Source organism: Salvelinus alpinus, chromosome 5 (genome assembly GCF_045679555.1).
Source record: "Salvelinus alpinus chromosome 5, SLU_Salpinus.1, whole genome shotgun sequence".
In the NCBI taxonomy this organism is placed as follows: Eukaryota; Metazoa; Chordata; class Actinopteri; order Salmoniformes; family Salmonidae; genus Salvelinus; species Salvelinus alpinus.
The window spans coordinates 76,648,829-76,916,315 of NC_092090.1; the positions used below are offsets into that span (position 1 = coordinate 76,648,829).

Genomic DNA, 267,487 nt, shown 5'->3' on the forward strand with positions numbered 1-267,487 from the left:
TGGTAGAGAGCTTCTCTTTCATGGTCAGGCAGCTGGGAAAGTGGCTCAAATTTTCTTTCCGCATCTGCGTCTCCCACAGAGTCAGTTTGGTTTTAAATGCCTTCACTGTACTGTACATATCAGAGATGACATGATCCCGACCCTGCAGCTGCAAGTTCATTGCATTCAGATGACTCGTAATGTCACACAGAAAAGCCATTTCACACAGAAACATTTCGTCTCGGAGTTGTGTTGTGTCTTTCCCTTTGCTGTCCAAGAACAGACAAATCTCCTCACGAAGCTCGAAACATCTTTGAAGCACCTTTCCCTGGCTTAGCCATCGCACCTCTGTGTGATAAGGCAAATCACCATGCTCCGTTTCTAACTCCGTCAGAAATGCCTTGAACTGGCGGTGATTCAAACCTTTGGCTCTGATAAAGTTAACTGTGCGCGTGATGATGCTCATTACATGCTCCATTTTCAAGGCTTTACCGCACAACGCTTCCTGGTGTATGATACAATGATAAGCTGTCAGCTCACCTGTCGCGTTTTCCTCTTGCATCTTTTCCCGTATCTTCGCCACCAGTCCGCTCCTGTGTCCACACATCGCAGGTGCTCCGTCGGTTGTCAAACCCACGAGTTTTTCCCAAGGCAGCTCCATCTCATTTACACAGCAGCCTACTGCTCGGTGCGTCACCGTTGCATTGTGGGAAATGTAGTATTGGTGCGTGTAAAAGATCTGCGGGCTGCCGGCTTGCTGCGGTCTGCGGGCCGGTTCTAATAATAAATCAAGATCATCCCAGGGGCCGTAAAAAACCTTCTCGCGGGCCGGATGTGGCCCGCGGGCCTTGACTCTGACATATATGGTTTAGGGCTAAGTAGTGGGATTGGTTGGTGGGTTTGGGGGCTAGTGTATAGGATGGCAGGTAGGTGAAAAATCTGTTTCCTTGAGCAAGGCACCCTGTTTGCTCTGGATAAGTGTGTCTGCTAAATGGCTGAAATGTAAATGTATATTAGGTGCAGGGTGAGATGGTGGTGCAATTTAAGGTTTTCCCTTTATTTTTTGTTTTGTCACAATGTGGAATGCACATTCCGAACTGAGAAAGGAAGCAATACGCCAAAACACGTTTAGTCTACCGGAAATTCACAAGAAGAAGAAGTCTGTCTCTCACTGACGTCAATGCAGGACTAGGTTGCGCCATTTTGAAAGTAGAAGCAGGGAGAGGGAAATTTTGCAAGCAAGCAGCCAGCTAAACAAGAAGCTTTGCAAGGTGTTCCAAGGGAGCGTTGCTGATTGTCAAAGCACTGCTAAGCAAGATAAGTGACATGAGAAGTTGAAGAATAGTAGGGGGGAAAAGCCACACACTCTATAGCTTTACGATTCACCTGCACTCATCGATATTCTGCTTGCACACACCCTAGCACGGTAAACTGGAAAGATAAGCAAGGGCCCCAACCAAGACAAGCCCTCCTCGACAGAGATTCCCTCTCCACCATGGCAGGTAAAGTTAACTAGCAGGCTACTAAAATAAATAAAATGGTAAAGTTAATCGCCCATAAAGTCTATAAATTGTTTTGATGTAGCGTTAGATTGTCCGTTTTCTTGCCATTTAGAGAGAAGCTAGCTAGCTAAGGTTAGCGTACTACGTCTACGAGTTGAGTGTAAACGCCGCTCTGCATGTGTTGACCAGCTTTAGTGGAGGATTCGGCTAGGTTAGCTAGCTAACTCTACCCTCAACATTTAGATGGCTAATGTTACCTAACTTTATCTGTGTTAGTTATCACTTCCACTCTGTATTGAAGCTAACGTTACCAAGCAAGGATGTCTATAAGTTGCTCAATAGTTCTCTTGATGATGTTTTATGGAAAGTAGCTACAGTAGTCAGGAGATTATAAACAAAGCATGCTGATCAAGAATATTCATATTGTCTTTGACATCAGAACCATGATGATGCAGCTTTTGATTTTCAAAGCATTGCTGTTTGTGCGGTTCTAGGAGCTGGCGGCGGAGGCAATGATGTGCAGTGGTGTTTTTCTCAAGTCAAAGGAGCGATTGATGACGATGTGGCTGAAGGTATGACTGATGATTCAGACTCTAGACTGCTAACTAGCTAGTTGATGTAGTGTGCAGTTAGCAACGACAGCCACCGACTCACTTTCACCTCTCCTCTCAAAACATACGATAACTTCAATTCAAATCACGGAACACAACAAGCGTTTATTAGAGACGGGCTTCTATTTGAGCCAGGCATCTATTAATACATACAGACGTTTGCTCATTTGCATAGCTAGTTGATTTTGTTTAATTCCTGCATTCACTTCAAGCATTTTAATCAATCTATTCATTGCCTGCACAAATGTGTTTGTCATGTACACACAGTGTCAACAATCATTTTGTCTTAGTATGCCTATTTAGGAGTTGTTGACTTTTTGTGCTTGCCAGTTAACAGCTGAGAACTGCAAGCTACTGTTATCAGCCAATGGCTAGCAGTTTCTTACTCGTGATGAAAAAACGGATGATTTCCATAATTATTTAATGTAACACGTCAAACTTTAAACCTGGTAATCTATTCATGGTAACCTCGTAAACAATTCATTTAGACACACGGTTTATTTGCTGAAATGTGTGCCTTTGCCCGGCTATTAAAAGGGACAGGTGGCTTTTTGAGACTCAGTTTAATTTAAGTTTTACGGTACCCACCAAACATGTCAAATAATAAAGGGACATGGCAATTTTGCGATCAGATGTGATGGTGCGTAATTGATTGTCTGGAAATGGTCAGTGACCCAAAACGAAAGGTAAGGTGATGTTGGGTGATTCTCATGACGGAGATATAGTCTTTCATGACATGCAGTTTTGGTCTGTAGCCTTCTTCATCTCATGATGCAGGTTAGTAAAGCATTGGTAAAGAGCCAATGTTAACTGTTGTACTTTTCCACTTAAACTCATTAAGATGCTGGGAACACTATGGCACTTTTGCTTTTTAATTTGAGAGCTAGTAGCCTAATTGGGTTTAGGTTGCATAGACGGTGTGCTTAGTTGCACATAACATATAGGGAAAGGTATAATGACTCTTGGGTGCCTTTGGCTCACCTCCTCTGTTGAAGTGTGTGAATAGCTTGGAGCCGAGTATGATTGATCACGTGTCCACATTACAAGGTTCTGTTTACAGTACAAGCTTTGCCTGAGAACAAGCGTAACAAAGCAGAGTAGGTCAGGATCTGTGTGTGTCTGTAGCTAGGTTTCCATCCAATTGGCAACAGATTTTCATGTGAATATTCAAAAATCTGCATAAAAACAATAGGAGTATTTTCTAGAGATGTTTCCATTAAATGTACTTGTTGTGGATAAAGGCTGTGCGTGATGATATAGTGCACCTAAATACAGTTGAAGTCAGAAGTTTACATACACCTTAGCCAAATACATTTAAACTCAGTTTTTCACACTTCCTGACATTTAATCCTAGTAAAAATTCCCTGTCTTAGGTCAGTTAGGATCACCACTTTTATTTTAAGAATTTGAAATGTCAGAATAATAGTAGAGAATCTTTTATTTGTTTCATCACATTCCCAGTGGGTCAGAAGTTTACATACACTCAATTAGTATTTGGTAGCATTTCCTTTAAATTGTTTAACTTGGGTCAAACGTTTTGGGTAGCCTTCCACAAGCTTCCCACAATAAGTTGGGTGAATTTTGGCCCATTCCTCCTGATAGAGCTGGTGTAACTGAGTCAGGTTTGTAGGCCTTCTCGCTTTTCAGTTCTACCCACAAATTTTCTATAGGATTGAGGTCAGGGCTTTGTGATGGCCACCCCAATACCTTGACTTTGTTGTCCTTAAGCCATTTTGCCACAACTTTGGAAGTATGCTTGGGGTCATTGTCCATTTGGAAGACTCGTTTGCGATCAAGCTTTAACTTGCTGACTGATGTCTTGAGATGTTGCTTCAATATATCCACATAATTTTCCAGCCTCATGATGCCATCTATTTTGTGAAGTACACCAGTCCCTCCTGCAGCAAAGCACCCTAACAACATGATGCTGCCACCCCCGTGCTTCACTGTTGGGATGGTGTTCTTCGGCTTGCAAGCCTCTCCCTTTTTCCTCCAAACATAACGATGGTCATTATGGCAAACAGTTCTATTTTTGTTTCATCAGACCAGAGGACATTTCACCAAAATGTACGATCTTTGTCACCATGTGCAGTTGCAAACCGTAGTCTGGCTTTTTTATGGCGGTTTTGGAGCAGTGGCTTCTTCCTTGCTGAGCAGCCTTTCAGGTGATGTCGATATAGGACTCTTTTTACTGTGGATATAGATACTTTTGTACCTGTTTCCTCCAGCACCTTCACAAGGTCCTTTGCTGTTGTTCTGGGATTGATTTGCACTTTTCGCACCAAAATACGTTCATCTCTAGGAGACGGAACGCATCTCCTTCCTGAGTGGTATGACGGTTGCGTGGTCCCATGGTGTTTATACTTGCGTACTATTGTTTGTACAGATGAACGTGGTACCTTCAGGCGTTTGGAAATTGCTCCCAAGGATGAACCAGACTTGTGGAGGTCTACAATATTTTTTCTTCTGAGGTCTTGGCTGACTTCTTTTGATTTTTCCATGATGTCATGCAAAGAGGCACTGAGTTTGAAGGTAGGCCTTAAAGCATCCACAGGTACACCTCCAATTGACTCAAATGATGTCAATTAGCCTAAAAGACGCTTCTAAAGCCATAATTTTCTGGAATTTTCCAAGCTGTTTAAAGGCACAGTCAACTTAGTGTATGTAAACTTCTAACCCACTGGAAATGTGATACAGGGAATTATAAGTGAAATAATCTGTCTGTAAACAATTGTTCGAAAAATTACTTGTGTAATGCACAAAGTAGATGTCCTAACCGACTTGCCAAAACTTGGCAAGTTTTGGAAAGTTAACTAGTTTGTTAACAAGACATTTGTGGAGTGGTTGAAAAATGAGTTTTAATGACTCCAACCTAAGTTTATGTAAACTTCTGACTTCAACTGTATAAAATTGACGGTTAAATTACCATGTACCTATTTTAAAAAGTACAATTTCAATTGCTTTCCATCGCATTTTCAACTCTACTGATGGTTTTGTCACACAAAAAAAGTGCATTGTATAGCAAATGTGTTTTTATTTGTCAAACAGCAGCCAATCATCGATCCTCATGTCACCAGAATAAGACGCTCAATATTTATTTGAAAGGAGCATCAAGCTGATCTCCGTGTACTTTCACCACCCTGTGAAGTTCGTTGTTTATTTAATCTAGCCTAGTAAACTGCATGCTTTCCCAAGTCGTACTGGGAGGATCACACAATATATCATCACGTGACTCAGTTTGCTTCGATATGGTAGTTATGTCAACATTTGTGCATAAGTGTTTCCACTGCCATTTCTCTCTCATAATTACATTTAGACACACAAAAATCCTTTCTTGTCTAGTGTGTTTTGTAGACATTTGGAACATTTACCAACAAATGTGCAGTTTCCATGAGGCCTGTCACTTTTTTCCTGACATGTACTTTACTTGCATAAAAAGGTTGAATGGAAACCTGGTTGCTGTGTGCCTGTCCCGTTAAGTTAATCTAAACAGACTTTCAGACATGCGAAAGGCTGCAGGACTCAGACAGTGGCAATGTGGGACATGCAACAGTTTTCATGCTGCAACAAAATATAGTTTATTTCTGCTTGTTTCCTTTCCCCTTTGTCTGTTCCTATTGGAACTGTGGAGAGGCAGTGTGTGGCTGTGGCAGGAGCTGAGTCAAGCACTTCTCCATAGCACTCCTGTTATGTTGGGGATAGCACTACCCTACACTCAGGCTTGTGCCAACCTCAGTCATAAGGGAGAGATTGTTGAGCTAAAGGCAGCGGGATGAGAATTCTATGGAAGTGGTTAGCTGCAGATGCTATGTTTGTTTTACATTTTCCCTCTGGGGTGGTTAAGTAGGCCTATACCTTGCTTTCCACAGCTTCTCAAAATCAGATTTAGGCTAGTAGTATTATGCTCAGTAGTGAAATCAGTGCACCACTGTTGGGCACTAGACACATTGCTAAATGGAGAGTTCCCCACCTCAAAAACCATGACAAATGTTGATACATCTATTATTTTGCAAAAATAAATTTAACCTACTACTTGTCATGTTATTTGTAACAGCTGACATCATATCCACTGTGGAATTCAATCACTCTGGGGAGCTACTAGCCACTGGGGACAAGGGGGGCCGCGTTGTGATCTTTCAGCAGGAGCTAGAGGTAAGTAAAGGTTCCTGCTCAACGCAGTCCACTAAAATCAATTACTTGACTGAATCTTGTCTCAGTAGTAAATTTATTTTTTACATGATTGGACCCAAAATCTGTTATGCATGTTGTCATTGTGCAGAGCAAGAACCAGCCACAGTGCCGTGGGGAGTACAATGTTTACAGCACCTTCCAGAGCCACGAGCCTGAGTTCGACTACCTGAAGAGCCTTGAGATCGAGGAGAAGATCAACAAGATCCGGTGGCTGCCTCAGAAGAACGCTGCACAGTTCCTCTTGTCCACAAATGGTCAGCAGATTAGTGTGTGCATGTACCTCCCCAGCCCTTCCTCTGGTGAAGATGGGGAAACTCTAGATAAGCTGTTTTATTAAATTGACTCATTTGTATGATTTGAGTAGGAGAGGGATCAACAGAAATATTTAGCTTGTGCAGAAGCAGTGTGACATGCATGTATGTTGTCTTGCAGATAAAACTATAAAGCTGTGGAAAATCAGTGAACGGGACAAGCGACCAGAGGGGTACAACCTCAAGGAAGAGGATGGGCGCTACAGAGACCCCACTACCGTCACAACACTACGGGTGTGTAGACCTTCACACACTCAGAGACCCCAACACTGACACAACTAAGAGTGTGTAGACTCACCCTATACACCTAATCCTATACACACACAACTCATACTACAGAACCTGCTAAATCTCTTCTTCACCATCAGGTCCCAGTGTTTCAGCCGATGGACCTGATGGTTGAGGCCAGCCCCAGGCGAGTGTTTGCTAATGCACACACCTACCACATCAACTCCATCTCAGTCAACAGTGACTGTGAGACCTACTTGTCTGCCGATGACCTTCGCATCAACCTCTGGAACCTAGAGATCACTGACCGCAGCTTTAGTATCCTCTGTTTGGTCCCCATCACTTTTTCCTTTCATGCTGTCTGATAAAATATATATATATATATATATATATGTAGACTGTCTTGGATAGTACTGTAATCAATTTGACTGAGACAGTTCAATAAAGCACAATTCAAGTAATTTGTGGGTCAGGGTAGTTCAGGAGCCCCCTTATCTGTGGTGGTGTCAGAGCTGTTATGTTTGCCCTTGACCTCACTGACCTCAGACATTGTGGACATCAAGCCAGTCAACATGGAGGAGCTGACAGAGGTGATTACAGCAGCAGAGTTCCATCCAAACCAGTGCAACACATTTGTCTACAGTAGCAGCAAGGGCACCATCCGCCTCTGTGACATGAGAGCATCCGCTCTCTGTGACCAGCACTCCAAACGTAAGTGGCATCTGACAGTGGAGTCAAAGATTTTAGTTTCAGACAGAAGAATGCTGTGCCCTGTGGAGACGACTAGGTAAAGTGACTAAAATGGCATATTGATTGAAATGACTACTACATGTACGCAGTTTTTCGGAGACAGATTAAAAGTACTGAGAAGCCCAGAAATTTCAGAGACCTTGGAAGCAGATGTTTCAAGAGTCCATTCCTGTCATTGACTACTCAATCAATCAAATGTATTTATAAAGCCCTTACATCAGCTGATGTCCCAAAGTGCTGAACAGAAAACCAGCCAATGAACTGACTAAGCGAGCACACTTCTCCTTGTCTCATTCAGTGTTTGAAGAGCCTGAAGATCCAAGCAATCGTTCATTCTTCTCTGAGATTATCTCCTCCATCTCTGATGTCAAGTTCAGCCACAGTGGGCGCTACATGATGACCCGGGACTACCTGTCCGTCAAAATCTGGGACCTCAACATGGAGTCCCGTCCAGTAGAGACTTATCAGGTCAGCTGGTGTCTGTGTGGTGGGAGATGGTGACATCATGGATGTTGCGTCCAAAATTCTATTTGCTTGTCAAATCTCTAAACTTTAGTTTGATACCAAAGTCTTCCACTAGGGGGAGATATAGTGTATACATGTGTCCTTTACATGTACACTTGTCCTGTATTGGCCCTTGTTGTATTTGATGGTTTTCAAGCAAGGATACATTCAGTTGATTATTGTATCATTTGATGGTATGCTTATATTAGACTGAACCAATGTATTTTTTGTGCAAATATGATGTACTGTTTTCAGTGTCTTGATAAACTATAATTTTCCTCCCAACAGGTTCATGAATACCTCAGGAGTAAACTGTGCTCACTCTATGAGAACGACTGCATCTTTGATAAGTTTGAGTGCTGCTGGAATGGAAACGACAGGTGAGAGTCAAGTTTAGCATTAGGTTTAGAATTATGAATAGCTGTCTGACATTGATCATGAAGTTGATGCTGTATGATACATTAGATCAGGGATGGGCAACTCCAGTCCTCTGGGGCTGGAGTGGTGTCACACTTCTCCCCCTCCCTAACAAATACAGCTGATGTAAACAAATTGCATTCTAAACTGAAGATCATGATTAGTTGTTTATAGGAGTCCGGTGTGTTAGCTGGGGCAATCAATCAGGCCCCCGAGGACTGAAGTTGCCCATCCCTGCATTAGATCAATGTTAGACATTGAGGACACATTAAAGAGTAATAGTTGTATTTATTTTGAAGTTGTACATAGTGATGTTATGTTCCATTTGGCCTGCAGAAGAAAGGCTATAGCTACTGTAAGATACAGTACATGGGGATATCCCCTCATCTGAACTGAGCGGCACAGACCTTATCAAAGGCTGCCTTTATCGCTGTCAAACAGAGCTCAAGGCTCACCCTTGCATTTTCATGTGACTCCGCCTGCAGTTTGATAAACGGCATTGGCACTTGGATTGGAACCAGTTGCTATGGTCAGATTACATGAAAATAGAGCTATTTGGAGACACGCCAATGGCCGGTTTGGCGTTTAAAAACAGAAGCATATGCAGAGAAGTACCTCATATCTACAGTAAAATATGGTGGTGGAAATGGTTAATTGACCACAAAAGCACTATATTTGCAATGGCCATCTATCTCCGGACTTGAACCCCTTTGAAAATCTGTACTTTGAATTGAAGAGGGCAGTCCATAGCAGCAGACAAAGTATGTCAATGATCTAAAAAGATTTTGTATGGAATAATGGTTTAAGATCCCTCCCAACATGTTCTCCAATCTCAACATTTTAGAAAAAGGCTGTGCCATTATCCTCGCACGGGGAGGGTGTTAGACTATTGAAACAGGGGGGCCAATAATCTTGACCCCTATCTTCTTTACTTTTTAAAATGTGTTAATCTCTTTCTCTGAGCTATTGTATTAGCATTTTTTTTTAAAGAATTTCCCCCTTTTTGCATACCATATAGGTCTGTGTTTATTTTATAAAGTATTTTTGCTTATTTTAATCAAGGGTGCCAATAATTATGGACCTGACTGTAAATGTATTTTACCTTTATTTAGCTAAGCAAGTCAGTTAAGAACAAATTCTTATTTACAATGACGGCCTAGGAACAGTATGTTAACTGCCTTGTTCGGGGGCAGAACAACAGATTTTTACCTTGTCAGCTCAGGGATTCGAACTAGAAACCTTTCGGTTACTGGCCCAACGCTCTAACCACTAGGTTACCTGCTGCCCCAAATGAAATGTTTTGGTTCGATTCTGTGATTGAAAGACTTGGATGTGAAACCACTGTCAGTCTGCCACTACCTCAGTTTCATTCCCCACCCTTGTCCTCCTCAGTGTTGTGATGACGGGCTCATACAACAACTTCTTCAGGATGTTTGACCGAGGCTACCGGCAGGATGTGACCCTGGAGGCGTCTCGGGAGAGCAGTAAGCCTCGTTCTGTGCTCAAGCCCCGCAAGGTGTGCACAGGTGGGAAGCGCAAGAAGGACGAGATCAGTGTAGACAGCCTGGACTTTAACAAGAAGATCCTCCACACGGCCTGGCACCCTCAGGACAACATCATTGCAGTGGCCACCACTAACAACCTCTATATATTTCAGGACAAACTGTAACAAATATTCAATGAACCCTTCATATCCCAGATCCCACTTTAGCCTCACTACTCTGGTCCCCAACATCTCGACTGGAGAAGTGCAGCAAAACGCCTCTGTTTTGATGGCTTTCTTAGTCTTATTTCCTGTTCAGGGGGCTCCAACAGTACCACACTTCTTCTGCCACATTGCAACTGTTGTCCACTACATCCCAAAGGGAACACTTTTATAACACTAGTCTTTAAGATATTGTTTATTTTGTTAATTTACTATGTTGCTCATTTAACGGTTTTGGTGCCACAAGCATTTTTTATATATACAAGCATTTTTTCTTTTGATAGGAAGTTGTTCCCTCTATCGTTGACACAGATCACAACATTGCTATTCTTCACTGACCAAATTGGCAAGCTGACAGCTCTCAATTTTTGTCCCAGGCCATTTGTCAAATTTTCACGTTTGCTCACCCTCCTCTTTCACATACAGTACACACTTACTCTAAACATTGATGTAGACAAGCATACACACACAATAGCTCAACTCAGTTGGTGGGCTGGGTTGGGGTCTGGGGGTAATTTCGAGACGACCATGTAAAATATACAGTTAGCCAGTCTGAGACTACAGACAAGGGTTAACCGTCTGGTAAGCACAGTGCCCTTCTCCAGAGCTAGCCTACAGTATGATGCCATTGCTTTTCCAAGTAAACGGTAGTGGGCAGAGGTATTGCAGCCTAATCTCCTTCTTGCACTTAGAGTGCCACAGCTCAGCACAGAGGCTCCAGTGCAGTAATTGCAGGAGAAAGACAGGCCTGCCTTGGCTGACCTGCATGATTTGTCCGTTTTTAAATGTGAGCGGCACCCATTTGTACCTCTGCTGCTCAGTTCCATGCATGCGTCTTGACTTATGCTTATGTTTCTTGTGAATTTTTAAGTTTTCCCTCTGGATCAAGTTTTTTGTTTGTTTTTTAATTATGTTTTGTACTTCAGATAAAGAATAATCACTATAATTAGTTTATTTTTGTATGAATTAAGAAGACAGAAATATTGATTCATATTCTTTAATCCCCTCGCACTACTTGGTGTAGTCTGATCACTGTTGTCTATTAAGCTGTAGGTTTTGGACTGATCTATGGACTGAAGGATTACTTGGACTGGTGATAGTTAATGTGACTTATTGTGTTAAATTCACGTGAGCTGCGGGTTTAAAGATGGAGTGCATATTAATGTGCCATTAAGAAAGGCTTTATGCATGTTGGATGTCCAAATAAGTATTTTCAGGTATGTGTCACTGTGGAATCATAATGGTCATTCGTTTTTGTATTTGGGTTACTGTAACCGATATTGACTGGAATGGATTCGGGTGCTTCTGAGTTAAAGCTAGTTCATTTGCGCTAATTGTTTTAACTCCGGTGTGGGTCTGTGTGCATCCGTTTGTTTGCCATGGCTGTGTTTTCAAAAAAAAATTGCACTGAGTAAAAGAGAATTTTATTATTAATAGCCCATTGTACGTTGGTTGAGAATGGGAAAGGCATTATCTGTTTGCTTCAGTTTGACTGAAGAAATGCTCTTAACCGCGCGTTCACTGAGTATCAGGTTTATTGACTAGACAGGGTTACTGACTTGAAATATTTTATGAAACAATATTTTCTCTCTTTGATTGTGCATAAGTTCTTTATGCAGGAAACAAACTAAACTGTTAAGTGAGTTGTGTTAGTGGGTATCATTGGATGGAATTACTGGGTAATGTCAGCTCAGGGCATTGGAGACAGTATTTCAAATAAACGGCATTTCCAGCGTTTGTACTGTATTTAGTCAATGTGGCATTCTTTGTTGATATTTTGGGAAGTAAATCATTTTTTGTTCTGTCTGTAGCACATGGCTACGCGAATACTTGATTGACGAGATACCAATTGTGAGCCATTTGATCGTAATAAGTTAGCATTAAGCGTATCAATTGAGTCTCATTTACTAGTAAGGCTACCAATAAGCACTATTGCAGACTGTGCAATAAAGGTCATTAGCTCTACTGGTGTTGTGAGGGTCACTTCCTCATGTCCTTGTTGAATACTTAGATTTTCTTATGTTTGTTTTGTGGGCAGTTTATAATGGCTGTCACTTATAATAGCTGTTGTGAAAATGTGTCATAACATGAGGAAGAAGAGAAGCCTACTACTAGCCTTATGTTTAGTTATGGTTAAGATGTAAAATGCTCAATAGGAGAAGCAACACGTGATACCCCTAACCCCATATCGCCATCACACTCTTGGCATTAGAACATCACGGCTCAGTTACGGTACAAATGTAATTGTTGCCACAGATTGGATCTTATTTTATATATATATATACATACATATATATACATACATACATACATACATACATACATACAGTTGAAGTCGGAAGTTTACATACACCTTAGCCAAATACATTTAAACCCAGTTTTTCACAATTCCTGACATTTAATCCTTGTATAAATTCCCTGTCTTAGGTCAGTTAGGATCACCACTTTATTTTAAGAATGTGAAATGTCAGAATAATAGTATAGAGAGTGATTTATTTCTGTCTTTCATCACATTCCCAGTGGGTCAGAAGTTTACATACACTCAATTAGTATTTGGTACCATTGCCTTGTTTAACTTGTGTCAATCGTTTCGGGTAGCCTTCCACAAGCTTCCCACAATAAGTTTGGGGGAATTTTGGCCCATTCCTCCTGACAGAGCTGGTGTAACTGAGTCAGGTTTGTTGTAGGCCTCCTTGCTCGCACATACTTTTTCAGTTCTGCCCACAAATTTTCTATAGGATTGATAAGGCAAAGCTCCTGGAGAAGGAGCACTTGAGAGGGAAAACCGTGCGTAATGGATAGACTTGGCGGACGTGTTGCAAAATAAATCCTTGCATTGCAGTGATCAACTTGCTGTGGCAGTTTTATAGCCTCATGCAGTAGTAGCAGTAATAATAATAAATCATTATTACCTTTTTCAGTTCTGCCCACAAATGTTCTATAGGATTGAGGTCAGGGCTTTGTGATGGCCACTCCAATACCTTGAATTTGTTGTCCTTATGCCATTTTGCCACAACTTTGGAAGTATGCTTGGGGTCATTGTCCATTTGGAAGACCCATTTGCGACCAAGCTTTAACTTCCTGACAGATGTCTTGATGTTGCTTCAATATATCCACACAATTTCCTTTCCTCATGATGCCATCTATTTTGTGAAGTACACCAGTCCCTCCTGCAGCAAAACACCCCCACAACATGATGCTGCCACCCCCGTGCTTCACGGTTGGGATGGTGTTCTTCAGCTTGCAAGCATCCCCCTTTTTCCTCCAAACATAACTGGTCATTATGGCCAAACAGTTCTATTTTTGTTTCATCAGACCAGAGGACATTTCACCAAAATGTACGATCTTTGTCCCCATGTGCAGTTGCAAACCGTAGTCTGTTTTTTTATGGCAGTTTTGGAGCAGTGGTTTCTTCCTTTCTGAGTGGCCTTTCAGGTTATGTGGATATAGTTGCTTTTGTACCTGTTTCCTCCAGCATTTTCACAAGGTCTTTTGCTGCTGTTCTGGGATTGATTTGCACTTTCCGTACCAAAATACGTTCATCTCTAGGAGACAGAACGCGTCTCCTTCCTGAGCGGTTTGACAGCTGCGTGGTCCCATGGTGTTTATACTTGCATACTATTGTTTGTACAGATGAACGTGGTACCTTCAGGCGTTTTGGAAATTGCCCCCAAGGATCAACCAGACTTGTGGAGGTCTACAATATTTTTTCTTCTGAGGTCTTGGCTGATTTCTTTTGATTTTCCCATGATGTCAAGCAAAGAGGCACTGAGTTTGAAGGTAGGCCTTGAAATACATCCACAGGTACACCTCCAATTGACTCAAATTATGTCAATTAGCCTATTTGAAGCTTCTAAAGCCATGACAACATTTTCTGGAATTTTCCAAGCTGTTTAAAGGCACAGTCAACTTAGTGTATTAACTTCTGACCCACTGGAATTGTGATAACGTGAAATAATGTCTGTAAACAATTGTTGGAAAATGTACTTGTCATGCACAAAGTAGACGTCTTAACCGACTTGCCAAAACTATAGTTTGTTAACAAGAAATTTGTGGAGTGGTTGAAAAACGAGTTTTAATGACTCCAACCTAAGTGTATGTAAACTTCCATCTTCAACTGTATATCTCTGCTGTCAGTTTAGACTAAAACAATACTTGGAGACACCTGAACAAAATAAAATAATACTTTCCCCCACACACTCCTGTCTTCACAGCTCTTGTCTAAAGCCACCAAATGTCATTCAGAAGGACCTAATTGCCTTTATCATAGCAGAGGAAATTAGATAAAGTATGTTTCCTGAAGTGACTGGCGGCTTGTCAGACAGGAGAATGCTCAGGGGGACTTAAATATAATGTATTCACAGGACTCACAACTGAATGCACTTTTTATTTTTGTGAATTTCTTTTATTTTTATGTTTTGTTTTGAGGGACTCTTGATAAAGATTGGGAAATTCTGGGTGATTTTAAAAGGAATACAGCAGTTTTAAAGGTTCACATTATAGGTCTGTTTGCATTTGTCGAACAGAATAAAATACAGTTTAGGTTAATGAGTAATAAAGAATGAATACAATAATTGTAATACGTTTCTGACTTCTTTCACAGTGAGATGCCTTGTATTTTTATGTCCTCATAATGTATAATGTTCTTATATAGGAAAGTGTCTTGTCATTACATTCACAACCAACATTTGAAAATTGAGAAAATAAAGCAAGAGATCAGAAAATTGAAATGCGAAAAACAAGGAATACACATCACAAACAAATGTTGATTTCCGTTGGTGCATACTTTGCACAACAAATTAAAGTAAGTGAAATAATTTGGTGACGTCTCTTCTCAGGTGAGCCAATCATATATGATATGCCTGCGCGCGCGGTCGCTTGCGTGTCATGTTGACAAACGCTAAAAACGGAGCTGGCAACATGTCCGCCACTGCTGCTGCTCAGCAAAACAATAACGAGGAGCCTAGCCTCAACGGTAAGTATCATCGACAACCTTTTCGAACAATCAAGAGTTTTGAATACATGTCCAACAAATGTGCTTGCTTTTCATGGTAAATGTTTATAACAAAATATCGCAAAAGTTGCCTCGGTTGGAATTTCTTCTGATTCCACAGGGCGGGAGGAGCTCTTAATATTGTTTTAACGTCACCCTTATTGCTCCAATGGATTTACTTTGAATGTTTGAGTGACAGGATTTCAACCAACCATGGAAGGATACCACTAAACTCTAATTTGTCAAAACATGTCTGAAAAGAAAATTATAAATGAAATGTGTCGAATCCGAACAAATTCCCTGTTTTAAGTAATGTAATGTGTTAACAACTCCAGCTATTCATAAGCGTTTATGGTTTGAGTTGCACACATTCAGTGCATTGTCGATTTTCTGAATCCACACAAAGGCGAATGGAATGCTTTAGGAATGCATGTCTGCTGTGGAAGGCACTCACTAGACGTTTTTGCCATGCGAAACACATTTCTAGACGTTTGCATGCAGCATGTCTACATATGTGCGTTTTCCTGCAGAGAACATTAATATATATATATATATATATATGCTATTTCAAAAAATCCAAGAGGTGGGACCAATTCGCTATTATTCGAGTCACAAGCAAGTCACAAATCGAGTTCCAATTAGAACGGGTCAAATACAAGTCGTGCATTCTAAGGGCAAGTCCAGTTGTCACAAGATTTTTTTAAAATTCTCAAGTCAATAAAAAATGTGCTATACAGGCAATGAATTGTTCAACTACAAATCAAATACAATTGTATTTGTCACATGCGCATAATACAACCTTACAGTGAAATGCCTACATACAAGCCCTTAACCAACAATGCAGTTTTAAGAAAAGGAAAAAAATAAATATCAAATTATTAAGAGCAACAATAAAATAACAGTAGCGAGGCTATACAGGGGATTCTGGGACAGAGTCAATGTGCTGGGGCACTGGTTAGTCGAGGTAATTGAGGTAAAATGTACATGTAGGTAGGTAGAGGAAAAGTGACTATGCATCGATAATAAACAGAGTAGCAGCAGCGTAAATATGTGGGGTGGGGACAATGCAAGTAGAATGGGTAGCCATTTGATTAACTGTTCAAGAGTCTTATGGCTTGGGGGTAGACGCTGTTAAGAAGCCTTTTTGACCTAGGGTGGCTGGAGTCCTTGGCAATTTTTTGCGGCCTTCCTCTGACCACCTGGTATAGAGGTCCTGGGTGGCAGGAAGCTTGACCCCAGTGATGTACTGGGCCGTTCACACTACCCTCTGTAGTGCCTTGCGGTCGGAGGCTGAGCAGTTGCCATACCAGGCGGTGATGCAACCAGTCAAATCCAGACAGCTGATGTTCTGAAAGAGCTGCAAAATCTGGATCCCTACAAATCAGCTGGACTAGACAATCTGGACCCTCTTTATAAAATTATCCACCGAAATTGTTGCAACCCCTATTACTAGCCTGTTCAACCTCTCTTTCGTATCGTCTGAGATCCCCAAAGATTGGAAAGATGCCGCTGTCATCCCCCTCTTCAAAGGGGGAGACACTCTAGACCCAAACTGTTATAGAACTATATCCATCCTGCCCTGCCTTTTCTAAAATCTTCGAAAGCCAAGTTAACAAACAGATCAACGACCATTTCGAATCCCAACGTACCTTCTCCACTATGCAATCTGGTTTCCAAGCTGGTCATGGGTGCACCTCAGCCACGCTCAAGGTCCTAAACGATATCATAACCGCCATCGATAAAAGACAATACTGTGCAGCCGTCTTCATTGACTTGGCCAAGGCTTTCGAATGTGTTATTCACCGCGTTCTTATCGGCAGACTCAATGGGCTTGGTTTCTCAAATGACTGCCTCGCCTGGTTCACCAACTACTTCTCAGACAGAGTTCAAGTGTGTCAAATCGAAGGGCCTGTTGTCCGGACCTCTGGCAGTCTCTATGGGGGTGCCACGGGGTTCAATTCTCGGGCCGACTCATTTCTCTGTATATATCAATGATGTCGCCCTTGCTGCTGGAGATTCTCTGATCCATCTCTACGCAGACGACACCATTCTGTATACTTCTGGCCCTTCTTTGGCCACTGTCTTAACAAACCTCCAAACGAGCTTCAATGCCATACAACACTCCTTCCGTGGCCTCCAACTGCTTTTAAATGCTAGTAAAACGAAATGCATGCTCTTGAACCGATTGCTGCCCGCACCCGTCTGCCCGACTAGCATCACACCTCTGGATGGTTATGACTTCGAATATGTGGACAACTACAAATACTTAGGTGTCTGGTTAGACTGTAAACTCTCCTTCCAGACTGACATTAAGCGTCTCCAATCCAAAATTAAATCTACAATCGGCTTCCTATTTCGCAACAAAGCATCCTTCACTCATGCTGCCAAACATACCCTCGTAAAACTGACTATCCTACCAATCCTTTACTTCGGCGACATCATTTACAAAATAGCCTCCACCATTCCACTCAGCAAACTGGATGTAGGCTATCACAGTGCCATTCGTTTTGTCAGCAAAGCACCATATACTACCGTCCACTGCGACCTTTATGCTCTCGTTGGCTGGCCCTCGCTACAAATTCTTCGCCAAACCCACTGGCTCCAGTTCATCTATAAGTCTTTGCTAGGTAAAGCCCCGTCTTATCTCAGCTCACTGGTCACCATAGCAGCACCCACCCGTAGCACGCACTCCAGCAGGTATATTTCACTGGTCATCCCCAAAGCCAACACTTCCTTTGGTTGCCTTTCTTTCCAGTTCTCTGCTGCCAATGACTGGAACGAATTGCAAAAGTCACTAAAGTTGGAGACTCATATCTCCCTCACTAACTTTAAGCATCAGCTGTCAGAGCAGCTTACCGATCACTGTACCTGTAGACAGCCAATCTGTAAATAGCACAGCCACCTACCTCATCCCCATATTGTTATTTATACTCTTGCTCTTTTGCACCCAAGTATCTCTACTTGCACATCACCATCTACACATCTATCACTCCAGTGTTAATGCTAAATTTTAATTATTTTGCATTTTTATTGCCTTACCTCCCTACTCTTCTACATTTGCACACACTGTACATAGATTTTTCTATTGTGTTATTGACTGTACGTTTGTAAATGTGTAACTCTGTTGGTTTTGTTGCACTGCTTTGCTTTATCTTGGCATGGTCGCAATTGTAAATTTAAAACTTGTTCTCAACTGGCCTACCTGGTAGAATAAAATAAATAAATAAAATTATCAGAAACTTGTCAAAATTAGGGGTGAATGTAGCAATGCTATGTGGTCCAGTATGGAGGATTGAACTGCGCAGGTAGGTAGACTACTTTAAAAATATATATATAATATTTTTTTTACCTTTTTTCTCCCCAGTTTCGTGGTATCCAATTGTTAATAGTTACTGTCTTGTCTCATCGCTACAACTCCCGTACGGGCTCGGGAGAGACGAAGGTCGAGAGCCATGCGTCCTCCGAAACACAACCCAACCAAGCCGCACTGCTTCTTAACACAGCGCGCATCCAACCCGGAAGCCAGCCGCACCAATGTGTCGGAGGAAACACCGTACACCTAGCGACCTGGTCAGCATGCACTGCGCCCGGCCCGCCACAGGAGTCGCTAGTGCGCGATGAGACAAGGATATCCCTACTGGCCAAACACTCCCTAACCCGGACGGCGCTAGGCCAATTGTGCGTCGCCCCATGGACCTCCCGGTCGCGGCCGGGTGCGACAGAGCCTGGGCCCGGTCGCGGCCGGAGTTCTGTCGCAGCCAGAGTCTCTGGTGGTACAGCTAGCACTGCGATGCAGTGCCTTAGACCACTGCGCCACCCGGGAGGATTGGTAGACTACTTTTTGAAGTGATTTGTTTGACAATCAGATGAAAACATCACACAACACCCATAAAATGCTAAACTCAGCCTGCGCAGACCGTGTAAAGCAACAGTAAACAGCATAAAATGTTCACATGCCACAGTATCCCATCTAAGATCAACATATCCCAGGCATCTTATCCGGGTTCTCATAACCGGGATACAAGCTTTTTCGATTTATTTTAAAAGGGATATGATGTTTACATGTGTCAACTCAAAAGCATAATACTTGAGATCCCGAATAATAACGGGATATTGGTTTGCATGTAAACATGGTCATTGTCACTTCTCTGGAGTCCAGAGCAAGCAGGATCATACTTGTATGAAGCGGATGTTGCACGATTGAATGGAAAGCATGATCTGTCTTTAGCCTTTTTTCTTCCTCACAAATATCTTAATTAGTTTGCCAGAATGATACATCTTCATTTCATAAGAATTTGAAGGGGTGTGTGATGTTACAGCTATCTTTAGACATAATATAGCCAGTACCACCACTGAGGTATATAATTAACCCACCCAAACTAGGCCTATCTGAAATATGAACATGATCAATGAAATCACCAGGTAGCCTATTGTTGTGACAAAGATGTGTCTGTAGCAGATTGCTAAATGGTACTTAATATGGATTAATGTAGGGAGGCTACATTAATGGCAGGCAAAACCGGAGAAAATTAAACAAGTGCTTTCTGGTAACTAATCTGAATATGTGTGCCCGCCTTTGCGCGCCAATGCTGATGATTGGTCAACAGTCAAGATGCGCAACTTTTTGGTTCTGAAGCACAGATTAGATGATTTTGAAACAAGAATTTGGTGCATTTCCGTAGGCCTATGTTAGTGACCAGGTTGAATAAGCGAAGGTATAAATATAAAATCCAAATGGTAGGCTACACTCGCAACCCACCCAAAACCTTTTCACTGAGCTAGCTCACCCGATCTGTGTTGACTGATATTTTGCTGGTCCAATTAGAGGGCCAAGTGTGCGTTTCACTTTTTTTTTCTTCTTTTTTTTTTGGCAAGTGCGATACTGTCTCTGGCTGCATGGAGAGTAATTCACGGAGACTCTGTGCCACAAAGTAAGTGACAAAACATTATAAAACCTGGCCAGATAAGTCTCCAGTCAAATAAGAGTCCTGAGCATTAAGGCTCCAAGTCCAAGTTATTTTATTTTTTATATCATGTTGAGTCTCAAGTCATCAAATTTGTGGCTCAAGTCAGACTCAAGTCCAAGTCATGCGACTCAAGTCCACACCTCTGTCTAAGCCTATCAATTGCCCATAATACTCAGTGATAGGCTACTGAGTGTCATCATACCATATCCTTACAAGGCTTTCTGATAATAAGATTGATACTAGATAGGCTACTCAATGTCTCAATCTAATCAGTAATAAAAAGAATGATATTTTTTTCTTTTCGGTAGGGGTGGTAAATCTGTTTGGGTAGGAACTGTCAAAGGTAAACCTTGCAGATAACGCAATAGGTATATTGCCTACTTCCACCCCCAATGACCGCTACTGTATGCTGAACAGTCTCAATATTCACATGACCATCAGATGCAGTTTCTAAACTGCCCACACAGTCCACGTTGGAGGAAAAAGCACAAGATTAAGATGGTATAGGTTTGTATTATTGGTGTCCTTGTATAGTACTTTCTGTTCCTCCTTGTCCCTTTTATACAGTATGGAGATGCAGAGTGGGTTTCTGGTAGAATGCACAGGGAAAGTCCTAGAAGAGGTTTAGTTAGTTGAATGTTGCTCAGGCGTAACTGGCTAAATAGTCAGGCCCTGGATTTGATGGCCCTGGATTCAATCGATGCTTAGCGTGATTGCAGAGATTGCATAACTGCCCTCCCTCCTACCCGTGCATGGGAGCAGTTTGGATTCCATTCAGGCAGCCTGCTGTTAGAGGCAGTAGCACTATCATTATGAAATGTAGGCTATCATCTGGATAGTGTGTTTATTTATAGAGAAGCAATCAAATGAAGCAAAATGATGAATAAGAGGCATACTATTTCAGATAATGATGGATAGACATAACATCTCTATGCTATGTCTATGTTTTATAGAATATGCACATTATGTAACGGCCTAGATTGGCAATGGAACCACACAACCTCACTGACACAGTGGCATTCAGGCCACCCATACTAACCTTATCCCCAGGCTCGAATTAGAGAGGGAGCTGGCTGGTGGATGAGATTACCCCATTACAAGTCCAATTGATGTCCCCAAGAGAGGAAGTCAGGAATGTTTTTGCTTAATAGGCGTGGGTGCTTGTTTATCACTGTGAGCAAAGACTGAGAGCATGCTTTGTTCCAGTTGCGGCTTAAAGCAGGCTAGACTTTGAGTCCAGGGCCTTTTTCTAAACTGAACTCTGCTGAAGTCTGCTATACTATATATACAAAAGTATGTGGACGCCCTTTCAAATAAGTGGATTTGGCTCTTTCAGCCACACCTGTTGCATGGCATACAGCCATGCAATCTCCATAGACAAACATTGTCAGTACAATGGCTTTACTGAAGAGCTCAGTCGATTTCAACGTGGCACCGTCATATGCCACCTTTCCAACAGATTGGTTGGTTCGTCAGATTTCTGCCCTGCTAGAGCTTCCCCGGTCAACTGTAAGTGCAGTTATTGTGAAGTTGAAACATCTAGGAGCAACAATGGCTTACTCGCGAAGTGGTAGGCCACACAAGCTCACAGCTGGACCACTGAGTGCTGAAGCGCATAAAAATCGTCTGTCCTCGTTTGCAACACTCACTACTGAGTTCCAAACTGCCTCTGGAAGCAACGTCAGCACAATAACTGTTCGTCGGGAGCTTCATGAAATGGGTTTCCATGGCCAGGCAGCCGCAAACAAGCCTAAGATCACCATGTGCAATGCCAAGCGTCGGCTGGAGTGGTGTAAAGCTTGCCGCAATTGGACTCTGGAGCAGTGGAAATGCGTTCTTTGGAGTGATGAATCACGCATCACCATCTGGTAGTCCGAAGGATGAATCTGGGTTTGGCGGATGCCAGGAGAACGCTACCTGTTCGAATGCATAGTACCAACTGTAAAGTTTGGCGGATGCCCTTTCCTGTTTCAGCATGACGATGCCCCCGTGCACAAAGCGAGGTCCATACAGAAATGGTTTGTCGAGATAGGTGTGGAAGAACTTGACTGGCCTGCACAGAGCCCTGACCTCAATCCCATCGAACACCTTTCGGAGGAATTGGAATGCTGACTATGAGCCAGGCGTAATCGCCCAACATCAGTGCCCGACTTTACTAATGCTCTTGTGGCTGAATGGAAGCAAGTCCGTGCAGCAATGTTCCAACATCTAGTGGAAAGCTTTCCCAGAATAGTGGAGGCTGTTATAGCAGCAAAGGGGGACCAACTCCATATTAATGCCCACGGTTTTGGAATGAGATGTTTGAGCAGGTGTCCACATACTTTTGGTAATGTATGTTTGTTTTTGTTAATGAAGGTAATCATTTCAGTAACATGCACATGCATGCATGTCTATTTTTTGTTTTACAAAATGATTCCGCTTTCATGCATATGGAGTTAGGCCTAATCCTCTGCAGCATAGGGTGGCCATCCACTGACTCTCCTTGTTAACATGCACTGCTGTATGTTCCATACAGTGACTTCATTACACATACTGTGAGTGGCTGAGACAAACAAGGCCAGACAAAGCACAGACATGTCTCATGCATCTGAGATAAAAGGTCCTAAACGGTAGAAGGGCTCAAAATGCAATGTCTTTTGGTGACGGTGCAGTAAGCCATGCATCGAATTTGAGAACTTGTCACTGTATCTTTACCATTAAACTTATGTCACTAACATTTTTACTAATACACATACTTCCTCCAAACCCCACTGCCATCTTTATGTTTTCAGGGTCGTGGGTGGAGCTGGAGATGAATGGAAACAACAGGAACCAGGCCCTGCTGCCAAACTCCACCACACCCTCTCCTGCCCCGGGGAACGGGAATGAGGGGCAGAGTCAGGCCCCTCAGGCCCTGGAGGTGGTGCCAGAGGAGGTGGAGGAGAGTCTGACAGCGGCGCTGGAGCATGTGCCCTCATCCTCCTCTATCCACAATGGAGACATGGAGAAGATCCTGCTGGACGCCCAGCACGAGTCCAGCCAGAGCAGCTCCTCCTGCGACAGGTAAGGGAGTGTCATGTTTTGAGTGTACTCCCTAAACTCTATCCTCCATGTTGGGGTGTTTGTATAATTTGTATATTTATTTCCTCCTGTGTTGCACCTCAGTCCTCACAGACCTCCCAGTCCAGATCAGGATGATGGCCAAATCACCTTTGATGTGGAGATGTCCAGTCGGAGAGGGAGCCAGGTACAACAACCCAGCCTGCCCTCATGTCTCTCTTCCTCCATCCATGCCCCTGTCTACACTGTTACATTATAGGCCTACAGTACCTCTCTGTTCACATGTGCTCTCTCTCTCCCCCCATCTGCAGTTAGAGGAGGAAGGTCCAGAGAAAAACAGAGAAGAGGATATCCTGATGAACAAGGTTGCAGATTGGTCCAGTCGGCCTGAAAACGTTCCACCCAAGTAAGGAGACACACTGCACACTCTAACACAGGGTTGGGCAAACTACGATCCGGCCCGCGAGCCCATTCAATCCAGCCGGAGGGAGATTTAAGTATAAAGATAGAAAATGTAGAAATTATAATGGCCCTATATATATTTTTTGTTTTGTTGATATCTGCTCTTTTTCTTCCCCAGCAAAAAACTGTGCGGCCCTTTCAAAATCCCTATGTGGCCTTCGAGCCTTTAAAGTTTTCCCACCCCTGCTCTAACACAAAACTGCTAGCCTAAATCATAGCAAAAATAGACAACTTAGTAAGTTCCATATCTGCCCAGGCAGACCATGAAAGTGTATAATACAAATGCCAATTTTCTGTGGGATAACAATGCAATTTGTTTCAAAATGGTGAACATGTTCAGTGATTTATTTTGTTTTTTTGTAGGGAGTTCCACTTCCGTCACCCCAGACGCTCAGTATCCCTAAGCATGAGAAATAGTGGAGCCATGAAGAAAGGGGGTATCTTCTCTGCTGACTTCCTCAAAGTCTTCATCCCTTCCTTACTTCTATCTCACATTCTTGCCCTCGGCATTGGGTGAGTGACTGTTCCATCTTACACAACTAGCAAATCAAATGGATATATGTGAGTATTTGTAGATTGTCTGCTGTTGAATCATTGTCATTAGTGCTGAGCGATTAGTGCTTTTTTGTGATCTGTTCGATTATACGTTTTTTGATTTTGCTCTAACACACTAAAACAATTAAAAGTCCCATGATGGTAGTGACTGCCCATTATTACTTATTAACCATAATTTTCCACATTACTTTAGTTGTGTATTACATTATCAAATAAACTAACTTGAAATTATATAATAAAGTAATCTTATTTCTCTAGAGCTGCTGCATATGCTGTCTGACAAAATCACTCTTTTGTATTTCTTAAATAAGGCGTACTTTTATGACTGCTGAATACCGAACTAGATCATGTCTTTTCAGGTAGACATACCTTTGCAAAGCAACAGCTGCTCTCTCTATCCTCTCACGATTGTGCATTCTTCTGCCTCTTCCGTAGCAGGCATAAGAGACTGGACAAGGTAGATAGATGCGCAATGGATTATGGTCATTGTTGTTGATTACCATGTTTTTGCGCTAAACTATGTAGAATATTGGCCTGTTGTAAACTACAACTCCCTACTACATCACACAGTTCAGGCTGGGTCTGATTTATCTTTAGAGAAAATGTTCAATGTGCGCATTGAGCTCACAGAAGGAAAAACTGAATGAAATGAACCATCGTCGCTCAATTAGCTGTTAAAAAAAAAAAAATCAGTTAATCACCTGCATTGTCATGCTGTACTTATTGTCTCCTTAGGGTCTACATTGGGAAGAGACTCCCCACGCCTTCCACCAGCTCTTTCTAAACCCAAAGTGAAGCAGTGCCTGGAAGTCGCATAAAAATTATCCTGTTGACTAGTTGTTACAATGTCTTCATGTGCTTAAATGCCCTCTTTTCCTCTGCATCCATTGTATGCCTAGCTATCTCCTTTCAACAGTTTTTTCCCCCTTTAGTTATTTGTACCACTTTATCTGACAATGACTTTCGCAAGTTTTTGATGTAGTGTGCTTTTGGAGGGTTCATAATTCATAAATGACTGGGAACCTTTTACCTTTTGACACAGATTGGCTTTGAACAGTAATGACCACTATCAGCACATAATAGTTAACAGCACATGCCTGAATCTGAGTGTTGTACTTCTGGACAAAATTATTCTTCAAAAGCTGTTGATACTGTTCTGCACAAACACTGTGACTGGTATTGGATGGCACAGGGCCTGAGGGTTTTGGAATCTCTCTTAGATTTCTATACAGATTCCTTGGCTTAGACCGAGAGATTGTGCTTTGAGAAATCAATAATTCCTTTACTGCTCCCTACTCCAAGTCAGTTAATTTCATGGTGACTTTTACCTGAACCAAAATAAGCTACATATCTGCAGTATGTCTTTCAATTGGCATTGAGAATTGCAGTGACTGTGAATCAAGTGGTATTCTTGTTCAGATTTGTTATTTTATTACATAGTTTGGAATAATATTCAGCCCAGACTTATCAATTCAGGAGAAGTTTGCTTCTATTCCAGCCTACTCTAGTTATACCTCATTTTTGTCATTTAGTAGCCCCAAATAATTTTCTCTAAAGGTGGTCTCCTGGTGAAAGGGTGTGAATAGCTACTGCAGGTTTCCATTGATTAACAGGAAAACATCCCAGTAGATAGATGCAGAAAGAATAGTACATCTAAATGCTCTGCAGTACAGGGTAAAGCACGGGGTAAGGGAACATTTGAATGAAGAATTTTTTATGTACAGTAGTTGATACAAATATACACAACCTGCCTGCTGTTCAACAACTCAAATGTGTCAATGCCACACATTCTTCCTTTCGTTTGTCATATCTTATTTATTTTCTCCAAGCTGATTCTATAAACCTTTTGAATGTAAGTTTTCCTGTGTGGTAACACGCCCTCAGTGTATAGGTCCAGCCACCATACAGAGTAGGATCTATTGGTTGAAGGATGTTATAACTGGCCACAAATAATTCAGTTTTGTTTGCTTTTGGTACACAAAATTACTACTGCATAGTGCCAAATATAGATTTATTTTAATCTCAGCGCTTTCATTACAAAGGTAACACGCACAGTGATTTCTCAACTATTGGACAAGTTTAACTAGAAGGTTAGACTAACACAAACAGTGACATGCACTCATATCTCCAGTCCTGATAAGTCACCTACCTGGTTTTGACATGTCCTCTGGTGATCCATTTTGAGATTTTTCATGATTCTTATGGTGAACATTTTGTGTATGCATGAAATATGTTTCCATTCCCCATAGGCATACATTTCCATAAAGCCGACCATATGTAAGTAATGATTTTTGGATAATTGTTTAACAATGACCTATTTGGTACTGAAATAATTTTATGAAATCTGATAAAGGACCCTTTTTCTTTTTTTTGCAATAATAAAACGTTTTTTTTATTTTTTTATACACTAAGAAATTATTCTCACATAGCGTGCGATAGGAACTCCTGGGAAAGTAACTATACAGAACCAGCACTCCACCACTGCTTGGTTATTTCGGGTTTTGTTTTTTTTAACTTTGGGGGGGAAGGGTGAGTGGACAATGGGGATAGATGTGATGACAGTAGTAGGTTTTTCTTTTTGAGTGGGATTGATTTTTGTGCCTCTGTTCTTGGTTTGTGCCAACTCAAAGTAACTCCCATTGCATGCATGCCTTTAGCTTGTAATTGGCATTGATTAACTTATTATCATTCATGAGATGGCAAAGGCTGTCATAGCTTTCATTTAATATTGTCAAGTCCATCCTGTATCTAACGCAGAAGAAGTATGTGCATTATCATTGGTTTCATATTTTTTTCTTTAATAATCCAAAATACAAACTGAAAGATGCTTGGCCTTTTCCTTGAACATGTTTTGTTTGTGATATTGATTCTAGTAGCAAGAACTTTCAGCCTTGTTTGATAGTTTTTCCAATTTTATGAAAATCTGACATTAAAATGAGAAATTAACCGCAATACACTCCAATGTGGGTTTTGTATGGTGAAATACGGATATAACAGAAATGCATTGTAAAACATTGTCAACAGAAGAGGAAGGTGGGTGATGGATTAGTGTCAAGTACTCTGTGTCTTGATGCATGAAAAGTAGAAAGAATAGGCAGTGGCAGAGGTGTTTCACATTAATTGGCAGATGTTTATTGAACCTAGACAGCGACTGGGTAGATGTAACAGTACCATCTCTCCATATTTTCAAACAGTGACGCACTAAATCAATAATAAGGTCAAATTAACCACTTTGCATTCATCTGAATATCGGTGAAAGGTTGTAGATTATTGTTGCAAGCAAGGTTTATTGCTGTTATCTCCGACTTGAATCATTTAAACATTGTCAAGTCACCCCTTTTACCAAGTTACAGAGCAGTTAATGTTGAGGTTTAGAGGAAATATTGTGTAAATAGAAAAGTACTGTATTAAGATGTCTGTCCTCTTAGCCTCAGCATGCTCTCTAAATGAATGCTTACGTTTTTGTCTGTGTATGCCGAAACACTGTTTTGTAAGGAACAGATCCCTCTTGGTTCATCCCATTAATTCATGTTTCTATTATACTCTGAGGGATAAATACCTCTTAACCCATGGCAACAGAGGAGAGGTTTGGGGATTTCAGACATCTCGATTGGCTTACAGCAGATGTTCTGATGTTGAAAGAAGTGGTACAGTGCATTCGGAAAATATTCAGACCCCCTCGACTTTTTCCACATTTTGTTACATTACAGCCTTATTCTAAAATGTATTAAATAGTTTCCCCCTCATCAATCTACACACAATACCCCCATAATGACAAAGCAAAAACAGGTTTTTAGATTTTTTTTTTACACATTTTATTAAAAACAAACTGAAATCACATTTACATAATTATTCAGACCCTTTACTCAGTACTTTGAAGCACCTTTGGCAGCAATTACAGCCTTAAGTCTTGGGTATGATGCTACAAGCTTGGCACACCTGTATTTGGGGAGTTTCTCCCATTCTTCTCTGCAGATCCTTTCCAGCTCTGTCAGGTTGGTTGAGGAGAGTCGCTGCACAGTCTGAGGTCCTGAGCGCTCTGGAGCAGGCTTTCATCAAGGATCTCTGTATTTTGCTCCATTCATCTTTCCCTTGATCCGGACCAGTCTCCCAGTCCCTGCCGCTGAAAAACATCCCCACAGCATGATGCTGCCGCCATGCTTCACCGTAGGGATGGTGCCAGGTTTCCTCCAGACGCTTGGCATTCAGGCCAAGGATTTCAATCTTGGTTTCATCAGACCAGAGAATCTTGTTTCTCATGGTCGGAGTCCTTTGGGTGTCTTGGCAAACTCCAAGTTGGCCATCGTGCCTTTTACTGAGGAGTGGCTTCTATCTGGCCACTAGCATAAAGGCCTGATTGGTGGAGTGCTGTAGAGATTGTTGTCCTTCTGGAAGGTTCTCCACATAGGAGCTCTGTCAGAATGACCATCGGGTTTTTGGTCACCTCCCTAACCAAGGCCCTTCTCCCCTGATTGCTCAGTTTGGCCGGGCGGCCAGCTCTATGAACTGTCTTGGTGGTTCCAAACTTCTTCCATTTTAAGAATGATGGAGGCCAGTGTTCTTGAGGACCTTCAATGCTGCAGAATTTTTTTTTGGTACTCTTCCACAGATCTGTGCCTTGTCACAATCCCCTCTCGGAGCTCTACGGACAATTTCTTCGACCTCATGGCTTGGTTTTTGCTCTGACATGCACTGTCAACTGTGGGACCTCCATATAGACAGGTGTGTGCCTTTGCAAATCATGTACAATCAATTGAATTCACTACAGGAGGACTCCAATCAAGTTGTAGAAACATCTCATGGATGATCAATGGAAACAGGATGCACTTGAGCTCAATTTCGAGTCTCATAGCAAAGGGTCTGAATACTTATGTAAAGGTATTTCAGATATATATATTTTAATACATTTGCAAACATTTCTAAAAACCTGTTGGCTGTCATTATGGGGCATTGTGTGTAGATTTGAGGGGGGAAATAATTGAATCCATTTTAGAATAAGGCTGTAACATAAAAATGTGAAGAAGGGGTCTGAATACTTTCTGAATGCACTGTATGTGCTGAAATTTCTACCTACATGGACAAACTGCTACTTGGCCACATGACTATGCGTATACGTATGAATGGCTTCCTTCCTCATTTTAAAAGCAATCTAATTGCATTTATATTACATTAAATTAAACAGAATATGCACAATACATCCCTGAATGAATTAAATAATTAAATCAACATGCACACCTGACTCGTATTGTTTGATGAAACATAACAGCATTTAATCCATAATGCTTCCACACACTATGTATATTACTAAATACACATAATTGGTTTCAATCATCAAAGGTGTAACAAATTTAAACCTGACGGTAGATTGTTCCTATACCACCAATAGAGGGGATACAGGGATATTAGTGTGTGGGCCTTTTCCTCATTACTCTAATTAGTCACCACTCATACATGAAAGGATCATTTCCACACCTACTCAGTCTAGACTGGGATACAGGGGTTGTATCTGTCATAATTAATTGTTCAAAAGATAATTTTAATGCAGTGTGTGTTTTTGAGAAAAATATTTGATATCTGAGAAAAGATCTTATTTCAGGTTTATTACCAGTTCATTCCATTCATACCAATGTAATGTCACCACTTGCACTGCTATAATAAACAAATGCAGGGTAATTGGTCAAACATGGAACGCCAGTTCATGCGCTCATGTCATTGGACTTTGCTTGTCCTTTCTAATTAAAGGAAGTTGCATTGTTTCAGACAAGTCGAATAAGCATCAGTGTCACTCCTAGTCTCCCATCCATCCTCTAGACTTGGCCTGCAGCAGGTGAGTGGAGAGGCAGGGTGGGGCATTGCGCATGCACGGTGGCCGTGGCCCTCATCACTGTTTATCTTATCGCTTGGTGACTGCTGGACAGGTTTGGCGCAGCATTGGAACGTGAGGAAAGGCTGTCAAACCTTTTAAATTCATTCAGCAAACCTAGTTGGAACGGATTGAGCTATTTCACGAATTTAGTCAGGCGATAGCCGGAGACACAATTTTGTCTGAGCGTCGACTGGTCTCAACGCATCCGAGCATCCATCCCTTTCATTGCTAGCGGTCTAGCTAACATCAGTGAGGTGACAGCCATAAACGAGGACGCTGACAACGCGCCGCTAAGATGTCCAGATACCAGGGAAAGAAAAATATACCACGCATTACAGTGAGTAGTGTTTTAAATGCTCATAATTTAACAATTGTGTGTAAAATCTATACCCATGAATAAACTAGCAGTAGGGATTAAACAGCTAGACTGTGCTAGCTGTAGTTATTACGCTATCGGAGGGGAAGGGGAGAGGGGGCATTCATACCAATGCAATGTCACCACTTGCTTTGCAATAATTAACAAAGGCAGGGTAATTGGTCATAATTGGAACTCCAGTTCATGCGCTCATGTCATTGGAATAATCGTCAAGACGCTCATTTTATTGTGTGCATGCTATTTTTTAGCCATTCCATATCCTACCATGTTAGACGATTTAGCCTAGCCGACAGGATCAGGAACAAGAATGGATGATTGGGACAAATCTTTTATATTTTCCATCCTTATATTCAGATGGATTCTAATATACTTGTAATTCCTTATTGGTAATACTGTAGCTATAGACTATGGGGATACCACAATATAAATTAAAATGTGGGGAAAATCCCAGCAACAATAATACAATGTTTTTTGGGGAAAATGTATTCATTTATTGAATACATATGTATTTGTCACAACAATTCGTCTTATCAACCCTAGACAGCAAAAGGTTGATTTGCCATGATGACATTTAGGGAGGGGGTCATAACCTTAGGAGTTAAAAGGGCAAAAACCTTTAATGAAAAGTAGGTCATTGGATTAAATCCATCCTTGCTGTAAACTGTTTTTATATTTAACTAGGCAATTCAGTTAAGAACAAATTCTTATTTACAATTACAGCCTAGGAACAGTGGGTTAACTGCCTTGTTCAGGGGCAGAATTACAGATGATTACCTTGTCAGCTCGGGGATTCGATCTAGCAACCTTTCGGTTACTGGCCCAACGCTCTATCCACTAGGCTACCTGCCGTGAAGGCCTAGCTTTTGTCTGTATGCTGCCATACTCTACATGTAGTAATGACATTTAGGCATTTAATGTCTTTAATCAAATAGCACAAACCACACATTTGTGTGCGTTCCTGTCAAAAATATATGAATTATTGAAATAAAATGGTTCTAGAGATCTGTTCCTTTTGTTTCTGCAAGGGCAACATGGAAGGGAACTGGGATTGGGGGGAGGTATTTTCAGGCAGCTGTCGGCTCTCTCTCACAACTGGAGCAGACTTATCTAAGCACCTGACATCAAATGACAGCGTGTTGTGGCTTTAAAATGGGGACAGAGCAATGTGCTGTTTTCCCATCAACTGTACCAGTGGCACCATCTCATTGCGGTGTGGCTGACTCACATCTTCCATGTGAAACACTGTTACTGAAGCATCCTAGGGTTTAGGGCTTGGCCCTGTTACTTGCGCACTCCTCTCTCAGCCCACCAAATGCAAAGAGAGAAGTTATGGGATGCTGCTAATGTACATGGCATTGACAGATTGAGCTGTTGTTCTACTTTTCTGTTCCAGTAGTTCCCTTTTGGATGCACCACCTCATCAGCAAACAGTGCTATAAAAAAATAAATGAGATTTTGCCTACAGACTGCATAGCAGTGATTGATATGCAATCCCATGGAAAGTAGTAATATACCTGCTATTATAATGACCTAGACCAGGGATGGGCAACTGGCGGCCCGTGCCAGTTAATTAACTCTAAAACATCTTTCAACTCTAAAACAACAAAATTTCACGTAGGGCCCCCAAAAGGTTAGGGCTGGCTCTGACTGCATGTGTGGGTATGGATGTGGGTATGTAGACCCGCGAGCCACTGCGGCCCCTGAGTTTAGATTGTTTTGTGGCCCCCACCCCCATCAAAGTTGCCCATCCCTGACCTAGACCAATTGACCAATGTTTGTGGTGTAGCCTAAATATTTCCAAGAGAGTGTTTGGTACAGAATCATTTCCGTGTCACAAAGATTACTCATCCATCCACAGAGCCCATCCAGCTCAGCATTTTACTGAGCTCACTGTACACGAGGCAGGAGGATACCTTTTAACTTCTTCTTTTAACATCCGGGGAAATTGCAGAGCGCGAAATTCAAATTACAGAAATATAAATATTTAACATTCATAAAAATACAAGTATTATACATCAAAATAAAGCTTAACTTCTTGTTAATCCAGCCGCTGTGTCAGATTTTAAAAAGGCTTTACGGTGAAAACACACCATGCGATTATCTGAGGACAGCGCCCCACATACAAAAGCATGAAAAACATTTTTCAACCAGGCAGGTGCGACACAAAAGTCAGAAATAGCGATATAATAAATGCCTTACCTTTGAAGATCTTCTTCTGTTGGCACTCCAAACGGTCACAGTTACATCACAAATGGTCCTTTTGTTCGATGAAGTCCTTCTTTATATTCATAAAAACTCAGTTTAGCTGGCGCGCTTCATTCAATAATCCACCGGTTTCCCTCCTTCAAAATGTTAGCAATAAACTTATCCAAACAAGTCAAACAACGTTTATAATCAAACCTCAGGTACCCTAATACGTAAATAAACAATAACATTTTAAGACGGAGAATAGTATGTTCATTACCGGAGATAAATAACAAATAACGCGCTTTCATCCACGCGCATGGAAACACTACAGCCAAAATGGGAGCCACTTAGAAAAACTACAACTTCTAGTTCATTTTTCCAAAAACCAGCCTGAAACTCTTTCTAAAGACTGTTGACATCTAGTGGAAGCCCTAGGAACTGCAATCTGGGAGGACTTCGCCTCATAATAAACATGAAAGTCATTGGAAACAGTGGTAGGCTGATTTATTTTTATTTTTTTTAATGGTTTGTCCTCGGTGTTTCGTCTGCCATATCAGTTCTGTTATACTCACAGACATTATTTTAACAGTTTTAGAAACTTTAGAGTGTGTTCTATCCAAATCTACCAATTATATGCATATCCTCTGCTTCTGGGCCTGAGTGGGCCTAAGTAACAGGCAGTTTACTTTGGGCCCGCTTTTCATCCGGATGTGAAAATACTGCACCCTACCCAAGAGAGGTTAAGTGACAATATGGATTTTCATTACCGGACTAGTCATAATGCATTAGTGTGGCCTGTTATAAATGCCATTAAGTGCAATAGTTGCATTTCATTTCCCTCTCAATTCATCACTGTGTCAAGCGTTTGCACAGCATGGAGTTTTCTCAGATTTTCCACAATTATAGCATAGGCTTATTGTTAACATCTTGTCCATGAAATAAATACATTCTATGCTTGCCCTTGAGGTTGTCAGTCTCAGAGATACTGTATGTATAGAAATAGGCCTAGTTCATTTAACCTCCTCTGGTGCTGTTAGGTGGGACAGAGACTCATGAAGTCATTCTGTTTGTGAGGTATTTATAAAGAGATCCAGTGGCAAGACATAAAACACACTAAAACACAGTAAGTCAGTGTTTTGCATAGTAGTGTAAATCTCATTGCATAACACATTACTGATTATGTTCTGTACTCAATGTTTCCATCTTGTGAATACCCAGTGGAATCAACCACTATCATGAATGGTTGCATTGATTGCATCCTTGTTTTAGGTGCTGATTCCATCTTATTTTCTAATAGGCCTATAATAAAGATATTACTATGGATTAGAGGTCGACCGATTAATCGGAATGGCCGATTTAATTAGGGCCGATTTCAAGTTTTCATAACAATCGATAATCGGCATTTTTGGACACCGATTGTGGCCGATTACATTGCACTCCACAAGGAGACTGCATGGCAGGCTGACTACCTGTTACGCGAGTGCAGCAAGAAGCAAAGGTAAGTTGCTAGCTAGCATTAAACTTAGCTTATAAAAATACAATCAATCTTAACATAATCACTAGTTAACTACACATGGTTGATGATATTACTAGTTTATCTAGCTTGTCCTGTGTTGCATATAATTGATGCGGTGCCTGTTAATTTCTCATCGAATCACAGCCTATTTCTCAAACGGGTGTTTGAGAATTGCAGTCGCAATTCCGCTTCGCTCCACAGGTAGTTTTACCATTTTCATTTTCATTACAGTACAACGGTTTGATTTGTTTGATCTTAGCTAGCTACATAGCCGTCTTTGTATCAAAGATAATTGTGTAGTTATTGAGGTTCGCTGGCCTGCTATTTTCGTCGTAACGTAACGTAGTCAACACTGCTAGCTAGCCAGCTAGCCACCGAATAGCAGCATAGCAGCACTGGACAAACGATTACATTACAACGGAACGACTTGATTAGTGTAGTGTTAGCTGGCTACATAGTTGTCTTTGCTATCTTTGTATCTAAGATAATTGTGTAGCTTAGAGTTGGTTAGAGTAATTATTCGGTTAACTAGCCAGCTATTTTCGTAACGTAACGTAGTCAACACTGCTAGCTAGCCAGCTAGCCACCGAATAGCAGCATAGCAGCACTGGAGAAACGATTACATTACAACGGAACGACTTGATTAGTGTAGTGTTAGCTGGCTACATAGTTGTCTTTGCTATCTTTGTATCTAAGATAATTGTGTAGCTTAGAGTTGGTTAGAGTAATTATTCGGTTAACTAGCCAGCTATTTTCGTCCGCCGCGCTGCGCTGCCGTCTCCTACCTAGTCAACACTGCTAGCTAACACTGCTAGCTAGCCAACTTCTACCGAATAGCAGCACTGTAGAAACTCACATTACAACTTACATTACAACGGAACGACTTGATTAGCGTAGTGTTAGCTAGCTACATAGTTGTCTTTGCTGTCCTTGTATCCAAGATAATTGTGTAGTTTTGAGAAATTGTCGAGGTTACCTAGCCAGTTAGAGGTTACCTAGCCAGCTACACGTTCAAACAAAGTCAACAACGCAGCCACTGCTAGCCAGCCTACTTCACCGCCAGCAGTACTATATCATTTTAGTCAATAAGATTTTATTTTATTTTTGCAACGTAAGCTTAACTTCCTGAACATTCGAGACGTGTAGTCCACTTGTCATTCTAATCTCCTTTGCATTAGCGTAGCCTCTTCTGTAGCCTGTCAACTATGTGTCTGTCTATCCCTCTTCTCTCCTCTCTGCACAGACCATACAAACGCTTCACACCGCGTGGCCGCTGCCATTCTAACCTGGTGGTTCCAGCGCGCACGACCCACGTGGAGTTCCAGGTCTCCGGCAGCCTCTGGAACTGCCGATCTGCGGCCAACAAGGCAGAGTTCATCTCAGCCTATGCGTCCCTCCAGTCCCTCGACTTCTTGGCACTGACGGAAACATGGATTACCACTGACAACACTGCTACTCCTACTGCTCTCGCCTCGTCTGCCCACGTGTTCTCGCACACCCCGAGAGCTTCTGGTCAGCGGGGCGGTGGCACTGGGATCCTCATCTCTCCCAAGTGGACATTCTCTCTTTCTCCCCTGACCCATCTGTCTATCGCCTCCTTTGAATTCCATGCTGTCACAGTTACCAGCCCTTTCAAGCTTAACTTCCTTATCATTTATCGCCCTCCAGGTTCCCTTGGAGAGTTCATCAATGAGCTTGACGCCCTGATAAGCTCCTTTCCTGAGGATGGCTCACCTCTCACAGTTCTGGGTGACTTTAACCTCCCCACGTCTACCTTTGACTCATTCCTCTCTGCCTCCTTCTTTCCACTCCTCTCCTCTTTTGACCTCACCCTCTCACCTTCCCCCCCTACTCACAAGGCAGGCAATACGCTTGACCTCATCTTTACTAGATGCTGTTCTTCCACTAATCTCACTGCAACTCCCCTCCAAGTCTCCGACCACTACCTTGTATCCTTTTCCCTCTCGCTCTCATCTAACACTTCCCACACTGCCCCTACTCGGATGGTATCGCGCCGTCCCAACCTTCGCTCTCTCTCCCCCGCTACTCTCTCCTCTTCCATCCTATCATCTCTTCCCTCTGCTCAAACCTTCTCCAACCTATCTCCTGATTCTGCCTCCTCAACCCTCCTCTCCTCCCTTTCTGCATCCTTTGACTCTCTATGTCCCCTATCCTCCAGGCCGGCTCGGTCCTCCCCCCTGCTCCGTGGCTCGACGACTCACTGCGAGCTCACAGAACAGGGCTCCGGGCAGCCGAGCGGAAATGGAGGAAAACTCGCCTCCCTGCGGACCTGGCATCCTTTCACTCCCTCCTCTCTACATTCTCCTCTTCTGTCTCTGATGCTAAAGCCACTTTCTACCACTCTAAATTCCAAGCATCTGCCTCTAACCCTAGGAAGCTCTTTGCCACCTTCTCCTCCCTCCTGAATCCTCCTCCCCCCTCCTCCCTCTCTGCGGATGACTTCGTCAACCATTTTGAAAAGAAGGTCGACGACATCCGATCCTCGTTTGCTAAGTCAAACGACACCGCTGGTTCTGCTCACACTGCCCTACCCTGTGCTTTGACCTCTTTCTCCCCTCTCTCTCCAGATGAAATCTCGCGTCTTGTGACGGCCGGCCGCCCAACAACCTGCCCGCTTGACCCTATCCCCTCCTCTCTTCTCCAGACCATTTCCGGAGACCTTCTCCCTTACCTCACCTCGCTCATCAACTCATCCTTGACCGCTGGCTACGTCCCTTCCGTCTTCAAGAGAGCGAGAGTTGCACCCCTTCTGAAAAAACCTACACTCGATCCCTCCGATGTCAACAACTACAGACCAGTATCCCTTCTTTCTTTTCTCTCCAAAACCCTTGAACGTGCCGTCCTTGGCCAGCTCTCCTGCTATCTCTCTCAGAATGACCTTCTTGATCCAAATCAGTCAGGTTTCAAGACTAGTCATTCAACTGAGACTGCTCTTCTCTGTGTCACGGAGGCGCTCCGCACTGCTAAAGCTAACTCTCTCTCCTCTGCTCTCATCCTTCTAGACCTATCGGCTGCCTTTGATACTGTGAACCATCAGATCCTCCTCTCCACCCTCTCCGAGCTGGGCATCTCCGGCGCGGCCCACGCTTGGATTGCGTCCTACCTGACAGGTCGCTCCTACCAGGTGGCGTGGCGAGAATCTGTCTCCGCACCACGTGCTCTCACCACTGGTGTCCCCCAGGGCTCTGTTCTAGGCCCTCTCCTATTCTCGCTATACACCAAGTCACTTGGCTCTGTCATATCCTCACATGGCCTCTCCTATCATTGCTATGCAGACGACACACAATTAATCTTCTCCTTTCCCCCCTCTGATAACCAGGTGGCGAATCGCATCTCTGCATGTCTGGCAGACATATCAGTGTGGATGACGGATCACCACCTCAAGCTGAACCTCGGCAAGACGGAGCTGCTCTTCCTCCCGGGGAAGGACTGCCCGTTCCATGATCTCGCCATCACGGTTGACAACTCCATTGTGTCCTCCTCCCAGAGCGCTAAGAACCTTGGCGTGATCCTGGACAACACCCTGTCGTTCTCAACTCACATCAAGGCGGTGACCCGTTCCTGTAGGTTCATGCTCTACAACATTCGCAGAGTACGACCCTGCCTCACACAGGAAGCGGCGCAGGTCCTAATCCAGGCACTTGTCATCTCCCGTCTGGATTACTGCAACTCGCTGTTGGCTGGGCTCCCTGCCTGTGCGATTAAACCCCTACAACTCATCCAGAACGCCGCAGCCCGTCTGGTGTTCAACCTTCCCAAGTTCTCTCACGTCACCCCGCTCCTCCGCTCTCTCCACTGGCTTCCAGTTGAAGCTCGCATCCGCTACAAGACCATGGTGCTTGCCTACGGAGCTGTGAGGGGAACGGCACCTCCGTACCTTCAGGCTCTGATCAGGCCCTACACCCAAACAAGGGCACTGCGTTCATCCACCTCTGGCCTGCTCGCCTCCCTACCTCTGAGGAAATACAGTTCCCGCTCAGCCCAGTCAAAACTGTTCGCTGCTCTGGCACCCCAATGGTGGAACAAACTCCCTCACGACGCCAGGTCAGCGGAGTCAATCACCACCTTCCGGAGACACCTGAAACCCCACCTCTTTAAGGAATACCTAGGATAGGATAAAGTAATCCTCCTAACCCCCCCCTCCCCCTTAAAAGAGTTAGATGCACTATTGTAAAGTGGTTGTTCCACTGGATATCATAAGGTGAATGCACCAATTTGTAAGTCGCTCTGGATAAGAGCGTCTGCTAAATGACTTAAATGTAAATGTAAATGGGTGTTGATTTAACAAGCGCATTCGCGAAACAAGCACTGTCGTTGCACCAATGTGTACCTAACCATAAACATCAATGCCTTTCTTTAAAATCAATACACAAGTATATATTTTTAAACCTGCATATTTAGTTAATATTGCCTGCTAACATGAATTTCTTTTAACTAGGGAAATTGTGTCACTTCTCTTGCGTTCCATGCAAGCAGTCAGGGTATATGCAGCAGTTTGGGCTGCCTGGCTTGTTGCGAACTGTGTGAAGACCATTTATTCCTAACAAATTTGCCAGAATTGTACATAATTATGACATAACATTGAAGATTGTGCAATGTAACAGCAATATTTAGACTTAGGGATGCCACCCGTTAGATAAAATACGGAACGGTTCCGTATTTCACTGAAAGAATAAACGTTTTGTTTTCGAAATGATAGTTTCCAGATTTTACCATATTAATGACCTAAGGCTCGTATTTTTGTGTGTTATTATGTTATAATTAAGTCTATGATTTGATATTTGATAGAGCAGTCTTACTGAGCGATGGTAGGCAGCAGCAAGCTCGTGAAGCATTCATTCAAACAGCACTTTCGTGCGTTTGCTAGCAGCTCTTCGCTGTGCTTCAAGCATTGAGCTGTTTATGACTTCAAGCCTATCAACTCCCGAGATTAGGCTGGTGTAACCGATGTGAAATGGCTAGCTAGTTAGCGGGGTGCGCGCTAATAGCGTTTCAATTGGTGACGTCACTCGCTCTGAGACCTTGAAGTAGTTGTTCCCCTTGCTCTGCAAGGGCCGCGGCTTTTGTGGAGCGATGGGTAACAATGCTTCGAGGATGGCTGTTGTCGATGTGTTCCTGGTTCGAGCCCAGGTAGGGGCGAGGAGAGGGACGGAAGCTATACTGTTACACTAGCAATACTATAGTGCCTATAAGAACATCCAATAGTTAAAGGTATATGAAATACAAATGGTATAGAGAGAAATAGTCCTATAATTCCTATAATAACTACAACCTAAAACTTCTTACCTGGGAATATTGAAGACTCATGTTAAAAGGAACCACCAGCTTTCATATGTTCTCATGTTCTGAGCAAGAAACTTAAACGTTAGCTTTTTTACATGGCACATATTGCACTTTTACTTTCTTCTCCAACAGTTTGTTTTTGCATTATTTAAACCAAATTGAACATGTTTCATGATTTATTTGAGGCTAAATTGATTTTATTGATGTATTATGTTAAAATAAAAGTGTTCATTCAGTATTGTTGTAATTGTCATTATTACAAATAAATTTAAAAAATCGGCTGATTAATCGGTATTGGCTTTTTTTGGTCCTCCAATAATCGATATTGGTATCGGCGTTGAAAAATCATAATCGGTCGACTTCTACTATGGATGTTGAACAGATGAAGATAAGTAAGACAAGATCACTCATGATTTATCAAAGACATATGAAACAGGATATTGGAACCAATTTGCCCTTGCACTCAGGCCTGTTATTTTCCTTTTTCTGGTTGAGTGCAGAAATGTGGTCTAATCTGAAGTCAACTGACCCATTTGAAGATAATAGACTGTTAGATCATGCTGGAAGAATGCAGTTTTGTGAGGCCTGTTCAGTCTTCTGTGCGACCACCACAACTATTAGTTGTAGGCTATAGGTCACTGTCTGATTGTGAAAGCACTCAGGGCAGTGTGCTAGCTAGGGGATACTAACACTCTACATCTTGTGACTGCTGTATGGTCTGGAGAGAGGATGAAACTCTATCGGCCTCATTAAGTTAGCTACTCAGCTCACACTCCCCGAGGAAGGCCAGATGAGAAGAAGGGCTGATGAGAAGTAGGCCAGCCCGAGCCAACAGTAGATGCTCTCCTCAGATGGAAATGGGATTATTTGTCCTACTCTTAAGTGGATGCTCCTGGTCTTCCATTAAGCCATGCTCTACTCTACACAGCCCTGTATCTCAGACTGAACTAGGCTACCCCTCAAGATCTGAGCTGTTTGTGATCAGGGTGGAATATGTCATGACTTAACACATAAAGCCTTATTCTATATGAAATAAATGGCCAATAGCCTAGTAAAAATGGAGAAGCCAAGTGTTGTCTGAGTAGTGGTTGTTTTAAAAGGCATTTCAGTTGGGCATTAGCCTAATCTTTGCACTCATTTTTACATTTCAGTCATTTAGCAAGCGCTCTTATCCAGCGCAACTTACAGTATTGAGTGCATACTTTTTTTGTAGATTTTCTGTACTCACATGATATACACTGAGTATAGAAAACATTAGGAACACCTTCCTAATATTGAGGTGCACCCCATTTGCCCTCAGAACAGCCTCAATTCGTCGGGGCATGGACTCTGCAATTTGTCGAAAGCATTCCACAGGGATGCTTGCCCATGTTGTCTCAAATGCTTCCCACAGTTGTGTCAAGTTGGCTGGATGTCCTTTGGGTGGTGGACCATTCTTGATACACACAGGAAACTGTTGAGTGTGAAAACCCAGCAGCGTTGCAGTTCTTGACACAAACCGGTGGCACTTACTACCATACCCTGTTCAAAAGGTACTTAAATCTGTCTTGCCCATTCACCCCATTAACAGCAAACATACACAATCCATGTCTCAATTGTCTCAAGGCTTAAAAATCCTTCTTTAACCTATCTCCTCCCCTTCATCTACACTGATTGAAGTGGATTTAACAAGTGACATCAATAAGGGATCATAGCTTTCACCTGGATTCACCTTGTCAGTCTGTCATGGAAAGAGCAGGTGTTCTTAATGTTTTGTATACTTAGGGTAGAGACATTCTGAGTATGTGTCGGAATTCCCCTTAACTGCATCACTGGTTTGACAGAGAAAGAAACAGCTCTTGTTGGTTAAGAAGATAACTTTGCAGAAAGATCACAAAAATAAAGAAAATTGTGGCCATAAGCATGTGTCCTTTTGTTTGAATTTTTCCATTTCGATAAAACACTTAAAAATATATTGTTGAATACAATTGGGTGTTACTTTGTTTCTGATTTAGCTCTGCTTATGCATTGTTGTTTGGGGTTTCTTGGCAGACAAGACAATGGCCATGTCTTGGTCAAGCCCTAGTGCTTTTTATACAGAAATGCATACTAAGGACTCTATCCTTGTGTGGAGATTTTTAGTCCCTTATGGTATGCCTCTGATGTGCTTCTATTCAGTTAGGTTCTGTTGAAGCTCTCCTGGATGGATGGATGTGCTGGGGTTGAGTATTGGCTAGCTTACCTTTCATGCCAAATTTGTCCAATATGAAGTATGCTTTTTAAATCTATCATCAATGGGTTGTGGTGCTCATTGCTGTTAACACAATTAAGTCACAAATTAAATTCCATCTCTTCTCACAGAGTGATCGTCTCCTTATCAAATGTGGAAAGATTGTAAATGATGACCAGTCTTTCTTTGCTGACATCTATATCGAGGATGGAGTCATCAAGTAAGTCTTATTAGTTCGAGCGCCATTGTTGGCACTTTTGTTGGCTATATATATATATGGGAAAAAACAGTATCTTATTTTGTAATGCCTTTGATCATTTCTGGTCTCTCCCTCTCTTAATACATTTCTTCTCCTCAGGCAAATTGGAGAGAACCTGATAGTTCCTGGTGGGGTGAAGATCATTGATGCCCATGGACGCATGGTGATGCCCGGGGGCATAGATGTGCACACACGCTTCCAGATGCCAGACAGGGGCATGGTGTCAGCAGATGACTTCTACCAGGGCACCCGTGCTGCTTTGGCTGGGGGAACCACCATGATAGGTATGTACTAATGAAATGCTTCATCCCCAATGACACACTTTACAGAAACTTCTAGATTCTGAAATACCGATATCAACCAGCCAAAACATTTGTTACTAATTTACCCTTTGCAGATATTCATGTTGCCTCATGGTTTTGAATATTATGTCTGGCTTCTGTAAAACGCGATAATGTTACTGCTAAGGTGGTTTCAATGACAATGGTGTTTGTCTGTCTGTCTGTCTGTAGTTGATCATGTGGTTCCAGAACCTGGTGTGAGCCTGGTGGCAGCGTTCAACCAGTGGAGGGAATGGGCCGACAGCAAGTCCTGCTGTGACTACTCCCTGCATGTGGACATCACTAACTGGCACAAGGGCATGCAGGAGGAGATGGAGAGCCTGGTGAAGGACCACGGTACGCAACTAACACAATTACACAAACCATTGTCACCCATTCACTCATGTCAGTTGGGGTGGGGGAGCTATGATTTCTACTAAGACTCTCCTTGTGGTTTATTTCCTTCCTGTGACTGTCCTTTCCTCTCCCTTTGCTAACCCTTTGTCTATTGCTACTATTGCTCATAAGTTTTCTATCTTTAGGTGTCAACTCTTTCCTGGTCTATTTGGCTTATAAGGATGTTTTCCAACTTTCCGACTCCCAGGTACGATTTGAAGCATTTCAGATTGGTATGATTTACTGCCGACGGATGGAGGAGTCAACATTTGTGGAGGCTTGTGCATGCATTTAAAGTTGTGATTGCATTGCACTTTGCGTAAATGCATTGCATGAAATTATATTCTGTATGATCTTGCTTGGTAACACTTTACTTGACACCCAGCGTCATAACCATGTCATAATATGTCATAACCTGTCATAATATGGTCAGAAACACTGTCATGACACATGTTTAGATCTGTCATGATATATATTGTGTTATTTTATGGCTGGTTATGACACCTACATAAGAGTGTAAAAACCGACAAAACCTACCACACAAAGCAAAAACATTCCATTACACCATAGTCTGTGTCAACAGTATGTTTATGTTATATCAATTTTTTTGTTGTTGACCATATTAAATTATCATTGTAATTGTGTACACATTGATGTCAGACATGCAGCTTACCCCAATGCTCTGTTGCTGATGACTGAGATGAATGCAGGAACAGATTTCAGGAGCAGGACCAGACACCCTCTTTTTGACTGATGACTGATATAAGGGTGTGTACGAGATAGGCCTATCTGGCTTGTATGATTATTAAGGTCATAATGCTTTTTGACAGTGTAATAAAGTGTATTTTCTTAGTCCAAGTAAAGTGACACAGTATGGTCATAATTCTTCATGAGTGTCATAAAGTTATTTAAAATATGATGAATAAAACATGACTATAAATCATTTATTACAACAACAACAAAGGATTTAAGAAACAAACTTTCAAACGAAAGGAAACTTCTTGGCAGGGGAAAAAACTAGTTTGAATAAATGTGGGTTTTGACACTCTTATGTAAGTGTCATAACCAGCCATAAAATAATGCAATATATGTCACAACAGGTGTAAATATATGGGTTATGACAATGTTATGACCATATTATGACAGGTTGTCAGCTGTTATGACATTAGTTAATGGTTATGACCATGTTATGGCACTGCGTGTCAAGTAAAGTGTTACCCATTGCTTATAAAGTCTTTGAAGGCTGAAACCTAATTTGAGATTAGTACGTGTAAAAAGTAGTTGATGTCAATGGGGGATTTGCATGGATTTATACGTGCATATCTCAAATTTGGTGACTACAGCACGTCACTGCTCCAACAATTATGAGATTATTGAAGCCTTCTTCACCTCTGGAATATCTACTGCTATCTGACTGCTAGATAAAGGATTGTCTTTCTGTGGGGTGATTGATCTCTCTCACGTTGCACATGTATTTCTGGGAAAGCTTTGTTAATGGCACTGTATTGAGTTTTCCCACTCAGCACAGGCTGGTTAGTGGTTAGGACTGCCACTGGGGATGACTCTTGTAACACGTGCTGAAAGATTGCCTATTGCAGCTGTCAATTCCTAGTTGATTGCCATGTGAATTCTGAGTTGAACCATGTGGTCAACCTAAAGAAGTAGAGTAAATTAATTAATCTATGCATTTAACATTCTCATCCAACATGTCTTGCTCTGACAAAGATCTCCACTAAACCTTGGACCACCAAAAAACACATTGTAAATGTCCTCATTGCTAAAGCCCCTTGTTCCCTGGCCTGTGTGTTGAAAGGATGCTTTCCTCTTCCTGTAGATGTACGAGGTGTTCAATGTCATCAGAAACTTGGGAGCCATCGCTCAGGTGCACGCAGAGAACGGGGACATCATTGCCGAGGTAACAGAACTTCTAATAAATCCTATCACATTGTCCCAGTTTGCTGTCTCCACAGGCCAAGCCACTAAAGCTGTTATCTGATGTGTTTGCAGGAGCAGCGTAAGATCCTGGAGCTGGGCATCACTGGCCCTGAGGGTCACGTGCTGAGCCGCCCGGAGGAGGTAACTATGACCTCTGGCCAAGTGCTGTGCTTCAATTAGTCTTCTACTTGAACTTGAAGTGTGCCTTTGGTTGTTTAAATGGAAAGCAAGAAAGAGGCTATATGATATTAAAGGAGAATGTTGCTTTTTTACAACCACATCTACATTTTGAATGTAAATCTCATGTTATAGATGGATCCAAATGGAAGCCCTGAAGCCCTTGGCAAAATAAAATAAGAACTTAGACTCTATTAATTATCTTGTTTTAACAAGTTAGTAAAAAACAATACGATTGTTTTGTCTAATTAAACCTAATTTGTTATGCAGCTTGTCAGACCGTGTAATGGTTGCTGCAGCCATTCATTCACTAATTCCATCCACTGATATGATTAATAATTGACCGTTTTTTGATTGGCATTCAACAGCAGCCCTGCTTTAGCCTGAGCATGTAAGTGGACGAGTGTTGAGTGAGGAGCAGAGCGTAATTTGAGCAGATTTTTAAAATGGTGTGTACCTTCTCCCGCTTCAATTTCGCTCTGCCCTGCCTAGCATTTTTTGTTTCCTTTATCACCGTTCTTTTAATTAGGTCTATTTGGTTGTAATTATTTAGCCTACCCCACCCAGAGTAGCCTATTTCTAGTTTATATTCTACTTTCTAACATTAGGATATGTCTCATTTCTATTTTAAATGACTAAATGTATTCAGGGATGTTTTAGGTAGGCAATCCATAGGCTACTGTAAAATGTATTTTTGTTTTTCTTGGAATAGGAACGCTATAATATAAATGAATCAATTTAATTAATCGAAAATATCAGAAATAAACCGTAAATAATAAAGGCCAGTATCAGCTTCTTTTCATAAATAAAAGGGAATAAATAATCTCAAACTGCAGCAGTCAAATGATTTGCACACAGAAGCAAACGCCAATAAGCTTCACATGCGCATTAAGCATGGGAAATGCGCTTTACAAATTAAATATTATTATTATTATAATAAAGACAGGTGAGAGAATGAAAACAAGTAGGCCCTCAGGTCATGACACAATACTGTCATCTGCAGGAAGATAATGAGATTTCAACATACAATAGGGACCGGCACAGAGTCCAGAAGGACAGTGTCACAAGGCTACATAGTCATAGCCCTACACTTCACCACTGCTGGAGAGAATACACTAGAGAATGAGCGATGTGGATTTTTTTTAGGGCTCATTCCGATACCAATTTTTGTCGGTAACGGAGGCCAATATTTGATATCATTAAATTTGAAAATGTTGATGACAAAATAATTTTATTTGGAAGGTAAATCTCTTGATTAACTAGGTAAATCAAGATGCCATACAATAGGCTTACTCACAGTACAGATGAATGCATATTCAATAGGAGTGTGTGCATTCATTGAGTTATTGAGCTTGTTTTGACTGATCGGTGGAGTCTGATGCTTCAGATGACAAAAAAATCAGTTTGCCTTCCATTTGGGACTGATATTATCCTACTGATCAACAACATTCTCATAGGAGCATCACTACAGCATGTCACGCCTGTATGGAAGGACATCATAATGGCACTGCTGTTAGTTTGAGAATATAAAATAACATATTCAATGCAAATGGGTCCAACATAATGTCATGATTTATGATCACAGATGTTTATGAAACTATAATTTGTCATTTTCAGTGATCGGGATAAAAAAAAATGTAGCTGTCAGGCCGCATCTTGAAACAACTCAGCTGCCAGGACGAAACTCGAAACAGCTCAATTGGCCAGTTCAGCTCTGTCAAGAAATAGACGGGTTATAACTTGATCCTACTGCTACGATTGGATGAGCGACTGTAACTTAGTTCCAATTCACATCTCCTCATCCATTGTTGCCAACTTTGCAGCGAGATTTTGTGAGTTTTCAGACCCCTCCAGCGACTTTTATTGGCAAAAGAGTATAGCGACAAATGTAGCTACTTATTAAGGCTGCCTCAGCGACTTTTGTTTGATTTAGCGACTTCCCTGTTTGTGCCCGCTCGGCTGAGTGTGTGTGCACCCATCACTTGCGCCCGATCTCCGGCCTCTTTGCTCCGCCCCTCCGGCCTCTTTGCTCCGGTCCTCTCCCCGCTGCAGCAGCGAGTGAGGTAATTTAAAAAATATATATATTTCTTTATTTCACCTTGATTTAACCAAGTAGGCCAGTTGAGTACAAGTTCTCATTTAAAACTGCGACCTGGCCAAGATAAAGCAAAGCAGTGCGACACAAACAACAACACAGTGTTACACATGGAATAAACAAACGTACAGTCAATAACACAATAGAAAAGTCTATATACAGTGTATGCAAATTAAGTAATATTAGGGAGGTAAGGCAATAAATAGGCCATAGTGGCAAAATAATACAAATTTAGCAATTAAACACTGGATAGATGTGCAGAAGAGGAATGTGCAAGTAGAGATACTGGGGTGCAAAGGTGCAACAAAAAAAATATGGGGATGAGGTAGTTGGGTGGGCTATTTACAGATGGGCTATGCACAGGTGCAATGATCTGTGAGCTGCTCTGACAGCTGATGCTTAAAGTTAGCGAGGGAGATATGAGTCTCCAGCTTCAGTGACTTTTGCAATTCGTTCCAGTCATTGGCAGCAGAGAACTGGAAGGAAAGGCAGCCAAAGGAGTAATGGCTTTGGGGGTGACCAGTGAAATATACTTGCTGGAGCGCATGCTACGGGTGGGTGCTGCTATGGTGACCAGTGAGCTGAGATAAGGCGGGGCTTTACCTAGCAGAGACTTATAGATGACCTGGAGCCAGTGGGTTTGGCGACGAATATGAAGCGAGGGCCAGCTAACGAGAGCATACAGGTCGCAGTGGTGGGTAGTATATGGGGCTTTGGTGACCAAACGGATGGCACTGTGATAGACTACATCCAATTTGCTGACTAGAGTGTTGGAGGCTATTTTGTAAATGACATCGCCGAAGTCAAGGATCGGTAGGATGATCAGTTTTACGAGAATATGTTTGGCAGCATGAGTGAAGGAGGCTTTGTTGCGTAGGCCGATTCTAGATTTAATTTTGGATTGGAGATGTTTAATGTGAGTCTGGAAGGAGAGTTTACAGTCTAACCAGACACCTAGGTATTTGTAGTTGTCCACATATTCTAAGTCAGAACCGTCCAGAGGAGTGATGCTGGACGGGCGGGCAGGTGCGGGCAGTGATTGGTTGAAGAGCATGCATTTAGTTTTACTTGCATTTAAGAGCAGTTGGAGGCCACGGAAGGAGTGTTGTATGGCATTGAAGTTTGTCTGGAGTTCAGTTTGGACACTGTCCAAAGAAGGGCCAGAAGTATACAGAATGGTGTCGTCTGCATAGAGGTGGATCATAGAATCACCAGCAACAAGAGCGATATCATTGATGTATACAGAGAAAAGAGTTGGCCCAAGAATTGAACCCGTGGCACCCCCAGAGACTGCCAGAGGTCTGGACAGCAGGCCTCCGATTTGACACACTGAACTCTGTCTGAGAAGTAGTTGGTGAACCAGGCGAGGCAGTCATTTGAGAAACCAAGGCTGTGTAGTCTGCCGATAAGAATGTGGTGATTGACAAAGTCGAAAGCCTTGGCCAGGTCGATGAATACGGCTGCACAGTATTGTCTTTTATCGATGGCGGTTATGATGTCGTTTAGGACCTTGAGCGTGGCTGAGGTGCACCCATGACCAGCTTGGAAACCAGATTGCATAGTGGAGAAGGTACGTTGGGATTCGAAATGGTCGTTGATCTGTTTGTTAACTTGGCTTTCGAAGATTTTAGAAAAGGCAGGGCAGGATGGATATAGTTCTATAACAGTTTGGGTCTAGAGTGTCTCCCCCTTTGAAGAGGGGGATGACAGCGTCATCTTTCCAATCTTTGGGGATCTCAGACGATACGAAAGAGAGGTTGAATTGAGGTTGAATTGATGGAAATTATGTAAAAATGTACCACTAGCCACTTTAAACAATGGCACTTAATATAATGTTTACATACCCTACATTACTCATCTCATATGTATATACTGTACTCTATATCATCTACTGCATCTTGCCATCTTTATGTAATACATGTATCACTAGCCACTTTAAACTATGCCACTTTATGTTTACATACCCTACAGTACTCATCTCATATGTATATACTGTACTCTATACCATCTACTGCATCTTGCCTATGCCGTTCTGTACCATCACTCATTCATATATCTTTATGTACATATTCTTTATCCCTTTACACTTGTGTGTATAAGGTAGTAGTTGTGGAATTGTTAGGTTAGATTACTTGTTGGTTATTACTGCATTGTCGGAACTAGAAGCACAAGTATTTCGCTACACTCGCATTAACATCTGCTAACCATGTGTATGTGACAAATAAAATTTGATTTGATTTGAACAGGCTAGTGCAGTGGGAAGCTGGGAGGAGGTGCTCTTATTCTCCATGGACTTTACAGTGTCCCAGAACTTTCTTTAGTTTGTGTTACAGGATGCAAATTTCTGTTTGAAAAGCTAGCCTTTGCTTTCCTAACTGCCTGTGTATATTAGTACTTAACTTCCCTGAAAAGTTGCATATTGCGGGAGCTATTCGGTGCTAATGCAGAACGCCACAGGATGTTTTTCTTCTGATCAAGGGCAGTCAGGTCTGTAGTGAATCAAGGGCTATATCTGTTCCTGGTTCTACATTTTTTTAATGGGTCATGCTTATTTAAGATGGTGAGGAAAGCACTTTTAAAGAATAACCAGGCATCCTCTACTGACGGAATGTGGTCAATATCCTTCCAGGATACCTGGGCCAGGTCGATTTGAAAGACCTGCTCGCTGAAGTGTTTTAGGGAGCGTTTGACAGTGATGAGGGGTGGTCGTTTGACCGCAGACCCATTCCGGACGCAGGCAATGAGGGCAGGTTGGTCAGGATGATATCTATGAGGGTGCCCGTGTTTACGGATTTGGGGTTGTACCTGGTAGGTTCCATGATAATTTGTGTGAGATTGAGGGCATCTAGCTTAGATTGTACTACAGCCGGGGTGTTAAGCATATCCCAGTGTAGGTCACCTAACAGTACAAACTCTGAAGAGAAATTGGGGGCAATTATTTCAAATATGGTGTCCAGGCCACAGCTGGGGGCTGAGGAGGGTCTGTAACAAGTGGCAAAAGTGAGAGACTTATTTCTGGAAAGGTGGATTTTTAAAAGTAGAAGCTTGAATTGTTTGGGCACAGATCTGGATTGCATGACAAAACTCTGCAGGCTGTCTCTGCAGTAGATTGCAACTCCACCCCCTTTGGTAGTTCTATCGTGGTGGAAAATGTTGTAGTTGGGGATGGAAATTTCCTAATTTCCTTCCTAAGCCAGGATTCAGACACGGCTAGGACATCAGGGTTGGCGGAGTGTGCTAAAGCAGTGAAGTTGAAAAAAACTTAGGGAGGAGGCTTCTGATGTTAACATGCATGAAACCAAGGATTTTACGGTTACAGAAGTCAACAAATGATAGCGCCTGGGAATAGGAGTAGAACTGGGTGCTCAAGGGGGGCTACAGGTTAACCTCTACATAACCAGAGGAATAGAGGAGGAGTAGGATAAGGGTACGGCTAAAGGCTATAAGAACTGGTCGTCTAGTGCGTTGGGGACTGAGAATTCAAGGCATAATGTACAGACAAGGGTATGGTAGGATGTGAGTACAGTGGAGGTAAACCTATGCTTTGCGTGACGATGAGAGAGGTTTCGTCTCTGGAGGCATCAATTAACCTAGGTGAGGTGCATGTATGTGGGGTGGGACGAAAGAGCTATCTAAGGCATTTTGAGCGGGACTGAGGGCTCTACAGTGAAATAAAACAATAAAAACTATCCAAGACAGCAGTAGACAAGGCATATTGACATTAGAGAGAGGCATAAAGCAATCACAGGTGTTGATCAGGAGAGCTAAGACAACAACGGGTAAATGGCGATGAATGGGCAGAACGGGTCAGTTAGGTACATACAGGACCTGAGTTCGAGGCTTGGGCTGACAGGTAAACATAATTAGGCACTGTGTTAATGAAACAGTCCAGGGGGCATCAGCTGTGTAGCCGAGTGGTCATAGGGTCAAAAGAGCAGCAATAGGTGAGTCAGAGTGCTGTTCGGTAGTCACCACTATGCTGGGCGAGCAGGGGACACAGCGTTCAGAAAAGCTAGCGGGCCAGGGCTAGTAGATGGTTCTGCGGTTCCTTGTTGTTAATGATTCCACAAGACTCCCAGGCATAAACTATAATAATAATAATAATATAGTATTTTCTCAAAAAGTTATCTACCTTTGTTTTTTCTGTGCTGTTTAATGATCTAATTGGTTCCTTTTTGTTCACCTTGAAACATTCTATTTAGTTTTGCTTTGGAGAATTTATCAATCCATGAGAGACTGAGGGACAGCATAAGCATAAAACATTTAAATAAAATGTTTTACATTTGCAAATTAACTCTAGCGACAAATTGAGCAACCAATACTGCTCACGTCTCATCGCTCATATCACTTGGTGCTGTTTACCACTACTATGAAAACCAGCTCAATGGCGATGACATTTGCTACCAAGCCATAAATGTGCATAATATCTAACAAGCAGAGCGAGGGTAGGAAAAAATATGAAATAACAATGCACGTTCTGTTTCAATGGCTCATATCTACCCATAATTTGGGTAGATATGAGCCATTCAATACACGCGCTGGTGTATAAATATACAAGAAGATTCTTAGTTAGCTAAACCTATTGCCAACCTTTATTTGGGCATTTTAAAATACTTCATTCTTTCCCTATTATGACAATCATCTAATCCAACTTTCAACTGTCAATTTATGGATACGATTGCGGCTGGTCAGATCAGCACGTCAGTAAATAACTAACGTTATACCGCAAGTCAGATGGCTCGTTGCCGAAAATGGTGCCTGTTCAAAATGATAACCAGCTAATGTTTGCTAGCTACATTGGCTATTAGCTCCTGTCCGATATCTTAGCACCATGTTTATCTAGCCAGCTAGCTCGCATTGTAGCTAATATGGCTAGCTAGCTAACATCACAGATGAAAGGGTAGGTTTTCGTAATTTTTGCTGACAGGTCACATAGCTATCTGCTTAGCTAGCTTGCTTATTGCATGAATGTCCGGGCATGTCGACACAAGCCTAAATATTAGTGAATTAACTAAACTAATATTTGCAACAGGAGTTCGATTTTGGTCACTGTGTCAATTCATCCATTTCTCAATACTGCACCTTTCTGTTAGAAAATGAGCTAGCTTGCTGTTTTCTGACATTTCTTGGCATTGTGTAGTGCTCGTGTCGTGTCTCAGGCGGTGAGTGGTGGCTGGCATGGCTACAGTTTTGCTATGTAGAGGGACTATCAGCAAAGCCTGCAAAGCCGATAGAGAAGGGCCGTTAGACCAAAAAATTGCAGATTATCGGTAGTTCTCTAGAATGCACAGCCCTCCTTGATTGTGAGCTAGAATGAAATGTTGAATGAAATGTGTGCGACACAAGGTTTTTCATCAATGGAATCAATGTAGGTAGGTCACGTGATATTATAATGGAATCCCTTACCGGTAGGACTAGTTTAGTTATCTCATGAACTCTGGCAGAGAAGTAGCCAATGTGAGCTTTTTTTATTTTTATTTTTTTCGTGCTAATGTGAGCTCTTTAACAGTAGCCTAAACATGCAATTAAAGTAGGCATCACCAATAAAAGTAGTCATCACCAATTTATTAGCCTATCAGAATCACCGACAAAAAGAGATTTGTGATAGGCCGTCAGTTGAATGGGTTAACTTGTTACAGCCTACAGTTCACAATAACAAGAAAAAATACATTTAATCACCAAAATAAAATGAAGAGATAATAAACTTTCATGATGACACTTAGTTTAATCTTTGATGTGTTGCCTAGTGGTTTACTGAAACATAAGGAAGCTATTCAATTTTCAATAGCATGGATGACAACAACCTATTCATTTGATGATAAGGCAAAGCTCCTGGAGAAGGAGCACTTGAGAGGGAAAACCGTGCGTAATGGATAGACTTGGCGGGCGTGTTGCAAAATAAATCCTTGCATTGCAGTGATCAACTTGCTGTGGCAGTTTTATAGCCTCATGCAGTAGTAGCAGTAATAATAATAAATCATTACTACCTTTTTCAGTTCTGCCCACAAATGTTCTATAGGATTGAGGTCAGGGCTTTGTGATGGCCACTCCAATACCTTGACTTGGTTGTCCTTAAGCCATTTTGCCACAACTTTGGAAGTATGCTTGGGGTCATTGTCCATTTGGAAGACCCATTTGCGACCAAGCTTTAACTTCCTGACTGATGTCTTGAGATGTTGCTTCAATATATCCACATAATTTCCCTTCCTCACAATGCCATCTATTTTGTGAAGTGCACCAGTCCCTCCTGCAGCAAAGTACCCACAACATGATGCTGCCACCCCCGTGCTTCACGGTTGGGATGGTGTTCTTCGGCTTGCAAGCCTCCCCCTTTTTCCTCCAAACATAATGATGGTCATTATGGCCAAGCAGTTCTATTTTTGTTTCATCAGACCAGAGGACATGTCTCCAAAAAGTACAATCTTTGTGCCCATGGTCAGTTGCAAACCGAAGTCTAGCTTTTTTATGGCGGTTTTGGAGCAGTGGCTTCTTCCTTGCTGAGCGGCCTTTCAGGTTATGTGGATATATTTTACTTTGTATATAGATACTTTTGTACCTGTTTCATCCAGCATCTTCACAAGGTCCTTTGCTGTTGTTCTGCGATTGATTTGCACTTTTCCCTTCAAAGTACGTTCATCTCTAGGAGACAGAGCGTGTCTCTTTTCTGAGCGGTATGACGGCTGCGTGGTCCCATGGTGTTTATACTTGCGTACTATTGTTTGTACAGGTGAACGTGGTACCTTCAGGTGTTTGGAAATTGCTCCCAAGGATGAACCAGACTTGTGGAGGTCTACAATTGTTTTTCTGAGGTCTTGGCTGATTTCTTTTGATTTTCCCATGATGTCAAGCAAAAAGGCACTGAGTTTGAAGGTAGGCCTTGAAATACATCCACAGGTACACCTCCAATTGACTCAAATGATGTCAATTAGCCTATCAGAAGCTTCTAAATTCATGACATCATTTTCTGGAATTTTCCAAGCTGTTTAAAGGCATAGTCAACTTAGTGTATGTAATCATCTGACACACTGGAATTGTGATACAGTAAATTGAAATATTGTGATACAGTATAAGTGAAATAACCTGTCTGTAAACAGTTGTTGGAAAAATGACTTGTGTCATGCACAAAGTAGATGTCCTAACCGACTTGCCAAAACTATAGTTTGTTAACAAGAAATTTGTGGAGTTGTTGAAAAACGAGTTTTAATGACTCCAACCTAAGTGTATGTAAACTTCCAACTTCAACTGTAAGTATTCAGTCCCTTTTCTATGAGACTCGAAATTGAGCTCTGGTGCATCCTGTTTCCGTTGATAATCCTTGAGATGTTTCTACAACTTGATTGGAGCCCACCTGTGGTAAATTCAGTTGATTGGATGTTTTGGAAAGGCACACACCTGTCTACATAAGGTCCCACAGTTGACAGTGCATGTCAGAGCAAAAACCAAGCCATGAGGTTGACGGAATTGTCCGTAGAGCTCCAAGAAAGGATTGTGTCAAGGCACAGATATGGGGAAGGGTACTAAAACATTTATGCAGCATCAATGGTCCCCCAGAACACAGTGGCCTCCATCATTCTTAAAGGGAAGAAGTTTGGAACCACCAAGACTCTTCCTAGAGCTGTCCGCCCAGCCAAACTGAGCGATCGGGTGAGAAGGGCCTTGGTCAGGGAGGTGACCAAGAAACCGATAAACACTCTGACAGAGAGATGGGAAAACCTTCCAGAAGGACAACCATCTCTGCAGCACTCCACCAAGCAGGCCTTTATGGTAGATTGGCCAGACGGAAGCCACTCCTCAGTAAAAGGCACATGACAGCCCACTTGGAGTTTGCCAAAAGGCACCTAAAGAACTCTCAGACCATGAAAAACAAGATTATCTGGTCTGATGAAACAAAGATTGAACTATTTGGCCTGAATGCCAAGTGTCACGTCTGTAGGAAACCTGGCACCATCCCTACGGTGAAGCATGGTGGTGGCAGCATCATGCTGTGGGAATGTTTTTCAGTGGAGGCGACTGGGAGACTTGCCAGGATCGAGGGAAAGATTAACAGAGCAGTCCCTACCACTGAAAGTACAGAGAGATCCTCGATGAAAACCTGCTGCAGAGCGCTCAGGACGTCAGACTGGGCCGAAAGTTCACCTTCCAACAGGACAACGACCCTAAGCACATGGCGCCGATAGATAGGGCCGCCATGCTTCCAGCCCCTAGGCAACTTTTTAGTATTTAGTTTTTTTATGTGTTGTTTCTTACATTATTAGCCCAGATTTGTTTTGTGTGATTACAGACAGCCGCGAAGAACTTTTGCATATCAGAGCGGTGGTAACTCACCAGCATTACCAGCATTACGAGGAATATAACTTTACCGAATCGGATCCGTTGTTCTTACACCCCAGGGCAATTAAACTGATTCCAGAGGCTGATCCAAAACACCGCCGGCGGAGAAGAGGTATTCGGAGTGGACTTCTAGGCGAGCACACCACCCGCATCCGAGTATATTGCTCGCTAATGTTCAGTCTTTGGATATTGAAGGTGACGAGCTCAAGGCGAAGATTTCCTTCTAGAGAGACATCAAGGATTGTAACATACTCTGTTTCACAGAAACATGGCTCTATCTGGATATACTGTCTGATGGGTTCTCAGTTCATCGTGCAGACAGCAATAAATATCTCCGCGAAGAAGAAGGGCGGGGGTATATGTTTCATGATTAACTACTCATGGTGTGATTGTGATAGCATACAGAAACTCAAGTCCCTTTGTTCACTCAACCTAGAATACCTCACAATCAAATGACGGCCGTATTACCTCCCAAGATAATTATCTTTGGTTATAGTCACAGCGGTGTATATTCCCCCTCAAGCCGATATCACGACAGCCCATAAAATAACTTCACTGGACTTTATGTAAACTGGAAACCACATATCCTGAGGCCGCATTTATTGAAGCTGGGGATTTTAACAAAGCACATTTGAGGAAAATGCTACCAAAGTTCTGTCAACACTTTGACTGCAGTACTTGCGCTGCTAAAACACTTGACCATTGCTACTTCAACTTCCGGGATGCCTACAAGGCTCTCCCCCGCCCTCCCTTCAGCAAATCTGATCATGACTCCGTTTTGCTCCTCCCTTCCTATAGGCAGAAACTCAAACAGGATGTACTCATGCTAAGGACTATTCAACGCTGGTCTGACCATTCGGAATACACGCTTCAAGATTATTTTTGATCACTGGGACTGGGATATGTTCCGGGTAGCATCTGAGAATAACATTGATGATTACATTGATACGATAACTGAGTTTATCAGGAAGTGTATAGGAGATGTTGTACCCACTGTGACTATTAAACCTGCCCTAACTAGAAGCCGTGGATAGATGGCAGCATTTGCGCAAAACTGAATGCGCGAACCACCGCATTTAACCATGGCAAGGGTGACTGGGAATATGGCAGAATACAAACAGTGTAGTTATTCCCTCCTCCATAAGGCAATCAAACAGGCAAAACGTCAGTATAGAGACAAAGTCTCTATACTCAATGGCTCAGACACGAGACGTATGTGGCAGAGTCTACAGACAATCACGGACTACATAGGGAAAACCAGCAACGTCGTGAACACTGACGTCTTGCTTCTGGACAAGCTAAACACCTTTTTTGCCCGCTTTGAGGATAACACAGTGCCACCGACGAGGCCTGCTACCAAGAACTGTGGGCTCTCCGTGGCCGACATGAGTAAGACATTTAAGCGTATTAACCCTCGCAAGGATGCCGGCCCAGACGGCGTCCCTAGCCGCGTCCTCAGAGCACGCGCAGACCAGCTGGCTGGAGTGTTTACGGACATATTCAATCTCTCCCTATCCCAGTCTGGTATCCCCACATGTTTCAAGATGGCCGCCATTGTTCCTGTACCCAAGAAAGCAAAGGTAACTGAACTAAATAACTATCACCCCGTAGCACTCACCTCTGTCATCATGAAGTGCTTTGAGAGACTAGTCAAGGATCATACCACATTTACCTTACCTGGCACATTAGACCCCCTTCAATTTACTTACTGCCCCAATAGATCCACAGACGATGCAATCGCCATCGCACTGCACACTGCCCTATCCCATCTGGACAAGAGGAATACCTATGTAAAAATGCTGTTCATTGACTATAGCTCAGCATTCAACACCATAGTACCCTCCAAGCTCATCATTAAGCTTTGGGCCCTGGGTCTGAACCCCGCCCTGTGCAACTGGGTCCTGGACTTCCTGACGGGCCGCCACTAGGTGGTGAAGGTAGGAAACAACACCTCCAATTCGCTGATCTTCAACACTGGGGCACCACAAGGGTGCGTGCTCAGCCCCCTCCTGTACTCCCTGTTCACCCATGACTGCGTGGCCATGCACACCTCCAACTCAATCATCAAGTTTTCAGGCGACACAACAGTAGTAGGCCTGATTACCAACAATGACGAGACAGCTTACAGGAAGGTGAGGGCCATGATCGGCTCCTTTGTTTTGTTGACGTTGAGTGAGAGGTTATTTTCCTGGCACCACACTATTCTATTCTACTGTATCTTAGTCTATGCTGCTCTGACATTTCTCATCCAAATATGTATATATTCTTAATTCCATTTCTTTACTTCGATTTGTGTGTATTGTTGTAAAATGTTTAGATATTACTTGTCAGATATAACTGCACTGTTGGAGCTAGAAACACAAGCATTTCTCTACACCCGCAATAACATCTGCTAAACACGTGTATGTGACCAATACATTTGATTTTGATTTGATGACAACGCAGGAGTGGCTTCGGGACAAGTCTCTGAATGTCCTTGAGTGACCCAGCCAGAGCCCGTACTTGACCCCGATCGAACATCTCTGAAGAGCCATGAAAATAGCTGTGCAGCGACGCTCCCCATCCAACCTGACAGAGCTTGAAAGGATCTGCAAAGAAGAATGGGAGAAACTCCCTAAATACAGGTGTGCCAAGCTTGTAGCGTCATACCCAAGAAGACTTGAGGCTGTAATCGCTGCCAACGGTGCTTCAACAAAGTACTGTCTAAAGGGTCTGAATACTTATGTAAATGCAATATTTCAGTTTATTCAAATTAATCAATTTTAGAATAAGGCTGTAACGTAACAAAATGTGGGAAAATTAGAGGGGTTTGAATACCTTCCGAATGCACTGTATTTTGTAAATATTTTCTCTAAATAGTTCACTAAAGTTTATTGCACCATACTGGCCGCTAACTTGTTTTCTTTCTCCAATCAAAATAATAATAATGATGCATAATAGACTCTGTAAAACATTTAAAAAATGTTTTGAAATAGTATCCACGTATTTTTTAATTGGAGGCCTTTCATATATATTCCATTCTCCTTTTTCTTCTTTATATTATGTATATATTCCCAGTAATATTCCTTTATGTAATTAAGCTTTTACATGTGTATTTTTCTTTCTTTATAATAGTGATAATAATGATATTTAATTCGTAGAGTGCTCTTATGAAGCTTATTGGTGCTTGCTTCTGTGCGCAAATCATTTGACCCCTGCAGTTTTCTATTATTTATTCTCATTTTAAAAAGAAGCTGATACTGGCCTTTATTTTTTCTTTCTGATATTTTTGCTTCATTAAATTGATTTATATTATGGGGTTTCTATTCCAAGAAAAACCTAAATACATTTTACAGTAGCTTATGTATTGCTCACCTAAAAAAGCCTTTAATATATTTGAAGTCCTTCAAAATAGAAACTACAGAAAGTAGAATATTAAATAGATTTACTGTGGGTGGGGTAGATTAAATAATTACAACGAGTAGTCCTAATTAAAAGAATAGTGATAAAGAAACAAAAAATGCTTGGCAGAGCAGGCCCAGAGCTTGTTGCTGAGCAGTACCAGAGCGAAATTGCAGCGTGAGAGAAGGCTACAGCGACATTGGAGCGGGAGAGAAGGCCAACACCATTTTTTATAATCTGTTCGAATTACGCTCTGCTCCTTGCTCCACATTTGTCCACTTACATGCTCTGGCATTCAAAAGCAGCCCTGCTTTAGGCTATCAAAGAACTGTCAATTAATCATCGTATCAATCGATCAAATCAGTGAATGAATGGCTGCAGCAACCATTACACAGTCTGACAAGCTGCATAACAAATGTCGCCTAATTAGACAAGATAACAATTAAGTCGTTCAAACAAGATAATAAGTAATTGAAACAACTTGGTACCTCTTTTGAACGACTTAGTATCTCTTAGTATCTTGTTCAAACTACTTTTTTTTTATTAAGTCGTTCAAACTAGATGATTCCAAGAGTCTTCTTGGAAGTTTTCTTTTTTTGCCTTGGGCCTCAGGGCTTCCGGAGGTCCAGACACTTTTTTTTTGCAATTTAACAAAAGAAATTAGAAATGTACCACAACCAGCGATTCACTTTCTATTCCTTGTTGCGCAGTACAGGGGCTCCGAATAAACATGAACAAAGGCTCCAAAAACACTAAAATAAGTCATTTTAGAAATGCAAACGCTCTCAGTATAGTCATGCAGGTCTTTAGATGTTGTACACATGAAATTGTGTCATTCCGAACTTTATCCGCAACATTATATTCCATTTTATTGGAATATAAGCTATACCTCTCCGTCCATTCTAGCAGCAGGTTACACAGTGAATGGAAATGCTGGATGGGGGAAAAGCTTGAGTCGCAACGAAATGGAATATACCATCGCGGATAAAGTTCAGAATGACACGATTTAATGTGTACAACATCTAAAGACCTGCACCTGCATGACTATACTGGGAGCGTTTGCGTTTTCTAAAATTACATATTTTAGTGTTTTTGGCGCCTTTGTTCATGCTTTTTCAGAGCCTCTGTACTCCACAACGAGGAAGAGGAAGTGAATCGCTGGTTGCAGTAAATAAAAAATATAAAAAGTTCAATTGCAAAAATAAGTCTCTGGATTTTTCTATGACATGCTATTTAAAGATTTGGTTGTTAAAAAGCAAACTTCTCCTTTAACAGAACTCACTACAGAAGTAACTGAACAGCGAATGTGAGAGTCAAGTCTCTTGAGTTTTCTTTTTTCCTATGCTTGCTTCTTCCAGAATGCCTAGTCAGCATTTTGGTAAATGCTGCAGCAGTGAAGAAGTCCGTAACTCAACATGAAGGTCACTGAGTCTGGTCTGAACTCCCTTTCTCTGTGTCTGTCTCTGTTGTGTAGGTGGAGGCAGAAGCAGTCAACCGTTCAGTCACTGTGGCCAATCAGACCAACTGCCCCCTCTACATCACCAAGGTGATGAGCAAGAGTGCTGCTGATGTCATCGCCCTGGCCAGGAAAAAGGGTAATAGTAAAGAGAAAGAAGTGATGGACTAATGTAACATGTTTTCTATTGATTGCTCTCTGTGGTTTGTGTATCGTAACTACTGTTTAATAATAGTAATGTGTGTGCTTACATTTGTCCTATTTCACACGTGCGAATTGGAAATTCTTTTTTTGCATACCCCATTGCCCCTGAGAAACCCCCGGAGAGTGTGGTCAGAGCCAAGGATCAGCCATTATTGACGGCGATCCTGAAGCAATAAGGGTTAAGAGGGAACATTGACAGATTTTTCACCTAATCGGCTCAGGGATTTAAACCAGCAACCTTTCGGTTACTGGCTCAGCAGTCCTAACTGCTAGGCTACCCGTCCGTTTTAAGGTACACTAAATGTCAAATCGCACATAAATGATTCCCCTTGTAAATCAGTCCTGCTTTGGAGACAGGGCACAAGCCCTCTGACCTGGTGTTTTGCTGTGTTCTGTGGTACTCTAGGTGCTGTGGTGTATGGAGAGCCTATCTCTGCCAGCCTGGGCACGGACGGAACCCACTACTGGAGTAAGAACTGGGCCAAGGCAGCTGCCTTCGTCACCTCCCCACCCCTCAGCCCTGACCCCACCACCCCTGACTATCTCAACTCACTGCTCTCCTGGTAGGTGCTCCATTTACACTATGTACCTCTACTCAACACAGAGATAAGCAGTAATCATGTGTTACTTACACACATCCTCCACCAGAAGGTGATATGTCATTCTAGCCTCCTGGGGCTTCATTTATCAAAGGTTTAAAAAAAATAAAAAATAATTAAAAACGTCCAGTTTTCCCGCAAAGGTTGGTATTTATCGATTTTGAACTTGATGGGAAAGTGTGTGTATCTCCACGCAAATACCTTGAGATGTTTCTACTTTTTAAGACTTGAACATGAATTCCCCCCGTGCACATTCTCTCGGGCAGTCTTTGCCACTCTTCAAACATTACTATTCAGTTGATTTAAATAGTAAAGAAAAACAATCCAAATTACTATGCTAAGGTCCTTAAGAGGAGATCGCATAGCAAGCAGTCATCTAATATGTTTATTTTAATTTTATTATATAGGCCTAAATCATAATCAAATTGCAGGACATGTCTCTCCTTTTCTGACATAACTGGTTTGAATTATTCCCATTACACAACAAATAGTAGGCTACCATTTATCAATCGCTCATTCAACAGCCAAGCATGCTCAAAAGTAAATAGGCCGTTCACCTCGACAGTATGTGACAGTACGGGTAGGCTACAGTATTGCTGTGCGATAGGATTAGGAGCGCGACATCGTAGCCAAGCCTATTTAATTTCAGATGCTATAACAGGGGTGTCAAACATAAGGCCCGCGAGGGGGTCCAATCCGGCCCACCGGTGGTTCGAATAAAAACAATAACAATAACGTTTTATACATTCTTGGGGTGGGGAACGAACTCAGTATACTTTAAGATGACTATAATCCAATCAAAACTGTGTAGAAAATGATAATGGACCTACATTTCATACAGTTTCTTGACTGTTTCCAGCTCACTAATAATCACAGAAATGAAAGCTAGACAGTCAGGGAGAATTTTTTTAAAGAAATGTACGCACGGTTGATAAATGAGGCCCATGGAAAGTCATATCACTCAGTGGAGTGTCTCATTCTCTCTCTCCCTCCATCCTTTGTTCCTCTCCAGTGGTGACCTGCAGGTGACTGGTAGTGCTCATTGCACGTTCCATACCTCCCAGCGTGCTGTGGGCAAAGACAACTTCACCCTCATCCCAGAAGGCACCAACGGCACTGAGGAGAGACTCTCCCTCATCTGGGACAAGTGTGTGGTGAGGCACACTCTACTGACCTTTTTTTGCTGGTTTTCCTACAATCAAACATACCACAATCAAACATTCTTCTTTCAAATTGATCCTGTCTTTGTAAATAGATATAGATTTTGTAGAATTAACAATCAATTTACTTTCCCCATTTGTGATGCAGTCATTCATGTCATCAAGGGGTTCTCAGTTGTTCAAGTGAACGTTTGCAGCTGTCTTGTTAGTAAGGAAGTGACAATGCCTTGTCTTCTGATTCCCTTAGGTGACTGGAAAAATGGACGAGAACCAGTTTGTGGCTGTGACCAGCACCAACGCAGCTAAGATCTTCAACCTGTACCCCCGTAAGGGCCGCATTGCAGTGGGCTCTGACGCCGACCTGGTCCTCTGGGACCCAGACGTCAGCAAGATCATCTCTGCCAAGAGTCACAACCTGGTGAGAGCCTGGCCAACCCACACTGTACTAACCATATCATAACCGTGGTGTTTATACATGGTTTTAGTCCCACCTACTGTATGTAAGACTCAGTTTGGATCAAACAATTCTTACCCATTTTCATATGAAACATTGAAGCCTTTTTCCTACGAAGTGTTGAGACAAACCATTAAGTAAAATCTACTGACCTGAAATGAGTTGTTAGAGAACAGCTCATGCAGACAGGGCCTAAGTTATCCCTCAATGAGTCACCACTTTCTTTCATTTAGAGGAGCTAGCTGGCTACATCAGCACTAGTTTCTCCTGATGATGTCAGCTGAATGCCACAGTTACCATGCTGGCACAATTCATTGAATATATAAGGGCCTAGACTAAAGTTCATATGGAAAAAGGCCTCAAGTCTTTGAAATATTTTTTGGGGTTTGCAATGTGCATGTGAAAGTAGAGTAAGTGCTGTCTTTCTCTGTGATTTTCCCTCTTGTACTTTGTCAGTCTATTTGAAAGTCTTCTCATCAAAGCTCTTCTTTTGCAGGCTGTGGAGTATAATATCTTCGAAGGCACCGAGGTGCGTGGAGCTCCCCTGGTGGTGGTCAGCCAGGGCAAAATAGTGTTGGAAGAGGGCAACCTCCATACCACTGAGGGCTGTGGGCGCTATGTGAGCCGCAAGCCCTTCCCTGACCATGTCTACAGGAGGATAAAGGCTCGCAGCAGGGTGAGTTTATAGTGCAGTGAAACTGACATTGAATAGAATATAGATGGTTGATTGTTAATTACCATTCTCACTGACAGTGATGAACTTGAACAGCCGAACTGATGCTGTTATCTCTTCTGTCTTTCTGTCCTCCCAGCTGACGGAGCTGAGTGGGGTCCCCAGGGGTCTCTATGACGGGCCGGTGTGTGAGAATGTGACACCTAAGGTCATGACCCCGGTCACCTCGGTGAAGACCTCTCCAGCCAAGCTGCAGCAGCAGCAACAGCAGCAGGCTCCCCAGCCCGTCCGTAACCTGCACCAGTCTGGCTTCAGCTTGTCTGGTCAGTACAGCTCAACGTTTCTCTCACAGCTCCACATGGAATATCAATAGGAATAGCATAATACTATGATGTGTAAGCACACAAGTATTATCATTTGGCCTGACATTGTACCATATTGGGTTTGGCAGATGCCTGGAGAACACTACCTGCCCCAATGCATATTGCCAACTGCAAAGTTTGGTGGAGGAGGAATAATGGTCTGGGGCTGGTTTTCATGGTTTAGGCAAGGCCTCTTAGTTCCAGTGAAGGGAAATCTTAATGCTACAGCATGCAATGACATTCTAGACTATTCTGTGCTTCAACTTTGTGGCAGCATGACAATGCCCCCGTGCACAAAGCAAGGTCCATATAGAAATGGTTTGTCGAGATCAGTGTGGAAGAACTTGACTTGCCTGCACAGAGCCCTGACCTCAACCCCATCGAACCCATTTGGGATGAATTGGAACGCAGAGTGCGAGCCAGGCCTAATCGCCCAACATCAGTGCCCGACCTCACTAATGCTCATGTGGCTGAACTTCTAGTAGAAAGCCTTCCCATAAGAGTGGAGGCTGTTACAGCAGCAAAGGGGGGGACCAACTCCATATTAATGTCCATGATTTTGGAATGAGATGTTTGACAAGCAGGCATCCACATACTTTTGGTCATGTAGTGTAACTGACTTTCTTTTCTCTTGTCTCTCATGCCAGGTGCACAAGTTGATGATAACATTCCCCGCCGCAACACCCAGCGCATTGCAGCGCCCCCTGGTGGTAGGTCCAACATCACCAGCCTGGGTTAAGCTCTACTGTCAGCTGAGCTAGGGAGGAGCGGAGCGGAGCAGGAGGATCCACCTCAGCTCCCAGACCAACCATCACAACCAACAAAGCTTCATCTATTGTAGTCCCGTCTCCCTGACTTAACTGCAAGCTGGTGGTCAAAACACTCCATCCATCTTCATTCTTACTTAACACGCTCTGTCACCTCATTCAAAGAAAAAAAAAAAGAAATAGCACTCAATGTTTTGTTTTGTATTACCTACATGCCATATGCAATCTTTTCATTTTTTTTAAAGAAGAGTCAAGTGAATTGATGTTTTTCTGTATATACACTGAGTGTACAAAACATTAGGAACACCTTCCTAATATTGAGTTGCACCCCCTTTTGCCCTCAGAACAGCCTCTAGCGTTCCACAGGGATGCTGGCCCGTGTTGACTCCAATGTTTCCCACAGTTGTGTCAAGTTGGATTGATGTCCATTGGGTGGTGGACCTTTCTTGATAGACATGGGAAACTGTTGAGCGTGAAAAAGTACACCTGGCACTTACTACCATACCCAGTTCAAAGGCACTTTTGTCTTGCCCGTTCATCCTCTGAATGACACACATACACAATCCATGTCTCAATTGTCTCAAGGCTTAGAAATCCTTATTTAACCTGTCTCCTCCCCTTAATCTACACTGATTTAAGTGGATTTAACAAGTGACATCAATAAGGGATCATAGCTTTCACCTGGATTCACCTTGTCAGTCTGTCATGGAAAGAGCAGGTGTTCCTAATGTATTGTAAACTCAGAGCCATTGCATTAGATCACTGTCAAAGACACATGGCATGTTTAACTATAGTACATCGGTTATTGTTTTTCTTCCATCCTATAAGTAAATGGAAGGTTTCACAAATGCTTTTATATTTTCGAGGCTGTAAAATAGTGTTGTTGAAGGAACTCGGATGACGTTTTTACCTCACTAAGTCAGTTTGCAGTATTTGTATGATTTTAAACAGCTGTGAGTTCTAGTTATTGTCCTTCCATAGTCTGACTTTCTGGTCAGTATTACAACAGAACTTTCAGCTGAACAAATTCACTTCTATCTTACTTTGTCTCATTGCTGCACTTTTTGTATTGTTGTAATGTTTTTGTTGTTAATATTATACATTTTTGATCGTGTCTAGAGCTAAAACACTACTTCAATCTCTGAAATATTGACTCTTAGATCTTAGCTTGTCTGCTGATGGAATGCGCAGAAGTCAAGGGAGATGGTTAAACCATTCATCTCCTCACTCCCCTCAGTCGGAACACCTTTGACATAAAGCATGCACAATACATGGCAGCAGGGAGAACCTTCACCCCCCCAAAAAAACTGACGAGACATTTTGCCTCTTTCCTCCTTTTTCTTCTCTCTTTTCACGAGCTGTCTGAAGTTAAAGGTCGCCGAGACACCAAGCTTCCTATATTCACACTGCTGTTTATTTTCTTATGACACTGACAGCCATGCTCGATAGAAGGTTGCCCCTAACAACCTCTCTGCACCAGGTGCTATTTGATCAATGCTGTGTATGTGCAGATGGTGGTGCCTACTTTTTCCACTCAACCACAGCAATTCAAGCTTTGTGAAACTACTTTACGGGGGAGCGGAGTCGGCTATTACATGACACAAGTCTTCGTTTTCTATCTGCTAAAGTGCAAAAGGTGAATCTGTGGAAATGCAATGTTGATTTTGTATTTGATATGTTTGTTTTTGTTGTTTTTTCAGAATGTTTGTTCAATATCACTTGCCTGCCTATTCTATAAAGTATTGATTGATAGTACGCTTTAAGAACCATGTATTTATGAAAAATACCTGTTAAGCACTGTCAGTGACCAAGCTAGTACAAATACCTGTTAACCTCTGTCAGTGACCAAGCTAGTTCATGTAGTGCTTTGAGATCCAGAGAAAAAAGCTATTTACACTAATGATGTGGTTTGACTCCTGTCCTTATTGTTGGAGTCACTAGGATAGCACCTCCTCTTAGCCCTGTGAGTGTTGACGATGGGAGACACTTTTAACAGGTGCTCGCTCCATCATCACTCGCTTTACCCTCTTACCTATTCACATTAGACCTTACTGTTAGTGCCACGCATCAGAGTATGAACAATGTTACACTAGACCACAAGCCAATGTTTATTAACCACTCACTCGACACTGTGAACGGTACAGTAGGGACATTTACAGTAGGCTCCTCATTTCTCTGACCAGTTCTCTGTATACTGTACAAGCATTGTATTCTTTCCTCCTCCTTGCCTTGTCAGGTTTGGGTTGTTATGCCAAGCTATGTGTTGTAAGTAAATTGCCGGTGGGGAGGTTTCCTATAGTGTTTGTTTTTTATTTCAGATTTTTAGCACTGTCGTTGCCCTCCCTCCCATCTTGTGATAAACTGTTGACCATGTATGTTTTGGGATTTTGGAATACTTATTCCTGACGACGTTGAATACTATCAGTGTTGACTTAAATGGTTTTAAACATAAAAATAAAACAATTGATGTGTCTCTCTAATAACAATTATTGTCTAATAACAATTATTGTGCTAGCAGATACTGTTTTAGTTTTGGTAGTCATAAAATACTGTACATACATACCGGTAAATAAACACAAATATGTAAATGTAAATATGTATAAATTAAAATCTCAGGAATCTCATGTTCCCATTGTAATAACTACTATTTCAATTCAATGTTACATTTAATCCAGTAAGTATAAATCACTGTTTTAAATCTTAAGGTGAATAGTCAATGTTCTTCACTGTAGTAGTTTGCTGTTCATTAGATTTGTCTTGAATGGCGAAGATGCTTGAAGATGACGACCCCCAAGTACTTTACCACAAACAACTCATTTGCTAAGTTCGCCGTATTTTACAGTGCTCTCCGTTACTAATTTTTTGTTTGGCATTAGCACAGTATACATGATCCCAATTTTAGCTCCAAGACGGCAGCAATAAAAATAAAATAAGAAAAAGTAAATTGTGCTGATTTATAGGCACATTGAACCATGTCGTGCCCCGTAGTTTGAAAAGTCTATGGAAAGTGTTCAAAACAAAGACACATACCTGATTTCCTCCGTCTTTATGCGCCGTCACCATTCTTTTGATAATTCATGTACTTTAATTTTACACTGAGTGTATAAAACATTAGGAACACCTCTTTCCATGACAGACTGACCAGGTGAATCCAGGAAAAAGCTCCCTCATTGAGGTCAGTTGTTAAATCCACTTCAATCAGTGTAAATGAAGGGGAAGAGGCAGGTGAAATAGGGATTTTTAAGCCTTGAGACAATTGAGATATGGATTGTGTACGTCTGCCATTCAGAGGGTGAATGGTCAAGACAAAAGATTGAAGTGCCTTTGAACAGGGTATGGTAGTACGTGCCAGGCGCACCGGTTTGAGTGTCAAGAACTGCAACAATGTTGGGTTTCCGATGTGTGTCAAGAATGGTCCACCACCCAAAGGACATCCAGCCAACTTGACACAACTGTGGGAAGCATTGGAGTCAACATGGGCCAGCATCCCTGTGGAACGCTTTCAACACCTTGCCCCGACGAATTGATGCTGTTCTGGGGTCAAAAGGGGGTGCAACTCAATATTAGGAAGGTGTTCCTAATGTTTTGTACACTCAGTGTATGTATTACCTAATAACCTCTGAGATCTTGGAGTTGCAGAAATTATGTAGATTTTTTTTATTGTAGGCTACAGGCAAGCACACTAGGTGGAGACAGTCTGCTTTGTATGGTCAGGGTTGGCTCTTTCTCCCTTTCTCCAGGCTCCTTTCCTATGAGAGACACAGTGGTGAGAAAGATGGGGGTAATGAATCCTGGCAACATGTAGAATTAGTCCACCAGAAGCATCATGATTTTCCTGAACCATGCCCCATGGCAGCAGTGGTATCTAAGCAGTTGTCCAATTATGACTGAATCTAGTTATGACTTGCCTTGTTAAATTAAGGTCAAATAAAATAAATATGAGGGAACACTAATTGATAGTGGAGTGGAGAAGGGAGAGCATTGGGTCGATCAATCCACCCCTTTTCATGAGAGCTTCTGAAAACAAACAGTGTAGAAGAACTCTAGAAGAAGCTCCAGGGGATCCTTTACAGGACCATGTTGAGTCATCATCAGTGTCTTCACTCTTAGAAAAAAATGTGCTATCTAGAACCAAAAAGGTTTGTTCAGCTGTCTCCATAGGAGAACCCTTTGAAGACCCCTTTTGGTTCCAGGTAGAACTCTTTCCTCTGTGGAATGGGGACACCCTTTTTTCTAAAAGTGTTCCTAGAAAACAGTGAGAATATGACAGTCACTAATATGGAGCTATTATTCTGATTATGTTCCCATTCTGCTCACTCTCTCTGAGTCTCTCTGTGAGAGAAAATGAATGAGCAGCATCTTTGCCCTTGTGGGAACTTTGTATCAACGTATTTCTATGGAAGTCTAGCCTTCATATGTCACCAGCACGTCACATTGGGCTGAGTCAAGAACAAAGTCAGTCATTGCAACAGAAGATTTTTTGTATTTTTCCACTCTGATCCCTTTTCAGCCAAAGCTCTATTGCATTTCAAAGACTGTAGATTAGAACATTAAAATAGAGTAGCAGGGGGGTGTAGCGTAGAGAGACGCAGTATCTTTCTCAGTTGTTCTTTAAAAAAATCTATTTGACTGACGATACTGGTGGGATGTTACCTCCATGACTAATTTATCTTTCTTTAGAAACTACAGCAAGAGCATCTACCTGGGAACGGTGTCTACTCGGTACTAATAGTAATCCCACACTCCACCCGGCACAGCCAGAAGAGGACTGGCCACCCCTCATAGCCTGGTTCCTCTCTAGGTTTCTTCCTAGGTTCTGGCCTTTCTAGGGAGTTTTTCCTAGCCACCGTGCTTCTACAACTGCATTGCTTGCTGTTTGCGGTTTTAGGCTGGGTTTCTATACAGCACTTTGAGATATCAGCTGATGTAAGAAGGGCTTTATAAATAAATTTGATTTGATAGTACATTTTTACAGTATCCACAACTTTTCTATGATGCTATTACATGATCTGAAAAAGCTACTGTGTGCTTTTAATAATACTAATGCAGGTTTAATTGAATTGGACTTCCCTTTGTATCTCTTGTATCTCTGTCTCTCTGACTCTCTCTCTCCTAATTACCCCCCCCCCACCCCCACCATACTCCCGATCACTCATCAATACTATCTGTGGTTTGATGACCAGAGCCAATAGCCTCTCGATGATGTCAGTACTGAGACAGTATGACTCACAGAGGGGCACAGTCATGTCAGCCAATGTAAAGTATTTCTGGCCACTCCCCTCAGGAAAGCATGTCCACTTGGCTACCAAGACTTGCTGGAGATACGCTGTATCAGAGGGATTATATTTTATATTTCATCTTTATTTAACCAGGTAGGCTAGTTGAGTTCTCATTTACATCTGTGACCTGGCCAAGATAAAGCAAAGCAGTGCAACACAAACAACAACACAGAGTTACACATGGACTAAACAAACATAGTCAATAACACAATATAAAAAAATCTATATACAGTGTGTGCAAATGAGGTAAGATTAGGGAGGTAAGGCAATAAATAGGCCGTAGTGGCGAAATAATTACAATTTAGCAATTAAACACTGGAGTGATAGATGTGCAGAAGATGAATGTGCAAGTAGAGATACTGGGGTGCAAAGGAGCAAAAAAATAATAACAAAAAAAATAACAATATGGGTATGAGGTAGTTGGATGGGCTATTTACAGATGGGCTATGTACAGGTGCAATGATCTGTGAGCTGCTCTGACAGCTGATGTTTACAGTTAGTGAGGGAGATATGAGTCTCCAGCTTCAGTGATTTTTGCAATTCGTTCCAGTCATTGGCAACAGAGAACTGGAAGGAAAGGCGGCCGAAGGAGGAACAGGCTTTGGGGGTGACCAGTGAAATATACCTGCTGGAGCGGGTGCTGCTATGGTGACTAGTGAGCTGAGATAAGGCGGGGCTTTACCTAGCAAAGACTTATAGATGACCTGGAGCCAGTGGGTTTGGCGACGATTATGAAGCGAGGGCCAGCCAACGAGAGCATACAGGTCGCAGTGGCGGGTAGTATATGGGGCTTTAGTGACAAAACGGATGGCACTGTGATAGACTGCATCCAATTTGCTGAGTAGAGTGTTGGAGGCTATTTTGTAAATGACATCGCCGAAGTCAAGAATCGGTAGGATGATCAGTTTTACGAGGGTATGTTTGGCCGCATGAGTGAAGGATGCTTTGTTGCGAAATAGGAAACCGATTCTAGATTTAGTTTTGGATTGGAGATGCTTAACATGAGTCTGGAAGGAGAGTTTAAAGTCTAACCAAGACACCTAGGTATTTGTAGTTGTCCACATATTCTGAGTCAGAACCGTCCAGAGTAGTGACGGGCGGGCAGGTGCAGGCAGTGATCGGTTGAAGAGCAAGCATTTAGTTTTACTTGCATTTAAGAGCAGTTGGAGGCCACGGAAGGAGAGTTGTATGACATTGAAGCTCGTCTGGAGGTTAGTTAACACAGTGTCCAAAGAAGGGCCAGAAGTGTACAGAATGGTGTCGTCTGCGTAGAGGCGGATCACAGAATCACCAGCAGCAAGAGCGACATCATTGATGTATACAGAGAAAAGAGTCGGCCCGAGAATTGAACCCTGTGGCACCCCCATAGAGACTGCCAGAGGTCCGGACAACAGGCCCTCCGATTTGACACACTGAACTCTGTCTGAGAAGTAGTTGGTGAACCAGGCGAGGCAGTCATTTGAGAAACCAAAGCTGTTGAGTCTGCCGATAAGAATGTGGTGATTGACAGAGTCGAAAGCCTTGGCCAGGTTCATGAATACGGCTGCACAGTTTTGTCTTTTATCGATGGCGGTTATGATATCATTTAGGACCTTGAGCGTGGCTAAGGTGCACCCATGACCAGCTCGGAAACCAGATTGCATAGCGAAGAAGGTACGGTGGGATTCAAAATAGTTGGTGATCTGTTTGTTAACTTGGCTTTCAAAGACCTTAGAAAGGCAGGGTAGGATAGATATAGGTCTGTAACAGTTTGTTTCTAGAGTGTCTCCCCCTTTGAAGAGGGGGATGACCACGGCAGCTTTCCAATCTTTGGGTATCTCAGACGATACGAAAGTCAATCAATACTATCTGCTCTCCATATCCTGTTCACTACTCGTTGTTTTTCCTTGATGTAAGTCACAGATAAGCCGATGCAAAGATTATTATGCCCACACTGTGGCCAGTGCATACCCATGCAATTACTTATATTTGTGTGCTTGTGCGTGTAAGTGCATATGGATGCAATCTGCAAATAGCTCATTTCTTACTTGTTCATGGTGGATTTAGAGGTTTAGGGAGCAGTTATGAGGTCAAAACCCATGAAACGATCCCTCAGAAATCCACAGGAAGAAGTTAATCTTCTATCTGGCAGAGGAAAGGGGTATCATGGGAATGTTGGAGTACAAAGTATTATTGTCCATGCGTGTTTATGAAACGTGTGTTCATGAAATTACTGAGAATGAAAGAAAAACTGAGAATATCTCATATTCTTTTTATTGGAGTACGTGACATGGAATGACAGTATCCTCCTGGGTTCCTGCCTGCTTTAGACACAGTCATATACACTATTCTCACAACAGGAAAAGAGCTTGGTAAATGGTAAGACACTGGGAGAAAGGTAATCATTTTGAACAATATATGAGGTTACCATCAATAACCTATGTACAGACTTGACCTGTTAAAACTTGTAAACATTACCCAAGGAACAAACCATTTGGCTCTTTTATGAAATACCTTCACAAACCCCAATATCTTCTCAGGAATATCTGGAATAAATAATACATATATTGATATAACTAAAGTGTAGGTCCCAGTAAAATGACAGATCTCCCTGTGAAAAACCGGGAGGGGGAAATAGTTTGCTCTTAGCATAGTAATTTGGACTGTTTTTCTTTACTATTTAAATCAACTGAATAGTAAAGTGTGAAGAGTGGCAAAGACTGCCCGAGAGAATGTGCACGGGGGGAATTCATGTTCAAGTCTTAAAAAGTAGAAACATCTCAAGGTAAAACCTTGGTTTAGTGTACAAAAACAAACTTTTCTTCAGTCATTAATTCAAATCCACTGGCATTGTGTAACTGCAGTCAGAATATTACAAATATTAAAATATTTCCACCATCTCCTCCAGCTATTATTATTATTCCATCCTTGTAAACTCCACTGGCATAGACATGTATTCACTATTCACTTCAGTTTCCTTTAATAGTGCTGGACCTTGAGGGTGGATCATTGTTAGGGTTAAGAGTGAGGAGCTACAGTACATTCATACCAGAGACGATCCAAATCACTTATTATCTCTGGTTATACAGCCTCTCCATTTTCACACAAAGACAGCTGGTGGATCTTAATGATGGGCAGGGTCCCGTGTGGAGGGGGCTGGGGATGGCTGGGCCCCTGGCTGGGCCCCTGGCTGAAGCTCCTGTCTCTGATGCAACAGCAGGTCTTCAGCAGATTCTTACCGCACAGTTGGGCCACCTTAGCCCGTCCTGTCTCTACCGCTGTCCCAGACCCTGCCACGGAGCTTCCAGAGAATACCCTCCACTCCCTGCCATCCCTAGAGGAGGGTGTGCGGGACAGGGCTATGGAGGAGGAGGGGCTGAAGCAGGAGGGGTCCCCTCGGCCATCTAGTCTCAGAGTGAGAGAATGACCCTGAACCTGGGCTGGACCCGGGTGATGAGTGGCTCTGGACTGGGTTCTCAGACAGCGCACTCCCAGAATACTCTGGAAGGCCTTCTTAAACTCCTGGTTGGAACAGGGGTAGATGATAGGGTTGATGCAACTGTTGAAGTAGCCCAGCCAGAAGGTGATCTTGAAAACTGTGTCCGAAGGTCTGTATGCTGGGAATATGGAACCTATAATAGGCCACACACACACACGCACACGCACACGCACACGCACACGCACACGCACACGCACACACACACACACACACACACACACACACACACACACACACACACACACACACACACACACACACACACACACACAGACACACACAGACAGACAGAAAGGGAAGAAAACTGATTATCATACTTGAGCTCTTTATCACAACACAATGCACAACAACAGGTGTTTAACCCAGATTGTTATTTCAGAGTCTTTGTTGATGATATGACTACGTAAATCAGGATATCAACATGAGATAAGAAGAAACAATTAGAGGAACATATTTCCATTAAGATTTTGTGCCATACTTTATAACATTCCTAATACATCTAAATCCAATCAGGGTTAATGTTGATCACGTGTGAAAGAAGCAGATACTTTGTACACACTCAACAGAAGAGCCAAAGACTGTGTTGAGAAAAACACATTTATTTCCACTTGGGTTCAATTTATAGTTTTATCATATTTCTAGAGCTACCAATGTCAAGGTATTGACATCAAGGTATTTGTTGTATTAAAATTGCCTTCATAAATCCTGCTGCTTCTGATTAGAGGGACTAATGTGAGAAAGTGTGAGAGTGTGTGAGCTGCACACTTAATAGTGCAGTAGAGGAAATGGTTTAAGATACACATTACATGCAGACTTTTCCAGTTCTTTAAAGTACTACTAGTACTTAAGTCGTTTTGGGGTGTATCTGTACTTTACTATTTATATTTTTGACAACTTTTACTTCACTACATTCCTAAAGAAAATAATGTAGTTTTACTTTGTACATTTTCCCTGACACCCAAAAGTACTTGTTATATTTAGAATACTTAGCAGGACAGGAAAATGGTCCAATTCACGCACTTATCAAGAGAACATCCCTGGTCAGCCCTACATAAATGCTTAGTTTGTAAATTATGTCTGAGTGTTGGAGTGTGCCTCTGGCTATCCCTAATTTTTTTAATGAATCATTGTGCCATCTGGTTTTCTTAATACAGTATAAGGAATATGAAATGATTTATAATTTTACTTTTAATAATTAACTATATTTGAGCAATAACATCTACTTTTGATACTAAGTATATTTCAAATCAAATACTTTTAGACTTTTACTCAAGTAATATTTTACTGGGTGACTTTCACTTTTATTTGAGTCATTTTCTATTAAGGTATCTTTACTTTTACTCAAGTATGACAATTGGGTACTTTTTACACGACTGGACTTTTCACACCAAATGCTTGACACATTAAAATAATTAAATGGCTGAGGTCTTGGATAGCCTTGAAATTGAGCATCTATCTTCAAAGGCAGGATGGGATGAGCTGTCTTGTGAAATTCTTTATTGGAGAGGCCGTCGGAGACAAAAATGAAAAATGACAGTGTGATGTGGAGATGGATAGAGAGGGAGAGAGATTGAGAGGAGAGAGAGGAGGTAGTTTGAGCGATATGATTCTGTGCTAAGCACATCTCAGATGACTCCTACTGTGCAACGAGCAACAATAATTATATTACTCTGCTTGTCACTGAATTCATACATTTTGGAGCCTAAAACCTCCTAAGGGGGAACTTGATTGGTATTTGGTATTTTATTAGGATCCCCATTAGCTGTTGTAATAGAAGCAGCTATTCTTCCTGGGGTCCACACAAAACATAAAATATGAAATAATACAGAATATTAATGGAAAAGAACAGCTCGAGGACAGAACTACATACATTTAAGATTGTCGTTACTCAAGTAGCCTCATTTGTCTATAAAATGTTGAACCCATAAAAAGACAGTGATGCAAAACATGCTTTTTAAAGAAAACAGAGGTTATATAGTGATGTATAGCAAAGGAAAACAAGATAGATTGAGCGATAAATAATGGATGACCAATAGATATGTGCTTACTTCCCAAGAGAGATGTTTCCATACTGTACATCCAGGAAGACAAGGATACAAACTACTGCTATAGTACTGTAGATCATTATCAGAACCACCACCACCACCACCAAATATGATTCATATTGTTGATAATGATTTAAGATAACAATACCATAGATACATGGCTGGCACCATAGCAACTACTGACTAACAACCACAGCACCAGCAGGAAGGGTGCAAAATACCACTACCCTTGTGAACACGTGAGCAAACCGTTGCTATGCTTTTGGTCATGCCTTCAGAAACGGCTCCTGGAATGTCAAGAAGAATAAAGAACAAACCAGTCTCAAAATAAACACACTGCAAAGACAGTGATATCCCTCCTTAACCTTTTGACCCACTCAAATCCCCACAAGGGTTCGTTTATAAAGCCTGTCCCAATAAAACAAGCAAACAGAAATAACCATCCCCAGCCTAACACAATCAATCTTAAATGGAAAATCGTTATATTTAACAGGATAATAATAGATAACATTGTGACATGTTGTCCTTGATGCCTTCATGGTTTTGTTAGAAAGGGCAGCCAGCCATGGTTAGGGAGTAGAATAACCACCAAGAAGACCCAGCCCTCTGTTGCGCTTGCTATATTTATGAGCATGAGAGCGTATAATAAATCTGAACCCTGAGGGGTTAGGAAGTCCGGAGTTGAACAGATACATATTTTTTAAACACTTGATTTGTATTTCATTCCCACATTCTTCCTATACTAAAATTATGAAACTAACTAGCAGTGAGTGTAGTACACATTTGTGCTTTTGCTGAACTCCATATTGTTCTTTATTAAACAACCACGAAGGGGACCCGAGGTCGTCCTTCAATAAAAGCAATGATGTGATGACTATCTGTCCTTCCTGCTGTGATCACATTGTTGAGAATGCCTCTATGTGATAAGTGAGTTGCAAGCAGGAGCAATAGATGACAAGCCTGGGAGAGAGAGAGATGGAGAGAGAGATGGAGAGATGGAGAGAGGCAGAGAAAGAGAGAGAGATGGAGAGAGGCAGAGAGAGAGAGAGAGAGAGAGAGAGAGAGAGAGAGAGAGAGAGAGAGAGAGAGAGAGAGAGACAGACAGACAGACAGAAAGACAGATAGAGAGAGAGATGGGGAGAGGCAGAGAGAGAGAGAGAGAGAGAGAGAGAGAGAGAGAGAGAGAGAGAGAGAGAGAGAGAGAGAGAGAGAGAGAGAGAGAGAGAGAGAGAGAGAGAGAGAGAGAGAGAGAGAGAGAGAGAGAGAGAGAGAGAGATTAGAGAGAAAGGTGGAGAGAGGCAGAGAAAGAGAGAGCGAGAGAAAAAAACAGTTATCTTGTCAAATGCCAGGAAGACTTATTGGCTCAGTGGGGGCTCAAGTGTGTTATTGAAATATGAGCAGCTAACAGGTCCGGCAGCATGTGCTCAGCTCTCAGCAGCAGCATTACCACAGCAGCTCTTTGATCACACTGAGAAGATGACTGGGACAGAGGCTGACTGAAAGGGACTATAAAAACATTGAAAAGGGACTACCCACCCATGCTGAGAGTATCTGTTATCTGTGGAACCCTATGATGGCTCAGTGCCTGGCTAGCCTAATGCTAGACCAGACCACAGCTTTTACCTGAGTTAGCTGCACTGCATCACTGAGATACCTGACACCCAAATTACAGTAACCCCTCAGTGGCCTTCTGAAAAACCAATTCAAATAACATCCAAACTATTAATTTGAAAAGCACTTAAGGGCTGGCTGGATAACAAATCAATAAGAGTGTCTGAAAATGAAAAATGAACTGGAAATGAATTAATAATGTCAATGTATACTGAACAAAAATTTTAACGCACATGCAACAATTTCAAAGATCAAGAAGAAGAAGGAAATCAGTCAGTTGAAATAAATTCATTAGGCCCTAATCTATGGATTTCACATGACTGGGAATAGAGATATGCATCTGCTGGTCACAGATACCTTTAAAAAATGGGCCTCACATTGGGCCTCAGGATCTCGTCACGGTATTTCTGTGCATTCAAATTGCCATCGATAAAATGCAATTGTGTTCGTTGTCCGTAGCTTATACCTGCCCATGTCATAACCCTACCACTACCATGGGGCACTCTGTTCACATCAGCAAACTGTTCACCCACACAACGCCATACATGTGGTCTGCGGTTGTGAGGCTGGTTGGAGGTACTGCCAAATTCTCAAAAATGATGTTGGAGGCGGCTTATGGTAGAGAAATGAACATTCAATTCTCTGGCAACAGCTCTGGTGGGCCTTTCCTGCAGTCAGCATTCCAATTGCATGCTCCCTCAAAACTTCTGTGGCATTGTGTTATGTGAAAAAACTGCACATTTAGAGTGGCCTTTTATTGTCCCAAGCACAAGGTGCACCTGTGTAATGATCATGCTGTTAAATCAGCTTCTTGATATGCCACACCTGTCAGCTGGATGGATTATGTTGGCGAAGGAGAAATGTTCACTAACCGGGATATAAACAAATGTGTGCACAACATTTGAGAGAAATACACTTTTTGTGCTTATGGACAATTTCTGGAATCTTTTATTTCAGCTCATGAAACCAACACTTTACACTTTTTGTTCAGTTTAAATGGGTGTTCCAAAAGTACTCTAGGTCTCTCAGTAGCTCTCTATCACTCTCACTCTTTAATGTGTGAGCTTGCTTGTGTGTGCACACCACAGGAGGTTGGTGGTACCTTAATTGGGGAGAATAAGCTCGTGGTAATGATTGGAGTGGAATCAGTGGAATGGTATCAATTACATTAAAACATGGTTTCCAGGTGTTTGATGCCCTTCCATTTACTCTGTTCCAGACATTATTATGAGCTGTTCTCCCCTCAGCAGCCTCCTGTGGTGCACGTGTGTGTGTGTGTGTGTGTGTGTGTGTGTGTGTGTGTGTGTGTGTGTGTGTGTGTGTGTGTGTGTGTGCGTGCGTGCGTGCGTGCGTGCGTGCGGGCGGGCGGGCGGGCGTGCGGGCGGGCGTGCGGGCGTGCGTGCGGGTGGGTGTGTAGTTCAACTCTCTAATTTAGGATCATTTCTTGAGACTGGTATTTTGGCTTGCCTGAAAATCCTCTCAATAATTTCTACACAAAAGTGTTATGTAAACACGATTATTTCATAATATGAAATAGTGAGGATGATAATATTGCCTATTCTGAAACTTTCATCAATCAGTTTTCTTTTTTAAATAATACTGACTCTATTCAAAGCTTGTGTTAACATCAGAAAACGCTTACGGCAATTATACTTGTCTTTCAACATTTTGTGTGGTCTGAAATAAAAGCTACTGAAATTACTTTATTTTATTAGTTACACATGAAATACCACATTGTTAGTACGTGCATTCATATACTCATAAAAAAATAGTATGGTAGTTAAATGATATTTCAAAGCAGTCGTGTACGAAAGGTAATGTCACGCCCTGACCTTAGAGAGCCTTTTTATGTCTCTATTTTGGTTTGGTCAGGGTGTGATTTGGGGTGGGCATTCTATGTTCTGATTTCTATGTTTTTGTATTTCTATGTGTTGGCCGGGTATGGTTCTCAATCAGGGACAGCTGTCTATCGTTGTCTCTGATTGGGAATCATACTTAGGTAGCCTTTTCCTCTTTTGTCATTGTGGGAAGTTGACTTTGTTAGGGGCATTATAGCCCAAGTTAAGCGTCACGGTCGTTTCTATGTTTATTGTTTTGTTGGCGACATCATTATAATAAAAGTATGTCCGCTCACCACACTGCACCTTGGTCTTCCTTGAACGACGGTCGTGACAGGTAAAATAACAACAGGATGAGGAGGAGATTGAAGTGTTGCATGTGTACACTTTCTGATGCAACATTTGACTTATTACAGATTGTTTTAATTTGGCATCAATAAAAGGAAATCTTTGCAGATGCAGCCCATTACAGATTAATGGAAGAATAGCACATAGCTCAATATAATTTTTTACATTATCCACATCCAACAACCTCACATAACATAAAATAACTTATTTATTACACATGTAAATAAAGTTGTTCTACTTCTATGGTTGATACCGTATGACATAAGAAAGGTATGCATGATATGGCACCAGAGACTGTTGTGAAAATCTATTTTGGTAGTCATCCAACACTCTCCTCCTCACCCTCCCTCCGGCCAACAGCCATCTCTGCAATACATTTGAATTACAAAACCTCATAAATTCTTTTGACAAGTATAGATACAAGAGGGGGTGGCATTAACAATATGACATGGTAGCTGTGGAGCATGGTCTACAAGGTAAGGAGCCTGGGTACAATGGGTAACACTCACCTATGGGCAGAACCAGGAAGAAAGGGAGCCAGCAGAGCACAAAGCAGCCAACCACAATGCCCAGGGTCTTGGCGGCCTTCTTTTCTCTGGAGAACTTCAGGAGACGCAGGGCGAAGTGTGTGCGGCTGTGCAGGGCCTCGTCCTCAGACACGGCCATGTTGCCGCGGTGGATCCTCAGCGTGACGCTCTCTGAATCTGACTTGTCTGTTTTGTGCCCCTCTCTCAGGCCCTGGCTCTCCTGGCGGGCCACCACATACACCCTACAGTACATAGACAGTATGATGGCCAGCGGGAGGTAAAAGGAGCCCACAGCAGAGAAGATGGCGTAGGCAGGCTCCTCTGTGATCTTACAGATAGACTCGTCTTCTGGAGCCGGCTCTTTCCAGCCAAACAGAGGGCCAATGGAGATGGTGACGGACAGAGCCCACAGGCCAACCAGGGCAAGCAGTGCCCTGCGCTCTGTCACGATGGCTGGGTAGCGCAGCGGGTAGCTGACCCCGATGTAGCGGTCCACTGAGATTACACACAGGCTCATGATGGAGGCTGTGCAGCACAGCACGTCCACCGCTGCCCACACATTGCAGAAGGGCCTTCCGAACACCCAGTACCCTAGGATCTCAAAGGTGGCAGAGAAGGGCAGAACGATGGAGCTCAGTAGGAGGTCTGCCACCGCTAGGTTGACGATGAAGTAGTGTGTGACTGTTCGTAGGTGTCGATGACAGACCACCGACAAGATAACCAGGATGTTCCCAAAAACCCCACATACAATAATTGTCCCAAGTATCAGTCCCAGCACGACAGCCTTGACCACATTGAGCTCTGGGACAAACGCCTGGCTGCAGTTGGAGCAGTTTTGTGTTGGATGCTCTGGGGTCATGTTCATGTTGTCTGCTATAGGAACCATCTGTTCTCTAAACAGTATTGATACACTGTCCTGCCCTGTACTGAATAGTAGACTGACAGACAAACTGCAGACAGTTAAGTTCGCTGAGAGAAGACAAAGACATCAGAGCACTTTCCTGAGAGCCATTCAAATAATGATCACATTAATTCTGTCATGTCAAAGCTTCATTTGACTCATGTTGTCTTAATCTAATGGGCAATTACAATTAATCAAAAATAGAAAGCTATGGGCTTGTTTAAAACACTGATAGAGACAAGCATTGTGTATGCAGAGGAACGCTATTTAACAAACAAAAGCTAATCCATCTTGAGATTATCCTTGATGTTAAACCACAAGTTATAATACAGCTGGAGGCCTAAAATATATTTGATGGAGTGTGGAGTTGACTCTGACAGTCTGACCTATCAGAGGAGTATTTGGTTACTGAGGATCATTATCATAGGCATAGGTTCTGGGGTCCCTCTCTTTGATTTTCCCAATAGCTAGATCAAAGTGAACAAGTGCAAGTCTGTATCATATCAAAATGTTGAATAGTGGGAAGAGGAAGTGAAGCATATGCAATCTGTAAAAGTGTCAATGCGAGTAGTTTGGTTTTAGTTTGGTCCAGTCCAACTGGAAGTGAATACTGAACGATGTCCTCCCTGTTAAAGCTTGAGCTCCAGACCAGACCCCTTGCCAGGGTAGGAGGTAGGGGGGTTAATACAGGTGAAAAAACAGGCCAGTCCCAGGGCAAGTCTGTCCAAGTCTTCTGAATGTTGGGACAACCTCAGTCTGGACGTGGATGAGTTCAGTAGTCACTGTGTGTCTGTGGCGTGACTCCCCCTGTAACAAAGAGATACAGCCACAGTGATGCTTTGCTCGAGTAAGGAAAAGTGTAAGCTGGTTTGACATCCAACATCCACAAAAGATCTCATGCAAAATCAACTCTCATCAGACAAGTGCATCTTATAAAAATGTTCAGACAGCCACATTTTGCATTCTGCAGCATGTTTCAATATCATTAGCTGTTCAAAAAACTGTCTCATATCCATCGCCATTGTATGGGAGCGAGAGCATGTCTCAGGAACGCCCCTCTCCTCTGGCTGATCAATGGAGCTGTGGCCTTATTTTGTTGTTATTGATTGGACATGTTGGTTGAAGAATACAGACGCAGATCCAGCCATGGACACGAGTGACCAATAAAGTGCAATAAAGCCCACAGGGGCACGTGCCCCCTCAGATTTGTCCTGTTTGAAAATTATTGTTTTGTTACATTTTTTTGTTTTTGTTTCTTTGTAATACTACTAGCCACCCAGCAATTGTATGAAGTTGGCTTTATCTAGCCCAGATTGAGAACCTATCTCACAACCTCAATTAGCTACCAAGAAGGCATTACAGGCTATCAATCAAGTTATAGTAGCTAGCTTGTCTATCTTAGCTGGCATGCCTGCTGGCAAGGTTGGTAGAAAAGCAAGTAATAACTAAATGTACTGAATAAAACTCACATTCCTTTCAATCTTTTACCCAGATTTTATAAGCAATGCAGAGTATATTTTGTTTCTTTAAAAAAAAGAAACACCAGTCAGAAGGATAGAGACAGATTAAGAGGTAGGCTTAGATATGCAAAACGTCAGTACAGAGACAAAGTGGTGTCGCAATTCAACGGCTCAGACAAGACGTATTTGGCAGGGAATCCAGACAATCACGGATTACAAAGGGAAAACCACCCACGTAGCGAACACCGACGTCTTGCCCCCGGACAAGCTAAACACTTTGCCCGCTTTGAGGATAACACCACCCTCAAGGACTGTGGGCTCTCATTCTCAGTAGCCAACGTGAGTAAGACATTTTAGAGACATTTTGCCGAGACGACATCCCAAGCCGCGTCCTCAGAGCTTGCGCGGACCAGCTGGCTGGTGTGTTTATCGACATATTCAATCTCTCCCTATGCCAGTCTTCTGTCCCCACTTGCTTCAAGATGTCCACCATTGTTCCTGTACCCAAGAAAGCAAAGGTAACTGAACTAAATGACTATCGCCCTGTAGCACTCACTTCTGTCATCATGAAGTGCTTTGAGAGACCAGTCAAGGATCACTCAACACACGTGCTTCGTTTGTAAATTATGTCTGAGTGTTGGAGTGTGCCCCTGGCTATCCGTAAATGAAAATATAAAAACAATAAAATGTTGCAGTCTAGTTTGCTTAATATAAGGAATTTGAAATTATTTATAATTTTACTGTTGATAAGTATATTTGAGGAATTACATTTACTTTTGATACTTAAGTATATTTAAAACCAAATACTTTTTGACTTTTGCTCAAGTAGTATTAATTACATACACCTTAGCCAAATACATTTAAACTCAATTTTTCACAATTCCTGACATTTAATCCTGGTAAAGATTCTCTGTTTTAGGTCAATTAGGATCACCACTTTATTTTAAGAATGTGAAATGTCAGAATAATAGTAGAGAGAATGATTTATTTCAGCTTTTATTTCTTTCATCACATTCCCAGTGGGTCAGAAGTTTACATACACTCAAGTAGTATTTCGTAGCATTGCCTTTAAATAGTTTAACTTGGGTCAAACGTTTCAGGTAGCCTTCCACAAGCTCCCCACAATAAGTTGGGTGAATTTTGGCCTGTTCCTCCTGACAGAGCTAGTGTAACTGAGTCAGGTTTGTAGGCCTCCTTGCTCGCACACGCTTTTTCAGTTCTGCTCACACATTTTCTATAGGATTGAAGTCAGGGCTTTGTGATGGCCACTCCAATACTTGGGGTCATTGTCCATTTGGAAGACCCATTTGCGACCAAGCATTAACTTCCTGACTGATGTCTTGATTTCCTGCAGTTCCTCCTGCAGCAAAGAACCCCCACAACATGATGCTGCCACACCCGTGCTTCACGGTTGGGATGGTGTTCTTCGGCTTGCAAGCATCCCCCTTTTTCCTCCAAACATAATGATGGTCATTACGGCCAAACAGTTCTATTTTTGTTTCATCAGACCAGAGGACATTTCTCCAAAAAGTACGATCTTTGTCCCCATGTGCAGTTACAAACCGTAGTCTGGCTTTTTTATGGTGGTTTGGGAGCAGTGGCTTCTTCCTTGCTGAGCGGCCTTTCAGGTTATGTCAATACAGGACTCGTTTTACTGTGGATATAGATACTTTTGTACCTGTTTCCTACAGCATCTTCACAAGGTCCTTTGCTGTTGTTCTGGGATTGATTTGCACTTTTCGCACCAAAGTATGTTCATCTCTAGGAGACAGAACGCGTCTCCTTGCTGAGTGGTATGACGGCTACGTGGTTCCATGGTGTTTATACTTGCATACTATTGTTTGTACAGATGAACGTGGTACCTTCAGGCGTTTGGAAATTGCTCCCAAGGATGAACCAGACTTGTGGAGGTCTACAATTATTTTCTTCTGAGGTCTTGGCTGATTGATTCAAATGATGTCAATTAGCCTATCAGAAGCTTCTAAAGCCATGACATCATTTTCTGGAATTTCCAAAGCTGTTTAAAGGCACAGTCAACTTAGTGTATGTAAACTTCTGACCCACTGGAATTGTGATACAGTGAATTATAAGTGAAATAATCTGTCTGTAAACAATTTTGTGAAAAATATCTTGTGTCAAGTAGATGTCCTAACCGACTTGCCAAAACTGTAGTTTGTTATTGTCACGCCCTAACCATAGAGAGCTTTTCATTCTCTATGTTGGTTAGGTCAGGGTGTGATTAAGGGTGGGTTATCTAGGTGAATTATATTTCTATGTTGGCCTGGTATGGTCCCCAATCAGAGGCAGCTGTTTATCGTTGTCTCTGATTGGGGATCATATTTAGGTAGCCATTTCCCCATTGTGCTTTGTGGGATCTTGACTATGTATATTTGCCTGTGTTCACTTTTATTAGCTTCACGTTTCGTTTGTTCGCTTTATTGTCTTTGTTCTTTGAGTTTTTTCTCTTCCTATTAAAAGAGATGGAAACATACCACGCTGCATCTTGGTCCACTCTTTTCGACGATCGTAACAGAAGATCCCACCACAAACGGACCAAGCAGCATGGCCAGGAGGAGCAGGTATCCTGGGCCTGGGGGGATATCCAGGAGGTAAAGACATCCTGGACTTGGGAGGAGATAATGGCAGGAGACAAAAGCCTTCCATGGAAGCAGACGCAAGTGGTGAAGGAAGGACAATGACGACACCGGGGTTCACGGCCACGACGGAAGCCCGAGAGGCAGCCTCCAATTTTTTTTGAGGGGGGGGAACACGGGGTGGCTGGCGGAGCTAGGTTTTGAACCAGAGCCAACTCCCCGTACTCACCGTAAGGATCGTGTGACCGTTCAGGCACCATGTTATGCGGTGATACGCGCTGTATCCCCAGTGCACCTTCACAGCCCAGTGCGTTCTGTGCCAGCTTCCCGCACATGCCAGGCTAAAGTGAGCATCCAGCCAGGACGGGTTGTGCCAGCTCTACGCTCTAGACCTCCAGTGCGCCTCCACAGTCCAGTACGTCCTGTGCCTCCTCCCTGCACTCGCCCTGAGGTGCGTGTCATCAGCCCGGTGCCACCTGTACCGGTCCCACGCATCAGGCCTCCAGTGCCCCTCCACAGTCCAGTGCCTCCTCCCCGCACTCGCCCTGAGGTGCGTGTCATCAGCCCGGTGCCACCTGTACCGGTCCCACGCATCAGGCCTCCAGTGCGCCTCCACAGTCCAGTACGTCTGGTGCCTCCTCCCCGCACTCGCCCTGAGGTGCGTGTCATCTGCCCGGTGCCACCTGGGGGTTCCCAGTCCGGAGCCTCCGGCGACGAACCACGGTCCGGAGTCCCCGGCGACGAACCACGGTCCAGAGTCCCCGGCGACGATCTACGGTCCGGTTCCTCCGGCGACGATCCACGGCCAGGCGCCCCCGGTGGCAATCCACGTTCCGGAGCATCCGGCGACGATTCACGGTCCGGTTCCTCTGGCGACAACCCACGGTCCGGTTCTTCCGGCGACGACTCACGGTCCGGTTCCTCCTGCGACGACTCACGGTCCGGTTTCTCCGATGACGTGTCCACGAGCGGAGTGGGTACTTCGCCCCGCGCCGGAGCCGCCCCCGATGGTAGATGCCCACCCGGACCCTCCCCTATTGAGTCAGGTTTTGCAGCCGGAGTCCGCACCTTTGGGGGGGGTACTGTCATGACCTGACCATAGAGAGCTTTTTATTCTCTATGTTGGTTAGGTCAGGGTGTGATTAAGGGTGGGTTATCTAGGTGAATTATATTTCTATGTTGGCCTGGTATGGTTCCCAATCAGAGGCAGCTGTTTATTGTTGTCTCTGATTGGGGATCATATTTAGGTAGCCATTTCCCCATTGTGCTTTGTGGGATCTTGACTATGTATAGTTGCCTGTGTTCACTATTATTAGCTTCACGTTTCGTTTGTTCGCTTTATTGTTTTTGTTTGAGTTTTTTCTTTTCCTATTAAAAGAGATGGAAACATACCACGCTGCATCTTGGTCCACTCTTTTCTTTTCTTGGTCCACTCTTTCTTCTCATTATCTTTGAAATGCTTTTATCCTTGACTTCATCAATCTCTATCCCATGTCCATGTAAATCAATGTGGGATAATCAATACATCACATTGTGACAACTGTAAGCCATGTTGCTTACGATCTGGATTCTAATGCTGTACTGTTCATGTTTAACTCCTCACACTGCACCATATTGTATGGCATCAATTTACTTGCTTTTGGTTTTACTCGCTCTTGTCTTTTATAATTACCAGAATGCACTGTTAAATAATGGCAGTCTATGCGAAATATTTAGCATTTAGAATTTTTTTGTTTTTATCCAGATTTACTAAGCTTTCGTCACACTTTTTTTCAGTTACCCACTGGTCACAGACGCCAATTCAACGTCTATTCCATGTTGGTTCAACGAAATTTAATTGAAATGATGTGGAAACCTTGTTGATTCAATCCGTGTGTGCCCAGTGGGAAGGGATAAAAGACTAAAAACAAAGCTAAAACATAAAACTGTTCCATCACAATAACAGCCTTACTCTTTCTTCTAACCTTTCTTTTACATTTGTATTCTCTCGTCCTGAATTTAATTATCTTTTGAAAGAAAAACAGATGCAGAATTTGCACCTGCTGCAAACGCTTAGCAAATATGTCCCTTTATCTCAATTTATCTGTGTAGACTAAGAATAGAAGAGAAAATTGGATTTGATTGTTGACTTTAATGACGTCAAAAATCTTAAGACATGCCGTGCTAGATCCTTTTATATAATTCATCTTGACTTTGATATATGGCGGAAATGCAACAATCTTTCTGGCTGTCTCTCCTGTTTCAAAACAAACTTTCACAATGTCTCACATAAAATGCCCACTGTCTCGCTGCTCAGTGGCAATTGGTACGTGGACGTCATCTATGGAATATGGTTTTGATAAAATGCCTGACGTTGACAACAGAGTAGAATACTAAAAGTGGAGGGAAACAGCCCTAGTGGATTTATATTGGGTTATGATAAGCAGCTTTGACTGAGAAGATGACATTAGAAGTTAATCTGATTGCAGCTCTTAGACTATATGTCCATCAGTGTCAAGGTTTATGTATTCTAACCAAACCCCCTCTCTTGCACTTTGCACGCACCCTATCCATTAGACCTGCCATGCAGAATAGGTGAGCAGGGGCGGACTAGCCATGTGGCATTTCAGGCAAGTGCCAGATGGGCTGGTCCATTTTTAGGCCAGTGGGCAGGTCTAACTTGTCTCTTTTTTTGCGCAATGTGATCATTATTTGGCTAATAATAGGTACCTCAAGGAAAAAATGAGCTGATGTGTTAGAAATGCCAGGGACAATTTCTGGTCCCAGAGCTAATACAATGGGTGGGAAAAACACAGATGTGTGTTGATGGTTCTAAAGTATTACTTAGTCCGCTACTGTCCTCCCTCGATATCTCCTCTGTCACATTATTAACCACAGCGTGACCTTTCCTCTGTGCCCCACTGAGTCCTGCTCCACACTGGCTGAGCAGCTGCCGAAGCAGCCTGGTGGACTCCTGTGTGCAGTCAGCTGCCATCCACATTCACACCTCCAACCAGCTCCTGCCTGTACTGTGCTGCTGGAGCTAACACTGGGATAGTGCAGCCATATTACTCACAGTGTGGTTATAACACACAACAGCACTTGGCTTGTGTCCTACAGATGTAGAATATTAATTTGATCACCCTGTCGCATGAGAACTGTCCAGCAACACAGGAAATGTAAAATATGTAATGTATTTGAGGTTTAAAAAAGCTTCTAAAGTTTGCGATTTCCACTTTGAAATTTCAGACTTGATTTGCATTTACGAAAAATATGTCAACCCCTACAAACATGTCCATTAATTATAATCCACATAATAATTCACATTTCCTGTTGGTGCAGGATTATTTTCCTGCTGTAGGAAACTGGCTCAAATTAAAATGCTACATCTGTAGCAGGATGAGAGTGCTCATTTGCTTTAAGGGCAATATAGGGTGCTAAGACTGTAATATATCTTGGGTTGTGTTCTAGCAGGATAAGAGAGTGCTAATTTGCTTTGAGGGCAGTATAGGGTGCTAAGACTGTATCTGATTCTCAGCCACTGAAGTGTGTGGAACAAATTAAAAACAGCCCATGACAAAGTTATGACATTTGTTAGTTCATTTCTCCAGAATAATCAACAATGACAGTTGCATCATTGTCACCCATGAAAGCTCAGTTGTCCTCAGCCTAGTGCCCTGTAGGCAACATCTGGATGTTAGATATTAGGTGCATACCAGACTCAGGTGCACAGGTCTCCTGAAATGTCTCAATAAATTACCACAAACCCAAACTGCAAACACATTGTACTAAAATCAAGAAAACAGGGATCGTTTGAGTCTAGCAAGCTGCACAAACAGTCAAGATAAGTCATGGATGGTTAAAGGCAAGCATTACATTAAGCCTGAAACATTGTGTCCGCATAACTGCAGTCGTGACTGCCCCTACAGCAACATCCATTCTGTCCAAGATTACATTACAAATACTGGTACGCTTTAATGAACAGCCATCACATAGTATGGGGCTGCTCAGCTATCACATGGCATGGGGTGGCAGGTAGCCTAACGGTTAGAGCGTTGGGCCAGTAACTGAAAGGTCACTAGTTTGAATACCCAAGCTGATAAGGTGAAAAATCTGTCGATATGTGCTTGAGCAAGGCACTTAACAGTTGATCATAGCAGACCCAGAATTGTGACCCCACTCTCTCCGAGGGTGTATCACAGGGAGTTGGGATATGCAATAAAACACATTTCCAATTTGCATGTGTTGAATACACACTTGTACCTGTGTGAAATAGGACAAATATAAGCACCCACCAAATGATTAGTATGGTTGTATTCACTGTCCCTTACCAGTAGCTCTAATGCTCAATAGTCACACTGTTTGTTTTTCACGTACATTATTGGACTAGACCTATTTCAGCTCAATTCTATGAAATAAAACTAGGAAGGAAGCAAATTAATACAGTATGTGTGAAAAAATGCATCAAAGAAATAGAATACACAATTTGTAAGAACATACCATTTCCTCTGCAAAGAAAGAAAGATAGTAAGAAAGAAAGAAAGGAAGACATAGAAGCCATAGCCTAACAAATAACGGGTTCTCCTTACTGCTCTTCGAGGCTAATGTAAAGTGCAATGCAATAAACAATTAAACATATTATTTCAGGTATCGTTACTAGCCTACTGCAGGATACTGTCATTGTACACATTTTAACTACACAAGCCAGGCTCTGCAAAAGCAGCGGATATCTAACGATGATTATGCTATTAGACCACTATTGAAAACGACAAAGTTTATGAAAATGCAGATATTTATGATGAACTATAGACACTAGAATGAACCGTTTTCATTCTGTACAAAATAAGAAGAATGGGAGAATGAAAAAGTCGAGTAGATATTCGAGCTTTTGTCCGTGACTGTGATTCTCATAAATGGAACCGTGTTCAATATAACTGGGTGTAATTTTACCCCCAAATTAGACTATCCTACATTTAATCTCTTTAGCCTATTATTCCAATGCAGCCCCGCGTACAAGTAGCCTATGCAATGCAAGCAAACGTTAATAACATATCTGTAGACAATCAACCAAAACATATTGCAATAAATGAGTTAACCTACTTCTTCAAAAAACTTAAACTCGATCCCATTGACAAAGGCAATCAATAAAACATTTTTACCGGACCGGCATGCTACTCACCTAACTCTTTATCCTTGTACGGATGGTTTGAACATCAACAAATGTCAAGTATACGGTAAAGCAAAAAGGAATATGAAAAAGAGGTATTGTTAGGTGTAATCATGGTGTAATGACTGCGGGTTTATGTGATGTGCTCCGCTATCTTGACCGAGGTGAGGCATCTGATATTAACGCAGATAGCCAAGTGCGCTCCTAATGGAAAGCCCTGGGATCCCGCATTACAAGTGCTGCTCTTCAAGAGCATTAACTCCTTGAAACGATGACTACGGAATTAGTCATTGCTACCATTACCCCTTCACTCCCCTGCCTCCGCATAGGCTTCATTATAACCTATACCTCTCTTTCCTTCATCAGATTAGCATCCCTTTGCTTCATCACTATTTATACAGAACTTTTGATTTCCCCAGCAATATAAACAGGGTGGCGGAACAGCAATGTTCCATGGTTTCCAGAAAAGAATGGTTCATTATAACGCGATCAAACTAAGGAATATAATAAAACAGATTTGGAGAGCCTGTTTAGTCGTTTACTCCTTAATTAATTGCTGTACAGTTATGTTTCTTTAAACTCAAAACTATTGAGGTGGAAGGTCCATAAAGAAGAAATAAAGTTATACAAAATGCCTAAAGCTCTCCCCCTGTTTGTAATGCTAAAATAAATATGCCTGCAGGTCTTTTAGTTTGTAAATGTAATTTCACTCCCTGCACAATTAACTCAATGGCAAAAGGCAAAGCATGGAATCTCCCTTGACTTGTACATTTGCTTACTCTTTAGAAGAGCTGCAGAACAAAGCAGATGATTATGTGTTGTGAATAAAAAATATTGGTCTTATATCTCTTATGGGCCTCAAACAAACAAACAAACACACACACACACACACACACACACACACACACACACACACACACACACACACACACACACACACACACACACACACACACACACACACACACACACACACACACACACACACACACACACACACACACACACACACACACACACACACACACACACACACAAATAGTATAAAATGCCATGTGATTGAAATCTTATCTGTTTCCCAGATGGCTCCAGATATAAGGGGTTAATGGGTGCTGGGAAATGTATGATTTCTAAGTTTTACAGTGAGAGATGACTGTAGTAGGACCCTAAATTATTTTATCAGGGATAGATGTCACTGTCCCTGAAAAGACCATCTGACCATCTCTGGCTTGTCCTATACTCTCTCTGTCTCTCTGTCTCTCTGTCTCTCTGTCTCTCTGTCTGTGTCACGTTCCTGACCTGTTTTCTGTTGTTTTGTATGTGTGTGATGGTCAGGGCGTGAGTTTTGGGTGGGCAGTCTATGTTTGCTGTTTCTATGTTGGTTTTGGGTTGCCTGGTATGGCTCTTAATTAGAGGCAGGTGTTTTGCGTTTTCCTCTAATTGAGAGTCATATTAAGGTAGGTTGTTCTCACTGTTTGTTTGTGGGTGATTGTCGCTGTGTCTGTGTATTTTGTACCACACGGTACTGTCTCGTCTCGGTCGTTCCTGTTTATGTGTTCCTCGTTTCATGTAAGTTCATAGTTTAGGTCTGTCTAGTTCGTTTTGTTATTTTGTTAATCATTCAAGTGTATTTCGTTTCGTGTTTTTCCGTCTTGTCAAATAAACATTATGTATTCATCACCCGCTGCGCCTTGGTCTACTCACTCACCGAGGGACGGCCGTTACAGAATCACCCACCAAACCCAGATCAAGCAGCGGGTTAATGGACAGCAACGACAGCGCACGAAGCAGGATTTATGGTCTTGGGAGCAAGTATTCAACGGAGAAGGACCCTGGGCTAAGGTGGGAGAGAATCGCCGCTCTCGGGAGGAGAAGGAGGCAGCCACAGCCCAGGAGCGCTGGTATGAGGAGGCAGCGCGGCGACGCGGTTGGAAGCCCGAGAGTCAGACCCAAAAATTTCTTGGGGGGGGGGCACACGAGGAGTGTGGCAAAGCCGGGTAGGATACCTGAGCCAACTCCCCGTGCTTACCGTGGAGTGAGAGAGCGTCGTACTGGTCAGACACCGTGTTATGCGGTAAAGCGCACGGTGTCCCCAGTACGCGTGCTTAGCCCAGTGCGGGCTATTCCACCTTGCCGCACTGGGAGGGCTAGGTTGGGCATCGAGCCAGATGTCATGAAGCCGGCCCAACGTATCTGGTCTCCAGTACGTCTCCTCGGGCCGGCATACATGGCACCAGCCTTACGAATGGTGTCCCCGGTTCGCCAGCATAGCCCTGTGCGGGCTATTCCACCTCGCCGCACTGGCAGGGCTACGGGCACCATTCAACCTGGTAAGGTTGGGCAGGCTCGGTGCTCAAGAGCACGTGTCCTCCTTCACGGTCCGGTATACCCGGTGCCACCTCCAAGTACCAGTCCACCGGTGGCAGCCCCCCGCACCAGGCTGTCTCTCCGGGTTCTCTCTCCAGCTGCTCCCACCTGTCCAGCGCTGTCAGAGCTTTCCTCCTCTCCAGCGCAGCCAGTGCCTATACCACGCACCAGGCCTACTGTGCGCCTCAGCAGGGCAGAGTCGGCCGTCTGCCCAACGCCTTCTGCACTGCCTGTCTGCCCAGCGCCGTCGGAGCCATCTGTCTGCCCAGCGCCGTCGGAGCCATCTGTCTGCCCAGCGCCGTCGGAGCCATCTGTCTGCCCAGCGCCGTCTGAGCCCGTCTGCCCAGCGGCGCCTGAACTGCCCGTCTGCCCAGCGGCGCCTGAACTGCCCGTCTGCCCAGCGGCGCCTGAACTGCCCGTCTGCCCAGCGGCGCCTGAACTGCCCGTCTGCCCAGCGGCGCCTGAACTGCCCGTCTGCCCAGCGGCGCCTGAACTGCCCGTCTGCCCAACGGCGCCTGAACTGCCCGTCTGCCATGAGCCTGCAAAGCTGCCCGTCTGCCATGAGCCTGCAAAGCTGCCCGTCTGCCATGAGCCTGCAAAGCCGCCCGTCTGCCAAGAGCCTACAGAGCCTTCCGCCAGACCGGATCAGCCAGAGCCTTCCGCCAGACCGGATCAGCCAGAGCCTTCCGCCAGACCGGATCAGCCAGAGCCTTCCGCCAGACCGGATCAGCCAGAGCCTTCCGCCAGACCGGATCAGCCAGAGCCTTCCGCCAGACCGGATCAGCCAGAGCCTTCCGCCAGACCGGATCAGCCAGAGCCTTCCGCCAGACCGGATCAGCCAGAGCCTTCCGCCAGACCGGATCAGCCAGAGCCGTCCAGCCAGGACCAGCCAGAGCCGTCCAGCCAGGACCAGCCAGAGCCGTCCAGCCAGGACCTGCCGGAGCCGTCCAGCCAGGACCTGCCGGAGTCCCTCAGCCAGGACCTGCCGGAGTCCCTCAGCCAGGACCTGCCGGAGTCCCTCAGCCAGGACCTGCCGGAGTCCCTCAGCCCGGACCTGCCGGAGTCCCTCAGCCCGGACCTGCCGGAGTCCCTCAGCCCGGACCTGCCGGAGTCCCTCAGCCCGGACCTGCCGGAGTCCCTCAGCCCGGACCTGCCGGAGTCCCTCAGCCCGGACCTGCCGGAGTCCCTCAGCCCGGAGCTGCTGCCCCTTATCCCGGAGCTGCTGCCCCTTATCCCGATGCTGCCCCTTCATCTAGGTGGGTTTAGTTGGAGGGTGGTCATTGGGAGGGGGATACAGAAGCGGGGAGTGACTATGGTGGTGTGGGGACAGCGTCCGGAGCCTGAGCCACCACCGTGGTCAGATGCCCACCCAGACCCTCCCCTGGACTTTGTGCTGGTGCGCCCGGCGTTCGCACCTTGAGGGGGGGGTTCTGTCACGTTCCTGACCTGTTTTGTATGTGTGTGATGGTCAGGGCGTGAGTTTTGGGTGGGCAGTCTATGTTTGCTGTTTCTATGTTGGTTTTGGGTTGCCTGGTATGGCTCTTAATTAGAGGCAGGTGTTTTGCGTTTTCCTCTAATTGAGTCATATTAAGGTAGGTTGTTCTCACTGTTTGTTTGTGGGTGATTGTCGCTGTGTCTGTGTATTTTGCACCACACGGTACTGTCTCGTCTCGGTCGTTCCTGTTTATGTGTTCCTCGTTTCATGTAAGTTCATAGTTTAGGTCTGTCTAGTTCGTTTTGTTATTTTGTTAATCATTCAAGTGTATTTCGTTTCGTGTTTTTCCGTCTTGTCAAATAAACATTATGTATTCATCACCCGCTGCGCCTTGGTCTACTCACTCACCGAGGGACGGCCGTTACAGTCTGTCTGTCTGTCTGTCTCTCTCTCTCTCTCTCTCTCTCTCTCTCTCTCTCTCTCTCGATTAAATTCAATTAAATTTAAGGGCTTTGTTGTCATGGGAAACATATGTTAACATTGCCAACGCAAGTGAACTGGATAATAAACAAAAGTGAAAACAACAACACAAATGTACAGTAAACATGACATTAAATAATAAAGACATTACAAATGTCATATTATGTGCCAATAGTTAAAGTACAAAGGGGAAAATCAATAAACATAAATATGGGTTGTAATTACAATAGTCTTTGTTCTTCAGTGGTTGCCCTTTGTGGCAACAGATCACAAATCGTGCTGCTGTGATGGCATAATGTCGTATTTCACCCAATAGATATGGGAGTTTATCAAAATGTGGTTTGTTTTCGAATTCTTTGTGTATCTGTGTAATCTGAGGGAAATATATGTCTTTAATATGGTCATACATTTGACAGTTTCCACCTCATTTTGTGGGCAGTGGGCACATAGCCTGTCTTCTCTTGAGAGCCTACGGCGGCCTTTCTCAATAGCAAGGCTATGCTCACTAAGTAGGTACATAGTCAAGTTTGGGTCAGTCACAGTGGTCAGGTATTCTGCCACGGTGTACTCTATGTTTAGGGCCAAATAGCATCCCAGTTTGCTCAGTTTTTTGTTGTTAATTCTTTCCAATGTGTCAGGTAATAATCTTTTTTTTCTTCTTCTGATTTGGTTGGGTCTAATTGTGTTGCTGTCCTGGGGCTCTGTGGGGTCTGTTTGTGTTTGTGAACACAGCCCCAGGACCAGTTTTCTTACGGGACTCTTCTCCAGGTTCACCTCTCTGTAGGTGATGGCTTTGTTATGGAAGGTTTGGGAATCGTTTCCTTTTAGGTGGCTTTAGAATTGAACAGCTCTTTTCTGGATTTTGATAATTAGCGGGTATCGGCCTAATTCTGCTCTGCATGCATTATTTGGTGTTTTACGTGGTACACTGAGAATATCTTTGCAGAATTCTGCATGCAGAGTCTCAATTTGGTGTTTGTCACATTTTGTGAACTATTGGTGGGTGAGTGGATCCCAGACCTCACAACCATAAAGGGCAATGGGTTCTATATCTGATTCAAGTATTTTTAGCCAGATCCTAATTGGTATGTCGAATTTTACAATCCTTTTGATGGCATAGAAGGCCCTTCTTGCCCTGTCTCTCAGCTCTGTCATAGCTTTGTGGAAGTTACCTGTGGCGCTGATGTTTAGGCCGAGGTATGTAATAGTTGTTAGTGTGCTCTAGGACAATGGTGTCTAGATGGAATTAGTATTTATGGTCCTGGCAACTGGACCTTTTTTGGAACACCATTATTTTACTGTCAGGGCCCAGGCCTGACAGAATCTGTGCAGAAGATCTAAGTTCTGTGGTAGGCCCTCCTTGGTTGGGGACAGAAGCACCAGATCATCAGCAAACAGTAGACATTTGACTTCAGATTCTAGTAGGATGAGGCCGCGTGCTGCATACTGTTCTAGTGCCCTCGCCAATTTGTTGATATATATGTTGAAGAGGGTGGGGCTTAAGCTGCATCCATGTCTCACCCCACAGCCCTGTGGCAAGACATTTGTGTTTTTTGCCTATTTTAACCGCACACTTTGTGTACATGGATTTTATAATGTTGTATGTTTTTCCCCCAACACCACTTTCCATCAATTTGTATAGCAGACTCTCATGCCAAATTGAGTCGAAAGCTTTTTTTTAAATCAACAAAGCATGAGAAGACTTTGCCTGTGGTTTGGTTTGTTTGTTTGTTAATTGTGGTGTGCAGGGTGAATACGTGGTCTGTCGTACGGTAATTTGGTAAAAAGCCAATTTGACATTTGCTCATTACATTGTTTTTACTGAGGAACTGTACGAGTCTGCTGTTTATGATAATGCAGAAGATTTCCCCAAGGTTGCTGTTGACGCAGATCCCACGGTAGTTATTGGGGTCAAATTTGTCTCCATTTTTGTGGATTGGGTGATCAGTCCTTTGTTCCAAATATTGGGGAAGAGGTTAGAGCCAAGGATGATGTTAAAGAGTTTAAGTATAGCCAATTGGAATTTGTGGTTTGTATATTTAATAATTTCATTGAGGATACCATCAACACTCTCTCTAATTCTCATCCATTGTAAACTGTTCATAGCTTGTTTGTTTTCAAACTCATAAAGATTCAACACCAACCCAAGCCTCTAGAACGCTATCATAGCAGAGCTTTGGGAATCCTCTTTCTCCTGGCAGATGAGCAATGAACCGCCTCTCAGTACCTGCTGCTACTGCTTTGGGAAGATTCACTTTCCCCTCCTAACACTTACATAACCATGACAACTCCTAGTTGTTAATCACCAGTCAAAATTACTAGCAATGGTAGTTATCTACAGTAAACATATTTCACAATGACAACATTTGGGTTGCACATTTGGGATCATGCAGAGTAAATCTGGTCTGACCCTTCCTTCCTGCACATCTGCCATTTAATTTCACTGATGTGATATTATCAGTGATGAAAAAATATCAAAGACATCATTAAATTGAATGATGGAATACGAACACATGTCAAAAAAAGAGATTAATTTGGTTAGAGATGAGAGATTTCTCTAAATGTTAGAACAATAGCAGACTATTACTAATACAGATTGTATCTCTTTCCCTCCCTTTCCACCACCTCTCTCTGTCTGTCTGTGTGTACATCTTGTCAAGTTCCATCTGTAAAAGACCTGTTAGAATGGCAATTATCAGTCTGAGCCTTTCAGACACCAGGGCAGACTGCTGAGTTTTGACAATTCTAAAATCAATTAAATTAGACAGGTAGAGCACGTTTCACTTAATTTAGGGACATATCTTGTCTAAACATTCCTACAAATATTGCCATTTACACTGACACTCACCTTAATGACTTCCCTTAGAGACCCAGCTAGAACATTTGGTTCATTGGAAGTTGTGGGTACAGATGTTTTTGGTTTCACAACGGTTGTGGGAATGAAGCCATACGTTTCCTGACCGATAAAACTGAAATGTTGCCTCTTCTGGGAATGTTTATTTTTAGGTTGCAGGGAGGTTCTGAGAATGTTTTACTCTGGTCCCTTGAACGTTTTCCTGTATTTTTTACTTGTTTTATTTAACCTTTATTTAACTAGGCAAGTCAGTTAAGAACAAATTCTTATTTACAATGACAGTCTTTATTAATTCTCTGAGAATGGAAATTATAGGTTATTTGGAGGTTTTTGAATAACTTCCTTAAAACTTTCCCTGACTGTTTCAATAAGATTTTTAATAACACTGCTAGCTTATTTTGGGTTAACTTTTTGAACTCCAAGCACAGATTGGACACATGGAAATTCATTTCCTAGCCATTAATCACGCAAATACATTTATTTATTTATTGTGACACAGCCTCAGTATGATTCAAACCTATTACCTATATGTTTTCTATCAATGGAATTAGTCCACTGTGCCACCAGGATGGAGCTAGCATGCCATATTTTTTTAAAGCATACAAAGCTGTTCATTTTAGCCTATTCAAACAGACTCATTTCAAAGGAGACAAGAACTCATTAAGATCAGGTGTGGCCAATTAGTGGGCATGGGCAACACACCTGAACACACTTAACAAGATAGAACATAGAGAAGGGTGGGATTAAAAGCTCATGATCTATAGTTATGACTGAAAACACTATATATAATGTATACCGAATATGTTTAAGTACTATCCATCCAGATGTAATGTATATCAAATAAGTAGATTTTTGCTATGTAACTATTGTGTAAAGAAGTACCATGTATGTAAAATGTGTGTAGAATGTACATGTAACAACAACAAAAAAGTTATAAAAGCAAAGTTATTTGTGTCCTCCAAAGATGGGGATGGTGGATTGGCCAATAACATGTTTGATATACAGTAACAGTCAAAAGTTTGGACATACCTACTCATACATTTTTCTTTATTTTTACTATTTTCTACATTGTAGAATGATAGTGAAGACATCAAAACTATGAAATAGCACATATGTAGTAACCAAACAAGTGTTAAACAAATCTAAATATTTGTTATATTTAAGATTCTTCAAAGTAGCCACCCTTTGCCATGATGACAGTTTATAAAATATCCCTAACTTCAGATGAGACCACTTAAAAATACTTAACTAATGATTAGTAAATGGTTTATGAGGACCTATTTTAAACATCTTATAAATGATCTTATGAATCATTATTTTGTACTTCAAACGTTGTTTGTGTGAATAACTAAATTACTAGCATTTACAAATGTCAGAGTAAAATCAAATTATGAATAAATGATTTACTATTCCATTATAAATGCTTTATTACAAGGTGTTATTATATACAAAAATATATACAAAAGGATAGAAGATAGTGATTTGTTAATGCTGTGAACGGCATGTATATGTTTTTAAATAGCATTCTTAGAATGTTCTCTGAACATAACTAAAGTTTTATTTTGGTTTTTATGGAAAGTTTTATTAACGTTCTCGGAAACAATTTAAGAACATGACTTAGAACCATGAGGAAACCTGTAGGAAACGTTATGCTGATGTACTGAAACTCCCACAGACGAACATTGTTTCTTAACATTCTCTCAACTTTTTGAAAACATTCCCAATGTCAAACCAGTTGGAGAACATTCCTTGAACATTGCCAAAACGGAAACATTCTGCGGAAACGTTCTGTTAAAGTAATGAAATACACCAACATTTTGTTTTTTTTGTAAAGTTCCTTAAATGTGCTGAGAATGTTCCAAAGCCAAGCAACTATCCTGCACCATTCCCATAAAGTTGTGGGAAGTTTGTGTGCAAAATAACCATAGGACAACCACGCTCTCACCAAGCTCTAAGAAACATATGGCTGTTAGAACATTATGTGTTAGCTGGGGATGTTGTTCTTTTAGATCAAATATATTGCAAGTTCCTTGATGACAACTACTCAAATTTCACATAGAGTTGAAGTTACATACACCTTAGCCAAATACATTTAAACTCAGTTTTTCACAATTCCTGACATTTAAATCCTAGTAAAAATTCCCTGTCTTAGGTCAGTTAGGATCACCACTTTATTTTAAGAATGTGAAATGTCAGAATAATAGTAGAGATGTCACGGCTGTTGAAAGGAGCGGACCAAGCTGTAGCGTGGTGAGCGTACATTTTCTCATTTATTCGAAATGACGCCGACAAAACAATAAACAATACAAAACAAACCGTGAAGCTCCAAAAGGCTATGTGCCCTAAACAAAGTCAACTTCCCACAAAACCAGGTGGAAAAAAGAGCTACCTAAGTATGGTTCCCAATCAGAGACAATGATAGACAGCTGTCCCTCTTTGAGAACCATACCTGGCCAAAACATAGAAACACAAAACATAGAATGCCCACCTCAACTCACGCTCTGACCAAACCAAAATAGAGACATAAAAAGGATCTCTAAGGTTAGGGCGTGACAAGAGAGAATGATTTATTTCAGTTTTTATTTCTTTCATCACATTCCCAGTGGGTCAGAAGTTTACATACACTCAAGTAGTATTTGGCAGCATTGCCTTTAAATTGCTTAACTTGGGTCAAACGTTTCGGGTAGCCTTCTACAACCTTCCCACAATAAGTTGGGTGAATTTTGGCCCATTCCTCCTGACAGAGCCTCCTGACATGCTTTTTCAGTTCTGCCCAAAAATATTCTGTAGGATTGAGGTCAGGGCTTTGTGATGGCCACTCCAATACCTTGACTTTGTTGTCCTTAAGCCATTTTGCCACAACTTCGGAAGTATGCTTGGGGTCATTGTCCATTTGAAAGACCCATTTGCGACCAAGCTTTAACTTCCTGACTGATGTCTAGAGATGTTGCTTCAATATATCCACATAATTTTCCTTCCTCATGATGCCATCTATTTTGTGAAGTGCACCAGTCCCTCCTGCAGCAAAGCACCCCCAAAACATGATGCTGCCATCCCCGTGCTTCATGGTTGGGATGGTGTTCTACGGCTTGCAAGCCTCCACGTTTTTCCTCCAAACATAACGATGGTCATTACGGCCAAACAGTTCTATTTTTCTTTCATCAGACCAGAGGACATTCCTCCAAAAAGTACGATCTTTGTCCCCATGTGCAGTTGCAAACCGTAGTCTGGCTTTTTTATGGCGGTTTTGGAGCAGTGGCTTCTTCCTTGCTGAGCGGCCTTTCAGGTTATGTCAATATAGGACTTGTTTTACTGTGGATAAAGATACTTTTTTTTGTTTCCTCCAGCATCTTCACAAGGTCCTTTGCTGTTGTTCTGGGATTGATTTGCACTTTTCGCACCAAAGTACGTTCATATCTAGGAGACAGAACGCGACTCCTTCCTGAGCGGTATGACGGCTGCGTGGTCCCATGGTGTTTATACTTGCGTACTATTGTTTTTACAGATGAACGTGGTACCTTCAGGCATTTGGAAATTGCTCCCAAGGATGAACCAGACTTGTGGAGGTCTACAAATTATTTTCTGAGGTCCTGGCTGATTTCTTTTGATTTTCCCATGATGTCAAGCAAAGAGGCACTGAGTTTGAAGGTAGGCCTTGAAATATATCCACAGGTACACCTCCAATTGACTCAAATGATGTCAATTAGCCTAACAGACGCTTCTAAAGCCATGACATCATTTTCTGGAATTTTCCAAGCTGTTTAAAAGCACAGTCAACTTAGTGTATGTAAACTTCTGAACCACTGGAAATGTGATACAGGGAATTATAAGTGAAATAATCTGTCTGTAAACAATTGTTGGAAAAATGACTTGTGTCATGCACAAAGTAGATGTCCTAACCGACTTGCCAAAACTATAGTTTGTTAACAAGAAATTTGTGGAGTGGTTGAAAAACGAGTTTTAATGACTCCAACCTAAGTGTATGTAAACTTCTGACTTCAACTGTACGTATTTCAAACACAATTATTAATGGGTTGGAGCACACAACCATCTATGGATTTACTGACAAAAAATTATGCCATCCAGTTCCAATAGCAAGAGCCTTTTACAGTATGAGGAGATGACAGATTAATATAAAACCAAACAGAGACATTGTATGATCATGTACATCTGTCCTGCAGCCTCTTATAGATACCTGGGTCTTCACATGTATACAGGACGGTGACAGTCTAGTCATCCCTTTGAACCGAGGATGAAGCCTTATTGAAACTGATGAAGTTTGTTACCACACCAACCAATCATCCACCCACACACAAAAACATTTCAGGTAGAAAAAAAGACAGGCTTTGATGCATCAGTGGTTCAAGTGAATTCAAGGCTCACATGGGCAGGCAGATGGAAGATGAGGAGGAAATTCTTGCATGTTGATTTTGAGAACCAACATTTTCATGTCAGATAAAATTCAACAGGTTAGAAATACATGAAATACAATGATTTTTGTTTCCAACAAAACAGGCTGTTTTTCCTAAAGAAGTTAAATCCGCCTCCCAAGTGGCACAACGGTCTAAGGCAATGCATTGCAGTGCTTGAAGCTTCACTACAGATCCGTGTTCGATCCCAGGCTGTGTCGCAGCTTGCCGTGACCGGGAGACCCATGAGGCGGCGCACAATTGGCCCAGCGTCATCCGGGTTAGGGGAGGGTTTGACTGGTTTAGATGTCCTTGTCCCATCGTGCTCTAGCGACTACTTGTGGCAGTCGGGCGCATGCACAGCTGACTTTGGTCGCCAGCTGTACGGCAGTGTTTCAAGAAGCAGTGCGGCTTGGCGGGGTCGTGTTTCAGAGGACACATGGTTCTCGACCTTCGCCTCTCCTGAGTCCGTAAGGGAGCTGCAGTAATGGGACAAGACTGTAACTACCAATTGGCTATCACTAAAAAGTACAAAAACAAATACAGGTGGCAAAACAGTGTCTCAGTATCTCACTCTCTGTGAACCAATCACTTTCGGTAAGATCACCTTTTCTATCCCTATAAGAGGAATTTAAAAAGCATCATGTTCCATGTAGCCTATGTAATGGCATCTATGTGGAAGGAAAGGGTCATTATTGTTGTCATACTGTTCTATACCCACCTAAACTTAGCATACGTGTCAGACACACAGAATGCCACATCGATTGATGTCTGGGGCCCAGCAGTGAGTTTAAAGTGACAGCAGACCGGCACAGGGCAATAGTGTGACGCTGAAGTGGTGTAATGGTCAAGCCAGCGGTCAAGCTCCTCTCGGAATTGCTGTAATGAAGTCGGCTTTAATTTTTTTAGCTGATGGAACTCTGCCCCCAAACAGGACTCTAATGATGGCCCTGCTGCAGCTCCCTGACTGCTGTGCTATGTCACGCCCTGGGATACGGAGGGATGATACCACACACACACACACACACACACACACACACACACACACACACACACACACACACACACACACACACACACACACACACACACACACACACACACACACACACACACACACACACACACACACACACACACACACACACACACACACACACACACACACACACACAAACATCCACAGGGCCATGTTCATCTGGTATTATGCTATAACTGACAGTTGGGGAATTATGCTCTAGTGGTTATCATCTAAAATGACAACACTCCATGTCTCCTTCGGACAAACTATTTTAGATGTTGACAAACTAACTCTTGAGCAATTTAGAGCTTGGTTTCACACATCTTTATCAAGTTTTATCATGTAACCATATTGATGTGTTTCAGTGTCTTTAGTGTCTCACTCTAAACACCAGGAGCAATATTTTTCCAATTAAAATTCCCTTTACATCTGTATGTTCAAAGTAACATTTTCATCACATCCTTGTCAATGAAGTATTCCCAAGGTTACTCTGAACTCTAACCATATGTTGTGTTATCTGATCACAGAGAAATTAGCTAAGCATCTTCAAGATTCAAATACCTTTTCAGACAAGATATTAATGTATTTTATATAAGGCAACACTGATGAGCATAACAGCAGAGCTGGAACAGGTTCTCAGATATTGAAATCATATCTTCTCTGTTTTATTTGCTAAAGCACATTTATCCGTAAGAGTATTCATAATCTACTGAGCATTTACTCCATGAACGCTGTGCGTGACCCTGACTAAGTGCTCATATCACTGTTTCCCAGCTACCTTGCTGGAGGGCTGTATGGTGAGGTTGCTATCAGACACTCCTGCCTACAGGGGGCTCTCTATTTTGTCTATGCGATGGTCCAATTTTCCCAGGACCAGAGGGGAAATGTGAATAACCCAGCTAGCACATTTGGTTCCTTGGAAGTTGTGGGAATGTCTGTTTTTGCTTTCCCATTGGTTCTGGGAATGAAGCTATAAGTATCCTGACCAGTAAAATGTAAAGTTTTTTAATTGTTCTGAGAACGGAAGTGAACATTTTGCCTGTTCTGGGAACGCATATTTTTAGGTTGCAGGGAGGTTCTGAGAACATTTTACTATGGTTTCCTGAAAGTTTTCCTGTGAGGTTTTATTAACATTCTGAGATGGGAAATTACAGGTTATTTTAAGGTAATTAAATAATGTTCTGAGAACAAGTTTCAATAAGACTTAACCTAAGCTAGCAGTGTTATTAACTGTTTCAAACTCCAAGCACAGAGAGGACACATGGTAGGCTTTAATTATGCAAACATTTATTTTTTATTGTGGTATGTCGTCAGTGAGATTTAAACCATGATCTTCTGTTGTCTATCCATGGAATTAGTCCACTGCGCCACCAGGATGGAGCTAGCATGATTTTTTTTACTCATACAAAGCTGTTAATTTTAGTGTATTCAAACAAACCCCATTTCAAAGGAAACAAGCACTCATTAAGATCAGGTGTGGCCAATTAGTGGGTGCAGCCAACACACCTGAACACACTTAACAAGATAGAGGATAGACAGAGTTTGTGACACAGAACAGAATGTATATGTTTTTAAATGAAATTCGTACAACATTATTTAAACGTTACTAATGATTTCTTGTGGTTTTTATGGAAGGTTTTCTTAATGTTCTAAGAACATGAGGAAACCTGCAGAAAATATTATGCTGAAATACTGAAATTCCCACAGAACATTGTTTCTTAACGTTCTGAGAACAATTTGAGAACATTATTTGAAATAGAACCATGAGCAAACCCGTAGGAAACGTTATGCTGAAATACTGAAATTCCCACCTCAGAATGTTATGTGCCAGCTGGGTATCCTGCACCATTCCCAGAACGTTGTGTGCAAAATAACCATAGGACAACGACGCTCTCACCAAGCATTCAAAAACGTATGATTCTCAGAACATTATTTACTAGCTGGGAATAAAGCAATTTTCAGGGAAGGAAGACAATTACCCTCTATCAACTGCAACTACATTAATTATTTATCAGAGGGTAAAAGGTGTGCAGTACTGCTTTATGTGCCATCCAGGTCATTGCTGTGCGTGACCAGAGAGATGACAATCCATTGCAAGGAGAATCAGTCAGACAACCGTAGTCACAACCAGATGAACCTTCATACACAATGTCATCAAAGCTTTTGTACAAGTTACCTGGTGTGCTTCTGTTCCTAATCTCCCTGAACACACCACACTGTAGAGGGTAAAAATAACATTGATGTCATTCTGCTACCTGATAAGAATCATCAGATAACCTGAATAGACTGTCTGCCTCTGCCCTTCTCTGCTTTCTCTTCTCGGACCGTGTATCCACTTTATTGACCTGTGCAGAGTCATCAGGCACAGCTCTTATTGCACGGACACTGGATGGATAATCAAATGGTTAGTAGTCTGTTAAACACTCTCTGAGACAGAGCCATGGTAAACACGAGCAACATCTTCTAAGAAGTGTATGGCCTTTAATTGTTTTTTTGACCCAATATCACCATTCATTGAAAAAGTAAACTTCTTGTATCACAATTCATGAATGTACTAAAGGGCTATTGATCTAAGGTGATATGTCATTTTATAGACCACAGTGTTCTGGACAAGATTAACCCTGCAGAGAGTTGTTAATTCTGAGGCAATTTGATGAAAACAGACATACTTTATGTGGATGGTGCAAATGTAATGCACCTCAGTAAGTACGTACACTGAGTAGACAAAACATTAGGAACACCCGCTCTTTCCATGACATAGACTGACCAGGTGAAAGCTATGATCCCTTTTTGATGTCACCTGTTAAATCCACTTCAATCAGTGTAGGTGAAGGGGAAGAGACAGGTTAAAGAAGGATTTTTAAGCCTTGAGACATGAATTGTGTGGGTGCCATTCAGAGGGTGAACGGGGTATGGTAGTAGGTTTCCAGGCGCAATGGTTTGAGTGTGTCAAGAACTGCAATGCTGCTGGGTTATTCAGGCTCAACAGTTTCCTGTGTGTATCAAGAATGGTCCACCACCCAAAGGAATCCATCCAACTGTGGAAAGAATTGGAGTCAACATGGACCAGCATCCCTGTGGAACGCTTTCGACACATTGTAGAGTCCATGCCGCGACGAATTGAGGCTGTTCTGAGGGCAAAGGGGGGTGCAACTCAATATTAGGAAGGTATTCCTAATGTTTGGTACACTCAATGTATGTCTATTAGGACACAGAGATGGAAACAAAGCAGTGAAACACTGAAGTATATAAAACAATAAAGACCTTTTTACATCAGCAGATGTCACCAAGTGCTTATACAGAAACCCAGCCTAAAACCCCAAACAGCAAGCAATGCAGATGTAGAAGCACGGCGGCTAGGACAAACTCCCTAGAAAGGCAGGAACCTAAGAAGAAACCTAGAGAGGAACCAGGCTCTGAGGGGTGACCAGTCCTCTTCTGGCTGTGCCGGTGGAGATAAGAATACATGGCAATCAAGGCAGCCAGGAGTCGTCAGACTAGGTAGTCCTGATGGAATGGTCCTGAAGGCTATATTTACACAGAAATCTATATTTGAGTACAAGCCTCAAGGCAAAGGATGATATATTAGATAACCATATTAGATAATAATTTCAGATAACAATGATTGCCAATTCAATGTGACGTGCTGTCATCGTATGAAAATGAATGTCTAACATGGATTTTATACCATTTCATTTTTAGTTACAAAGACTTTTGTGCAACTGTGTAGGGGTGGGAGGTGATCCCTGGATAGTTTTGATTGTTATTTCAACAGAACTTCTTAATCGTATTCGCACAAACAACAGGAAGTGACAGATGCAGTAGCTGGAGGTCTGGAAGCCTATCAAGAGTCATGTTAGGTGAACTGTTGCAAAAGCCCTCCCAGATACCATCTGTTGGTTTGGTTTCTTTTCATATGCTCACAAAAGACACGATTCAAGACTACGCACTATGCTGTGAACATGCACAGTATAATCATGTACGATCTGACAACTACCTCAAGGTGTAGCCAGGGTATAAGTAGCGTAGCTCTAGATAACCCTTCTCTCTGTATGGTTTTCAAAGGTTAGCTTCGCCCTTGGCTGGCTCTGTGTGAACTACAATTCAGACAATGTGTTTTAACGTTTAGAAATGTCAATAATCATCACTTGCGAAACGGTTCTCGAAACATATGGGCTTTATCTTTCATATCAGAGTGAAATAAATTTTCAAATAAACAAGATACACTTAATGTAGCAGATTTTCACAGATCCATACACGGTGTGTGCTTCCAGTTGATGAACTACACTTACTCCCCAGTTACGCTTACACACAGGTGTTTGGAGCACACTTCTGTCTTCCGTCTGTTTTCCGTAAACAAGCACTGTAACATGGAGATATGGCCACGTGGGAACACTAAACCTAACCCTATAAAAGGTGTGTGTAGTAATTTAACCTTTTCTTTTTCTTTTTATTTCTCGTTGATATGAAAAATACACTGAGTGTACCAAGCATTAGGAACACCTTCCTAGCATTGAGTTGCACCCCCTTTTTCTGTGGTGGACCGTTCTTGATACACAGGAAACTGTTGATCACATCTGCATTGCTTGCTCTCTGGGGTTTTAGCTTCAGTTTCTGTATAAGCACTTTGTGACAACTGCTGTTGTAAAAAGGGCTCAATAAATACATAATTGATTGATTGAACGGAAAAACCAAGCAGTGTTGCAGTTCTTGACACAAACCAGTGCGCCTGAAACTTACTACCATACTTTCTTCAAAGACACTTAAATCTTTGTCTTGCCCATTCACCCTCTGAATGGCACACATACACAATCCATTGTCTCAAGGCTTAAAATTCCTTATTTAACCTGTCTCCTCCCCTTCCTATTCTACACTGATTGAAGTGGCTTTAACAAGTGACATTAATACCGGATCATAGCTTTCACCTGGATTCACCTGTTCAATCTGTCATGGAAAGAGCAGGTGTTCCTTATGTTTTGTACACTCAGTGTACGTTCCTTATGTTTCAAAAACCATTCTGCAAGCGATGATTGTTTTGAGCAAGTGTCGGGGCTCTTAGCAAAAGTCCCCGGGGAAGAAGATATCTTCATCAATAGGCGCTAAATGTAGCTTCTATGAATGGGCTGAAGTAAACAATGCATGGGAAGAGGATGCAGAGAAAGCTACACTAAAACCACTACAAAATCACAAAATACGGAATATAAAAGCGCTAACTATCTAACATCAGTGTCACTATTACAATATGTGGACTCACACGTGATAGATCTATTGATTTGATGAAAAGACAGATACTGACATGAGTGTTTCCTAGCCTACATGTTTTGTGGTCCACCTGAGCTGTACCAATTTATTTTTCAGATGTGATACGGCACCGCCCCTTAGTGGTAGCCTAATTCCATTCCAGTTCAGGGACGGTTCGGAGCACTGCGCAGGCGTTGTACAGACTAAACAAGGAAGAGGGCATGAGTGCGGACGTTTTTATTGCAACAAAATGTTATGTTTATGTTCTAACTCCAGATCTGAAAAGGCGGTATCCTTCTTTCTATTTTCATTTGGTTGCAACATAGGCTAATTATAGTGAGTCGAGAGGAGCTGACAAACTGATTAACACGTTCGTTGCAAGTTGACAACAGTGTATCTGAATAGGCAAGTGTCATCATTGTAGCATTTCTCAATATGAAATGATACAATGTACCGGCTGCCAATGTAACAGAACAATGCAACAGTTTTAGCAAGTCATTTAAAGTAAAGATGAACGCTCGCAGCAGTTTAAGACAAGGAATACTTAACACTAAGGTCAGGTACTCCAAATTATCCAATGATGATGACGGCTACATTGACCTGCAGGTAAGGGCTTTAGTGTGCTAGAATGGGCCTGGTAGGGTTGGAATAGAATCTATATAGGCTTAGTTTTATTTGAAATGAAATGCCCATGGTAATTATGGGGTTATGTAGCCTATAGACATAGTCCAATGTTGTTATTGCATCAAACAACCCTGTATATAGAATAATGTTTTCATATCAGTATTGAAAAAAAGTTTTTGGGATGGTTTGGTGATAAACATATTACAAAAATGTACCATTCAATTTATTGAACTTCTGTGGTATGTTATTATGAAGTCATGTTTGTCCCCGCAGTTCAAAAAGAGCCCACCAAAGGTCCCATACAAAGCCATTGCACTGGCTACTGTCCTCTTCTTGATTGGCTCTCTTTTGATCACCATTGGAGCCCTCCTATTGGCAGGATACTTTGAAGTCACAGTGAGTATGAACTTTGAGTCCATCGGTACATTCCTGTCATGTTTTACAACAGCACAACAAATAGATTTCACATAATTAGCTTTGACATATTCCATTGTGTTTCTTAGATATCTTTTTTTCCCTCATTAATTTCAGCATGCTGACCGGACTGTGCCCGTTCTCATCATTGGAATCTTGGTTTTCCTTCCTGGATTCTATCACCTGCGGATAGCTTACTATGCATCGAAGGGCTACCGTGGTTACTCTTACGATGATATCCCAGACTTTGATGACTGAGCCACTCCTAACTGAGGCAACTCCTTTGTTATTTTCATATAACATTGTTGAATACAGTAAACAGACTGGAATCCAGGGTAGTCCTAAAGCAGATGTCCTTTTGATGTTTATGTTCATCATGTAATGTCCATTCACTTTTTGTTCTTTGACTGGATTATCACCATACTTCATTATGAATGACTACTATATTTAGAAAGGTTTGTGTTATTGTTTCTAACAAAGAACATGCACATTTGTATTTATTTCATGAAATTGTTTGCTTTTTTGCTACATATGCATACATTTTACATATACATTTTACATACATGGCACTTTTATATACAGCAATCACATAACAATAATACATAACCGAACATGAGCTATTTAATCCCAGCTCTCAGCCACTCTCATCCCACCTATCACTGTAGTCCACCCTTGATTTTTAGTTGACTGATCAATTGGAAATGTGATTCTAGGATGCATTTTTTTACCTACATAATTTGCAGTTTGAGGTATAGAGCAAATTTTGTTTATTTATTCCCATCGTTTTGGCCTCATGTGTAGGTATACACAGCTGTGCTGTAAAAGGGAAGGATGTAATTTCTGATAAAATACATAGCTGTACTGTAAGGGAGGCATGAGTTTAATTGTATTGTCCAACTGAAAGACCTGATCAGTGTAACCATAAATCAATTTACTCTCACTCTGGTTGGTACCCCAACAGAACCATGAGTTTGAGATATTATTGAAAGTTGACTCTTTGTTTTTCTGTTGAAATGTCGCTTATATTTTCCTGGAGGGTTCCTGGTATGAGTATTTTATGTGATTTATGCCAATCCTTTGATCTCCATATGGTGTGCTGCTAGGCCTGTGAGAGTCAAGAAGGAAAAGTAGTTACGCAACAATATAGTGTCTGGTGTAGTTTTCCACTGGCTGAGTTTGAAAGGCATTGTCACTTGCAATGAAGTCTGTAGTGTATCCATATATTCAATTTAAAGGCATTTGTGGTTGAGCACCAGCTCCAATAAAGACTGTATCATGAACTACTCTCCACTTTTGTGTCAACTCACACCCCCCTGTGGTGTGCCAAAGTTTACTTTGTGGGTAAAATAATAATAATTATATATATATATATATATATATATATTCTACAGACAACCATTGATGTTGTCTGAACCAAAAGTGTAATATCTGTGAGTGTGAGAGCTGTTATTATTGGATATTTTCTGGGTCAATGGTGCTACTGGTAGTGTAGCAAGTCTACAGTAGTTTTTCCTAAATCAACTGAGTAGGGGGTTGCTACTTGGGCAGTTCTAGGATCAGTTTACCACAACCACTCCAGACCCCAAACAAAGCAAAGCTCACAGACATTACATGTAGTTCTTTGAGGGACAACACTGTTGCATTTGTTCAAAGGAAAACTATCCCACTCCCATATTGGTGGTCAAACGTGTGGTGAAGGAATTTTATTGTAACTTTTGTGACAAAGTAGCCTATTTTCTCCCAGTAATAACGGCTTTATTAATAAATTGAATATACACGGAAAGACACATGGAGGAGAACAAAAGCTTAACGCAAGGACTTTTGGATAACATTTTGAACATTAAAAAAAAAGGTATAACTGGTGGATATGCAACATTACATTGCCTTTGTCTACGGACGTGTTCCGTTGCATAACATTTATCTTTTGTCAGGGACCCCGACACGTCCTCTATACGTTGGACTTTCCCACGAAAAGGCGCTTTTGTCTGGAGCGCTCAAACTGAGTGCATGTGGTAGGGAGGAGAAGAAAGATACGACGAAGGGACGAAACCGCGAGAAACGTAGTAGATGAATAGACGACTGTATTCTGTCTACACACTCCGTCATTGCAGTGGGGAACTGGCGGGCATACATCATTTTGGGGTATTTTGAGCAACGTATCATTTAAATGCGCTTTATGGATTCGGATAGTATTTTTCTACTGCTCCTTTTTACAACACTTTGGGTAACTTTGGACAAAGCAACACGAAGAAGAGCAATATAAAATAATGCTCGGAAACTTTTAAAGGATTATAAACCAATCTAGGTACTTCTTAGGTTTTTCTCTATCTTTATATGGGATTTAAAACCTGAGAATTGAATGAGATAGTGCTACAGCTAAATCTACTAGGAGCTTTTCCTACAACTTCCCTGGTTGTGTTTAACAACTATCATGTGGCGCGCGTGAGACAGTCTGCCACGCTTTTATAAACTATGCGACCACCTGCCTTTGTCGAACACCTGCATTTTTAAGGCAACCTTATCAAACTTTAGAGTAACTAATGAAAGCCCAAATACGCCAACCTGCATGCTGAAAAAAGCAAAGGACCTGATGGACTGATTTTATTCTGGTCAAGTCAGAGAAGTGCCTCAAGCAAGGTAAAGGGACTTTTAAATCGGGCGCAACCTACATGTGAATAACAGCCTCTGTGAGTTTCACACGGGGTCCACTTTTAATGCAAATGTAAATAGGGGCCATTCACATACAATATACTATTATATTAAATGTTTTTATTTCACAATCACATAATTCCTCATTCTAGTTTTAGTCTAGACAAAACTTATGCTGTTGTAGGCTATACTTTTGTCTCGAATATTCAACCGACCATGGAAACAGTCTGACAAGCAGAATATCTCCTGTAGTGCATTGTGTTGACGTCTGTTCTTGTTGATTATTTAGCTCGTGACATGTTTCTTTATCCACTGTAATTACAGATTGATAATTTCTTAAACGTGCGTTAGCATTTACTGTAAGTGAACGTTTAGAGCCAGGCAGATTATTCATAGCCTTCAATAAATTAAGATTAATTAATGCATTACGTTAATGCATACAGAGAACAATGGTCAATCAATCACAGCAGAATAGTAATTTCTTATATAGGTTGGGTCCCTTTCCTATCAGTCCACGTGACTGCACATCAGACAATAGAGGCACCTGTTTTTGCCTGATATGGAGACAATGACATGAGCACCCATGTAAACAAACCATCTAGTTACTTAATTGAGCTCTAAAGTAACCATTTCAGAAATGTTTGTTGATATTTGATTTAATTCTTATTCTTTACTTATTTATTGCATGCAAATATAAGCCTGACTGCTACACATTATCTTTTTCTTTATGTTTGAAAACTGATAAATCAGAACAGCATCTGCTACTAAACCCTCCCATCGCAATTGGGGGTCCCATCCCCCAACGTGGATGAATGCAAAAAAACAACAAAATATGATGTATCATTTCTTACTTCATACTCTGAATGAGTCGCCAGTTCAGTCCACACATGGTTATTGAGACTGGTTTCATTCTGAAAGACCATGTGTTGTGTCTTTCATTTCTTCTGCTTGACATGGGTATGAGTTTGATCCTGGAGATCTTGACTTGGAGCCCTGTTGGCACTGTGGTGCTTCATCATGACACAACGCCATCATTGATGCTAAAAAGTTTAGTTCTCTAACATGGCACTTGTTTCATGATTTAGTAAAAGTTTCCATTATAACAGAGTGATGGGGGATTGTTATTGCTAATTTTGTAGATTTAAATATTCAGGGTTTTGACCTTTGTGACCGAAGTCCAACTGTAACACTCAGTTCATTCATGGGCCTTAGTGATTTACCAGACTCTGTGGTTCAATGTTCTGCATACTTGTTTAGAGAAGGTCTAACTTTTTACACTGTTTTAAAATGTTGGGTAATGACTTATTTAGCATTGAGGTGTACTAAAGCATATATAATTGACGTTTTTGTTTCTTGCATGGATTTGATACAAAACCGTTTATAGTTTTTTTGGGGAAAACCTAAAGGAGATTAAAGAGAGGGAGCAAAGAAAGAAATATTCTGCTGAATGCCGTGTCAATAGCACCATAGTATAGACATAGCTATTTCAATCTGCAGTGTTGTTGGAAACTCTGAATATGTTCCTCAGTCTTAGACGGTAAGAGTTGACCTGGTTAGGTACAAATTAACCTCCAGAATCAAATGGCTTCTTTTGTGTTGTTTTAGCTATCTTTGGCTCAACCAAGACATTGGGGTAGCATCTTGATTTTGTCTCTCACCTTCTAACAAAACCGACGTGGTCATCCGTGTGAAGTATTCTAGCTCAGGTGCAGCAGTCAGCTATCTATGCCTTGAGACACTTTCTGTTCACCTCAGTTCAGTGTCTGTAAGCAGCTTTATGTGCCCATGGTTTGGCCTGAATTAGGATTTGCCTGGCCACCAGAGTTCATAGGGTGGGACAAACCACTAAAGGGCTGGTCAAATTAAAGGAGGATGTCGGTACACAACATATAGACCTAATGGGTCTCAACTGATGCCAGGCTGATCCACTTCTCCACTGAGAGTTTTATAGACTTGATAAGAAACACACTTCTGGAGAGGCAAAATAGCACATTCCAAATGAAGCATTTCACTGTACTTGTGCATGTGAGAATAAAACTTCAACTTGAACAGCATAACTGGTGGATATGCAACATTACATTGCCATTGTCTACGGACGTGTTCTGTTGCATAACATTTGTCTTTTGTCAGAGACCCCGACACGTCCTCTATACGTTGGACGTTCCCACGAAAAGGCACTTTTGTCTGGAGCGCTCAAACTGAGTGCATGTGGTAGGGAGGAGAAGAAAGATACGACAAAAGGACGAAACCGTGAGGAACGTAGTAGATGAATAGATGACTATACTCTGTCTACACACTCCATCATTGCAGTGGGGAACTGAGGGGTACACATCATTTTGGGGTATTTTGAGCAACATATAACTTAAATGTGCTTTATGGATTTGGATAGTATTTTTCTATTGCTCCTTTTTACAGCACTTTGGGTAACTTTGGACAAAGCAACACGAAGAAGCGCAAAATAAAAGTCTACACATTCCACACAATGAGTTTGTGCTACAGCTAAATCTACTAGGAGCTTTTCCTACAACTTCCCTGGTTGTGTTTAGCAACTTCAACTTCAACTCGATATCAGAGTGCAAATGGTGGAACCTTCAGACCTTTTAAGAAGTAGGAAATGCTTCCTCCGATGTCTCTTTTTCCATTACATCTTGAAATAAGAGTTTGGTCTCAGTACTCCCTCATTGGGTCAAAGTTTAGATTGTTGGCCTAAACCTTTTGCTTTTAAGATTTAGTCTCGTGGGATGTGGAGTGGATGAATTGTTTCCTTTGTTTATGATTTACTAGTAGGTGTGTTCTTTCTTTGCACCTGTGATATGGTCCTCAGTTTGTCAAGTTCCCCCCTCAAACCCAGCTGACCTGTTCTGAGGCCATGGCCCAAGCAGGATTAACCAGGATTACTAAGAAAGTAATATAGCTGCTTATCAGTTCCATCTCTGTCACCACCATCACTGATGGGCCTTGGCCGCTATGCCAATAGGATTTCCTTAGGGTTAGGGTTATGTATTGCCAGATGAGTGGGAGTAGAGAGTAAAACAGATGGATAGTGTCAGGTAGAATTTTCATGAGTTTGAGGTACAAATTCACAATATTGTCTGGGTGTGATTCTAGCTGCAAAGCTGTGATCTCAATGGAAATCCTTTTGATCTGAACTTCACCTTCTTTTTTCAGGTCTGCTTTCAGTGGGCTCACTACTGGCCTGGCCTGGGGGGATTATTTCCCTCCACATTTCCACCTTTTCACCTCTTAATGTAGGGCTCTTCAAACTGTGCTGCAGCCTACCTGCTGGTATGTGATCCGGCTTGGCCCTGTTCGTTGTCTTCTCCCTTAGCTCTACTGCAAGTGCGTGACACATTTGGATGGGATAAACCGTCCATGTTATTTATAATGCGATCAAAATGGCAAGCATTCCTGTAAACAGAATGTTCTAGAGGGTTAGGGTACAGTATTTGCTGACATGATTACAACACTTTACTGAGGAGTAGACAACAGTATTGATAGATTATGAGTTTTATGTATGATGGCTCTCTCACAGGTGATGGATGGAAGGGGACAGGTTTGGTATACTGCATCTGTCAGCAGTACTGGATTAGACTAGATGTTCACAAGGGTGCAGTCCTAGGTAATTTGTCTCATTGAAGACCAGTAAGAGATGCAACTAGTCTTAACAAGGTTAAAAATCCTTACACTGTCATTACAAAGTAAAATGTAAGTGTGTATTAGTCTACTGCATTGATTGCCAAACTTATGGGAGCAAAAGCCCAGACTATATGAGTGTCTGTGGTTGTGTATCAGTTGTGTATCAGATTAATCAGTTTGGCAGAACGGTCCAGATCACCCTCAATGGCTTCTTAGACATTATTATGCAATTTTTGTTTTCCCCTCAGATATCCCCAGGTTCCCCTCTCCTCAGTTCCCCAGACCCCTGGTTCATCTGGTCCCTGTATTGGCAGAGCTGCATTTGTCTGCTATTCAGGACTGTGTAAAAGGACTAAACTAAAGCTAGTTTTTAGTGAAAGGAACTTAAGTTACTGTTGGGCAATATGGACATAATTCGAAAGTAGACATCTAAGCTGATAATTCATAATCATTTACAAGGTGTATTTGTATGAAACCAGCTACTCAAAAAAACTAAAAGAAAGCATGTCCCATAAGTGAAATGATGTCTGAATATATGCTTTCAGAAAGAACACGGAGTCCTCTGTTTACCTAAAAATAGAGAGATAATCATTGTAAATGCACCCAATTTTCTTTTCCATTGTGAGAGGAAAGGCACTTTGACATTATGGAAGATGGTGTACTGTGCATCAGCAGATGACTAGCACTGTCATTTTACATACATACTATCAGTGACCTACAGTATGTAACCCTTCATTACTACATACAATGTATGTAGCGTCTTGAGCTAAACTTGTAGGCCTCATTTGTTTGCATTTAAAGGACTTTTTGCCTTGTTCTGTTGCCATGGGAAACAGGTTGTACCTGAAGCCACAGAATAGTGGTGGGGGCTGTCCTATGTCTCTCCTGTCTACACTTGTAGACTTTGACCCCTACAGGCTCTCTCTGCAGGGTCTGTAGTCTGGACACTCCCCTGTCAACGGGTCTCGCACAAGACATGTCAAATGTTGTCAATAAGCAACATTCAATTCAGTAGGCCTAAAATGTCGGTATTATGAAACAACAACTTGTTTTAAATAGGCTATGCCTAAATACAGTTACAGGCACAATAATTGCTCCCTGTGGGCGTATAATACATACAAGGCATCTTAGACTATGGAGGGTTTTACACACATCCAAACTTTTCACAGGAGCTGGATAAAGCTCCAATATATGTTCACTCACAGTTATACTGCTCTCAAATGTAATGTTTTATAAACATCATGGAACTGTCTCACAGATCATGTTTGCACTTCTCCGGAAATAGCAGACTAAATTGCATTGCATTTGAGCCATGTACTGTACATTCTCACCATAAACCCATGGACAGTGAATTTTTATAATAACTTTGTTTTTTTTATCAAGTTAAACGAAAAATAATCAACCAAACAATATTGCTAAATATGATCGGGTCAGAAACATGATATCATAAATTGATTCTCTCATTCTATGGCACTCTGTGCAGACTGCACAGAGGCCTAAATGGCTTTTTGCATAATATTTGCACATCTATACAAAACACTAGGCTCCTGTCAATTGTAGGGCTGTGACGATACCAATATCGTAATATTCTTTCCATGGCAAAAAATGTAAACATGAGGTAGACCACACTCTTTGGTCCTTTAAAAACCGACTGTATTTAAAATATTGTGTGCTATAGATGGGTTCGCTGACAACGTCACGAAAACGATGCGCGTGCTTCAAGAGGCAGAAGGCTGTGTGTTGTTGTGATTCTGGACAGCCAGATAGTTAGCAACAATGACTACCATGTGGGAAATCGTAAGTGGCTCGTTCCAGCAAGTTTGATCTTGTTCTTGATACCATGTCTTGTGTTGAGGTGTTTTGACTAACGTCATGTCTTTGGTAATATGGCTCAAATTCGCTGTAACGGTGTAACAATGTATTTTAGAGACAACAAGTGCTCATTGTGCAAATTGATTTATGTTATCAATAAACATCGTAGACTAAATATAGTTTACATGTTGTCAACAATCTAAGCAAAGCCTGTCTGTTTTGCACCATTGTTGTACACACCTCGGTTTTGTTGCTAATCAACCAACCCGTCTATAGCATGGAAAATAAATAAAGGTGACTCTGGATGACAACATAATGATGTTTGTTTCCAACAAAACAGGCTGTTTTTCTAAAGAAGTTAAATCCGCCCTCCAAGTGGCGTACCGGTCTAAGGCACTGTATCGCAGTGCTAGAGGCGTCACTAGAGACTCGGGTTCGATCCCGCCTGTGTCACAGCTGGCCGCGACCGATAGACCCATGAAGCGCCGCACAATTGGCCCAGCATCGTCCGGGTTAGGGGAGGGTTTGGCCGGCTGGGATGTCCTTGTTCCATTGCGCTCTAGCAACTCCTGTGGCGGGCCGGGCGCATGCACTCTGACACGGTTGCCAGTTGGACAGTGTTTACTCCAACACATTGGTGTGGCTGGCTTTGGGTTAAGCGAGCAGTGTGTTAAGAAGCAGTGCAGCTTGGCAGGGTCGTGTTTCAGAAGACACATGGTTCTGGACCTTCGCCTCTCCCGAGTCCATACGGGAGTTACAGCAATGGCACAAGACTGTAACTACCAATTGGATATCACGAAATTGAAAAAAATCTATATATAATAATGTAAACATTTAAAAAAAGAAGAAGTTAAATCCGCTTTGTGTTTTGTTTCCTTGCCACGATACTAACGACTATCCTGATACTGGTATCATCCTGGCCCTAGTCAATTGTATCAATTCCTATGTGCTAGGAAGATTCTCAAAAACATCCGACATTGATACGGAAGACTGAATAGTTTGTAGTGTGTCTTTGGTAATCGGATGAGTGGCGCTCATTGCAAATGGGGATGGATAGCCTACTTCAGGGTTAGGCAGCTAGATTCAGCCGCAGGCCAATTTTTGTCCGAGTGGATGGTCGGGGGGGCGAAACATGATTTAAATATTTTGTACACTGCCAATTGACCACAACTAATCCCAAAAAGAGATTGTATTTGAAAATTACAATCATTTCATAAGTTGATTACATTGAGACACGATCACCTATGTCTCTTTTTTTGTATTAATGGGAATACCTTTTAGCTGAATTCCTGGTGATTTTACAGTTCTTTTACCAAAAACGAAAATCCTAAAGACTTTGGTCGTCCCAAAAAAAATCGCTTTCGGTTTCGGCCCACGGGCCACCTATTGCCAACCCCTGGCCTACTTGAACAAGCTAAATTCAGATATCTGAATTGTGAGGGAAAAAACCTCAAAGCACTCTCAGTAGACCATTTAAAAGCACTTTATTCATAGGGTACTTTTGGCTAATGGTCAGGATAAAAAGACACACCTATGCGATGCTGCTAAACCAGCCTTGATTAAAGGGAGGGTAGGCTATGCTTAGTTTTTAATCAAATTAAACAAAATGGGGGGAAACCTATATATTTTTTATGTTTCTAAAAACGAGATTCACCGGCACAAAAGGCACATCTCTCCTTCCATGGAAACTGTGGGTCATGGCTAGATAGGTCAAGGACACACCTCAAATATTGCCACTCCTCCCATCTCAGCACAGGTAAATTGCAGAACCTGGAGTTAGGGCTGGATAATGCTAGTGCGGCAGTTTTTACATGATGAAATGGCAAACTAACGTGTGACACTAGAGCACCAAATGTGTCACGTGAGTTGAGTTGGCATAATATGCTGTTGTTAGCTTTCCAAAAATAGCCTCCTTATATTAGTGTAATTAACTTAGACTAGTGATAAGCTGGTATTAGTGGCCCTGAATAAAGTGTGTGGGAGAATACAGTGTGTGGGAGAGTATGTTGGAATGGGGGGGGGTCATTCCAATATTTTCTAAGAAAGGGAAGGGGATAACTTAAATAGTAGATGATTTTAAGATGTAGGTTGCAACCTTAACGCATCACTGGCCAGACAGTGTAGCACAGATTCAGTTTTCCCAGCTTTGTTGACCCATTTTATTGTCAGGCTCTAAAAAAAACTCTTTCTAGGAAATTGAATATTGAGCAGTCTGGTTACAGTAATATCCGGTTCATATTCAGTGGGTCGGAGCAATACTGCACAATGTCAGATATAGAATTTAAATTCATGGCATTTACAGGGTTCTCTTCTCAAAAACTCTGGACGATACCATTTTTTACATTGAAACTCAAGAGGAGAGATTAATTGAATGTGCAATGAAGACTGGGGTTGGGATGAAGACTAGACTGGGTTTGGGATGAAGACTAAACTGGGGTTGGGATGAAGACTAGACTGGGGTTGGGATGAAGACTAGACTGGGGTTGGGATAATGACTAGACTGGGGTTGGGATGATGACTAGACTGGGGTTGGGATGATGACTAGACTGGGGTTGGGATGATGACTAGACTGGGTTTGGGATGATGACTAGACTGGGGTTTGGATGATGACTAGACTGGGGTTGGGATGATGACTAGACTGGGGTTTGGATGATGACTAGACTGGGGTTTGGATGATGACTAGACTGGGTTTGGGATGATGACTAGACTGGGTTTGGGATGATGACTAGACTGGGGTTGGGATGAAGACTAGACTGGGTTTGGGATGAAGACTAGACTGGGGTTGGGATAATGACTAGACTGGGGTTGGGATGATGACTAGACTGGGGTTGGGATGATGACTAGACTGGGGTTGGGATGATGACTAGACTTGGGTTGGGATGATGACTAGACTGGGGTTGGGATGATGAGATCTCCTCTATACCATGTTTCTTGTAGGATGACAATGTCTGTATTTCCAATTTCTTTGATGAAGTCTGGGTTCCTGCTCTTTAGGCCAAAGGCAGATGACCTCAGACCTTGTATATTCCAGGTTGAGATAGCCAGTCAGTAAACAGAGATGTCGCTGGTGTTTTCCTCTTGCACGTGTCACGTGTCTATAGCTTTTAGCCCAGTTAGCATGATACCGCAGACCTACGGTATGAGCTGAACCAATCAGAGGCAGAAGGTAAATCTCTTTGACCGTATCAGTGACACACACACACACACACACACACACACACACACACACACACACACACACACACACACAAACAGGGCATGATGTCCACTCAGAGGAAATATTTCCCCTCCCAATGCTAGTTTGAATAAGCATGTTTTCCAAATCCCAACCACAGATCAGACATCACATTTGCAGTGTGCAAAGATTATTTACAGAATGCAGTCAGTTATCAAGTGATCAACAGACAGGAATGCAGTTTAAAGTAGGGATTATTAAATACTTTAGGGTTGATGTTAACTTGGACGATTACCTTGGTCTTGTCTGATGCCAGATGCAGTGGGAAGGTCCTTGTACAGTATTGAAGGCTGTGTGTTACTGTATGTCAGAGGTTTGAATTGAATGTGTGTGTTTCTGTGTTTTCAGGTTGGGAGATGTGTGAAGGAGTGTGAGGGACGGCCATGGGATTGGAGAGACAGTGGCTTCTGGGTGTCACCACTGTTGTTGCCCTCTGTCTGCTGCGTAAGTATCATACTGTACATCTGGGAAGATTTGCTATGCTCATCACATTTCTATTGGTTTCTCTCCTTACACCTGCCTTGCTCTACTAGCTACCCAAGTAATTCACTTCATACATTTATGTTACAATGGTACAACACTGTAGGTAAGTTATACACCTTAAAAACGTATCATGTAAAATGTACCTCTAGAGAAAACCTCTCATCCAATTCACTATCACAGAAACCCTCTCATCTAATTCATTTCTTCCTCTCACTGTTTTTGTCTCTCTGCATCCTTTTCTACCCTTAACTACCAATGTATTTTCCTCTGTAGTTTATACCACTCTCTTTAGATTCATTGTTCACATAGCCCTTGAATCTCATGTACTGGCCAGTGGAATTGTCTGAATGTACTCCCTAGAACATATGATTCACAGCATCATACTGATAAATCTCTGACATCTGCCACTATACACACATGGCCTGGATTGGGGAAAGTGATGAGGAGGGGGCCTGGGGGTCTAGACACAAGTGTATACAAGGGAATGGGGTGAAATCCTACTCTAAAAAAAAATCTACGGGTGCGGATTAAGATCAATCTGGGATTTATACTGGCCCCATCCCAAAGGCACGCTTCTAGGGGGAGGGGAGTTTTGTGGAGCGCAGGCCATGTGTGGACCCCAGGGGGTGGCGGAGTGGGAGGGAGCGGTGAGGGGCCGGCTGTCTTGCCCTCTATCAGGGAGTGTCCCCCTTTGAGATTAGTGCTTAATCACTAGGCCAGACGAGGTACAGAGACAACACAACACTGCCAGGCACCCGGTTGCAGGCACAGGCTCTCAGGCTCTGGCCCAGGTGTCGTTAATGGAATTGAAACATGTTTAAAGAGTTGCAGTCCAGCGGTCTTGTCACCAAATGGAGTGTCATTGTTTTACATGGCCTCTGTATGTCTGTTTTAAACTAAGCATACTCTGGAGATTAACACAGTCATTGGAAATATGCAGGCTGACATCCAATATTTATTGACATTTAAATATGTTTATGCTATCTACTCTAATCTCTTATCCTTTACTGCATGTTAGTTTCTCAATGTCCTTCCAGTTTTTTTCCCAGTCTTGCCTTTTGGGTTTAGCCTTGTTTCTCCTGTCTTTGTCCTCCCCTTCCCTCTCATAAAGCAGCCAAGCTGTTGCTGGCTGCTAAACAATTTTATCATCGGTTCTCGGCCCTGCAAAAAATAAAGTGAATATTTACTCAATATCTTCCTGGAATGTGTAACCAGAAATTCCACAGAATGCATTTTGGAGAAAACTCAGCATGTATCTGGCTCTGCATGAGACTCAAACCTATGTGGAACAGATCCACATGTGGATGTTGACTGTTGACTATTCAGGCATCAACATGTTTTACTGCCGATTCACCAGTCATGCTCAGCCTACCACCATTGTATTATTGCAACCTGTGTGCTTTCTCCTCAGGTACGTCCCAGGGTGTGGAGGCAGTGGTCCGAGCCAGGGTTGGGGGGACTGCAGAGCTAGGTTGCAGTCTTACCCCCCCTTCTACAGGAGCCACCACCCCAAACCTGTTCCCACTGCACGTGGTAGAGTGGGTTCGTCTGGGTTACAATGTTCCCATCCTCATCAAATTCGGAGTGTATGCACCACGTGTGCATCCCAACTACAAGGGTGAGTCCTCTTGTCCCAGATCTATGTCTTATCACTGCTTCTTTCAAATTACACAATGCATAGCAAATACACTGTGGCAATTGCAGTTATACAACATGGCTGAACATTTGATCCTTTTGGGTCTCACTTTGAGTCCTGGTGCAATTGAATCTTTTGTCCTGTTGGTTTATTGGGAGCCATTTGCCTGCATACAACACCCCAGTGCAGTCTCTACATTCCTCAGTGTATCGTATGGGAGAAGGACAAAGGAGAGTTTAACCTCAAGACAAGGACCTGAAAAAGACGCATTTCTCTGATTATATCTGAAGAGATTCTGTGCAATAAGGTCACATTGTCTTAAAACAACTTTCAATTACCTTCCTTTGAGCCTTTCTTTCCCCTCACTAGTAGCTGGCTGGGAATGTGATTTAAGTACAGCTGTTTTGTTTTGAGTGGGGGTGGGGAAGGGGGCTACAATGGTATTTATGAATGCTGGGGGGTTTCAGTGGTGAGAATACCCCAAATAGGTAATCCACCCAAACAAGAGCCCTGTAATTACACTGCGTGTCTGGGTGTGTGGTAGGGCCTCCATAGTACCGGAGCAGGGGACTGGGGCAGGGCCTGGGTGAGGACGTAAAAATGTTAATGGATCAGTCAGGGGGGTGGGATGACAGACGGGGCTGTGTGTGGGTGTGTGCATATGTATGTGTGTATGTTTGTGTGTGCATGCATATGTGTGCATGCATATGTGTGTGAGTGCAAGGAGGGGGGGGGGGGGGGGAGTATGGTTGAATTGAGACAGGCTTGGGTGGGGTGGGGGCTGGTGGTCAGATGACAGTTTTTTATTGGTATTCAGAGGGGTGACCCAGTGAAGAGGTTGCTTTGATGTAAGGAGAATGAATGAAGTATATGGAATAATAGAGTTTTCTTACCTAGAGTACCATAATCCAGTCATTGTCTCTCAGAGAACAAAAGACAAAGGTCTATATCACATCCACCCCTTCCTCTGACGGAGCCCACGCCAGTACTTATGCCTCCAAAATTCCATATTCTCTCATCTAGATCACTGAACCTGGCAGGAAGCCTTTCAAGTCCACCTACAGTTGGTTTTCACTTAAAAACAATCAGTAGATGATTTCAGCTATCACACTAAAGATCAACATCTAGGTCACTGACCCTGGCATGCACTGGACACCGACCAGGCTCTGATAATTCAGGAATGGCCGGGAAGAGCACTAACCAACAGATGTCTGGCCGTCTTTCTGACCCACCCATAAACCCCAGTGTTATTGTTTTAAGACAATCATGTGATGCAACATAACCCATAATTCATCACTGAGGCTATGGGGGTAAAAACAACAGAAAAGTAACAACAACAATCTAACGGTTTGTTAGAAATCAAAAAGGACTTGGTTTTGATGAGGGATATTCTCCCTCTCTGTGTGTCTGGGGTCTGCTTAACCCCTGTCTGCCTCATATCCTCTCAGCTCCCCTCCTTTTGGAGGCAGGTGGCAACATGTGAAGCGTATCAGCAGTGCGGATCTAATGTATTCTACCATCAAATTAAAATGTATGGGGGATTTCAGATTGAACCACAGCCCCACCTCACTAGACAGTATGAAACACAACCACTTCCTGATCTTTGTCTCAAGCTGTCTCTATGCTCAGGCACAAACAAGCACAACAAAACTTTTGAGTAATAGGAAGAAATGCCTAACTTTTTTTCATCCTTATTAAGAGTTTATAAGACTGCTCTATCTCTCATGTACAATCTTGCACTGACGCCATCCGCCAGTCTAATAGTGTCTCATGAAAGAATGAGAGGAAGCGTTATCTTGGATGGGAGTATAATAAAGTAATACGTTTAATCTCTAATTGTTCAGATAGGATATCAAGTGTATTTCAGATTACAGTGAGTGCTTGAGGAGTGCTTGCTGTGTCTGTGTCTGTGCCACAGAGTAATGTCCTTCTGTTGACCCCATTAGAAGCCATTCGCTCTGAAACAGACAGATTACTTACAGATTACTTGCAAGTCTTTTATTTCTGGAGAGAAACCATTTTGAAGGAGGCTGCCCAGTGCCACATCCTTCTTCCTCCTTGTCTCTTTTTTAAACATGCCCTGGAGGGCTGAACATCAATCACCTGAGAACAAAGAGGAAGAGACAAATAAATAGTCACTAAAATACTGAAGTAGAGTCAACTCGGCTAGTGAAGTCTGTTGGAGTTGTGCTTTTTGATGAAATGTGTTAGTCCAGGCTGGCCTGTGAGTCTCCATTCACTGGCCGCGCTGTCAGGGGCAATTGCTCTAAAAAGGGAAGATCAAATGTGTCCTCTCCGCTGAATTAAATGAGTGGAGACGGTGTGGAGGGCACACCCTCCTGGGGGTAGAACGACAGCGGCAAAACCCCAGACTCAGCCCAGCAGGCCCCCATCATTCTGTCTCAGTGTGAGCCGTGAACACTGGGGGAGTCATGGCCTTGTTTCACCCTCATACAAATACACACATTAAAGAACCTCAATTAATGAGCCTTGTTCCTCCACCATCTTTTAATTGGAATTGACATTTTACGTTGGTCAACAACGCCTTACTAAACATGACCCTATTCGACCAACTCAGCCAGGAGAGAGCCAAACAGAGAGGTGGCAGCTGAGGCTGACCCACATGATCCAGCAGCAATCTGTATTTCTACTAAAACTGGACCAGGGAGACGTTTGCTAAACAGTGACACAATATGAGAAGAATGCAGGCTAGACCCTTGGATCTCATGTTCTCCAGCTCTAAGTTACTCCGTCAGGACAAAGGTTCTGTTACTTCATCTCACAGCGCTGTAGGTGTGTCCCATGGGCCTGGAATCAGAGCAGGGGGAATGAGATCAGGCCCAGTATTGTGCTGCCTGGGAGCTTTTGTGTGAAGTCCTTCCTTAAGGCCCAAGCACTGCCTGGGAGGTTCTACCTTATCCCAGACCTGTCCCAGACTTGGCTTGAGTTTCACACAGGAGAAGAGAGGAGCTTTGGTTGAGCCAGGCCTCTGTTACCTACAGATATAGGATCTTAATCTGAGTTAATCTAAGTTTCTCACAGAAGGAAAATAATCATGCAGCAAGAAATGTCCCACTTCTCCATGTTCAGACACACGGTGAGTGGTCGATATGAAAACAAGCAGGACAAAACAAACTAATTAACCCAGTCCTCAGGATGGCATTCTGGCCCTTCAGGAGATAATGAATGAGAGACTGGCAGCATGCTCTGTCCAGTGGTGGGCATGCACAGTTTCACCATGGGTGATGAGAATGGTGACAAGGGGTTATGGTCTCCAGTTCGCTGTGCGTTCTCCTCCTTTTCTTGGCGTCATTACATCATTGGTCCCCGAGGTCTAGCGCCTGTCTTAAGATAGGAGATTTCCTCTCTCCTTCAAAAGCAGGCTATTCGGGTGGTCCCCGTGTCAGAAGTACAGAATGGTTGGTACAGCCGGTACTTCTTAGTTCCCAAGAGCGATGAAATGTTGCGTCCCATCCTGGACTTTAAACAAGCACCTCAAGGTTGCAAGTCCAAAATGCTCGCACTTCACCGTCTATTGCAGTCGGTGTGTCCCAGCGATTGGTTCACGTACATATTTACATGTACTATACATCCTCCCCATCTCCCTATCGCCAGCACCTTTTCTATGATGGTGGAGGCAGCTTTGGCACCGGTGCGGTAACAGGGGATAAGAGTATTGGCCTATCTGGACGATTGACTGGTCGTTGCGGAGTCGAGGGAACAGGTGTTGCTCCACGCTGCCACGATGGCTTCCCATATTCATTCGCTGGGGTTCATAGTGAATCACAAGACAAATTGTTTGACTCTGGCTCAGCGCATTCAGTTTCTCGTCTCGTTCTGGACTCGGTTCTGAATCATGCGTTTTTGTTCTAATGGAGGAGGGTCGCATTCCGGCTCTGTCTGGCATGGGTTCGCTGGTGCACTTGGTGGCTTTTTCGCTTGTGCCTGTGGTTATTAGGGCCGATGGCCTCTATGATAGCTGTGGTGCCTCTGGGACTTCTGTTGATGCGTTCAATGCTGGGTGATAGCTACACGTCTGGACTCATCTCCCCACTGCCATCAGTTGCTCATGGTCTCCCCGTCATGGCTAAGGGCGCTGTAACGGACAACGCTGGAGATGAGAAGCAGGTACGGGGAGTCAAACATTTAATAGGGAACAGACATAGAACAAGACAGAAACAGCGTCAGCACACGGATAACACGGACATATTACAATCAATGCAGCAGCGGGGAACAGAGCTGGGGAACTGCCAAATATATGTGAGGTAATAAACAGGTTATTGAGTGAGTCCAGGTGAGTTCAATATCGCTGATGCGTGTGACGAGGGAAGGCAGGTGTGCATAAATGATGGTGGCTGGAATGCGTAATGCAGGGCAGTCGGGGGAAGAGCGGGAGCAGGTGTGACAGGCACTGACTCCTTGGAGAGACCTGCGACTGCTGTTGCAGGGGTTCTCATGGGCCGGGAAATGTCCCACAGGGTGATCACGACAGACGCATCCTTATTGGTATGGGGAGCTCTGTGTGACGGCTACTCAGATAGAGGGATTTGGTCAACAGCACAACGGGTTCTGCATTTCAATTACCTAGAGCCACTGACTGTTTTGCTAGTGCTGAAGCATTTCCTTCCAATGTTGGAGGGCCAGCATGTGTTGATAAGGTCCAACGATAGGATGGTGGTGGCTTACATCAATAGGCAGAGAGGCACGTGGTCTCTCTCTCTCTCTCCTAAACCTGGCCCGTTATCTGCTCGTGTGGAGCAGTGCGCATTTCTGTCGCTCAGTGCGGCGTATCTTCCTATATCTCTCAACGTGGGTGCAGATCTACTTCTCAGGGGGGATCCTATCTCTACGGATAGACTGCCCTGCTCATGACCTTGGCATCAGCGTCGTTGGGGATCTCCACATGCTATCAGTACACCATTTCTGTTTGGAGTTCACGCCTGGTGACTCCAAAGTGAGGTTACGTCCTAATGCAGTTGCTCCCAAGGTTAGGCCTATGTCCGGTGCAGTACCAGTCAAAAGGTTGGACACACCTACTCATTCTAGGGGTTTTTCTTTATTTTTACTGTTTTCTACATTGAAGAATAATAGTGAAAACATCAAAACTATGAAATAACACATATGGAATCATGTTAATTTCTTATGGGCAGGTGGGACAGGTGAAATTGCAGAGCGCGAAATTCAAAAATACCAAATTCAAATATTTAACATTCTTGAAAATATATGTGTTATACATCACAATAAAGCTTAACTTCTTGTTAATCCAGCCGCTGTGTCAGATTCCATAAAGGCTTTGCGGCGAAAGCAAACCATGCGATTATCTGAGGACAGCGCCCCCGCATATAAACACATGAAAATCATATTTCAACCAGGCAGGTGCACCACAAAAGTCAGAAATAGCGATATAATTAATGCCTTACCTTGAAGATCTTCTTCTGTTGGCACTCCAAAATGTCCCAGAAACATCACAAATGGTCCTTTTGTTCGATAATGTCCTTCTTTATGTCCCAAAAATGTCCATTTATTTGGCGTGTTTGATTCAGAAATACACGGGATTCAACTCGCCCAACATGCCTACAAAGTATCTAATAAGTTACCTGTAAACTTGGTCCAAACATTTCAAACAACGTTCCTAATCCAACCTCAGGTACCCTAAAAGGTAAATAATCGATCAAATTTAAGACGGAATAAACTGTTTATAATACCGGATAAAAACAACGTGAAGCGCGCTCCAGTTCATGCTCACCAAAACAATAGAGTCCCCCTGTAGTGACACTTACAATGAATAGAACTACTTCTTCATTTCCCAAAAGAAAAACATTGAACAATTTCTAAAGACTGTTGACATCTAGTGGAAGCCATAGGAACTGCAACCAGGTTCCTAATAATAAGGGTATCCCATAGAAAACAATTGGAAAATCCTATGACCTCAAATGTTTTTTCCCCTGGATGGTTTGTCTTGGGGAAACAAACCAGGGTTTTGCTTGCCATATCAGTTCTGTTATACTCACAGACATTATCTTAACAGTTTTAGAAACTTTGGAGTGTTTTCTATCCAAATCTACCAATTATATACATATCCTAGCTTCTGGGCCGGAGTAACAGGCAGTTTACTTTGGGCACGCTTTTCATCCGGAGGTGAAAATACTGCCCCCTACCCAAGAGAGGTTAAACAAAGCTAAATATATTTTATATTTGAGATTCTTCAAAGTAGCCACTGTAACGGTTTTCTTCCTGGGATGAAGGAGAGGACCAAAACGCAGCGCGGCTAGTGTTCAACATGTTTAATAAAGAATAAGAACGTGAACACTACAAGCTACAAAACAATAAATGTGAAAACCGAAAACAGTCCTATCTTGTGCAGAACACAAAGACAGAAACCAACAGTGCAAACAGGCTACCTTAATATGGTTCCCAATCAGAGACAATGCAAAACACCTGCCTCTGATTGAGAACCATATTAGGCCAAACAACAAACCCAACATAGAAACACAAAACATAGACTACACCCACCCAGCTCACGTCCTGACCAACTAAACAAAGACTAAACAAAGGAAATAAGGTCAGGAACGTGACAGCCACCCTTTGCCTTGATGACAGTTTTCCACACTCTTGGCATTCTCTCAACCAGCTTCATGAGGAATGCTTTTCCAACAGTCTTGAAGGAGTTCCCACATATGCTGAGCACTTGTTGGCTGCTTTTCCTTCACTCTGCGGTCCAACTCATCCCAAACCATCTCAACTGGATTGAGGTCGGTTGTTTGTGGAAGCTAGGTCATCTGATGCAGCACTCCATGACTCTCCTTCTTGGTCAAATAGCCCTTACACAGCCTAGAGGTGTGTTGGGTCATTGTCCTGTTGAAAAACAAATGATAGTTCCACTAAGCGCAAATCAGATGGTATGGCGTATCGCTGCAGAATGCTATGGTGGCCATGCTGGTTAAGAATAAATTCTTATTTACAATGACGGCCTACAGTGGCTTAACTGCCTTGTTCAGGAGCAGGACGACATATTTTTACCTTGTCAGCTCGGGGATTCAATCCAGTAACCTTTCGGTTACTGGCCCAACGCTCTAACCACTAGGCTACCTGCTGCCCCAAATGTAGGTAGAGTTATTAAAGTGACTATGCATAGATAACAACAGAGAGTAGCAGCGGTGTAAAAGAGGCAATGCAAATAGTCTGGGTAGCCATTTGATTATCTGTTCAGGAGTCTTATGGCTTGGTTGTAGAAGCTGTTTAGAAGCCTCTTGGGCCTAGACTTGGCGCTCCGGTACCACTTGCATTGCGGTAGCAGAGAGGGCAGTCTATGACTAGGGTGGCTGGAGTTTTTGACAATTTTTTAGGGCTTTCCTCTGACACTGCCTGGTATAGAGGTCCTGGGTGGCAGGAAGCTTGGCCTCGGTGATGTACTGGGCCGTATGCACTAACCTCTGTAGTGCCTTGCGGTTGGAGGCCGATCAGTTGCCATACCAAGCAGTGATGCAACCAGTCAGGACGCTCTCGATGGTGCATCTGTAGAAACTTTTGAGGATTTGAGGACCCATGACAAATCTTTTCAGCCCCTTGAGGGTGAATAGGTTTTGTCTTCCCCACTGTCTTGTGTGCTTGGACCATGTTAGTTTGTTGGAGAAGTGGACACCAAGGAACTTGAAGGTCTCAACCTGCTCCACTACAGCCCCGTCGATGAGAATGGGGGCGTGCTCGGTCCTCCTTTTCCTGTAGTCCACAATCATCTCCTTTGTCTTGATCACGTTGAGGGAGAGGTTGCTGTCCTGGCACCACACGGCACCACTCCACCCTATAGGCTGTCTCATCGTTGTCTCATTGTTGTCGGTGATCTGGCCACTGTTGTGTCATCAGCAAACTTAATGATGGTTTTGGAGTTGTGCCTAGCCATGCAGTCATGAGGGAACAGGCAGTACAGAAGGGGACACTTTGGAGTCACCAGGCTTGAACTCCAAACAGGAAGGGTGTACTGATAGCACGAGATCCCCAACGACGCTGATGCCAAAGCTATGAGCAGGGCAGTCTTGTAGGAAAGGACCTTCAGGTCCACAGACCCCAATGGTTCAAACGGAGGCCCACACAGAGCATCCAGGACCAACACCAGGTCCCAGGTAAGTGCCATAGGCTTAGACCCTGGTCTATTTTAGATTTTTACATGATTCCATATGTGTTATTTCATAGTTTTGATGTCTTCACTATTATTCTACAATGTAGAAAATAGTAAAAATAAAGAAAAACCCTTGAATGAGTAGGTGTGTTCAAACTTTTGACTGGTACTGTATATTGATACGAACAAGGCTGTCTGTGTTGTGTTTTTGTCTGTTTTGCTAATCCAGCTCGGGGTAGGGCGCTTTCTAAGCAGCGTCTTTTTCGTTGAATGGTGGAAGCTATCTCCCTGGCGTGTGACAACAAAGGACAAGGGTTGCCAAGCGGTGTGCATGCTCACTCTACTAGGGATGTGGTGGTTTCTTGGGCGTTGTTCAGGGGCATGACGATTGGTGATATCTGTGCTGCAGCCAGTTTGTGAAGTTTATCGCTTGAATGTAACTGCTCCCGGTGTGGCTCATAGTGATCTTAAGGCTGGGTCCGGGAGTGGATGTTATGCAGCACACAGGTTGCGCATTTATCCAGATTACCACAGTTCCCCTGAGGGTTTAAGCCTTGGGTTGCCTTGGGTTGCCTTGGTGTCCGGCGGTGCGCAAATTGTGTATTTATCCGGGTTATCACAGTTTCCCTGTGGATTTGAGTTTTGGGCTGCCATGGTTCATCGATGAGACGGCATGCGATTGTGCATTATTAAGTCACAGCAGGTTCCCTGTTGTTTTGGACTTGCAGTTACATGTACGAGTTCTGACTTTTCATGCTCGCAAGGTACAGTAAGTATTGTTCTTCGAACTGTGGGGTCTATGGACTTGGACCACTGTGGTCGATGTTAAGCAGCGATCTGTCCGGGTTATCACTGTTTCCCTGTGGGTTTGAGCCTTGGGCTGCCTTGAAGGGCGAAATGCTCAGAGTGCGCATTATCAGGGTTACCATCGTTTTCTGTGGGTTTGAGCCTTGGGCAGCCTTGGGCACCCGTGGCAGCGCACGAGTGCACAGTTTCCAGGTTACTGCAGGTTTACTGTGGGTTTTAGCCTCTGGCTTCCCTAGGTTCATCGACTCTGGTCGATGCTATGCAGCACGCAGGTGCACTTTACCTATTAACGACAGGTGTTCTGTTGTTTTGGAATTGCGCTTCCTTGTATGAGTTCTGACATTTCAGGCTTGTAAGGTATTGTTCTTGGAACCGTGGGGTCTATGGACTTGGGCTGCAGTGGCAACGTGTCAGTGCACATAGCCAAGTTGCAACAGGTTCTGGCTCCCTATAAGGGGCTCTAACAGTTCAGGCCTCATGAGGCTCTGACAGTTCAGGCTTCTCTGCTTCTCTGCTTCTCTTTTTGGAGCCGGTGGAACCTGCTTGTGCTTGGGCTGCCATGGGCCTCCTAGATTGGTACCCTCTGAGCCGGCTTGGGGTGTGATTGTATGTCCCTATAGTATTTTATACAGAGTGACCGACTGAAAGGGAATGTACAGTTATGAATATAACTACTCGTCCCTGAAGGAGGGGGCAAGGTATAACATATTTTGGTGCCACGCCGCCAGCGGCTTCGGGCTCCTTGAGAGCGGTATTGAATTGAGTAAATGAATGCGAGCCCCGGTATTATAGCCAGGAAGGCGGGGCTTACGAGGTCAGGATCTGCATCCGTTGGCCCGTTGGTCGTGATTTCAGTTTGCTTCAGGTAAATAGAATTGGTTGTTAACTCCCCATAATATGTTATACCTCAAATCAAATCACATTTTATTGGTCACATACCCATGGTTAGCAGATGTTAATGCGAGGGTAGCGAAATGCTTGTGCTTCTAGTGCAATAATATCTAACAAGTAATCTAACAATTCCACAACAACTACCTAATACACACAAATCTATGTAAAAGGATGGAATAGGAATATTTACATATAAATATATGGATGAGTGATGAAGGAGCGGCATAGGCAAGATGTAATAGATGGTATAGAATACAGTATATACTGTACATATGAGATGAGTAATGCAAGATATATAAACATTATTAAAGTGGCATTATTAAAGTGACTAGTGATCCATTTATTAAAGTGGCCAATGATTTCGAGTCTGTATGTAGGCAGCAGCCACTCTGTGTCAGTGGTGGCTTTTAACAGTCTGATTTCCTTGAGATAGAAGCTGTTTTTCAGTCTCTCGGTCCCAGCTTTGACCTGTGCTGACCTTGCGTTCTGGATGGTAGCGGGGTGAACAGGCAGTGGCTCGAGTGGTTGTTGTCCTTGATGATCTTTTTGGCCTTCCTGTGACATCGGGTGCTGTAGGTGTCCTGGAGGGCAGGTAGTTTGCCCCCAGTGATGTGTTGTGCAGACCGCACCACCCTCTGGAGAGCCTTGCGGTTGTGGGCGGTGCAGTTGCCGTACCAGGCGGTGATACAGCCCGACAGGATGCTCTCAATTGTGCATCTGGTAAAGTTTGTGAGGGTTTTAGATGACAAGCCAAATTTCTTCAGCCTCCTGAGGTTGAAGAGGCGCTGTTGCGCCTTCTTCACCACACTGTCTGTGTGGGTGGACCATTTCAGTTTGTCCTTGATGTGTACGCCGAGGAACTTAAAACTTTCCACCTTCTCCACTGCTGTCCTGTCGATGTGGATAGGGGGGTGCTCCCTCCTGTTTCCTGAAGTCCACGATCATCTCCTTTGTTTTGTTGACGTTGAGTGAGAGTGTAACGCTCGTCTTCCTCCTCGTCTGAGGAGGAGCAAGGATCGGACCAAAACGCAGCGTGGGTTGAATACATAATAATTTTTATAATAATAACGAAGACGAAAAAACACTTGAACAAACTACAAAATAATAAACGACGTTAACAGACCTGAACTTGAGAACACATAAAACATGAACGCACGAACAGGAACAAACAAACGAACGAAACGAAACAGTACCGTGTGGTGAAACAAACACAGACACAGCAACAATCACCCACAAACCAACAGTGAGAACAGCCTACCTTAATATGGTTCTCAATCAGAGGAAACGTAAAACACCTGCCCCTGCCCCTGATTGAGAACCATATCAGGCTAGTTGACAATGAACCCAACATAGAAACACATAACATAGAATGCCCACCCAGCTCACGTCCTGACCAACTAAACAATACAGAACAAAGGAAATAAGGTCAGGAACGTGACAGAGAGGTTGTTTTCCGTCAGGTAACAGTAGTTATATTAATTTCTGTACAATTAAAATGCATATATTTAGCTTTGCTTTTCCTTAGCGTGCTTTTTAGTTGTTCAGTTTTTGGCATTCTTTTGTTTTTTATCGTATATTTGTTGTGTAGTACATTTTTCAGCTTCTATTTTCATAGTTTTTTCATAGTTCTTTTTCTTCTGTGAAGTGCATTGCGTTGCATTCCTGTACATATATCTTTATGTACATATTCTTTATCCCTTTACACTTGTGTGTATAAGGTAGTAGTTTTGGAATTGTTAGGTTAGATTACTCGTTGGTTATTACTGCATTGTCGGAACTAGAAGCACAAGCATTTCGCTACACTCGCATTAATATCTGCTAACCATGTGTATGTGACAAATAAAATTTGATTTGAATTTGAAAATAAATGACATTACTAAGCTGCTCCCGAATGTACTACGCCAGGACATGGACATCGATTCTATCGTAGTACATATGGGTTTTAATTACATTATGAAGGGTAGCTCTGAACAGTTGAAACTGGATTTCAAAGAGCTGATTGACTCTCTGCTCGACACTAACAGACACATCATATCTGGCCCTGTGCCATCTCTGAATCGTGGCATTGAGCGCTTTAGCGGGATTCTTTCTCTTCACAACTGGCTACGTGATTATTGTAGCTCAATGGGTGTAACTTTTGTTGACAATTTCCCTACTTTTTGGAAACAAAACACCACCAGCTTTTTGCCAGCAGCTTTTCGCTGTGCTTCAAGCATTGAGCTGTTTATGACTTCAAGCATATCATCTCTCGAGATTAGGCTGGTGTAACCGATGTGAAATGGCTAGCTAGTTAGCGGGGTGCGCGATAATAGCGTTTCAATCGGTGACTTCACTCGCTCTGAGACCTTGAAGTAGTTGTTCCCCTTGCTCTGCAAGGGGCTGTTGCGGGGCTTTTGTGGATTGATGGGTAACGATGCTTCGAGGGTGGCTGTTGTCGATGTGTTCCTGGTTCGAGCCCAGGTAGGGGGCGAGGAGAGGGACGGAAGCTATACTGTTACACTGGCAATACTAAAGTGCCTATAAGAACATTCAATAGTCAAAGGTATATGAAATACAAATGGTATAGAGAGAAAAAGTCCTATAATTCCTATAACTACAACCTAAAACTTCTTACCTGGGAATATTGAAGACTCATGTTAAAAGGAGCCAAAAGCTTTCATATGTTCTCATGTTCTGAGCAAGGAACTTAAACGTTAGCTTTTTTACATGGCACATATTGCACTTTTACTTTCTTCTCCAACACTTTGCATTATTTAAACCAAATTGAACATGTTTCATGATTTATTTGATGCTAAATTGATTTTATTGATGTATTATATTAAGTTAAAATAAGTTTTCATTCAGTATTGTTGTAATTGTCATTATTACAAATACATTTTTAAAAAACGGCCGATTAATCGGTTTCGGCTTTTTTTGGTCCTCCAATAATCGGTATCGGTATCGGCGTTGAAAAATCATAATCGGTCGACCTCTAACTTAGACAATACCTTTGATGATACAGTGGTAGCAATACAAGTTTAGAACATTTACAGAAAAGACAGAAATGCCAGTGGTGGAGGTGTTGCTATTTATATTCAGAGCCACATTCCTGTAAAGGTTAGAGAAAATCTCATGTTAAATACTGTTGAAGTAATATGGCTACAGGTTCACCTGCCTCACCTAAAGCCCATTCTTGTGGGAAGCTGCTATAGACCACCAAGTGCTAACTGTCAGTATCTGGATAACATGTAGTGATGCCTATGCTGTTGATGTAAAGAATATTTGTTGGTCTGTGGTGTTTAATGAGGAGCAAACAGACGTTGCAATTGACACATTTATGAAATTGTTTTTCCCAGTTACTAATAAGCATCCACCCATTAAGAAAATTACTGTAAAAACTGTTAAATCCCCGTGGATTTATGAGGAATTGGAAAATTGTATGGTTGAGAGGGATGAGGCAAACGGAATGGCAAATAAGTCAGGCTACACAACCGATTGGCAAATGTACTGCAAATTGAGAAATCATGTGACTAAGCTGAATAAAAAGAAGAAGAAACTACACTATGAAACAAAGATAAATTACATAAAGAATGATAGTAAAAAGCTTTGGAGCGCCTTCAAATAAATTTGGGGAAAAAGGCAAACTCAGCTCCATCATTCATTGAATCAGATGGCTCATTCATTACAAAACCGACTGATATTTCCATCTACTTTAAAGTTTTTTTTCATTGGCAAGATTAGCAAATTTAGGCATGACATTTCAGCAACAAACGCTGACACTACACATCCAAGTATATCAGACCAAATTATGAAAGACAAGAATTGTCATTTTGAATTCCATAAAGTGAGTGTGTGAAAAAGAGGTAAAAAATGATTGTTGTCAATCAACAATGACAAGCCACCGGGGTCTGACAACTTGGATGGAAAATTACTGATGATAATAGCGGATGATATTGCCCCTCTATTTGCCATATCTTCAATTTAAGCCTACTAGAAAGTGTGTGCCCTCAGGCCTGGAGGGAAGCAAAAGTAATTCCGCTACCTAAGAATAGTAAAGCCCCCTTTACTGGCTCAATCAGCCTGTTACCAACCCGTAGTAAAGTTTTGGAAAAAATGGTTTTGACCAGATACAATGCTATTTTACAGTAAACAAATTGACAAGACTTTCAGCATGCTTATAGGGAAGGATATTCAACAAGCACAGCACTTACACAAATTACTGATGATTGGCCGAAATTGATGATAAAAGATTGTGGGGCTGTTTTGTTAGACTTCAGTGCGGCTTTTGACATTATCGATGATAGTCTGCTGCTGAAAAAACATATGTGCTATGGCTTTACACCCCCTGCTATATTGTGGATAAAGAGTTACCTGTCTAACAGAACACAGAGGGTGTTCTTTAATGGAAGACTCTCTTTAATGGAAGCAAACATAATCCAGGTAGAACCAGGAATTCCTCAGGGCAGCTGTCTAGGCCCCTTACTTTTTTCAATATTTACTAATGACATGCCACTGACTGAGTAAAGCAAGTGTGTCTTTGTATGCGGATGACTCAACACCACACACTTAAGCTACTACAGCAACTGAAATGACTGAAACACTTAACAAAGAGCTGCAGTTGGTTTCAATAAGTTAGTCCTAAATATTTCAAAAACTAAAAGCATTGTATTTGGGACAGATCATTCACTAAACCCTAAACCTCAACTAAATATTGTAATAAATAATGTGGAAATTGAGCAAGTTGAGGTGACTAAACTGCTTGGAGTAACCCTGGATTGTAAACTGTCATGGTCAAAACATATTGATACAACAGTAGCTAAGATAGGGAGAAATCTGTCCATATTAAAGCGCTACTCTACCTTCTTAACAGCACTATCAACAAGGCAAGTCCTACAGGCTCTAGTTTTGTCGCACCTGGACTACTGTTCAGACGTGTGGTCAGGTGTCACAAATAGGGACTTACGAAAATTGCCATTGGCTCAGAACAGGGCAACACAGCTGGCCCTTTGATGTACACAGAGAGCAAACATTAATAATATGCATGTCAATCTCTAGAGGTGAGATTGACTTCATCACTACTTGTATTTGTGAGAGGTATTGACATGTTGAAAGCACCAAGTTGTCTGTTTAAACGACTAGCATACAGCTCAGACACCCATGCATACCTCACAAGATATACCACCAGAAGTCTGTTCACAGTCCCCAAGTCCAGAACAGACTATGGGAGGCGCACAGTACTACATAGAGCCATGACTACATGGAACTCTATTCCACATCAGGTAACTGATGCAAGCAGTAGAATCAGATTTTAAAAACAGATAAAAATACACCTTATGGAACAGCAGTGACTGTGAAGCAACACAAACATAGGCATAGAGGCATGCATACACACATGATAACATATGCACAATACACACACATACACCTTGATTTTGTGTTGTAGATATGTGGTGGTGGAGTATGGGCCTGAGGGCACACACTTAGTATCTTGTGAATTCTGTAATGAATGTATTGTAATGTTTTTAAAATGTTAGAATTGCCTTAATACAAATTCCATGTCTGACATGTGCTGTATAAATAAAGCTTGATTTCATTTGAACGAATGAGCAGAACAAATGCAGCATCTGTCAATTATTTACCAGTACTGTACATCATGTATGGAATACAAAAGGGCTCATAAAAAAACTCACACATGCATGAACACCTGCACATGGTAATTTCTAAGTCATACAGTATGTTAGTATGTTTCAAATACAGTGTCATTAAAAACAGGTATTGGTACATTGACACTTCCATGCTTTGTCACAGATTTAAATGCTGTAGACCATGGTTGACTTGTTGCTTCTAAATAGCTTGTTTTCTGATTCAGGCATGGAGGGCCATTCTGTAGTTGGCCAAGTTGGCTGGGGCTGAGGTTTGGATGTGTCACTCACTGCTGCAGTGGCTTGACCATGTGAGCAGAACGTGCTTGCTGGTGCAAGGGTTAAAACAGCCGGACAGAGAGAGAGGGACTGAGTTAACTGTAATCTATTGCTTGACAAAGAGCTATTCATAAGAGGGTTAAACTGATTAGGGGAGAGGAGGATTGAAGAGGGAAATTTGGGGGTAAGGGAGGGGTGGGCTGTCAGGGGCTGGGGGCTGGCCCCAGACTTATGATTGTATTCAAATCAAAACACATCCCACAATGCACCTCTGCCTGTCTCCCTTAAACACATACGGAACGGACAAAGAAAAACAAAACTGAGGCCTCTGTAAACAGAATAATCTGTCTTCCTCCATAGGTGCCGCTATTAATTGTAGCATATGAAATTCTGTATATCCCCGTGCATTACAACATGTAATTACGCAGCAGTGGGAACCACCACTGCAACAATCCCATGTCCATTCCATTTCCTCCGAACAATAGAACATTATCCCAGAGATTTAAAGCTGAGAGGCTGCATGGACCACAATGAACAGCATTTGCCACACAATCACTGCATCGGAAGTGTTGACTTCCATATGTGTGACACCCAGCTTGAATGGAATCATGTGGGTAAAATTAATATGATTTTAACACCAGTTTCACTAAAGTAAGCATGGGAGCACAGAGTGATTTTAAACACAATGCAGTACATTACAGAGAGCCTCCTTGTATATTAAAACCCCAGGCCATGGTTACATAAAAACTGTTGTCAGAGTACAGGCAAGCCAGTTCTCTGGCAGTGCAGTGAGCGGTGCAGCACAGAAAGAGCTGAGTGATTTTTAACCTGCCACCCACTGGGGGAGAACTTGACTCTGGCTAATGTGGAGGGTGGTGCGTCTTAGAGGGGAATGCTGAACTGAATGGGTGCATTAGAGTTTCCATTATGCACCCTTCACTGCACACCAGCCAGACCTGTCGGAATAGCAGCTCGTTGCAAGGTGGACTGAAGTCGTCATGTGATATCTGGGGGTGGAAAAACAGTGAGGAGAATAGACAGGAAAAAGGAGCAGCTAGTGTTTCTCTGTCTCTGTGCTCCATAGAGACTAGTGTATAGGAGGACCTCAGGATATTGTGCTAATGCAGGCCAAGTGGGAGTAATGAATGTGTCTGCTGGAATGTTGCAGGCTCACTGAGGTCAGTGAGGTCTCACTCATTGGTAGTAGTCGGTGGATTATTGATCCAAATACCTTCTATAACCACGCCATAATCTGTCATTGTATTCCTTGTAGAATGCAGTGCTGAGCCATTTAACAATTTTAATCAATACTTGGTCATCTTTGATGAGTATTCAGATCCCCATATTTTTCTTTCGAGTTGGGATGGATTGGAAATTGTCCACACCTTTAATTTGGAACATTATTTTAAATCATGTGGTAGTGACCCATCTGTCCATCTTAATAACAAAAGCAATCATTTACAGGGCACATACTTATTTTTTTATCTTATTCTAATTTGTTTTTATGAATGGAAGCAATTTTGCCTTTTGGGACCATCCATGGCTAGACAAATAATTAATTGTCACTATTGTCTGACCTCAGATTCGAATTAAAACATGCTTTTCTCTCTCTGGCTCTCTTTTAGCTCTCACACTGGGTGCGTTCGTAATTTCAATCTGGAGTGCCAGAGTGCACTCGGAGTGCCCTCTGGGTGTTCGTAAATTCAGAGTGTTGTAAGATTGTCTGTTCGTAAATTCAGAGCGTTTCGCTCACGGAGCGTTCAAAGCGCACACTGGAAGCTCTGTCCGAGGAGTAGGGTTGATCCGAGCGTTCTGGCCTCACAACTGCAGTCAAGTACCCAAGCTAACTGGCTAATGTTGGCTAGCTTGCTAGCTACTTCCAGACACAAATGAGAGAACACCTCACTCTGACCATTTTACTTGCCCTAGCAGAGCTGGTTAGGCTGTTTTTATGTTATCCAGAGCATTATCAAGAACTGCTGCTGACAACAATTGAATTATGCTTTTTTTGCCGACGTTTACTGACACCAGCCATATTCAATGGGTGTTGAGCATTCGTAAATTTGTCAGTTATTCTGCGCTCTGGCACACTCAGACGAGAGTGCTCTGAAATCAGAGTAGGTAGCCAGAGTGAATTTACGAATGCACCCACTGTCTCCATTTCCTACTGCTGGATCGGTCACAAGCCATTTACCCATTATTTAAATCCAAACATGTTTCTTCCATGTGTAATTTTTTTGAATCACAGGCACAAACCCACCCCCTGTGATTGGCCCTCCCTTCCCAGTGTTTTACCCCTTCGCTCCCCGTTTCCACAGCAACTGAATTCAAATCCAAACTCCCAGCCTTGGGTATTCTTGGTTTCATCACTATGGTAATCTGAGAGAATTACGAGGGGTGGTGTGGGGGAGTTGCCTTCCCTTTGTAGTGATGGACAGGCAGGAGGGGAGCAAGAAAGTTAAGTGTTTGATAGTCAAACTAAAAATTCCCCAGTGGTGAGCCAGTTGGAACTGCACACTCAAGGTTTTGAAAATCAATTCATATGCTGTGCACGCTCATGCTTGCATGTCAGTATTTAGATTTATTTGGCTATTGGGAATTCCTTGGTTTGTGTTTGATTCCTAATCATTCTTAGAGGTGCTGGTAATCTTAATGAATTTAAAATGTTCCTCAGCATTTCTAGCCACAAAGGGATTAGGTGTGAGAGTGTGTGTGAAGTGTTACACATGAAAGAGTTTTTCTCCAGTGCACTGGGTGTGGAGTTAATTCCATTGCTTTTTGGGAAAAAGTCTGTATAGGAAATAGACAGCTCAGGGAGGATCCCTCACTTTGAGATAACAGCCAATGCCTGAAGTCTTTGATACACCTGTTATCATTTCAGCACACATTTCCTTTCTCTGAGTGTCCTATCAGCTCTCCTAATAACACTGACCTGGGATCAGAGGTACATTTTTATGTAAGCACAAACTGAGAGCCGCCCAGTAATGATTGGGTCTGTGTTGAAGCAGGTCAGACAATCATTACCTCTGCAAGCATACCTTACTATTAACCAAAACAACAGCCCCTCTCTGGAATGTGTTAATTGTTACTCATTCTAATCCCTTTTTAAACACAGTGTGGTGTTTCACCCTGAAGCCTCAAGGCTGTGGGTGCATTTTGCTTAATTAATCACAAGGCTACCTCTGGCCACTGCTGTCTGAAGGGAAAACATCCTGGACAGCTGAATAGTCGCTGTTTTCCTCTGATGTTTTTTGGCATAATTTCAAAGTTGAAGTAAATTCAATAAATCTTTTTTGTCATTCAACACCCTGGTGAAATGACCTCAGGAGCTGAAGTACAAGATTGTGTCGTGAAAAGATTCAATGATGAGGGTGCTACTGCGTTTCTATTCTCATGCTTATTCAATGAACAGACTAGGGGCTTTTTTTCTGGAAATAGGGGCTTTTTACACATTGTGTTGTCAATCATAGGATTTAGTGTACAAGGTGCCTACAGTCTTTATTCTAGATTCTGCAGGCTGTAGAATTGCATTGGTTATCTACTACAATTGCTTACTACAGAGGCTTATAAAGCCTAAGCATTTATCAGACCTCATCATATGAAGGCATTCAGTTGTACAACTGGCTAGGTAGCCCCCTTTCCCTTTCCCTATTCCTTGTCAGAGGGTTAATTGGTTGAACTTTTTCCACCTTGAAAAATATGTACATTTCCTGTGTTTAAAAGCCAAGTTAAAAGCCAAGGGCTTCCTCCTCTGTTCATTTATAGCTCCAAACATTATTAACTTACATTTATGAGTAACTCATTGGGTACGTTTGTTTTGTTCTGAGGGGATGCATGAGGTTTCTCTGTGACTGCTCTGTTTATTTTAAAACTGCTTGGCTGTTGCCTGCTAAAAGCACAAGTTTTCCACTGATTTACTATACACATCCTCCTATCATTTAAAACCCTGCATTTGGGGAAAAAAGAGTTCATTGAGAGACTGAATAAGGAGGGGGTGGGGAAAGACGGGTAACTTAGTACCCTGAAAACCAGGCTTCAGTCACCAGGCAACCAAAAGATCACGTTTCAAAGCCCGACAAGGAGTTGTAAGAAGTAGAAAGAAAAAGAGAGGGGCGGAGTGTGAGATAGAGAGACGTGTGTTTGGAAGGAGGTGGGGGGGAGAGAGCACTTCATAAAGTGTCTTCCGCTTTCCACAGTTTCCCTCTCTGCCATATGCTCCTCCATGATAAACAAAAACAGGTGATACATTTCAAAACAAATCTTCAGATTCCGGTGGAATCTGGTGACATTTTGACATTGATAAGAGCTTCTCTATTGTGTTGATGTATTGGTACCAAACTGCCTTTACCCTTTTTTATCTATTCTCTTCATCACTCTCCGTATGGTAAACAACGGGAAGTCTAAATATAGTAAATCTTTCTCAACTAGAATCTTGCTCTGCTTGTCACAATTGAATCAAGTGTTGGTACTTCCCTATCCCAAGGTCTCTGGCTTCTCTTTAAATTACATTCTCTGTTTGCCATTTATGTCATTCCATATATTACATTAAGCAGACCGAAAAGCCCTGAGTCCTAAACCCTTTGGGGAATTTAAGTAATGTATAATTGATTATTTGATACTAACTCACAGAAAACTTAATGGGACAGTATAGTTGATGTCCTGAAAACCCATGAGGTTTGACTTTGCCTGTGGCCTTTTGTGACACTGGATGACTGTGTCCTCTGCTTGGTAAGCCCACTGCCTGCATGTGCTGACTCTGCTAGTCTGGTTGTATGTTCTGACCCTGGGGGCTCTCTGTCTCTCTCTGTGCCCAGGCCGTGTGTCTCTGACCCGGGGGGCCTCGCTGCTGGTGGAGGGGCTGAGCCTGGAGGACGAGGGCTGGTTCGAGTGTCGCATCCTGCTCCTGGACTGCACCACAGACGAGTTCCGCAATGGCACCTGGACCTTCCTCTCCATCACAGGTGCAGCTCAGTGGGTCTCTGTGGCAGTCAGAGGAACTGGACCTACAGGACAAGTCATCCTCTAACTGCTCACAACCATCAGTGTTTTCCCTTTAGAATATTCTCAACATCCTCAGCATGTCCCTCTCCTGTTTATCTTCATATGGAGTCTTTTTTCAGTGTATAAGTTGTTGTTGCATAATGCTCAGTGTTTTACACAGTGCTCACGACACGTCTCGTCTCGCCACAGGGGACGTAGACACAGTGCACGTGACCTCACCAGGATAGTGGAGGCTAAAGGGAAAACAATGTTTTGTGTTCAAGTGTTTCTCTTGTCCTGCATCCTTCTCTCCTCCTACTGTCACTCTCTCCTTCTCTCCTTTTCCTATTCTGTTTTCCCATTCACCCACATATCAAAACACATGCCACTCCAATTTACTATCTACCTCTCATCCTCTCTTTCTTTCCATTTGTCCATCTTGTCTTATTTTCTTCCTCCCTTACGCATCAAATAGGATATCATCAGGGCAAGTATTGTGTTACATCCATGTAACGTACCTGGTTACTCAACATGTTTGGGTGATCAGAGGCCATGACTAGCTTACAAATATAGCAGTAACATAATTCATAGTTTCCCATTAGTTAACTAATTGTTACACAGTAGTTAATTAACTAGCTAGATAATTGTGTTACATTTGTTTAAAGATCATCTAATTTTCCCCCTACAGCCCCACCTGTATTTATCAAGACTCCGCCTACCTTTGTGGAAGTCCTGCTAGGGGACTCCCTGACCCTCAGCTGTGGTGCCCATGGTAACCCTCGACCAACTGTTATCTGGCATAAAGATGAGGCCCCAATTGAGAATGGTGAAAAGATAGTGGTATGTAGAAAAGCTTCTGTTTGCTGTTGTTGGATGAAGTTGTTGGTCATGATTCAAAGCATCTGCAATCTCTTTCTTTCTCCCTCCCTCTCTCACAGGTGCTCAATGGCACCTTATCTTTGGCCCCCGTCACCAGAGAGACATCAGGAATGTATAAATGTCATGTGTCCAACTCGGAGGGGAATCTGACCCATACTACCCAGCTGCAGGTCAAAGGTCAGTCTGACTATCTTCTAACCATCTGGGAGAGGCAGGCAGGTCCTCTGCGGACTTCTCATAAGCCCAATCAGCTCAGTTCGCTCACCTTAAGGGTCTCCAATGTATTAACCCCTAAAGGTTCATACATTAGTCCTTAAAACCTTAGGTCTGGTTAAGAAGACAGACCATTTAGTTTACTAACCATTTAGTTTATGGAGTGGCTGCAGATACGTCTTTTCTGGACCCCTCTTCCCGTCAGCTAAAGGTCCTAAAGCTTCTGCGCATGTATGGGATTCCCTACATTACTCATAGTCTCTGCTCTTCTCATAGAGAACAGGCTACTCTGACGAATGGTGGTCGTTTAATAAAGTTAGATCAAAGCTGAATAAATGTTCCTAACATTAGGAACACCAGGATTCAATACCCCTGTCTTTCTCACCACTGTATGTCTCTCATTGGAGAGGAGCCTGGAGAAAGGGAGAAAGAGCCTACACTGACCACACAAAGCGTACTGTCTCCACCTAGGGTGCTTGCCTTTACCCTACACTTAAATTTTTGCTACATCATTTCTGCAACATAATTTCTGCAACTCCAAGATCTCAGGGTATTAGCAAGTACATACACTGAATGTACAAAACATTAGGAATACCTTCCTAACATTGAGTTGCACCCCCTTTTGCCCTCAGAACAGCCTCAATTCGTATTCATTATGATTTATATATATATATTTTGCTATTTAGGAATGTGTTATTCAATGTGTTTCTCTGGGCTATAGTGGTAAAGGCCAAAAAGGCCAAATTCAATATTTTATCAAATAATTTATACATATTTAGTTTGATACCTAAAGGTGTCCTAAAATTCTAAATCAAATAGCTAAATTATCCATGGTAGGACCTTCTTAAAACAATTCCATATGTCAGCTTACAATTTTTCACCTGTAAAACTTGACCACAAAAATGTGTGCGTAAATTAGAGGTAAAGAAACACGTGCACAGAACGTGATTCCGATCTTCAGCTCCGGGCCACGTTCAGTAGCCAAATGTTGTTGAACATTGCAGATAGGAATGCCATGAATAGAGCCTACGTGATTCCTTGTTCAATATGTCAGAGAGGCATGTTTGTTCTACAACACATATTTCTCTCTGAACGTTCCAAAACATTGCGTCCTGCTGAATGCGTCCCTGGGGAAAAGGGTTCCAGGGGGCTGGGATATGGTAGTTACCTACGGATCCGCAGCCTCTGCCTTTAGTTTAACAGAAAGCCAACTTAAAGCACATATGTTTTCTGGGAAAATAGTCTGGGTAGCCATTTGATTAGCTGTTCAGGAGTCTTATGGCTTGAGACCACTGTAGAGATTGCATCATCTGTGGATCTGTTGGTGCGGTATGCAAATTGGAGTGGGTCCAGGGTTTCTGGGATGATGGTGTTGATGTGAGCCATGACCAGCCTTTCAAAGCATTTCATGGCTACAGACGTGAGTGCTATGGGTCAGTAGTCATTTAGGCAGGTTACCTTAGTGCTCTTGGGCACAGGGACTACAGTGGTCTGATTGAAACATGTTGGTATTACAGACTCAGACAGGGTGTTATGTTAAAGAAAACACTCTCCAGTTGGTCAGCACATGCTCGGAGTGCGCATCCTGGTAATCCGTCTGGTCCTGTTGCCTCGTGAATGTTCAACTGTTTAAAGGTCTTACTCACATCGGCTTCGGAGAGTGTGATAACACAGTCGTGCGGAACAGCTGATGCTCTCATGCGTGTTTCAGTGTTACTTGCCTCGAAGCGAGCATAGAAGTTATTTAGCTCGTCTGGTAGGCTCGTGATACTGGGTGGCTCTCGGCCGTGCTTCCCTTTGTAGTCTGTAATAGTTTGCAGGCCCTGCCACATCCGACGAGTGTCGGAGCCGGTGTAGTACAATTCAATCTTAGTCCTGTATTGACGCTTTGCCTTTTTGATGGTTCGTCGGAGGGCATAGCAGGATTTCTTATAAGCTTCCGGGTAAGAGTCCTACTCCTTGAAAGCGGCTGCTCTACTTTTTAGCTCATTGCGAATGTTGCCTGTAATTCATGGCTTCTGGTTGGGGTATGTACGTACAGTCACTACTGTGGGGACGACGTCCTTGATGCACTTATTGATAAAGCCAGTGACTGATGTGGTGTACTCCTCAATGCCATTGGAAGAATCCCTAAACATAATCCAGTTTTTGCTAGCAAAACAGTCCTGTAGCTTAGCATCTGCTTCATCTGACCACTTGTTTTATAGACCAAGTCACTGGTATTTCCTGCTTTAATTTTTGCTTGTAAGCAGGAATCAGGAGGATAGAATTATGGTCAGATTTGCCAAATGGAGGGCGAGGGAAAGCTTTGTACGTGTCTCTGTGTGTGGAGTGAAGGTGGTCTAATATTTTTCCCTCTGGTTGCACAATTAACATGCTGATAGAAATTAGCTAAAACTGATTTAAGTTTCCCTGCATTAAAGTCCCCGGCCACTAGGAGTGCAGCCTCTGGATGAGCTTTTTCCTGTTTGCTTATGGCGCTATACAGCTCATTGAGGTGGTATGTAGACAGCTACGAAAAATACAGATGAAAACTTTCTTGGTAGATAGTGTGGTCTAAAGCTTATCATGAGATACTCTACCTCAGGCGAGCAAAACCTCGAGACTTCCTTAGATATCATACACCAGCTGTTGTTTACATAAATGCATAGGCTCCCATCCCATGTCTTACCAGAGGCTGCTTTTTTGTCCTGCCGATAAAGTATATAACCCGCCAGCTGTATGTTCTTAATGTCGTCGTTCAGCCACGACTCGGCGAAACATAAGATATTACAGTTTTTAATGTCCCGTTGGTAGAATAAACGTGCTTTCAGTTCGTCCCATTTATTTTCCAGCGATTGAACGTTAGCTAGCAGGACGGAAGGCATGGGAAGATTAGCCTCTCGTCGCCTGATCCTCACAAGGCACCCTGATCTCTTTCCGCGAAATCTGCGTTTTCTTCTCCAGCAAATAACGGGGATCTGGGCCTGGTCGGGTGTCTGTATTAAATCCCTCCCGTCCGACTCATTGAAGAACAACTCTTTGTCCAGTTTGAGGTGAGCAATCGCCGTTCTGATGTCCAGAAGCTCTTTTCGGTCATAAGAGACTGTAGCAGCAACATTATGTACAAAACAAGTTACGAACAACGCGAATAAACAAACAAAATAGCATGGTTGGTTAAGAGCCGATAAGATGGCAGCCTTCCCCTCCGGCGCCATTTTACTATCAGGGCCCGTATCCCCAAAGCGTCTCAGAGTAGGAGTGCTGATCTAGGATCTGTCAATATAATCGTATTCATTATAATCTAAAAGGCTAAACTGATCCTAGATCAGCACTTTTACTCTGAGATGCTTTGTGGATACAGGCCCAGAGCTACTGTGACACTTCCATCTAGTGGTGTATGGTCTATAAATGCACTGTTCTTATCACATCAAAACCTCAGCTGTTATTTGTGTCCTCATACCTGTATCATTAAGGTTTATCAGTATGACTCACTTGTTTTACAACCAGATAAAAGCACATGTATGCAGTAACTTAAAATCTCCCAACTTCAAAATAGGTCCTCCACTCATCATCATCGCCCCAGAGGACACCACCCTCAACATATCCCAGGATGCAGTTCTGCAGTGCCAAGCTGAGGCCTATCCCTCCAACCTCACCTATGAGTGGTGGAAACAGGGACAGAATGTCTACCATATAGAGTGAGTTGACTTTGACACATTGTAAACACACAAACTACATTAGAAACACAAACTACAGTAGAAACACAAACGTCAACACAAACACACACAGAAACACAAACTACAGTAGAAACACAAACTACAACACAAACACACACAGAAACACAAACTACAGTAGAAACACAAACTACAACACAAACTACAGTAGAAACACAAACTACAGAAGCTACTGGGATCAGTGGCAGTCAGCGCAGTTTAAGATGACGGAGGACAATCTTTTTTATTTTCATAAGCATGGCCTTATTTTTATTACAGCATATTGGATAACTGTCATTCATATTCCATTCACCCAGTTCAATGTGACAGCGATAGGTTTAGGCTACTACAGTACATTATACAAAATGTTTCCCTATATCCATCATGAGGTTGCTTCAACCAAGCCTATGAATGAAAGTTTACAGTGTAGGTGCACACTGGTCGAGACATTTATTTTAGGTGACAGACAGACAGTATGTCAATTCAATACTGCATTGCACACTCTTGCCTGCATCGAGCTGATCTAGGGTGTAATCATTAGTCCAACAATTGCAAACAAGAGTTTCTATTGGACAAATTCAGGTATGTTTATCCCCGTTTCATTCCGTTTGCTTCCGTTTAAGAAACGTTATTCAAGAGAATCGGCGGAATGAATACACACCTGATCACGTGTAAACACAGTTCACTTTCACAGCAGCCATGTTGTATTCCTTCTCACATCTATGCGCTCTCCTCCTCTCACCTTTTCCATTCGCTTGTGGACTTCAATGCACAACACATCAGCTGTATGTGACCAGGCAAAAAAAAACTTTCCAAGCCAAACTATATCATAACAGCTACACACAGCCTACATTGTTGTCACCATATAAGCTAAAGCAACATCATCATCAACATAGCTAATAGAACTAATGCGTTAGTAAACCCTCTACAATCATGCAGTAACGTTACAGTGTATAGTCAGTAAGCAATTTAGCACTTACACCGGCAGGCCCCGATGGCAATAAATTAGTAAAACCAAAAGCTTACCTTGACTTGTAAGAGTTCCAGTGTTGTGTTGGATAGTTATAGCCAGCTAGCTAAAATAGCATCCCTCTGTGTTTGAGTAGGCTAAACTAGCTACAGTTGAAGTCGGAAGTTTACATACACCTTAGCAAAATACATTTAAACTCAGTTTTTCACAATTACTGACATTTGATCCTAGTAATAATTCCCAGTCTTAGGTCAGTTAGGATCACCGCTTTATTTTAAGAATGTGAAATGTCAGAATAATAGTAGAGAGAATGATTTATTTCAGGTTTTATTTATTTCATCACATTCCCAGTGGGTCAGAAGTTTACATACACTCAATTAGTATTTGGTAGCATTGCCCTTTAAATTGTTTAACTTGGGTCAAACGTTTCGGGTAGCCTTCCACAAGCTTCCCACAATAAGTTGGGTGAATTTTGGATTCCTCCTGACAGAGCTGGTGTAACTGAGTCAGGTTTGTAGGCCTCCTTTTTCAGTTCTGGACACAAATGTTCTATAGGATTGAGGTCAGGGCTTTGTGATGGCCACTCCAATGCCTTGACTTTGTTGTCCTTAAGCAATTTTACCACAACTTTGGAAGTATGCTTGGGGTCATTGTCCATTTGGAAGACCCATTTGCGACCAAGCTTTAACTTCCTGACTGATGTCTTGAGATGTTGCTTCAATATATCCACATAATTTTCCTGCCTCATGATGCAATCTATTTTATGAAGTGCACCAGTCCCTCCTGCAGCAAAGCACCCCCACAACATGATCCTGCCACCCCCATGCTTCACGGTTGGGATGGTGTTCTTCGGCTTGCAAGCCTCCCCCTTTTTCCTCCCAAAATAACGATGGTCATTATGGCCAAGCAGTTCTATTTTTGTTTCATCAGAGCAGAGGACATTTCTCCAAAAAGTACAATATTTGTCCCCATGTGCAGTTGCAAAACCGTAGTCTGGCTTTTTTATGGCGGTTTTGGAGCAGTGGCTTCTTCCTTGCTGAGCAGCCTTTCAGGTTATGTCGATATAGGACTCGTTTTACTGTGGATATAGATACTTTTGTACCTGGTTCCTCCAGCATCTTCACAAGGTCCTTTTCTGTTGTTCTGGGATTGATTTGCACTTTTCGCACCAAAGTACGTTCATATCTAGGAGACAGAAAACGTCTCCTTCCTGAGCGGTATGACGGCTGTGGTCCCATGGTGTTTATACTTGCGTACTATTGTTTGTACAGATGAACATGGTACCTTCAGGCTTTTGGAAATTGCTCCCAAGGATGAACTAGACTTGTTGAGGTCTACAATTTTTTGTCTGAGGTCTTGGCTGATTTCTTTTGATTTTCACATGATGTCAAGCAAAGAGGCACTGAGTTTGAAGGTAGGCCTTGAAATACATCCACAGGTACACCACCAATTGACTCAAATTATGTCAATTAGCCTATCAGAAGCTTCTAAAGCCATGACATTATTTTCTGGAATTTTCCAAGCTGTTTAAAGGCACAGTCAACTTAGTGTATGTAAACTTCTGACCCACTGGAATTGTAATACAGTGAATTATAAGTGAAATAATCTGTCTGTAAACAATTGTTGGAAAAATTACATGTGTCATGCACAAAGTAGATGTCCTAACCGACTTGCCAAAACTATAGTTTGTTATCAAGAAATTTGTGGAGTGGTTGAAAGACGAGTTTTAATGACCTAAGTGTATGTAAACTTCAGACTTCAACTGTAGCTGCATTTGCTAGCTAAGTAAGTGAAACTGAAAGTAAAAAAAATATGAAATCTGTCTCTCTATCTCTTTCTTGCTTCTTCATATTTGAACAAATTAATTTGTTAAAAACTGTTCAACTATTGTCTTTCTCTCTCTTTGAGTCAACTAATCACCACATTTTATGCACTGCAGTGCTAGCTAGCTGTAGATAATGCTTTCTGTACTAGATTAATTCTCTGATCCTTTGATTGGTTGGACAATATGTCAGTTCATGCTGCAAGAGCTCTGATAGGTTGGAGGATGTCCTCCGCAAGATATAATTACTGTGTAAGTCTATGGAATGGGGTGAGAACCATGAGCCTCCTAGGTTTTGTATTGAAGTCAATGTACCCAGAGGAGGACAGAAGCTAGCTGTCCTCCGACTACACCATGGTGGTCGGCACTGTAACAATGTGCGCTGAGAGTCGGGAAGCAAGTTCAGGGAGTGAGTGTTGTAATAAATAAACACAACATAATACAAAATACGAACAATGCACAGCCATGAAACTGAAACAGAAACAATGATGCCTGGTGAAGGAACAAAGGGGAGTGACATATATAGGGCAGGTAATCAAGGAGGTGATGGAGTCCAGGTGAGTGTCATATTGCGCTAATGCGCTTAGCGATGGTGACAGGTGTGCGCCTTAACGAGCAGCCTGGTGACCTAGAGGCAGAGAGGGCGCACACGTGACAGTACCCCCTCCCTGACACGTGGCTCCAGCCGCAGGACGCCGACCCAGATGACGATTCCGGGATCAGGAGCAGACCTGTCACCTCTGCTGACCTCTGCTGACCTCTGCTGACCTGTCGATCCAGCTGAGGTGCAGGAGCATGGCGACCTAGAGCGTCGGAGAGAGAGCATACATGACAGTACCCCCTCCCCGGCGCGTTCGGCTCCAGCCGCAGGACGCCAACCACAGGGACGATCCCGGGGATCAGGAGTGGGACGATCCCGGGGATCAGGAGTGAACCGGTCGTCTCCGCTGAGGCGCAGAAATCTGACGAACCGGCTGAGGAGTGAGAGCCTGATGCCTCGGTCCTGACACCCGGACCCGACATCACCTCCAACACAAAAACAAAAAAACTCCCTGATGCATCCCTTTGGTGAGGTGTCATTCTGTATTATGTTCGTGTCGTGTTCTTGGTTTTGTTGTTTTATTAAAATGTTTCACCTGCACTTGCTTCCGACTCACCGCCTCGTCATTACAGCTACCCTACAGAGTGCTGTTAAGGCTACTGTCGACCTTCATTGCAAAACAGTGTATTTTAATAAAGTATTTAATGACATTTGAATATATTTAGTATAGCTTTATCTAAAAAGGATGGTCCTCCCCTTCCTTCTCTGAGGAGCCTCCACTGACTGGGATATGTGAGAAGCATACTGTCTTATGATGTGTATCTATGTTTCCAAGCCCATTGCATTGATTCTATGTAATCTCACAAAGCATTTGCCTCTACAATACAAGTTAATTTGATTGTTAGTGAGTCAATTATATACCAGTAGTAGCATTGTGACCACAGTTAATTCTTAGACAATGGAGCATATTGCAACTAAGAAGACACTCAAGGCCAGGTTGTGATGTGTGTGTGTTTTGTTCTCAGCTATCTCAAGACCCGTGTGAAGATCTTAGTGGACGGCACACTCCTCATCCCTAGTCTTGTCCCAGAGGACACTGGGATTTACACCTGTACACCAACCAATGGGCTGATGACCCCACCCTCTGTCTCAGCACACCTCAAAGTCAAACGTAAGAATTGTGGTTGACTTAGGCTACTGTATGCATGTCTTGATTTCCTGGCCTGTGTGTTATAGTTCATCTCTGGGAGAGTGACTTAGTGTATATATATTTCCTTTGTCTCTCTTAGACCCTGCCCGGGTGGGCCGGATGCCCAGGGAAACGTATCTACCTACGGGCATGAGGGGAGTCATCTTCTGCCCAGTCCAGGCTGAGCCCCCCATGCTCTTTGTCAACTGGACCAAAGATGGGAACAATTTAAACCTTGACAATGTAGGTATTCACACTGGGAAACATGAATCCTAATACATAGAATACATGTCATTGATCTCTGTTGTATTTCATGTTTGTTTTCTCCTTCTGTCTATGTCTGTTCAGGTCCCTGGCTGGAAGGTGAACTCTGAGGGCTCAGTGTTTATAGCCACAGCCAATGACGATGCAGTGGGCATGTACACCTGTACTGCCTATAACAGCTATGGAACCATGGGCCAGTCTGAACCCACTAAGGTTATCCTGCAGGTAAGGCTGGTCTCCAGGCCCCTGGTCATAGAAAACCCTGCTGCCTGTGGGTCTGGATGGACTTAAAACTGTCTTTCCCTCTGCAGGATCCGCCCTCATTCTCTGTGTCCCCTCGTGCTGAGTACCTGCAGGAGGTGGGCCGGGAGCTAGTCATCCCCTGTGAGGCAGATGGAGACCCCTCTCCCAATATCACCTGGAGCAAGGTGAGGTGTCCCTAATAGACACAGCTGATGGAACCCCAGAGAGCATAGCCCTTTCTCTCTGTCTGTTTACGCTCATCTCTGTTGTTGCTCTCTCAACTCATAGGTTGCTCCCACTCCTCGCTCCACATACACTGTGCTGTCCAACGGCTCCCTCCTCCTGAAGCCTCTCAGGAAAGACCACCAGGGGGGCTGGGAGTGCCTTGCCACCAACCGCGTGGCCACTGTCAACACTGGCACTGTGATCTTGGTTCTGGGTGAGTTGACCTCTGCATGGAGTAACATGGCAAGACATGCCATTCTGTAGTACATTGGTAAACAGGGTATACCGTTCCACTGGTGTATGCCAAATTGCCCTCCTCATCTTCCCCCCAGGCACCAGCCCTCATGCTGCCTCATTCGTGTCAGTAAGCACCGGGATGAACCAGGCCAATGTGTCCTGGGAACCTGGATTTGATGGAGGATACACCCAGAAGTTTACTATCTGGTTAGTAACTAATCTCAATGTTTATCAGAATGACACTGGCCATTCACTTCTTTGTCATGGTTCTTAAATCTCTGAGTCCCTCCCTCTTGGCCCCAGGGTTAAGCAGGCTTCCAGAGGGAAACATGAGTGGGCATCTCTCCCAGTGCCCACGTCCAAGTCCCACCTGTTGGTGACAGGGCTGCTGGCTGGCACCAGCTACCAGTTCAGTGTCCTGCCTCAGAACAAACTGGGCTCTGGGCCCTTCAGTGAAATCACCTCTGTCAGGACGCAGGGTCAGTACAAGTTTTAACTGACAAAGCACCCTTTAATTTGTCTGTATTGGACACTGATCGACATTTTTTTGTATGTACAAGTCTGATCTTATCCTGTCTCTCCTCCACAGCCCTACCAACAGATCCACCGACAGTGATCACCACTCTATCAACTATCGACCCTCCCTCGTTCCTGTCAATCAATCAGACGGTGCTTGGGATTGTTCTACAGTGGTATGCTCCTGAGTCTCAGGCCACACCCCTCACTGGGTATGTCCTCCACGCTCGGAGGAACAGAGGCCAATGGGTCATTCTCAACAGCGCTGTGAAGGCCAACCAGAGTGAACTACTGGTACAAGGATTACTGAGGGTGAGAGGCAATTATAATTTTGGACCTTGGCAGAATGAATGAAGACACTAACTATTAGATAAATGAGGTGTAGTGAAAAGTACTTTAAAGTACATTAACTGTAATCTGAAGACGATGACTTCCAAGCTTTAATGTGTTTTCAGATACAGTGCCTTGCAAAAGTATTCACCCCCTTGGCGTTTTTCCTATTTTGTTTCATTACAACCTGTAATGTAAATGGATTTTTATTTGGATGATGTAATGGACATACACAGTACAGATCAGGGTTAGGTTATAAAAAAAATATCAGAAACTTTGAACATCCCACAGAGCACCATTAAATCCATTATTAAAAAATGGAAAGAATATGGCACCACAATAAACCTGCCAAGAGAGGGCCACCCACCAAAACTCACGAACCAGGCAAGGAGGGCATTAATCAGAGAGGCAACAAAGAGATCAAAGATAACCCTGAAGGAGCTGCAAAGCTCCACAGCAGAGATTGGAGTATCTGTCCATATGACCACTTTAACTTCTCTGGGATAGGTGGGACGGTAGCGTCCCAAAATGTAGCGCGCCAAATTCAAATATAAAAATCAATCTTTCATGAAATCACACATAAAAGACACCAAATTAAAGCTACACATGTTGTGAATCCAGCCAACATGTCTGATTTCAAAAAGGATTTATGGGGAAAGCACACCAAACAATTATGTTAGCTCAGTACATAGCCACAGAAAAACACAGCCATTTTCCCAGCAAAAGATAGTAGTATCAAAAAGCAGAAATAGAGATAAAATGAATCACTAACCTTTGATGATCTTCATCAGATGACACTCATAGGACATCATGTTACACAATACATTTATATTTTGTTCGATAATGTGCATATTTATATCCACAAATCTCGGTTTACATTGGCGCCATGTTCAGAAATGCCTCTAAAATATCCGGAGTAATTGCAGAGAGCCACGTCAAATAACAGAAATACTCATCATAAACTTTGATGAAAGATACATGTTTCACACAGAATTAGAGATACACTTGTTCTTAATGCAACCGCTGTGTCAGATTTAAAAATAACTTTACGTAAAAAGCACACCATGCAATAATCTGAGACAGCGCTCAGATTTAACAACATTTCTCCGCCATGTTGGAGTCAACAGAAATACGAAATTACATCATAAATATTCCCTTACCTTTGATTATGTTCATCAGAATGCACTGCCAAGAATCATAGTTCCACAATAAATCGTTGTTTTGTTCGATAATGTCCATTACTTATGTACAATTAGCTACTTTTGCTACTTAGCTACTTTTGCGTGTCCAAACACTCGCGCAGATGCAGGCAAACATCGGACGAAAACTTCAAAAAGTTATATTACAAGTCGAATAAACTGGTCAAACTTAGTAGAGAATCAATCTTCAGGATGTTGTTATCATATATATCCAATAACGTTCCAACCGGAGCATTTCTTCATCTCTGTATAAGTAATGGAACGCAAGGCGATATCATGAGGAAAGCGCGTGAGCAAGAACTGGCAATCTGCCAGACCAGTGACTGAAACACCTCCCACCTGGCCCCACATCACACTAGAGGCTTCATTCAGCGTTCTACAGACTGTTGACATCTAGTGGAAGGCGTAGGAAGTGCAAACAGATCCATATATTACAGGGAATTGAATAGGCGATGACTTTAACATCGACCCTTCTCGGAATTCTCACTTCCTGTTTGGATTTTTTCTCAGGTTTTTGCCTGCCATATGAGTTCTGTTATACTCACAGACATCATTTAAACAGTTTTAGAAACTTCAGAGTGTTTTCTATCCAATAGTAATAATAATATGCATATATTAGCATCTGGGACAGAGTAGGAGGCAGTTCACTATGGGCACGCAATTCATCCAAAAGTGAAAATGCTGCCCCCTATATCAAAGAAGTTAAGCTGTACACTCCAAAGAGCTGGACTTTACGGAAGAGTGGCCAGAAAAAAGCGATTGCTTAAAGAAAAAAAAATAAGCAAACACATTTGGTGTGGGAGACTCCCCAAACATATGGAAGAAGGTACTCTGGTCAGATGAGACTAAAATTTAGATTTTTGGCCATCAAGGAAAATGCTGTCTGGCGCAAACCCAACACCTCTCATCACCCTGAGAACACCATCCCCACAGTGAAGCATGGTGGTGGCAGCATCATGCTATGGGGATGTTTTTCTTCGGCAGGGACTCGGAAACTGGTCAGAATTGAAGGAATGATGGATGGCGCTAAGTACAGGGAATTTCTTGAGGGAAACCTGTTTCAGTCTTCCAGAGATTTGAGACTGGGGCGGAGGTTCACCTTCCTGCAGGATAATGACCCTAAGCATACTGCTAAAGCAACACTCGAATGGTTTAAGGGGAAACGTTTAAATGTCTTGGAATTGCCTAGTCAAAGCCCAGGTCTCAATCCAATTGAGAATCTGTGGTATGACTTAAAGATTGCTGTACACCAGCAGAACCCATCCAACTTGAAGGAGCTGGAGCAGTTTTGCCTTGAAGAATGGGCAAAAATCCCAGTGGTTAGATGTGCCAAGCTTGTAGAGACATACCCCAAGAGACTTGCAGCTGTAATTGCTACAACAGGTGGCTCTACACAGTATTGACTTGGGGGGGGGGGGGGTGAATAGGTATGCATGCCCAAGTTTTGTTTTGTCTTAATTCTTGTTTATTTCACAGTAAAAAATATTTATCATCTTCAAAGTGGTAGGCATGTTATGTAAATCAAATGATACACACCCCCCAAAGATCAATTTTCATTCCAGGTTGTAAGGCAACAAAATAGGAAAAATACCAAGGGGGTGAATACTTTCGCAAGCCATTGTATGTTGCCCAGAATTGTGTTTATTGAACACGTGTCCTTCTTCCCTCTCCCCTGTCCCCTCTCAGGACTGCATTTATGATCTGAGATTGGTGTCTCACAGTAACAAGCTACTGAGTGAGCCCAGTGAGTCTGTCAATGTGAACACCACAGGTTAGTATCCTTACTGTACAGCCAGCTCTGATCAACTGTATGATAGAAACACTGGTTATGTTATAAAGCTAAGACTATCATGACACAAGGCAAGACCCAGATGCAGACACAGGAGGCAGATGGTTGGAATCTTGCAATATTTAGTAATCCAATAGGGTAAGGCAAGAGAATGGTCATGGACAGGCAAAAGGGTCAAAACCAGTTCAGAGTCCAAAAGGTACCAAAAGGCAGGCAGAATCAATGTCAGGGCAGGCAGGATGATCAGGCAGGGGTCAAAACCGGGAAGACTATCAAAAAGAGAATCGCACAAGGAGAACGGGAAAAACACACTGGTTGACTTGACTAACATACAAGACAAACTGGGACAGCAAGACAGGAAACACAGGGATAAATACACTTGAGAAAATAAGCGACACCTGGAGGGGATGGAGACAATCACAGGAACAGGTGAAACATTATGTAACAGTTATATCAATTGTGCTTGGTGATAGTCATGACTCTTGACAGTTGTCATTATGTTGATACATGTATTACGCTGATTGTTAGCCAAAAGCATGGCTGTCTCTACGGTGTTGTTAGTGCATTACTAACACACTGTGCCTGTTGTGGTTGCAGGCATGGAGATGTACCCTGTCTGGCCAGGCTTCCTGGAGTTTGTCCCTGAGCCCTTATTGGCTGGTGTGTTGGGTGGAGTGTGCTTCCTGTTCCTCTCAATCATCCTCTCCTTGGTGACAGCCTGTGTTATGAGTCACAGAAGAGCCCATCAGCGCAGGAAGAGGAGAGATGGTAAAGACTGTTTTATCCTAACATTTCCCTGATACTAAAAGAGAAAGAATTTCAAGCTTTCTATCCATTGAAGTGTTTTATTAGAGGTTATCTTTAAATGGGCAATCTGCAGTTGAAACAATAACAAAGGAATGGAAAGCTGAAAGATGGGCTTGGAGAAATGTTACCACTCATAGAAATAGCTATTGATGCAATGTACTGACCGGCAAAGATATCAAAATTATAGTTTTAAGCATATTGTCATATTGTTAACAAACATTGGAGTAAAACAAGCTTTTATTTTGGATTCTGATTGAGTTGAGCTGAGCTCATGAGGCATACATGTACAGTACCAGTCAAAAGTTTGGACACACCTACATATTCAAGGGGTTTTCTTTATTTTTACTATTTTCTACATTATAGAATAATAGTGAAGACATCAAACCTATGACATAACACATATGGAATCATGTAGAAACCAAAAAAGTGTTAAACAAATCAAAATATATTTTAGATTTTAAATTCTTCAAAGTAGCCACCATTTGTCTTGATGATAGCTTTACACACGCTTGGCATTCTCTCAACCAGCTTCACCTGGAATGCTTTTCCAACAGACTTGAAGGAGTTCCCACATATGCTGAGCACTTGTTGCCTGCTTTTCCTTCACTCTGCGCTCCAACTCATCCAAAACCATCTCAATTGGGTTGAGGTCGAGTGATTGTGGAGGCCAGGTGATCTGATGAGGCATTTCATCACTCTCCTTCTTGGTCAAATATCCCTTATACAGCCTGGAGGTGTGTTGGGTCATTGTCCTGTTGAAAAACAAATGATAGTCCCACTAAGCGCAAACCAGAAGGGATGGCGTATCGCTGCAGAATGCTGTGGTAGCCATGCTGGTTAAGTGTGCCTTGAATTCTAAATAAATCACTGACAGTGTCACCCCACACCATCACACCTCCTCCATGCTTCACGGTGGGAACCACACATGCAGAGATCATCCGTTCACCTACCAAAAATCTCAAATTTAGACTCATCAGACCAAAGGACAGATTTCCACGAGTCTAATGTTTATTGCTGGACCAAACAAGTCATTTCTTCTTATTGGTGTCCTTTAGTAGTCATTTCTTTTCAGCAATTCAACCATGAAGGCCTGATTCACCCACTCTCCGCTGAACAGTTGATGTTGAGATGTGTCTGTTACTTGAACTCCGTGAAGCATTCATTTTGGCTTCAATTTCTGAGGCTGGTAACTCTAATGAACTTATCCCCTGCAGCAGAGGTAACTCTGGGTCTTCCTTTCCTGTGGCGGTCCTCATGAGAGCCAGTTTCATCTTAGCGCTTGATGGTTTTTGCGACTGCACTTGAAAAAACTTTCAAAGTTCTTGAAGTTTTACGTATTGGCTGACCTTCATGTCTTAAAGTAATGATGGAGTGTCGTTTCTCTTTGCTTATTTGAGCTGTTCTTGCCATAATATGGACTTGGCCTTTTACCAAATAGAGCTATCACAACTGATTGGCTCAAACGCATTAAGGAAAGAAATTCCACAAATTAACTTTAAATAAGGCACACCTGTTAATTGAAATGTATTCCAGTTGACTACCTCTTGAAGCTGGTTGAAATAATGCCAAGAGTGTGCAAAGCTGTCATCAAGGCAAAGGGTGGCTACTTTGAAGAATCTCAAATATAACATATATTTAGATTTTTGTAACACTTTTTTGATTACTACATGATTCCATATGTGTTATTTCATAGTTTTGATGTCTTCTCTACTTTTCTTCAATGTCGAAAATAGTGAAAATAACTATTTTATGAGTAGGTGTGTCCAAACTTTTGACTGGTACTGTGTATAAGTTATATTCTTCAAGAATCAATGAGTATATATAATTAATTTATATCCAAAAACAGATGTAGCAACTAAAGTATTTTCAAAGCCTATTAAGCTGGATTTCCAAAGCCTTGATGACTGGACCAGCTCTCAGAAACTTTCATTAGCTTTCTTTTCATGTAATGCATGTTAATCTATTTCAGTTGACAGCATTTTTTTTTATTTTTTTTGTATGGGCCATTGTTTTACCTTTTCTCCCTCCTCCAGATCTCCCCTCTGCCTTCCAGAAGAGTCCTTCTCCAGAGTAAGTGTCCATCCATACCAGCATATTTCCCTCATTGCATTGGCTGTTTTTTAACCAACCCATTTTCCATTCTTATGTGCCCTTTTTTGAGAATCATTGCATATTAATGTGTGTTTATCTGCTACTCATAACAATAAGCATAGCAATTTGTAGCCACTGAATGCATCCTTACATATTGTTATTTTAAGCTTGAGACAATAATATAATAATGCAATATCCTGTCTTATTCTGTTCAACTGAACTCATCACTTCTCCTATGACTCTTCTCTCTTCCTCAGAGCTCGCTCGCCTTCTGACAGCCCTGACAGCGTTCTGAAGATAAAGCTGTGTCCTCCCCTGTCTTTCTTCCCCAACTCCTCATCTTCCCAGTCTGACCGTTCCTCCTTTGATAAAGGCAGCCGTGGAGAGTACCAGGACCAGCGTAGTCAGCTCCTGTCCAGCTCCTCTCCCCCACCCCACTACACCATCTTTGAGAGCCACCTGGGGGGTAATGCCCCCTCACCCTCTGCTCTGGAGTCCATCTCAAGAGGCCCAGATGGACGTTTCATAGTCCAGCCCCTGCTAGAGGGATCTACTCTTTCCAACATGAAGAAAAACGTGAAAACAGTCTCCCTACAAACCCAAACCAATGGGAGAGATAGCGGCACAGGGAGCAATCAGACATCTTTCAAAGACTCTCCAAAGTCCAGCAGTCTGAGCTCTGAGAGGGGAGAGAGAAAGGACTCCTCCCTTACAGTGGAGGTTACTGACCTCAGCAAGCCCCCTGCTTCCCCGGGTAGAGTGAGGGCCATGGCCAGGAACTTCTCCCGTCACGGCTGCTTCTACTCTGATGACGAGCAGGGCATCTCAGAGGCTCTGCTGGAGAGAGACAGCTTCTACTCCGACAGCAGTGAGAAGAGAGCCTGTGACTCCCTGAAAAGATACCATGCTGGGCACCCAGAGGACATCTTCCCCAGCCTGGGCAGGAGAGCCAGACAGCTGGAGAGGGACAGGCATCACCAAGCAGGCTACCATCCCATGGGGAGAGATAGCCAGCTGACCAACGCCAGCACACTGGTCTCACAGATTGATACAAGTGAACAAGAGCGGGATAACCTCAGCAAGTGTCTGCAGTTGGCCAAAGAGAGGGAGGAGATGGAGAGGGAGCTGGAGAACTATACCGCCAGCCAGAGGGCAAGGGAGCGGGAGAAAGAGGAAAGGCAGCCTGAAAAGGCAGAAAGCCCTAACAGGGAACTGGATAGTTCAGGGGCTGAAGATCCTATATGGAAGCCACAAGACATTACCTTACGTCCCAAAGCCCACCGGGCTTCCGGACAGACCCATCAGCTGTCGGACTATAGGAGGGCCTGCTACTTTGGGAACACGAGCAGCCCAATGGACCGGCTCCCTTCCTCCTACATCCAATGGGACATCAGCCCAGTCACCTCTATCAACAGCCTTATCCCAGTGCAGAGCCCCTTAGAGAGCACCACACCAAGGTTCCAACATCCTCACCAATGTCACATTGGGTCGGCCATGAAGGACTCGCTACCTGAAGACTGCTCATGCTCCCCAGCCACTCAATGCATCACTCTATCTCTGCTCTCCCCTACATCAGAAAGCCCACCTATTGGTCGAGGAACAGCCAGAAGCAGAGCCAGGTCGAGGAATCCTGACAGAACTGTAGAAAGAGAGCAGGACACGTATCGTAGAAGCTCTATGGTTGAGGAAGGCTGGAGGGAAAAGAAGCAACCAGGGGGAGGTGCCTTAAAACCAAGATCGTCCTTTGCTTATGGTACACAGCATCTGGAGCCAGCAGCTGAAAGTGTCAGATCTGTTTCAGCAGATCGAGTAAGAGCCACAAGTCCTGTTCAGCCTTACCCAGGCACTGCATCATATAGTCTGTCTGAGAAAACAGAGACGATAGATGGCCTTAAGGAGAGAGTAAATCAGAGTCCTTCTAGTTATTCTACTTTGCCCTATGAGCTCCACAAAGCAGGGGCTAAAGGGAAAGTGAGAGATGATAAGATTGGGAATGACCCTCGGAGTTCACTGTTATACCCTGAGCAGGAGAGAGAGTGTGTCAGGGCACGCTCCAGAAGGAGTGATAGGGCGCTTTTTAGTGACAGCCCCAGTCGCATTTCCCACTTAACTCTTCTGGAAGAGTGTGATAGTGACCAGTCCCAGTTCTCTGTTGCCAGAGTCTCGGAGTCTTTCAAGAACAAGCAGACAAACCAGGCTTCCAAAATGTCCCCACTGCAGACAAGTGCAATTCTGGAGTATTTAAGCCTCCCGGGTTTCATTGAGATGAGTGTGGATGACTCTGGGGATGAATCTGAACTCACAGTCACTACTTGCCAAAGCGTAGAGCCACAGACAGAGACTTCTCTGGAAGGTAAGCCAGATGTGGTTCCAAAAAACTGGGCAGTTCATGTGCAGGAGAACCTTGAGACAAGTTCATGCCCCCAAAAAGTTTCTTTTTTAGAAAACAGACACTCTGTTGGTCCAGCAGGAACTTCAGAAGCAGTTGAGAAGCCAGCCTATAGATACTCTCTGCAAGTGGAAGCAAGAGATTCAAGCCACAAAGCTGGGATTCCAGACTGGTCAAAAAAACAATCACCTTGTTCAGAACTCACAGGGAGTTATCATCACAACCATGAGCAGTCGCAACCACTGATTAGTCAAAAGACCACAGCCTCAGAGAGACAACTATCGAGAATAGGTATAAGTCCAGTCCAGACGTTGGTTAGTGCAGATAAAAGCATGGCAGACGTTGTGTCAAAACACCCGGACACTTTTGCCGGTAAACCAGAGTCAGCTTCAGAACAAGTCCAAACACTTCATTCTCAGGGCAACAGGACTAATAAAATAGCCTCTAAGATCCATCAACCCCATGCACCATTCATGAAGAAATCTCTGAGCATCGGCCCCTGCAGAACACTCTCAGGCATGGGACAGCCTCGTCCATTTCTGAAGAAGTCCATCAGCTTAGGGTCACAGAAATGGGAGCATTTTGAAAGCCCAAGGACTTATGTCTCAGAGAAATGTTACTGGGATAAGTTCCCAAAACCAGACATCCAGGCCAAGTCCTATAGTTTAGGACGCACCCCTGCATCCTCCTTCTCCAGGCCAGGCCCCTTGTGGCAAGAAGGTGTCCATTTTAGACGGCCGAGTGTAAGCAGCTTGGAAAGGGCTAGGTATGCTGAAATATCCTTGGAGAGGCCTCGGTATGACAGATCCCTAGCCAGTTCTTCCTATACCTACCTCAGCTCCTCCATGTACCCACCAAGTCAACCCCCTGGCTCTGCTAGACGAGACCTATCTGATCTGCGTAGACAGGCCAGTGCTTATCCTGATGTATCCAGGTCGCCTATCACATATCAAGATGCCCTGAGGTCTGTACAGCACATATATGTCCCTATGGATTTCTCAATACCCCAGTATCCACCCAGACCAGGCATGAGGGGGGACTACCCCAGACCGATAGAGTCCAAGAGGGGCCCACCGAGGCCCAACCTGCCCCGGATGTATAGCTGGCCCTCACCCTACCATGGTGGCCCTTTCCCACCCAGAGATGTAGACAGTCATAGACAAGCAGAGAGAGGGATGGGTAAGGGGGCGGGGGCCGAGGTGGAGATGAGAGATAACAGGGAAGGAGGGAGGGCCAGTTATGCCAGCCAGAGCAGTGGGAGAGGTAGCGTTGGCCTCCTCCGCCAGTCCCTCTCTATCACTCCCACCCTTCTCAGCTCCCCAGAGACAACCGAGGAATGTGAGACACAGAGACACAGAGCCGAGATGGATCTACTTGAGCGGAGAAAGAAAAGGTGAAACTACCGCACCAGTCCAACATCACACAGAGATTTCTTCACAGACCCCAAAATTTAGGATATTGCAAATATGTTATTGATATACTGTTAAACTATTGTTATTGTCCTGTGTATGTCTGACTGACCACTTGTTTTGTGTGTCTGTCAATAGAAGGAACACATCAGTTGATGAGAGTTATGAGTGGGATTCCACTGATGTCTGTGTGGACTCGGAAGTCCTGGAGGTCATGAAGCCACAGGCAGGGGTAGGACGGGGCAGGGGGGAGGGCAGGCATGATGGACCCCGTTCTGCACCTGGCCTCCAGGACCGCCACAGGAATGGTAAGAGAATAGTATGTTATTATTCACCACACTGAATGTATCATAACATGTGTGAATTAATTTGTACCTTTTGTTGTGGTGATGTGAGTTGTACCCATGACTCTCCCATTCCATGCTGTTCCTCTCCCTCCCGCCCGCCTCCCTCAGTCAGTTCACCAGTTTCCAACCCACCTCGCTGCCAATACAGTCGCTCCCTAAGTGAGGCGCGCTTCAACGCACTCCGCCTGGAGTACCAGGAGTACAGGCGCGCTCAGGAAACCTCCTGCACCAGTGATCCCTGCCTCCCCCCCGACACAGACTCCAACTCAGCGCTCCTCTAACCGCCTGCCCACCTTGGTCCGTTCCTCTCTGCCTGCTACTGCTACCCTCTCACCTTCTCTTTCACCTCTCACTGCCTGCCTTTGTCCCTGACAGTTTTCTTCCCTCTCTGTTGTGAAATTGTACATTCACTTTTTCCTTAAATTTTAAAACGCTGTCTTTTTAAGCAATGCACAATTTCACAACAGATGCATGAAAATTGTCAGGGACAAAGGCAGGCAGTACTAGCTAATGGAATGATAATCTTGCAGTATTTTGATGTATTGTTTGTCCTGGGAATGTATTTAACAGTGTGCTGTATTCTATCATTTTGTGTTTCAGATATTTCAAAGAAAGGAAGCAAATAGTTTCTCAGATGCACAGAATACAGCACTGTGGTCCTCGATAAATGCTGGATATCTTTATTGAAGCTTCATGATACCTACTTTTTATATGTACAAAATCCATATCCTCAACAGTTCAACTGGATCTTCTGTGGACAGAACAATGTCAAAAGTATAACCAACTGACAGACCGGATATGCTGCTTGATCATATGGCGCACATTGTACACACCAATTGCCACAGATATTGATAGTTGTGTTGTGTGCCATTATTATTGACACAGAATAATACTTTGATCTGTTTGAAGCCTATTATGAGATGCTGGATATTTATATTTCTTGTGTTTTGTGTAATCAACACAAACACTATTTTGCATTTAGAGTCACCAATCCCCAAGGGAAATGGATTGTGCTTTGAGTGAGCGAGGCTTCATCTTTGTATTGCATCATTACCTGGGTAGAAAAACTTTTAAAAATTAATTTCCCAATTACAATCTTGTCACAGGTGAATCTCCCTCATTTATGTGTTTGTAATCATCCTCAGTTTTCTCAGCAGAGTATTTCAGACTAACAGGAAAGTGTTGAGTGATTGCTTGTAAGAGTTAACAGTGTAAATGTGTTCATGTACTGTAGCCCTAGACAATTAAACCTTATATTTTTGGTACCATTAAAAACTCAACATCCTAATCCTCGATCATATGAAAAAGAATTCATGCTGACATTTCTTGACTTGAATATCTTATGTTGTTCATGTCAGGGAAAGGTTGTGTGGCATCTTTGCTTTACCTTTGTCAAAAATAAGGTAGTTCACAAATATGGTTAAACATATTCCCAAATTAAGCATACAGTGGGGAGAACAAGTATTTGATACACTGCCGATTTTGCAGGTTTTCCTACTTACAAAGCATGTAGAGGTCTGTCATTTTTATCATAGGTACACTTCAACTGTGGGAGACGGAATCTAAAACAAAAATCCAGAAAATCACATTGTATGATTTTTAAGTAATTAATTTGCATTTTATTGCATGACATAAGTATTTGATCACCTACCAACCAGTAAGAATTCCGGCTCTCACAGACCTGTTAGTTTTTCTTTAAGAAGCCCTCCTGTTCTCCACTCATTACCTGTATTAACTGCACCTGTTTGAACTCGTTACCTGTATAAAAGATACCTGTCCACACACTCAATCAAACAGACTCCAACCTCTCCACAATGGCCAAGACCAGAGAGCTGTGTAAGGACATCAGGGATAAATTGTAGACCTGTACAAGGCTGGGATGGGCTACAGGACAATAGCCAAGCAGCTTGGTGAGAAGGCAACAACTGTTGGCACAATTATTAGAAAATGGAAGAAGTTCAAGATGACGGTCAATCACCCTCGGTCTGGGGCTCCATGCAAGATCTCACCTCGTGGGGCATCAATGATCATGAGGAATGTGAGGGATCAGCCCAGAACTACACGGCAGGACCTGGTCAATGACCTGAAGAGAGCTGGGACCACAGTCTCAAAGAAAACCATTAGTAACACACTACGCCGTCATGGATTAAAATCCTGCAGCGCACGCAAGGTCCCCCTGCTCAAGCCAGCGCATGTCCAGGCCCGTCTGAAGTTTGCCAATGACCATCTGGATGATCCAGAGGAGGAATGGGAGAAGGTCATGTGGTCTGATGAGACAAAAATAGAGCTTTTTGCTCTAAACTCCACTCGCCGTGTTTGGAGGAATAGAAGGATGAGTACAACCCCAAGAACACCATCCCAACCATGAAGCATGGAGGTGGAAACATCATTCTTTGGGGATGCTTTTCTGCAAAGGGGACAGGACGACTGCACCGTATTGAGGGGAGGATGGATGGGGCCATGTATCGCGAGATCTTGACCAACAACCTCCTTCCCTCAGTAAGAGCATTGAAGATGGGTCGTGGCTGGGTCTTCCAGCATGACAACGACCCGAAACACACAGCCAGGGCAACTAAGGAGTGGCTCCGTAAGAAGCATCTCAAGGTCCTGGAGTGGCCTAGCCAGTCTCCAGACCTGAACCCAATAGAAAATCTTTGGAGGGAGCCGAAAGTCCGTATTGCCCAGCGACAGCCCCGAAACCTGAAGGATCTGGAGAAGGTCTGTATGGAGGAGTGGGCCAAAATCCCTGCTGCAGTGTGTGCAAACCTGGTCAAGAACTACAGGAAACGTATGATCTCTGTAATTGCAAACTAAGGTTTCTGTACCAAATATTAAGTTCTGCTTTTCTGATGTATCAAATACTTATGTCATGCAATAAAATGCAAATTAATTACTTAAAAATCATACAATGTGATTTTCTGGATTTTTGTTTTAGATTCCTTCTCTCACAGTTGAAGTGTACCTATGATAAAAATTACAGACCTCTACATGCTTTGTAAGTAGGAAAACCTGCAAAATTGTCAGTGTATCAAATACTTGTTCTCCCCACTGTATATTACATTATTAGAGATCAAGAATAACAATATGGTTTGAGATTAAGTACTGTATATATTTTAATCATCTACATCTTTCTTTTTTATCTTTTGTACTACAAGCATAATTAGCATTATTGTATATTTATTAACATGGGTTTTGATATGCAACAATGTTTACATGCAAATTCACATCATTGATGTGAAAACCACACTGTGAATATACTCAATTAAGATGAATTATATGTTGGAATAAGAAGTCTCCATTTATTGTTGTACATTTTATGCACAAAATTGTGTCCTGACTTGTTGTTATGTAATGACAAAACTGTACTGGAACTGTTTTACAGTAACCAAAAAATAAAAAATAAAGGAATCGAAGCCTGTACTATACTTAAGGAGCGGCTGTAAATCTGTACATTTGGAGCACATCTGCATTTTTTAAATACATTTTTTAATGTTTTGTTCCAACTGGGTTTCAAAAAATATATCTGCACATTTGGTTGTTCTTATTGTCATTTTTATATGTTTGTATTGAATAAATGGTTTTATTCTGAAAGCACCAGAATGTGACATTATTATTTGACATCGAAGTATTGAAAAGGGTCCTGAACTATCCAGTTTACACTCATGTTCATTTTATTGGTCACAGTTAGTGAGATGGAACTCGAGTGTATCATTCACAGACTTTACACCTTTACTTTATTCACAGCCAACACACTTGGTTCAAAACTGAGGGATGCATAATTTGTGATGATAATGCTGTGTCCTACTGCACCACTCTTCTCAGACGGGATCTCAGCACAGCTTGTGCCTTCTTCTGCCTCTCTGCTATTCTGGAGTTTAGGCTCTGTTTGATGGCTGGCAAGATTACTCTTTCTCTCATGCCAATCGGGGCTGGGGGCCTTCAGAAGGCAAAAATAATATTCTTATTTTAAGTAATATCATGGAGCACATTCAATAACACTATAAATAGCATGACTGACTTACAGTTTTTTTGGCAGCGACTTGAGAGTTAGTTTTGGAAACATTCCAATGTCTTTGTCTCTGAAATAAATAATTCAATATGAAGACTATTTTAGGGATGAGTTTTTCCAAACATTTTGATAAATTGTGTAGACTATTTCACCTGTCTGCATCAGAGAGGTAGGCCTTGGTCAGTGTGTAAGCCTCTTGGGACATTTTCTTGTTGTTGACTATTATGTCTTTGAGGATGGCCTTCACGCGTAGCAGCTGAAACACAAGTTGAGAGAAGAGAGTTTTAACATTCTGAGATTAAATGTGACATGGTGTTCTTACATTCTGACATGGAATGAGAGCAGAACATGATACAGTAGGGTCCTCTCTGTAGCCTACCTCCTGGGACTGCACGTTGTTGTTTTTACAGAGCTGTCTGATGATGACCTCACACTCCTGCAGGGTGGGGGCATAGGGGGAGTGAGATGGACCACCATCAATCCGCAGGGGAAGCAAGGATGTGATCAACCCCCTTTTTGATTTTGCATTTAAATCTGATCTTAAAAGATGAGATGTGCTTGCTGTATCCACTCTGCATGCGAGTGTGCAGGAAAATAAAGAGAATGTTCAATCAACACTTCCACCAAAGTCTTATATTATAAAAAATATTTTAAAGAAAGATATTATATAGGTGTTAAGTGTGATGATTACCTTAGATTTGCTAATGGATATGGCAGACCATGCAGAGGATGACTGGTCTGCTCTATGTAGCTGGGCTGTTGTGTTTGAGATCTGCATCTTGGAGATACTAAACCACAAGGGGAAAGGGGGGGGGGGTATAAGAATACATTTCAATAGGGAGCGACACTTACAATTTGTTCCCCAATAGGATGATAGTGTGGGAGGAAAAAAACTACAGAAGGAAATATCACTCATACCTTCAGATTGTTGTGGCTCCATTATCGACTGATAGTGCAGTTCTGCAAATTGAATAAATCAATTATTAGGGCTGTTACAACAGTATTTAATAATACAGTAGCCTACTAGGATACTCATGATGCATTTAACTTTATACCTTTATTTTCACGTTTTAATTCTTCGATTTCCTCATGCAGTTTCCTCAGTGTTTCTCTGTGCTGTTTTTGTAGGAATAAAACATCCTTCTTCAATGATGCCACTCGTCTAATGTCAGAATCCATGGTGCATTGAAAAGTGAAACTTTCTCTGTCCATCAATTGTGGAGGATTCGGTGGCCAGTCACGTGGTAATTGTCGGGGACAATCTGACATGGGACCAGTGGGGCATGTTCCGGACTGCTATTTTTTGACATGATAGTAGAAAATACAACACGCCTGACTATTAGCTAACGTACCACTTAACACTATATATGAATCTGGCTAACAAAGTTTGCCATTTTAAAATGGTAAAATCAGTGCTTGACTTGGACAGGAGCTCACCGGAATGTAGTGAACTACCGGTACCTAAAATTGTCTACTGCATGAGTTACATAGTGCACTTCTTATAGAATATTAGCTTAAAAGTATTGCAGAGTTCGTTCACCTAAATATAAAAAGTACCGGCCCAAATTAAACAAGTACCAGCACCTATTTCAGTCCAAGCCCACCACTGGGTAAAATTAGGCTACATATCTCTTAGCAGCATGGTAGCCTAAGTTCATAGCACCAAGAGCCACACATGGCAGAGGACCACGATCATGAAAAAATACGTAACTTTTCAGATAGGCCAATAGGTCCTGATTAGGCTGTTTATGCTAACATTTCTCTTATCTTAAACATTTCAGCTTCAAAAGACGACTCCGCACTGCTCGACTTACTTCCTGATGTCTCAATTTTGCCTCCCTTCAACGAAACAGTCGTTACCATAGCGACCGACAGTCAGCATAGATCCTGTTAAATTACTAGAGGGGTCATGTCATAATCCCTAAAAGTTCCAGAATGGAGTTAAAATGACAGCCATATTGGTCAATGAGAACTCCAAACCAGTCTAATTGGAATAAATGGCAGTAGAGGCATAACCTTGATTTTATTTATGCAGGAACATAAAAGTAAGGCATTATATCAGAAATTGTGTAATATAATTAGTCAACCTAAAATATTGTCATCTAATTATAAATACAGTTTAAATGGGTTTCATACACATTTTCTGTATAAATCTCCTATAAAATATATGTAAACAGACCATAAATGTCTGCATTTTTGTTTTCTTGGGAAACTGTGTACGCTATTATATAATACAATGGGTGCGTTCGTAAATTCTCTCGGACTCTCTTCTGAGTGTTCCAGAGCGCAGAATAACTGATTAATTTACGAACGCTCAACACCGGTTGAATTTGGCCGGTGTCAGTAAACATCGCAAAAAAGCTTAATTAAATTGTTGCCAGCAGCACAGTTACAGTCACCAACGCTCTGGATACCATGAAAACAGCCTAACCAGCTCTGCTAGGGCAAGTAAAATGGTTAGAGTGAGGTGTTCTCTCATTTATGTCTAGAAGTAGCTAACAAGCTAGCTAGCTTTAGCCAGTTAGCTTGGGTGCTTGACTGCAGTTGTGAGGCCAGAACGCTCGAACCAACCCTACTCCTCGGCCAGAGCTTCCAGGTTGCGCTCTAAACACTCCAAGAGCAAAACGCTCCGAGAGTGAAACACTCTGAATTTACAAACGGACAATCTGACAACGCTCTCAATTTACGAACGCCCAGAGCGCACTCTGAGTGCTCTCTGGCACTCCAGAGTGAATTTACGAACGCACCAAATATCAGTACTTGTTGCATCGACAACTTGTCCAAGTCCTATCAACTGATCAACTGATTTCAGCCAGTCTATTGCTGTGACTGCATTGTTTGAATGGAATGCTGGCATATTGGCAGTTAATGTGAAACATTTATGGAATCATTCCTCTAAAACTGTCTGGATAGTTAGCTAACAAACATACAGTGCAGATACATTCTTCAAATTCATTATTTTACACAATATCTTATCACAGCACAGACAAACCATGTTTGACCAACTCCCTGACCTTTATCCCATCATAAGAAGGTTCATGTCCATTCTAGTATTCTAAATCCTAATTATATTGTAGACCACACATTGCTCAAGACATCCACACATGATTGCATAAATATTGTGTGCAGCCTACATTTGAATAGCAGTGGAGGCTGCTAAGAGGAGAATGGCTCATAATAATGGCTGCAATGGAGTAAATGGAATGATATCAAAAACATGGTTTTCATGGGTTTGATACCATTCACTCCACTCCATCCATTCTACTCCATCCCAGCTATTATTATGAGCCATTCTCCCCTCAGCAGCCTCCACTGTAATGTTTTATTTCCAAAACATCATATAGGCCAATTTTTCACGTGTTTTTTCATCAGAAATAAATGCTTATGGGTAGCTAGCTACCTTTATGTGTCTTAAAAATATTACTCTTCTCAGATTTTAAATTAATAGATTTTAGACATTATTGGGCATTGGTAAACTACGTGTAGTTCAACTAGTAATTTAATTACATTTTGCAGTAGCTTGGTGGTAGTTGGAACTAAATTCAAATTTTGGTAGTATTTTCAGTAGTTAATTAGGCTACTTTTTTTGCCATGTAGAGGTATAGCTAACTATTGGAACTAAATATGGGTGTACGGTAGGTAAGAATTTTCTTTCTTCAGACCTGCCTAATTCTCACGTGAAACACTTTTTGTGAGCTTAATTCTCACTTTGTGTTTAAAGCTGCAATATGTAACTTTTTTTGCGACCCGAGCAAATTCACTTTGAATTGAGTTGTAGATATCACTCTCACTGAAAGCAAGTCTAAGAAGCATTAGATCTGTTCTATGTGCGCTATTTCAACACTACACTATGCTTGTTTTGTGAAATTAGGCTAATTTTAGCAACCAGGAAATGGCATAGCGATTTCTGCATATTGCATATTTAACAGGCAAAATCACATATTGTTAACATCTGACTACAGTGATCTGTTCTTGCAATTTGTACTCTATGACATTTCAGATTTAGATACATTTTTTACCAAAGAAGTTTGGAAGTAGTGAACATTTTTTCTAAGTAACTTTAGTTAAGTAAACTATTTTTCTTAAGAGTAGCTTTAGTGTAGCTTAACTTCTTCCTGTATGAAGTAATTGGTAGCTTGGTGAACTATTTCTTCAGAGTAGTTTCCACAACACTGATTTCAGATGTGTGTATTAAAAATAGTTTTTTGTTGCAAAACACTATAGCTTAGATCCATTGTTTAGCTGGAATGGAATGTTCATATCTTGTATATTTTAAATACAGATATCATATTACTGTATTACTGTATTATTAAATTGCATAGTTCTTAATTAAAACATTTGACTGTGTAAAACCTCGCAGCACTTCTTTTTTCTCTCAGAGGGAGGCGGACATATATCATTTTGCAAAAAAATATGATTGTCTCTCTGAAATGAAACCATTTAGTGATATGTATTTGTTTGAAAACTGCCATTTAACAATTCCATGCCATGATTATATGGTGTAGATTTTTCCCCAATCTCTTTCATAAGTTCTTTAAACCAAAAAATGCTAATTTCCCAACATATCTGAAACTGCATATATAGTGTTTTGGAATGAATCTCTTCATCTTTAGTTCTAAGATTGAATGCAATTAGTTAAAACAAAATTGGACATTTATTTTTATTTAGAATATGACCAGCTTTATATATAAACTGTCCACAATATTTTACTTAACATTTCTACACACTTATGAAATTAAAGCAGAAAGGCTAAAATAAAAGAAACAATATCAAAATAAACAATAGAGCAACAAATCACTTGTACAACTAGATTATTAATCACATGAAAAAAAGGCTGAATCCTAACACAAATTGAGATTACTTGTGTGAAGTATTCCATCCCAAAAGATTCCAATAAGATTCTCACAATCCTGAGGATCAGGGGGAAGAACTCATGCACAGACAACACACATAACTCAAGTTAAGTAATCACAAAGTACAAATAAAAGTTGTCATTCAGTTGGATACATTTGAGTGAAATGATTGAATTTATGAAATGACCAATGCATTGTGGACAGAGGATGAGTCTACATCTACAATGGCATGCTACCCTGTTTGCCAGTTGTTAAAAAGAGAAAATAATGTTCCTCTATTTGTCCAACATAAGAAAAATGTGAATAACGTACATTGCAAAACCATGAGAAAATTTACATTTCTCATGGCTTTCCATGAATTACTTTCATAACAATTTGGGCCTCAATCACTGGCCATGTTTATGTAAAATAACTTTTTTTTACTACTACTGTGACGAACCAATCTTACTTAATATGGAAAACCTATTGACTTCCAAGTTCAGAACTGCACAACTGTTAAGACTAAATAAAATGCAAAACAGTGCCTTGCATTCACGTAAAAAAAAAGTTACCACACCAGGGAGACAGTTAATAAATAATGGTCCATTTCAATTGAGAAATAAATGTCTAAAATTCAGTGTATGTTTAACCTTGGTGCCTTTCAGGTTTAACTGATAAAATGTCCAATTATAATCACATGGCAGGCAAGTCACCAAGTTCACTCAAATGATTGATGTTAAGCGGGTCATTTAACACTTCAAACCAATGCCCAATACTACTGCCACACTGTGGAAAGCCCAAACTTCCGAACTTGACCTTTGTCAAGCCATGACTTAAAACACTGTCAAACACTAAGTTGAGTCTCACGCCACATCTGATCATTCAATAAACCAGGTGTAGACCCAAACCGTACAACAGTTCTTAAAATAACGCCCCATATATTACCCGTTTCTCTTGCTTTACATGTAAGGGTCAAGTCCTTAATGCCATATACATGCAAATTCCTAAAAGCCAAGCTTCAGTGGTGAAAATACGAATCAAGTATTGAATCTCTGCCACCGTAAAAAGAAGCTTTCATGCACTCAAGCACCCACAATCAAGAAATAAGTGTGTCCATTTGTGTTGATGTTGATTATAGAAAGCAGAGTATTTGCAGAGAATATCCATTGGGTACAGTTTTTGGATCACATATCTGTAGGTGTTTGAGACAAGGCCAATAGACATGCTCATAGAGAAGCATGGATGTAAGAGAAAGAAGTGGCCGGGCTGGCTACATTAAGGCGTGTATGCAGGAGGCGGCTGGAACTGGTTGGCAATGTCATAATCGGCAGGATATGTTTCACTGCTCTCCTCCATCTCCGAGAGAAGCTCTAAAGCCTGCTCCTCCTCCTCTGTGGGGTAGTGGCGCAGCAGGTTGGCAGCTGTGGCCAGAATGGAGGCTCCGCCAGCCCCTGCCACCAGGTAGAAGCTAATGGCAAACGTGACGTAGATGAGTGATCCGTGGTACTTCTTATGCTGCTGCTGTAGCGACAAGATCAGCTCTGAGGCCCAGTAGCAGAACCCGATTACTGTGGCACACTGCAGCACTAAAACCATTAAAAAAAAAAAAAAAAAAAAAAAAAAAAAAAATCAGGCAGGGGAAAAAGGAAAGGGATTATTTGATTTCCATTGTTTCTACTAGGGCCAGTATTGTGATACTCATTAGTATCGTGGCAAGGAAACAAAACAATTTATTTTGAACTTATTTAGCAAAACAGCCCTAACGTTGGAAACAAACATCAATATGTCATCCAGAGTCACATGTATTTATTTCCAAGCTATAGCACACACTATTTACATACAGCAGGTTTTTAAAGGACCAAAGAGTTTGGTCTGCTTTGTGTTTTCATTTTTGCCATGGGAAAAATATTGCCATACTGGTACCTGCACTAGTTTATACTTTGCCTTGAAATCGTTTTCACACTTTAGCTGAATAGCTAATTTCCTCTCTTGTCCACGGCCCAAACCCATTCATACCTGTGAGAATGTGGGCAAATGCGTATCTGCGGGTGATCTTGAGGGCAGGGTGCTTGGGCCCAAAGACATCCAAAAGGAAAGCTATCAGGCTGCATAGGATGCCCAGGAAGCAGAAGGCAGCAATGACCCTTAGCAGCAAGATGGTCTGGGAGTTCACACAATAATCTGAAGAAGAAGTTGGTGATAGTTAACACAAACCACAGGTAGTAGGTGCTTTGAGTCACCGTTGGCAAAATCATTACTTACCCTCCAGGAGTTTTGGGTCAATGTATCCCAGGACATCAGCCACTCCAAGCTCCTGCTTGGGACACGTCCCTCCATGAACTCGGACCCAAGCTGGTTCGGCCAAGGCCGTACATAGAGCCGTGATGGACAGTGCTCCGGGGAGGGCAGATGCCAGGCTTCGCTCTGGCTGCTTGGGCAGTGCGGTACCCCCTCTCCTTCTTCGGCTTCCGGGGACAGTGGTACCCGGTGGTGCATACATTGTCATCCAATCCACACTTGGTCGTCAAACAGGAGTCAGTGCCTGATTTATAGCTATGCTAAGTCAGTCTTCAAATGACAGACAGCTTTTGTTTTGACAAAGCGTCCTTCTGTCTGTGAAATTATCAGCTAACTTAACTAAAACCGATAACGTTAGTGTAGGTCAACTGGTAACAATGTGTCAAATAAATAGGTTTAAGTCTATTCACAATGCGCAATCTCTTAGCTAAATTACTCAACAACAAAACAAATTGACCAACAATTTTCAGTCTAGCTAGCTACAAAGCTCAGACCTCGACGTAGGCCTGTTAGCAGCAGAAGCTAGCTAGCAGTCTAAAATCCTAGTTGTGATTTACTTCAAACAAATAGTAACGTGAACTGACACCCATACTATATCAAATCTGAAGACATGATACTCACAATCTGTTCAAGCAATCTAAAACGCCCAAAGGAGGACTTATACTAACGATATTACGCTAAAAACAAAAGGCAGCCAAGTAGCTAGCTATCTTCCTGTAAAATTGTTTCCTTGTTCATCATCACTTCTTCTTTTTAGATTTAACGTTTACACCAGACCAAGGTACATTTGTTGTTATTACCGCCACCTACTGGGATATTATGTAGCTACACTTTGGCCATTTGGTACAACGTGTCCAAAAAACATGCAATGATCATCGTGTACTGATGGCGGCGGTAATGAGTCGAATGGACTTTAAATTGGCAGCACTTACCTACGGAGAGGAAGAGAAAGTAGGACGTTGAGGTTTGAGTATTTTCGGTAAAACTTTAGTTGCGAAATTAATTTACAAATACCATATAAAACCTCGTATTTGAAGTGGATATTAGCTGTCTTCCTTATTTATGTGTGTATGACGTTTGCATAGCTACGACTAACTTGCTGTTTTGGGAGCAGCATTATCAGTTGCAAAAAACAAGTCACTAGCTATATAGCAGCTTGCTAGCAATGAACGACACTTTGGCCCTTCTACAGAAATTCAATGCGCATCCAGATTCCCGCTGTTGGTATGTTGCATGGAACCCCAAAGGCACATTGCTGGCATCATGCGGTGGTGACCGAACCATTCGGATATGGGGAAGGGAAGGTAAATATGACAAATCCGCTGTGAAATGAACCTTGACAGCAGCATGTGCCCGCGGAAACAAACAAAAAATTAGAAGGGGGACTTCCTGTATGTGGGCATTTCTGCATCTGCAGGCACCTCTATATATTTATATTGGTTTTTAAAGATCCACATTGCAGAAATCGCTCCGCCATTTCCTGGTTGCTACAATTCTGATTGTTCGCCTAATTTCAGTTTGTGACAAAACAAGCAGTCATTGTGTAGAGTCATTGTACCATTAAACCTTTGAAATGTTTTCCATAGCCACATATATTGTATTTTCAACTGCTTGAAGCTGGTCTACAAAACCTAAAGTAAAAGATGCAAAAGTGAAACTTAAGCACATTTAACAGATCTACCGTTTCTTAGACTTGATTTCAATGAGAAAGAAATATAGATCTTTCAATGTGAATTTGGTCTGGTCGCTCAAAAAGTTACATATTCTAGTTTTAAGTTAGGTTACAGGCGGGAAGCCAATGCCCTCCAGTACAGTAGGTGGCATTAATGCACAATAATGTTGGATGCCAGCCACTGATAAACCATCATAAGTAGGTTCGGTGGCGACAACGTTATCTAGCTAGCCGTACGCCAGTGGACAGTCTGCTAGTTTAGCCATCTAGTCCTTAGGAAGACTCCGGTACACAGCAAATGGGAGTGTCACTGTGTGCTAGCAATCTAGCTGGCACACGGTGTCGCTAACTATCAAGCTAGCTAGTACACTAACCTCCAGTCTGCCCTATTCATTTATTTCAATTGAGTGATTTCCTTATATGAACTTTAACTCGGTAAAGTCTTTGAAAACAAGGCTCCCTAAATACTATCAGCATATCGATTGCGCAACCAGGGCTGGCAAAACCCTAGAAAACCCCATCACTAACATTGAGTGGCTGCTGCCAACATACTGACTCAACTAAAGCCACTTTAATAATGGAAAAATTGATGTAAGAAATGTATCACTAGCCACTTTAAACAATGCCACTTCATATAATGTTTACATACCCTACATTACTCATCTCATATGTATATACTGTACTCTATACCATCTACTGCATCTTGCCTATGCCGTTCTATACCATCACTCATTCATATATTTTTTAATGTACATATTCTTATTCATTCCTTTACACTTGTGTGTATAAGGTAATTGTTGTGAAATTGTTAGGTTAGATTACTCGTTGGATATTACTGCATTGTCTAAACTAGAAGCACAAGCATTTCGCTACACTCGCGTTAACATCTGCTAACCATGTGTATGTGACAAATAAAATTTGATTTGATGTTGTGTTTATAATTTTGTTAGGTGTAGCTTGCTGTGCACACTGTGTCGCTAACTAGCAAACTACACTGAACAAAAATATAAATGCAACATGCAACAATTTCAAATATTTCACAGAGTTACAGTTCATATAAAGAAATTAGTCAATTGAAATAACTTCACTGGGCCCTAATCTATGGATTTCACATGACTGGGAATACAGATACCCTAAAAAAAAGGCAAGGGCATGGATCAGAAAACCAGTCAGTGTCTTGTGTGAGCACCATTTGTCTCATGTAGCGCTACACATCACCTTCACATAGAGTTGATCAGGCTTTTAGTGGCCTGTGGAATGTTGTCCCACTCCTCTTCAATGACGGTGCGGAGTTGCTGTCGAACCAGAGCATCCCAAACATGCTCAACTCACATGTCTGGTGAGTATGCAGGCCATGGAAGAATTGGTACATTTTCAGCTTCCAGGAATTGTGTACAGATCCTTGTGACATGGAGCCGTGCATTATTATGTTAAAACATGAGGTGATGGCGGCGGATGAATGGCACGACAATGGGCCTCACAATTTCATCACGGTATCTTTGTGCTTTCAAATTGCCATCGATAAAATGCAATTGTGTTTGTTGTGCGTAGCTTATACCTTCCCATACCATAACCCCACTGCCACCAAGGGGCACTCTGTTAACAACGTTGACATCAGCAAACCGCTCGCCCACACGATGCTATACGTCTGCCATCTGCCCGGTGGCCATTAAAATGAGCATTTGCCCACTGAAGTTGCTTATGTTGCCGGACTACAGACAGGTCAAGACCATGGTGAGGACGACGAGCGTGCAGATGAGCTTCACTGACACAGTTTCTCAGGGAAGCTGAGTGAAGAAGCTGTATGTGGAGGTCCTGGGCCTGCGTGGCTACACTTGGTTTGCAAGTGTTGGTCGTACTGCCAAATTCTCTAAAATGATGTTGGAGGTGGCTTATGGTAGATACATGAACATTACATTCTCTGGAAACCGTTCTGGTGAACATTCCTGCAGTCAGCATGCCAATCGCATGCTCTCTCCAAACTTGAGACATCTGTGGCATTGTGTGACAAAACTGCACATTTTAGAGTGACCTGTTTTTGTGCCCAGCACAAGATGCACCTGTGTAGTGATCATGATGTTTATACAGCTTCTTGATATGCCACACCTGTCAGGTGGATGGATTATCTTGGCAGAGGAGAAATAATCATTAACAGGGATGTAAACATTTGTGCACAAAATTTGAGAGAAATATACTTTTTGTGCTTATGGAACATTTCTGGGATCTTTTATTTCAGCTCATGAAACATGGGACCAACACTTTTTACGTTGCGTTTATATTGTTCAGTGTAGTTAGCACACGGTGTCGCTGGTGTTTCATGCAGGAACCAATGGGATGCTCTGGGGGATGCAGGAATGCCCACATGCCGGACCGCCCCAAATTGCAGTAGCACACTACTGGAAAAAATGGCCCCCATTTGATTATCTGTGTAGGTGACTCTTGGGAATGCAAGACCGTGCTCCAGGATGGACACCAGAGAACAGTCAGAAAGGTGGCATGGTCCCCATGTGGGAACTACCTGGCCTCAGCCAGCTTTGATGCCACAACCTGCATCTGGAAAAAGAAGAATGATGATTTTGAGGTGAGGGGACTTGCAACTGTGAACAGCATATGCATTTATGGTGATGATGGTAAGACATGGCCCTAGTTGAGAGCATCACACTGTCTCTGTTTCTTTCAGTGCTTGACTGTTTTGGAAGGACATGAGAATGAGGTCAAATGTGTGGCCTGGGCCCCATCCGGTAACTTGCTGGCCACATGTAGTAGAGACAAGAGCGTCTGGATCTGGGAAGGTTAGTGCGGCACCAATATAGAAATACAAACTAATTTCATTCCTATCACGTGAAACAAGTATTAACATTCAACTGTTTCTCTGCATGTAGTTTTGAATAGTCTCTCACCATCTCTTTCCTTCTCAGTGGATGAGGAGAATGAGTATGAGTGTGTGAGTGTGGTAAACTCTCATACACAGGATGTCAAGCATGTTGTCTGGCACCCAACACAGGAGGTACTGCCTATTTCATATGCTGTTTCACTCCTTGTACTAATAGCAATGTTATATAATCTCATGACACCCCATTGCAAGGCTTCTCTGGACTAATCGTTTCACTATTCTGTACTCTGCATTCACTGTCTCCCCCCATTAAAGCTAAGTGATGTTCTCTACGCAGCTCCTCGCCTCATGTAGCTACGACAACAATGTGTGTGTCTATAAAGAAGAGGATGATGACTGGGAGTGCAGGGCGACCCTGGAAGGACACACCTCCACTGTCTGGGGTTTGACCTTTGACCCAAGTGGCCAGAGACTGGCCTCCTGCAGTGATGACTGTACTGTGAAGATCTGGAAAGAATGTCAGCCTGAAGGTGGGCAGGGTGAGAAAGATGCACACAATGCTCCATAGATGTATAGATGGTTTGGGGAAAAGGAAGGTAAGGAAAAACAGATTTTTTATATATTTATTTTTACAGAAGGCACCGACGCGGCTTGGAAATGTGTTTGTACCCTTTCAGGGTTTCATGGACGGACAGTGTATGATATTGCATGGTGAGAGTCCTCTTTATAGAAATATACACTAACGTCCAAAAGTTTGGGGTCACGTCGAAATGTTTGTTTGAAAGAAAAGCATTTTTTGGCCATTAAAATAACATCAAATTGATCAGAAATACAGTGTAGACATTGTTTATGTTGTAAATGACTATTGTAGCTGGAAACGGCAGATATATATATTTTTTAAGAATATCTACATAGGCGTACAGAGGCCCCTTATCAGCAACCATCACTCCTGTGTTCCAATGGCACATTGTGATAGCTAATCCAAGTTGATCGTTTTAAATAGCTAATCGATCATTAGAAAACCCTATTTCAATTATGTTAGCACAGTTGAAAACTGTTGTCCTGATTTTAAAGAAGAAATACAATTGGCCTTCTTTAGACTAGTTGAGTATCTGGAGCATCAGCATGTGTGGGTTCAATTACAGGCTCAAAATGGCCAGAAACAAACCACTTTCTTCTGAAACTCGTCAGTCTATTCTTGTTCTGAGAAATGAAGGCTATTTTATGTGAGAAATTGCAAAGAAACTGCCAAGAAACTGAAGATCTCGTACAACGTTGTGTACTACTCCCTTCACAGAACAGCGCAAACTGGCCCAAACAAGAATAGAAAGAGTGGGAGGCCCTGTTGCACAACTGAGCAAGAGGACAAGTACATTAGTGTCTAGTTTGAGAAACAGACGCCTCACAAGTCCTCGACTGGCAGCTTCATTTAAATAGTACCCGCAAAACACCAGTCTCAACGTAAACAGTGAAGATGCGACTCCGGGATGCTGGCCTTCTAGGCAGTTGCAAAGAAAAAGCCATAAATCAGACTGGCCAATAAAAAGAAAAAATTAAGATGGGCAAAAGAACAGACACTGGACAGAGGAAGATTGGAAAAAAGTGTTATGGACAGACGAATCTAAGTTTGAGGTGTTCGGATCACAAAGAACATTCGTGAGATGCAGAACTTGATGCCATCTGTCAAGCATGGTGGAGGCTATGTGATGGTCTGGGGGTGGTAAAGTGAGAGATTTTTACAGGGTAAAATGGATCTTGAAGAATGAAGGCTATCACTCCATTTTGCAACGCCATGCCATACCCTGTGGACGGTGCTTAATTGGAGCCAATTTCCTCCTACAACAAGACAATGACCCAAAGCACAGCTCCAAACTATGCAAGAACTTTTTAGGGAAGAAGCAGTCAGCTGGTATTCTGTCTATAATGGATTGGCCAGCACAGTCACCGGATCTCAACCCTATTGAGCTGCTGTGGGATCAGCTTGACCGTATGGTACGCCCATCAAGCCAATCCAACTTGTGGGAGGTGCTTCAGGAAGCATGGGGTGACATTTCTTCAGATTACCTCAACAAATTGACAACTAGAATGCTGAAGGTCTGCAAGGCTGTAATTGCTGCAAATGGAGGATTCTTTGAACGAAATAATTATTATTTCAATTAAAAATCATTATTTATAACCTTGTCAACGTCTTGACTATATTTCCTATTCATTTTGCATGGAAAACAAGGACATTTCTAAGTGGCCCCAAACTTTTGGAAGGTAGGTTATATTTGAATGAATTTACATATTTAAAAATGCAGCCAGATTCACCAAGTTAGTACTCTTTGGTTGTTCTCAGGTGTCCACTGACGGGTGCCCTGGCGACTGCATGTGGTGATGACGGAGTACGTGTGTTTAAGGAGGATGAGACGGCTGACCCAGACCAGCCTGCTTTCTCCCTGTCTGCCCATGTACCCAAGGCCCACACCCAGGATGTCAACTGTATCGCCTGGCACCCCAAGGAGGCTGGGCTCCTTGTCTCCTGCAGTGACAATGGGGAGATAGCAGTCTGGAACTACCAGTCTGGGGTCTGAGAACATGTACAGTATGTTGGGCTAGTTAGGACTTCCAGATCCAGTGTTTAACAGTGCTGAATTTACCTTGTACTGTCAAGGGTGCCAACAGCACTGAAAGTGTCATGAATGTTTATTAATCCCTCTTGCAATAACCTGTTTTAATGAGGTTAGAGTGGTTATGATTTCATTATACTGATAAGATTCCTGCCTGTGCACTTGTTTTGTGGTTCAAAAATGAATGTGGGCCCTAAATGTTCTACATGTCATAATTATGTATTTGATTAACACATTCCAATGGTGTTTTGTAATATCAAGGGATTCAACACACATGTCTAGATACATGTTTCCAGAAACCACTTTCTTCTAGTAAGCTTTGATAGAAAATGTCTTTGCTTTTATATTAACTGTTCATAAAGATGGTCTTCAGATTATATTAATTTACAGTCAAAGTAGTCTGGATAATTTTTTGGGGAAAAGCCATGACAGCACAAAGGTATTTCACCAACAAACAAAACAGGCTGATCATTAATCACTCTTAATAGCAGACAGGGTTGGGAGTAACTGAATTTATTTTTACTAATCAGTTGTTGCCAGGGGAAAAAAATACATGAAGACTGTTCAATGACATTCAAATTAGTCTTGAAAGGCGCAAGCTTGTTCCACCTGAGCGAGTCAGCGGCCACTATGATTACACACAATGCGTTTGATGGATCCTTTGTCTTCTGACTTAAGGGGAAATCAGATTGCGTTACTGAGTTTGACAATTGACTAGTAACAGATTATTTAGAAAGTACCCAACCATGATTGCAGAGTTGTGAAACAGTTAGACAAATTGAGACACTGAGTTGTTTACTAAAAATGTAAGCAGACTTCAGTAATTAGGTACTATATACACATTACTATCCTCAACTGGAACACATTTAAACAATTGTACAAAAAGGTCTGACAATTACCTCAAGCACAATAGAATATAACAGTCCAAAGAGAGATTGACTATAAACGTGACTCAATGCCTCATCTACACTGAACAAAAATAAACGCAACGCAACATGTAAAGTGTTGGTCCCATGTTTCATGAGCTGAAATAAAAGATCCCAGTAATGTTCCATATGCACAAAAAACTTCACACATTTTGTGCTTTGTATACATCCCTGTTCGTGAGCGTTTATCTTTTGCCAAGATAATGCATCTATCTGACAGGCGTGGCATATTAAAGAGCATGATCATAATACATTGTGTGGGCGAGCGGTTTTCTGATGTAAACAGTGCCCCATGGTGGCGGTGGGGTTATGGTATGAGCAGGCATAAGCTACAGACAATGAACATTGGCAATTTGAATGCACAATAATACCGCAACGAGATCCTGAGGCCCATTTTTTTGGAAAGTATCTGTATTGCCAGTCATGTGAAATCCATAGATTAGGGCCTAATTAATTAATTTCAATTGATTGATTTCTTCATATAAACTGCAACTCAGTAAAATTGTTGAAATTGTGTTTATATTTTTGTTCATTGTAAAACAAACAACCTCTACTGATCCCAGCTTGAATTGAGAAATGACTTGTCATCTGTTGATGCCTGATTAGTCTGAATCACTGTCTCCATCGCTGTCTGCCTCCTTCACATCCACGCTGAACTTATACTCCTGATCACAGCCCATGTAGGCATCACTCATGAAGTACAGTGTGTAGTTGTGAACACCCAGCACTGGTGCAACAAAGTCCAGCTTCACCTGCAATGGGAGAAAAGGGCACAGAGAGTGAGGCCAAGCAATGCTGACACAGAGGGTATTCACCTTTAAGATTACTTTTGGGCTTTCAGATGCTAGATCATTTACATGCTAGCCTACATGTAGGCGACTGTCAAAATATGCAGATGCTTGCATGTATTGGCTCTTTAAGGTCCAGTTAGGGTTCTAAACAGACCTTGGCCTTCTGCTGCAGGGTCAGCCTCTTAATGGAGATCAAGCTGTTGGACTTGGGGTCTCCAATCACCACCCACCAGCCCTCCTCACGTTTCTGAAACAACAACACAGTCAAAGGTTATACATGGTCATTGTTGAGTTTGTGCTTTTTGAATGAATCACTAGAGGAGTTCTGACAAACTGGTGGTGATAATCCATACCTGGGGGAAGAGTGGGGCAATAACGGGCCCAGTCACCTCTTCTTCTCTCTCCAACTGGACCAGAACCAGCACTGGACCTCCACTGTAAACACAAAGATATGACCAGACACCTTCACTTACTCTGCTTCTCTCATTCTCAATGGTCTATAGATTCACTGGGCAGTAGTAGTAAGTAGCAAAGACCTTATAATTAACAACCTCCGAAGCAAACAAACATTTTCCTGTGGTACTGATCTCTATATTCAGTCAACCTATTTCCCCACAATTATTCCCCTCTACCACCCTCATTTAAATCACCTCTTGATGTTCTCCTTCTCTGCCACCTCGTAGGACAGTTCAATGTTAGGGTAGCGGTTACAGAAGCGAGCCACGTCAGCTATCTGGGTGTCTGAGAGCTGCAGCAGCCCACTACGATCCTCATCCTCCATCTCCATGATGTCAAAGATACTCTCCACACCCTGAGAAATACGAGAGATCAGCTTCAAGATCCACACCAAATCAAGATGGCCATGATCCCTTGTCTGGAAAACGGAAGTGTTTCAAATGAATAGAGTAACAGGCAGTAGTGGATGTGTTACCTTGTCCATGCAGCGTTTGATGTGCTCAGAGGTGAAGTAGGGCAGCTGTTTGAGGTAGGAGTCCTTGGACCACATGGCCTGGGTGACCATCTGAGCCAGCTCCATAGCAGCCAGCGCAGGGCTCAGCCAGCCATTACTGGACAGCACATCTACACAGGCCTGGATCAGACGCACAGCCTGGACAGGACACACAACCATACACATAGATTTTAAAACACTAGCACACTTCAAATCTGACTCTCTACTTTCTGAACTCTTCAACACTAGGTCATACTAGAGTCTTTCTGCTCTACAGAGTCCATTTACCACAGCTTAGACTGCACCAACGCATCTATTAATTTCTCATTCACCTTGCTGAGGATCTCTTCTGTGTCTGACTGGAGCTCAGCGCTCAACTGCATCCTGGACAAGTGAGCCTGCAGCAGCAGGTTGGTCTTCACATGGGGGTCGTTGAACTTGGGGTTGTTCAGTTTGTGGGGCACCTTCTGGGCCAGCTGAAAACACAACATATACAACTTGATTAATGACAATTTCATAGAATGTTTCCAGATTAGTATTTGTGAGCAATGAATTCACACTTTCCATTACTTCCAGTTCTACATGGCTATTTGGGTGGGGTAAGTCTGCAAAAGTGCATATTATGATTATTGATGTGCATTAGTGTGTTTACCTGTCTGAGCAGGTTGTCCTCATGGTGTCTGATGGGGATGTTCTTGTACTCAGCAGCATTGGAAATGATCTCAATCAATCCACGGATCTTGGTCTTGGCGTTCAGGGACATACTGAACAACTCTGATACAGACACAAAATATCAGTAACTCAAGTTATATACTGTATAATGTATGTATTCTATTTTAACATTTGCTTAGTCTATGGGGTGGTTCACAGCATAGGTGATGTGACTGATAAAGCCATATTTAGTGACAATGGGATGTTGGTTGTGGTAGTTCTCACCGATAGTGGTGTAATTGATATAGTAGTAGGCAGCAATCATGCCCAAGTTAAGAGGTGCCACGTCCATCTCATCCTCGATGCTGATGCACTTGGACTGCTCCAGGTCATGCAGGGTGTTCTCCACCAGCTCTGACAGGTGGTCAGACAGATGACGGTGAGACATGCCTGGAAGGGAGAGATGGAGAGCAGCACATTAACATAAGACTACTAGACAAAAACACTACAGGTATGGAAAAATACTACATGTCTAGAATTTCAACAATTCAACAGTAGAGAGCAGTGCCAGTGCTGTAAGTGTGCCTGTCTCACCTTGCAAGTTGTAGTAGTTGGGGTTCTGGGTCATCCGGCGGTACAGGAAGGTCCAGGTCAGGTAGTCCACTGCGTCCTGTTTGTTCTCCACCGTCTTGGTGACGATCTCAGCATTGAAGTGGTCGTGCATGCAGTGGTCCAGGTGAGATTCCACCGGCAGGGGCTCATACAGGAACTTCTTGAAGAAATCCTAGATTTGAGAAAAATAGATTAGGTTTTAAAATTACAGAATGATGGAGTGACTGAGTGAAAATGGAGAGAAAAAGAGGATATTGCTGACGTACCTTTTTGGAACCCTGGCACATGATGACACAGCGTCCCTCATCGTCCTGCAGGGGCCGGTTGGCCTTACCCACCATCTGGAGCACATCGTAGATAGGGTAGTCCACATAGCTGGGGACACAGAGGACAGGGTCACTAACACACTTAAACTGAGGCAGGGGGGGTTCTGAGTGATATAGACTAGGGAATGTAGTCATTACAACAACCAAAAATATATATAATAAACAAACAGTGTTACTTACGCATGTATTTTGCCATTGTAGTACTGGGTGTCCATGATAACAACCAGGTGAGCAGATATGTTTGTGCCCCAGCAGAGGGAGCGTGAGGCCACTACAACCTGGACTGCACCTGCAGACAGAGGACCAGACACAGTATGTCATTTAACAATCATCCGCTATACTTTCTCTAACTATGTACTATATCAGCAGGTCTAAGGGAGTGGCCAGTTGTACCCGAGTTGAAGAGCTGCTCCACGATCCTGCGTTCTGTAGTGGACAGGCCCTCGTGCAGGTAGCCCACCCCATTGGCCAGCGTCTCCTTCAGGGTGCCGTCTGTCACCTTCTCCAGGAAGGGAGCCAGGTCCTTCTCAGTGCAGTGCAGGAACCTACAGGGAGACAGGTACATCTGTTACTGCTCTGAGACCTCATGTTATAACATCTACCAACACTGTATACATAGTTTTAACTCCTTGCACCACTCAGAAAGATTAAAAAGTGTGTAAAGGTTATGGGTCTGACCTCTGAGGGACCACATCAGCAGCACAGAAGGTGAGGATGTCGATGGCGGTGAGGCGGGTCTGTCGGCGGGACGGGACGAACACCACAGCCGGTTTAGAGGGGGAGTGCTTCATGATAGCGTGGTACACTGGCTTGGCCATGGACAGCAAGCGAGTCTGGGTGTGACTCACATTGAAGCCCTGAGAGAGGAGAGAGGCATTACAATTAAGGTAAATTGAGCAGATATGATATTATCCAGCCAGATAATAATATATTTTGTGGACAAAACCTTATTGGTGTTTTATTTGGATAAGGGCAGGTTGATGATGTAACAGGTTGAGAGGACATTACAGTCATGGTACAGACCTGGATGTGCAGCTCCAGAGGAACAGGCCTGACGTTGGGGTGGAAGTTGAAGGTTGCGGTGGTGCTGCATCCCAGCCAGTGGGCCACGTCTTTGGCGTTGGACAGGGAGGAGCTGAGGGCCACGATGCGGATGGGACGCTCAATCTGAGACGAGATGTACCTCATCCTGGAGCAGATCACCTCCAACACAGGCTTCAAGCAAGACGGTGAGTATGAATATCAATATATTTTACTTCACATGTCAAAAAAGCATTGTATAGTTGTTATCTAATCAAAGCACTAGGCATGTGGATATATAGGTTTCATCAGTTTGGATCATGGCCTTACCCCGTTCTCTCCTCCAATGAGGTGAGTCTCGTCCACGATGAAGAGGCTGACGTTCTGGACGTTCTTCCTCTGCTTCCAGCGGCGCGACAGGATGTCCCATTTGTCCGGGGTGCTGACAATGATGTCACCCTTCCCCAGGAGCTTCAGGTCAGTGCTAGTCTCTCCCGTCAGCAACACCACCTTCTTATTCAGAGCATCTTGGAACTTCTGGTGCCAGTCAACAAACACCTGGACACACACGAGTGATGTTAAACGGGGTGGAAGGAATGGGTAATATAAGTGCGAATAATCAGAAGTCAGACAAAAACAACATTATGTTAAAGTCGAAAACACTCCATCTTGATAACCCTGTACCTGTTCAGCCAGGGCCTCCATGGGTGTGATGTAGACACAACGTCCCTCTGCGTTGTGCAGCAGCATCCTCAGGATGGCAAACTCAGCACAGATGGTCTTCCCACTGCCGGTGGGGGCTCCCACAAACACGTTGTCATCACTGTTATACACAGCGTTGAACACTGGACAAACAGAGAATACCACACGTTATTTTACTCAAAATGTAAGCGACAAAGGTATAGAGGTATGTGCCTGATCGAAGTCATTGAATGGGCCACATTGGTCTTAGAGGTCAGATGGGTGCAGTGAGAAACTGTTAGCCCAAATGGTGACACTTCAGAGTCTCAGAGTGTGTCTTACCCTGTGTCTGGATGGGGTTGAAGAAGGGAAACTTGTTCTGGTAGAGGGTCTCGAAGGCGGCATTACGCAGGGCGGTCACAGGCAGAGGCTGCAAGTCCAGCAGCTCAGTAGGGGGGGGGTACTTCTCTGGCAGGATCAGGTGGCGGAAAGACACCGGCAGCTGGGTCTCACAGGCTGAGAGAGATATGTGCAGAGAGAGAGAGAGAAACATTTTCAATTGACATCCTCCAAAACTTTAGATTTGCTTACACAGTTTAAATCGACTAAGTTACTAATAAGAGCTAGGCAGAGGAGTGTCGCACTCACACAGCCAGCGGTCCGAGGCAACGCGGATGAAGTACTGTGGGGGCAGGGGCTCGAACACGGGCACGAAGAAGGTGACCAGGTGCTCGTCCTGGGCGTACTTGGCCTTAAGCAGGAAGTACTCATGGTGTAGGATGACCTCACTGTCTACATCCTCCACCAGGATCCAGAAGGCCTCTGACGAGCCATGCACCTGTATGGGCCAAAGAGAGGGTGTGTATGAATGTGTGGGTGTGTTACAGTAAGAAAAACCAAATTTAATCTGAGCCATGTAACAGCTATAAACTAACAGCCTGAGGGTAGTATACAGATCCACTGACCTTGTCATCCCACTGGAAGTCTGGTGTGATGGTGAGCTCCACCTTCAGTGTGGAGCGGGTGATGGGCTGCAGGTGAACGGCAAGGTCCAGTTTGGGGAACTGGTGCACGTACTTATGGATGGTCTTCCCCATCTTGGGCATGCGGATCAACTCACCTGAGGGACAGAAACACTTTCAATGACAACTTCAACAACCGGGGATGAATCAATGAGTGCGTAGTGTTAGTGGGTCCAGATCGAGGTGGGGCATTTGGGGTGCAATGCAGAGCAGACTCACCAATCTCATTGTGGTTGAGGTCATAGAGGCGCTCGAAGGGGAAGTTCTTCTTTTCAATCTTTTTGATGACTTCCTCTGGGAGCTTCCTGAACTGACGCAGAGGAGACATGGACTGCCACCTGTGTAGGAGAGGGACACATTCAGACAGAGAAGACCAGAGGAACATCACATTTCATTCCAGCCTCATCATGTACACTGAACAAAAATATAAACACAACATGTAAAGTGTTGGTGTCCCATGTTAAAATAAAATATCCCCAAAATTATCCATACGCACAAAAAGGTTATTTCTCTCAAATTCTGAGCACAAATTTGTTTAAATCCCTGTTAGTGCGCATTTCTCCTTTGCCAAGATAATCAATCCACCTGACAGGTGTGGCATATCAAAAAGCTGATTAAACAGCTAGATCAGTACACAGATGAACCTTGTGATGGGGACAATAAAAGGCCACTCTAAAATGTGCAGTTATGTCACAACACAACGCCACAGATGTCTCAAGTTTTGAGGGGAAGTGCAATTGGCATGCTGACTGCAGGAATGTCAACCAGAGCTGTTGCCAGATCATTTAATGTTAATTTCTCTACCATAAGCCACCTCCAATGTTGTTTTAGAGAATTTGGCAGTACGTCTAACCGGCCTCACACCACATGTAACCACGCCAGCCCAGGACCTCCACATTCGGCTTCTCCACCTGTGGGATTGTCTGAGACCAGCCACCTAGACAGCTGATGAAACTGAGGAGTATTTGTGTCTGTAATAAAGCCCTTCTGTGGAGAAAAAGTCATTCTGATTGGCTGGGCCTGGCTCCCCAGTGGGTGTGCCTGGCTTCCAAGTGGATGGGCCTATGCCCTCCCAGGCCCACCCATGGCTGCGCCCCTGCCCAGTCATAAGAAATCCATAGATTAGGGCCTAATTAATTAATTTCAATTGACTGATTATATGTACTGTAACTCAGTAAAATCGTTGAAATTGTTGCGTTTATATTTTTGTTCACTATAATTCACTAGGACTGGTGACTAAGGTGTTCATCAGTGAAAACTAGGAATAAACAGCAATGGTTAACTTACATCCTCTTGTCAATCATCTTGCAAAGGTTCATGGTCTTGTCTGTGAGCTGGGCCCATCCCCTGCTCAGGACGATCTCAAAGATGGCTCGCATCAGTCTTCCAGCACTCTGAGGAAGGATATAGTTAACAGTCAGATGCTGGTAACATACTTAAACCATCTCTCTAATCAAACAAACAAATGGACATAGCCTTACCTGCGTCACATAGACCATGTCAGCCATCAGAGCAAAGCCCTCCAGTTTGAGCTGAGAGATGTAAGCCTGGAGCAGCACGTTGATCTGTAATACGAACACCCACCTCAGAACTGGCTCATAGCAACAGGGCTCTAGCAATACATACTGCAGTGGTGTTCCATATCATTGATCAGTGTACAGTGTCAACATTGACACGTGTAGTAGTATTATACCTTGGCGCTGGGCTCCTCAATGCTCTCCTTCACTGGAATGGGAACTCTCTCCAGCAGCTTTTGCAGTTCCAGCTTCTCTTCCTGAAATAAGACCCCACGTGAGCATTCATGTATCTGTAGCATTTTACTGTACAGTTGCTGGTTTGGTGTAGACCTGGGCCAAAAGCATTCAGTAACATTTGTGGCCTTTTGTAATTAAATATAGTATTCCATAGTAGGGATGGGCATTTTAAATGATTTCACCTTTTTCCCCTGGCTATTCAGATAGTTGAAATACATGTTTTAATAAAAAATACAAAAAAGTTTTCAAACTTCAATGGAGACAGCCGGTGTGCTGCCCTCTGCTTGTTTCAGCAGAAGGGTGTGTGTGGGAGAGAGAGAAAGTAGCCAAACTTGTTGCTGCCATAGGTTATCTATCTTACCATCTGGTAGTGCCTGTCTTGGCTGCATCAAATCGTTGTAAAGAAGCTAGCTGGCTACAGGCCAGTTAAAGACTCTAGCTAGCTACCTGGCTAACTTAACTGGCTACTGTAAGTTAGCTAGCTAGCTTCTTTACAACGATTTGATGCAGCCAAGACAGGCACTATCAGATGGTATGATAGAAAAACGTGTTGCTGCCGTTATCTATCTAGCTAACGTAGCACGGCTAACTAATTGAGTATTTTTTTACATGAGCTTCCTGTCCTTGTCTACAACTCCACTCATAAGAAACAGCAGCCTACCTCTTGGCTGATTGTTTTAGCCTACTCCTTCTCATTTAGCCAACTTAATTCTGTTATTTTAATTCCATTTTGTATTGATTAGAAATCTCCCTCTTCACTTGCTACACATGGAGCCTCAATGCAGCAGCGCTTTGATTGACTGACAACAACAACAAGCTACACGTGTGAAACGAGTGTAGGCTGCCGGTGAATCTTTTTAAATGGGGCGCACTCATACAAACTGTCATTAAACAACAACCAAAAATGTAATGGTTTATCCTTGTAGGCTATGTAACAGTGTCACATAGATAATCATATTTCATTTTAGTCAAAGCCTTTTCATTGTTAAAGTAGGCCGATATTTATTCTCTCAAAAGTTAATACTCTCCCAAGTAAGCGAACAGTAACGCCCATTTGGATATTTTAATAACCGTGCCCATCCCTATTCTAGAGTGCTGCATACCTCTCTGACAGTGATGTTCCTGAACTCAGAGGAGAGGGAGAAGACACGGAAAAGCTCGATCTCACTGAGGGTGGGCTTCAGCAGCTGGTTGTACGTCTGGATGGAGTCATGGGTGATGTAAAAGTGGCTGGCGATGCGACCCAGATCCGTCACCTTCAGGGAAGGATGAGAAAAATAATCTATTATGAATATCAATAGCATAATCTTTGCTTTCACCATAGAATCTTGAAGAGGCCTCAATAGGTCAGTGTCATTACATTGATCCCACTGGACAGAGTGCATGTGTAGAGCGGTGTGTACCTGGAAAGCGCCGGTCCGCTTGTCGTACTTGACCAGGCTGTTCTTGTCCAGCACATTGGCTGCCGTGTGGATCAGGTCCATCCTGCGGCGCTCCAGCAGGGGGTCCGAGCTGCGGTCGTCATGGGAGACTCCGTACAGGGTGGGGTTACGGAGCATGCGCACGTACAGGTAGGTGTAGCCCAGCCAGTTCACTGCGTCCTGATGAGGAGACAACAAGGGAGGAGTGAGACCACTACAGCAGCAAGGGTTTGAATGTTAGCACTAATGGTTCTAGTTGACCAGTCTCTCCACAGGTAGTTTCAGTAGCAAACCACAGCATGTCTGTATTGTTATTAGTGGTGAGTTGTGTGCGGTGTTGTAAATCCAGTTTACGCTCACCTTAGCATTCTGCACGTTGCCCAGCACTATCTCAGCGTTGAGCATGTCTGGCAGCTTGGACACCATCTGGCTCTCGATGGGCAGCTGCTGGTTGAGCAGAGATAGGTAGTACTGCAGCTCCCCATGGGATGTGATCAGAATGCCCTCTCCCTTGGTGTCGTACTGAGGACGCCCCGCTCGACCAAGCATCTGAACACAGCACAGAACACAGGTGTCATTCAAACTCACAAAGCTAACAGAGTTTGAGCATTATTTAGCTCATAAAATACTCTGCTACAGTGAAGTCTAGCCCTGTGTATGTACCTCACTAGTCTAATCCAGCCAATGCAGACTAACCTGTAGAATGTCCAGGGCTCCCAGCTCTGTCCATCTGCCTTTTTCTGGGCTGTACACCTGGGTGCCTTTGATGATGACAGTATGTGCAGGCAGATTCACACCCCAGGCCAATGTGGCTGTGGACACCAGCACCTGAAACAGACAGAGCCGTTTCGGTGAGACAGGTCCGGTGACATTGTAACAATAGCTCTGACTGTATGAAAGGAAAGAGGTTAGTAGAGACTAACCTGGATGTGACGATCAGCAAAGAGATCTTCCACCAAGGTACGGTCCACTCTGGTCATACCAGCATGATGGATGGCGAAACCGTAGGGCAGCAAGTCCTTCAGCTCAAGGTTCTGGGGGATGAAAAAAATGTATGTAATGTTCCTTTCTTTTTAATGGGCAATATGCAGAAATTGCTTCGCCATTTCCTGGTTGCTAAAATTATAATAGTTCAATTAATTTCAGTTTGTGACAAATCTAAACGTCTGTGAAATATATTTTCAATAATCAAAAATATTGTATGTTCAGCTGTTTAAAGTTGGTGTTCAAAACCAAAAGATGTAAAAATGAAACTTAACGGGAAGCATAGAAATAGCACACACAAAACAGATCTACCGCTGCTTAGACTTGCTTTCAATGAGAATCACAGATCTATAACTCACAATTCTACGTGAATTTGGTTTGGTCGCCCAAAAAGTTACATATTGCAGCTTCAATAATCAGATTATTGTAAAGATTTGTTATTTTACTGTTAGGAATTTTATGAATAATGACTAAACAATATCTACATTTAAATAGAACTATAACTAATTGAACTCTTCTGATTAATAATGTTAATTCATAAGGGATTATGTAGCATGAACAAGGAGTAATTAAAACATAATAAACACCATTCCAACTTAGTTGGAGAGGTATGTGTTGTGGGTTATTAAGTAAGCAAAAAGGATCGTTAACCTATGGTTGAACCGACTCAACTTAGCCCTGGGATGTTTAGATAAGGCAGCGAGTGACTCCCTAGGTTTTTCATTATCTGGAGCTGTCTGCTAAAGTGGTAATAAATTATGGTGAAACTTCCGGAGTTAATCCAGTTATATTGTGTGTCATGTGTGTGCGCTGGTGAGTTGGGATGAACTTTTGAACCTGTTTTGTCTTGGTCGAGAGGAGGAGATTCATTCTGTAACCAATGACGTCATATTTTGTATATAAACTGTTGTTTGTGGTTCAATGGGAGCGCGCTCCGAGAATAAATACTATTATCTAATTTTAATAAGACTGGTCCCTGTCTATTTTATGCAAATAAGAATCTTATAATTATGAAATTCCCATGACAATATTCACAGATTTGGGACAGATGTGTGTAGAATTCTGGACATTCTACAGGCTTTGTTAGCTAAAATTAGTCCCCAGGTCAGATGAACTCACCTTGCACTGCTCTGCCTCAGTCCTGAGGACCTCAGTTGAGGCTGACCCCTCCCTCAGGAACAGCCCCAGGGTGTCTTTCTCCAGACACATGTCCCTGATAGCCCGGGCCGTCTTCCCCGTCTCCTTCCTGGAGTGGACAAACACCAGCACCTGACAAACAAGTTAGCACAGGAATACTAGATTGTGTGGAACGTTCTGTCTGTTGATATTTCTCATCTGATAGACATTAGGATTTTCCGGGTCTCATGTTTTGTGTTGGCGGCAATGCAGAGTCAGATGATGGTTGAAGAACACTAGGCTGAGCAGGCCTCACCTGGTTCTTCCCAGCATGCTCCATGATCTTCTCATAGACAATTTCATTCATGATCTGGAAGCGCTTGATAGCCTTCTTCTCAGTGATGCCCACATATGTCTGTTCCAGGGGCACTGGACGGAAACTGGAAGACAGAAAAGACTATCAGTCAGATTTGTGCTTTCAATCCAACCTCTCACAAAACCTGTTCATCTATAGTAGGATGATAAATGAGAGTGTGTGGAGAGATTGACCCTCCTTCCTGAGCCCTGGCTGACCTGTTGTCAAAGTAGAAGAGTCCCTTGGCGGGGTCTACCCGCAGGCAGGTGGCCACGTCCTCGTAGTTGGGCAGGGTGGCACTGAGACCCAGCAGACGCACGTCCTCCTGTGTCAGCTCCACGTTGCGGATGGTCCTGGCCACCAGAGACTCCAGGACTGGCCCACGGTCATCATGCAGCAGATGGATCTCATCCTGACCACCAGACACACACTCAGTTACATACAGCTCTTACACCCAATGAGTTTATAACTACAGTTTTAAAAAATCATGTCAAATAACGTAAATGCTTGGGAAATAGTAATGGGATGTTTGATTAAAGGGTCTTGCATAAAGTCCATAAGAGGACCATTTAAGTTTGAGAGAGTGTCTGTACTTACAATGATGATGAGGCGCACTAGCTGGGTGTAGGTGCGCTCGCCTCCTTTGCGTGTGATGATGTCCCATTTCTCTGGGGTGCAGACGATGACCTGGGTGGCATTGATCTCCTCTTTACACAGCTGGTGGTCTCCTGTCAGCTCAGACACTATGATGCCATAACTGGCCAGACGCTGGGAGGGAGGGAGACATGCAAAACACAATCACAAAATTCCTTATTATACAAACATAGCTCTCCTGGCAATTCAAGTGCGTGACAGCATATAACACTGAGTCCTGACCCCATAAAAAAAACAAGTCTCACCTTACTAAAGCTTCCCACCATCTCCTGTACCAGTGAGCGCATAGGAGCCACATAGATGATCTTGAAGTCGTCCAAGTTGATGGTTCCGTCCAGGTTGATGTGCTTGCCGATCTCTCTTAGCATAGCCATGAGGGCCACGTTGGTCTTACCTGCTCCCTGGAGGCACCCAGTGGAATAGACAGAGGAAGAAAATACATTGGGATAAGTTATAAAACAAAAAACCAAGTTGAACAACGGCACTATTGAACATATGCAACATGACAGAGTGCTGAGCAGAGAGCAGTGTATTATAGTTGACCGTGGTTTATTTACTAACCGTAGGAGCACACACCAGCAGGTTCTCATCGGTCTCCATAGCAGTCTTGAACAGCTTGCTCTGAATGCGGTTTAGGGTTTTGAACCCTTCGAAACCTGCCTGGGCATACTTGGGCAGCTTCTCAATGGTCACCAGCACCTAATAATACAGATGATCAATTGAGGCTTGGGTGACATTTCTTGAAAATAAGACCATTCACTTGCTAGAAGCGTCAGTACTGACTACATCAAAAAGATACATAGGCGCACACACACCTCATCATCAGCGAAGGGCTTGGGTTTGAGTGCAGGGACGTGCACCTCCTCGTAGCCTTTGCGCTGCTTGCGAAAGGAGCCATCGGGCAGCTGGCACCTCTTGTTGGCCATGAAGTGGCTTCCCTGGGTGAAGGCCAGGTCCTCCAGGTCCAGCAACTGTTTAGGGGTCATGGACTGAGAGAGGGGGGGTAAATGGTTGAAGTTAGGATTTATTTAGCATCAATGTATTCATATTGAATGCATGTCATTGCTACATGTGTGTAATGTTTATAGTTTATGTGAAAATTGTCTGTGGATTACAGTGGCTATAGACAGGCTATAGTCATGTGTGCATTATTCATGGTCCTCCTCACCTCTCCATGGTCGATGTCCATAGACTCCAAGTCATTGTCCACACGAGACTTCCTTACTCTCTCCCTGCGAGATCGCTCTTCCTGAAGACATGAACACCAGCCGTTGTTTGAGACCAAGGGAACCAACATTAAATGCTTAGGTGATCATTTATCCTTCTACAGTGGGGAGAACAAGTATTTGATACACTGCCGATTTTGCAGGTTTTCCTACTTACAAAGCATGTAGAGGTCTGTAATTTTTATCATAGGTACACTTCAACTGTGAGAGACGGAATCTAAAACAAAAATCCAGAAAATCACATTGTATGATTTTTAAATAATTTATTTGCATTTTATTGCATGACATAAGTATTTGATCACCTACCAACCAGTAAGAATTCCGGCTCTCACAGACCTGTTCGTTTTTCTTTAAGAAGCCCTCCTGTTCTCCACTCATTACCTGTATTAACTGCACCTGTTTGAACTCGTTACCTGTATAAAAGACACCTGTCCACACACTCAATCAAACAGATTCCAACCTCCACAATGGCCAAGACCAGAGAGCTGTGTAAGGACATCAGGGATAAAATTGTAGACCTGCACAAGGCTGGGATGGGCTACAGGACAATAGGCAAGCAGCTTGGTGAGAAGGAAACAACTGTTGGCGCAATTATTAGAAAATGGAAGAAGTTCAAGATGACGGTCAATCACCCTCAGTCTGGGGCTCCATGCAAGATTTCACCTCGTGGGGCATCAATGATCATGAGGAAGAAGAGGGATCAGCCCAGAACTACACGGCAGGACCTGGTCAATGACCTGAAGAGAGCTGGGACCACAGTCTCAAAGAAAACCATTAGTAACACACTACGCCGTCATAGATTAAAATCCTGCAGCGCACGCAAGGTCCCCCTGCTTAAGCCAGTGCATGTCCAGGCCTGTCTGAAGTTTGCCAATGACCATCTGGATGATCCAGAGGAGGAATGGGAGAAGGTCATGTGGTCTGATGAGACAAAAATATAGCTTTTTGGTCTAAACTCCACTCGCCGTGTTTGAAGGAAGAAGAAGGATGAGTACAACCCCAAGAACACCATCCCAATCATGAAGCATGGAGGTGGAAACATCATTCTTTGGGGATGCTTTTCTGCAAAGGGGACAGGACGACTGCACCGTATTGAGGGGAGGATGGATGGGGCCATGTATCGCGAGATCTTGGCCAACAACCTCCTTCCCTCAGTAAGAGCATTGAAGATGGGTCGTGGCTGGGTCTTCCAGCATGACAACGACACGAAGCACACAGCCATGGCAACTAAGGAGTGGCTCCGTAAGAAGCATCTCAAGGTCCTGGAGTGGCCTAGCCAGTCTCCAGACCTGAACCCAATAGAAAATCTTTGGAGGGAGCTGAAAGTCCGTATTGCCCAGCGACAGCCCCAAAACCTGAAGGATCTGGAGAAGATCTGTAAGGAGGAGTGGGCCAAAATCCCTGCTGCAGTGTGTGCAAACCTAGTCAAGAACTACAGGAAACGTATGATCTCTGTAATTGCAAACAAAGGTTTCTGTACCAAATATTAAGTTCTGCTTTTCTGATGTATCAAATACTTATGTCATGCAATAAAATGCAAATTAATTACTTAAAAATCATACAATGTGATTTTCTGGATTTTTGTTTTAGATTCCGTCTCTCATAGTTGAAGTGTACCTATGATAAAAATTACAGACCTCTACATGCTTTGTAAGTAGGAAAACCTGCAAAATCGGCAGTGTATCAAATACTTGTTCTCCCCACTGTATGTATTTCAGTCTGTTCCAATACGTCTACAGTACACAGTGTAGAAACAATGATTTATCCAGTGATTAATACAACAATTAAGATGGTTTCTTACCCTAATAATATCCTCCTTCTCAGTCTCCTGCAGCTGATAAAGAACTTTGGACAAGTCTGGATCTGTCTCCATCTTTCCTATGATCTTCTCCTTCTCTGCTTCGCTCTGAGCACTTGCCAACATGGTACAGTACTGGACTGTAAGGGAGCAGAGAAATTGATTACGAGTGACCTCTCAATTTTGGCAATGCATGCTGTTATAGTTCCCCTCTAAATGTTAACTTAATGTACATTAGTTGTGGAAATGATAGGTACTCACTCATGCGACGATGCTGACGAAGGATTTTGATGAAGTCAAAGGTGTTGAATCCCAACAGTAAGACCAGTTGGTTCTCACATTCTCGGTCATCACTGGCCGTCTGTGGAATACAGAGACAGGGAGTCAGTCAGAGACCAAGGCAACCACATAGACAAAGGCAGAGATACTGAAACAAATAGACACACAAACACATACCTTGAGGATCTCCAGAACCTCATCTGCTTTCTTCTGAGAGATTATGGCATCGTCATAGAAACGGCTGAGCTGACGTTGGAGCCAGAAGGCATCGATGTCACGAGGGTGCAGCTCCTTCTTCTTGGCTGTCATCACATCACCTGTCACACCAAGCTACAGGATACATGTTTAATTAGTGCAATGGTTAAAAGAGACATTTTAGTTTAGTATAAACACAGACGTGTGTGTTATGTGAATGAGGGGTCTTACGTTGGCTGTCAGAGTGCAGCCCAAGTCTGCTTCCTCTCCTTCACTCTCTTCATCTGAGCCGTCATCTCGCACCTCCCCAAACTGGTCCTCATCACCCTCCTCCTCATCAGATTCAAACTGGACATTCACTCCGTATGTTTCGTCAATGTTGTCATCTGTGTGTTGAAACATTGGTTCATTTTAGTGCATAATAGTAGCCAGAAATGAATGCATGATCCAGTTGAGTGAATATAATGTAAACATTCCTTCATCATTGTGTTTGTTTCCTTACCCATGTTCTGGAGCTCTTTGTCGCCCCCGTAGTCACTGATCTTCTTGCCCAGGTTGACCAACACGTGGTAGCGTGTGTCATCTGCAGGCCCTAGTAACTGCTCCACTTCACGCCGTCTCTCCTTGTCCCTCATCTTGTCATTCTTCAGCACAGCCAGGACCTCGTCAGCCGCTCCACACAGGATATCTCTCGGCTGCAGATACAGAAATACAGCACAGGCATATTCAAGTCATTGATTTGAATAGAACATTGTTCATTCCACCATTATATATGGTCTGCATAGTGTTCTTCATTCTTTTCAAACCAATGACCCCTTGAGACAGACACATAATTGCACAAGTGTCTTAAAACCTGTTGAGGATAGGGGGTGCTGTTTTCACTTTTGGGGAAAATAGTTCCCAATTTAAACGGCCTCGTACTCAATTCTTGCTCGTACAATATGCATATTATTATTACTATTGGATAGAAAACACTCTTTAGTTTCTAAAACCGTTTGAATTTTGTCTGTGGGTCAAACACAACTCATTTGGCAGCACACTTTGTGACCAGGAAGAGGAAAGTCTGAAATCGATGCTGTGTTCAAGTCGCTGCCTATAAATGGGCATGATACGCATGACTATACGTGCACGTCATACACCTTCCCCTGGATGTCAAGAGGAAGTGGGAGGAAAAAGGAGTTGATTATCTCTGTCTGATGTTGAATGAGCCCTCTTGGAACAACGTGTCACCCATTTTCTGTTTTCTGCAAGGCGCGTGGGGGGACCTGTTATTGCCTACTGGAAACATGTCGTTATGGGGCGAATATGAGCTCCGGCTTTGAATTTATTTGATACATGTTACAATATCATCCTAAAGTATGTTTTTTCAATATAGTTTCATTAGATTATTGAACTTTATTCGGGACGTTCGGCGTGTTGCGTTGTTCGACTTTGTTGACGTTGGCGAGCTTAGCGCTGCATGGCCAGTGTGCTTGCTAATTCAAGAGGGAAAAAGAACGTTCTGAATCCAAAACAACGACGGTTCTGGACAAAGGACCCATTGTACAACATTCTGATAGAAGATCAGCAAAAGTAGGAACCATTTTGTGATGCTATTTCATATATCTGTCGAACTGTGTACAAGTAGCTTTGCGCTCAGGTTTTGGTTATTCCCTTACCATAACTAAGTCTTATGTCGTAATGAAGATATTTTTTAGAATTCTAACACTGCGATTGCATTAAGAACTAATGGATCTATCGTTTCCTATACAACATGTGTTTTTTTGTAATGTTTATGAATAGCTATTTGGTCAGAATAGGTGAGAGTCTAATAGAAATATCTGCACATTCTGGGAAAAAGATGCTACGTTAGCACGTTATGCTACGTTATGCTACGTTGTATAACCACGGATTTCAGCTCTAAATATGCACATTTTCGAACAAAACATAAGTGTATGTATAACCTGATGTTACAGGACTGTCATCTGAGGAAGGTTTATGAAGGTTAGTGAAATTTAATATCTTTTGCTGGTTTATTCGCTAACGCTAACGTGCCTATTGCTATCGCTAACGTGCCTTGATGAATGAATGTGGTAAGCTATTGTAGTAAGCTAATATAATGCTATATTGTGTTTTCGCTGTAAAACACTTAGAAAATCTGAAATATTGGCTGTATTCACAAGATCTTTGTCTTTAATTTGCTATACACCATGTATTTTTCAGAAATGTTTTATGATGAGTATTTCGGTATGTCACGTTGGTGTCTGTAATAATTCTGGCTGCTTTCGGTGCAATTTCTGATTGTAGCCGCAATGTAAACTATGATTTATACCTGAAATATGCACATTTTTCGAACAGAACATAGATTTATTGTATAACATGTTATAAGACTGTCATCTGATTAAGTTGTTTCTTGGTTTCTTTGGTTTGTTCTAGGTTAGTTTGGTTGATTTTGTGCATGCTACCTGTGCTGTGAAAAATGTCTGTGCTTTTTTCTATTTGTTGGTGAGCTAACATAAATATATATTGTGTTTTCCCTGTAAAACATTTAAAAAATCAGACATGTTGGCTGGATTCACAAGATGTGTATCTTTCATTTGCTGTATTGGACTTGTTAATGTGTGAAAGTTAAATATTTCGAAAAAAAATATTTTTTGAATTTCGCGCTCTGCCTTTTCAGTGGAATGTGGGAGGAGTTCCGCTAGCGGAACGGGGGCGAGACAGGTTAACAGTTATTTCTCTGACCTGATCTCCAAGCGCAGCCTGGATGAAGCTGAGAAGGACCTCATAGGTCTCCCTGGTCTCCTTGGTCTTAGGCTTGTACACGATGCCCACCATCTCATCAATGCCCTCTGACAGGAGGGTGAAGCCTTTCATCTTGTTCATGTCATGCCTGTCCTCATCTCTCTTCCTCCTCCTGCACAGTTCAAAAGACAAAGGTGGAGGGAATAGTCATACATGGGTTAGTCAGTCAAGAAGTGTTTCAGACATGCACCAGAAAAAGACTTGAAGAGGCACTTGTACTTACTTTGCCCGTCTCTCCTCCAGCATTGAAGGTTTGGTCCTCTGGGACTTGTCACCCATCTTGGTTCCCACCAACTTCCCCACCAGGGACAGCACCTCTCCTGTGGGCTCATCACGCCTTGTGCGGTCAATGAGCGAACGGTCTGCTTGCAAGACCAAGTTGGAGTTCTAGTATTGGACAATAGACAAAGTTAAGAGGAAGGGTAAAGCAATGTAAACTTGCCTTCACCATGCTGGCTAGTTATACGCTTACTGAAGCACAAAAACAACACACTTAGAGAAATTCGTTTGCCAACATTGGACAAACTGGCTAGCTAACAGACTAACGTTAGCTGGCTAACTTCTCGCTAACTACCTAGCTAGTAACCAGTAGAAATTACAATACTGTGTCCAGAGACATTAGCATACCGGTTTCACGTTAGATAACTACCGAACTACTGCAAACTACTTAGGCGCAAGAAAACAATACAGCACGAGTGAAAACATCTCCAAGTAACGTTAGTTAGCTTAGTTCAATTTCATACTTACCGCTTTGTACTCATACTGCAAGCTACGTGCAGTAACATCCGCCATGATTGCTTGAATGAAAGTTTAAGCACTTTTGTGGTTCAAAAGTTACAATTTACAGTGTCACTGGAAGAACGATGACTAGCTAATGTTATCTAGCTGAACATTAGCTAGCGAGTTTCTAGAGCAGCCAGCTAAGATGGGGATGCTATACTAAGGTTGGCTAACGTTAGCTCCACAGCCAATGTTGATGTGCTTGGATCAAGAAATAGAGGTAAGCGAAAATCCTTTGTATCAATATATACAGTTAGCGATATGTGATGTACTTGTTGTTAGTAAAAGCGTTAGCCATTCGTTTCTGCGAACACGCTCACTCCAACAACAAGCGGCGCTTCAGTTACTACTTCCGCTTCCGTCCGCGTCGTAGGTCAAATTCGAAATTATATATTTTTTACAGTTACCTCTATCAATTCGACGAAGCAGTACAGCTATGGCCAATTTAATTAAATATAGTGTTTTCTAGAATCTAAACTAATAGTGAGAGTATAGCATCCCCATCCATATGTTAGTGCTGGGTCAGGTGTCCCAGGTTCAAAACCCCCGCTCAGACTGTTCCTCATCAACCACCACTGACTGTATTGTTAGCCCGGCTGGGCTTTGGTGACTATTATATAATGACAAGAGGTCATATAGGTTTGTGAATACTGCCCAACAAAGGCATAGCTAATAATTGGGCTGCTGTGCCATTCTTTAAAAAAACATAGTTAGGAAATTGCCTGCAGTTGCTCCATTCCCTTTGTGTTTGTACATACTGCAATATACTGTAGCTGTAGTGTATAGCCTGATCGCTAATCTCTATTGCATTGCCTAGTAATCTGTGTGGCACTTTGGTGATAAAAAAAAATACAATTAAAATGGTGGATAGTATTATAATATGTAGGTTACAGTGTATCATCTCCTGGATATTTTCTCTTCCTAAATACTTCCTGTACTGCGATCACCTCAGGCCCACCCAGTCTCAAATTATCTGGACACACACACTAGGCTACGTATACAGTAGACGTAAAATACTGTACTATCCACTGGTATCCACCATTTCATTATTATCCTATAATTTTTTATCACCCAGGTGCCGCACATAAACACATTATGTTTCTATGATTGATTATGTTAATGAAAGACTAGAATAATCAAGATTTTATGAGGATTACAATGTGTCTGTATTGTATGTGCCTATGTAAACCATGACGGAGGGTATTCATCTATTATTTCTTCAAACTATATATCAAGTTACAAGTTGCATATCAAGTCCTTGCCCGTCCAACATTTCCTCATCTCCCACCCCTTCTAATGTGACTATCCCGATGCTTCTCCCTCTTTTTCCCCTACCCCGATACAAAGTTTCTCCCTGCAGGCAGTCACTGAGTCCGAGGTCCTTTCTGGGGAGGTTCCCATTGCTTGGAAGGCAGCCACGGTTCATCCTGTATTTAAAGGTGGAGATCAAGCTGATCCTACTGTAACTGTTATAGGGATATTTCTATTTTGCCCTGTTTATCAAAAGTGTTGTAAAAACTTGTCAATATTCAACTGACTGGCTTTCTTGATGTCTATAGTATTCTCTCAGGTATGCAATCTGGTTTCCGCTCAGGTTATGGATGTGTCACTGCAACCTTGAAGGACCTCAATGATGTCACCATTGCCCTTGATTCTAAGCAATGTCGTGCTGCTGTTTTTATTGACTTGGTCAAATCTTTTGATACGGTAGACCATTCCATTTTTTGTGGGCCTGGTTTGCTAACTACCTCTCTCAAAGAGTGCAGCGTATAAAGCCAGAAAATCTACTGTCTCAGCCACTGCCTGTCGCCAAAGGAGTCCCCCATGGCTCGATCCTAGGCCCCACGCTCTTCTCAATTTACATCAACAACATTGCTCAGGCAGTAGGAAGCTCTCTCACCCATTTAAATGCAGATGATAATGTCTTATACTCAGCTGGCCCCTCCCCGGATTTTGTGTTAAATGCTCTACAACAAAGCTATCTTAGTGTCCAACAAGCTTTCTCTGCCCTTAACCTTGTTCTGAACACCTCCAAAACAAAGGTAATATGGTTTGGTAAGGAGAATGCCCCTCTCCCCACAGGTGTGATTACTACCTCTGAGTGTTTAGAGTTTGAGGTAGTCACCTCATACAAGTACTTGGGAGTATGGCTAGACGGTACACTGTCCTTCTCTCAGCACATATCAAAGCTGCAGGCTAAAGTTAAATCAAGACTTGGTTTCCTCTATCGTAATCGCTCCTCTTTCCCCAGCTGCCAAACTAACCCTGATTCAGATGACCATCCTTCCCATGCAAGATTACGGAGACATCATTTATAGATCGGCAGGCAAGGGTGCTCTCGAGCAGCTAGATGTTCTTTACCATTCGGCCATCAGATTTGCCACCAATGCTCCTTATAGGACGCGTCACTGCACTCTATACTCCTCTGTAAACTGGTCGTCTCTGTATACCCCTCGCAAGACACACTGGTTGATGCTTATTTATAAAACCCTCTTAGGCCTCACTCCCCCTATCTGAGATATCTACTGCAGCCCCCATCCTCCACATACAACACCTGTTCTGCCAGTCACATTCTGTTGAAGGTTCCAAAAGCACACACATCCCTAGGTCACTCCTCTTTTCAGTTCGCTGCAGCTAGCGACTGGAACGAGCTGCAACAAACACTCAAACTGGACAGTTTTATCTCAATCTCTTCATTTAAAGACTCAATCGTGGACACTCTTACTGACAGTTGTGGCTGCTTTGTGTGATGCATTATTGTCTCTACCTTCTTGCCCTTTGTGCTGTTGTCTGTGCCCAATAATGTTTTTACCATGTTTTGTGCTATTACCATGTTGTGTTGCTACCATGTTGTTGTTATGTTGTGTTGCTACCATGCTGTGTTGTCATGTGTTGCTGCCTTGCTATGTTGTTGTCTTAGGTCTGTCTTTATGTAGTGTTGTCTTGTCTCTCTTGTCGTGATGTTTGTTTTGTCCTATGTTTATATTTGATTCATTTTTAATCCCAGCCCCCGTCACCGCAGGAGGCCTTTTGCCTTTTGGTAGGCTGTCATTGTAAATAAGAATTTCTTCTTAACTGACATGCCTAGATAAATAAAGGTTAAAAAAAAAGAAGAAAAGTTGACTATTCAAAATTAATTTACTTTTAAACTTTTTCATTGCACTGTATTTTCTTGCTGGTAAATGTGTACTAAGCTTATAACCACAACAACAAATGGTTTGGTAATGTAATTTTATTTTGAATAAAACATTTCATTACTAATGCCTCTGTATGTACAACTCTTTCTAGTTTTAGCATGATCTGTAAACTAGACATTAACAATACATTTTTTTTATTACATGGCAGATGTTCAACATTATGTAGTAATCAACATCTGTGATGCTGGGTACTGTGCAGTAAACACATGTATAAAGAAACAAAGTCAGGACTTGGTATGTACAAATGCTGAAAACACACATTTTTCAACACAGGTTGAGGGCAGGGGTCATCTCAGGTCCATTCGAACCTCACAGGATGTAATAGATGAAGAGAGCCATGATGGCAGCACTGATGAGCCCAGAGATGGGGACGGTTACAAACCAGTCGATGAAGATATTCCTGAACAGATGCCAGTCAGCCTTCCTTGAGCGCAGCCATCCAACAGCAACCACAGAGCCCACCTGAGTGCACACAACAAAAACAAGTTTACTCAACACTATCCACAGGTTCACACTGATTTCTACTAGCTCACACTGGTCAATTAATGAGTGAATTGTTACGTATTTAAGTGTCATGCGATTCCTCCGTTATGGTATTATAAGACAAAGTTTCCAAATTATTCAATAACAGTGGTATAGCGCTCTAGACAGTTTTTTTGTTGTTAGGCTCAAAATTGACCCGACTCATCTATACAGTTAAACTTGAATTACCTTGCAGTGAGTTGTGCTGACAGGGAGACCAATATTAGAGGCTACTACCACTGTGAGCGCTGAGGACAGTTCAATGCTGAATCCACTGGAAGGAGCAAATAAGATTCGCAAGAATTATATACTGTGTAATAAGATACAAGAGAACATTGAATGATATTCATACTGAATAGACTTTGGGAGTTTGAACAATGTGATATTTTGTTGTTTTGGCCCACAAACTTACGTATGTAAAACACAGATAGTTTCAGTGCATGGTATACCTGGAGGGGGTGATTGGGGTGAGGTCCTTGCCAATGGTCTGGATCACTTTGCGTCCCCACACCCAGAGCCCAGCAGTGATGCCCACTCCTCCATACAAAAGCAGCCAGATGGGTGTGGGGGCATTGGACACCACAGAGCCACTCTCAAACACCAGCCACAGGGCCACCAGAGCACCAATTGCATTACTGAGAGAGAATAAAAAAGGAGAGCATACTTACTTCACATAATCAGCCTATAATAATAAGCAGACAGTAATTATTTCTCTTTATAAACTGGGTGGTTCGAGCACTGAATTCTGATTGGCTGACAGCCGTGGTATATCAGACCGTATACCACGGTTATGACAAAACATTTATTTTGACCAATTACGTTGGTAACCAGTTTGTAATAGCAATAAGGCCCCTCAGAGGTTTGTGGTATATGGCCAATATACAGTACCACGGCTAAGGGCTGTATCCAGGTACTCTGCGTTTCGTTGTGCTTAAGTACAGCCCTTAGCCATGGTATTATTGCTTAAATATTCCCTGTCCTAGCATACCTGACATCGTTGCCTCCATGGGCGAAGGAGCTGAAATAAGCAGTGAGGATCTGTATGAACCGGAAGAGATGTGTGACCTCTGGCCGGTCCACCTCCAGCTCATCCTCCTCTAGAAGTATGTCCTTGCCTGCCTCCATTGTCAGCCCCACAGCCTCTGCCTCCTCCTTAACCACTGTACCACCATCTGCCTCTGCCAAGCGGTAGCTGTTGTAGCTGTCCAGCCGCAATCTCCTGAGCTGATCTGCTAGCTCCCCCCCTTGTATCTGCGGTCCCCATGGATGCCATAGATGGCCAGGGTGTAGGAGGTGTAGCTGTTGTTTCGCCGTATGGGTCGTCCATCGTCGTCATCAATGCAGTCTCCCACCTTAGCCAGGTGAAGCTTGTGTAGTAGGTCTTTGTAGAGCCCTGAGTCCTTTTGTACAGTGTGGGCTTGGCCATTATGTGGGTCTGTGATAGTCATGGGGCCCATTCTGCCATTAATACCTAACAGGGATAACCAGCAACAATACATCCAATTCAAACAATAAAGATGAGTGGAAAAATACTATAAAGCTTAATCATTTTGTCACTAGTCACTAGGGGATCTCCCTATTGCTGACGTCCAAGTCTTTGGTGTCCATGTTGCTGTCCAGATCAGCCTCCTATGAGCTTCCAATGTTAAAGGCCACCCTTTGCTTATCGGCTGGTGGTGTATGGGGAACGGAGTCACAAGGTTTGATTGTGGAGGGATGCTCCTGTGGGGCAGGTTTGGAGGGGGTCTTCTCCATCAGTGGAGTTTCACAGCGACTGGAGGCCACTTCACCTGATGGACAAACAGCAGCAAGGCAGCAATCAGCATTATTTCTACATCAATCGATTCCCTTTCAAAGTTGGAAGTTGTATAACAGCAATGAGATTTACGCTTCATCTTCTTCTTGAGCCGTGGACTGACGAAGAACCACACAACCAGGGCTGTGATGAGAGCGCAGCCCAGCGAGATGAGCAGTGTTACCTACCATGGCATTTGGTCGAACCCCAGCACTGTGTACAGGACAAGGGAACAGGGGACAGAATGCTCAGACAAGGGTGAGGCGTAGAGGGCGCTGTCACTAAAGCATGTACCCTTCACATAATTCAAGGTCATCCTTCTACACAGCACCTGGTATGGGAATTGAAACATTTGCCACTGTACTATATCACAGTCAAAGCAACCACATCAAACACATTCTCTTCAAATGTTTCAGTTGAAATGTGTAGTTGGGTTATACGCCTTTCCTAAAACTAGAAATGCATATAATTCAGTAATTTAGTAGAAACTGTCCGTTTCATTTACCATACACAAATGTCAAGTATACTATTGAGTGTACTGTTGCTTGTGCCTTCAAAGTCCTTTTAGATAATCACAAGGATGGTAAAAACTAAATGACCCCTCTTGCTGTCTCTAATTCGTCGTTTCTCGGTCCCTTCCTACCTCGTGACCGCATGAGATAGGAGACACGTGGTAGAATTTCTTCAGAACTTTTTCACTTCCAACTAAGCTATTTGTGTACATACTCAAATATGAGCAGTATCAGAAAGAGGACATGCAGCAACAAATAATGTGAGTCAGACAGGTGCTGAAGAGGAACTTATCAGGGTCACTTTCAACTAGGACAGTGCATTACTAAACTCAAATAAACGCAAATAAAGAAACGTCCTCTCACTGTCAACTGCGTTTAGTTTCAGCAAACTTAACATGTGTATATACAGTGGGGAGAACAAGTATTTGATACACTGCCGATTTTGCAGGTTTTCCTACTTACAAAGCATGTAGAGGTCTGTAATTTTTATCATAGGTACACTTCAACTGTGAGAGACGGAATCTAAAACAAAAATCCAGAAAATCACATTGCATGATTTTTAAGTAATTAATTTGCATTTTATTGCATGACATAAGTATTTGATACATCAGAAAAGCAGAACTTAATATTTGGTACAGAAACCTTTGTTTGCAATTACAGAGATCATACATTTCCTGTAGTTCTTGACCAGGTTTGCACACACTGCAGCAGGGATTTTGGCCCACTCCTCCATACAGACCTTCTCCAGATCCTTCAGGTTTCGGGGCTGTCGCTGGGCAATATGGACTTTCAGCTCTCTCCAAAGATTTTCTATTGGGTTCAGGTCTGGAGACTGGCTAGGCCACTCCAGGACCTTGAGATGCTTTTTACGGAGCCACTCCTTAGTTGCCCTGGCTGTGTGTTTCGGGTCGTTGTCATGCTGGAAGACCCAGCCACAACCCATTTTCAATGCTCTTACTGAGGGAAGGAGGTTGTTGGCCAAGATCTCGCGATACATGGCCCATCCATCCTCCCCTCAATACGGTGGAGTCGTCCTGTCCCCTTTGCAGAAAAGCATCCCCAAAGAATGATGTTTCCACCTCCATGCTTCATGATTGGGATGGTGTTCTTGGGGTTGTACTCATCCTTCTTCTTCCTCCAAACACGGCGAGTGGAGTTTAGACCAAAAAGCTATATTTTTGTCTCATCAGACCACATGACCTTCTCCCATTCCTCCTCTGGATCATCCAGATGGTCATTGGCAAACTTCAGACGGGCCTGGACATGCGCTGGCTTGAGCAGGGGGACCTTGCATGCGCTGCAGGATTTTAATCCATGACGGCGTAGTGTGTTACTAATGGTTTTCTTTGAGACTGTGGTCCCAGCTCTCTTCAGGTCATTGATCAGGTCCTGCTGTGTAGTTCTGGGCTGATCCCTCACCTTCCTCATGATCATTGATGCCCCACGAGGTGAGATCTTGCATGGAGCCCCAGACTGAGGGTGATTGACCGTCATCTTGAACTTCTTCCATTTTCTAATAATTGCGCCAACAGTTGTTGCCTTCTCACCAAGCTGCTTGCCTATTATCCTGTAGCCCATCCCAGCCTTGTGCAGGTCTACAATGTTATCCCTGATGTCCTTATACAGCTCTCTGGTCTTGGCCATTGTGGAGAGGTTGGAGTCTGTTTGATTGAGTGTGTGGACAGGTGTCTTTTATACAGGTAACGAGTTCAAACAGGTGCAGTTAATACAGGTAATGAGTGGAGAACAGGAGGGCTTCTTAAAGAGAAACTAACAGGTCTGTGAGAGCCGGATTTCTTACTGGTTGGTAGGTGATCAAATACTTATGTCATGCAATAAAATGCAAATTAATTACTTAAAAATCATACAATGTGATTTTCTAGATTTTAGATTTCTAGATTTTCTAGATTTTTAGATTCCGTCTCTCACAGTTGAAGTGTACCTATGATAAAAATTACAGACCTCTACATGCTTTGTAAGTAGGAAAACCTGCAAAATCAGCAGTGTATCAAATACTTGTTCTCCCCACTGTATTTGTATGAACATAACAAGATTCAACAACTGAGACCTAAACTGAACAAGTTCCACAGACATGTGACTAACATAAATGGAATAATGTGTCATTGAACAAAGGGGGGGGGGTCAAAATCAAAAGTAACAGTCAGTGTCTGGTGTGGCCACCAGCTGCATTAAGTAATGCAGTGCATCTCCTCCTCATGGACTGCACCAGATTTGCCAGTTCTTGCTGTGAGATGTTACCCCACTCTTCCACCAAGGCACCTGCAAGTTCCCGGACATTTCTCAGGGGAATGGCCCTCACCCTCCGATCCAACAGGTCCCAGACGTGCTCAATGAGATTGAGATCCGGGTTCTTCGCTGGCCATGGCAGAACACTGACATTCCTGTCTTGCAGGAAATCACACACAGAACGAGCAGTATGGCTGGTGGCATTGTCATGCTGGAGGTTCATGTCAGGATTAGCCTGCAGGAAGGGTACCACATGAGGGAGGAGGATGTCTACCCTGTAATGCACAGCATTGAGATTGCCTGCAATGACAACAAGCTCAGTCCGATGATGCTGTGACACCACCCCAGACCATGACGGACCCTCCACCTCCAAATCGATCCTGCTCCAGGGTACAGGCCTTTGTAATGCTCATTCCTTCGACAATAATCGCAAATTTGACCATCACCCCTGGTGAGACAAAACAGCGACTCGTCAGTGAAGAGCACTTTTTGCCAGTCCTGTCTGGTCCTGCGACGGTGGGTTTGTGTCCATAGGCGACGTTGTTGCCGGTGATGTCTGGTGAGGACCTGCCTTACAACAGGCCTACAAGCCCTCAGTCCAGCCTCTCTCAGCCTATTGCGGACAGTCTGAGCACTGATGGAGGGATTGTGCGTTCCTGGTGTAACTCGGGCAGTTGTTGTTGCCATCCTGTACCTGTCCCAGAGGTGTGATGTTCGGATGTACCGATTCTGTGCAGGTGTTGTTACACGTGGTCTGCCACTGCGAGGACGATCATCTGTCCATCCTGTCTCCCTGTAGCGCTGTCTTAGGCGTCTCACAGTACGGACATTGCAATTTATTGCCCTGGCCACATCTGCAGTCCTCATGCCTCCTTGCAGCATGCCTAAGGCACGTTCACGCAGATGAGCAGGGACCCTGGGCATCTTTCTTTTGCTGTTTTTCAGAGTCAGTAGAAAGGCCTCTTTAGTGTCCTAAGTTTTTAAAACTGTGACCTTAATTTTTTTTTTTTTTTTTTACCTTTGTTTAACCAGGTAGGCAAGTTGAGAACAAGTTCTCATTTACAACTGCGACCTGGCCAAGATAAAGCAAAGCAGTTCGACACATACAACAACACAGAGTTACACATGGAGTAAAGCAAACATACAGTTAATAATACAGTACAAAAACAAGTCTATATACAATGTGAGCAAATGAGGTGAGATAAGGGAGGTAAAGGCAATAAAAAGGCCACGGTGGTGAAGTAAATACAATATAGCAATTAAAAACACTGGAATTGTAGATTTGCAGAAGCTGAATGTGCAAAGTAGAAATACTGGGGTGCAAGGGAGCAAAATAAATAAATACAGTAGGGGATGAGGTAATTGTTTGGGCTATTTACAGGCTATGTACAGGTGCAGTGATCTGCAGCTGCTCTGACAGCTGGTGCTTAAAGCTGGTGAGGGAGATAAGTGTTTCCAGTTTCAGAGATTTTTGTAGTTCGTTCCATTGGCAGCAGAGAACTGGAAGGAAAGACGACCAAAGTAGGAATTGGCTTTGGGGATGACCAGTGAGATATACCTGCTGGAGCGCGTGCTACGGGTGGGTGCTGCTATGGTGACCAGCGAGCTGAGATAAGGCGGGACTTTACCTAGCAGGGTCTTGTAGATGACCTGGAACCAGTGGGTTTGGTGACGAGTATGAAGCGAGGGCCAGCCAACGAGAGCGTACAGGTCGCAGTGGTGGGTAGTATATGGGGCTTTGGTGACAAAACGGATGGCACTGTGATAGACTACATCCAATTTGTTGAGTAGAGTGTTGGAGGCTATTTTGTAAATGACATTGCCGAAGTCGAGGATTGGTAGGATGGTCAGTTTTACGAGGGTATGTTTGGCAGCATGAGTGAAGGATGCTTTGTTGCACAATAGGAAGCCAATTCTAGATTTAACTTTGGATTGGAGATGTTTGATGTGCGTCTGGAAGGAGAGTTTACAGTCTAATCAGACACCTAGGTATTTGTAGTTGTCCACATATTCTAAGTCAGAACCATCCAGAGTAGTGATTTTTTGCGGGCGGGCAGGTGTAGGCAGCGATCGGTTGAAGAGCATGCATTTAGTTTTACTTGTATTTAAGAGCAGTTGGAGACCACGGAAGGAGAGTTGTATGGCATTGAAACTCGTCTGCAGGGTTGTTAACACATTGTCCAAAGAAGGGCCAGAGGTATACAGAATGGTGTCGTCTGCGTAGAGGTGGATCAGAGACTCACCAGCAGCAAGGTGAGTCCGTAGCAGTTTGGGTCCGTAGCAGTTTGGGTCAAGAGTGTTCCCCCCTTTGAAGAGAGTGATGCCTGCTGCTGCTTTCCAATCTTTGGGAATATCAGACGACACGAAAGAGAGGTAAAACAGGCTAGTAATAGGGGTTGCAACAATTTCGGCAGATAATTTTAGAAAGAAAGGGTCCAGATTGTCTAGCCCGGCTGATTTGTAGGGATCCAGATTTTGCCGCTCTTTCAGAACATCAGCTGACTGGATTTGGGAGAAGGATAAATGGGGAAGGCTTGGGCGAGTTGCTGTGGGGGGTGCAGTGCTATTGACCGGGGTAGGGGTAGCCAGGTGGAAAGCATGGCCAGCCGTAGAAAAATGCTTATTGAAATTCTCAATTATAGTGGATTTATCGGTGGTGACAAAGTTTCCTATCCTCAGTGCAGTGGGCAGCTGGGAGGAGGTGCTCTTATTCTCAATGGACTTTACAGTGTCCCAGAACTTTTTTGAGTTTGTGTTGCAGGAAGCAAATTTCTGCTTGAAAAAGCTAGCCTTGGCTTTTCTAACTGCCTGTGTATATTTGTTCCTAACTTCCCTGAAAAGTTGCATATCTCGGGGGCTGTTCGATGCTAATGCAGAACGCCACAGGATGTTTTTGTGCTGGTTAAGGGCAGTCAGGTCTGGAGAGAACCAAGGGCTATATCTGTTCCTGGTTCTAAATTTCTTGAATGGGGCATGCTTATTTAAGATGGTGAGGAAGGCATTTTTAAAGAATAACCAGGCATCCTCTACTGACGGGATGAGGTCAATATCCTTCCAGGATACCCGGGCCAGATCGATTAGAAAGGCCTGCTCGCTGAAGTGTTTCAGGGAGCGTTTGACAGTGATGAGTGGAGGTCGTTTGACCGCTGACCCATTATGGATACAGGCAATGAGGCAGTGATCGCTGAGATCTTGGTTGAAAACAGTAGAGGTGTATTTAGAGGGCAAGTTGGTTTGGATGATATCTATGAGGGTGCCCGTATTTACGGCTTTGGGGTTGTACCTGGTAGGTTCATTGATAATTTGTGTGAGATTGAGGGCAACAAGCTTAGATTGTAGGATGGCCATGGTGTTAAGCATGTCCCAGTTTAGGTCACCTAGCAGCACGATCTCTGAAGATAGATGGGGGGGCAATCAGTTCACATATGGTGTCCAGAGCACAGCTGGGGGCAGAGGGTGGTCTATAGCAAGCGGCAACGGTGAGAGACTTGTTTTTAGAGAGGTGGATTTTTAAAAGTAGAAATTCAAATTGTTTGGGTACAGACCTGGATAGTAGGACAGAACTCTGCAGGTTATCTCTGCCGTAGATTGCAACACTGCCCCCTTTGGCCGTTTTATCTTGTCTGAAAATGTTGTAGTTAGGGATTGAGATTTCAGAGTTTTTGGTGGTCTTCCTAAGCCAGGATTCAGACACGGCTAGGACATCCGGGTTGGCAGAGTGTGCTAAAGCAGTTAATAAAACAAACTTAGGGAGGAGGCTTCTAATGTTAACTTCTTGACGCACGGATCCCGTTACCGGGATCATTTATCAACAACAACCGCTAAACTGCAGAGCGCCAAATTCAAAAATAATACTAAAAATATTTATAAATCATGAAATCACAAGTGAAATATACCAAAACACAGCTTAGCATGTTGTTAATCCACCTATCGTGTCAGATTTTGAAAATATGCTTTACAGCGAAAGCAATCCAAGCGTTTGTGAGTTTATCAATCACTAGACAAAACACTAAGAACAGCTAGCCTTAAATTAGCTTGGTCACGAAAGTCAGAAAAGCAATCAAATGAATCGCTTACCTTTGATAATCTTCGGATGTTTGTACTCACGAGACTCTCAGTTACACAATAAATGTTCTTTTTGTTCGATAAAGATTAGTTTTATAACCAAAAACCGCCATTTGGTTTGCGCGTTATGTTCAGAAAACCACAGGCTCGTTCCGTTCCTGAAGGGCAGACGAGGGCAGACGAAAATTCCAAAAAGTATCCGTAATGTTCGTAGAAACATGTCAAAGGTTTTTTATAATCAATCCTCAGGTTGTTTTTAACATACATAATCGATAATATTTCAACCAGACGGTAACCTATTCAATACTACAGAGAAAGAAAATGTCGAGCTACATCTGTCGCTAGCAGGAACTAATCAAAAGACACCAATCAAAGGACACAGTTATAGTGGCCCAGGAAAATTGCCTACCGTCTGTAAGCTGTTAGTGTCTTAATGACCATTCCACAGGTACATGTTCATTAATTATTTATGGTTCATTGAACAAGCATGTGTGTTCCTATCCTAGGTATTCCTTACAGTTCCCGCTCAGCCCAGTCAAAACTGTTCGCTGCTCTGGCACCCCAATGGTGGAACAAACTCCCTCACGACGCCAGGTCAGCGGAGTCAATCACCACCTTCCGGAGACACCTGAAACCCCACCTCTTTAAGGAATACCTAGGATAGGATAAAGTAATCCTTCTAACCCCCCCCCCCCCCCTTAAAAGAGTTAGATGCACTATTGTAAAGTGGTTGTTCCACTGGATATCATAAGGTGAATGCACCAATTTGTAAGTCGCTCTGGATAAGAGCGTCTGCTAAATGACTTAAATGTAAATGTAAATGTGTTGAACACCCCACAGTGTTTAAACCCTTTACAATGAAGATCTGTGAAGTAATTTGGATTTTTACGAATTACCTTTTTATTTTTTTATTTAACCAGGTAGGCTAGTTGAAAACAAGTTCTCATTTACAACTGCGACCTGGCCAAGATAAAGCAAAGCAGTGCCACACAAACAACAACACAGAGTTACACATGGAATAAACTCACTGTCACGCCCTGGCCTTAGTATTCTTTGTTTTCTTAATTATTTTAGTTAGGTCAGGGTGTGACATGGGGAATGTATGTGTTTTTTGTAGTGTCTAGGGTGGTTGTAAGGTTTAGGGGGTTTATTAGAGTAGTTGGGTTTATGTTTAGTATAGTAGTCTAGCTGTGTCTATGGTTGAGTGTAGGTATCTAGGAAAGTCTATGGTTGCCTGAATTGGGTCTCAATTAGAGACAGCTGGTTATTGTTGTCTCTGATTGGGAGCCATATTTAAGGCAACCATAGGCTTTAGCTGTTTGTGGGGAATTGTCTATGTTGAACGTTTGTAGCCTGTGTGTGTGTGTGTGTGTGTGTGTGTGTGTGTGTGTGTGTGTGTGTGTGTGTGTGTGTGTGTGTGTGTGTGTGTGTGTGTGTGTGTGTGTGTGTGTGTGTGTGTGTGTGTGTGTGTGTGTGTGTGTGTGTGTGTGTGTGTGTGTGTGTGTGTGTGTGTGTGTGTGTGTGTGTGTGTGTGTGTGTGCGCACTACGTTTATAGCTTCACGGTCGTTTGTTGTTTTTGTATAGTTTGTATAAGTGTTTCGTGTTCATCTTCGTCGTTCAAATAAAAAGAAGATGGCTTATTTTCCACATGCTGCGTTTTGGTCCGTCTCTCCTCCACACGATCGTGACAGAATTCCCCACCAACCATGGATCAAGCAGCATGAGTGGAACCAACAACAGCGGCAAAGTAACCAGGACTCGTGGACATGGGAGGAAATATTGGACGGAAAAGGACCCTGGGCTCAACCAGGAGAATATCGCCGTCCCAAAGCTGAGCTGGAGGCAGCGAAAGAGGAGAGGCGGCGATATGAGGAGGCAGCAAGGAAACAAGGCTGGAAGCCCGTAAGTCAAACCCAAAAATTTCTTGGGGGGGGGGGGCTCTCGGGTAGTTTAGTTGGGTCAGTCGGGAGACGTGAGCCAACTCCTCCTGCTTACCGTAAGGAGCCGGTGAGGGCGGATTTGGAGGTGAGTGACGCAGAGACAGTAAAAGAGTTAATGGAGAAATTGGAGGAGAGAGTTATGAGGGATGTACTGGTTTGGTGCATGAGGCACGGCATTCGTCCGAATGAACGTGTTGGTGAGTTAATGTCACCGGGAACAGCTCTCCATACTCGTCCTGAGGAGCGTGCTAGCCGTCTGGTTAAGACAGTGCCTACAGCACGCACAAAGCCTCCTGTGCGTCTCCAGAGTCCTGTACGTCCTGTTACTGCTCCTCGCACTAGCCCTGTGGTGTGTGTTCCCAGCCCAGTACCACCAGTGCTGACACCACGCACCAGGCTTCCAGTGCGTCTCCAGAGCCCTGTTCCTCCTCCACGCACTCTCCCTGTGGTGCGTGTCTCCAGCCCAGTGCCTCCAGTCCCGGCACCACGCATCAAGCCTCCTGTGCGTCTCCAGAGCCCTGTACGCACTGATCCTTCTCCCCGCACTCGTCCTGAGGTGCGTGCCCTCAGCCCGGTACCACCAGTTCCGGTACCACGCACCAGTCCTATAGTGCGCCTTGAGAACTCAGTGTGCCCTGTCCCTGCTCCCCGCACTAGCCTTGAGGTGCGTGTCTCCAGTCCGGTACCACCAGTTCCGGTACCACGCACCAAGCCTCATGTGCGTCTCCAGAGCCCTGTACGCACTGTTCCTTCTCCCCGTACTCGCCCTGTTGTGCGTGCCCTCAGCCCGGTACCACCAGTGCCGGTACCACACATCAGGCCTATAGTACGCCTTGAGAGTCCAGTGTGCCCTGTTGTTGTTCCCCGCACTAGCCTGAAGGTGCGTGTCCTTAGCCCGGTACCTCCAGTTCCGGCACCACGCACCAGGCCTACAGTGCGTCTCAGCCGGCCAGAGTCTGCCGTCTGCCCAACGGCGCCTGAACTGCCCGTCTGCCAAGCGGCGCCTGAACTGCCCGTCTGCCAAGCGGCGCCTGAACTGCCCGTCTGCCAAGCGGCGCCTGAACTGCCCGTCTGCCAAGCGGCGCCTGAACTGCCCGTCTGCCCAACGGCGCCTGAACTGTCCGTCTGCCAAGCGCCGCATGAACTGTCCGTCTGCCAAGCGCCGCATGAACTGCCCGTCTGTATTGAGCCTTCAAAGCCGCCCGTCTGCCATGAGCCTGCAAAGCCGCCCGTCTGCCATGAGCCTACAGAGCCTTCCGCCAGACCGGATCAGCCAGAGCCTTCCGCCAGACCGGATCAGCCAGAGCCTTCCGCCAGACCGGATCAGCCAGAGCCTTCCGCCAGACCGGATCAGCCAGAGCCTTCCGCCAGACCGGATCAGCCAGAGCCTTCCGCCAGACCGGATCAGCCAGAGCCTTCCGCCAGAACGGATCAGCCAGAGCCGTCAGCGAGCCATGACCAGCCAGAGCCGTCAGCGAGCCATGACCAGCCAGAGCCGTCAGCGAGCCATGACCAGCCTGAGCCGTCAGCGAGCCATGACCAGCCAGAGCCGTCATCCAGCCAGGATCCGCCAGAGCCGTCATCCAGCCAGGATCCGCCAGAGCCGTCATCCAGCCAGGATCCGCCAGAGCCGTCATCCAGCCAGGATCCGCCAGAGCCGCCAGCCAGCCAGGATCCGCCAGAGCCGCCAGCCAGCCAGGATCCGCCAGAGCCGCCAGCCAGCCAGGATCCGCCAGAGCCGCCAGCCAGCCAGGATCCGCCAGAGCCGTCATCCAGCCAGGATCCGCCAGAGCCGTCATCCAGCCAGGATCCGTCATCCAGCCAGGATCCGCCAGCCAGCCAGGATCCGCCAGCCAGCCAGGATCCGCCCCTTATCCCGGTGCTGCCCCTTATCCCGGTGCTGCCCCTTATCCCGGTGCTGCCCCTTATCCCGGTGCTGCCCCTTAGTCCGGTGCTGCCCCTTAGTCCGGTGCTGCCCCTTAGTCCGGTGCTGCCCCTTAGTCCGGTGCTGCCCCTTAGTCCGGTGCTGCCCCTTAGTCCGGTGCTGCCCCTTAGTCCGGTGCTGCCCCTTAGTCCGGTGCTGCCCCTTAGTCCGGTGCTGCCCATTAGTCCGGTGCTGCCCCTTAGTCCGGTGGGGTTAATTTGGAGGGTGGCCATTTGGAGGAGGCTACGTAAGCGGGTAGTGACTATGGTGGGGTGGGGACCACGACCAGTGCCGGAGCCGCCGCCGTGGACGGACGCCCACCCAGACCCTCCCCTAGACTATGTGCTGGTGCGCCCGGAGTTCGCACCTTAAGGGGGGGGTTATGTCACGCCCTGGCCTTAGTATTCTTTGTTTTCTTAATTATTTTAGTTAGGTCAGGGTGTGACATGGGGAATGTATGTGTTTTTTGTAGTGTCTAGGGTGGTTGTAAGGTTTAGGGGGTTTATTAGAGTAGTTGGGTTTATGTTTAGTATAGTAGTCTAGCTGTGTCTATGGTTGAGTGTAGGTATCTAGGAAAGTCTATGGTTGCCTGAATTGGGTCTCAATTAGAGACAGCTGGTTATTGTTGTCTCTGATTGGGAGCCATATTTAAGGCAACCATAGGCTTTAGCTGTTTGTGGGGAATTGTCTATGTTGAACGTTTGTAGCCTGTGTGTGTGTGCGCACTACGTTTATAGCTTCACGGTCGTTTGTTGTTTTTGTATAGTTTGTATAAGTGTTTCGTGTTCATCTTCGTCGTTCAAATAAAAAGAAGATGGCTTATTTTCCACATGCTGCGTTTTGGTCCGTCTCTCCTCCACACGATCGTGACACTCACATACAGTCAATAATACAATAGAGAAAGTCTATATACAGTGTGTGCAAATGAGGTAGGATAAGGGGGGTGAGGCAAATAGGCCTTAGTGGCGAAATTATTACAGTATGGCAAATTAAACACGGGGGTGATAGATGTTCAAAAGATGAGTGTGCAAGTAGTGGTACTGGGGTGCAAAGGAGCAAAATAAATAAAATAAATAACAATATGGTGAGGTAGTTGGATGGGCTATTTACAAATTGGCTATGTACAGGTGCAGTGATCTGTGAGCTGCTCTGACAGCTGGTGCTTAAAGCTAGTCAGGGAGATATGAGTCTCTTTGAAAGACAAGGTCCTGAAAAAGGGATGTTTATTTCTTTGCTGAGTTTATGTACCAACCTATTGTTTCAACTTTTTAACATATTTTTATACTATAGCGGTTAGTAATGCACATTTTCTCAATACTTACCTATTTAATCCAGTAGCCAATAAAATGTTACAGATCAAATCTAATGTATGGCCAACGAGTCAATCAAATTTGACAGATGTGAGAGACAGGAAGCAAAACACCATTTACAGCAATAATAAAAAATATACAGGATAGCAAATACTGTAATGCAGTGACAATAACTCTCCTACTGCCATAGATACAATGAGGGGCTCCCAAGAGAACATTTCATATCTTCTAAATGAAGCCTTACAAGATTGTGTGGTTCTGATTATGTGTGTCTGTTAGCATGAGTGAGATTATCAGCATCAGTTGTGTTACTCAATGTCTGAGAAACAGAACACATGAGTAAGGGTAAGTGTAAAAGTATGTGGGCAAGCATGAAAACGAGTGTGGTAAATATGTGAGCAATATCATACACAGTAGCCCATATTGTTGGATGTGTCTACTGTGTGCAATAAAATAAAATTGTATCCCACAGCACAGTATAAAACATGTAATTTCAGAGGTTCTGACAGCGGCATGTTTTCTTTCAAAAAAAAAATCTGGTAGTTAAATACGCTGAATGACAAAACATTGGACTGAAATATAAACAAATTTCATCATAGCAGACTCCTTTATGCCTCCAGTGACACTTTTTAATAAGGCATCAAGGGTGCCCCAGAGGGTTTCAATGGTCCCTGCATTAGTGCTTTGGGAGGATGAAGTGAGTGGGGTGTATGTGTGCATAGTGACTGAGAGTGTGTACTCACAGGGGGCTCCAGTGAACATGATCGAGAAGAAGTTGATGGCCATGGTGATAGCATAGAAGACAGGGAGAGCTCTCAGGCCGTTGGGAACAGGATCCTCCTGAGGAAGACAGGTGGGGTGAGATCTGGCTTGGAGCACATGGCTAAGGACCACTTATTAAATGTCACTATTATTTCATAGATTCCCCAGATATTCCCCATTGTGTGCTGACACAGTAATTTCATCCTTCTACATTCTCTCGTCAGGAGAAAGTTGAAACACTAAAAACAATATTACAGGTTTACCCCTCTTACCTTATTCAGGATGAACCTGCGAACAAAATAGAAGAGAATTGCAGACATGATGCCTGACAGCAGAGGTGAGAGGAACCAGGATACCACTGCAGAGAGAAAAGAGAGATATTTCTAAAGATAATTATGTCAAAGCATATTTCAATGAGTCTCTGACCAATACTATTTGGTAATAATGCATTACGATACGATAGATGTAATGCATTGTAAGACTTGTCATAAGCATTTCTTTTTTTTCTTTTTTTCAACCCTTATTTTGTCACCCTAATAATGTGATATCATCATCTCATAATTATCATGTCTGAGCAAGTCCTTATTGCAGCGTATCACCACAGTCATTTACACACCAATACTTAGTAGCTCCATCCATTTGACCCCATGATGACCTTTGGCTACCATAGAGAAACCAATTGTTGCACCCACAATACAGTGGGTTCCAGATATAGGGAACTTTAAAAATGAAGCTGTCAGTTGCCACACAGCAGAACCTGTAGAACACAAGCATGAACAACGTCCTCATTTGTTGCCTTTATAAGGATATCAACAAATGCCATTGAGACCTCTTAAATCAACATAGCATGCAAGGAGTTTCTGAACTCCTAACAATGATCGTCATATAAGCAGTCACCAAACATGGCACTGATGGAGCCTGCCATCAGCACGTGTTCGGAGCCATTGTACATGTTCACGTCGATGATGCCCTTGCGGATGGTCTCGCTGACTTTGGCCCCCAGCAGCATGGAGTCTACCGTCTCAAAGACAGTGGCCAGGATGCAGGCCTCTCGTAGGGTGACCACGCCAGAGCCCACCGCTGTGCCAAACAAGTTGGCCACATCATTGGCCCCCACAAAGAAGGCCAGGATGAAGGCAATGACAAAGCCCAACATCAGTAGCCACAGGTAGCCTGACATATCACTCGAATAGGCAGTGGTGGCTCCTGCTAGAGATGCTATACTGGTAGGTTCCATTGTAAAAAAAACGTGTCGATTTGAATCTCAAAATAACATTTTCAAAATAACTAAAAAAAAAAATTCAAGATAATACGAATAATAAATAATGAGGTATATTGCTTCCTTGAGATTCAATAAATACGCGTTTCAGGTATCCTGCCTCAAATCAAAGAATATAGCTATTTTCTTACTCCTTTCCGAGCTCTCGTCAATAAGAGGCTAAAGTGAAGGGTAAAACAATAATTACTATCTAAGTTTACTGAGCTGGTTTGAGAGTTCTTAGACACTGGGATAATATGCAAAGTACATCCATTGTGTGAGCCTCAGTAGGTGGTTGATGACGTACAATGTTCTGCAAAAAAATAAAATAAATACTTATTCACCACACTGAATCAGAAGATCAAAATCATTGTTTCATTTTAGTATTTAACAGTAATTACATATTTGAACTGACATAAACATATTAGACCAGGAGTTAACAGACAGGACCAAAACAGACACTATGGATCTGCAATGTTAAAGCATGTCTATTGTTAAAGTAAATTTAAACATCTTGGGCGGGGTTAAATTAACAACCATTGTATGTGTGAAAACGGTTTCAATTTTTTTACATTTGATAGTAACCCTATTCTCTCCACCATGCTCACTGGGCCAATCTCTGTCAAACCTGACCTATTGACTTTTTTATTAGTGAACTGTTTGTGCATTTTTTTAAACAGTGATCGTTAATTTGTGAAGCAAGAGCACATCCAATAATTGGTGGGTTAATCATGGCGTGAATGATTACCCTAAGAAGAATATATGTTTTGAATTTAAATTTGAGAGATGGCACTTTACAAATCATGTATGATGACAGATCAATTTAAATATCAATCTCTGAAATAATACAGTATAAAAGCGGTCTTTCAGTAGGCCTATATACAAGTTGTCAGTGAATCATACACTAGCATAAAAGTATATATAGCCTATATACGGTACTTCAAGAATAAAACAAGGCAACAGTAAACCTGTCGTCCCCCAGGAATGATGTATTGCTCTCCGCTTGGGCCAATAAGTGTCAATTTGTAAATGACGGATCTCTATGGTAAGAAGCATCATTCAGAGCTAGTGGTGTCTAAGATATTGTGTGGGTGAGCTAGATTCTTATCCCTGAGCATGTGTGCCAAATGTCATCACTCTGAGTCAAACACATCAAGAGATATAAACATGTGCCCGTAATAGCACCACCATGTGGTCAATGTGAATGTTCTTTAATATGTTTAGTCTTGACAGTGTTTGCAGCATGTGTACCACATTTTGTTACAATACAAATACCTTTGATTGATTTATATGCATTTATGTGCCAGACCACACCCATGTGAATGTTTATTGATCAGTGTTGTTTGAGGTACTAGTCTGGAAAGTATTGCCGAGAGACCTTTGTCCATAGATGCAACATATCAAGTTGCATGCAGATCGGTCATTCGGTGCCAGAGGAGTAGCGTTAAGTATTTTTCAAAAAAATTCTAACTTTATGTGTCCCTTTTCTAACTTTATGTGTCCCTTTTCTAACTTTATGTGTCCCTTTTAAAGTTAGCATTTTCAATCTCTTGTTATAGCGCCACCATCTGGCCAATCAGTGTAATTTTGTAAATGCTGGATCTCTATGGCAAGACTCATTATTCACCCAAGTTTTGTCAAAATCAGGCCAGTGCTGTCTGTGCTGAGCGATTAGTGCTTTTTGAGGTAGGTTTGGTTTCAGTTCGATTATAGAAAAATAATCACGGTTTTCGATTTCAATTGATTTATTTTTAACATTATTAAATGCATTATGAATTATGTGGGTTGAATGCCGTAACACAGAATAAAACAATTAATTAAATTCCCATGATGTTAGTGACTGCCCAGTATTTCTTATCACCTATTAACCATAATTTATTCACATGACTTTACTTTAGTAACTTATTTCAGTTGTTTGTTTTATTTGATGACTGTATTATTTAATTCCAAGTCATCTCATCTCTATAAAGCTGCTGCCTATGCTGTCTGACAAAATCCCTATATTAGTAGTTCTTCAAAGTAAATAAGTCATACTTTTATGACTGCTGAATACCAATTATCAATCACTTAGATCATGTATTTTCAGGTAGAGATACCTCGCAAAGCAACTGCTATCTATCCCTCTCGATTGCATATTTTTCTGTCTCTTTTCTCTCTCTGTTCCACACTAACCTAGAATAAACTTACAGGCCGGAAAAGTAGTTGTGCAATGGATTATGGTCATTGTGTAATGACCACGCTTCTTTTATTCCGCCTCTTAGACTTGCTTTCGATAAGAATGACAGATCTATAACTCACATTCTATGTGTCGCCCAAAAAGTTACATATTGCAGCTTTAAGGTTCTGTAAAGAACCCGAAATTTGTTCAAAATAGAACCCTGTATGGAACCCAATGGTTCTACATGGAAGCAATTCTGGTTCAGTGATGACAAACCCCCGGGTTTCTGATCAAAGAACTACAAAAGGGTTCTACAAAAGGGTTCTATATAGAACCTTAAGGGGTCCCATATATGAAGCAAGCAATAGAAGCCTTTTTGGTTCTATCCAGAACTTTTTTTCTAAGAGTGTATTGTACTGTTGGACGGAGACAAAGTCTCAGTCCCTTCCCCGATTTCATTGTGGGGGACAATTATCACAAATGTAGATTTCAAGCACTTCAAGAGCAGTGTTACTGATGCCTTCTCAGTGCCGGATTACAGTTGGGTCCCCAACCTTTGTTTTTTATTGCAAAATGTGTAGAATTGAAAGAAATTAGCTTTAAAACAGCAAAGTTCTCTCTTAGCCTTGTGACAAAATGTGTAGAAATAGAATTATAAAACTGGACATGTTTCTGTCATAAAAACAAAATTGGGGGTGGGGGTCTGGGGCAGTAGTCCAGCTCTGGGCCGTGGTCTTATGAAATACTAGGCAACTAGAAAATACACCAGTTCTGTGTCTTGCATAACTAGCAATGAATAACTGACTGGTTAGGTTACTTCACATGTGTTTTATACTAAAACCAGTTATTTAATTAAAACATAAGTGGACCATAAAATCATAGTAGAGTATGCCTTTCATTTTTCCAATTCTGAAAACCACAAGGACTAAACAAAATAGTTTATCCTTAGAAGAAAAAAGATTGCAAACAATCTCTGAAAATGTAAATAAGAGATGCTACAAAATATCAGAGCAGGATAAGGAAAATCAAGTGGTTACATTGCCTACATGTAATAGTTACAGCAGTTTGACACTAAATTATCTAGATCAGTGGTTCTCAACCCTTTTCGATTACTGTACCACCAACTGAATTTTGCTCTGCCCGGAGTACCGCTGAAGTACCTCGTGTGATTTTACCAGTAAGCCTATGGTCTCATTAGTCAAGTACCCTCTGTGGATGGGCCAAGTACCCCCAGGGGTCCTCGTCGGAACCACTGATCTAGATGACATAGACTTATTCAGATGTTTATAATAATGGGCCAACAATAAAAAAGTGGAAGGCGTCACGCGCAACTCAGGTTCGTGTACGACAGTGCGGAAACAGTCTGAAAGTGATTAATGAACGAGGGCCATGGTGAGTGGAGAGCACCAAGTATTTTATAAGCCTACTCACCAATAAAGGACCGCTGCTCCCGTTGCAATAAGTAGCCCTGAAATTGAAGACTGTGCGTAGCCTGTGTGCCTACGCAAGCATCCACGGTATAACTTGTCCACTTAATCTACAGTCATTGGAGGAGAGTTCTATATCACGCGACGCGGCCAGAGTTGTTTGGTTAAATTGCTTGTGGGCTTACATACTTGTTCCGCAATGGGTGGGAAGTATAACGGCTCATGCGCACGCACTTTCAGTTCTAATCATAAAACTGCAGCTGCCAGAGACAAGGCTTAATAATATTTAGCCTGTTTACAGGAAACCTTAAAGGCCAAGTGCAGTCAAAAACCTGATTTGTATGTGTTTTATATATATTTCCACACTAGGAGGTTGGAATCATTTGAAGAGGCAAGGGAGGAGGATGGTCCATGTGATCTGCATAACAAACCAATACCAATTGGCATACCTTTGTATCCCTCCTCTGTATACCTGCAGACACAGACACAAAAAAAGTTCAGTCAACTGCACCCAATACAGCTAGCCTTCAACATATTCTTATAGCCTAAATATTCTTATGTCTTTGTTGATTGATATCCATTGAATTGTGTCCATTTATTGTTTTAGAAAGATTTGCACAAATATGAAAAAATAGATAAACCAATATAAATTTAGATCATAGAAGGGACAAACCTTAAATTGAGGACCTCCACCAGCTAAGGAGAATCCTCGATAAACCCCACTTCCTATGGGGTTCTTGGAAGAACCTTTTGGGGGCAATTTTCACTGCTGAGAACCCTAAGGTTCTTCTGAGAACTTTGACGCTCTTAGAAGAACCCTTGTTGAACAACTAATTGTTATAATGTAGGTAGCCGATAATATTGTATTCCTGCACATCAACATTACACGGTCAAACGTTTCAGTGTCTATGTTAGTGATCAACCTCCAATTTATTATTAATATTATTTTCTGTGAAATTCACATAGGAAGTTTGCAGGCACAAGGAAGTCAGCAGAATTTGCCCAGGTTTGAAATGCAACATTGCCCTTAAAAACTGCTGATGACTTTCCTTTAAGCATCAGTCATTATTTGGTACTCTGTGGTGTTGTAAGTTGTGGTAGTTGAAATGCACGTAATCTAAACCTTTTAGTCAGCATTTATGTGATCCACTTGCCCATTGGATGGAACTTTATGAGCCCTGAAAAGCATTTGGAGGTGGGCCAGGAAGACAGCTGATGATTCTCTAATTGAATTTCTGATAACCTTGTCATTTTTCTATTTATACTGCATGTCAATTTTCAATTAAAGTGATAAACACATTGCGAATACACTGAAGACACAAGAATGTGAACCAGTGTGTGACAGTTTTGGGAAGATTGGTCATCTTTTGTGTGAAAAACATGTAGGGGTGTATTTAGCCCCATTTACACAATCAAACACAGGAGGTTATAGTGGGAAGATTACAAGATATTACATTTGTACAGGTTTTATAAGTCATACATTTAATTACTGAGGCTAATAATATTATCAATGGAATTTGTGTGAGTTAATGCAGTAATGGCGAACTGTTACACAGATTAAGATACTATGTATGACCTTGTGGCTAGTTAAAGGATTCATGTCACTGCACTTTTCAAATAAGTGGACACTGGATCCAGCAATGACTCCTGGGACTCTGTAAAGGTCTATGTAGCGTTCCAATTCATCTGTGATCCAATGTATATTTTGAAAGTACTTTAATACAACCTTCATGTGTTTTTTATATTACTCTTTGGCAGAAGACAAAGCTCTAACTTTCAGCATGTTTGTTAATGCTTTGTTGTGTGATGCATGTTTCTCCTCAACCACAACTATTTTGTTGTGTATACTGTATATGTTGTGCTGGCTTAAGGCTCAAATCAAATCAAATTTGAGAATGTCCTACATTTTTCAGCCAACTTACTGTATAATCAAATACAGTAATGCATCTTTAATTAGTATGTAACGCTCGTCGTTAGGTGGAAGAGAGGAGGACCAAATCGCAGCGTGGTACGTTTCCATATTTATTGGAACACTTATAAACACGAACAAAACAATAAACAGAATGAAACCAACGACGCTACAGACCTGAACATGTGAACCTATTGAAAACAAAGAACGCAATGAACAGGAACAATCACCCACAAACAAACAGTGAACACAGCCTACCTAAATATGGTTCCCAATCAGAGACAACGTAAAACACCTGCCTCTGATTGAGAACCATATCAGGCCAATAATATACACCTAAACCAATGAAACACAAAACATAGAATATACCCACCCAGCTCACGTCCTGACCAACTAAACAAAGACTAAACAAAGGAAATAAGGTCAGGAACGTGACATAGTACTTCCAAACAAATAATTACATGAATGTACATTTGTATGGCTTTAGTCAAGATTTGATTTGAGCCTTTAATATGACCCCCATGTGTTTTTTATATTACTCTTTGTCTGAAGACAAAGCTCTAACTTTCAGCATGTTTGTTTCTGCTAAGTTGTGTGATGCATGTTTCTCCTCAACCTCAACCATAACCACAACTATTTTGTTGTGCATACTGTATATGTTGTGCTGGCTTAAATGCAACATCCTCTAAACATATGCTAAAAGAGTATACTAAAAGTACCTAAAAGAAAGATGTGCGATTTAGAGTCAACAGTGAAAAGATCTGAATGATATTCTACATTTTGTCCAGTCTCTCTGCTGGTAGGCTTTCCGCATGTGTAAGATTTGTTTCAGTCTGTTTTCTTTTTGTCATTTGAGAAACTTCAGCATCGCATAATGTTGTCTCTGTTATTCGTTACAACCCCAAATTCTTAATTTGGGAAAATGTGAGGTAAAACAGGAAGAGTGTAATTTGAAGCGTCTCACCCACACATATCCGCAGTTATTTATCTGGCTGTACAACTGCCTCATTACACTAGCTGGCACGGCATCCTCCAGATGTAAAACATCAACAAAACAAAACACTTTTGTAAATCATCTCTAAACCAATGTTTTAATGTTTTATTGAATTAGCACATTAGTTTTTCATTCAGAACAAGTACTATAACGGTTGAGAATGTCCTACATTTTTCAGACAACTTACGGTAGAATCAAATAATTACAGTAATGCATCTTTAATTAGTACTTCCAAATGATTAATTAGATGAATGTACATTTGTATGGCTTTAGTCAAGTTAGTGACATTGTTGTTGAAAATCATAAGGATGTGCCATCTTGGTCTTAAAGGAAAAATGCATGTTGTTTTCCATTGAGGTGTGAGAAATAACTTTGTGATAAGGGCAACTTTGTGTGAGAGAACCAAACCCCCAACATATTAAGCCTTTCTTTTCCCAGGCTGGGGCTTTACACTGACTATACAGGATGTACAGTAGAGCATTTTCCCACAGTAATCGTTAGTTGTGCATGGTTTCTCATAGCGTGCTTTCTCATTTCTATTTAGTATGATCATACATACACACAATTTGAAGTATGTACAATACTGCCAACCATTATTGGTTGAATAGAATGGATCTTTCACAATGAACTGGACAAACTGCCTCCTCTAAAACACAGTTAGATCTTGTTCTTCATAACTAAGAAATACTTGTGGGAGAGATTGTGATGGAAACATTGTATTTGAGAATTCATTCATCATTTGCACACACTGCATATAGATTTTTTATATTGTGTTATTGACTGTACGTTTGTTTATGTGTAACTCTATGTTGTTGTTTATGTCGCACTGCTATGCTTTATCTTGGCCAAGTCGCAGTTGTAAATGACAACTTGTTCTCAACTGGCCTACCTGGTTAAATAAAGGTGAAATATATATTTATTTTTTTATTCAGAGAAGCCTACATAATGCAGATGTTGTTACAAGAAAGGTCTCGATATAACGATTGTATAAACAGAAAAAAGTACATTTCAAAAGAAAATGTCAAATATTTGTATTGTCATTATGCTTTCCTAATTCCTTCCATAGTTGTATTGTGCATATGATGTTGAATAATGCCTGATAAACTTTACATTTTACACTAATTGATTCTTATTGTCTATCTTCTTGAAAATGGGATAGTGCTTGCTTTAGAAACAAAGGAATGGGCCTTTCATGTTTTCAAATAGAAGGGATTAGACGCCAAATGCTTCCTGAAGTAGCAAGATCATGTGTCAAGTATTCCTTGATGCTTAATACTGTTACTAAACATTCTCTTCAGTAGCAAGGTCATGTGTCAAGTATTTGTTGATGCTTAATAGTGATGCGTAAGTTCAAACAATAAAGATAGTGAGAAGTCTGGATAGGGGATGCTAGGAGATATACTGCAAGAGGTTAACAGCTAGTTTGATTAGCTTTAACGGTTTGCATTTAGTTGTTATGAGAGCATGCTAAGATTGTATGGAAAGCACTTGTTTCATATATTGCTACACAAATTCCCTTCAAGTCCTCTAGATGGCATTCATGTCTCTCTACAGGGGTCAGCTCCCACTAAGCCCAAGCAAAGCTCTTCTCTGTCCTGCCACCCAAATGGTGGAATGACAGTTCCTGGCCCTCTTCGGAAACCCTACCTCTTTACAGAGTATCGTAAAGGCCTAGTGCAGTCAAATTTTCTATACTGAAAAAAAATACAAACGTAACATGTAAAGTCTTGGTCCCATGTTTCATGAGCTGAAATAAAAGATCCCAGAAATGTTTACATCCCTATTAGTGAGCACCTGACAGGTGTGGCATATCAAGAAGCTGATTAAACAGCATGATCAGCACAGGTGCACCTTGTGCTGGGGACAATAAATGGCCACTCTAAAATGTGCAGTTTTGTCACACAACATGATGCCACAGATGTTCTCAAGTTTTTAGGGAGCGTGCAATTGGCATGCTGACTGCAGGGATGTCCACATGAATTGAATGTTCATTTCTCAACCATAAGCCTCCTCCAAGTACATTTTAGAGAATTTAGCAGTACGTCCATCTGGCCTCACAACTGCAGACCATGTATGAAACCATCTCAGGGAAGCTCATCTGTTTTACATTGTGAACAGAGTGACAGTATGGTGACGGTATTTTTTATTTTGTAACCTTTATTTAACTAGGCAAGTCAGTTAAGAACAAATTCTTATTTACAATGACGGCTTACTCCGGCCAAACCTGGACGACACTGGGCCAATTGTGCTCTGTGCTATGGGTCTCCCAATCACAGCCGGATGTGATACAGCCTGGATTCGAACCAGGGACTGACGCCTCTTGCACTGAGATGCAGTGCCTTAGACCGCTGCGCCACTCGGGAGCTCAGGCATAAGGGCAGGCGTAAGCTACAGACAACGAACACAATTGCATTTTTATCGATGGCATTTGAATGCACAGAGATACCGTGACAAGATCCTGAGGCTCATTGTCTTGCCATTCATCCGCCGCCGTCACCTCATGGTTCAGCATGATAATGCACGGTCCCATGTCGCAAGGATCTGTACACAACTCCTGAAAGCTGAAAATGTCCCAGTTCTTCCATGGCCTGCATACTCACCATACATGTCACACATTGAGCATGTTTGTGATGTTCTGGATCGACGTGTATGACAGAGTTCTCGCCAATATCCAGCAACTTTCGCGTAGCCATTGAAGATGAGTGGGACAACATTCCACAGACCACAATCAACAGCCTGATCAACTCTATGCGAAGAATATGTGTTGCGCTGCATGAGGAAAACGGTGGTCACACCCAGTGGCGATGTTAGCATGTAAATCTTGGTGGGGCAAACTCCCCTAAAAATGTCTTAGATGCATGCCAGCAAAGCCACTATACAACACAACACTAAACAATACATTAATTGAACTATAACAAGCGGTGCCCACAAACTGTTAGGGCCTACATAAACCTGTCCCAACAGCAGAGCTTTCTTTTCAGCAAAATGTAGTGAATCCTTACCACCGCTACACCGGGCTATCCACGGAGCCTTGTCTGGCTGCGAAACAGTTCATTCAGCCTCGTTTACTACCTTTTTAAAAAACATAGCTGATATGGCTCTCTGGCATATTACATAATGTAGCGACCCGCACAGACAGCGGTGTGTTATGTGGTAGGCTATTAGTGGGTTGTGTTGTACTTACCAGTGTTCGCGGGGTCCGACATGCCAATCAACCTGCTATCTGCCAATCACGGGGATGCCGGGCATCCTGGTGTTTGGCGGTGGCGTTGGGCAGGGGGATGGAGCATTGGAAGTTAAGACCAGGTTTAGCCATTGTTCTCTCTCTTACGTCTGGGCTTCACAAGAGAAGGTCACGGTTGGCTTGTGGGGTATCTTTCGTTTATTTGGCGTGGGCTACAGCCAAACAGTAGCCTGTGTAAAGTTGGGTTAATAAACCGTCAATTCGTAAACTCAACCCTCTGTCTGGACAATTGTTCCTTTATGATCTTGTCAGGTCATTACAATAATATATGCAGCAGCATATAAGACATTTTTGGACTCACCTTGTGCGTGGCGGTCCTTCTATGGCAAATTTTGTCATCAAAGAAAAAGATTTACAATTCCGAGTTGGATGACTGTTCAAAACTTATTTTCCCAGTCTGACTTCCCAGTTGCAATGCTTGCGGTTAGCCGCTGTCACCGATTCCTTCCAAACAACTCATTTTTGAATTTGCCATCTCCAACTTGTTGTGTAATGTTTATGTCCAATGGCCGATGAGCACCGATACGTTTTATCAATAATTTATCTTCATTATCTATTTTCATATGACAAGGATTAAAAAGGATTTGCCAGTAGATTGTCTACTTGATTTATGATGATGACTGCTAGCTAAGATTTTGAAAGTAAGATGTTGACATGATCAGTCCAATCAAGACTACTGTAGATATAACGTGATTTGACGTAATTTTATTTGTGGCCAATGACCTTGAGCCTTCTTGGTAGGGTACTTCTAATGTAACTCCATGGCAGCACCCAAAGGGCTCACATTCTTGATGTCTACTCTTACTAAAGGCGAGTGATGTAGTGTCCCCATGAGTGACAGAACACTGAGCAAATCACGGTGCAATGCTCATATTTACTGCTGGCCTGCCTCACCACCACAGAAAGGACTGAGCTATGCAGAGCAGACCTGCTTTGTGGGCCTCAGCCCCACCTGCCCCATTCAGGTCGCCACGGGTCACACCAGATACTGACTGGTTTTCTGATCCACGCCCTTACCTTTTTTTTAAGGTATCTGTGACCAACAGATCCATATCTGTATTCCCAGTCATGTGAAATCCATAGATTAGGGCCTAATGGCTTTATTTCAATTGACTGATTTCCTTTTATGAACTGTAACTCAGTCAAATCTTTGAAATTGTTGCATGTTGCGTTTATATTTTTGTTCAGCGTATATATTGTACAACAGAGGATGAAACTAACACTCTACACAGAACCTTCTAATTAGTGATGTGCAGTTTGCGAACGATTCGTTCTTTTTGAACGACTCTTTTTACTGACTCAAGAGTTATATATTTTTTCAGAGTAACTCATTCATTTTAGTAGTTTGTTTGACCTGTTGGCCGCAATGAATTCTACAGAAGGATTAAAGGAGCGACATGTTCATTTGACGTCTGTTTTGGCCGTGCAGCATTTAGGGTGATACGGCCTCTGCAGAAGTCAGGGCCATCATTCCAATTGAGCTTCGTTGAGCAGCGCAGAGCTGTTGTGAAGGAAGTTGTCAAGGAAGTGAGTTTGTGCTTATACAGGACCTCCCGCCCTCACCTACCGTCAACCAATCATGTCAATGCGGAGCTATACGGAGCCACATTGTTACAAAATTTAAGAGACGCATGACGATGTGGTAGAGTTCACTTTAGACTCTGGGTGCCTCTAGACGCTCTGCAATTGCGTCACAACATCCATACGGGCCTCCGACCACATAAATTGGCTTTTAACCTCTACCGCTTCTCTCTCCCGGATCCGGGATCCTCCTCATCAAAAAAGCTGACTAGCATAGCCTAACGGGACAGGGATATCATATAATATAATTTTCATGAAATCACAAGTCCAATACAGCAAATGAAAGATAAACATCTTGTGAATCCAGCCATCATTTCCGATTTTTAAAATGTTTTACAGCGAAAACACAATATGTATTTCTATTAGCTAACAACAATAGCCACACGCAACTGCATATTTTCACCATGTTTCCACCGCATAAGTAGCTTTCACAAAACCGACAAAATAGAGATAAAATTAGTCACTAACCAAGAAACAACTTCATCAGATGACAGTCTTATAACATGTTATACAATACATTTATGTTTTGTTCGAAAATGTACATATTTGAGGTATAAATCATAGTTTTACATTGCAGCCACCATCAAAAATAGCACCAAAGCAGCCAGAATAATTACAGAGAGCAACGTGAAATACATAAATACTCATCATAAAACATTTATGAAAAATACATGGTGTACAGCAAATGAAAGATAAACATCTTGTGAATCTAGCCAATATTTCAGATTTTTTAAGTGTTTTACAGCGAAAACACAATATAGAATTATATTAGCTTACCACAATAGCCAAACACACAAATCCATTTATTCACCGCAAAAGGTAGCTATCGCAAAAACCAGCAAAAGATATAAAATGAATCACTAACCTTGAACAACTTCATCAGATGACAGTCTTATAACATCATGTTATACAATACATTTATGTTTTGTTCGAAAATGTGCATATTTATAGCTACAAATCCTGGTTATACATTGTGAATACGTAGCAACGATTCACCAGAATCTCCGGAGATATTTTGGACACTCACCTAATCTGACCAAAGAACTCATCATAAACTTTACATAAAAATACTTGTTGTATGGCAAATGAAAGATACACTGGTTCTTAATGCAACCGCTGTGTTAGATTTTTAAAAATAACTTTACCATAACATACAGCTTGCGTTATTGTGAGACAGTGCTCAACAACACGGCGGAGAATAGGAGTCAACATTTTACACAGAAATACGAAATAACATCATAAATGTTTTCTTACTTTTGCTGAGCTTCCATCAGAATGTTGTACAAGGAGTCCTTGGTCCAGAATAAATCGTTGTTTGGTTTTAGAATGTCCATTTCTTCTGTCGAATTCGCGCCACAATGCTAGCCAAGGTTGCTAACATTCCCTATCCTCTCTTGGCGCAAAGAACGGAAAACTCCAAAAGCCCCAATAAACATTGAATAAACTGATAAAACTCGGTTGAAAAAACCTACTTTATGATGTTATTATCATATGTATCAAATAAAATCAGAGCCGGAGATATTCGCCGTGTATACCGAACGCTTTTCAGAAGACAATGTCGCGCTCCCCCGCGCGACTTCGAAGACAAAGAAAATACCAGACCTGTCACTCCAAAAGCTCTTATTCGACCTCAGATCAAGCTAGACACCCCATTCCACCTTCCACTGCCTGTTGACATCTAGTGGAAGGCGTATGAAGTGCATACATATCGATAAATGAAAGCCAGTTGAATAGGCAGGCCCTGAAACAGAGCCTCGTTTTCAGATTTTTCACTTCCTATATGGAAGTTTGCTGCCAAATGAGTTCTGTTTAACTCACAGATATAATTCAAACAGTTTTAGAAACTTCACAGTGTTTTCTATCCAATAGTAATAATAATATGCATATTGTATGATCTAGAATAGAGTACGAGGCAGTTTAATTTGGGCATGATTTTTTCCAAAGTGAAAACAGCGCCCCCCTATTGACAAGAAGTTTTAATACGCGCTCCTCCAGCTCAGCGGGAATGTGCTCCGACCAGCAACTGTCTATCATGTGCGCGAGGGAAAATAGATCACGCTGAAGTCAGTGTAGAGAAGAAAAATACATGTTTATAACTGATAATTGATCACATGGTGCAAAAATGAATGCAGTTGATTGAAATATTGAATGTTATGCGTGCTCTGGGTATTACTGACTCAAATTAACGAAATTATTCGAACGATTCGTTCTTTTGACTGAATGACTCGAAAATATCTAAGTCAGTAAAAAGAGCCGAACTTGCCATCACTATGCATGGGCCAGAGTTTCGGCTTTACGTGGTGACATCACCATGCGCGGTAAATGTGCAAATAGACCAATAAGATAGAGAATTCCAAACCTTTATGCAAATAACAGCTAGTTTTCAGTTGTACCCTCCCCACTCAGACCACTCTCAAACAGTCCTAGCAAAATTCTTGCCTGAGAAATAGTTTTTTGCTAAAAATCAATTTTTGCCAATTTTATTGTAATTGCATGATTTTATATTGATATAAAAACTTTGGTGCAGAATAAAAGCAGATCAGAGCAACTCCTGATTCTAGACAGCTGATTCATGAGTACTTTTGCATTGGATTGATATTATATTGTATTGCCACAAACAACGTTTTTATAGATGACCCCACATTACAATCCATTCTGAAATGCAGTTAATATGGTAATTTTAGAGTGATTCTTTTTTTACATTAATCTAACAAATTATTTTACAATAAAACACTGCAAGACATGTAGCTATACAGTTCAAAGGCTTCATTTCTGGAAAATGATTCAGAGCATCATATCATTTCACTTGTTAGACAAGATAGAACATGCAAATAAGCAACTGAAGAAAAAAAGGAAGCCAGGGCCTATATTAGCCCTGCCCTTCCTACCCCATTTCCCTCCCACCTTCTCTCCCTCCCTCCCTCCCTCCCTCCCTCACTTTCTACATTCCCTTGCCAAACAGGATCTGTAGGATCTTTGTGAATAATTTTCTCAGGAGACAGGAATGCTTGAACACAAGCCTGCTGGGACATGCTCCTGACATTCCCAAAATCTCCCAGAAAAAAGCCCCTATTGAGGACGAGTATTCACCTTTCTTTAGTTTTAAACCCAGGAGGAATAGGGATTCAACCCCCCCTAAATGCTGCCATGACTCAATCACCAAAAGGTATATAAACATCTCCCTTTCTGCAAAGAATCAAGTGCTGAATGCCATAATGCTTCCATCTTGTGACGTGGTGTACGTGCACACTATAAAGGATGTACCCCAGACACAGTGACTCACTACTGAAATTAAGCTGTCTGGAACGCTACCTTGAATGTCTACAGGAGTAGTATTCACATGAGAATCTGACTTCTTTACTGAGACGTGTAAGTGACACATAACCAACCTTTCTGACCTTGTCTTCTTTAACGTAAGGTCATAAAGCATACCAGTATTTGTAATTGTAAGTCAGTGGCACTTGCATTTTTTAAAGTATGTACAACAATCACAGTCATAGGCTCCAGGGAGGTAATTATATTGAATTGAATTTATATAATGCATTTTATCAGTGTTCAAAGCACTCCATATTTTTCAAAGTACATCATATAAAAATTGCACATTCAAAATGTTTTCGTAAATCACCAGGTTGCTTTTCATACAAGAATATTGTTAATTTAAGTTAAGTATGTTTTATTTAATAAAGCCTCAACTTGTAATATCCAGTCACAAATAGGTTTTTATTTTTGAAGTTGATTTTATACAAAAACACAAAGTTACTGTATTGAACAGGTTTGGTGATTTTTTGTGTGCAGTAGATTAGCACAGTAGTTTAGTAGACTGAAAATAGGATCCAGGTTCGTTAAAAACATACAGTATAAGTACACAATCATGAAAGTTGTGGCATCTTCACCGCATGAAATATGACACATTTACTGAAATATAATGGCCATCTATTTCAGAGATAGATACGCTATTAAAAAGTCTGGGACAGAAATTAAGAGAAAGAAAGACATCACATCACTGTAACATTTGCTTGTCCCTTGAAATTAGACCAATAAACCCCCTTTCCACAAAGGGCATAGACTCATAGAGATGCTCTCAATGGTTCAACCATAGAGTAGGTAAGTATTCCTGCATTCCCGTTCTCTAGTCTACCCTTGCTCAATAACGGTTTCCTTTGTGCTTTCATTCGTTGAAAAGCATGGACCTGCTGTTGTATTGCATAAAAAGCTACTCAAAGTTCATTCTTTCTCCAGGAAAGGTCTCTGTAGTATTATTTGACTGACCAGAAGCTGGAGGTGGGAGTAGTGGTACTTGGAGACTCTTTGGGAGCTTGGCTTGGGCTGTGGCTGTAGCTGGGGGAGTGAGTGACACTTGGGCTGCTGGGTGGTGAGGATGTAGACGAGGAGCACGAGGAGGATTTAGATTTGATCTCAAGCCACTTCCCTCCCAAGGCTTTGGCAAAGTGGTCATCCACAGAAACGCTGATGGAGAGCTGGCGGGAGCTGGCCCTTTGGTAGTCCATCCCCAGGCTTCTCTTGAAATGCTCCTCCACCACATGGTCATAGCTGTGCTTATATAGCACTGCAATGGAGAGAATACCAAACAAAGGTCAGAGGCATAATTCTTAACAAGTCTGCAATACAACAACAGCATTGTAGCACTACAGTTTTTATTGAGATAAAGGAGAATGATACTGACCTGTGGAGGAGTGGCTGCTGCTGCGGATCTCAGATCTGCAGGTGGGCTTTCTTGTGGAGGAGACACAGGTGATCACAGAAGGACGCATCTGAAAGAGGCAAAACAATTGTTACATTTTAAAAAGTGTTTAAACATTATAAGATTCCGTACAGAACAATGTTTTCGAAAACCTAATTCCCCCCAGAACAATAGGATGAACATGTCAATGTAAACATAGCACATTAAGCCATCACTAACTTTTTGTTGAAGGCTCAGTTTGACTTTAGGATAGAACATTTATTTGGTTAAGGATGGGGCCTGAAAGCTGTTCACCCTCATCAGGTTGGCACAAACAGGTCAAAGAAAGAGATGTCTGTTTAGTCATGTTGAGGACATTCCTCCCACCATTGCTCACATTTTCTCCCCGAATCCGGCTGGATTGCATATCTTGGACAAGCAGAAGCCTGTAAAGGCTCTTGGGAATAGAATGTGCCTGAGCGTTTATAATCACTACAGAGATCGCAGAGATACACTATATATACAAAAGTATGTGGACACGCATTCAAATGAGTGGATTCGGCTATTTCAGCCACACACGTAGCTGACTGGTGTATAAAATCGAACACATAGCCATGCAATCTCCATAGACATACATTGGCAGTAGAATGGCCTTACTGATGAGCTCAGTGACTTTCAACGTGGCACCTTCATAGGATGCCACCTTTCCAACAAGTCAGTTAGTCTAATGTCTGCCCTGCTAGAGCTGCCCTGGTCCACTGTAAGTGCTGTTATTGTGAAGTGGGAATGTCTAGGAGCAACAATGGCTCAGCCGCGAAATGGTAGGCCACACAAGCTCACAGAATGGGACCGCCAAGTGCTGAAGTGCATACCATGTAAAAATCATCTGTCCTCGGTTGCAACACTCACTACTGAGTTCCAAACTGCCTCTGGAAGCAACGTCAGCACAATAACTGTTCATCGGGAGCTTAATGAACTGGGTTTCCATGGCCGAGCAAGCCTAAGATCACCATGCTATGCGCAATGCCAAGCTTCGGCTGGAGTAGTGAAAAGCTTGCTGCCATTGGACTCTGGAGCAGTGGAAACATGTTCTCTAGAGTGATGAATCACGCTTCACCATCTGGCAGTCTGATGGACAAATCTAGGTTTGGCGGATGCCAAGAGAACACTACCTGCCAACGGTAAAGTTTGGTGGAGGAGGATGGTCTGGGGCTGTTTATCATGGTTTGGGCTAGGTCACTTAATTGCAGTGAAGGAAAATGTTTACGCTACAGCATACAATTACATTCTAGACGATTCTGTGCTTCCAACTTTGTGGCAACAGTTTGGGGAAAGCCCTTTCCTGTTTCAGCATGACAAGGCCCCCTTGCACAAAGCGAGGTCCATACAGAAATGGTTTGTTGAGATCGGTGTGGAAGAACCTGACTGGCCTGCACAGAGCCCTGACCTCAACACCATCAAACACCTTTGGGATGAATTGGAACGCCGACTGCAAGCCAGGCCTAATCGCCCAACCTTAATGCCAGACCTCACTAATGATCTTGTGGCTGAATGGAAGCAAGTCCCCGCAGCAATGTTCCAACAGCTAGTGGAACACCTTCCCAGAAGAGTGGAGGCTGTTATAGAAGCAAAGGGGGGACCAACTCCATATTAATGCCCATGATTTTGGAATGAGATGTTCGACAGGTATCCACTTACTTTTGGTCATGTAGTGTACGTAGGCTCTGACTGCCTAGGGCTACACTGGGAGATTACTGAGGCACTCATGACTGAGACAAACCAGAAAACCCATCCTTCATGTTGTTAGCACCTGGACCCACTATTATAATTGTTCCTCTTGAAATTACCTGTATCTGATCGGTGGATGTAGTGCTTTTGGTTTTCTTCTCTGTCCTCTCAGGCTCTTTCCTTGGTTTCTTAATTAGGTCCAGTGGTTCATCCATAGGTGGTGTGGGATACACATGACGTGGAAGATGACCTGTGGGGCTGGGGGTTGGGCTCCAGGAGGATGTGGGGCTTGGGGTTGGGCTCCAGGAGGATGTGGGGCTCTGGGGAACACTAAACACAGCTGGCCTCTGAGCACTTCTCATGTTGCTTTTGCTCTGTGCCCTCTCTCGCCTGAAACACAAAATCACATGCTGAAACATGGAATCACACACTGGACATGGCGTTATGAAACCAATGGTTGTCAATTATGAAGTTATAGAGGGGGATTAAGGCATGTGCAGGTTTCACAAACCTTTCTTCCAATGTTAGGCCACGCTCAGAGCTGTGTTTGCGCTTGACTGGATGCACTGGTGGTACTCGAACTCTCTCATTTGTCATATGCCTGTATCTATCTTCACTTCTTAGGTTGGGCTGACCTACAAGAGGAAAGATCAGGCACACATAAAGCTAATGGTTACTAATTGAAATAATATACACTATACTTATTGGCAAAGATTTTGGCACAGATAAGGATGGCTTACACCTAACTAACCTACTGAACAGACATTAGGTGTGGCAATGAGTAAATAGGTGACGGGTTGTTTTGATCCTTGGAACTGTGACATACGGTTCATCACCTGTATGAGTAGTTTGTGGCCGTGGGAAAGCTTTCATGCCACCGTTAATTGTAAACTCTGTTAAGCTGTGGAACTAGACATACCAGATTGGTGAGTGTTACAAATCTTCTTGATTCAATGTTAACTGTAAATGTTGTATTTCAACATACAGTGATGATGACACCTATCGTATTTACATATCTAAGAGAGGAAGATTAGTTTATATTCAAAAGGTGGATTGAGCTGGACAAACTTAAGATAACTAATGTCTCACAACCATCATTACAATACACACATCACACAGAAGCATTCTCTTCATTGTGAGAAACTAACAGAAACATCAACAGGTGCTAATATCCTTTGTGTTATTCACATGACATTTGAGTCATTTAGCAGACACTCTTATCCATATCGACTTACAGGTAGTGCAGTCATCTTAAGATAGCTAGGTGGGACAACCACATATCACACTCATAGTAAGTAATTTTTTCCTCAATAAAGTAGCTATCAGAGCTAGTAAGGGGGGGAAATGGGGAGGAGGTGAGGAGGAGGTGCAAGGGGGGGGTGCTGTGGAATTATTTAAGATACTATTTGAAGAGGAAGGGTCAAGATGTTTTCGGAAGATGGACTGTCCTAGGTATGTTCAGATGTAAGCTGGTTCCACCATTGGGTTGCCAGGAGAGAGAAGAGCTTGGACTGGGCTGAGCAGGAGCTGCCCTCCCGTAGAGGTGGGAGGGCCATGAGACCAGAGGTGGCAGAATGTGACGTTTACCAATGTCAGTACACTGGCATTTGTTTTTCATAAAGCTGACACCAGTCCTCTTCACATTATGTTGTTTCTTTAAAGCTAAATTCCTTGAACTATATTCAAATTGGCATTGTCAATATACCTAAAGAAATGCACCACATTAGCATGCAATGCTCCACTACCACATTGAGATACAATGCTGAATGATTAGGTCATGTTAGTACTGTACACGAATGGTCCCCTTAATCTCAAATACTCCCCCATTCCACAATCGTCAGTCCAATCCACATCTCAAACAGTCATGTCCCTCAACCCCAACCTCTCACCTATGACCTCCCATTCTGTCCCTCAGACAGCATAATGTCACAGTGGATGCCCGTGGAGGGTGACTGGGAGAAAACCACACCTTGCCTGACTGACGTTATGATGCCTGAGGCATGGTTATTTGTTCCCTATCAGTAGAGGAAACAAAAGGGCAGTATCTTCAGATCCTCTCCATCTGCCACAGTTATTCCCATCATCTGACATAAACCTATCTGAAGTAATGCTTGAGAGCAAGACATTTAGAAGCAAGTTGACATTTTACCAATGGAGGGACTCATTTATAGTTGCTGACTATTCTTAAATGTTGTTATAGCCTTAAGTGGATATAGTGAGGCATTATTATCACATTCGTCAACGTTATCTTAAACTCAAAACCTTAAATAAAAAATAAAAAAGTTAAAATATGTATTGGTTTCTTAAATGATATTGTTAAAGTTGCTGGATTACATATTGTTTTTATACAATTCAAACAGTTAGCTACAATGTACTCAATGACATTTACTCGGACTTAGTAAAAGTTATTTTATAATGACCCTAAACATTTGCATTTCTAATGACTTTAGTTGAACTAGCTAAGCTAATTACGAAGTAATAATGATCTAATAACAACTGTGTCATCATACATGATAACAATGCATGTTGCAGCAATAAATACTACTTTTTAAAGTAGCAGGGATCACAGCAGCAAAATTCTATTTTGTGAAACAATAGTAGGCCTATAAGAAAATAAATAAGATATATTACCTTCCAAGATGTAGACTTTGAAGCCACTGCTCATCCGAGTTATGTATTGCAAGTTTGCAACAGCCATGTTACCTTGTCTTTGTCTGTGAATAAAGCAAACTGCAGAGGACCACCTTGACTGTTCGAGCTAAAAGGTCACAATGAGCCTAAATTCTGGTTGGAAATGGAAAGTCAATGAGATGCTGGGCTTGATCTTGGCCAGGTAACGTATCAGGAGGCTGCGCAGAGCTGCTGTGTCTTCCAGGAAACCCTATTGCTGCAATGTCATTGGTCGCTCTCAAGCCAATCACAACCTCCTCCCTTTTAGATGTTTATGTTATTGTTGCAGGAAGAGTGGGTTCACAGGTAGATACCTCAAATAGGAAAAATTATATTAAACTGTTCCCTGACTGTCCCTGCACCACCCAACCATACGTTTACTTCACTTTCAGGCATAAACATGAATGTAACATAGATTACTTTACATTCAATTCAACGGAGACTCAAAACAAGAAAACACTGATAATGTCACAAAGCACTTTTTTCCATGTTTTGTACTTCTCCCAGAATCCACTGGGAACTTCAGGTGTATCTTTTGTCTCCACTCTGGAAGTCAGCACCTGTCCTCTGCCCTTCCCTCGATCCTAATCTACAATCTCACCAAACTGCATTTCTTCGAGTGCTTAGCCCACCAGAGCTCCAGTCATTCCACTGACCTGCCCATACACGTACACAGCTGTACTGTGAGCCAGCCTAACCATTAAAGAAAAAGGCTATTGTTGATGGCCAGACAAAGGCCCCTAAATCCTGGAAAAACTTCTGCACTGAGAAACAATCTTGTCTGAGCATGCTGAAGAGTCTGGACACACATGAGCATACTCTCAGCACACATGTGACCACAACAACACTCAGGACCTGACACATTTACAGGCACTTATAAAATACATAAAAAAATTACAATATTTAGAATGTGTGGTGACTGATATGCTTTTGAAGGACTGAAGGACGAGAGGGACTTATTATTAGTTGCTTACTGTTCTTAAAAATTTGGTTATTGCCTACTTTTTTATGTTCCTTTTGTAACATGATTAAAGGGTAAAATAAATGATTTAAATATCTTATCTGGTTTATGTTTTAAGAATGCCCTCTGGAGTTATTGATAGGCCTATATTCTGTTGTATATACCTGTTGAATATATATATATATATATATTTTGTGTGTGTGTGACCCAGCTCTGTGAAAGCGCTCAACAAATATGGAGACTACTCCTGTCAAAATAGGATAGGTGCCACTTTGAAGCAAGTCAAGCTCAACAGTGACCCCTTGGGGCACACACTGGCATTTCTAACATTTTATTCCTTGGATTTTTTATTTATTTTTATTTTATTTCACCTTTATTTAACCAGGTAGGCTAGTTGAGAACAAGTTCTCATTTGCAACTGCGACCTGGCCAAGATAAAGCATAGCAGTGTGAACAGACAACACAGAGTTACACATGGAGTAAACAATAAACAAGTCAGTAACATGGTAGAAAAAAAGAGAATCTATATACAATGTGTGCAAAAGGCATGAGGTAGGCAATAAATCGAATAATTACAATTTAGCAGATTAACACTGGAGTGATAAATCATCAGATGATCATGTGCAAGAAGAGATACTGGTGTGCAAAAGAGCAGAAAAGTAAATAAATAAAAGCAGTATGGGGGGTGAGGTAGGTAAATTGGGTGGGTAGTTTACAGATGGACTATGTACAGCTGCAGCGATCGGTTAGCTGCTCGGATAGCAGATTTTTAAAGTTGTTGAGGGAGATAAAAGTCTCCAACTTCAGAGATTTTTGCAATTCGTTCCAGTCGCAGGCAGCAGAGAACTGGAAGGAAAGGCGTCCAAATTAGGTTTTAGCTTTAGGGATGATCAGTGAGATACACCTGCTGGAGCGCGTGCTGCGGGTGGGTGTAGCCATCGTGACCAGTGAACTGAGATAAGGCGGCACTTTACCTAGCATAGCCTTGTAGATGACCTGGAGCCAGTGGGTCTGACGCCGAACATGTAGCGAGGGCCAGCCGACTAGGGCATACAGGTCGCAGTGGTGGGTCGTATAAGGTGCTTTAGTAACAAAACGAATGGCACTGTGATAAACTGCATCCAGTTTGCTGAGTAGAGTGTTGGAAGCTATTTTGTAGATGACATCGCCGAAGTCGAGGATCGGTAGGATAGTCAGTTTTACTAGGGTAAGTTTGGCGGCGTGAGTGAAGGAGGCTTTGTTGCGGAATAGAAAGCCGATTCTTGATTTGATTTTGGATTGGAGATGTTTGATATGAGTCTGGAAGGAGAGTTTGCAGTCTAGCCAGACACCTAGGTACTTATAGATGTCCACATATTCTAGGTCGGAACCGTCCAGGGTGGTGATGCTAGTCGGGCGTGCGGGTGCAGGCAGCGAACGGTTGAAAAGCATGCATTTGGTTTTACTAGCGTTTAAGAGCAGTTGGAGGCCACGGAAGGAGTGTTGTATGGCATTGAAGCTCGTTTGGAGGTTAGATAGCACAGTGTCCAAGGAAGGGCCGGAAGTATATAGAATGGTGTCGTCTGCGTAGAGGTGGATCAGGGAATCGCCCGCAGCAAGAGCAACATCATTGATGTATACAGAGAAAAGAGTCGGCCCGAGAATTGAACCCTGTGGTACCCCCATAGAGACTGCCAGAGGACCGGACAACATGCCCTCCGATTTGACACACTGAACTCTGTCTGCAAAGTAGTTGGTGAACCAGGCAAGGCAGTCATTAGAAAAACCGAGGCTACTGAGTCTGCCGATAAGAATATGGTGATTGACAGAGTCGAAAGCCTTGGCCAGGTCGATGAAGACGGCTGCACAGTAATGTCTTTTATCGATGGCGGTTATGATATCGTTTAGTACCTTGAGCGTGGCTGAGGTGCACCCGTGACCGGCTCGGAAACCGGATTGCACAGCGGAGAAGGTACGGTGGGATTCGAGATGGTCAGTGATCTGTTTGTTGACTTGGCTTTCGAAGACCTTAGATAGGCAGGGCAGGATGGATATAGGTCTGTAACAGTTTGGGTCCAGGGTGTCTCCCCCTTTGAAGAGGGGGATGACCGCGGCAGCTTTCCAATCCTTGGGGATCTCAGATGATACGAAGGAGAGGTTGAACAGGCTGGTAATAGGGGGTGCGACAATGGCGGCGGACAGTTTCAGAAATAGGGGGTCCAGATTGTCAAGCCCAGCTGATTTGTATGGGTCCAGGTTTTCCAGCTCTTTCAGAACATCTGCTATCTGGATTTGGGTAAAGGAGAAGCTGGGGAGGCTTGGGCGAGTAGCAGCGGGGGGGGCGGGGCTGTTGGCCAAGGTTGGAGTCGCCAGGAGGAAGGCATGGCCAGCCATTGAGAAATGCTTGTTGAAGTCTTCGATTATCACGGATTTATCGGTGGTGACCGTGTTACCTAGCCTCAGTGCAGTGGGCAGCTGGGAGGAGGTGCTCTTGTTCTCCATGGACTTTACAGTATCCCAGAACTTTTTGGAGTTAGAGCTACAGGATGCGAATTTCTGCTTGAAAAAGCTGGCCTTTGCTTTCCTGACTGACTGCGTGTATTGGTTCCTGACTTCCCTGAACAGTTGCATATCGCGGGGGCTCTTCGATGCTATTGCAGTTCGCCACAGGATGTTTTTGTGCTGGTCGAGGGCAGTCAGGTCTGGAGTGAACCAAGGGCTATATCTGTTCTTGGTTCTGCATTTTTTGAACGGAGCATGCTTGTCTAATATGGTGAGGAAGTAACATTTAAAGAATGACCAGGCATCCTCAACTGACGGGATGAGGTCAATATCCTTCCAGGGTACCCGGGCCAGGTCGATTAGAAAGGACTGCTCGCAGAAGTGTTTTAGGGAGCGTTTGACAGTGATGAGGGGTGGTCGTTTGACCGCGGACCCGTGGCGGATACAGGCAATGAGGCAGTGATCGCTGAGATCTTGATTGAAGACAGCAGAGGTGTATTTGGAGGGCAGGTTGGTCAGGATAATGTCTATTAGGGTGCCCATGTTTACGGATTTAGGGTTGTACCTGGTGGGTTCCTTGATGATTTGTGTGAGATTGAGGGCATCAAGCTTGGATTGTAGGACTGCCGGGGTGTTAAGCATATCCCAGTTTAGGTCACCTAACAGAACAAACTCTGAAGCTAGATGGGGAGCGATCAATTCACAGATGGTGTCCAGGGCACAGCTGGGAGCTGAGGGGGGTCGGTAGCAGGCGGCAACAGTGAGAGACTTATTTCTGGAGAGATTAATTTTTAAAATTAGAAGTTCGAACTGTTTGGGCATAGACCTGGAAAGTATGACAGAACTTTGCAGGCTATCTCTGCAGTAGATTGCAACTCCTCCCCCTTTGGCAGTTCTATCTTGACGGAAAGTGTTATAGTTGGGTATGGAAATCTCAGAATTTTTGGTGGCCTTCCTAAGCCAGGATTCGGACACGGCAAGGACATCAGGATTGGCAGAGTGTGCTAAAGCGGTGAGTAAGGCAAACTTAGGGAGGAGGCTTCTGATGTTGACATGCATGAGGCCAAGGCTTTTTCGATCACAGAAGTCAACAAATGAGGGTGACTGGGGACATTCAGGGCCTGGGTTTACCTCCACATCACCCGAGGAACAGAGGAGTAGTAGGATGAGGGTGCGGCTAAAGGCTATCAAAACTGGTCGCCTAGAGCGTTGGGGACAAAGAATAAAAGGAGCAGATTTATGGGCGTGGTAGAATAGATTCTGGGCATAATGTGCAGACAAGGGTATGGTGGGGCGCGGGTACAGCGGAGGCAAGCCCAGGCACTGGGTGATGATAAGAGAGGTTGTATCTCTGGACATGCTGGTCTCAATGGGTGAGGTCACCGCATGTGTGGGGGGTGGGACAAAGGAGGTATCAGAGGTACGGAGAGTGGAACTACAGGGTCCATTGCAAACCAAAACAATGATAATGATAACTAGCCTGAACAACAGTATGCAAGGCATATTGATATTTGAGAGAGACATACAATAAGGCATAAAGTGATTGCAGGTCTTGATTGGGAGAGCTAGCTAAAACAACAGGTAAGATAACAGCAGCAATAACAGGGTGCTAGTCTAACACAGCAACAACAGGTAAAAATGGCGACGACTAGGCAGAGAGGGTCGGATTAACTACACACAGATCCTGAGTTAAAGCACAGAGCCGACAGATAAAACACAAATAAACAGAATGGAGTACCGTGAATTAATGGACAGTCAAGCATGCATCAGCTATGTAGCCAAGTGATCATAGTGTCCAGGGGGCAGCCGTAGATGGAGCAGGGAGGCCTCCACTAAGCTAGCACGCGGCGTTTAAAGTTAGTAGCCCGGGGGGTGGTCTGCTCAGACGGAGGGGGTCTGCTCAGACGTGGTCGTGTCGACAGAGAATCCAAGCCGGATGGCGAAAGAGAAGTTGTGAATCGTAGAATTGTGTTTGCTAACTGGTGCTAGCTTCGTGGTAGTGGCGCTAGCTGCGCTAGCTGCAAGCTAGCTGTGAGGATCAGAAGTAGTGGCTCAGGGATTACGGCAGGAATCCGGCGTTGTTGTCGAGAGACAGTCCGATGCTGGTAAATTGGTGAGTAATATCCAGGCTAATAACAGGGCTGGTGTCTGTGCAGAAGGTAAAAGCTACTAGCAGCGGCAAAAAAATGGCTAAATTAGCTTGTAGCTGATTTAGACCAGTTGTGATGGATTGGCAGGGCTCTGTTTCGGCAAAAAAAGGTCCAGTCCAATTGGCAAAAGAGGTATTGTAGCCCAAGAATTCGCTGGTAGACCTCTTCGGCTAGCCGGCAGATGGGCCTAGCTCGAGGCTAGCTCAAGGCTAACTGGTGCTTGCTTCGGGACAGAGGTGTTAGCCAGTAGTAGCCACTCGGTTGCAGCTAGCTAGCTGTGATGATACGGTGTAATTGTCCAGAGCTTGCGTCAGGAATCCGGTGATGTGGTAGAGAAAAAGCAGTCCTATATGCTCTGGGTTGATATCGCGCTTGCAGACTGGCAGGTATTGGCCCGGTATTGAAGCTGGCTGTGTCCGAGTTAAGGGCGAAGACCGCAGCAGTGGCTAACTGACTACTAGCTAGTAGCTAGTTATCTGGCTAGCTTCTGATTGGGGTTACGGTTCTAAAGTATAAAAAAAAATAGCAGGTCCGTACCACATTGGGTGAGGCGGAATGTAGGAATGTATATTCAGTTCCTAGACGGAAAGTGAAATTAAAATATATACGAAATGTATACGAAAAATACGAAGACTATTTACACGGGACAAGACAAGACAAAGACACGTCCTACTGCTACGCCATCTTGGATTTAGTTGATTATGATTTATCTAAACTTCATGAATAGGGGAGAGTGGGGTAATTTGAGCCAAAAGGGTAAGTTGAGCCACCGTCGTTTCTGGGAAACCATACACACAATTAATAATTTGACATATTTTGAAATATTTAGGAAGAGGTTATAATTTCATGGAGTCTGTGAAGGAAGAAAAAAATTCAATGATTTTCACAAAGTCTAATTAATTTATTGTGTTACAAGTTTCATGATGCTTGTATCTAAACCAAAGTCGCTAATTTTAAGATTGTTCTAAACATCATATGGGGTATTTATAAGCTTCAATATGAAGAAAGAAATTGCTTTTCTATAAAAAACAAGGACATTTCTAAGTGACCCCAAACTTTTGAACGGTAGTGTAAGTATTCAGACCCTTTACTCAGTACTTTGTTGAAGCACCTTTGGCAGTGATTACAGCCTCAACTTTTCTTGGGTATGATGCTACAAGCTTGGCACGACTGTATTTGGGGAGTTTCTCCTATTTTTCTCTGCAGATCCTCTCAATCTCTGTCAGGTTGGATGGGGAGCGTCGCTACACCGCTATTTTCAGGTCTCTCCAGAGATGTTCGGTCAGGTTCAAGTCTGGGCTCTGGCTGGGCCACACAAGGACACTCAGAGACTTGTCCCGAAGCCACTCCTGCATTGTCTTGGCTGTGTGCTTAGGGTCATTATCCTGTTGGAAGGTGAACCGTTGCCCCAGTCTGAGGTCCTGAGAGCTGTGGAGCAGGTTTTCATCAAGGATCTCTTTGTACTTTGCTCCGTTAATCTTTCCATCAATCCAGTCTCTGCCACTGAAAACATCCCCACAGCATGATGCTGCCACCACCATATTTACTGAAGGGATGGTGCCAGGTTTCCTCAAGACATGATGCTTGGCATTTCAGCCAAAGAGTTCAATCTTGGTTTCATCAGACCAGAGAATCTTGTTTCTCATGGTCTGAGAGTCCTTTAGGTGCCTTTTGGCAAAGTCCAAGAGGGCTGTCATGTGCCTTTTACTGAGGAGGGGCTTCCATCTACAAACTTTACCATGAAGTCCTGATTGGTGGAGTGCTGCAGAGATGGTTGTACTTCTGAAAGGTGCTCCCATCTCCACAGAGGAACTCTGGAGCTCTGTCAGAGTGACCATCAGGTTCTTGGTCACCTCCCTGACCAAGGCTCTTCTCCCCCGATTGCTCAGTTTGGCCAGGCGGCCAACTCTAGAAAGAGTCTTGGTGGTTCCAAACTTCTTCCATTTAAGAATGATGGAGGCCACTGTGTTCTTGGGGACATTCAATGCTGCAGAAATGTTTTGGTACCCTTCCCCAGATCTGTGCCTCGACACAATCCTATCTCAGAGCTCTACAGACAATTCCTACGACCTCATGGCTTGGTTTTTGCTCTGACATGCACTGTCAACTGTGAGACCTTATGTAGACAGGTGTGTGCCTTTCCAAATCATGTCCAATCAATTGAATTTTCCACAGGTGGACTCCAATCAAGATGTAGAAACCTCTCAAGGATGATCAATGGAAACAGGATGCATCTGAGCTCAATTTAGAGTCTCATAGCAAAGGGTCTGAATACTTATGTAAATAAGCTATTTCTGTTTTTATTTTTAATACATCGGCAAAAAAACTAAAAACCTGTTTTGCTTTGTCAATATGGGGTATTGATGAGGAAAGCAATTAATTGAATCAATATTAGAATAAGACTGTAACGTAACAAAACGTAGAAAAAGGGAAGGGGTCTGAATACTTTCTGAATGCTCTGTAGTTATACATTCCAGATGACAATACTAATGCTAGCGAGAGTACGCAAGCTAACTAGGTCGCAAGTTTAACACAAATGGTACGTATTTACAACAGACACTATTTACCTCCAAACAACAAGACATCAGGATTTTGGCAATTTCATTTAGCTGCATGCACAATAAACATCAGAAAAAAAGCAAATTCTTCTGAGGTAGAATAAGCAGGAGGGAAAAAAGCGGTTGGTCATCATTATAAGCATTTCGCTACACCGCAAGCATTTCGCTACACCCGCAATAACATCTGCTAAATATGTGTATGTGACCAATTTATTTGAGAATGGAAACTACAGACTGACTGAGGACCTGCCTGGGTCGGTTCCTACACTGGCCCGGGAAAAAAGGCTGCTGATAAAATTATTATGACCTTATTTCAATAAGAAAACCAAAAGAAAGCTGGGGTCTTGGAAAGGAGTTGAGCTGGCCGTTTTTACAGCCGCCCCCAAATGTGTTGTGCATATTTGTTCCAACTGACAAGCCAGCTAAGGGTCAGTAGGAGGAAGGTCTGGCAGCTGTATGAGTCGAGCAACAGACCTGACATAGGTTCTGTCCTTGACTTGCATCTCTGCTGTCCTCACTTTCCTGTCTGCTCCAGGGATAACTGACTTGACAGTTCCAACTTGCCAGAGTGCCGTAGGAGCCTGATCGTCCACGATCATCATAACAGTCCCAACTACAACGTCTTCCTTATCCTTGTGTCACTTCTGGCGGCCTTGAAGTGCAGGTAAGTAGTTCCGAGTGAAGCAGTGCCAGAAATGGTCGACTAGAACCTGGCTGTGTCTCCATATTTTGCGACTGAACAGGTCAGACTCTGGGTAGACCACCTGTGGTAGTAACGACCACTCCATGAGAAGAGAGTTAGGAGGGATTGGATTCGGATCCATGATGTCCGACGACACATATCCCAAGGGTTTGTAGTTCAAGGTCCCTTCTATTTCGATTAGGACAGTCCTCAGCACCTCTTCGGAAATGGTCTGCGTGCCAAGGATAGTTTGCAGGGCAGTCTCGATGGATCTGATCTTGCTCTCCCAGCATCCTCCAAAGTGTGGTGGACTTGGTGGGTTGAAGATGAAGTGAATCTTCGGGCTGGCTAACTGTTCCTGGAGCTGTGGGTGGAGAGCCATGAAGGCCGCCTGTAGCTCTCGCTCCCCTCCCTTGAAATTTGTTCCTTGATCGGACAGGATCTCAAAGGGATTTCATCTTCAGGAGATGAAGCGTCTCAATGCCATTAGGAATGAATCAGAATCCATGTTCGTCAGTAGATCCACGTGTACAACCCGGGTGATCATGCACTTAAAGATGATGCCCCATCTCTTTTCATTTCTTTGGCCAATCTTGATGAAATATGGTCCAAAGCAGTCCATGCATGTAGAATAGAATGTGGGCTTGTGGAGCCGCAGTTGGGCTGGAGGTTGGTCAGCCATCCTCGGCACATCTGGCTGGGCTCACCACTTCCTGCATTCGGCGCAACCAAGCTGAAGATTACGAATAGCTGCCCTCCCTCTCAGAATCCAGAACCTTTCGGGCACTACTGGCAGCCCCTTGTAACAACTGCACTGTAGCTTCCACCAGCTCCTGGAAAGTGTTGAACTGGGTAACATCAGGGAGAGACAACTTGGTGTCCACTGACAGGGGTCCACAGAAGGTAGGCTTCCGCAGCTCCTGTGCTTCATCAGGAAGTACATTGTCTGGTCTTCTCGACCAGGATGACTAGGCTTGCCACAGGAATGGAGGACCTTGACTCCAACGGTTGTGTTCTGAAAGCTGAGACGGTGTCTTGCCGTGTGTGATATCGTCAACCGGATTTCTCTCTGTGTCCACGTAACGTCAGGCCTGGGGGTGCATGAGCTCCTTTATTTCTGTGACTCTTGTGCCTACAAATACTTTGTACCTGCAGGAGTCTGACTGGAGCCAGGTTAAGACTGTTGTAGAATCCGACCAGTATGTGACCTCATGGATTTCCAGGGTGAGTTCTCTTCTGATGACCACAGCCAGCTGGGCACTGGTGAGTGTAGCGCAGAGCTCAAGTCTTGGCATCAATTGTTGTCGTTTCGGGGCCACTCTTGATCTAGCTGCAAGGAATGCTACTTGGATCTGTCCATTGGTGTCTTCAGTATGGAGGTACACGACGGCACCGCACGCATGTTCTGAGGCATCACTGAAGATGTGAACACTTCTTGTGCTGGTTGAGAGATCCATGTCGGTGCTGACATAACACCTTGGCAGTGTGACCTGAGATAGCTGTAGAAGTACTTTCTCCCAAGTAAGCCACGCTTGGAGAAGATATTCAGCTAGGTATGAGACGATGAAGCCGAGTGGATCGTACTGGCTGGCAAGAATCCAACATACGTTGCGCATGATGGGATAAACGTTCTTAATTTGACCGTGCTTGTAGCCGAGAGTGTCAGACAGACATTGCTATCATAATCCAAGTGTGCACTCTTGGGGTTCCACGCCACCCTTGTTCGTTCAAGCTCAAGCCCCTGTAGTTGAAGGAACAGCATGGCGGAAGAATCAGAATTAGCTCGGTAACATAGATAATTAAGATGTCTTATCTGCATAATATGCTTATATGATTGAACTGTTGAACTCTTGTTATTAGAATGTATCCCTTCGGACTCTGGTGTTGGCAGATGCATTTCCTCCCTCATATTGGCCTCAGTCACCTGGGGCCCAGAGAGGGGAGAAGTCAGGCTTGTCTATCACATGTCCCTGGTGCTATGCAGAATATCAGAAAGAGAAGAGGACAGCAGGGAACATTGTCTTCATATGTGAATATGTGTCTTTACCCATTTTAAAGCATGTGAAGGGATGGCGTGATTAATGGGGAACCAATTATTTGTCTCCACAATGTCTGTGCGCCAGTCACTCCCTCCTTTGGCCTTGGGGAAGATAAGGTCTGAGACAAGATGTCTCGAACCATTGTACTGATGTTGCACCTATCCTGGGATAGTGTATGACCCAGAGGCTCATTCCCTTCAGGACTTTACAATTGATTTATGCAATAGAATGAGTTGGTATTTCTGTACTCTGAAGGGTTAGGGATGAGATCAGAGCCTCTTCTTAGGGGCCAAACTCTGTACAATAAGAACAGTCTTCATAACAAATGCTATCTGGCTAGGAGATACTCCTTTCTCATGTGTCACCTTGTGACCCATTCCATACATCTGTTGTTTGTCATGTAGACTACGAGGGTGTATCTTTGCTATAAAATATATTTTGTATACTTTGTATGTCAGAGCTGCTCGCCACAACACTTGGAAGTGTTGAGTCAACCAGCCTCATTATTGTAGAAGCATTTACTCTATGCCCCCTTATTAATAAGGTTTGAATAAAGTCATATCCTGATTGGTGATTGACCTGGCCTCTCCTCATTGTTCATTAGAATTTCCACAACAATTTTGGCGACGAGGAGGTGATCTGAAACTTCACCTGTTGATCGCTCCTGAAGACCTGGGTAAATTGTGCACAGGGGATCTGAAATTGGGATCACAGGGAAACCACACTCCGAAGGAGCAGCTGTACCCGCCTAAGATCTGAGAGGAAGCGTGCACGGTTTGGATACCAGATCCCGAACTTAGTACTGAGAGAGGTGAGCTTGGACAATCTATCAATAAGTGATGAAAGATAAGAAAAATATATTAAAAAAAATATATAGATATAAAATTACAAAATCCCCTGTTGAGGATATGCTCAGGGCGAGGTCTTCCTAAAGAGGGCCACAGCTGAGGTAACTAGCAGGACTGAGTTGGGTTGATAAGAGTGTTTTTAAGTGAGGTATCCTTCGACATGATTGTTAATTAGCCAGTTGCGGGCTACTAAAAGTCCAGATCCGTGGTACTGGGTTGATCACAGTAGGACTGGTGAGGTTAATGTATTGAAAGAGGAACTAGAGTGCAGGTGACGCCTTGTGAGGGCATCTAGCTTGGTGAAGTTCAAATAATAACGTGCAATGTTTTTATGTGTCACGTTCCTGACCTTATTTCCTTTGTTTAGCCTTGTTTAGTTGGTCAGGACGTGAGCTGGGTGGGCATTCTATGTTATGTGTTTCTATGTTGGGTTCATTGCATTAGCCTGATATGGTTCTCAATCAGGGGCAGGTGTTTGACGTTTCCTCTGATTGAGAACCATATTAAGGTAGGCTGTTCTCACTGTTTGTTTGTGGGTGATTGTTGCTGTGTCTGTGTTTGTTCGCCACACGGTACTGTTTCGTTTCGTTCATTCCTGTTCATGTTTTATGTTCTCAAGTTCAGGTCTGTTCACGTCGTTTTGTTATTTTGTATTTTGTCAGTGTTCTGTTTAGTTGGATAATTCATTAAAATTCAACATTATGAACATTCACCACACTGCGCCTTGGTCCTCCTCCCTTCCACATAAAGACGAGCGTTACATTATGAAATGTTTTGATGAACGAAGTTAACAGGTATGCCCTGGGTTACTATTGTTAGATATTATTGTGAGTGTTTGTTATTCCCGGCACTTCACCGGAGGGGGAGGTTAGAATATACGAGGTAAGATTGGATTTGAGGATCGTATTACACAATTAGATAGAAGAAGCAGGTACTCTGTAGGTAGTTTTGCACATTTGGATAGACATAAGAGAATCTATACCACAGTAATCCCAGTAGGCAATATCCCAGTGTGGAGACAACACCCTGTTTTGAGACCACTAATTAGGCAATCATTTTGATAATGGTATGGGTTACCCTGTTCATATAGACAGGGTTTGAAATCTAAAAACAGAGCCAAACGGTTTTCCCTCTTGTCTGTCTCATCCCCTGTGTGTCCGTGTTTGTGTTTTCTGTGAGTGTGTATGAGTGAAGGAGCAGGAACCATGGGACCACACGGGAGCAAAGGACACGGCATTCCAGATCCCCCAACACGGGCCCTGAAGGTTATGGCTGATAAGTGGGGGGGACATTTCGGACCAGGTGAAATTGTGGCTGGCATATCGAAGGAGGTTTCCTTTGACAGGGACACTGAGTGTGACATTGTTGGATGAGGTTAGGGAGAGGTTTTATAGGGGGCAGCATTTTCACTTTTGGATGAATTGGTGCCCATAGTGAACTCCCTCCTACTCTGTCCCAGATGATAATATATGCATATTATTATTACTATTGGATAGAAAACACTCTGAAGTTTCTAAAACGGTTTGAATTATGTCTGTGAGTATAACAGAACTCATATGGCAGGCAAACTTCCAAACAGGAAGTGAGAATTCTGAGAAGGGTCGATGTGAAAGTCATCGCCTATTCAATTCCCTGTAATATATGGATCTGTTTGCACTTCCTACGCCTTCCACTAGATGTCAACAGTCAGTAGAACGTGGAATGAAGCCTCTAGTGTCATGTGGGGCCGGATGGGAGCTATTTGAGTCAGTGGTCTGGCAGAATGCTAGTTCCTGGTCACGCGCGCCAGTCATGGAATGGCCATGAGTGTCATTACTTATACAGACATGAAGAAATGCTGCGGTTGGAACGTTATTGGATATATATGATAACAACATCCTGAAGATTGATTCTCTACTAAGTTTGACCAGTTTATTCAACTTGTAATATAACTTTTTGAAGTTTTCGTCCGACGTTTGCCTTCATCTGCACCAGTGTTTGGACAAGTGTACTACACATGCTAGCTAAAGTTGCTAATTTGACATAAGTAATGGACATTATCGAACAAAAAAAAACGATTTATTGTGGTAATAGGATTCCTGGCATTGCATTCTGATGAAGATAATCAAAGGTAAGGGAATATTTATGATGTAATTTCGTATTTCTGTTGCTCCAACATGGCGGAGAAATTTTGTTAAATCTGAGCGCCGTCTCAGATTATTGCATGGTGTGCTTTTTACTAAAGTTAAAAAAAAATCTGACACAGCGGTTGCATTAAGAACAAGTGTATCTTTAATTATACGTAAAACATGTATCTTTCATCAAAGTTTATGATGAGTATTTCTGTTATTTGACGTGGCTCTCTGTAATTACTCCGGATATTTTGGAGGCATTTCTGAACATGGCGCCAATGTAAACCGAGATTTGTGGATATAAATATGCACATTATCGAACAAAACATAAATGTATTGTGTAACATGATGTCCTATGAGTGTCATCTGATGAAGATTATCAAAGGTTAGTGATTAATTTTATCTCTATTTCTGCTTTTGTGTGACTATCTTTGGCTGGGAAAAATGGCTGAGTGTTTTTTGGATTTGGTGGTGATCTAACATAAATATATGTTGTGTTTTCACTGTAAAACATTTTAAAAATCGAACACGATGGGTAGATTAACAAGATGTTTATCTTTCATTTGCTGTATTGGACTTGTTAATGTGTGAAAGTTACATATTTCAAAAAAAAAAATGAATTTTGCGCGCTGCCTTTTCAGCGGAATGTTGGGTACAGACTGAGGAAGAAGGGAAAACAGACAAAGATGAGACAGTAAGGAAGAATATGAAAGACGATGAGAGAGATTTCCCCCTCCTTATTCTTCTCCTCACAATGTCTATCCAGTGCTGCCGGTGCCTGTGGCTGCGGTGGTCGTGTTGGGAAGAATAGGAGCACTATATCCCACCAAGACTGACTGGACGCCCATCAGAGAATGCACCATGATGAAGGATGAGAGCTTGGAAGCGTATCGAAGGAGACTGGAAACCTGTTTCAGGCTGCACAGCGGCATCAGACCTAATGAATTGAAATATGGAGCTCTGTTGAAGGACGTCCTGGTGAGGGGCCTGACACCAGACCTGGAGAAAGCAGTGAGAAACACCTGTATCAGTTGGGAAACTGAACCTCTGGCCACTGTGGTACAACTTTGCAAACATGCTGAGCGACAGCAACGTGCTCAGAAGGAAGAAACATTTTTTAAATAAAGTGAAGCCTCAGAAATTGCAAGCTGCCCAGTTAACATTCTACCAGTGGCAGGTGCCTGCTGGAGTTGGAGGTGGTGGAAGTGGAGGAAACCCCAAACTTGGAAGTTGCTTCCCCTGTGGCAAGGCAGGCCATTTCGCTGCACAATGCAATCAAGCCCAGCAGCCGAGGGGAAGAGCCAGGGGTGAACCAAGAGGCAGAGGAGCCCCAAGGAGTGCCTGTACAATCCAGGACAAGAACAGGAGGAAGAATATTGACATGATGAAGAGACAGGGACAGATGAGGTAGAATCGTCAGAGCAACCCGAGCTTTTGTTTAAAGAGTCACACCCTTACCAGAGTAGAGCCAACCGTGGAGGCTTGCGTCAATGGTGAGTCAATAATATTTCTTGTTGATACTGGGGCTGCCATGTCTGTCATTAACTGCAAGGCTATGACAAAACCTCCCATGTCTAGTGAAACAGTCAAAACTGTAGGGGCTTCAGGCCTCCCATTCACAGAGCATGTAACTATGCCTCTGCCTGTCTCCTTTTGTGAGGAGAAGTGTCAACATCAATTTCTCTACTCTGACCACTGTCCTGTCAAACTGATGGGCAGGGACATCCTGCGTAAACTGGACATCAACATAACATGTGGCCAAACCGGTTTAACCGTTATTCATGAGGAGGAGGAAGAGGAGGAGCAATTGATGTTAATGTCTGAGTTTTGTGACTGGTATTACACATGGGACATTGATAATGAGGTGCCCAATATTGTTAGTGTTTTCTCAATGACTAAAACCCATTGGGGCCACGAGGGCAGTTTCATGTCTGAAGCAGGCTTACATTGCACCTCCCATTTTTCACCATTGACAAGAGATCTCCATTATGAGAAGCAATGGCTGTGTGCTACATTACAGGATGAGTCAGTGCAGTGTGAGGGTTTATACTGTAGCCGTGATTTCTGTGCTTTAGGAGTTAATCTAACCCCTGCACAGAAAGAGTGCTACCTGTTTGAGGAAAGCACACCACATGTGTCCCTGGCAAAATCAGATTGAGTAGAATGGGCGGATATTGATGCTATTGACTGGGAGATGCGCCTTGATGGGTCAACTTATTCACACAGCACACTGACAAGTTGTTACCCATTCAGTTGGGAAACACCAACTGAGAGGGGTGTGCATGGTGTTGATCATGTTTATTTTTCTACCAATATTTTGTTGAGTGAAGACTCACCCCTCCTGAGAGGGGTCCCTGAATGCTTATGGGCAATGGACAAGTATGATTTTGGGAGAATGAAGGGAGCAGGGCCAATGGTGGTCACTCCTAAAGATACCAGGCGCCCATCTAGAGCACAGTATCCACTCAGTAGGAAGGCAACAGCAGGTATTACTCCTGTTCATGCATCCCTGTTAGCTAATGGCGCTTTAATTCCCTGTCCAGAATCACCCTGTAACACCCCTATCTTGCCTGTTAAAAAGCCTTCAGGTGATTGGAGATTTGTCCAGAATTTAAGGCTTGTGAACGATGCAGTTTTTGCCCGTGCCCCTGTGGTTCCCAATGTTACTACTCTGTTGGGGTGTTACCACCCACAGCAGAGTGGTTCTCTGTGATTGATTTGGCTAATGCGTTTTTTCAGTATTCCTGTGGCACCAGAATCTCAGTTCTGGTTCGCCTTCACGTTTCTTAGTAAGAGATTTACGTCGCCGGTGGCGCCTATGTGCTATCCCCCCCAATGTTTTCAGCGGCTTTAGTGCAAAATCTGGAGGGTTTTATAGCCCCTGAGGGCAGCACTCTGATTCAGTATGTGGATGATTTGTTGTTGTGCTCCAGCTCAATGGAAGCTTGTGAAACGGATACTCGTGCTCTGTTGATATTTCTCGCTGAGAATCGTCACAAAGTTTCAAAGAAGTTACAGTTGGTTTCACAGACAGTCAAGTATCTAGGTCATGACATCACTCCCAATGGCAGGCAGCTGGGTACAGAGAGGATACAGGCTATTCTCTCCGTCGCACAGCTGGTTACTAAACAACACATGATGTCATTGACTGATATGATAGGGTATTGTAGGACGTGGTTACCTAACTATGCTGAGGTGGTGCAGCCGCTTTCTGACCTTATTTATGGCCACAAAATGGCTATGAATGACACAATTAAGTGGACACCAGAGGGACTGACTGCTCTGACCTTACTAAAACAACTCATGACTACCTCTCCCTGTTTGGGGCTCCTTGACCATTCTAAACCTTTTAACCTCTCTTGGGTACGTGAGACATCTTCAACAGCCAGTGAAACTGCTGGCTGCCAAATTGAAATACAGAAATACTCATTTATAAAAATTCAGAAAACAAAACATATTTTACACAGGTTTAAAGATTAACTTCTTGTAAATCCAAACACGGTGTCAGATTTTTAAAAATGCTTTACGGCGAAAGCATACCTTACGATTATTTGAGAACATAGCCCAGCAGACAAATCATCACAAATAGTAACCAGCCAAGTAGAAGAGTTACACAAGTCAGAAATAGAGATAAAATTAATCCCTTACCTTTGATGATCTTCATATGGTTGCACTCAGCAGACATTCATTTACTCAATAAATGTTCCTTTTGTTCGATAAAGTCTCTTTATATCCAAAAACCTCAGTTTTGTTCGCATTTTCTTCAGTAATCCACAGGCTCAAACGCAGTCAAAACAGGCAGACAAAAAATCCAAATTGTATCCGTAAAGTTCATAGAAACATGTCAAACGATGTTTATATTCAATCCTCAGGTTGTTTTTAGCCTAAATAATCGATAATATTTCAACCGGACAATAACGTTGTCAATATAAAAGGTAAACAAGAAAGGCACTCTCTCGGTCTCGCGCATGAAAAAGCTCTGTGACACTTTAGGGTCCACTCATTCAGACTGCTCTTACTTCCTCATTTTTCAGAATACAAGCCTGAAACAATTTCTAAAGACTGTTGACATCTAGTGGAAGGCATAGGAACTGCAATTTGAGTCCCAAGTCAATGGATACTGTAATGGCATTGAATAGAAAACTACAAAACCAAAAAAATAAAAAACTCCCGAATGGATTTCTCAGGTTTTCGCCTGCCAAATCAGTTCTGTTATACTCAGACACTATTTTAACAGTTTTGGAAACTTTAGAGTGTTTTCTATCCAAATCTACCAGTTATATGCATATCATATCTTCTGGGCTCGAGAAGTAGGCAGTTTAATTTGGGCATGCTTTTCATCTAAAATTCCGAATGCTGCCCCCTACCCTAGAGAAGTTAACCTCTTTGTTTGTGAGAAGAAATGGCTTTATGTCATCTGTTCTTACAGGATCATGGAGTAAAGCAGCGCCCTGTTGGGTATTTTTCCAAACAGCTGGACAGTGTGTCAAGAGGCCTGTTTTTTTGTTTGAGAGCTGTGGCTGCTGCTACTGAAGCTGTGCTGGCTTGTGCAGACATTGTTGCCATGTGTGAACTCACTGTACACGTGCCTCATGCTGTACATGCTCTTATTTCACAGGCAAAGATGGCCCATCTAACACCAGCTCAACTGCTCCATTATCAGAATGTTCTTCTGACAATGTCTCATGTGACCCTGAAGATGTGCACTGTGTTAAATCCTGCTACTTTGTTGCCTACCCGAGGAATGCATTAATGGTACTTTGTCATCAACAAAGAATTTACGAGGGGGATTTTATAAGGGCGAGACCCAAATGCAGACACAGGAGGCAGATGGTTGAGTTCCGATATTTATTGTACCAAAAGGGGTAGGCAAAAGGCCGTTCGGGAACAGGCAAGAGTTCATAAACCAGGTCAGAGTCCAAACAGTACCAGGGGATAGGCAGGCTCGAGGTCAGGACAGGCAGAGTGGTCAGGCAGGCGGATTCGGCGTCAGGGCAGGCAAAGGTCAAAACCAGGAGGGCTAGGAAAAACAGAGACTGGGAAAAATAAGAGCTAGGATAAACGCTGGTTGACTTGGCAAAACAAGACGAATTGGCACAGAGAGACAGGAAACACAGGGATAAATACACCGGGGACTAATGGGGAAAACAGGAGACACCTGGAGGTGGGTGGAGACAATCACAAAGACAGGTGAAACAGATCAGGGCATGACAGATTTGATTATTCACATTGGTGCGGTAGAATCATCTTAGAACCTAGATCCCGTGTACCAGAACCTATTCTAATCCAACCCCGGTGAACCCCATCCCGAACCTGTCATTGTCAGAACCCAATCAATATTTCCATACCACAATTTAATGAATCCTATCTGGGAATGTCAACATGTGTCAATTATAGTGTCTTCCCAATAGGCTGTAGCTGGAAGAATGGAACATGCAGCTGGAGACCCGTTAGACTGAAGGTGGGGCACACCATTGTTGACGGGAAAACTGACAATCGCTCTCCTCATCAATTTGGTTAGGCAATGTTTACTGATCATTATTGAATTTGTGGTGACAAAGCCTATTTCTACCTACCAACAAATTGGTCAGGGTGCTGTATTTTTGGTAAACTAAACATCTCCCTTGTGGTAATGCATAAAACAAACTCCTCTATTCCAAGCAGGTTAAGACGAGTTAAGAGGGGCATCTCGCAATCAAATGATGTCCCCAGTGACTCGCAACGATCCTCGAAATTGGAAAAGTTAATGGCGCAGGTTAATCCCCTGGTATGGGGCATCGGAGAATGCCCATGCATTGGATCGGCTCGGATATAATTTGGAATCCCTGGTAAATTTAACCACTTCAGGGTTTTCAATTATAAGACCAGAGTTGCAAGGCACTCAACTCATGGCCACACAAAATAGGGTGGCACTTGACATGTTGCTAGCACGTTAAAGGGGGGGGTCAAAATATAGAAGATCACTGCTGTACATTTAAACCCAGGGAGACGAAAATTTGACTATTGTAGTGGAACATTTGAAGGAGCTTAGCGGTGTTCTCGAAAGGGAACACCAGCCTGACAACGACTGGAATCCATTTGGGTGGGTTCAGTCATTGTTTGGTGCTTGGGGAGCGACCGTCTTCCACTGGCTCATCTATGGTTTAATTTGCTGATTGCTCAGTTGCTGATTATCACTTGTGTGAAGAAATTGTGTAGTAAAGTGGTTGATGTTGTTCTTACTACTTACTTGCAAATGAAGAAGGTGCAAATGAAGGTGTAGATGAAGAATCTGAGATTGATGGACAACAATCAGGTGAACCTAGTGAAGTATCCTCATTGGCCAGTGCAGATAGAGGGTTCACAGTATATGAATGATTTCCCTGACCTATTCTCTATTCCTGACTACATCTCTGACGGTGGGGACCCCAATCCTGACCATGGGAACCCAGATGTGGAGCTCATGTTCCACACTGTGTGTACAAAGTTCCCAGGGGGGGGGGGTCTCTGTCATTGGTGTGGGAAGGGGTGGGCCAGGGGAACTGATGGGCATTTCCACCATGTTGATCCGTATCACTGTGCCCGCTGTCAGAGGGATGACTGTCCTATCTGTTGTGATGAGGCCAGTGTTTAGACACTGGTTCTCCTGTGGCAGGGAGCATTTCTAATTTCTGTATTTTCCTCAACAATGTATTATTCTGTATGATTAAACATGTGCAAGTATGTCTTGAGGAATAAAGGTTGTAAACTCAGTTTTCCAACGGAGAAAGCTTACATGGAAATGTGGTACACGACATTGAAGGGTTTTGATTCTCTATTTTTTTATTCATATATTCTGCAACAAATGTTAGTAAGATACCATGTTACTGTTCTGATGTCTGGAAGGGACGGAGTCCCTTGAGAGGGGAATGTGGAGGAAGAATCAGAATTAGCTCGGTAACATAGATAATAAAGATGTCTTATCTGCATAACATGCTTATGTGATTCAACTGTTGAACTCTTGTTATTAGAATGTATCCCTTCAGACTCTGGTGTTGGCAGTTGCACTTCCTTGGGAGTGTTGAGTCGACCAGCCTCATTATTGTAGAAGCAAATACTCTATGCTCCCTTATTAATAAGGTTTGAATAAAGTAATATCCTGATTGGTGATTGACCTTGTCTCTCCTCATTATTGATTAGAATTTCCACTAAAAACAGTTGAAGACGACTCTGTTTTTCCCATTGTGATGGACCATATGATGGGGAATGTACCAACCTTGGTAATCTTCGGCTGCTACTGGGGGTACCTTCTTGTTGTGGCCGGACTCCACCAACTTGTGAACCTCTGCGCTGTACACTGCTGCTTCCTCTGGATCCTTGGAAAGACGCTTATCTGCCTCTCACTCACTCTCTTCGAAGCTTCCAAAAGAGCAATGTTCTTCTTCCACAAGAGGGGAGTGACGTACCTTTGAACCCTGCCCACTTCGACCCTGGCTGTCTTCTCTTCCAGTATATCATTGGCTTCTACATCTTGTCTGGACTGTCTGATGAGCTACTGAATCCTGTATGGTAGCGTATATCCAACCACCAGAGCTTCTCTACATGGCTGAAGAGCTCTGCAGATGCAGAGACGAGGGATGTATGAATCAAATCCAAATCAAATCAAATTTTGTTGGTCACACACATATTTAGCAGATGTTATTGCGGGTGTAGCGAAATGCTTGAAGGCACTGTTGTGGAGCAAGACTTTGCTGTAGGAACGGTCTTGAAGGGTCCATCCGAGCTGAGACTTGATGGCGGCAGGTCTGCCAGGGGGACCCAAATGCATTGGCTCTGTCAGGGTGATCAGATGGGGATAGTCTGACTTGATGCGCAGTAGCGGCTGTGTCTGATCCAGCAGTTGAAGGGGAAGGCCTTGATGTGCCGATACTTTTTCTGAAGGGCTTCAACAGGGTAGCTATGCGGTGCAAGGCCCAACTCGTTAGCTGTTAAGGCTCTGTGGATGTCAAAGGAGCTGTTGAGTAACAGGGGCAACAGAGAATGACACAGGAGCTCTATGGATGAATCTGATATCTTGACGCACCGTACGAAGTGCCAAGTCCTCAGTATTGCCGAGGAGGACTCGCTGCTCTGCTGCTTCGTGTATAAGTATAGTGTTCTCAGACCCGTCTTCGAACAGGGCGTACATGTCAAGCGACTTGTTGCCGCTCCGCAGGAAGACTCAACTCATCTTCAACAACACCTTGCTGACAGAAGGTTGAGCAACATAGAAGGTCTCTGCAGTGGAGCTCACCAGGCAAATCCTCTTTACTGGCACCTTTGTGATGGAGGTCTTCATAGCGTTTATGTTAGCATTCTTCATAGCAGTCGGGCTAGTGTTGACCTCGTGGAGAATCTCATAATGCTTTTTCTCGCACTTAGGCTTGAGAGTACACTGAGCTGCTTGGTGTTCGCGTCCACACTTCCAACATCTTTCATTTGTCTTGATCCAGGATTCTTTCTGTTCTTTGGTTCATGTAATGCTGTGTGGTGTTACAGAACGGACAATATTTCTTTGGCTTCTTCCGTGACCTCTCCTCTCGAGACTGGTTGTGTGCAGAGACTTTGGCTTTGTCCTTTCTCTGCTCACCTCCATGGAGGATGGTGGTGGTCTTGGGGAATGAATTGTCTTTATGCTGATCTCGGTGTGAGCTAGGGTGCTCCCTGCTTTGGTCGCTACTGAATTGCGTGCCATCTACTTGCACTCTCACCTTGTACTCGAGCCACTCTGCCAGGTGAAGGAGGGTTGGAATGGGTGTCTTGATGGGGTTCACACATCTCATGAAGCTGGCTCTTATGTTGTGTGGTAACTTAGCTAAGAGGTGGGAGACGTGTGAGGCACACCTCACTTCTGTCTGTCCATTACTCCCTAGCTGATCCAACATGCCAAGCAAGGCACACACCCTCAGAACGAATCTTCGGAATGACTTGGTGTCACCACTCTTGATGTTGGGGCCATCCATTAATTCTGCAATGTGTTGGAGGGCAAGCTGTTGGGGCTGGCCATACAGTTCTGTGAGGGATTGCATGGTGTCACTGTATGGGTACATGCTGTTGCTGTAGGAGTCAGCAATTAGCAAAGCCTCTTACAACTTCAGGTTGTCCACCAATATCTGAAACTTGAAGGACTCTGTTGCAGCTACAGGCAGCACATTGTCGAGGGCCACAGTTGAAGTTGGGGATGGTAGGAGTTCGTCCACAGTAGGAATGCTCCCGGCTGGGTGGAGAAGGTCTGTGTAGCGGTGAGTGAGTGCCAACGATGATCAGGTGAGTAGGCTCGGCGGCGATGGTCAGGCGAGTAGTCACAGCGGCGATGGTCAGGTGAGGGCTGACAACAACGGCCAGGTGAGTAATTGCGGCAGCGACAGTCCGGTGCGAGCTGGCGATGGCGATCAGGTGTAGGCTGATCACAGCGGTCAGGTAAGTAGTCGTGGCGGCGAGGATAAAGTGAGTAGTCGCTGCGGCGCCAGTCAGGTGTGACCTGACAACAGCAATCATGTGTAGGCTGACCGTAACGGTCAGGTGAGGGCTGACATCGGCGATCAGGTGAGGCTCGATCCTCACAGTTGCGAGTCAGCCTGGGTAGTGACTTGAACTGTACGAGACCCATTGAACCGGATGAATTTAGCTCTTCCGAAAGCTCAAATCAAATTAAATCTTGTCAGTCACATGCGCCGAACACAACAGGTGAAATACAGTGAAATGCTTACTTACAAGCCCTTAACCAACAATGCAGTTTTAAGAAAATCCCCCCAATAAGTAAGGGATAAGAATAGCAAATAATGAAAGAGCAGCCGTAAATAACAATAGCGGGGCTCCAGTATCAATAGTGAGAGCTAAAGTATCTCCTGTGTCAACTTCTCAGTTTCCTCTCCTATCAGCTTCAGGCACATTACGACTGTTCTGGAAGAAGAACGGGTTTCTCTCATCTCGTACAGGAGGGTTCTGTGAGGGTTCTGCTGCTGACCTTGTTGTGAGAGGAATTAATTCAGCGCCCTCTGCTTGTGGTCCCTCGTTGGAGTGGTATGTTGTTGTGTGTGGTGTTGTCTGCCTTGACTCGTACCTTACCTCATAGTCGACCAGACAATGTGGGGGGCGAGTCTGATGGCGGGGACGAACCACAACTTGTGGAGGATCCTCTCTGATGACTGGCATCCTTAGGATCTGGCAGTTACTGCATCCGGCTCAAAGGATCATGAAACATATGGGTTGTTTATGAATTCGAAGGACCAATGAAAAGGGATCAAAAATGTAGGTTCTGGATTTTAGGCCGGTAGCAACCACCACAGGGTGTCTGTTCAGAACATGAGGAAGCTGTAGTTCCAGTTCAAGGGTTTAATGAAGATCCACACACACAACACTACTCTCTCTGATACTAATTGTGGTTCTGTAAAGAAAAGGGAAGAACTTAGGCTATAGCACAGTATGGGAAAATATGCATAAATATACCTATTTGAATGTCAACAAACTAAACAGGCTATGTGGACCCAAACACATGCTGGATGCACAAATAAAAAAATAGAGAAATGTAGAAATATATGCATGTTACAAAAGATAATAAGCATGAGCAATCTACAACCGAAAATAGCTTAGCGCCACAGAGAAATGCAAACAAATGCTAATCACGAATAAGCATGCTAACTAGTAATGTATTCCGGATGACAATGCTAATGCTAACGTTAGCGGGGGTGTACACTAGCTAGCTAGCAAGTTTAACACAAATGGTACATATTTACAAGAGACAGTATTTAGCTCCAAACAACAAAACATCAGGATTTTTGCACTTACATTTAGCTGCACACACAATTAACATCAGAAAGAAAGGCATTTCTTTCCTAAGGAGGTAACGTAAACTCACCCCATTCCGTACAAATGTGCGTAACCGAGGCATTCAAACGAGGCTGCAATGAAAACGAATGGGACTGTAGTGACTGTGTTTGCATCAAAATCCGGGGTGTGAAACTACGTTTTGATTCAGCGTTGATTGACATGGTAATGGGCTAACAGTATTGGAGAAAAGATGAAAAAACTAACCCCTCTGATGCTGTTCGTTATATGTACTCATTTTGTGCCGTACAGCCTCTTTCCACCAGGGGTAGCCCTTCTCTCGCAGATTAAAATCATGCTTAACCATATACACTTGTAAGAAAACTTCATTATTTTTGTCTAAATTAATATAATTATTGCTAATATTAAAATAATATTTCATGACTAGGGTGCCAATTGCATTTTTTTGCACGTCATTACTGCGAGCCATCATGACACTCAAAAGCCGGAACAGCTGCAGTTCACTTGTGAGGCTAACGTTAGCACAGCCCTAAACCCCTCTTCAAATTCAACACAAACCTTCAAACAGGTATATGATGAGACATTACATAAACTCTTTACGTTTTATTTACATTTTAAAGTTGATTAGTTGGACAAATCGGGTGAAAAAAAATGTTTTCTTCACACAACATATTTCCCCCTTTCAAGATCACTTCATAGCCTTCGCTCCCCACCCGCCATTTTTAAAAAGACCCGACGGAGCTCATTGCCTTCTTGA

At 42.9% G+C, this 267,487-nt stretch overlaps 10 protein-coding genes and 1 pseudogene across 17 annotated transcripts; 6 read left to right on the forward strand and 5 right to left on the reverse strand.

Moving 5' to 3' along the window:
- The first annotated feature begins 831 nt into the window (after nt 1-831).
- Nucleotides 832-14,778, forward strand: LOC139576838 (serine/threonine-protein phosphatase 2A 55 kDa regulatory subunit B alpha isoform). The gene is made up of 10 exons (XM_071403362.1): nt 832-1,481; nt 1,976-2,053; nt 6,147-6,244; nt 6,372-6,537; nt 6,716-6,828; nt 6,963-7,140; nt 7,369-7,533; nt 7,871-8,040; nt 8,365-8,456; nt 9,886-14,778. Exons 1-10 carry the CDS (start codon nt 1,475-1,477, stop codon nt 10,160-10,162), a joined length of 1,344 nt encoding a protein of 447 aa, XP_071259463.1. The 5' UTR covers nt 832-1,474; the 3' UTR covers nt 10,163-14,778.
- Nucleotides 14,779-15,039: 261 nt separating this feature from the next.
- Nucleotides 15,040-27,166, forward strand: LOC139576839 (BCL2/adenovirus E1B 19 kDa protein-interacting protein 3-like). Of its 2 annotated transcripts, none has more exons than XM_071403364.1 (6): nt 15,040-15,173; nt 22,930-23,200; nt 23,303-23,384; nt 23,509-23,603; nt 24,023-24,220; nt 24,950-27,166. In XM_071403364.1, the coding sequence occupies exons 1-5, from the start codon at nt 15,086-15,088 to the stop codon at nt 24,174-24,176; spliced, it is 690 nt and encodes a 229-aa protein (XP_071259465.1). In that variant the 5' UTR covers nt 15,040-15,085; the 3' UTR covers nt 24,177-24,220; nt 24,950-27,166. The 2 variants fall into 2 exon arrangements, with proteins under 2 accessions (XP_071259465.1, XP_071259464.1); XM_071403363.1 differs by having other exon boundaries at nt 24,023-24,172.
- A 2,872-nt stretch (nt 27,167-30,038) lies between these two features.
- LOC139576836 (dihydropyrimidinase-related protein 2-like) lies at nt 30,039-66,714 on the forward strand. Of its 2 annotated transcripts, XM_071403360.1 has the most exons (15): nt 30,039-30,417; nt 41,621-41,663; nt 41,804-41,892; nt 42,031-42,215; nt 42,444-42,608; nt 42,794-42,855; nt 44,482-44,562; nt 44,655-44,723; nt 60,041-60,161; nt 60,633-60,789; nt 61,838-61,979; nt 62,233-62,403; nt 62,936-63,115; nt 63,252-63,435; nt 64,122-66,714. In XM_071403360.1, exons 2-15 carry the CDS (start codon nt 41,646-41,648, stop codon nt 64,211-64,213), a joined length of 1,716 nt encoding a protein of 571 aa, XP_071259461.1. In that variant the 5' UTR covers nt 30,039-30,417; nt 41,621-41,645; the 3' UTR covers nt 64,214-66,714. The 2 variants fall into 2 exon arrangements, with proteins under 2 accessions (XP_071259461.1, XP_071259460.1); XM_071403359.1 differs by lacking the exon at nt 41,621-41,663 and having other exon boundaries at nt 30,040-30,417.
- Nucleotides 66,715-71,682: 4,968 nt separating this feature from the next.
- On the reverse strand, nt 71,683-81,071 carry LOC139576837 (alpha-1A adrenergic receptor-like). Its single transcript, XM_071403361.1, has 2 exons — nt 79,350-81,071; nt 71,683-73,131 (listed from the first exon to the last, which is right to left on the reverse strand). The coding sequence occupies exons 1-2, from the start codon at nt 80,251-80,253 to the stop codon at nt 72,581-72,583; spliced, it is 1,455 nt and encodes a 484-aa protein (XP_071259462.1). The 5' UTR covers nt 80,254-81,071; the 3' UTR covers nt 71,683-72,580.
- A 26,363-nt stretch (nt 81,072-107,434) lies between these two features.
- Nucleotides 107,435-109,593, forward strand: LOC139576846 (transmembrane protein 230-like). The gene is made up of 3 exons (XM_071403376.1): nt 107,435-107,881; nt 108,173-108,295; nt 108,431-109,593. Exons 1-3 carry the CDS (start codon nt 107,786-107,788, stop codon nt 108,569-108,571), a joined length of 360 nt encoding a protein of 119 aa, XP_071259477.1. The 5' UTR covers nt 107,435-107,785; the 3' UTR covers nt 108,572-109,593.
- A 194-nt stretch (nt 109,594-109,787) lies between these two features.
- LOC139576842 (uncharacterized) lies at nt 109,788-166,598 on the forward strand. Of its 2 annotated transcripts, XM_071403366.1 has the most exons (22): nt 109,791-110,950; nt 119,994-120,089; nt 121,540-121,746; nt 142,293-142,439; nt 143,147-143,298; nt 143,397-143,514; nt 147,089-147,230; nt 151,604-151,749; nt 151,868-152,010; nt 152,116-152,256; nt 152,343-152,459; nt 152,563-152,713; nt 152,832-152,943; nt 153,040-153,215; nt 153,326-153,564; nt 156,468-156,552; nt 157,168-157,338; nt 159,411-159,447; nt 159,726-163,250; nt 163,405-163,574; nt 163,722-163,910; nt 164,214-166,591. In XM_071403366.1, the coding sequence occupies exons 2-21, from the start codon at nt 120,029-120,031 to the stop codon at nt 163,892-163,894; spliced, it is 6,213 nt and encodes a 2,070-aa protein (XP_071259467.1). In that variant the 5' UTR covers nt 109,791-110,950; nt 119,994-120,028; the 3' UTR covers nt 163,895-163,910; nt 164,214-166,591. The 2 variants fall into 2 exon arrangements, with proteins under 2 accessions (XP_071259468.1, XP_071259467.1); XM_071403367.1 differs by lacking the exon at nt 163,722-163,910 and having other exon boundaries at nt 109,788-110,950; nt 164,214-166,598.
- A 726-nt stretch (nt 166,599-167,324) lies between these two features.
- Nucleotides 167,325-172,117, reverse strand: LOC139576844 (coiled-coil domain-containing protein 74A-like). The gene is made up of 7 exons (XM_071403373.1): nt 168,678-172,117; nt 168,541-168,582; nt 168,314-168,410; nt 168,002-168,194; nt 167,775-167,878; nt 167,636-167,692; nt 167,325-167,550 (listed from the first exon to the last, which is right to left on the reverse strand). Exons 1-7 carry the CDS (start codon nt 168,889-168,891, stop codon nt 167,415-167,417), a joined length of 843 nt encoding a protein of 280 aa, XP_071259474.1. The 5' UTR covers nt 168,892-172,117; the 3' UTR covers nt 167,325-167,414.
- A 151-nt stretch (nt 172,118-172,268) lies between these two features.
- Nucleotides 172,269-175,508, reverse strand: LOC139576845 (transmembrane protein 127-like). 2 transcript variants are annotated; one of them, XM_071403374.1, is made up of 4 exons: nt 175,374-175,508; nt 174,717-174,970; nt 174,471-174,635; nt 172,269-174,040 (listed from the first exon to the last, which is right to left on the reverse strand). In XM_071403374.1, the coding sequence occupies exons 2-4, from the start codon at nt 174,958-174,960 to the stop codon at nt 173,730-173,732; spliced, it is 720 nt and encodes a 239-aa protein (XP_071259475.1). In that variant the 5' UTR covers nt 174,961-174,970; nt 175,374-175,508; the 3' UTR covers nt 172,269-173,729. The 2 variants fall into 2 exon arrangements, with proteins under 2 accessions (XP_071259475.1, XP_071259476.1); XM_071403375.1 differs by having other exon boundaries at nt 174,717-175,469.
- A 117-nt stretch (nt 175,509-175,625) lies between these two features.
- Nucleotides 175,626-182,261, forward strand: LOC139576843 (probable cytosolic iron-sulfur protein assembly protein ciao1-B). 4 transcript variants are annotated; one of them, XM_071403368.1, is made up of 7 exons: nt 175,626-176,056; nt 178,857-179,005; nt 179,105-179,216; nt 179,343-179,431; nt 179,595-179,796; nt 179,893-179,968; nt 181,596-182,261. In XM_071403368.1, the coding sequence occupies exons 1-7, from the start codon at nt 175,918-175,920 to the stop codon at nt 181,828-181,830; spliced, it is 1,002 nt and encodes a 333-aa protein (XP_071259469.1). In that variant the 5' UTR covers nt 175,626-175,917; the 3' UTR covers nt 181,831-182,261. The 4 variants fall into 4 exon arrangements, with proteins under 4 accessions (XP_071259469.1, XP_071259471.1, XP_071259472.1 ...); XM_071403370.1 differs by having other exon boundaries at nt 175,677-176,056; nt 179,896-179,968; XM_071403371.1 differs by having other exon boundaries at nt 175,677-176,056; nt 179,595-179,787.
- A 102-nt stretch (nt 182,262-182,363) lies between these two features.
- Nucleotides 182,364-202,549, reverse strand: LOC139576840 (U5 small nuclear ribonucleoprotein 200 kDa helicase). Its single transcript, XM_071403365.1, has 44 exons — nt 202,158-202,549; nt 201,634-201,797; nt 201,351-201,522; nt 199,129-199,321; nt 198,858-199,012; nt 198,609-198,761; nt 198,414-198,513; nt 198,156-198,292; nt 196,297-196,377; nt 195,944-196,117; nt 195,690-195,827; nt 195,374-195,529; nt 195,072-195,242; nt 194,693-194,886; nt 194,436-194,559; nt 194,123-194,272; nt 192,943-193,053; nt 192,716-192,847; nt 192,380-192,568; nt 192,002-192,199; nt 191,702-191,854; nt 190,538-190,618; nt 190,326-190,409; nt 190,132-190,238; nt 189,064-189,182; nt 188,788-188,942; nt 188,471-188,660; nt 188,165-188,338; nt 187,826-187,986; nt 187,472-187,699; nt 187,145-187,336; nt 186,800-186,978; nt 186,515-186,666; nt 186,302-186,410; nt 186,062-186,170; nt 185,778-185,967; nt 185,469-185,633; nt 185,185-185,306; nt 184,865-185,008; nt 184,515-184,691; nt 184,234-184,394; nt 183,937-184,018; nt 183,738-183,830; nt 182,364-183,544 (listed from the first exon to the last, which is right to left on the reverse strand). Exons 1-44 carry the CDS (start codon nt 202,200-202,202, stop codon nt 183,395-183,397), a joined length of 6,414 nt encoding a protein of 2,137 aa, XP_071259466.1. The 5' UTR covers nt 202,203-202,549; the 3' UTR covers nt 182,364-183,394.
- Nucleotides 202,550-205,404: 2,855 nt separating this feature from the next.
- On the reverse strand, nt 205,405-221,739 carry LOC139576847 (sodium-dependent phosphate transporter 1-A-like; annotated as a pseudogene).
- Between the last annotated feature and the right edge of the window lie 45,748 nt (nt 221,740-267,487).

Excerpts from the sequence above, each read along its gene's own strand:
- LOC139576837 (XM_071403361.1), bottom strand. The coding sequence starts at position 80,253 with ATGGTTCCTATAGCAGACAACATGAACATGACCCCAGAGCATCCAACA. Across the intron at positions 73,132-79,349 it reads CTTCCTGGTTCTGCCCATAG|GTTCCATATTCCCAGCATAC; the intron begins GTGAGTGTTACC and ends GGCCTATTATAG.
- LOC139576844 (XM_071403373.1), bottom strand. The coding sequence starts at position 168,891 with ATGTCAGATTGTCCCCGACAATTACCACGTGACTGGCCACCGAATCCT. Across the intron at positions 168,583-168,677 it reads ATTAAAACGTGAAAATAAAG|AACTGCACTATCAGTCGATA; the intron begins GTATAAAGTTAA and ends TTCAATTTGCAG. Across the intron at positions 168,411-168,540 it reads GGAGCCACAACAATCTGAAG|TATCTCCAAGATGCAGATCT; the intron begins GTATGAGTGATA and ends CTTGTGGTTTAG.
- LOC139576838 (XM_071403362.1), top strand. Across the intron at positions 7,141-7,368 it reads GATCACTGACCGCAGCTTTA|ACATTGTGGACATCAAGCCA; the intron begins GTATCCTCTGTT and ends CACTGACCTCAG. Across the intron at positions 8,457-9,885 it reads TGCTGGAATGGAAACGACAG|TGTTGTGATGACGGGCTCAT; the intron begins GTGAGAGTCAAG and ends TGTCCTCCTCAG.
- LOC139576839 (XM_071403363.1), top strand. The coding sequence starts at position 15,086 with ATGTTGACAAACGCTAAAAACGGAGCTGGCAACATGTCCGCCACTGCT. Across the intron at positions 23,604-24,022 it reads CCTGAAAACGTTCCACCCAA|GGAGTTCCACTTCCGTCACC; the intron begins GTAAGGAGACAC and ends GTTTTTTTGTAG. Across the intron at positions 24,173-24,949 it reads ATTCTTGCCCTCGGCATTGG|GGTCTACATTGGGAAGAGAC; the intron begins GTGAGTGACTGT and ends TTGTCTCCTTAG.
- LOC139576843 (XM_071403368.1), top strand. The coding sequence starts at position 175,918 with ATGAACGACACTTTGGCCCTTCTACAGAAATTCAATGCGCATCCAGAT. Across the intron at positions 179,432-179,594 it reads TCTGGCACCCAACACAGGAG|CTCCTCGCCTCATGTAGCTA; the intron begins GTACTGCCTATT and ends TTCTCTACGCAG. Across the intron at positions 179,797-179,892 it reads TCAGCCTGAAGGTGGGCAGG|AAGGCACCGACGCGGCTTGG; the intron begins GTGAGAAAGATG and ends TTATTTTTACAG.
- LOC139576845 (XM_071403374.1), bottom strand. The coding sequence starts at position 174,960 with ATGACAATGTATGCACCACCGGGTACCACTGTCCCCGGAAGCCGAAGA. Across the intron at positions 174,636-174,716 it reads TGACCCAAAACTCCTGGAGG|ATTATTGTGTGAACTCCCAG; the intron begins GTAAGTAATGAT and ends CTTCTTCTTCAG. Across the intron at positions 174,041-174,470 it reads ATTTGCCCACATTCTCACAG|TGCTGCAGTGTGCCACAGTA; the intron begins GTATGAATGGGT and ends TAATGGTTTTAG.
- LOC139576836 (XM_071403359.1), top strand. The coding sequence starts at position 30,376 with ATGTCCAGATACCAGGGAAAGAAAAATATACCACGCATTACA. Across the intron at positions 42,216-42,443 it reads TGGGGGAACCACCATGATAG|TTGATCATGTGGTTCCAGAA; the intron begins GTATGTACTAAT and ends GTCTGTCTGTAG. Across the intron at positions 42,609-42,793 it reads GAGCCTGGTGAAGGACCACG|GTGTCAACTCTTTCCTGGTC; the intron begins GTACGCAACTAA and ends TTCTATCTTTAG.
- LOC139576846 (XM_071403376.1), top strand. The coding sequence starts at position 107,786 with ATGAACGCTCGCAGCAGTTTAAGACAAGGAATACTTAACACTAAGGTC. Across the intron at positions 107,882-108,172 it reads ACGGCTACATTGACCTGCAG|TTCAAAAAGAGCCCACCAAA; the intron begins GTAAGGGCTTTA and ends TTGTCCCCGCAG. Across the intron at positions 108,296-108,430 it reads CAGGATACTTTGAAGTCACA|CATGCTGACCGGACTGTGCC; the intron begins GTGAGTATGAAC and ends CATTAATTTCAG.
- LOC139576840 (XM_071403365.1), bottom strand. The coding sequence starts at position 202,202 with ATGGCGGATGTTACTGCACGTAGCTTGCAGTATGAGTACAAAGCG. Across the intron at positions 198,762-198,857 it reads GCTGCACTCTGACAGCCAAC|CTTGGTGTGACAGGTGATGT; the intron begins GTAAGACCCCTC and ends TGTATCCTGTAG. Across the intron at positions 187,337-187,471 it reads TCATTGGAGGAGAGAACGGG|CCTGTGTTGGAGGTGATCTG; the intron begins GTAAGGCCATGA and ends TCTTGCTTGAAG.
- LOC139576842 (XM_071403366.1), top strand. The coding sequence starts at position 120,029 with ATGGGATTGGAGAGACAGTGGCTTCTGGGTGTCACCACTGTTGTTGCC. Across the intron at positions 152,011-152,115 it reads ACAATTTAAACCTTGACAAT|GTCCCTGGCTGGAAGGTGAA; the intron begins GTAGGTATTCAC and ends ATGTCTGTTCAG. Across the intron at positions 163,251-163,404 it reads CTTGAGCGGAGAAAGAAAAG|AAGGAACACATCAGTTGATG; the intron begins GTGAAACTACCG and ends GTCTGTCAATAG.